We start from the raw sequence: 288,358 nt of genomic DNA, 5'->3' as shown, positions 1-288,358 counted from the left end.
ACTGTCTCTATATGTTGCCAATTTGTACTTCCCAAGCGCTTAGTACAGTGCTCTGCACACAATAAGCGCTCAATAAATATGATTGATTGATTGATTGATTGATTGACTGGACTCTCCCAAGTGCTTAGTACAGTGCCTTTCTCACAGTTAAGCGCTCAATAAATACCATCGATCGATTAATTGAATAGATAGTTAGTTCTCGCTTCCCCCGACCTAATCGTTTGGTTTAACAGTGCTCTGCGCACAAGTAAGCGCTCAATAAATACGATTGATTGATGGATTGATTCCATCAATCAGAAGCAGCGTGGCTCAGTGGAAAAAGCACGGGCTTTGGAGTCACAGGTCATGGGTTCAAATCCCGGCTCCACCACTTGTCAACTGTGTGACTTTGGGCAAGTCACTTAACTTCTCTGGGCCTCAGTTCCCTCATCTGTAAAATGGGGATGGAGACTGTGAGCCCCACGTGGGACAACCTGATCACCTTGTAAATTCCCCAACGCTTAGAACAGTGCTCTGCACATAGTAAGCGCTTAATAAATGCCATTATTATTATTATTATTATTATTATTGATTAACCCTGACGCGGCCAGTGGCCCCTTAGGAAATCTCGTGGCGCCACCTAGTGGCCAAACCTGGGCAGTGTCAGGTGCAGGAGCAACTGTGGCTCTGTAAGTGGCCAAATTGGCCACTCCAGTTTGGCCGAACCCTTCCCAAACCCCGGGCAGAAGGATTATTTTTTTGTTTTTAATGGGATTTGTTAAGTGTTTACTATGTGTCAGGCACTGTACTAAGCGCTGGGGTAATTACAAGGTCCGACACATTCATGGGCCTCACAGTCCGAATCCCCATTTTACAGATGAGGCAACTGAAGCACAGAAAAGAATAATAATCGTAATTGCGGTATATGTTAGGCACTAACTACGTTCCAGGCACTGTCCTGAGCGCTGGGGTGGATACAAGCAAATCGTGTTGGATGCAGTCCCTGTCCCGCGCAGGGCTCACAGTCTCAATCTCCGTTTCGCAGATGAGGGAACTGAGGCACAGAGAAGTGAAGCTTGTTCTCTCTCTCCCCCTTTTAGACTGTGAGCCCACTGTTGGGTAGGGACTGTCTCTATATGTTGCCAACTTGTACTTCCCAAGCGCCTAGTACAGTGCTCTGCACACAGTAAGCGCTCAATAAATACGATTGATTGATTGATTGATTGAAGCGATTTGCCCAAGGTCACACAGCAGTGAAGTGACTTTCCCAAGGCCACTCAGAAGACAAGTGGAGGAGCAGGGATTAGAAGCCAGGTCCTTCTGACAGCGGGGAAGGAAAGCCGGGCTCTCTCCTCACTGTCACTAAGCACTTGGATGCCCACTGACCAGCCCCCCAACCACAACACTTATGTCCATAACCTTATACTCAGTTGCCTCGCCTGCCTGTAATTAATTTTGCTACCTGTCTCCCCTGCTAGATTTTAACCTCTTTGTGCAAGAAGAGCATGTCTGCAGAGAAGCAGTGTGGCCTAGTGGGTAGGACACGAGCTTGGGAGTCAGAAGGACTATGTCTACCAATTCTAGTGTACTCTCCCAAGTGCTTAGGATACTGCCCTGCACATAATAAACACTCAACAAGTACTCTTGATGGATAGATGAATTGCAAGCTTCTTAAAAAATCACATGATTTCCTTCATTCAGTTTGATGGGGAGATGGTTCAGTGTCTGTCCTGTGGTTCAGAGGGAGAGGAGGAGGAGAAATAATCAACCCAAGTGAATAATAATAAAAATTGTGGTAGGTACTCTACTAAGCACTGGAATGGATACAAGCTAATCGAGTTGGACACAGTCTTTGTCCCACATGGGGCTCACAGTCTTAATCCCCATTTCATAGCTGACGTAGTTGAGGCAGAGGAGTGAAGTGACTTGCCTAAAATCACACAGCAAAGTGGAAGGGCTGGGATTTGAACCTACGTCCTTCTGACTTCCAAGCCATGCTCCATCACTGGCCACGTTGCTTAGAGAAGCAGCGTGGCTCAGTGGAAAAGAACAAGGGCTCTGGAGTCAGAGGTCATGGGTTTGAATCCCGGCTCTGCCAGTTGTCAGCTGTGTGACTTTGGGCAAGTCACTTAGCTTCTCTGTGCTTCAGTTACTTCATCTGTAAAATGGGGATTAAGATGGTGAGCGCCCCATGGGACAACCTGATCACCTTGTAACCTCCACAGTGCTTAGAACAGTGCTTTGCAGCGTGACTTAGTGGAAAGAGCACAGGCTTTGGAGTCAGAGGTCGGGGGTTCGAATCCTGGCTCCGCCACATGTCTGCTGTGTGACCCTGGGCAAGTCACTTAATTTCTCAGAGCCTCAGTTACCTCAGTAACCTCATCTGTAAAACGGGGATGATGACTGTGAGCCCCGCGCGGGACAACCTGATCACCGTGTATCCCCCAGCGCTTAGAACAGTGCTTTGCACATGGTAAGCATTGAACAAATGCCATTAGTAGTAGTAGTAAGCATTTAATAAATGCCATTATTATTATTAGTAGTAGTAGTAGTCTCATAAGTCAATCAATATCTAAGAGACAAATGCAGAAGTACATAAAAGTTTTGAAATGGCTATCGGGGTGATGTGATGGGAAGATAGGAGAGGGGACTCACTCAGGAGAAGCCTGAATCTGGGATCCTGGGCTTGTTCCCCTATGCAGTCCCAGGAAGCAGGAAAGTGCAGAAGTTAGTCTTCCCGTGTTCCAGAGGAGGAAGTTGAAGCTCAGAGAGGTTCAGTGACTTTCTCAGGGCCAAGCAGCAGGCCAGAGACCAGGCACTGTATTAAGCACTGGGGAGAATACAAGCAAATCGAGTTGGACACAGTCCCTGTCCCATGTGAGACTCACAGTCTCAATCCCCATTTTACAGATAAGGTAACTGAGGCTCAGAGAAGTGAAGTTGCTTGCCCAAGGTCACACAGCAAACAAGTGGCAGAGCCGGGATTAGAACCCATGACCTTCTGATTCCCAGGCCCGGGCTCTATCCACTAAGCCATGATGCTCTAGACTACGGTCCACTTTCCTGCCTGGAATCAGTTAGCTCAGTCAGTGGCCTCCTGCTCTTCTCTGAGGCAACCAGCCCAAGGGACCCAAAGTTCAAGCAATCTGGGCCTGACAGTCAGGGGACAGGAAGGTCAGTCATTCAGTCAGTCAATCATATTTATTGAGCACTTACTGTGCGCAGAGCACTGTGCTAGCCACTTGGGAGGGTATAAATACAATTGTACTTCCCAAGCACTTATTACAGTGCTCTGCACACAGTAAGCCCTCAATAAATACGATTGAATGAATGAATGAATATGAGACGCATTCCCTGACCACAGTGAGCTTACAGTCTAGCGGGGGAGACAAATATTAATAGAAATAAATAAATTACAGATATTTATGTAAGTGCTGAGGGATTGGGAGGTGGGGATGAATAAAGAGAGCGAGTCAGGGTGATGAAGAAGGGAGTGGAAAAAAAGAAAAGAGGACTTAGGAGAGGCCTTCAATAAGGCTTTGAAGGTGGGGAAAGTCATTGTCTGCCAGATATGAGGAGGGAGGACAGTCCAGGTAAGATGCAGGATGTGGGAGAGAGGTTGGTGGTGAAACAGATGAGATGGAGGTACAGTGAGAAGGTTGGCATTAGAACAGCGAAGTGTCTGAGCGGGGTTATAGTAGAAGAGTAGCAAGATGAGTTAGGAGGGGGCAAGATGATTGAATGTTGCCAATTTGTACTTCCCAAGCGCTTAGTACAGTGCTCTGCACATAGTAAGCACTCAATAAATACAATTGATGATGATGATGATGATGTTATAAAGCTAATGGAGGGTCTCTGCTCTGTCTCATCTTTCTAGGAATCCTCAGGCGTGGGTGCAGAAGTCTCCACCCAGCATACCCCAGTGCCTATCCGCCTTGCTCCAATCTCTGCCCTGTAATCAATCAATCAATCATCAGTATTTATTGAGCACTTACGGGTGCAGAGCACTCTAATAAATGCTTGGCGGAGTACAATGTAACAGAGTCGGAAGACAGGTTCCCTGCCCACAAGGAGCTTACAGGCTAGAATGGGGACAGACATTAAAATAAATTGTGGATATGTGTGTGAGTGCTGAGGGGCTGAGGGTGGGGTGAATAAAGAGCACAAATCCAAGGGCAAGGATTTGTACAAAGAAGGGGGAGGGAGGAAAGGAAATGAGGGTTTAGTGAGGGAAGGCCTCTTGGAGATGATGGGTTTTTAATAAGGCTTTTAAGGTGGGGAGAGGGAAAGTCTGTCAGATACAAAGAGGGAAAGAGATCCAAGCCAGAGGCAGGACGTGGGCTATGGGTCAGCTGCAAGACGGACAAGATCGAGATCCGGGGAATAGGTTAGCATTGGAGAAGCAAAGTGAGCGGGCTGGTCTGCAGTAGGATATGAGGGAGGTAAAATAGTAGGGGACAAGGTGATTGGGTGCTTTAAAGACACAGGTAAGGAGTTTCTGATTGAAATGGAGGCAGATGGGCACCACTGGAGTTTTCTGAGGAGTGGGGAAACAACTGGCTGAATGGTTAAGAAAATGATCCAGGCAGCACAGTGAAGTCTGGACTGGAGTGGGGAGAGACAGGAGACAGGGAGCTCAGTAAGAAGGCTGATGCAGCAGTTAAGGTAGGATAATAATGATAATAAGAATGATAACAACTGTGGTATTTGTTAAGCACTTACTATATGCCAAGCACTGTTCTAAGTGCTGGGGAGAGCTAAAAGGTAATCAGGACTCACTTGGGGCTCACAGTCTAAGTAGGAGGGAGAACAGGAATTGAATCCCCACTTCACAGATGACAGAAGTGAGGCACAGAGAAGTTTCATGACTTGCTAAAAGTCACACAGCAGGTAAGTGGCAGAGTGGGGTTTCAATAAATGGTGGTAACAGTTCGGATGGAGAGGGAAGGGTGGATTTTTGTGATGTGGTGAAGGTAGAACTGGCAGGATTTGGTGACAGATTGAATGTGTAGGTTGAATCAGAGCGATAAGTCTAGGGTAATGTCAAGGTAATGAGTTTCTGAGACAGGAAAGATTAATTCATTCTTCATTCAATCGCATTTATTGAGTGCTTACTGTTGCAGAGCACTGTACTAAGCACTTGGGAAGTACAAATCGGCAACATATATGGTGGTGCTGTCTACAGTCACGGCCCCAGTCCCTGCCCCACATGCCTCTGTCCCTGGCGTCTTGCCAGGACAGGCCTGTCAGTAGGCTGGCAGAAATAGTCACGATCCTCTGTCAGTCACGCCGATATTTTCTTTTAAACAAGGGGTCTGCCAGTGTCTCTTGTTCCGGGCCGGCTGTAACTCAATGCGAAAGGCTCTGTCGGTTCGCATTTTCTGGCTCTTTCATGCAGCCCGGAGGAGTAATTCCAAATGGCTCGGGAATAAACAGAGCGGCCTGTTTCCGCTCGGACCCCTATGGGCTCCCCGGGCTGCAACTCCCACAGCGGGCGGCCGCCTAACTGGTTGTGAAAGCTTGTATATGGGTTCGGTTTACAGGGCATTTGAAGTCTGTAATTCCCGCTTCCACGCACACGGAGAGGAAGGATTAGCCGACTTCTGCGGAAGGGGCAGAGGAAGGCGGCATCGGACAATCAAGGGGCAGCCTATCAGGGGCCTGGAATTAATTGGGGGGAAAGCGACCGCCTGTCAACAAAAATAACGTGTCACGGGATGCCCGGCGCCTCTGTTTACGCGAGAGGGACCCGACAGTAATCTGTGGGTTTTGGTGTTTGATTTCATTTTCCACGAGCCTAATTAGCGCCAGGCTGAGGCCGGGCCAGGCCGGGATCAGCCAAGCAGCTGTCTGTCTTCGGTCCGGAACGGCCAACGGGAACGTCTGGGGGCAACCCGTGGAATCGGGCTGGTGCAGGGGCGATGCCGCTGTGTGACCTTGGGCAAGTCATTTAGCTTCCCTGTGCCTCAGTTACTTCATCCATAAAATGGGGATTAATATCAAATTGCTATTAACATTGATAACAATAATGGTATTTGTTGAGTGCTTACTAAGTGCACTGGGGTGGTTATAAGAAAATCGAGTTGGACACAGTCCCTGTCCCATGTGGGGCTCAGTCTCAGTCCCTATTTTACAGATGAGGGAACTGAGGCACAGAGAAGTGAAGTGACTCGCCCAAGGTCACACAGCAGACAAATGGAGGAGTCTGGATTAGAACCCATGACCTTCTGACTTTCAGGCCCATGCTTTATCCACTACAACATGCTGCTTCTTTAAGACTGTGAGACTATGGGACAGGGACTGCGTCTCACCCTATTTGCTTGTATCCACCCCAGCGCTTAGAACACTTACCAAATACCGCAACTATTATTATTATTATTATTGTATATATGTATATATCCTGTATATATGTATATATGTTTGTACATATTTATTACTCTATTTATTTATTTTACTTGTACATATCTATTCTATTTATTTTATTTTGTTAGTATGTTTGGTTTTGTTCTCTGTCTCCCCCTTTTAGACTGTGAGCCCACTGTTGGGCAGGGACTGTCTCTATATGTTGCCAATTTGTACTTCCCAAGCGCTTAGTACAGTGCTCTGCACACAGTAAGCGCTCAATAAATACGATTGATGATGATGATGATTATAGGGTGGCCATTTTAGATCAGAAGGCTCAGGGTCACCTCCCTTCTAGACTGTGAGCCCATTGTTGGGTAGGGATTGTCTTTACCTGTTGCCGAGCTGTACTTCCCAAGCGCTTAGTACAGTGCTCTGCACACAGTAAGCGCTCAATAAATTTGACTGAATGCATGAATGATTGCAGGGGGTGGAAGCGGGGTGTCTCTCACCAGCCAACAAAGCAGGCATGCCCCACCACATCCCTCCCTCAGGCGCCCCGGCCTCCACACTCTCTGTCCACCTGTCTTCCGCAGTGGGTAGAACACGAGACTGGGAGTCAGAAGGTCATGGGTTCTAATCCTGCCTCTGCCACTTGTCTGCTGTGTGACCTTGAGTGAGTCACTTCACTTTTCCGTGCCCGTTACCTCACTTGTAAAATGGGGATTGCGACTGTGAGCCCCTCATGAGACACGGACTGTGTCCAACTCCATTTACTTGTGTCCAGCCCTGTGCTTAGTATAGTGTCTATCACGTAGTAAGTGCTTAACAAGTACAATCATTATTGTTATTATTATCGTTATTATCTGTCCCCATCCTCCCTGTCTTTTAGAGATGGGCTCTGGAGTCAGAGGTCATGGGTTCGAATCCCGGCTCTGCCAACTGTCAGCAGTGTGACTTTGGGTAAGCAGTGTGGCTCAGTGCAAAGAGCCCAGGCTTTGGAGTCAGAGGTCATGAGTTCAAATCCCGACTCTGCCAATTGTCAGCTGTGTGACTTTGGGCAAGTCACTTCTCTGGGCCTCAGTTATCTGTAAAATGGGGATTAAGATTGTGAGCCACACATGGGACAACCTGATCACCTTGTATCCTCTCCAGCGCTTAGAACAGTGCTTTGCATATAGTAAGCACTTAACAAATACCAAAATTATTATTATTATTATCTGGGCCTCAGTTACCTCATCTGTAAACTGGGGATTAAGACTGTGAGTCCCCTGTGGGACAACCTGATCACCTTGTAACCTCCCCAGCGCTTAGAACAGTGCTTTGCACATAGTAAGCGCTCAAAGATGTCATCATTATTTTATTATTTTCTTTATTATCTCAGCCCTGTCCTACCCACCTGCACTGCAGCTCTTGGGAAACTCTGTCCTAGAGGCTCCCCTGCCTCGTCCACACTCTGAACCCCATTAATGCCCGAGGAGGCCTGGGTGGCTGCTATGAATAAACTCCTTCCATGAGTGTTCAGCGCACCAGGAGTCTCTGCACTGCAGCTCAGATACGGAGGACCGAGAGGACTCCTGGGTCCCAGGCAGAACCTCGTTCCCCATCCCGCAGGATTGGACAGGGAGGCGGTGAAAAGAGCCTGGGGCTGGGAACCAGGAGACCCAGGTTCCAGTCCCGGCTCTGCTTCTGGACTGCTGTGTGACCTTGGGCCAGTACTTACGCTCTCTGGGCCTCCATTTCCCCTTCTGTATAATGGAGGAAATATTATCTACGCTGATGACACCCAGATCTACATCTCTGCCCCTGCTCTCTCCCCCTCCCTCCAGGCTCGCATCTCCTCCTGCCTTCAGGACATCTCCATCTGGATGTCCGCCCGCCACCTAAAGCTCAACATGTCCAAGACTGAGCTCCTTGTCTTCCCTCCCAAACCTTGTCCTCTCCCTGACTTTCCCATCTCTGTTGACGGCACTACCATCCTTCCCGTCTCACAAGCCCGCAACCTTGGTGTCATCCTCGACTCCGCTCTCTCATTCACCCCTCACATCCAAGCCGTCACCAAAACCTGCCGGTCTCAGCTCCGCAACATTGCCAAGATCCGCCCTTTCCTCTCCATCCAAACCGCTACCCTGCTAATTCAAGCTCTCATCCTATCCCGTCTGGACTACTGCACTAGCCTTCTCTCTGATCTCCCATCCTCGTGTCTCTCTCCACTTCAATCCATACTTCATGCTGCTGCCCGGATTATCTTTGTCCAGAAACGCTCTGGACATATTACTCCCCTCCTCAAAAACCTCCAATGGCTACCGATCAATCTGCGCATCAAGCAGAAACTCCTCACCCTGGGCTTCAAGGCTGTCCATCACCTCGCCCCCTCCTACCTCACCTCCCTTCTCTCCTTCTACTGCCCAGCCCACACCCTCCGCTCCTCCACCACTAATCTCCTCACTGTACCTCGCTCTCGCCTGTCCCGCCATCGACCCCCCGGCCCACGTCATCCCCCGGGCCTGGAATGCCCTCCCTCTGCCCATCCGCCAAGCTAGCTCTCTTCCTCCCTTCAAGGCCCTGCTGAGAGCTCACCTCCTCCAGGAGGCCTTCCCAGACTGAGCCCCTTCTTTCCTCTCCCCCTCGTCCCCCTCTCCATCCCCCCGTCTTACCTCCTTCCCTTCCCCACAGCACCTGTATATATGTATATATGGTTGTACATATTTATTACTCTATTTACTTATTTATTTATTTATTTATTTTACTTGTACATTTCTATCCTACTTATTTTATTTTGTTGGTATGTTTGGTTCTGTTCTCTGTCTCCCCCTTTTAGACTGTGAGCCCACTGTTGGGTAGGGACTGTCTCTATGTGATGCCAATTTGTACTTCCCAAGCGCTTAGTACAGTGCTCTGCACATAGTAAGCGCTCAATAAATACGATTGATTGATTGATTGATTGATTATCCTACTTCTTGCTACCTCCCAGGCTGCTGTGTGGACAGATGAGACTGTTGATGTGAAACATTTCAGAGGAATAGAAGAGTGCAACCGATGGAAGTGTTTCACATCAACAATCTCATTTGTTGTGCTGTGTGATGAGTGCTTTCACCCTAAACTTATTAAAATAATAATTATAACAATAACGATAATGGCATTTGTTAAATGCCTACGATTGTGCCAGATACTGTACTATGCGCTAGGGTGGGTACAAGTAAATCGGGTTGGACACAGTCTCTGTCCCACGTGGGGCTCACAGTCTCAATCCTCAGTTGCCTCACCTGTAAAATGGGGAACTGTACTCACTTCACCTCTCTAGGCTTCAGTTACCTCATCTGTAAAATGGGGATTGAGTCTGTGAGCCCCACGTGGTACAAGGGACTGTGTCCAACCCCATTTGCTTGTATCCACCTCAGCACTTAGTCCAGTGCGTAGCACATGGTAAGCACTTAAATAATCATTATTATTACAAATGCACACCAACAAATATCAGAGAATGGTTTCAGGGCACAATTCATGTACCTGAAGATGTTGAGAGAGGTATGGGAAGGGCTGGGGGGAAGGTGCTCCTGGGTTGATGAAGGCCGAAGCAGGCCATCGTGGGGGGCAGGAAGGTAGGAGGGTGCCCACACACTGAGGCAGGGGCCAGAGGGTCATTTGGTGCCTGAGGAGGAGGGCTGTCTTTCTCATGGCAACTAACACCTGCCCATGGCCAAGAAGCAGTGTGACCTAGTGGAAAGATCTTGAACCTGGGAGTCAAAGGAGCTGGCTTCTAATCCCAGCTCTGCCACTTGCCCCATTGTGTGACCTTGGGTCAGAGATTTAACTTATCTGTGCCTCAGTTTCTTCATAAGTCAAATGGGGATTCAATACCTGTTCTCCCTCCTACTTAGAGTGTGAAACCCACATGGGACACGGACCGTATTGGTTCTGATAGTCTTGTACCGCCCTCAATGTTTAGTTCAGTCCTCGTCGCGTAGTAAGTGCGTAATGGATGCCACGATTATTAAACTCTGGGAGGGTCCGGGCCTATGAGGGGTCCTTGCGGACTTTCACAGGACTTTGTTGACTGACCAACTCTACAGCCCAGAGCCATGAAAGTCAGGAAATTCTCTCCAGGGCCTGGCTGAAGTACAGACCTCCCCATCCCTGAACTTTTAACCTGGAATTCTGGCAAAAGCCTCAGGGGCACCCTGTCCCACTTGTCCTGGCTCCCCCCCAGCCCCCCACCCTGTGTCCTTCCCCACACTGGAGTATAAATAGACATCTATTTAACAAAACAAATGAAAAAAAAGTAAAATAAACTCTTCCACATCTTGCAATTTCCTTTGAACCGGAAACTGCGGTTTTCTAAGCTCTGGCTTTCAGCAAACATCTCTAATGTTGGCAAAGGCCACTGGAGCTTTGTTAAAAGTCAGCATTTCATATCTCCTGGTCTTGCCCCAAGAAACTTTCTCCCCAAAGATCCCGAGGGAGTGGGATGGGAGTTGGCAGACCAGGGAGGAGGTGGGCAGAGAGAATATGGAATGTTTGGTCTCCAAATCCTACCACCAACCCCCGGCCCAGGGCGAGGGACCCCCACTGGAGCTGGTGAGTGGCAGGTTCAGATCAAACAGTGGAAAACACTTCTTCCCATGAAGGGAGTGAGCCCAGGAAATCTGTTCCCACAGATTGGAAACACCAGCAGATCCAGTGGGGCATTTGGACAGCATAATTTACCTTCTCATAAAATGGCTGCCCTGTTCATTTGGAGTAGTGTAGGCACTCGGCAGCCTTGAGGAAATCAGTGATGGGTATTGATTCAGGACCGGCTTGATAATAATAATGATGGCATTTATTAAGCGCTTACTATGTGCAAAGCACTGTTCTAAGCGCTGGTGACGTTACAAGGTGATCAGGTTGTCCCACGGGGGGCTCACAGTCTTCATCCCCATTTTACAGATGAGGGAACTGAGGCCCAGAGAAGTGAAGTGACTTGCCCAAAGTCACACAGCTGACAATTGGCAGAGCCGGGAATTGAACCCGTGACCTCTGACTCCAAAGCCCGGGCTCTTTTCCACTGAGCCACGCTGCTTCTCTGATGCCAAGTATTGCATCGTGCTCTGCGGTGGATACAGGATAATCAGACTGGATACAGTCCCTGTCCCTACAGGGCTCATGATCAAAGACGGGAGGATGAGCAGGGAGCAATCAGTCAATCAATCAGTAGTATTTATTGAGCACTTACTATGTGCAGAGCATTATATTAAGCACTTGGGAGAGTACAATACTACAGAATTTGCAAACATGTTTCTGCCTACTTACAGTCCAGAGGGAGTTGAATTGTTCCAGACCTGCCTGATTTGCTTAAAGCTTCCTGGGAACTTGTCCCCATTCTACTAATGGGGAAACTGAGAATCAGAGAGGTTCAGTGACCTGTACAAGGTCACCACCAGCAGGTCAGGATTAGAACCCATAGCTCGGCCCTCTGGCCCTGTGAGCTATCCACTCGACCACCCAGTCTCCTCAAAGCACTCAGCCTCTTCTGACCAAATTTTCAACACTCCCACGAGTGGGATCCTTTTTAAAAAAAAAATAAAAGGTATTTGTTCATTCACTCATTCAATCATATGTATTGAGCGCATACTGTGCACAGAGCACTGTACTAAGAGCTTGGAAAGTACAAATTGGCAACATATAGAGATGGTCCCTACCCAACAACGAGCTTGGTGTAACAGGGGAGAACAGGGCTGGAGAAGAGAAAGAGAGGAAACGGATGAGGAAACAGAAAAGGCTACAGAATGAGATGTACATTCGAATTCTAATCTGGGCCAAGAACTGGTTAAGCATTTACTATTTGTCAAACACTCTTCTAAGCACTGGGGTAGATACAATTTGTGACAAGATACACAAAATCTTCCAGTGGTTGCCCGGCAACCTACAAATCAAGCAAAAACTCCTCACTCTCGGCTTCAAGGCTCTCCATCACCTCACACCTTCCTACCTCATCTCCCTTCTCTCCTTCTACAGCCCGGCCCACACCCTCCGCTCCTCTGCCACTCACCTCCTCGCTGTGCCTCGTTCTCGCCTGTCCTGCCGTCGACCCCCGGCCCACATCCTTCTCCTGGCCTGGAATGCCCTCCCTCTGCACATCCGCCAAGCTAGCTCTCTTCCTCCCTTCAAAGCCCTACTGAGAGCTCACCTCTTCCCAGACTGAGCCCCCTTTTTCCTCTCCTCCTCCCCATCCCCCCACCCTACCTCCTTCCCCTCCCCACAGCACTTGTATATATTTGTACAGATTCATTACTCTATATATTTTACTTGTACATATTTACTATTCTATTTATTTTGTAAATGATGTGCATATAGCTCTAATTCTATTTATTCTGATGATTTTGACACCTGTCTACATGTATTGTTTTGTTGTCTGTCCCCGCCTTCTAGACTTGAGCCCGTTGTTGGGTAGGGACCGTCTCTGTATGTTGCCGACTTGTACTTCCCAAGCACTTAGTACAGTGCTCAATAAATACGATTGAATGAATGGAAGATACAATTTGTGTCATGTTGGACACAATCCCTGTCCCACATGGGGCTCACAGTCCAAGTTCTCAGCAAAGCTCTGCTTGCACACTTAACTGTTCTTTTTTTCAATTCCCTTCATTAATGGGATTTAATTAATTTGGAGTATGAAACATGCAAGATTTGTGTCAAGGCACTGTACTAAGCACCAAGATAGATACAAGTTAACCAGGTTGGACAATGTCCCTGTCCCACCTAGGGCTCACAGTCTTTGCCCCATTTAACAGATGAGGTAACTGATGTACAGAGAACTGAAGTGACTTGACCAAGGCCACACAGCAGACAAGTGGTCGAGCCAGGATTAGAACCCATGACCTTCTGATTCCCAGATCCGTAATCTATCCACTACACCATGCTGCTTCTCATGTGGAAAAGGAGCTGTGTCTGACCTGATTATCCAGTGCCTAGGAGCTTAGCCAATTGAGTACCTCATTGATAGAGCCTGGGCCTGGGACTCAGGAGGATCTGGGTTCTAGTCCTAGTTCTGCCACTTGTCTTCTGTGTGACCTTGGGCAAGTCACTTAACTTCTCTGGGCCTCATTTACCTCATCTGTAAAATGAGGATTACAACTGGGAATCTCATGTGGGTCATGGACTGTGTCCAACCTGATTACTTTGTATCTACCCCAGTGCTTAGAACGATGCCTGGCAAAATCCCAGCTCTGCCACTTGTCAGCTGTGTGACTTTGGGCAAGTCACTTCACTTCTCTGTGCCTCAGTTATCTCATCTGTAAAATGGGGATTAAGTCTGTGAGCCCCACGTGGGACAACTTGATTACTTTGTATCTACCCCAGCGCCTAGAACAGTGCTTTGCACAGAGTAAGCGCTTAATAAATGCCATCATTATTATTAGTAGTAGTAGTAGACGCTAAACAAATATCATCAAGAAAAAAAAAAACTGACGGGTTATTTTATTCATGATCTCACCACTCATACCAAACTTCCAGCTAACACCATCCTGAGAGCTAAGTCGCGGCCTAGATAATGCGGGCAGGCCCAGAAGCCGGGGGCTGGACCAGGTGACACATGGGCCAAGAAAGAATCTGCCCTAGTCTTGCCAAAGAAGTGAATCTACATTCATGAGACCTGTGTTGTGCTCCCCTCCCCTCTGCTTGTCTCCTCCCAAAGAGGGTCTTCCTGGCCGCCTCCTACCCAGTGAAATGTGAGCTCCAGGGCTGGCTGCTGTGAAGTATGGAAGGATAGAGATGAGAGAGACCTGGGAGCCGGGTGGCCAGGGAATGAGTCTTCTTAGTGGTCGGGGCTGGGGGAAGTGGGAGGGACCAGCTCTTTCTTGTCCCAAAACCCCTCCCCTTCCCTTTCCCCTACCTTTCCCTCTCTTTTCCCCCTCTTTCAAAATGTGGGGGTTTTCCTCCTGCCTGGATCTCAACTCGAAAAATACCTCAGATTGGAAGGGCTCCTTTCCCCCTGTTATTTCACCAGGTCTTCACACACCCTGGGGCTGGGATTCTTGCCCCCTTTCACAGAGGAAGAAACTGAGGCCCAGAGATGTTAGGTGATGTGCCTGAGGTCACCCAGAAGGCCAGCAGCAGAGTCAGAACCCTAACTCAGCCCTAACTCTTTCCACCAGTCCCCACTGCAGAGAATGAAGTCACAAAAAGAGAGTTTCCTGGGTCCCATTCAGACCTGGAAAAATCCCTCCCAGAACTCCACTGACAGGATCCTGAGCCAGGCCATGGACATGGGACTCCCCTCTCCCTACAGCCGGACCTTGGAGACAAGACTCCCCCTCTTCCTTCAGCAGTATCAGAGAGACAAGATTCCCCCCTCTCCTTCAGTGAGACCATGGAGACAGGACTCCCCCTCTCCCTACAGTGGGGCCAAAGTGAAAAGACTCCCCTCTCTCTTCAGTTGGGCCATGGAGACAGGACTCCCCTTCTTCCTTTTTCAGCAGGCCCGAGGAAACAGTACTCCTCCAGAGGGGCTGTGGAGACAAGACTCCCCTCTCCCTTCAGCAGGGCCATTGAGACAGGACTACCCTTCTCCCTTCAGTGGGGCCGTGGAGACGGGAATCCTGCTCTCCCTCCAGCGGGGCTGTGGAAAAAAGATTCCTCCTCTCCCTTCATTGGGGCCTTGGAGACAGGATTCCGCTCGTTTTCAAGTGGGGCCATGGGGATATGACTCCTGTTCTCCTTCCTTCTCAAACTGAGAGCCCAGTGGGGCAGAGGGACAGTGTCCAATCTGTGGGCCCAGTACCAGCCCCAAAGCCAAGGTGCCAAGCAGACCATTGTCTTGCTCCCTGTCCCCCTGCCAACTTCCAGTCCAGTGCTTAGAACAGTGCTTTGCACATAGTAAGAGCTTAATAAATACCATTATTATTATTATTATTATTATTATTCCGGTCCCTTCCTACCTCTTCCCTGACCCCTCCCCTCCTCTCCACCTCCCTCTACCCCGCCATTCCCTTCCCACCCTCTCCTGAACCCCACCCCTCCCCCAACTGCCTTCCCTCTTCTGCCTCCTTCCTGCCCCCTTCCCCCTCCCTCCCTAACCACTCTCCCCACTCCCTGTTCTTTTCCCACTCCTCAATCCCCTTCCCTCTCATTCCCCAACCCCTGCCCTTCTCACCTTCCCACCTCCACCCTCTCCCTGTCTGTCCCCCTCCATCCCCTCTTTCCCCCTTTCCCCAACCCCTCTTTCTGTCCTCCTGTCCCACCTCACCTCCCCCCACGCTAACCCCATGTGTTCCTGGCTGCCCATCACCCCCCTTGGGATCTCTGCCACTCAAGCCTCCCTATGATTGACATGGAAATTGGATAATTCCATCTGAGAGGCGGGTGGAGGGCAGCTCAGGAAGGGTTCTGATTACCACAAACTGGAGAAAATTAATCCTGATTAAAGCGTCCCCCCGACCTGAGGCTCCTTGTGAACCCTGGGAGTCTGATTACCCCTGCCCGTCAGACACCCCAGCTGGCCCAGCTCCACCAGGATGGTCCAGAATGGTCTGGGAAAAACCAGAATTGTCCAGAAATCGTTGAGATGGTGTTGGGCAATCTGGGAATGGCCGGTGTGGTCCGGGAATGGTGGCGACAGGCCAAAAAACCCCAACCCAGGGTCATCCAGGAATGGTGCAGGAAATCTGGGAATGGCTGGCATGGTCTGGGAATGGTAGAGACAGCCAAGAAAATAACAGGGTCATTCATCCAGGAATGGTCAGGATGGTGCAGATCAATCTGGGAGTGGCCGGCACAGTCTGGGAATAGTGGAGACAAAAAAAAGTGTGTGTGTGTGTGTGGGGGGGGTCATCCAGGAATGGTTGAGATGGTGTGGGACAATCTGGAAATAGCCAGCACAGTTTGGGAGTGGTGGCGATGGACTGGAAAAACCAGGGCAATTCAGGAGTGGCTGGGATAGTCCATAAAAGAGTGGGATGGAACGGGAACTGTGGGAGTAATCTGAGCATGATGTGAATATGGCCCTGTGCCGGTTTTCAAGAAACATCTTGGAAAAAAGCAATTTTGGTTGATGTAGGCAGGACTTCTTTTGGTTGCTTTCAAGAGGGAAAGGCTGGAATATTCAAACCATGCTAGGAATTGGCACCAGCCTAACACAGCCAAGCGGCAGAGCCAGGATTAGAATCCAGGGCCTTCTGACACCTTGCGCTACTGTGGTTGCTCCCACTGAGCTATGGCCACCATGGGCCCAGTGGCCCTCCGATTAGAAACCCAACCAGGTCATGGTGTGGGGTACGGGCTCTGCCTGAGCTGAAACCATCTCGGCGCAGTCCTCCCCTCTTCCTCCCCCCTACCCCATCATCCCCGGGGCCCTCGCTGACAGCCGTGGCCTCCCCGCCCTGACATGTGAGCGATTCATTTCTGAAATTGAATTATGTGATGAGGGCGATTTAAGGGTCTGATTGAGCAGCGGTAAACCCTCTGCAGAGAGCCCGGAGCTGAGCCGGCCCAGCTGCCGGGAGGAAACCGTCCATTTCACGACTCTTTAAACACTTAAGTGTTTGAGTTTAACCCTTGTTCGGCAGGGTTTTTGAAGTTCTCTCATCGTGTGGAAGTAATTTGATGGTGAGTTTTCGGCCAGCAAAACCGTCTCTGCGCCTCCTCTGAGCTGAACCAGACGGAGGCTCTGCCCCTTCAGCTCAGTTCGGGCCCATCTTCCCCAGGAGAGAAAGCTGGGGGAAGAGGCGACGTCCTCACAGTTCTTGGGGGTCAGGGGAGAGGTGACATTAAAGGTGGGACAAGAGCAGCTCTCTGCAGGCAAGAGGTGAGGAGGAAAAGCCAAGAGAGCATCGGGCACATACTGCAGACAGCAAACATGGCAGCGCAGCCAGAGCAGTCTGTGTGCGTGATGATGATGATGACTTTAATGATGATGCAATTTGTTAAGCACTTTCTATATGTCAGTCACTGTTCTCAGCACTAGGGTAGATACAAGCTAATCAGATTGGGCACCTTCCCTGTCCCACATGAGGCTCACAGTCTTAATCCCTATTTTACAGATAATGATAATGGCATTTTATTAAGCGCTTACTATGCACAAAGCATTGTTCTAAGCGCTGGGGAGGTTACAAGGTGATCAGGTTGTCCCACGGGGGGCTCACAGTCTTAATCCCCATTTTGCAGATGAGGGAACTGAGGCCCAGAGAAGTTAAGAGACATGCCCAAAGTCACCCAGCTGACAATTGGCGGAGCTGGGATTTGAACCCATGACCTCTGACTCCAAAGCCCGTGCTCTTTCCACTGAGCCACACTGAGGCAACTGAGGTGCAGAGAAGTGAAGTGACTTGCCTAAGGTCACACAGCAGACAAGTTGCCAACTTGGACTTCCCAAGCGCTTAGTACAGTGCTCTGCACACAGTAAATGCTCAATAAATACGATTGAATTAATGAAAGTGGCAGAGCCAGAATTAGAACTCAGGTCTTTCTGACTCTCAGGCCTGTGATCTATCCACTAGGCCTTGCTGCTTCTCAATGTACAGAGCACTATACTAAGCACTTGGGAGAGTACGACACAATATAACAGACACATTCCCGCCCACAACGAGTCTACAGTCCACAGAAGAAAAACATAGCTGAGTGGGACACGTGAGGAGTGTGAGGGAAAGAGGGAGACCCAAACAGCCAAACTGTGGAGAGCTGGAAATGATAAACTAAAAGCAAAGAGGGCTGAGGAACTGTTTTAAGGATCTGGGAAAATCCAAGTCCCAGACAAAGCTGCACTGCAATTGAAAATTGAGAGTTAATTACTGAGGACATCACTTGAGAAGCGGTGTGGCCTAGTGGAAAGAGCACGGGCCTGGGATCAGAGGACCTGGGTTCTCAACCCAGCTCCGCCATTTGTCTGCTGTGTAACCCTGGGCAAGTCGCTTCACTTCTCTGTGCCTCAGTGACCTCATCTGTAAAATGGGGATTAATAATAATAATAATGATAGCATTTATTAAGTGCTTACTATGTGCAAAGCACTGTTCTAAGCACTAGGCAGGTTACAAGGTGGTCAGGTTGTCCCACGGGGGGCTCACAGTCTTCATCCCCATTTTACAGATGAGGTAACTGAGGCCCAGAGAAGTGAAGTGACTTGCCCAAAGTCACACAGCTGACAAGTGGTGGAGCTGGGATTTGAACCCATGACCTCTGACTCCAAAGACCGGGCTCTTTCCACTAAGACTTTGAGCTCTATTTGTGACGTGGTCTGTTTCCTACCTGATTACCTTGTATCTAACCCAGTGCTTAGTACAGTGCTTGGCACACAGTAAGTGCTTAACAAATACCATTAGAGGAAAAAAAAAGGACATATCTGTAGGGTGCACTATCATCAAGAAGGGAGTGACTCTGAGCAAAAACTTCATAAGGAAAGGCAGACAAGGAAGCAAAAAAGAAAACAGAACCAGGAGCAGGGAATAATAATGCCGGCATTTGTTAAACACTTACTATGTGCCAAGCACTGTTCTAAGCGCTGGGGGAGATACAAGGTAATCAGGTTGTCCCACGTGGGACGCCCAGTCTTAATCCCCATTTTACAGATGAGGTAACTGAGGCACAGAGAAGTTAAGTGACTTGCCCAAGGTCACACAGCTGACAAGTTACAGAGCTGGGATTAGAACCCACAACCTCTGACTCTCAAGCCCGTTCTCTTTCCACTGAGCCACACTGCTTCACAGGGAATGTGACTGTTTGTTGTCCTATTGTACCCTCCCAAGCACTTAGTACAGTGCTCTGCACTCAATAAATACGATTGAAAGAATAATTAGGCACAACAAGGGACAACCTTTCTTTGTGTCCCATGTGACTGGGTTTTCTCCTCTGTAAAATGGGGGAAAAAATCATGAAGTGTGCTGATGTAACAATTGCCAAGAAAATACAAATTGTCAACTCTATGGTGCTTCCAGTGACAATGTATGGGTCCGAAAGCTGGACAGTGAAAAGACAGGATAGAAAGAACATCGATTCTTGTGAAATGTGGTGTTGGAGAAGGCTTTTGTGAATACCATGGACTGCCCGAAAGACGAACAAATGGATTTTAGAGCAAATTAAACTAAAGTGGTCTTTGGAAGGCCAAATGACTTAATTAAGATTAACATATTTTGGACACATAATAAGGAGGACTAATTCTCTGGAGAAGACACTGATGCTAGAAAAAGTCCAGGGAAAATGTGGAAGAGGAGACCGGCAGCCAGATCAATCAATCAATCAATCAATCAATCAATCAATTGTATTTATTGAGCGCTTACTGTGTGCAGAGCACTGTACTAAGCACTTGGGAAGTACAAGTTGGCAACATATAGAGACAGTCCCTACCCAACAGTGGGCTCACAGTCTAAAAGGGGGAGACAGAGAACCAAACCAAACATACTAACAAAATAAAATAAATAGAATAGATATGTACAAGTAAAATAAATAAATAAATAGAGTAATAAATATGTACAAACATATATACATATATATAGCCAGATGGATAGAGACCACAACAATGATAACAGAAGAACCATTAGAAAGGTTGTAGATTATGGCAGAGAACAGGATGTTCTGGAGAAAGTATTTCCATGGAGTCGCTATGAATCGGAAATGACTCGACGGTATATAATAATAATAATAATAATAATAATAATAATAATAATAATAATAATAATAGGAGATAAACTCCTTGCTATCCCTCCCTCTTATCAATCAATGTTATTTGTTGTGCAATCACTGTGTGCAAAACACTGTATTAAGTACTTGGGAGAGTACAACAGAGTTGGTAGATGTGATCCTTGCCCACAAGGAGATTAGACTGTGAATCCTGTGTAGGACAGATTCATTCACTCAATCACTCATTTAATCACATTTATTAAGTGCTCACTGTGTGCAGAGCACGATACTGAGCACTTGGGAAAGTACAATACAACAATAAACTGAGACATTTCCTGCCCACAATGAGCTTACAGTCTACATCCACTCCAGTACCTGGTACGTGGTCAGAGCTGAAATTAATAACACTTTCCCCAGGAGGCTACGGCGCTGGGGACTCAAGGCTCAGTGCTCACCTCCTCAAGGGCTGGGGGTGGCGGGTGGTGGTGGGGAAATGAGGCAGAGAAGCAGAACAATTTTTCCCCCTAATTCTACAAACTGTTAGTCATTTTCGAGAAGCTGTGATGTCAGAGTGAACATTCTGTGCGTCAGGAATGGAAAAGCCAAATCGCCCCTTATGCTGGAGAACTTTTAGACTGTGAGCCCACTTTTGGGTAGGGACTGTCTCTATATGTTGCCAACTTGTACTTCCCAAGCACTTAGTACAGTGCTCTGCACACAGTAAGTGCTCAATAAATACGATTGATTGATTGAATAGTTATAATACTTGCAATATTTGTTAAGGGCTTACCGCATGTCAAGTGCTGGGGTAGATACAATATGAAAAGACTGGACACCATCCCCATCCTACATGAGGCCCACAGATGAAGAGGGAGGAGAAATCAGTATTTAATCCCCATTTCAATAATAATAATAATAATAAAGGTATTTGTTAAGCGCTTACTATGTGCCAGACACTGTACTAAGCATTGGGGTGTTTACAAGCAAATCGAGTTGGACGCAGTCCCTTTCCTGCTAAGGACTCAGAGTCTTCATCCCCATTTTACAGATGAGGTCACTGAGTCATAGAGAAGTGAACTGGCTTGCACAGGGCCACCCAGCAGACAAGTGGTGGAGCCAGGATTAGAACCCATGACCTTCTGGCTCCCAGGCCCGTGCTCTATCCACTTTGTTTTGCAGATAAGAACTTAGTATAGTGCAAGTGCTTAGTGCAGTGCTCTGCATGCTGTAAGAACTCAAAAAATATGACTGTTTGAGATTAGGAAACTGAGGCCTAGAGAAGTCATGCGTTCAAAGCCCAGCTCCACCACTTGTCAGCTGTGTGACTTTGGGCAAGTCACTTCACTTCTCTGGGACTCAGTTACCTCATCTGTAAAATGGAGATGAAGACCACGAGCCCCACATGGGACAATCTGATCACCTTGTACCCTCCCCAATGCTTAGAACAGTGCTTTGCACATAGGAAGCGCTTAACAAATGCCATTATTATTATTATATTAAGTGACTTATCCAAGGTCACACGCAACAGGCCACTGGTGGAGCCCAGGTCTCCAGCTTCCCACACCAGTGCTCTTTCCACCAGGTCATGCTGTTTTTTTGCTGGGCAGAGGAGGGAACTGCAGGGGGAAGAGGAAACCAAGCCACCCGATCAAACTGATAGAAGCGTTGTCTGCCATAGAAAAGTCCTAAAAAAGGCAACTTTCTGTTTTGGCTCCCGGCCCTGAGAATTCAGCCAAGTCTTAGATTAAAAGCCGGAATCCGGCAATGCCCGCGGGATCTCGCTAGCCCCATCCCGGGGGCCGACGTCTCAAAAAGTAATCATTCCCAGGCCGGAGGACAATATCGTTGGTGGCTGGAGGACAACGGTGTCGTCGGTGGCCAGAATTCCCTGAGATGGCCAGGGCTGGAAGTCGGCAGTGAGACATGGCCATGGCACTGGGATCCCATGTAGGCCTCAGCCCTGATGTGGGAATCCCGGAGACTGCATTATTAACTCTCGGCTGGGAAGAAATGCCAGCCGAGAGATGCACCTCAGGTCTGGTGCCACAGGCCTGGGTGAAACCCTGTGTTCAGAGGGACTCCTCAGGCAGGCTGCCTGCCCTTCCCCAGTGGAAGGAAGCAGGAGCCTCCACTGCGTGGGAGGGGGACACCCTCCAGCAGTCGCTCCTCTGGATCCCCAGGGTGAACACGAGGAATGGGAGAAGGTGGAGGAATTGAAAGAAGAGGATGTTGAAGGAGAAAGAGGAGGAGGAGCAGGAATAGACTTTTAGACTGTGAGCCCACTGTTGGGTAGGGACTGTCTCTATATGTTGCCAACTCGTACTTCCCAAGCGCTTAGTACAGTGCTCTGCACACAGTAAGCGCTCAATAAATACGATTGATGATGAAGAGGAAAGTGAGGAAATGAAAGAGGAGGAGGGAAAGAGGAGGAGGAGGGGGAAAAGGAAGAGGAGGAGGTAATGGACATAAATAAATGAATTTGTTAGGGTAAGAGGCAGTTCAATTAAGGATCTTACAGCCTAGAGAGGGAGACAGACATTAAAATAAATTAAAAATAAAGAAATTAGCAGTGTAAGGCAGAGCACGCAACTGGAAGTCAGAAGGAATTGGGTTTTAATCCCTGCTCTGCCAAGTGTCTGCTGTGTGACGTTTTGCAAGTCACTTTAACTCTCCTGTGCCTCAGTTACTTCATCTGTAAACTAGGGATTAGGACTGTGAACTCCATGTGGAACAGGACTGTGTCCAACCTGATCTACCCTAGGGCTTAGAAGAGTGCTTGACACATAGAGCTTAACAATTACTGTTATTATTACTATTATAAGGATATGTACATAAATGCTGGCAGGCTGAAAGTGGGTTGACTATCATGTGCTTATTGTATTCTCCCAAGCAGTTAGTAAAGTGAGAAGCAGCATGGCTCAGAAGAAAGAGCAAGGGCTTTGGAGTCAGAGGTCATGGGTTTAAATCCCGGCTCCACCAACTGTCAGCTGTGTGACTTTGGGCAAGTCACGTAACTTCTCTGTGCCTCAGTTACCCCATCTGTAAAATGGGGATTAAGACTGTGAGCCCCCCGTGGGACAATCTGATCACCTCGTAACCTCCCCAGTGCTTAGAACAATGCTTTGCACGTAGTAAGTGCTTAATAAATGCCATTAATATTATTATTATTATTATAAAATAGGTGCTTAATAAATACCATTGATTGATTAAAAGAGATACAATCAAGTGCATAGGTGTTATGGAAAAGATATGTGTATCTTTTATATACAGTATATATTTGTACAGATTTATTACTCTATTTTACTTGTACATATTTACTATTGTATTTATTTTGTTAATGATGTGCATATAGCTATAATTCTATTTGTTCTGACGATTTTGACACCCGTCTATATGGTTTTTGTTGTCTGTCTCTCCCTTCTAGGCTGTGAGCCCGTTGTTGAGTAGGGACCGTCTCTATACATTGCCAACTTGTACTTCCCAAGCGCTTAGTACAGTGCTCTGCACACAGTAAGCACTCAATAAATACGATTGAATGAATGAATATGGTATAGGAGGAATGAGGGATTAGTTGAGGAAGGCCTCTTGAAGAAGATGTGATTTTAATAGGTTCACACCAATTTGGGGTCCTGATAATTAGTTAGGGAAGATTTGTGGGGAAGTAAATTTGGAGCATCCAGAATAAGTGCCTAGTATAGCACAAGGCATACAGTAGGTGTCCAGTCCAGAGCTCTCTACTCAGTAAGCACCCAATCCAGTTCTCTGCACACAGTAATAATAATAATAATAATAATAATAATGGCATTTATTAAGCGCTTACTATGTGCACAGCACTGTTCTAAGTGCTGGGGAGTTCACAAGGTGATCAGGTTGTCCCACGTGGGGCTCACAGTTTTAATCCCCATTTTACAGATGAGGTAACTGAGGCACAGAGAAGTTAAGTGACTTGCCCAAGGTCACACAGGTGACAAGTGGAGGAGCCGGGATTTGAACCGATGACCTCTGACTCCAAAGTCTGTGCTATTTCCACTGAGCCACGCTGCAGTAGGCACCCAGGACTGTGTTCTGCTCACGGGAAGTGCCTATTACAGTGCTCTCTCCCAGTAGGCACCCAGTACAGCATTTTGCATGCAGAAGGAGCCAAGCACAGTGCTCTGCATGCAGTAGGTTCTCAATAAATGCTGATGCTGATGACTATGGTGATGAGGGTGAAGCAAGGAACCAGATAACCATCTCAGGGTTGAAAAATCAACTTCCAGTGACAATCCCCCAACCCTACAGAGAAACAACCTGGCTCTCAAATGGGAGAAGAAGTGGCATGAGCCAGCAACAGGGGAACATCAGGGGAGAAGGAGGGATAGGCTGGGGGAGGCGAAGGGGGAGGGGTGTCCCTTACAGCGTTGTTGAAAAAGATCTTTTTCTCATTTGTTTTCTTTCTGTGGACAATTCTCCAGAGTGAAAAAGTGGAATTTCCTCTGAAATCTGAGCAGAGGGAAGGAAATTAATTTTCTCAGGAAGGGCTTTTCTCCACACAGAGTCTTCATGTGCCCGGGAGGAAGAACTTGGGAGAAACAGCCAAAACAGTTCGTAGCTAAAACAGAACCCATCTTCGCACCCAAACCCTGTCCTCCCCACCTTTCCCCTAAACTATAGCTAATGCTACTAAACTCCCTGTTTTGCAAGCCCATTAACCTTGGCTCATCTCTCTCATTCAACCCATATATTCACGCTGTCACCCAATCCTGTCGGTTCTTCCTTCATCATCATCATCAATCATATTTATTGAGCGCTTACTATGTGCAGAGCACTGTACTAAGTGCTTGGGAAGTACAAATTGGCAACATATAGAGACAGTCCCTGCCCAACAGTGGGCTCACAGTTCCTTCTCAACATTGCTAAAATCTGCTCTCTCTACTCTATCCAAACTGCTACCTGTAGATCCAAGCACTTATCCTATCCCTTCTTGACTACTGCATCTTTCTGCCCCCTGTCTCACATAACTCCAGTCCATACTTCACCCTGCTGCTTGGATCATTTTTAGAAAAGAAAGGTTCAGTCCATGTTTCCCCACTCCTCCAAACCCTCCAGTGGTGGCCCATCCACCTCCACATCAAACAGAAACTCCTTACTGTTGACTTAAAGCATTCGATCACCTTATTCTCCTCCTACCTTACCTCACTGCACGCTTCACTCCTCCAACATCAACCTACTCACTGTTGCTGCAATTTCAACAACTCACAACCAACCTCTAGCCCACATCCTGCCTCTGGCCTGGAACTCCTACATAACCAAAGGACCACCACTCTCCTCACTTTCAAAGCCTTATTAAAATCACATCTCCCTCAAGAGGCCTTCCCCGACTAAGCTGTCAATTCCCCATGTCCCTCTCCCTTCTTCATCACCTACGGTCTTGCATTTGTACCTTTTCAGCACTTGATATTCATCCCACCTGCTCCAGCTCAACACTTCTGTACAAATCCAAAATTTATTTTAATGTCTGTCTCCCCTCCTGGACTATTAGGTCCTTTTGGGCAGGGAACGTATTTGCCAACACTGTTGTAACAATAATAATAATAATGGTTTTGTTAAGTGCTCACTATGTGCCAAGCACTGTTGTAAGCGCTAGGATGGATACAAGGTAATCAGGTTGTCCCACCGGGGGCTCACAGTCTTAATCCCCATTTTACAGAAGAGGTAACTGAGACACAGGGAAGTGAAGTGACTTGCCCAAAGTCACACAGCTGACAAGTGGTGGAGCCGGGATTAGAACCCATGACCTCTGACTCCCAACCCCTGGCTCTTGCCACGGAGCCACGCTGCTTCTCCCAAGTGCTTAGTACAGTGCTCTGCACACGACAAGTGCTCAATATATACCATTGATTGATTGACTGATTGATTGAAACAGCAGAATGGAGGTGCCAGTGGGTAATCCTGCTCCACAGCTCCTTTGCTTGTGCTGTTCTGAGTGGCCACGGTTTACCTGGGGTTTGCACATTCAGTAAGCAACAGGAGAGGTCTAAACCAACTCCTTCCCACCTCCAAGAGGCCTTCCCTCATTTAAGGGGATGGGGGGATCGGAAGGACGGGGGATAACAGGCAACCAGAGGTAACAGGCCGCAAAGATCTGGTTTGGGGTCTTTCCAGCCACTCAGAAGCTCTGCAGTCAGGTTGAAGCCTTTGGTCCTATATATATGTATACATGTTTGTACATATTTATTACTCTATTTATTTTACTTGTACATATATATTCTATTTATTTTATTTTGTTAGTATGTTTTGTTTTGTTGTCTGTCTCCCCCTTCTGACTGTGAGCCCGCTTTTGGGTAGGGACCGTCTCTATCTGTTGCCAACTTGTACTTCCCAAGCACTTAGTACAGTGCTCTGCACACAGTAAGCGCTCAATAAATACGATTGAATGAATGAATGATGGGCGAGGGTTGGCAAGGGTGGGTGTCCAATTTGGGGAAAAGCAATGGCATCAACCACCTCCCATCGCCCCCGCAGACAGGACCCAGGGACACTGTCCCCATCGCCCCCACTGCCAGAACCTGGGGACAACCCCCCCCCCCCAATGTCCCCATACCTGGAAACTGGGGACACTGGCCCCAACACCCTCCGACAGCCAAAAACTAGGCATGCTGTCTCCATCACCCCCACAACTTAAACCCAGCGGCACCAGTCCCATTGCCCCAAAACCAGGACCCGGGGGTGTCAGCCCCATGACCCCTAACAGACAGAAACCAGGCACATCAGCTCCACTGTCCCCCCAGTTGGAACCCCTTTCCTCTTCTCTCACTCCTTTCTACGTCACCCTGACTTGCTCCCTTTGCTCTTCCCCTGCACCCAACCCCATAGCACACATATACATATCTGTAATTTGTTTTAATGTCTGTCTTCTCCCCTGTATATTGTTAGCTTATTGTGGGCAGGGAATGTGCTGTTTATTGTTGTATCGAACTCTCCCAAGCTCTTAATACAGTGCTATGCACACCCTAAGCACTCAATAAATGATTGAATGAATGAACCCAGGGGCATCTGGACTTTGCTTCACAGCTGGTACCCAGGGACACTGGTCCCATTGGCCCACAGCCAGGACCCAGGGACCCCGGCCCCATCACCCCCACAGCTGAAACCCAGGAGCATCAGCCCCATCACCCCCACAAAGCTGGGACCTCTGTTGACACAGATAAGCCTGACTCTAAACTCCTGGGGCAACAGAGGGTGGGCTGGCGGGCAAAGGGGGGGCTGATGCAGGTCCTGGGTGATATCCCCTAGCATCAGCCCCAGGACGCCGAGTGTGTGGTGTTCCATCGCGTGTGACCAATTCCTTGGGCCAAGTGGACAGCAGCCGCTGCACCGTGTGGATGAGGACAGCGCAGGCCCCCCAGAACACCTGGCTCTCATTTGAGTCCCCTGCCAATGGTTGCAGTCCATTTGCAACTAATGAAGGGTGGATTAGCCAGGGGGTGGAGAGATGATATCATCCCACAGCCCCCAGGTCCATGTCCCTCCGGTCAGGGTCGTCCGCCACACCCCTCCCAGGGTCACCATAAGCAAACCTGCGTGGGCTTTCCCACTTCCCTCCCCCACGGTGGGAAAGAACATGGGACCTGACTCCTATCCATTACCGGCGGGGGGGAATCTCAGGATGTGATGGCCTCGGGGAAATTTGATATCGAGTCAGCGCTTAACTCTGTGCCCAGCTCTGCCCCATGCGCTGGGGTTGAGACAGGGTAATCAGATTGGACTTAGTCTCTGCCACTACAGGGCTCCCTGTCTAGGAGGGATGGGGAGCAGGAGGTCTTATCCACATGTTACAGAATGGGAAACTGAGGCCCAGAGAGGTGAAACAACTTGCCCAAGGTCCCCCGGCAGGCTGTGGGCAGAGCTGGGCTGCAAACCCAGGTCTCCGAACTCCCAGTCCCACGTTTTCCTTGAAGATCACCACGTTAAAGCAAAATCTGGCTCCCAAAATGGAAAACCAGGATTCAGATACCAAAATTCCCTAGAATAAAACAAAGAAATTTGTAGTGAGGGACCTGGATCTCATAATCTGACAGCGGCCTGAGCCAGGCTATTGCATAAGAGCGGCTGGTCCCCGGGGTCTCTGTTCCTCAAAACCGGATCCCATCCTTCCTTTGATCCTCGCCCACACATCCTAAGCCCCAGGGCAGCACGGGGGAGCCTTCCCGTGGCCCAGAGAGGGTGACTAACTTCCCCAGGGCCACACAGTAGGCCAGACAGGAGCTGGGAGCAGAACCTGCCTAAACACAAGTGACGATTAAGTAAGTGCTTAATAAATGCCATTAAAAACAAAGTGCACGCCTCTAACATCGACCTACTTATTGTCCTTTGTTCTCTCCTGACCTGTGCTGGTGAACACCTTGCTTATGCCCTCCCTTGCTCAAAAAATGCCACTGATTGATTGGAATTCCCTCTTTCTTCATATAACAATAATAATAATAATAATGAGCATTTATTAAGCGCTTACTATGTGCAAAGCACTGTTCTAAGTGCTGGAGAGGTTACAAGGTGATCAGGCTGTTCCACGGGGGGCTCACAGTCTTAATCTCCATTTTACAGATGAGGTAACTGAGGCACAGAGAAGTGAAGTGACTTGCCCAAAATCACACAGCTGACAATTGGTGGAGCTGGAATTTGAACCCATGACCTCTGACTCCAAAGCCCGTGCTTTTTCCACTGAGCCACGTATATCTGACAAACCGCTCATTTCCCCATCTTCCAAGCCCTACTAAAACCACATCTCCTCCAGGAAGCCTTCCCAGACTAACCTCTCATTTCCCCCTCCCTTCTGCATCATCTATGCACTCGGGGCCAATCCCCTCAAGCACTTTGACGTTCACCCCACCCCCAATCCCACAGCACTTACGTTCATTCATTCATTCAATTGTATCTATTGAGCATTTACTATGTACAGAGCACTGTACTAAGCGCTTGGGAAGTCCATATCCTTATATTCTGCTGCTTCCCCCATCTGTAATATATTTTAATGTCTGTCTCTCCCAGCTGGACTGTAAACTCCTTGCGGGATCATATCTACCACCTCTATTGTATTCTCCTTAGAGTGCACTATGATGCTCTGCGCACCAAAATCACTCAATAAATACCATTGATTAATTAGGTGGAGGAGCCAAACTGGGGGGTTAGAAATGCATCTGCCATTCAATTGGAGCTTCCAACATTACCAGTGTTTCTCCCACAGGTGCATAGTAATCATCAAATAATCACTGATGGAATGATTGAAATTCATTATGCCTGATAGCAGGCTCTCCCTGGACAGAAGACCAGGCTGATTTGGGTTTTGTGGCTTTGTCCTACATCACACAAGATGCCACAGAAGCACACACAAATATTAATAAATGTCATGCTAAAAAGGGTTATGCATCATTATTATTATTGTTATTAACTTGCTCTATGTAAAACACTGGGGTTTTAACTAAGGTTATGAGATTGAACACAGTCCCTGTCCCAGATGAGGCCTCTCTGGACCTCGATTTCCTCACCTGTAAAATGTGGATATAATAGAGCACAGGCCCGGGAGTCAGGAGGACCTGGGTTCTAATCAGTATCCACTCCTTATCTGCTGTGTGGCACTGGGCAAATTGCTTCACTTCTCTGAGCCTCAGTTACCTCATCTGGAAAACGGGAATGAAGATTGTGAGCTCTGTGTGGGAGATGGGCTGGTTCCAACCTGAATACCTTTTTCTACCCCAGTGCTTAGTACAGGGCCCGGCACATAGTAAGCACTTAACGAATATACTTTTTTAAAAGAGCCTTTTCTGTCTTCAGTTTTGGGCTCTGGGCGGCAGGTGTCATTTGGACACCTGAAGGCCCAGAGTCCTGCTGTCCTCAGAGCCACGATCTAGGCCGCCTGGACCCCCAAATCTGGATGGGGGCAGGGAAGTGGAATGGGCCAAACTCTTTAGAAATAAAATTGAGCCAAACCTCAGAGGCTGAGTGGAGTCGTGGGCCTCTGGGAGACGGCCGCCGCAGAGTCGGACCTGCCTGAGGTGTGACAAGGAGAAACCGGGTGACTGGGATGGAACTCAGGCTTCAGGAAGGCCTAGTCTCCTCTCTGCGCTGTCCCTGCTCAGCTGGGGTTTGGAGGGTTCGGATTGGGGCCGCCCACTTCCTCCAGGTCCCACTCATGTCTGCGGAGCAGCTGTGGGTGAGGTCCTGCTCCCCTGGATGTGTGGAGAGGTGGTCCTGAGCGGGCGGCCCGTGGAAGAGGAAACAGCGCTGGGGGCTCCTGTCCGGCCCTGCCCAACAGCTTGTCCGCAGCTGCAGCCACCTGCTCCTCTCCTGGGCCTTCTCTCCAGATGCCCAAGGGGGCCACCGCTGAACAAGGGGGAGAAGAAATGATTGCCATGGGGCGGAGCGAGGGCTGCCACAGGGAAAAGCTAAGGTTGCCAAGGGAGGAGTGAGGGCTGCCTCGGGGAGAAACTAAGGTTGCCACGTGGAAGAGTGAGGGCTGCCACAGGGAGAAGCTAAGGTTGCCATGGGGAGGAGCGAGGGCTGCCACGAGAAGAAGCTTAGGTTGCCCCGGGGAGAAGCTAAGTTGCCACAGGGAGGAGCAAGGGCTGCCACAGGGAGAAGCTAAGGCTCATTCATTCATTCAATCATATTTATTGAGCGCTTACTGTGTGCAGAGCACTGGACTAAGCTGCCACGGGGAAGGGTGAGGGCTGCCAGGGGGCGAAGCTAGGGCTGCCAAGGGGGGAAACTAAAGTTGCCACGGGGAAGAGCGAGGGCTGCCACAGGGAGAAGCTGAGGTTGCTATGGAGAGGAGCAAGGGCTACTAGGGGGCGAAGCTAAGGTTGCCACGGGGCGCAGCGAGGGTTGCCACGGGACTGAGGGAGAGCCACCCAGTGATGATGATGATGATGGCATTTGTTAAGCCCTTACTATGTGCCAAGCACTGTTCCAAGCGCTGGGGTACATACAAGGTAATCAGGTTGTCCCACCTGGGGCTCACAGTCTTAATCCCCATTTTACAGATGAGGTAAATGAGGCACAGAGAAGTGAAGTGGCTTTCCCAAGGTCATATAGCAGACAAGTGGTGGAGGCAGGATTTGAACCCAAGACCTCTGGCTCCCAAGCCCGGGCTCTTTCCACTAAGCCATGCTGCTTCACTTAACTTCTCTGTGCCTCAGTTCCCTCATCTGTAAAATGGGGATGAAGACTGTGAGCCCCCCCGGGGAGCAACCTGATCACTTTGTAATCTCCCCAGCGCTTAGAACAGGGCTTTGCACATAGTAAGCGCTTAATAAATGCCGTTATTATTATTATTATTCTCTGAGAAAGCTTTGAGCCGCTGCGGCTCGCCAGCCAGGAGGCAGAAGGGCCGGATTAAAAATAAAAACAAATCTGCTGCGTTATGAAGGGCGAACCAATCACTCACGCATCTTCATTGCCTTAAAATGCAATTCACAGGGCGAGCCCAGGAGCACTCATCCCCACTGGGGCTCGGATGGGTTGCATTTCAGAGACAGAGAAAGGTGACCTCACTTTAATCAGAAGAGTTTCGTACGGTTCCCTGTTTAAAATTTCGATTTTTTATTTAGATAAAAATAGATGGCCTCTATTTGTATTGGCAAGGGTGGGACAGCCCGGCAGATTGTATCTCTCGTAGCTCTCAACCAATTAGAGTCGCTTTTCAGAGAAATCCCCCGAAGACGTGCCGGAGTCCGTTTTGGGAGAGTTGTTTTGGGGGTCGGAGTGCGGTCTCCTGGAGAGCCGTCCTTCCTGCTTGGCCTCTCTTCTTCCCCTCTACCTTCCTCCCCCTACCCCTCCATTCCTCTTCCCTTCCTTCCCCTCCTCTTCCCCATTCTTTTCTCCACCTCCCGCTTCCTGAAAGCACCCACCTTCAACTTCCAATTACCCCCAAGCTCGGCCTGTTTCCAGTGCAAAGCGGGATCTGTCTGCCTAAGGGAGGAGGGGGAGTAGAAATGCTGAAACAGGGAAAAGGGGAAAATGAGTCAGGGGTGTTCTAGGACCAGGGGCTCATGGGTGGGATTGGAAGGGCCGGGACCCCAGTTTGGGGTGCGGGTGAGGGGAGGGAAAGGAGGAGGGGGTGGAGGTTGTATATGGGAGGACAGAGCGGTGAACCCAGGAAAGGAGAGAGGGGAAGTGGGGGAAGGCATCAGGGTCTCATTGAAGGAGAATGGGGAGTTCAGATTGGCTCTGGAAGGTAAGGTTCTCCCTTCTGCAAGGAGCAGTGCAGACTGGAGTGGGGATGAGCTAAACCCCAAGGGAGGAGGAAGGGGTCTGGAGTGGGGGCATTGTAGGTCTGTCCATCCGATGGTTCCTCTGAGCAGGGGCAGAAGAGCCCCACCTCCTCTCCAGCGACACCTTCAAACCTCGAAGCAACACTCTAAGGAGGAAAGGGGGAGTCAGCCTGGTGAGCCATTGTGGGTAGCAATGCCTAGGCCTGATGTTTCCATAGCAATCCAATTCCTCACTGGGCTCCTGGGAGTACAACAGCAGCAGCAGCAGCAGCTGAGTGACTGTCAAGAGTATTTTTTTAACACAAATAAAAAACCAATTTTTCTTAATGGTATTTGTGAAGTGCCTTCTGTGACATGCAAATTCGTGAAGCGTTCCATATTTTTACACCTGACCACGTGTTTTGTTTTGTTGACTGTCTCCCCCTTCTAGATAATGGCATTTATTAAGCACTTACTATGTGCAAAGCACTGTTCTAAGTTCTGGGGAGGTTACAAGGTGATCAGGTTGTCCCACGTGGGGCTCACAGTTTTAATCCCCATTTTACAGACGAGGTAACTGAGGCACAGAGAAGTGACGTGACTTGCCCAAAGTCACACAGCTGACAATTGGCGGAGCCGGGGTTTGAACCCATGACCTATGACTCCAAAGCCCGTGCTCTTTTCCACTGAGCCACGCTGCTTCTAGACTGTGAGCCCATTGTCGGGTAGAGACCGTCTCTATATGTTGCCAACTTGTACTTCCCAAGCGCTTAGTACAGTGCTCTGCACACAGTAAGCGCTCAATAAATACGACTGAATGAATGAATTTACCAGGCACTGTTTTGTGCTGAGATAGATATAAGCTAATCAGATTCAAGCGCTTAGTACAGTGCTCTGCACACAGTAAGCACTCAATAAATACAATTGAATGAATGAATAGGACACAGTCCATGCCCCACATGGGGCTCACGGTCTTAATTCTCATTTTACAGATGAGTTAACTGAGTCACAGAGAAATTAAGTAACAACCAAGGTCACACAGCAGACGAGTGGCAGAGCTGGGATTTGAACCCAGATCCTTCCGACTCTCAGGCCCATGCTCTACCTCACCCCCCTCCCTTCTCCCAGTATGCTGGCCCCAGCAGATAGGACAACCAGCCCCCTGAATAGCAAAGGGTCACCGTGGCCACGCTCTAACCACAAGGTTGAAACAGACAGTTCATAGATCTGGCAGAGTCACTGCGGTGGATAAGCAGTCAGTCGATCGTATTTACTGAGCGCTTACTGTGTGCAGAGCACTGCACCAAGTGCTGGGGAGAGTACAAAAGAACATTAAACGGACACATTCCCTGCCCACCAACGAGCTTACAGTCTAGAGGACAAGCAGCCAGTTAGGAGACGACAGAAGAGGCAACAAGGGCAACAGGCAGGCGGGCCAGGCTTGCGACAGTCACACCTGGGGTTGTTCTCCAACAGGGACAGAAGAAAAAACAACACCAGGCGCTGTGCAATAAACAAACACACGAGTGTGGCGAAGGAACAGCTTTCCACGGGTACCGGGTGGGGACACTTGGCCGATCACGCACTGGCTCTAACAGCAGTAGCCACAGCATCTCTAAAGACCCAGTTTGGTGTCTACTGGTCCGACGTCTCTTCCACCAAAACCGTGGCTTCCTGAGCCTCCGTGGGATGGCCCCAGCCCAGAGAAGCACACACCCCACTGGGCCAAGCTCCGGGTGGGTGGGGGTACTCAGGAAACCCCTCTCTGGGATCCCCAACTGTAGTGCTAGAGGAGACTGGGAAGTCCGACGCCCCCCGCCTCCCACCCCATCTTCACACTAATCACCACCGAAGGAGGGAGAAATTTCAAAGGGACCAGATCACCAGTTCTTTCCAATTAAGGCAATCTAGCCAAATTGACCCAAAACAGATATTTCCTTTAATTTAAAAAAATTATAATGCCGAGTCACTTTAATCTTCCAGTCGGGTCATGAAACCAGAGTTGCCGCGGCTGCCACGACTGGCATTGCAGGCCTCGATCTGTCTCTCCAGAGGCCAGCGGAGGCTCCAGATGTTTCAGGGTGGGAGAGAGGCAAGGGGCACTTTCCACAGCCAAAAGAATCTGGGGGTCCCAAGGGAGCTGGAAGATATGCCCCTCCCTACTGGGGCCGCGGGAGATGGTGACACCAAAGACAGTCGAATCCCAAGCCCAATCGCATTTCTGCATCATATGGGCAATGCCCTGAAACTGGGAGGAACCCACACTGGGAGTTCACTGGGCACCCACATTCGTGGTCAGAAATGGATATTTTGAAACTCCTGACTCTCCTCTCTCCATCCCTGACTCTCCCCCAGTAACCCAGCATAGACCTTCCAATACCCCTGATTCTCCCCTCTCCATCCCTGACTCTCCCCCATGACTTAGAAGAGACCACATGACACTCCTGACTCTCTCCTCTCTCTCTCTCCCCATTCCTGACTCTCCCCCAGTGATCCAGCACGGATGCTCGGCAATGCTGGTGTTCCCAGCTGCACAGCTCCCTGGGGAACAGATTTCCAGTGCTCAACCCATGACCCAAACCCACAACAGTCGGAGAGGTGTTTTCTCTCGTCTGATTGCTATTTTCACGTTCAGAATCCATTTTCCATGCTGGATCCAAATCCAGACCCAGAAAGGGCTTGGCTTTGACTCCAGGATCTACCCAGCCCTCCGTTCTCTGTTTCCAGACCAGTAAAACTACTCTCCCATTCTTCCCTGAAGGTCACCCACTGAGGAGGGTTAAAGACAGTGGCATCCTGCCAAATCTGAATGGTATCATGACCCTGTTGTCACTTGCTGGGGTAGTGGGGAACCCACCCCCTAGCCTGTAATAATAATGATGGCATTTGTAAAGCGCTTACTATGTGCAAAGCACTGTTCTAAGCACTGGGGAGGTTACAAGGTGATCAGGTTGTCCCACAGGGGGCTCACAGTCCCCATTTTGCAGGTGAGGTAACTGAGGCCCAGAGAAGTTGAGTGACTTGCCCAAAGTCACACAACTGACAAGTGGCAGAGCCGCGATAACTGAGGCCCAGAGAAGTGAAGTGACTTGCCCAAGATCACACACTAGACATGTGGCAGATCCAAGATTAGAACCCATGACCTTCTGACTCCCGTGCTCTATCCACAAAGCCATGTCTACCAACTCTGTTGTATTGTATTTGTCCGAGCATTTAGTAAAGTGCTCTGCACACAGTAAGCACTCAGCAAATACCACTGATTAATTGAAATACCATTGATTGATTATGGAAAGGAAACATGTCTACCAACACCATTCTATCTTACTCTCCCCAGCGCTTAGTTTTGCACATAGTGAGTGCTAAATCAATACTGTAGACTGCAAACCCATTGGCCCCTCCAAGGGCTGGACAGGGTAACTCATGCGACACCATTTCTCAGGAGAAATCCCAGGGAAGAGCAGGGTTTTGAGGTCTCAGTCATCCAAAAAAGAACCCCCTTGAAAAGCAATAGCAGCAGCTAAAGAAGGGCATCTGCTGGAAAACCCAGGTTTCCCAATTCCCCCAGACCCGTATGAGTCCAACTCTCACCTGGCCATCTCCTCACAAACTCCACCACCTGTATGCTGTGTGACCTTGGGTAAGTCACTTCACTTCTCTGGGCCTCATTTCCCTTATCTATAAAATGGGCATTAAGACCGTGAGCCCCCTGTGGGACAGGGACTGTGTTCAACCCGATTGGCTTGTATCCACCCCAGCACTTAGCATGGTGCCTGGCACTTAGTAAGCACTTAACGCATACCGTAATAATTATTATTTCATTAATGACAAATACCTTTATTATTATTATTATTCTTGGGCCACTTGGGCCAGCGTCTTAATATTTATTGTCAAGGAACGCTGGCTGTGAGCTTCAGAACAGAGGTCTGGAGTGTACCAAGTTAACTGTTCATTTCTTTATTAAATCAGTTCTGATTGAATTACTGCAGAATAAACAGGGAGATTGAAAATGAGTAGGGAACCTTCCTTTTCCCACCGGAAGCGAGGTGGAGGCTCCAGGATTTCATAGCTCATTTCAGACACAACATCCTTTCTCTGAAGGCTCCAGAAGCCCCCGAGGGGCTGGGGCCCCATGGGCTCTGGCTCATGGACCCTTGGCCTCTCGGTGGGCTTGGTGGGAGCCACGGCTCGGACATTTCACCTCCTGGACTTCTTCCGGAGTCGGGTTTGGCCATGCTCTGGGCTCACTGTAGATGAGTGAGTGCTTAGAACAGTGCTTGGCACAAAGTACGCGCTTAACAAATGCCATAGTATTTATTATTATGAGTGGAAATTGTGCCTTGTCCTCCTCCATTTTTTTTAATGGTATTTGTTACTATGTTCCAGGCACTATTCTAAGCGCCAGGGTAGATACATAATAATAATAATAATAATGGAATTTGTTAAGTGCTCCCTATGTGCGAAGCACTGTTCTAAGTGCTGGGGGGGATACAAGGTAATAAGGCTGTCCCACATGGGGCTTACAGTCTTAATCCCCATTTTACAGATGAGGTAACTGAGGCCCAGAGGAGCTAAGTGACTTGCCCAAAGTCACATAACTGACAAGTGGCGGAGCTGGGATTAGAACCCACGACCTCTTTGGACATCGTCCATGTCCCACATAGTGTTCACAATCTTAATCCCCATTTTATAGATTAGGTAACTGAGACCCAAAGAAGAGAAGTGACTTGCCCAAGATCACACAGCAGAAAAGGGGTGAAGCCGGGACTAGAACCCAGGTCCTGTGACTCCCAGTCCCGGGCTCTATCCACTGGGCTACGCTGCACCACCTCCTCCTCCTCCTCGTTCACCCCTCCCCTTACTCTTTCCTTTTTTTGTTTGGAGTTTTTCTGCCATTCATACTTCTTTCCCCCACAACTCTCTTCTCCCCCGAAGACCCTATACTCACTTCCCTTCCCCTGCCCTCTCTCCAGCCACTTTGCCTAGACACAGCTGGCTATAGAGAAATGGGATGGGAGCATGTGGAATGGAAGGTTCCCTGCAGCCCATCCCCACTGCTGGAAACATCCAGCTCCAGTGGCCTCCCTGCTGGGAGCTCCCCACCCGCTACAGTGACCTAGGCACTTGAGAACATACAATAAGGATAACAGATACAGTCCCTGTCCTCAGAGGGCTTACAACCAGGCCCACTCCTCTCTCCCAGCCTTCTCCTTCCCTCTTAATAATAATTGTGATATTTGGTACCACATGCCAAGCACTTTACTGATCTCTGTGGTAGATACAAGATAACAGGGTTGGACACAGTCCCTGTTCCATGTAGGGGGGGCTCACAGTCTTTATCCACATTTCACACATGAGGTAACTGAGGCACAGAGAAGTAAGCGACTTGCCCAAGGTCACAAAGCAGACAAGACCCATATTTTACTAAGCCTCGCTGCTTGTCTCCCCACAACCTTCCATCACCCAAAGCCCTTCCTTTCCCTGCTCCTCTTTGGCCCCCAAGACCTCTAGTCCCAGCCCTGTCCCCTCTTCCTCTTCCCATCAATAGCCTCTCCCCCAGAGGCAGTGACTTTTGACCCTTTTACCCCAAGGCCCTCTAGGAAAAGCCAATCTAAACACCCTCTCCCCTCTCTCCTTCCTCCTGTTCCCCCACCCACACCTCATCATCCTCCACTTCTTGGCCTAAGCCATCTCCCCTCCTAGTAACTGTAAGAGCAGGAGGAGGAATAGGAAGAGAAGAGAAGGACAAGGAGAAACAGGAAGAGAAGAGGAGAGGAGAAATACAGGAGAAGGAGGAAGGGAAAAGGACAAGGAGGAAGGAAAGATTGTTACCTCATCTGCAAAGTGGTGGATTTGTGCCCCTCTGTGCCCCTTGGGGGACATGAATTGTGTCCATCCTGATTAGCTTGTATCTACCCCAGCACCTAGTACAGTGTCTGACACATAGTAAGCGCTTAACAAATGCTATTTAAAAAAGAGAGAAGGGGGGAGGAGGAGGAAGAAGATGAAGACAAAGAGAAGGAAGAAGAGAAAGAAGAGGAAAAGGAAGAGAAGGAGGAGGAGGAAGAAGAAGAGTGCCTACTAAGTGCAATACACTGTGCTAAGTGCTTGAGAAAGAACAACAGAAGTTCAAGAGGTGTTTTCTGCCCACAAGACATTTCCACTCTAACGGGGGAGACAGACACAGAAATATTCCCAAGCAGTGGAATCAGAATTAACTAAGTTGAATGTTCAATCCGAGAGCAGAGTGAGAATGAAAGTGAGAGGCTCTCTGGCCTGTCCATCTGGGGGAACCCCTTGGGATGCACCCCATTCTCAAGGCCCCAGATTCACCTCGAGATTCCTGGGTTTCTCTGGAAATGTGAACTTGACAGAGGTGTGTGATACGGTTGTGAACTAAGTTACATCTGATTAGAATTAGGTCTTCCCAGGCACCCCATCTGATTTTCCTTTGCTCAGTTGAAGGGGTTAATTTTTAGCACGATTAGGAGTTGCATCTTCCGCTTGGTTCCTGCTGACATGAGTCACTGCTTATTACTGATTCTTGGCGACAGGCTCTGAAACTTTATGGAAACCACCCCCTCGAGATGGAGAGAATGTTTCGGAAAATCCGAATCCGTATCAGCAGATGATGGGACGTGCTGAAGCTTTATTAAAATCCCCCTGTTCCCATATAATGGTGAGATGGTAATGAGACCCAGAGACTGAGAGACAGAGAGAATGCTTTGGGAAAAATCAAAGCCAGTATCCTTCCCTGCTGCCACTTCTCCAATCATGCAGCCAACCCACAGAGGAGGACAGAGAAGAGGCAGAAGAGGACCGGGAAACGGTAGAAGTCATTCTACCATTAGAGAATCAGCATGACCTGGGAGATGGAACACTGGCCTGAGAGAGTCAGAATGACCTGGGTTCTAATCCCGCTCCACCACTTGCCTGCTGTTTGACCTTGGGGTAGTCACTTAACTTCTCTGAGCCTCAGTTACCTCATCTGTGAAATGTGGATTAAGGCTGTGAGCCCCATGTGGGATAGGGACTGTGTCCAACCTGATTAGCTTGTATCTCCCCCAAGCACTTAGTACAGTGCCTGTCAGTCAGTCTGTGAGTCAACCATTTTTATTGAGCACTTAGTGTGTACAGAGTACTGTAGTAAGCGTTTGGGAGAGTATAATACAGCAATAAACAGAAATATTCCCTGCCCACAATGAGCTTACAGTCTAGAGACTGGGACAGAGTAAGTGCTTAAAAAATCCTCTAGACTGTGAGCCGTTGATGAGTAGGGACTCTATCCGTTGTCAAATTGTACTTTCCAAGAGCTTAGTACAGTGCTCTGCACAAAGTAAACGCTCAATAAATAAGATTGAATGAATGAATGACTATCATTGAAAAAGCCAAGTTCACCAAGTGTCCCTTTGGAGCTGGGACTGCCCACAACCAGAAGCAGAGAGGAGGACAGTGAGGAGAAGGAAGGAGGGCCCTGGGAGGGCTAGAAGCTGGGGTCGCCAAACACTAAGGGATTTATTTTTATTTATTTTTAAATAAAAAAAATGCCACTGCTGCCTCCCCAAACCAGTCATATAATAATAATAATGGTATTTATTAAGCGCTTACTATATGTGAAGCACTGTTCTAGCACTGGGGAGGTTACAAGGTGATCAGGTTGTCCCACAGGAGGCACACAGTCAATCCCATTTTACAGATGAGGTAACTGAGGTGCAGAGAAGTTAAGTGACTTGCCCCAAGTCACACAGCTGACAACTGGCGGAGCTGGGATTTGAACCCGTGACCACTGACTCCAAAGCCCGGGCTCTTTTCACTGAGCCACACTGCTTATCTCACAGCTGGGGGAGTACCTGGTCCAGCGGATGTATTGTTTATTTGGGGCAGCTCTAATGGCAGCTCTTTGGACCCCACCCTTCCCCTCCCCTCCTGCAGCCCTGAGAATGACAGTGGTGGTGGCAAGGACAAGGACGACAGCTCTCCGACCCCAGCTGGGAGAACTCTGGTTGTTCTGGCCCAGTCTGGGGTCCCTCCAGCCGCGGGGGTCACCTCCGGGTTCACCCTCTACTTCGGTTTTGGAAGAAACCGTGTGAGATCCCACAATCATCCCTGATTCCTTCCTCTCCAGCGTCAAAGTCACACCTGCCTCTCCCCCCGGTTCATCAGATTAAGCGCTTAGTACAGTGCTCTGTTCACAGTAAGCGCTCAATAAATCTGGTTTAATGAAATGAATGAGTGGCCTAGGGATACAAACTAAGAGACAGGGTGCCCTGTAGACATTGAGAAGGCCGTCTACATCAGCTTGAAGGATTTCACCTGGATAATGTGGCACAGGGAAAGAGTGGTCCACCCTGTCACTGAATCCTTGCCACGTTGCAAGCCCTCTCCTGGGGCCGAGGGAAGCCGCTCATGGTGCCTTGCTAATGGATTTCACTGATGACCACCAAAAGCTATTTTTGCCAGGGACTGGCAGAAGCAGTGCCTTCAGCTTGGCCTTAAATCCCTCCTTGAGGATCAATAACCAGCTTGGGAGTCAGAGTCAGATTCTAATCCCAGCTCTGCCAATTACTTGCTGTGTGACCTTAGACAAGTCACTTAACATCTCTGTGCCTCAGTTCTCCTATTCTCCCTCCTACTTAGGCTGTGAGCACCATGATGGACAGGGATTGTGTCCAACTTAATTAAATTGTACCTACCCCAGCACTTAGAACGGTGTTTGACACACAGTATGCACTTAACAAATACCATAAAAAAATCAAGATCCACGGGAGCACCACCAACAATAATAATAATTGTGGTATTTACTAAGTACTGTGCCAAACACTGTACTAAGCACTGGAGTCGATATAAGATAATTTGGTCCCATATGAGGCTCACAGTCTGAGAAGGAGGGAGAATGGGTATTGAATCCCCATTTTGCTGATGAGGGAACTGAGGCACAGAGATGTGAAGTGACTTTTCCAAGGCCACACAGCAGGTACGTGGTGAAACTGGTATTAGAACCCAGGTCACCTGACTCCCAAGCTCCTGCTCTTTCCACTAGACCACACTGTTTCTCAAAAGCTTCTCAAAACCTTATCCGCTCCTCTTCCACGGACACCCTGAGCCGGCGTCTGACAAGCAGCAGGAAACATACGAGCAGAGCACAAGCTGTGACCAGTGCTGACCTAATGTTGTCCCAATTCTGACCAGCGCTGAACAATTCCAACCAATACTGACCAGTGCTGACCCAGTTCCAACTAATTATAACCCAATGCCGACCAATACTTACCAACCAGAGATCACCAAATTCCAAACAGTGCTGAAAAATTCCGACCAATATTCACCAATGCTGACCAATACCGGCCAGTGCCGACCAGTGTTTACCAGTGCTGACCAGTACATACCAGGGCCAACCAGAGCTGGCAAGTTCTGGCCGGTGCTGACCAGTGCTGGAGAAGCAGCATGGCCTAGTGGAAAGAGCACAAGCTTGGGAGTCAGAGTCAGATTCTAATCCCAGCTCTGCCAATTACTTGCTGTGTGACCTTAGACAAGTCACTTAACTTCTCTGTGCCTCAGTTCTCCTATTCTCCCTCCTACTTAGCCTGCGAGCCCCATGATGGACAGGGATTGTGTCCAACCTAATTAAATTGTACCTACCCCAGCACTTAGAACGGTGTTTGACACACAGTAGGCACTTAACAAATACCATAAAAAAATCAAGATCCACAGGAGCACAAGTGCATTGTGTCTCCAGCCAAACTCCTCCCAGGGCATCACACTTCAATCGTATTTATTGAGCGTTTACTGTTTGTAGAGCACTGTACTAAGCGCTTGGGAAGTGCAAGTTGGCGACATATAGAGACAGTCCCTACCCAACAGTGGGCTCACAGTCTAAAAGGGGGAGACAGAGAAAAAAGGGGGAGACAGAGAAAAAAGGGGGAGACAGAGAAGACAGATACTTGATGTTGGATCAGAGAGAAGGGAGAGAGGATCCCTGCCCTTAAGGAGTTGACAGGCCAGAGACTTTGTGGATTAATAAATCAAATAGCAGTAGGCAGTCCAGTCTGGTGTGAAGAAGCACCTGTATATATGTATATATGTTTGTACATATTTATTACTCTATTTATTTATTTATTTATTTTACTTGTACATATCTATTCTATTTATTTTATTTTGTTAGTATACTTGGTTTTGTCTCCCCCTTTTAGACTGTGAGCCCACTGTTGGGTAGGGACTGTCTCTATATGTTGCCAATTTGTACTTCCCAAGCGCTTAGTACAGTGCTCTGCACACAGTAAGCGCTCAATAAATACGATTGATGATGATGAAGAAGCAGTGTGCCCTAATGGATAGAGCTGGGGCCTGGGATTCAGAAGGACTTGGGTTCTAATCCCGGTTCTGCAACTTGTCTGCTGTGTGACCTTCTGCAAGTCTCTTAAGCCCCACGTGGGGCAACCTGAACACCTTGTATCCCCCTCAGCGCTTAGAACAGTGCTTCGCACATAGTAAGAGCTTAACAAATGTCATCATCATCATCTTAATCAATCAATCAATCGTATTGATTGAGCGCTTACTGTGTGCAGAGCACTGTACTAGGCGCTTGGGAAGTACAAGTTGACAACACATACAGTCCCTACTCAACAGCGGGCTCACAGTCTTAAAGGGGGAGACAGAGAACAAAACCAAACATACTAACAAAATAAAATAAATAGAATAGATATGTACAAGTAAAATAAATAAATAAATACTCTTAGCTTCTCTGTGCCTCGGTTACCTCTTCTGTAAAATGGGGGTTAAGAATATAAGCCCTATGTGGGACGGGGACTTTGTCCAAGCTGATTTACTTGTAGCCACCCTAGAGCTTAGTAGAGTGCCTGGCTCATAAGGAATGCTTAACAAATACCACAATTATTATTAGCTAACAGAAGAACCTAGGCGTTGGGAAGGCGGCGACACTGAGAGGGAGAAATGCCAATGGCCCAGTGGGTAACCAATGTGGCCGAGCAGGGAGGGGTGATCAGTACAGCCCCCTCCCTGGTCCCACTCACCCATGCTATGGCTCCTTACTAGAAGCCTCTCCCTAGAACATTGACTAACAACTCTCTCTTGGAGCAAGGAGCCAGTATTTATTAAGCTCTTCCTATGTGCCAAACTTTCCATGAGCCCACTGTTGGGTAGGGACTGTCTCTATATGTTGCCAACTTGTATTTCCCAAGCGCTTAGTACAGTGCTCTGCACACAGTAAGCGCTCAATAAATACGATTGATTGATTGATTGATTGTACTAAACTCTGGAAAAAATCCCCACTTGAAAACTAAACGTGGCCTCGGGCCCACCAGGGGTCCACAGTCCGAGGTTAAGGGAGGGGAGAACGGAAAGGAGACAGACCCTTAGGGAAGGGGGCAACAATAAATAGCCACGCAGAGAAGCAGCGTAGCTCAGTGGAAAGAGCACGGGTTTGGGAGTCGTAAGTCATGGGTTCAAATCCCGGCTCCGCCACTTGCCTGCCCTGTGACCTGGGACAAGTCACTTCACGTCTCTGGGCCTCAGTTCCCTCACCTGTAAAATGGGGATTAAGACTGTGAGCCTCCCGTGGGACAACCTGATCACCTTGTAACCTCCCCAACGCTTAGAACAGTGCTTTGCACATAGTAAGTGCTTAACAAATCCCATTATTATTATTATTAAGTACACAAACAACATGAAAGAAAAGGATAAGGGGCAGGGCGCTGAGGCTGGAAGGCCAGAATTCCAGGCTCCTCTTGGTTCAGTCCAATCAATCAATCAATCAATCGTATTTATTGAGCGCTTACTGTGTGCAGAGCACTGTACTAAGCGCTTGGGAAGTACAAGTTGGCAACATATAGAGACGGTCCCTACGCAACAGTGGGCTCACAGTCTAGAAATGGCCACAGCAGACTCTGGAGGTCATGAGCTCTGCCCCAGCTGCGGAAGAGGGGCAGTGGGCATGGGGAAGGCAGGGCCTCCGGGTTTCGTGGTGGGCAGGGGCGGGTATTCCGGGCAGTTTCGTTGGGTGGTCCGTTGGGGACAGCAAGGACCCCAATCTTCGCCATCAATCAAGCAGCGAGAAGCAGCGTGGCTCAGTGGAAAAAGCATGGGCTTCTGAGTCAGAGGTCATGGGTTCAAATCCTCCCTCTGCCAACTGTCAGCTCTGTGACTTTGGGCAAGTCACTTCACTTCTCTGGACCTCAGTTACCTCATCTGTAAAACGGGGATTAAAACTGTGAGCCTCCGTGGGACAACCTGCTCACCTTGTAACCTCCCCAGCGCTTAGAACAGTGTTTTGCATCTAGTAAGTGCTTAACAAATATCATCATTATTATTAGTATTATTACTATTATCAAATGATCCCTGTCGCCAGGAGACAGTCCTTTGGGCCCCCAGAGGCTGAACAGGAGTCGGAAGCATTTGTGTCGGTGTTTGTCCAAGTGGCGGATTCTCCCTTTGAAATTCCTTCTTCTTCATTTTGTTCTTTCTGAAAGTGGCCCAGGCCGCGGCCTCCCCGCTCGCCCTGCCCCTGGCTCCGAGTTTGGAGACCCCCAGGACAAAGGCGCAGGGGAATCCGCGTGGCTAAGCGGAAAGAGCCCGGGCTTGGGAGTCAGAGGACTTGGGTTCTAATCCTGATCCGCCAATTGTCAGCTGTGTGACTTTGGAACGTCTCGGGGCCTCAGTTACCTCATCTGGAAAATGGGGATGAAGACTGTGAGCCCCACGTGGGACAACCTGTTCACCTTGTAATTCCTCAGCGCTTAGAACAATGCTTTGCACAAAGTAAACGCTTAATAAATGCTATTATAATAATAATAATCCCCTCCTCCCCAACCCCACCATTCCACCCCTGTCTTTCCTCCTTCCTAACTCCCTCCTTGCTCCCCCGCACCTCTCGTCCTCTCTTCCCTTCTGACTCCCCACCCCTACTCGCTTTCCACCCGCTCCGAGAGAAACAGGGGCCCTCCGGAGCCCAGCCTGGTGCGGGACGGGCCCCGCACGAGTCGGGCGTGTTGAGGAGGATGATGACGGTATTTGTTAAGTGCTTACTATGCGCCAGCACTGTCCTAAGCGCTGGGGTAGATAAAAAGTAATCAGGTTGTCCCATGAGGGACTCGCAGTCTTAATCCCCATTTTACAGATGAGATAACTGAGGCCTAGAGAAGTTAAGTGGGTTGCCCAAGGTCACACAGCTGACAAGTGGAGGAGGCTGGATTCAAACCCACGACCTCTGACTCCCAAGACTGTGCTCTTTCCACAAAGCCACGCTGCTTCTCAAGTGAAGTGACTTGCCCAAGGTCATACAGCAGACAAGTGGCGAAGCCTGGATTAGAACTGATCTTCTGACACCCGGGCCCGGGCTCTAGGGGTGGGACCATGAAGCAGGGTGGCTCAGTGGAAAGAGCCCGGGCTTGGGAGCCAGAGGTCATGGGTTCTAATCCTGACCCTGCCACTTGTCAGCTGGGTGACTTTGGGCAAATCACTTAACTTCTCCTGTGCCTGTTACCTCATCCTTAAATTAATCAATCAATCGTATTTATTGAGCGCTGACTGTGTGCAGAGCACTGTACTAAGCGCTTGGGAAGGACAAGTTGGCAACATCTATAGACAGTCCCTACCCAACAGTGGGCTCACAGCCTAAAAGACAAGTCACTTCTCTGAGCTTCAGTTCTCTCATCTGTAAAAAGGGGATTAAGACTGTGAGCCCCAGTTGGGACAACCTGATTACCTTGTCCAAATGCGGGTCTCGGCAACAAGGAACTGGAAGCGGTCGGTGGAGGCGGGGGCGGGATCTCAAAGCGCCCTCCGGGATCGAAATCCAATTCCCCTCCGAGGGGCGGATACGATGCTCCAAAAGGAATAGCTCCCAATCCGCCCTCCTGAAATGCCGATCCGTGGAGCTCGATCGATTCATCAGTTAATCGACAAATGGCAATTACTGAGCGTTTACTAATGTGCTGAACACCGTACTGAGCGCTTGGACGAGCGCTAGAGAAGCGGCGTGGCTCAGTGGAAAGAGCGCGGTCTTGGGAGTCAGAGGGCGTGGGTTCTAATCCCGCTCTGCCACTTAGCTGTGTGACTTTGGGCAAGTCACTTAACTTCTCTGTGCCTCAGTTACCTCATCTGGAAAATGAGGATTAAGACTACGAGCCCCATGTGGGACAACCTGATTACCTTGTATCTCCCCCAGCGCTTAGAACAGTGCTTGGCACATAGTAAGCACTTAACAAATACCAAAATTATTATTATTATTATTATTACAACGCTACCGAGTTGATGGACGTGTTCCTTGCCCACCGATAGTATCTGTGTGTGTGTGTGCGTGTGTGTGTGTGCGCATGTGAGTTTAGTGAGTAATAATAATAATAATGGTATTTGTTAAGCGCCTACTACGTGCCAGACACTGTACTAAGCGCTGGAGCGGATACAAGCAAATCGGGTTGGATTTGAATCCTTGTCCCGCATGTTGCTCACAGGCTTCAACCCCATTTTACAGCTGAGACAACTGAGGCACAGAGATATTAAGGCCACACAGAAGACAAGTAGTGAAGGCAGGATTAGAACTCATGACCTTCTGACTCTCAGGACCATGCTTTAACCACTACGCCATGTCTACATGTGCGTGTAGGTTATTCATTCATTCATTCATATTTATGGCGTGCTTATTGTGTGCCGAGCACTGTACTAAGCGCTTGAAAGTACAATTCAGCAATAAAGAGAGACCATTCCTGCCCACACCGGGTTTACATTCTAGAAGTGGGGAGATGGACATCAAAACAAGGGAACAGGCATCCATATAAATAAATAGAATTATAGGTATATACACATCAAAAGAAGTAGACATGCATCATTCATTCATTCATTCAATCGTATTTATCGAGCGCTTACTGTGTGCAGAGGACTGTACTAAGCGCTTGGAAAGTACAAGTTGGCAACATATAGAGCCCAACAGTGGGCTCACAGTCTAGAAGATAATAGTGGCATTTATTAAGTGCTTACTATGTGTGCAAAGCACTGTTCTAAGCGCTGGGGAGGTTACAAGGTGATCAGGTTGCCCCACAGGGGGCTCACAGTCCCCATTTTACAGATGGGGTAACTGAGGCACAGAGAAGTTCATTGACATGCATCAATATAAAGAAATAGAATTGTAAATAGGCACATATACCCAAGTGCTGTGGGGCGAGAAGTGGGGGGGGGGGTAAGAGCTAAAGGAGCGTGTTGGGGTGACGCAGAGGGGAGAGAGAACTGGGGAAATTTATAATAATAATAATAATAATTTTGGTATTTGTTAAGCACTTACTATGCGTAAAGCACTGTTCTAAGCGCTGGGGAGGATACAAGGTGATCAGCTTGTCGCATGTGGGGCTCACAGTCTTAATCCCCATTTTACGGATGAGGTAACTGAGGCACAGAGAAGTGAAGTGACTTGCCAAAGGTCACACAGCTGACAAGTGGCAGAGGCGGGATTTGAACACACGACCTCTGACTCCCAATCAATCAATCAATCAATCAATCATATTTATTGAGTGCTTACTGTGTGCAGAACACTGTACTATGCACTTGGGAAGTACAAGTTGGCAACATATAGAGACAGTCCCTACCCAACAGTGGGCTCACAGTCTAAAAGGGGGAGACGGCGAACAAAACCAAACATACTAACAAAATAAAATAAATAGAATAGATATGTACAAGTAAAATAAATAAATAAATAGAGTAATAAATATGTACAAACATATATACATACAAACAGGTGCTGTGGGGAAGGGAAGGAGGTAAGATGGGGGGGATGGAGAGGGGGACGAGGGGGAGAGGAAGGAAGGGGCTCAGTCTGGGAAGGCCTCCTGGAGGAGGTGAGCTCTCATAGGGCCTTAAAGGGAGGAAGAGAGCTAGCTCGGCGGATGGGCAGAGGGAGGGCACAGTGCTTTGCACATAGTAAGCGCTTAACAAATGCCATCATTATTATTATTATTATTATTCCAGGCCCGGGGGATGACGTGGGCCGGGGGTCGATGGCGGGACAGGCGAGAACGAGGCCTAACGGTGAGGAGATTAGCGGCGGAGGAGCGGAGGGTGCGGGCTGGGCTGGAGAAGGAGAGAAAGGGAGGTGAGGTAGGAGGGGGCGAGGTGATAGACAGCCTTGAAGCCCAGGGTGAGGAGTTTCTGCCTGATGCGCAGATTGATTGGTAGCCACTGGAGATTTTTGAGAAGGGGAGTAACATGCCCAGGGCGTTTCTGGACAAAGACAATCCGGGCATCAGCATGAAGTATGGAGTGAAGTGGGGAGAGACACGAGGATGGGAGATCAGAGAGAAGGCTGATGCAGTAGTCCAGACGGGATAGGATGAGACCGTGAACGAGCAGGGTAGCGGGATGGATGGAGAGGAAAGAGCGGATCTTGGCAATGTTGCGGAGCTGAGACCGGCAGGTTTTGGTGACGGCTTGGATGTGACGGGTGAATGAGAGAGTGGAGTCGAGGATGACACCAAGGTTGCGGGCTTGTGAGACGGGAAGGATGGTAGTGCCGTCAACAGAGATGGGAAAGTCAGAGAGAGGGCAGGGATTGGGAGGGAAGACAAGGAGTTCAGTCTTGGACATGTTGAGTTTTAGGTGGCGGGCAGACATCCAGATGGAGATGTCCTGAAGGCAGGAGGAGATGCGAGCCTGGAGAGAGGGGGAGAGAGCAGGGGCAGAGATGTAGATCTGGGTGTCATCAGCGTAGAGATGATAGTTGAAGCCGTGGGAGCGAATGAGGTCACCAAGGGAGTGAGTGTGGATCGAGAACATAAGGGAACCAAGCACTGAACCTTGGGGAACCCCCACAGTAAGGGGATGGGACAGGGAGGAGGAGCCTGAAAAAGAGACTGAGAATGAACGACCCAAGTCCGGGCTCTTTCCACTAAGCCACGCTGCTTCTCTAATGATGCCTGTCTACATGTTTCAATCCATACTTCATGCTGCTGCCCGGATTATCTTTGTCCAGAAACGCTCTGGGCATATCACTCCCCTCCTCAAAAATCTCCAGTGGCTACCAATCAATCTGCGCATCAGGCAGAAACTCCTCACCCTGGGCTTCAAGGCTGTCCATCCCCTCGCCCCCCTCCTACCTCACCTCCCTTCTCTCCTTCTACAGCCCAGTCCGCACCCTCCGCTCCTCCACCGCTAATCTCCTCACCGTACCTCGCTCTCGCCTGTCCCGCCATCGACCCCCGGCCCACGTCATTCCCCGGGCCTGGAATGCCCTCCCTCTGCCCATCCGCCAAGCTAGCTCTCTTCCTCCCTTCAAGGCCCTGCTGAGAGCTCACCTCCTCCAGGAGGCCTTCCCAGACTGAGCCCCTTCCTTCCTCTCCCCCTCGTCCCCCTCTCCATCCCCCCATCTTACCTCCCTCCCTTCCCCACAGCACCTGTATATATGTATATATGTTTGTACATATTTTTTTACTCTATTTATTTATTTATTTAATTTATTTGTACATATCTATTCTATTTACTTAATTTTGTTAGTATGTTTGGTCTCTGTCTCCCCCTTTTAGACTGTGAGCCCACTGTTGGGACTGTCTCTATATGTTGCCAATTTGTAATTCCCAAGCGCTTAGTACAGTGCTCTACACATAGTAAGCGCTCAATAAATACGATTGATGATGATGATGATGATGATGATGTTTTGTTTTGCTGTCTGCCTCCCCCTTCTAGACTGTGAGCCCATTGTTGGGTAGGGATTGTCTCTATCTGTTGCCGAATTGTACTTTCCAAACGCTTAGTCCAGTGTTCTGTACACAGTGAGCGCTCAATAAATACGATTGAATGAATGAATGAATGAAAAGGGGGGTGCTTAGACTATGGGTGCCTGGAACTGTATGTCTGTGTGGATGAAAGTGTGTTTGTGCGTGTGTCCGGCTGCAGGAATGTATGTCTTCGTGAGTGACTCTGCGTGACTGTGTAACTATGTTTGTGTGACTCCAAGATTCTCATTCAAAAAGTTTTTCATTGAGTTTTTTTTAATCACATCGTAATAACGCAGCGATTCTCCTCCTGGTCCACAGTGAACACTATCTCCTACATACTAATAATGATGATGATGGTATTTGTTAAGCGCTTACTCTGTGCCAAGCACTGTTCTAAGCGCTGGGGTAGATACAAAGTAATCGGGTTGTCCCACGTGGGGCTCACAGCCTTAATCCCCATTTTACAGATGAGGTGACTGAGGCGCAGAGAAGTGAAGCGACTTGCCCAAAATCACACAGTTGACAAGTGGCGGGTCCGGGATTAAAACCCACGTCCTCTGACTCCAAAGCCTGGGCTTTTTTCGAGCACTTACTGTGTGTATGGCACTGTACTAAGCGCTTGGGAAAGAACACTAGAAATAGAAGGCACGATTCCTTAAGGAGTTTACCGCTTAAACGCCTTCCGATCCCGGAGTTTAGGCGGCGACAGGTTCAGCCATTCATTCATTCGTTCAGTCGTATTTATTGGGCGCTTACTGTGTGCAGAGCCCTGTACTAAGCGCTTGGGAAGTACAAGTCGGCAACATATAGAGACGGTCCCTACCCAACAACGGGCTCCCAGGCGGCGCCGTCCTGCTCCCGCTCCTTCCTCTCTTCCCACTCTCTCCCAAAGAGGGAAGATTTGAGGCCTTTTTCCACTCAGCCCCCACCCCCAAACTCACACTGGACCCTCCCCATCTCCTAATTCTCCCTCCCTCCCAATCGGCCCGGACACCCGTGAAGTCTGCGGAAGGTTGGGAGGGGGGAGAGAGACCAGGACCGCAGAGTCCGGGGAGATAATAATAATAATCATCTGGGGAGATACAAAATTATCAGGTTGTCCCCCAAGGCGGGGCTCGCAGTCTTGATCCCCATTTTACAGATGAGATAACTGAGGCACAGAGAAGTGACTTGCCCAAAGTCACACAGTTGACAAGATGGGGGTGGGCTTCCAGGAGTCCGGAGTGCGAGGAAACTGGCGAGGAGGTGGGGGCGGTGCTGTTTCTGGAGCCTGGGATACCCCAAACAATAATAATAATAATAATAATAATAATGGCATTTATTAAGCGCTTACTATATGCAAAACACTGTTCTAAGCGCTGGGGAGGTTACAAGGTGATCAGGTTGTCCCACGGGGGGCTCACAGTCTTCATCCCCATTTTACAGATGAGGGAACTGAGGCCCAGAGAAGTGAAGTGACTTGCCCAAAATCACACAGCTGACAAGTGGCGGAGGCAGGACTTGAACCCACGACCTCGGACTACCCAGCCCGAACTCCGTCCACTGAGCCACGCTGCTTCTCTAAGGACATCAGGGGGCGGGGAAGACAGTTTGTAGGAGAAAGGGGTCTGGGGGGAGCTTCCTGCCGTCCTCTGGGCAATAAACCCCTCGGCTAACGAGGTGCATCAGACAGTAGGGATGTAGATGGCGGGGAGGGGAGGGGGAGGGAAAACGGGGTCTCCCTCCGTTCCATATAGGGGTGGCGGGGGTCGATTCCCCCCTCTGGACTGTAAGCCCGTTATGGGCAGGGATTGTCTCTCTTAATTTCTGCGTTGTACTTTCCAAGCGCTTAGTACAGTGCCCTGCGCACAATAAACTCTCGATAAAAACGGTTGAATGATTCTTGTCATTTCCCTGAATGAAATTCAGCGTTTCTGGGAACCCCCTTCCGCGGCTGCTACTTCGGGCCCGGTCAGGGCATATGGAAATAATAACAGTAATAATAATGATGGTATTTGTTAAGCGCTTACTATGTGCAAAGCACTGTTCTAAGCGCTGGGGAGGTTACATGGTGATCAGGTTGTCCCACGGGGGGGCTCACAGTCTTCATTCCCATTTTACAGAAGAGGGAACCGAAGCCCAGAGAAGTTAAGTGACTCGCCCAAAGTCACACAGCTGACAAGTGGCGGAGCCGGGATTTGAACCCATGACCTGTGACTCCCAAACCCGGGCTCTTTTCCACTGAGTCACGCCCGGGCTTGGGAGTCAGAGGTCATGGGTTCTAATCCCGGCTCCGCCACTTGTCTGCTGTGTGACTTTGGGCCAGTCATTTCACTTCTCCGTGTCTCAGTTCCCTCATGTGTAAAGTGAAGACTGTGGGCCCCACGGGGGACAACCTGATCAGCTTGCATCCACCCCAGCGCTTAGAGGAGCGCTCCGCACAGAGTAAGCGCTTGACAGGCGCCGTCATTATGATGATGATAATGATGATGATGTCGGCAACTAGCAGACTAGCTCCATCCCCCCCATCTTACCTCCTTCCCTTCCCCACAGCGCCTGTATATATGTATATATGTTTGTATATATTTCTCTATTTATTTATTTACTTATTTTACTTGTACATATCTATTCTATTTTATTAGTATGTTTGGTTTTGCTCTCCGTCTCCCCCTTTTAGACTCTGAGCCCACTGTTGGGTAGGGACTGTCTCTATATGTTGCCAACTTGGACTTCCCAAGCGCTTAGTCCAGTGCCCTGCACACAGTAAGCGCTCAATAAATACGATTGATTGATTGATTGAGGCGCGCTAGGCCGGGCCAGACCGTCTTCCCTGGATCTAGTTAAACCCCATTTGCACTTTGGTAGGGAAAGTGGCCTCTCGTGGGCTATTACGTCCAATTTCTCTCGAGTTTCCCCCGTTAATGTGAACCAGCCCCCGGGTCCCGACGGGGGCGGGGCGGGCCGGTCCCGCGTTTCCCCGCCTCCTGAGCCCTCGCTGGGTCCCCGGGGGTCGAGGGGGGGAAAGAAGAAGCGGGGCGGGGGCGGGTCCCGACAGTTCTCCGGGCGACGGCTGCATCGGGGGGCTCCCTCCGAGCGGGGTGGGGGGCTGCGGGGGGTCGGGACCCTCCGATCCGGCCCTCGGGCTCCGTGAGGCCTAGCTAGAGCCCAGGCCCAGGCCGGGCGGGACGGGACACGGGGGGGGGACACGGCCTCAGCCTTGGGGCCCTCGAGGCCGGGGGGCGGCCCCCTTTCCCCGCCCGTCGCCCCCCAAACCCGTTTTCCCGTCTAGGGTGGTCGGTGGTCTCGGCGACCCCCCGCCAGCCATGGCCCTGAGCTCCCGCGCCCACGCCTTCTCGGTGGAGGCCCTGGTGGGAAAGGGGAGCAAGAGGAAACTGCCGCAGGGCCCGGAGGAGGGACGGCGGGACTCCCCTGGGCGGGACCCTGTGCGGGACCCTGTGCGGGACGCTGTGCGGGAGCCGCAGCGGGATCGCTCTCTGGGGAGACAAGGCGAGGAAGGTGAGCGCTCCCCCCTTTCCCGCCTCCTTCGTCCCGACGCCAGCCCGAGGGAGGGAGCCCCGGGAGGCCTTCCCTCGCCCCCCTCTGAGCCCTGTCCCCCTCCGGGGGGGACAAAGAAACCAGGCGGAGGCGGGGCGGTTGCGGGGTTGGGGTCACGGGGTGCTCAAAAGGTACCCCGGGCCCACCCCGACGGCCTCCCGCGGCCCGGAGCCAGGCCGGGGAGGAACGTCGAGGTGACCCGGAATCAGGGTGACCCCTTCTCATCATCATCATCATCATCAATCGTATTTATTGAGCGCTTACTATGTGCAGAGCACTGTGCTAAGCGCTCCCCACCGCACATAATGATAATGGCATTTATTCATTCATTCAATCGTATTTATTGAGCGCTTACTGTGTGCAGAGCACTGTACTGAGCGCTCGGGATGTACGAGTCGGCAACATATAGAGACGGTCCCTACCCGACAGCGGGCTCACAGTCTAGAAGGGGGAAAGTGCTTACTGTGTGCAGGGCATTGTACTGAGCGCTTGGGTTGTACAAAGCGGCAACATATAGAGACGGTCCCTACCCGACAGCGGGCTCGCAGTCTAGAAGGGGGAAAGCGATTACTGTGTGCAGAGCACTGTACTAAGCGCTTGGGATGTACAAGTTGGCAACATCTAGAGACGGTCCCTACCCGACAGCGGGCTCGCAGTCTAGAAGGGGGAAAGCGCTTACTGTGTGCAGAGCACTGTACTGAGCGCTTGGGATGTACAAGTTGGCAACATATAGAGGCGGTCCTTACCCGACAGCGGGCTCACAGTTTAGAAGGAGGAAAGCGCTTACTGTGTGCAGAGCACTGTACTAAGCGCTTGGGATGTACATGTTGTCAACATCTAGAGACGGTCCCTACCCGACAGCGGGCTCACAGTCTAGAAGGGGGAAAGCGCTTACTGTGTGCAGAGCACTGTACTGAGCGCTTGGGATGTACAAGGCGGCAACATATAGAGACGGTCATCATCATCATCATCAATCGTATTTAGTGAGCGCTTACTACGTGCAGAGCACTGTACTAAGCGCTTGGGAAGTACAAATTGGCAACATATAGAGACAGTCCCTACCCAGCAGTGGGCTCACAGTCTAAAAGGGGGAGACAGAGAACAAAACCAAACATACTAACAAAATAAAATAAATAGAATAGATATGTACAAATAAAATAAATAAATAAATAAATAGAGTAATAAATAAATAAATAGAGTAATAGACGGTCCCAACCCGACAGCGGGCTCACAGTCTAGAAGGGGGAAAGCGCTTACTGTGTGCAGAGCACTGTAATAATAATAATAATAATGTTGGCATTTGTTAAGCGCTTACTATGTGCAGAGCACTGTTCTAAGCGCTGGGGGGATACAAGCTGATCAAGTTGTCCCATGTGGGGCTCACAGTCTTAATTCCCATTTTACAGATGGTGAGCGCTTGGGATGTACAAGTCGGCAACATATAGAGACGGTCCCTACCCGACAGCGGGCTCACAGTCTAGAAGGGGGGAAAGCGCTTACTGTGTGCAGAGCACTGTACTGAGCGCTTGGGATGTACAAGTCGGCAACATATAGAGACGGTCCCTACCCGACAGCGGGCTCACAGTCTAGAAGGGGGAAAGCGCTTACTATGTGCCAAGCACTATTGTCCCTACTTGCAGAGGAGAGACCTAAGGCGGAGAGCTCGACGGCCGCGGTGGCCAACGGGGGCGAGGAGCGGGAGGACATCCAGATGGAGCTGCAGGGGTCGGAGCTGTGGAAGCGCTTCTACGACATCGGGACTGAAATGATCATCACCAAAGCGGGCAGGTGAGCGACCGCCGGCCGGAGACGGACGGACACACACACACACTTCCATTGAAACACCCCCCCTCCCCCCGCCGCAACACACACACTCACTGGAAGGAGCACGGGCTTTGGAGTTCAAATTCCGGCTCCGCCAATTGCCAGCTGTGTGACTTTGGGCGAGTCACTTCACTTCTCTGGGCCTCAGTTCCCTCATCTGTAAAATGGGGATTAAGACCGTGAGCCCCAAGTGGGACAACCGGATCACCTTGTATCCTCCCCAGTGCTTAGAACAGTGCTTTGCACAGAGTAAGCGCTTAACAAATGCCATCATCATTATTATTATTATTACCTATGGACCGCATGGCTCAATGGAAAGAGCCCGGGCTTGGGAATCAGAGGGCGTGGGTTCGTATCCCAGCTCTGCCACTTGTCAGCTGTGTGACCTTGGGCAAGTCGCTTATCTGGGCCCCAGTTCCCTCATCTGTAAAATGGGGATGAAGACTGTGAGCCCCACGTGGGGCAACCCCCAGAGCACTTAGAACAGGGCTTCGCACACAGTAAGCGCTTAAAAAAACCCACTATTATTATTATCAGCTCTTAGAACAGTGTTTCGCACATAGTGAGTGCTTAACAAATGTCATCATTATATTATTACACCCCGCCCCCCTACCCAGCTCCACCACTTGTCAGCTTTGTGACTTTGGACGAGTTACTTAACTTCTCTGGGCCTCAGTGACCTCATCTGTAAAATGGGGATGAAGACTGTGAGCCCCCCGTGGGATAACCTGATCACCTTGTTAACCTCCCCAGCGCTTAGAACAGTGCTTTGCACATAGTAAGCGCTTAATAAATGCTCTCATTATTATTATTCAGCGCTTAGAACAGCACTTTGCACATAGTAAACGCTTAATAAATGCCATCATCATCATTATTATTATTATTACTAATACAAGCCTCTCCACACACACACACACACACACACACACACACACACACCGCCCCCCCCCTAATAATAATAATACTTCTAAGCGCTGGGGAGTTTACAAGGTGATCAGGTTGTCCCACGGGGGACTCGCCGTCTTAATCCCCATTTTACAGATGAGGTCACTGAGGCCCAGAGAAGTGAAGTGACTTGCCCAAAGTCACACAGGCTGACAAGTGGCGGAGCCGGGATTTGAACCCATGACCTCTGACTCCAAAGCCCAGGCTCTTTCCACTGATCCACGCTGCTTCCCTACTATTTGTACTTCCCAAGCGCTTAGTACAGTGGTCTGCACACAGTAAGCGCTCAATGAATACGATTGAATGAATAATACAACCCTCTCCACACACACATCTATACACCCCGCCCCCCACTTATACAACCCTCTGCACACGTACACACACACACATACACACACACACGCATCGAAACACAAACCCCTACACACACACACACAAACCTATACACCCCGCCCCCCCACTAATACAAGCCTACACACACACACACACACACACACACACGACGTCTAGTTCTGGGACGGGGCTGTGGGAGCCGGATTTCATCCTGGCAGTCTCTATATGTTGCCAATTTGTACTTCCCAAGCGCTTAGTACAGTGCTCTGCACATAGTAAGCGCTCAATAAATACGATTGATGATTGATGATGAATCCGGTCCAGGAAGACCTCCAGCATTCATTCATTCATTCATTCAATCGTATTTATTGAGCGCTTACTGTGTGCAGAGCACTGGACTAAGCGCTTGGGAAGTACAAGTTGGCAACATATAGAGACGGTCCCTACCCAACAGCGGGCTCACAGTCTAGAAGGGGGAGACAGACAACGAAACAAAACATGTGGACAGGTGTCAAAGTCGTCAGAACAAATAGAATTAAAGCTAAACATATTAACAAAATAAGATAATTAGAATAAATATGTACAAATAAATAGAGTAATAAATCAGTACAAACATATATCCATATATACAGGTGCTGTGGGGAGGGGAAGGAGGTATGGCGGGGGGGATGGGGAGAGGAAGGAGGGGGCTCAGTCTGGGAAGGCCTCCAGCTAAAGAGCGTCGTGGCCCTGTTAGGTGGGTGGAGGGTGGGAAGGACTCCCGAGGGTCTCCTACCTTAAGAAAATCCGCACAGGCCGAAATCACACAACCTAACGCAGGTCAATCAATCAATCAATCGTATTTATTGAGCGCTTACTGTGTGCAGAGCACTGTACTAAGTGCTTGGGAAGTACAAGTTGGGTCCACACACGGACCCATGCTCTTGAAGCCAGGCAAGGAGGCCGTCTTCTAGACTGTGAGCCCCCTGTTGGGTAGGGACCGTCCCTCTATGTTGCCAACTTGGACTTCCCGAGCGCTTAGTACAGAGCTCTGCACACAGTAAGCGCTCAATAAATACGATTGATTGATCGATTGATTGACAGAGCAACAAAGATATAGAGTCAGGCGCGCACACTTATCCCTCCTCCCTACTTCCCCCGGCCCGCAGAAGGATGTTCCCGTCAGTGCGGGTGCGGGTGAAGGGCCTGGACCCCGGGAAGCAGTACTGCATCGCCATTGACGTGGTCCCCGTGGACTCCAAACGCTACAGGTACCGAGATTCCCTCCCCATCCCGGTCCCTGCCAGCCAGAAGGACCTGGGTTCTAATCCCGACCCCATCACTTCTCTGCTGCGTGACCTCGGGCTCGTCTTTTTACTTCTCAGCTCCTTCATCGGTAAAATGCGGATTAAAAGTGGGAGCCCCATGGGGGACACGGACCCGTAGCCAACCTAATTAGCTACCCAAGGGTGTAGCGCAGTCAGCTAGTCAGCTGTGTGACTCTGGGCAAGTCACTTCACTTCTCTGGGCCTCATCTGGAAAATGGGGATTAATAATAATAATAATAATAATAATAATGGCATTTATTAAGCACTTACTATGTGCAAAGAACTGTTCTAAGCGCTGGGGAGGTTACAAGGTGATCAGGTTGTCCCACGGGGGGCTCACAGTCTTAATCCCCATTTTACAGACCAGGTAACTGAGGCACAGAGAAGTGAAGTGACTTGCCCAAAGTCATCCAGCTGACAATTGGCAGAGAGGGATTTGAACCCATGACCTCTGATTAAGACTGTGAGCCCCATGGGGGACACGGACCATATCCAACCTAATTATCTTGTACCTACCCCAGGGCCTAGCGCAGTCAGCTAGTCAGCTGTGTGACTTTGGGCAAGTCACTTCACTTCTCTGGGCCTCAGTGACCTCATCTGGAAAATGGGGATTATGACTGTGAGCCCCATGGGGGACACGGACCGTATCCAACCTAATTACCTTGTACCTATTCAAGGGCCTAGTGCAGTCAGCTAGTCAGCTGTGTGACTTTGGGCAAGTCCCTTCACTTCTCTGGGCCTCAGTGACGTCATCTGTAAAATGGGAGTGAAGACCGTGAGCCCCCACCGTGGGACAACCTGATCACCTTGTAACCTCCCCAGCGTTTAGAACGGTGCTTTGCACATAGTAAGCGCTTAATAAAGACCATCATCCTCGTTATTATTATTATTATTATTATTATTATTATTATTATTATTATTATTATTATTATTACAGTGCCTGGCACGTAGTAAGCGCTTAGCAAATATCACTTAAATAAAACCCCAACCAACTACGTGATCGCCCCAGGCAGGCGGCTCCCCGGTTATCGCACCTGTCGCTGGGGACAGGGAAACCATAGCACGATAGTAAACAGGCTACCCCCCCGTCGCCGTCCCCCGACGCTCTGCCCTCCGACAGAACAGTGCTTTGCACATAGTAAGCGCTCAATAAATGCTATTATTATTATTATTAAATCCCTAAAGGCTGACCCCTGACCCTCTTTTGGAGTTTACAATCTAGAGGGGAGAGATAGGCAGTAATAGAGAAGCAGCGTGGCTCAGTGGAAAGATCCCGGGCTCAGTGGAAAAGAGCCTGGGCTTTGGAGTCAGAGGTCATGGGTTCAAATCCCAGCTCTGCCAATTGTCAGCTGTGTGACTTCGGGCAAGTCACTTAACTTCTCTGGGCCTCAGTTACCTCATCTGTAAAATGGGGAGGAAGACTGTGAGCCCCCTGTGGGACAACCTGATCACCTTGTAACCTCCCCAGCGCTTAGAACAGCGCTTTGCACATAGTAAGCGCTTAATAAATGCCATTATCATTATTATTTGGAGTCAGGGGTCATGGGTTCAAATCCCGGCTCCCCCACTTGTCAGCTGTGTGACTTTGGGGCAAGTCACTTCATTTCTCTGGGCCTCAATTACCTCGTCTGTAAAACGGGGATGGAGACTGTGAGCCCCCCGTGGGACAACCTGATCACCTTGTATCCTCCCCAGCGCTTAGAAAAGTGCTTGGCACTTAGTAAGCTCTTAACAGATGCCATTATTATTATTATTATTATTATTATTATTATTATTATTATTATTATTATTCAAGCCTCCCCCTGGCTCTGGGCCTGTTCTGCACACCCTGGCTGTTTGTGGCGGTCCCTCCCGGCTCTCCTCTCCCCCCCCCCCCTCCCCCCATGCTGTGTACGTGTAGCACAGCATCCCCCGCCCCCCCCCCCCCCCCCCACGCGCAGGTACGTGTACCACAGTTCGCAGTGGATGGTGGCGGGGAACACCGACCACTCGAGCATCACCCCGCGGCTCTACCTGCACCCCGACTCGCCCTGCTCCGGGGAGACCTGGACCCGACAGATCATCAGCTTCGACCGCGTCAAGCTGACCAACAACGAGATGGACGACAAAGGCCATGTAGGTGTGGACGCCCCTCCACCTCCGGGGAGGGGACGGGGGGGACCCCGAGATTTCCGCCCGCGCCCCCTCCTCCGCCGGGCACCGTGCGGGGGAAAGGGGACACGGTGCGGTGGTCCTATTTGTGGCCGACTTGTGCTTCCCAAAGTGCTCTGCACACAGTAAGCGCTCAATAAATAATAATAATAATGATGGCATTTTTATTAAGCGCTTACTGTGTGCAAAGCACTGTTCTAAGCGCTGGGGAGGTTACAAGGTGAGGAGGTTGTCTCACAGTCTTAATCCCCATTTTACAAGTGACTTGCTCAAAGTCACCTAGCTGACAATTGGCGGAGTCGGGATTTGAACCCATGACCTCTGACTCCAAAGCCCGGGCTCTTTCCACTGAGCCACGCTGCTTCGATAAATACGAGTGAGTGAATGAATGAATGCGGGGGGATAACGTGCGGGGGTGGTTCTCCAGACTGCGAGCCCGTTGTTGGGTAGGGACCGTCTCTATCTGCTGCCGATTTGTCCTTCCCAAGCGCTTAGTACAGTGCTCTGCACACAGTAAGCTCTCAATAAATAATAATAATAATGATGGCATTTTTATTAAGCGCTTACTATGTGCAAAGCACTGTTCTAAGCGCTGGGGAGGTTACAAGGTGAGCAGGTTGTCTCACAGTCTTAATCCCCATTTTACAAGTGACTTGCCCAAAGTCGCACAGGTGACAATTGGCGGAGCCGGGATTTGAACCCATGACCTCTGACTCCAAAGCCCGGGCTCTTTCCACTGAGCCACGCTGCTTCGATAAATACGATTGAGTGAATGAATGAATGCGGGGGGATAACGTGCGGGGGTGGTTCTCCAGACTGCGAGCCCGTTGTTGGGTAGGGACCGTCTCTATCTGCTGCCGATTTGTCCTTCCCAAGCGCTTAGTACAGTGCTCTGCGCACAGTAAGCGCTCAATAAATAATAATAATAATAATGGCATTTTTATTAAGCGCTTACTATGTGCAAAGCACTGTTCTAAGCGCTGGGGAGGTTAAAGGTGAGGAGGTTGTCTCACAGTCTTAATCCCCATTTTACAAGTGACTTGACCAAAGTCACCCAGCTGACAATTGGCGGAGCCGGGATTTGAACCCATGACCTCTAACTCCAAAGCCCGGGCTCTTTCCACTGAGCCACGCTGCTTCGATAAATACGATTGAGTGAATGAATGAATGCGGGGGGATAACGTGCGGGGGTGGTTCTCCAGACTGCGAGCCCGTTGTTGGGTAGGGACCCTCTATCTGCTGTCGACTTTTCCTTCCCAAGCGCTTAGTACAGTGCTCTGCACACAGTAAGCGCTCAAAAAATACGATTGAATGAATGGATGAATGAGCGCACAGTACGACAGAAAGTCTGAGCTGTCCCTCCGTGCAGAGAAGCAGCCTGGTTTAGTGGAAAGAGCCTCAGCTTGGGAGTCAGAGGACGTGGGTTCTAATCCCGGCTCTGCCACTTGTCTGCTGTGTGTCCTCGGTCAAGTCACTTCACTTCTCCAGGCCTCAGTTCCCTGATCTGGAAAATGGGGATTAAGACTGTGAGCCCCACGTGGGACAACCTCATCACCTTGTATCTACGCTGGTGCTTAGAACAGTGCTTGGCACCTAGTAAGCGCTTAACAAATATTGCTGTATTGTACTTTCCGAGAGTTTAGTACGGTGCTCGGCATACAGAAAGCGCTCAATAAATAGGATTGAATGAATGAATGAACAAATAACGTAAGAATCATCATCATCATCATTACTATTATTATTAAGAGAAGCAACGTGGCTTAGTAACAAGAGCCCAGGCTTGGGAGTCAGAGGTCATGGGTTCAAACCCCGCTCTGCCAATTGTCAGCTGTGTGACTTTGGGCAAATCACTTCACTTCTCTGTGCCTCAGTTCCCTCGTCTGTAAAATGGGGATTAAGACTGTGAGCCCCACGTGGGACAACCCGATCACCTTGTATCTAACCCAGCTCTTAGAACAGTGCACAGCACATAGTAAGCGCTTAACAAATATTGTTGCATTGTACTTTCCGAGGGCTTAGTACAGTGTTCGGCACGCAGAAAATAGGATTGAATAAATCCTATACGATTCAGTAAGTAGGATTGAATGAATGAACAAATAACATTGTTATTATTAATAATAGTAATAATAGTGATATTTGTTAAGCGCTTACTATGTGCGAAGCACGGTTCTAAGCGCTGGGGAGGTTACAAGGTGATCAGGTTGTCCCACGGGGGGCTCACAGTCTTAATCCCCATTTTACAGATGAGGGAACTGAGGCCCAGAGAAGTTCATTCATTCATTCATTCAATCGTATTTAGTGAGCGCTTACTGTGTGCAGAGCACTGTACTAAGCGCTTGGGAAGTCCAAGTTGGCAACATAGAGAGACGGTCCCTACCCAACAGCGGGCTCACAGTCTAGAAGGGGGAGACAGAGAACAAAACAAAACATAGTAAGACAATAAAATAAATAGAATAAACATGTACAAATAAAATAGAGTAATAAATACGTACATACAGATATACAGGTGCTGTGGGGAGGGGAAGGAGGTAAGGCGGGGGCTGAGTGTGGGAAGGCCTCCTGGAGGAGGTGAGCTCTCAGTAGGGCCTTGAGTAATAAAAATGATAGCATTTATTAAGCGCTTACTATGTGCAAAGCACTGTTCTTTGAAGGGAGGAAGAGAGCTGGTTTGGCGGCTGTGCGGAGGGAGGGCATTCCAGGCCAGGGGGAGGACGTGGGCCGGGGTTGAGTGACACAGTGGAGCCGGGATTTGAACCCGTGACCTCTGCCTCCAAAGCCCCTGCTCTTTCCACTGCGCCACGCCGCTTCTCTATTATTGTGATTGTTATTATCGTTATAGATAATATAAGCATTTTAGACTGTGAGCCCCCTGTTGGGCAGGGACCGTCTCTATATGTTGCCAATTTGTACTTCCCAAGCGCTTAGTACAGTGCTCTGCACCTAGTAAGCGCTCAGTAAATACGATTGATGATGACGGTTATTCGCCCTGCTGCCCGTGCGTCCACTTTCAGATCATCCTCCAGTCCATGCACAAATATAAGCCTCGTGTGCACGTCATCGCCCAGGACCGCCGCTTCGACTGCTCCCAGGCCCAGAGCCTGCCTGCCCAGGGCGTCAAAACCTTCTCCTTCCAGGAGACCGAGTTCACCACGGTCACCGCTTACCAGAACCAGCAGGCAAGTCCCTGCCGGGGGCGGGGAGGGGGTTCGGGGGTCCCCGGAGAGCTCACTCTTCCTCCGTCTCCCCCAGATCACCAAACTGAAGATCGACAGGAACCCTTTCGCCAAGGGGTTCAGGGACCCCGGGAGGAACAGGTAGATGCGGGCTCCGGGGGGGAGGCTTGGCTCAGCGGGGGTCGGCCCCTGCTCTGCTGTGTGACCCTGGGCAAGTCGCTTCACTTCTCTGGGCCGCAGTGACCTCATCTGGAAAATGGGGATCGAGACTGCGAGCCCCACGGGAGCCCCGTTTGCTTGGATCCGCCCCAGCGCTTAGTACGGTGTCTGATGCAGAGAAGCAGCGGGGCTCGGTTTGAAGAGCCCGGGCTTGGGAGTCCGAGGTCGTGGGTTCTAATCCCGGCTCCGCCACTTGTCGGCTGGGTGACTTTGGGCAACTCACTTCGCTTCATCATCAATCGTATTTATTGAGCGCTTACTGTGTGCAGAGCGCAGTACTAAGTGGCGCTTCTCTGGGCCTCATCTGGAAAGTGGGGATGAAGACTGTGAGCCCCACGTGGGACAACCTTCATTACCTTGTATCTCCCTCCCCAGCGCTTAGAACAGTGCTTGGCACATAGTAAGCGCTTAACAAATACCAACATCATTATTATTATTACTATATTATACAGTATTATTATGGTGTTATTAATGTTGTTATAATAATGTTATTAAATATCAACATCACTATTATTATTATATTATATATCATTATAATAATGTTGTTATTTGTTAAGCACTTACTATGTGCCAAGCACTGTTCTAAGCGCTGGGGTAGATATTATTCTCTGAGCCTCAGTGATCTAATCTGGAAAATGGGGATGAAGACTGTGAGCCCCACGTGGGACAACCTGATCACCTTGCCTCCCCCGCAGCGCTTAGAACAGTGCTCGGCACATAGTAGGCGCTTAACAAACGCCGTTAATATTATTATTATTATTATTCCATAGTAAGCCCTTAACAAATAAGCGGGAAAGCGGTGTCCGACCCGATTAGCTTGGATCCACCCCAGCTCTTAGAGCAGCGCCTGACACATAGTAAACGCTTAACAAATGCCATAATAAGCGGGAAAGCGGTCCAAAATTGCCCTGAATCCCCCACCCCACCCCACCTCGCTGTGTTCGAGCCCAGGGGCGTGCTGGACGGAATGATGGACGGTTATCCGTGGAGACCCCACCTCTCTCTGGACTTCAAGCCTTTCGGCGCTGACCCGTCAGGTGAGCTCCGTCCCCGTCCATCTCCCCCCTCCTCTTCCTCGGGATCCGGGAAGTCCCCGCTCCGGCAGCCTCCTGGAGGACGGGAGGACAGGAGTTAGGCCTTCTCTGAATCAATCAATCAATCAATCAATTAATCGTATTTATTGAGCACTTACTGTATGCAGAGCACTGTACTCTCCCTGTGTCCTATTCCCTGCCGAGAGGCTCCAACCGTTGAAGAAGTGGGGAGGCAACAGCAGCATGGCCTAGTGGATAGACACCCCCCCCGGGCCCGAGAGTCAGAAGGTCATGGGTTCTAATCCCGCCTCCGCCCCTTGTCTCCTGTGTGGCCTTGGGTAAGTCACTTGACTTCTCATGCCTCAGTTGCCTCATCTGTAAAGTGGGGCTGTGAGCCCCACGTGGGTCAACCTGATGCCCTCGATGCGCTTAGAACACTGCTTGGCACATAGTAACCGCTTAACAAATATCGCTGTATTGTACTTTCCAAGGGCTTAGTACAGGGCTCATTCATTCATTCATTCAATCGTATTTATTGAGCGCTTACTGTGTGCAGAGCACTGTACTCTCCCTGTGTCCTCTTCCCTGCCGAGAGGCTCCAACCGTTGAAGAAGTGGGGAGGCTACAGCAGCATGACCTAGTGGATAGACCCCCCCCCCCCCCCCGGGCCCGAGAGTCAGAAGGTCATGGGTTCTAATCCCGCCTCCGCCCCTTGTCTCCTGTGTGGCCTTGGGTAAGTCACTTGACTTCTCGTGCCTCAATTGCCTCATCTGTAAAGTGGGGTTGTGAGCCCCACGTGGGTCAACCTGATGCCCTCGATGCGCTTAGAACACTGCTTGGCACATAGTAACCGCTTAACAAATATTGCTGCATTGTACTTTCCAAGGGCTTAGTACTGGGAACTACTAGAGAAGCAGCGTGGCTCAGTGGAAAGAGCACGGGCTTTGGAGTCAGAGGGAATGGGTTCGAATCCCGCTCCGCCACATGTCTGCTGTGTGATCTTGGGCAAGTCACTTAACTTCTCTGGTCCTCAGTTACCTCATCTGTAAAATGGGGATGAAGACTGTGAGCCCCACGTGGGACAACCTGATCAGCCTGTATCCTCCCCAGCGTTTAGAACAGTGCTTTGCACATAGTAAGCGCTTAACAAATGCCAATTATTATTATTACAGGGCTCATTCATTCATTCAATCGTATTTATTGAGCGCTTACTGTGTGCAGAGCACTGTACTAAGCGCTTGGGAAGTACAAGTTGGCAACATATAGAGACGGTCCCTACCCAACACTGGGCTCACAGTCTAGAAGTTACCCTAAGAGAGTCATAGTTACTCCCGCCGTTAACCCGCTCTTCATTGAATTTCTTCACTTTGGCTCAGCACACAGTAAGCGCTCTGTAAATACGATAGAATGAATGACACGACCGGATTTGCTTGTATCCAGAGCTTAGAACAGTGCTTTGCACATAGGAAGCCCTTAACAAACACCAAAATAATAATAATAATAATAATAATTATTATTATTATTATTATTATCGTCATCATTATTATTACTCTGCCTTCGTGGTGCTCCAGAGCGTTGGAGAATGCTTCCGAAGCGCGACGTTGGAAGCGGGAAACGGTTTGGGGCGTTTCCCTTTGACAACGGGCAATGAATGCAACGTGCCAAGAAGGAGGGCGGTGGGAGCCGAATTCCTCGGGCATTTCCATTGGAAACGCGCCCCTGGGATTGTCTGGAAAACTGGAGTGGGGAGTGTTGCCCTCTTCCCAGCTCAGGAGCCCGGATTTCGGGGCCTGGGGGGTCGGTGGGCGTCGAGTTGAGGACGCCTCGTCTTATAGGGGGAGGTCATCCTGCAGAAGCCCCTGGCCCGGGGGCAGCGTCCTGCCAGAGCAGCGTGGCTCAGTGGAAAGAGCCAGGGCTTGAGAGTCAAAGGTCGTGGGTTCTAATCCCGGCTCTAGCTGTGTGACTGCGGGCAAGTCACTTCAATCAATCAATCAATCAATCGTATTTATTGAGCGCTTACTATGTGCAGAGCACTGTACTAAGCGCTTGGGAAGTACAAATTGGCAACACATAGAGACAGTCCCTACCCAACAGTGGGCTCACAGTCTAAAAGGGGGAGACAGAGAACAGAACCAAACATACCAACAAAATAAAATAAATAGGATAGAAATGTACAAGTAAAATAAATAAATAAATAAATAAACAGAGTAATAAATATGTACAACCATATATACATATATACAGGTGCTGTGGGGAAGGGAAGGAGGTAAGATGGGGGGATGGAGAGGGGGACGAGGGGGAGAGGAGGGAAGGGGCTCAGTCTGGGAAGGCCTCCTGGAGGAGGTGAGCTCTCAGCAGGGCCTTGAAGGGAGGAAGAGAGCTAGCTTGGCGGATGGGCCGAGGGAGGGCATTCCAGGCCCGGGGGATGACGTGGGCCGGGGGTCGACGGCGGGACAGGCGAGAACGAGGTACAGTGAGGAGATTAGCGGTGGAGGAGCGGAGGGTGCGCGCTGGGCAGTAGAAGGAGAGAAGGGAGGTGAGGTAGGAGGGGGCGAGGTGATGGACAGCCTTGAAGCCCAGGGTGAGGAGTTTCTGCCTGATGCGCAGATTGATTGGTAGCCACTGGAGATTTTTGAGGAGCCACTGGAGATTTTTGAGATCTTCACTTCTCTGGGCCTCAGTTCCCTCATCTGTAAAATGTGGATTAAGACTGTGAGCCCCGCGTGAGACAACCCAAGGTCACCTTGTATCCCCCCCCGCCCCCAGCGCTTAGAATAATGATAATAATAATGGCATTTATTAAGCGCTTACTATGTGCAAAGCACTGTTCTAAGCGCGGGGGAGGATACAAGGTGATCAGGTTGTCCCACGGGGGACTCACAGTCTTAATCCCCATTTTACAGATGCGGAGGCACAGAGAAGTGAAGTGACTTGGACCGGAAAGTGGCCATCTGCCCACCCGTTCAGTCTAAGTAATAAAAATAAGAATAGTTTTTGTTAAGCGCTTACTATGTGCCAAGCACTGTTTTAAGCGCTGGGGTAGATACAAGGTAATCAGGTTGTCCCACGTGGGGCTCACAGCCTGAATCCCCATTTTACAGATGAGGGAACTGAGGCACAGAGAAGTGAAGTGACTTGCCCAAAGTCACACAGCAGACAAGCGGCGGAGTCAGGATTTGAACCCATGACCTCTGACTCCCAAGCCCGGGCTTTTTCCACTAAGCCACGCTGCTTGGCACATAGTAAGCGCTTAACAAATACCATCATTATTATTATCTTAGTCGGGGAGAGCGACTTGTGGGAACACGTTATCCGGGGACAGTGTCTTTCATTCGTTCAATCGTGTTTATTGAGCGCTTACCGTGTGCAGAGCGGTGTACTAAGCGCTTGGAAGAGCCTGATTCGGGGTCAGCGTCCTGCGGGAGCGTCTTATCCGGGAAAGCATCCTGCGGGGTCACTCAGGTTTTCATTCCTGGTGTCCCCCCGCTGCAGCACCGAGCGATTCCACTCCACTCTAGGGAGGGGTTTCTTGGGGGAATCGGACGATAGGGCAGGAAGAAAGTCTGATCCGTCTTTTTCATTCATTCATTCAATCCAATTGTATTTATTGAGCGCTTACTGTGTGCAGAGCACTGTACTAAGAGCTTGGGAAGGTACAAGTTAATAATAATTCCCATCGCCACCTCCCTGCTCTGCTGGCCAGCCTGGGCCCACGGGACCCGGCTGACGGCCCACGCGGGGCAGGCCCGGCAACTTTTCAGGAGGGCGTCTGATTTTCTCTTAAACCCTCCTTCCCGCTCCCAGGGAACGTTTCTGTGGTCATTTTGGCTTTTCCTCTTCAAAAGGGCTCGAGGGTCACTTGAGAAGCAACGTGGTTTAGTGGAAAGAGCCCGGCCTTGGGAGTCAGAGGTGGTGGGTTCTAATCCCGACTCCACCACTTATCAGCTGTGTGGCAAGTCACTTAACTTCTCTGGGCCTGAGTTACCTCATCTGTAAAATGGGGATTAAGACTGTGAGCCCCACGTGGGACAACCTGATTACCTTGTATCTACCCCAGCGCTTAAAACAGTGCTTGGCACATAGTAAGCGCTTAACAAAAACCATTATTATTATTATTACTTACAGTGAACGGGTGGGCAGATGGCCACTTTCCGGTCCAAGCCGTAATCGACCGCTCCTTGTCCCGAAGCGCATTTGAGGAGGAGGGGCCCGAATAAATTCCATTTCTGCAGTCTTCTCCTGTCAGTCAATCAGGGACCCGAATAAGATGGGCCTTCGTAAAATGAGGTTGAGGCATTTATGAAACGCGCCATGGGCAGTCCGTGTTCTGCAAACAATTAATCGATCAATCGTGAAGCAGCTTGGTTTAGTGGATACAGCATGGGCCTGGGTTCTACTCCCGATCCGCCACTTCATTCATTCATTCATTCATACATTGAATCGTATTTATTGAACGCTTACTGTATGCAGAGCACTGTACTAAGCGCTTGGGAAGTCCAAGTTGGCAACATATAGAGACTGTCCCTACCCAACAGTGGGCTCACAGTCTAGAAGGGGGAGACAGAGAACAAAGCAAAACATATTAACAAAATAAAATAAATAGAATAAATATATACAAATAAAATAGAGTAATAAACATGTACAAACATATATATATATATATATATATATACAGGTGCTGTGGGGAGAGGAAGGAGGTAAGGCGCATGGGGAGGGGGAGGAGGGGGAGAGGAAGGAGGGAAGTCACACTTACTGTGTGACCTTGGACAAGTCGCTTCACTTCTCTGGGCCTCTCAGGTCTCTGATCGGGGATGGAGATGGTGACCCCTATGCAGGACAGGGACTGTGTCCAGCCCGATTAGCTTGTCTCCACCCCAGCACTTAGTACAGTGCCTGGCACAGAATAAGCACTTAACGAATACCGTAAAAATATCTATCAATTTTTAATGACATTTATTAAGCGCTTACTATGTGCAAAGCACTGTTCTAAGCGCTGGGGAGATTACAAAGTGATCAGGCTGTCCTTTGGGGGGCTCACAGTCTTAATCCCCACTTTACAAATGAGGTCACTGAGGCCCAGAGAAGTTAAGAGACTTGCCCAAAGTCACACAGCTGACAATTGGTGGAGCCGGGATTTGAACCCATGACCTCCGACGCCAAAGCCCGGGCTCTTTCCACTGAGCCACGCTGCTTCTCTGATTCAATAAATCAATTGTATTTATTGAGCGTTTACTGTGTGCAGTGCCCTGTACTAAGCCCTTGGGAGAATGTAATATAAACTGAATTGGTAGATACGTTCCCTGTCCACAATAAGCCTATAGTTTAGGGGGACTTTAAATAGTCGGTGACTTGGGCGAGCGCCTCAGAGTTAATCTCAGCCGAATATACTTTCTCAAGAGGACAGAAGTCCGTTCCTCTCTGACTCCTAGTCCCCGTATAGCGCGATGGAGCGAGGCCCGTGCGGCCTACAGCGCGCCTCGCTTTCAATCAATCAATCGTATTTATTGAGCGCTTATTATGTGCGGAGCACTGTACTAAGCGCTTGGGAAGTACAAATTGGCAACATATAGAGACAGTCCCTACCCAACAGTGGGCTCACAGTCTAAAAGCGTCGGAGGGAGGGCGGAGGCTTCTGAAACGGCGCCTAAACACCCCCCTCCTCTGCAAAAAGTTTTTCCCCACGAAATCCCGGAGTTGCCAGAGGCAGCTACAGCCAGAGCGTGGGTTAGAGGTGATTGCTTAAGGAGGAAAGGTTTTTGGTTTTCGTTTGTTTGTTTATTACGGTATTTGTTAAGCGCTTACTATGTGCCAAGGGTAGATACAAGTTAAACAGGTTGGACACAGTCCATGTCCCACACAGCGCTCACAATTTTAATCCCCATTTTACAGATAAGGGAAGTGAGGCACAGAGAAGTGACTTGCCCAAGGTCACACAACAGTCACACGAGTCCCAGGCCCGTATTCTATACACTAATAATAATATTTTTAAGTGCTTCCTATGTGCCAAGCACTGTTCTAAGCGCTGGGGGAGCTACAAAGTAATCAGGTTGTCCCGCATAGGGTTCAAAGTCTCAATCCCCCATTTTACAGATGAGGTAACTGAGGCCCAGAGAATAATAATAATAATAATAATAATAATAATAATAATAATAATAATAATAATAATAACATTTATTAAGCGCTATATGCAAGGCACTGTTCTAAGCGCTGGGGAGGTTACAAGGTCATCAGGTTGTCCCACGGGGGGCTCACAGTCTTAATCCCCATTTTCCAGATGAGGTAACTGAGGCCCAGAGAAGTGAAGCGACTTGCCCAAAGTCACACAGCTGACAAGCGGGGGAGCCGGGATTAGAACCCACGACCTCTGCCTCCCAAACCCGGGCTCTTTCCGCTGAGCCACGCTGCGGCGAGGTTGTTTCTCTAGCGGATCCCTCGCCCCACCCCAATTAGGTCACCCCAAATTAGAAACGCCGTTTCTTCCACGCGGTCCCGCCAGGGCCCGTGATGAGCGGCCAACCGACTGCCCGGACCCCCCTAAACAGAACGGAAATGAAGCCCCCTATTCCCAGCCCCACAACGTGCCATTCTCCCCCAAGACCCTCGACGCCCCCCAGCCCCGAAGCCCGGATCGCTTTCTCTGGGAAAGAGGAGGACTCCCTAGGGCTGAAAATTACACCCCTGGGCCCGAACTCTTCACTGCAAACGGTTTCTACCCGATTGTCGGGGCCGAAGAAAACCCCCGACCTTAAAGAAGAAGACAGACGGTTCTCTGTATTTGTTACCGCATTGCCCTTTCAAAGCGCTTAGTACAGTGCTCTGAGCACGGTAAGCGCTCAGTAAATACGACTGAAGGAAAGGAAACTCCGCTTAGAGCAGCCGGAGGGTTACGAGCCATTCGGAGAGGGCCCCGGCCACACCAGTCCCGCTCACTTCTCCGGTAATGATGAAAACATCTTTGTGAATTAGTCTATGCCTTTTGTTTTTCCAAAGCGCTTTCCTTTTATCCTCACCGAATCCCCGAGGGGCAGGGAGAAGCGCTACTCTCCCCCGCCCGGTCATTCCCTCCCTGATTTACAGATGGGGAGATGGAGGCTACGACGAGTCAAGGGCCTGGGCGCCGGTCAGCCAGCGGGCCGGCTGGGGGCGGGCAGGGCCAGGGCCAGGGCCGGGACTAGATCCCCGTGGGAGAGGGAGACCCTTGCAGGTAGGGAACCTCAGGCCCCGAGGGGTTAGGTGCCTTCCCCGAGGTCACCCAGCGGGCCAGGGGCGGGGCCGGGACTGTCGCTGACGCTGCTGTCCTCCTCGTCCTCCTCCTCCTTCTCCTCCTCCTCTTCTTCCTCCTTCTCCTCTTCCTCCTTCTCCTCTTTCTCCTTCTCCTTTTCCTCCTCCTTCTCCTTTTCCTCTTCTTCCTCCTTCTCCTCCTTCTCCTCTTCCTCCTTCTCCCCTTTCTCCTCCTCCTCCTTTTCCTCCTTCTTCTCCTTTTCCTCCTCCTCCTTCTCCTTCTCCTCCTTCTCCTCCTCCTTCTCCTTCTCCTCCTCTTCCTCCTCTTCCTTCTCCTTCTCCTCCTCCTGTCTCCTTTTCCTCCTCCTCCTCATCCTCTTTCTCCTCGTCCTCCTCTTCCTCCTTATCCTTCTCATCCTCCATCTCCACCTCCTCCTTTTCCTCCTCCTCCTCCTCTTCCTCATCCTCCTCCTCTTCCTCATTCATCCTCCTCTTCCTCCTCCTCTTCCTCATCCTCCTCCTCTTCCTCATCCATCCTCCTCTTCCTCCTCCTCTTCCTTGTCCTCCTCCTCTTCTTCCTTGTCCTTCTCCTTCTCCTCCTCTTCTTCCTCCTTGTCCTTCTCCTCCTCCTCCTTCTCCTCCTCCTGCTCCTCTTCCTCCTCCTCCTCTTCCTCCCCTTCCTCCTTCTCCTCTTCCTCCTCACCCTCCTGGTCCTCCTCTTCCTTCGGCAGGGGGAAGCGGGCCTTCTTCACCAGGCACCTCCAGCGACGGCGCACCCTCTCCACTCGCCTCCTTGCACTCGCCCTCCTGCTCGCCGCCCACGTTTGCCCTGCCTTCCGGCAAGCTGGGCCCCGTCTGCCCCGACACCTACCTGCCCAGCGTGCCCCTGCCCCTGTGCTACAAGCTGTGCCCGGCCGGCCCGCTCCGCCCGCTGGCCCCCCTGGCGCTCTCTGGCCCGGCGAAGACGAGCCCCTCCGTGCCACCCTCCTTCTTTCTGGGCCTGTCTGGGGTGCCTTCCGCGCTGGACCTCACCACCCTCAAAGCCACCCCAGGCCAGGCCCTGCCACCAGGCCCCGTGGCCCGAGGGCCTCTGGGCTGTCTGTCCCACGGCCCTCTCAGCCTCTACGGCTCCGGCTTCCCCGTGGCCTCCACACTGCTGGGGGCCACTGGTCCCTTCAGGCCACACGGCCTCCTCCCCAGGCCCTGGCCAGATGGCCGGGGACACCTGGCTCACTGGCAGGCCACCATGAGCCACTGCCTCTAGGACCAGCCCACGGAGACCTGCCGCCACTCTTTTCCTCTCCCCTGCCCCCCTGTCTACTTGGCGTGCTCCTGCCTGGCCCTGGGAATCATTAGTAGTAGTAGTAGTAGTAGTAGTAGTAGTATTGTGGTATTTGTTAAGCGCTTACTATGTGCCAAGCACTGTTCTAAGCACTGGGGTAGATACAGGGTAATTAGTTTGTCCCATGTGGGGCTCACAGTTTTAATAATAATAATGATAATAATAATGGTATTTGTTAAGCAATTACTATGTGCCAAGCACTGTTCTAAGCACTGGGGTAGATACAGGGTAACCAGGTTGTCCCACAGTCTTAATAATAATAATGATAACAATAATGGTATTTGTTAAGAGCTTACTATCTGTCAAGCACTGTTCTAAGCATTGGGGTGAGAAGCAGCATGGCTCAGTGGAAAAGAGCATGGGCTTTGGAGTCAGAGGTCAGGGGTTCAAATCCCTGCTCCATCACTTGTCAGCTGTGTGACTTTGGGCAAGTCACTTAACTTCTCTGTGTCTCAGTTCCCTCATCTGTAAAATGGGGATTAAGACTGTGAGCCCCCCTTGGGACAACCTGATCACCTTGTATCCCCCCAGAGCTTAGAACAGTGCTTTGCACATAGTAAGTGCTTAATAAATGCCATTATTATTATTATTATTATTATTATTCAGGGTAGTCAGGTTGTCCCAGATGGGGCTCACGGTTTTAATCCCCACTTTACAGATGAGCTAACTGAGGCCCCAAGAAGTTAAGAGATTTGCCCAAGGTCACACAGCAGATGAGTGGCGGAGCCAGGATTAGAACCCATGTCCTGACTCCCAAGCCCCTGCTCTTTCCACTAAGCCATGCTGCTTCTCAATATCCCGGCTTCTCCAATGCTCCCTCTCTGGGAAGCGGACTCTGAGATCGAGTTGCTCCCCACACTTGCCTACTGTGTGACTTTGGGCAACCCGCTTCACTTCTCAGTGCCTCAGTTCCCTCATCTGGAAAATGGGGATTAAGACTGTGAGCCTCAAGTGGGACAGCCTGATTACCCTATACCTACCCCGGTGCTTAGAACAGTGCTTGGCACATAGTAAGCGCTTAGCAAATACTATATTACTATTCCTCCGACTATGCGGCGCCAACCCCACTCCCCGCCCCACCCCTCCGACTGCTGGAAGCAGCTGGCTGGGGCCAAGCGTCCGGACCCTAGCCGGCTGTCCACCCGCCCGGCCCCAGCCTGTCCGCAGAGGAGGGAACCGTCGGCCTGGCCTCCCCGAGCTGGAAATGAGCAGTCACCCGGAAAACCAGACCCCCGTCAATGGAAGCTCGGAGCTTGGACCTCCCCTCGCCTGCACCCACAAAGGCAACTTAAGTCCACCTCCCCTCCGCCCTACCTAGACCTGCTTCAACAAACAGGGAGAGGACGGGATGAGGCCCAGTTTGACAAGATTAAAGTTCTCCAAATGGGTTCTCTGCACAAGGAGAACGTTTCTTTTGACTCCCACGTGGACGCGGGGAGAAACAGGAACCCACGAGGCTGGAAAAACTCCTGCAGCCTTGAAGACCGGCTCCCCGCCAAGCCCTGCTACCCACCAGGACTGGCTGGCTGCTCTTCCCCAGACACCAACATATTCAAGTCTGAGCTGGGCAGCTCCAGCCCAGGTTCCTTTCAAGGTGTCTGCTCCACGCTTCGACCCCCGGCGCCGTGGGCTCCGCTCACCAGAGCCACGAGAGCCTCCTGAGCGTGGGCTTTGTGGCAGAGGCAGGCCAGTGAAGAGACGGAAAGAGGAAGGGGCGAGCTGGAGGGAGCTGAGTGTCCGGAAAAGCCTGGGAGGAAAGAGGGGAGAAGGCGGGTGGGAAGACAGCCCAGATTTGCAGAGTGGCCCGGGGACGGGTCTAATAACCCCGTGGATGGAAAACCAAATAACCAGCCTTCCGAGGCTACAAGCCCCGAATGTACTTTGAAGCTACCTCTGTTCATTTCAAAACTTCCAGGCAAGTTCAGAGGGCAAGGAGCTGAACTGAGACTGCAAGGGGCCAACTGGTCCAGCCCCCTGCCTCCAATCAGAACTAAGGCAACAGGTTATTACCCCCACCCCTCCATGGCCACCACTAGGTCGACAGTGGCCCCCAACCCCGGGAATAGTGGGACTCCCGTAGGGGACCCCCGAATGCAAACCCCGGCTGCTGCCCCCTGCCCTGCAACCTGAACTGTAGAGTGCCTTTTTCCTAAAAGCAGAAACCTGAAGGCTTTATCCAGCAAAACAGACCTGCAAAATTTGAGTCCCCAGAAGTGACAGCGGACCGCAGAACCTGCCTGAGGGCAAATGCAGGCCGGGCCCAATCCGTGCTCGGCCCGGCCCAGCCCTGAGGGACGGAGGAAGGGGCTGCACATTTGGAACCCGTGGCTGGTGCTGAGAGGAGCCCCATCACTCCCTGCAAGTGTCCCCAGGCCTCCAAACCCCCACAGCCTTGCCCCTGCTATGTCCAGACCTGCAGAGCCCTGCTCTCCATATTCAGTCAGGATCCCATGGGAGAGAAAGCTCCCGGCTGCCTGGACGGCCCGCAAGATGGACGTCCGACTTCATCCCTGGGCGGCGTGGAAGTGGGGCTAGAGAGCGGCGGAGAAACAGGCCACCAGTCCGGGATCCCCCACTGGGGCAGTGACCGGAGTGCCGCACGAAGACAACCTGATTGGTGGCCCACAGTGGACCCGAGACCGGGCTGGTCTGTCCCTGGGGAGACAAGGGGAGGGCTGGCAGTGGAAGCCTCCCAGAGGCAGCATCCCCAGCTGCCAGGACTGCTGGCACTCAAGACTCAACCCGCTGTCGGGTTGAAATAGTCACCAAGTACATGTCAGCCAGGGGGGCACCTCTAAGACTCAGCTTCGAGGCCTCCCAAAAGGCTGCTGGGAAATTGTCCACATACCACAATCTCAAGTCTAATCAGTAACTGTGGGGGAGATCAATCATCTATCAACATCATGGCCTTTATGATTACCATGACCATCACCACTAGGACCACCGTCATCACTCCTACAACCACCTCCTCACCCCATCACCCTCCCGACCACCACCGTCACCATCATCACCCAGCCCAGCACCATCGTTACCATCGTCACCCTCATCACTACCGCCATCGTCATCACCTCCTGGACCATCGTCACCACCCTCATTGAGATCACCTGGATGATCACCATCACCAGCCCTGACCACCATCGTGATCGCCACTCCAACCTACCCCGACCATCGCCCCAACCACTGTCATGATCACCGCCATCACCTCTCCTGTCATCACCCCGACCATCATCAATGGTACATACTGAGTGCCTACTTAGTGTACAGCACTGTGCTGAACCCCAGGGAGAGCCCAATGGCAGCAGCAAACCAATGCTGCCAGCCCTGAAAGATTAATAATAATAATATTTATTAAGTGCTTACTATGTGCAAAGCACTGTTCTAAGCGCTGTGGGGGGAATACAAAGTGATCAGGTTGTCTCACATGGGGCTCACGGTCTTAATCCCCATTTTCCAGATGAGAAAACTGAGGCCCAGAGAAGTTAAGTGACTTGCCCAAAGTCACACAGCTGACAACTGGCAGAGCTGGGATTTGAACCCATGACCTCTGACTCTAAAGCCCGGGCTCTTTCCACTGAGCCACACTGCTTCTCAGTTGTAGGAGATGGACAAATTCTGGCCTTGTGGGAGCAGGAGGAGTCCGGCACCCAGCAACCAGGTGGTCCTCAATAAATGCCACTCGCCGTCGACAGAGGAATCGCCCTTTTGGCCTACCCTCGACACGGCACCCCCCAACCGCCCCCACCCTCCCACAACCTTGGAAAAGCCAGGTCAGAGGGAGGAAATGAGGCCCATCCCAGCCCTGGCTACTAACTGTTGCCAGCAAGTGGGAAGAACAGATGGAACTGCTCCAGGGGCTTTCGGCTGGTTGAGGGCAGACTGGGGCCAATCGCTTCGACATCTCCAGAGAGCTTCGTTTTCACTCCAATTTAACAACATGTCGCTCTTGTTCACAGAGCCCGACTCCAATTAGCCAAGACAACGAGAATCTTCGGGTTCCCCACCACAGTTTACCATTAGGTTTCACCAGAATTTAATATGTTTATTGGAGCCGTTTAAAATAAATCAAATGTGCAGCTCAGACGTTGCTGGTAGTTGCTTTGATATAAGTACCTCGGTATATATATATTTAATCTTCGGAGGATTGGTCTGCAATTAGACGATAATTTGTATCAAAACTGTGTAAATAAACAGGGATCGGATGGCAACATAAAGCAGAACAAATAGGTACATCGGACATTTGAAACGGATCCAGTATTAAAACTATTCACATGTGTCCCCTGAAAGTTTGGACATGCTGTTTCAATCAGAGACTGGAAGGAAAAGGCTGGGATCGTTTCCTCTCAGAGTTTCAAATGTTCTCATGTTTACAAATTTGTACTGCACATTAATACGTAAACATACGTTATTGTGAGCAGATGGACAGAGCAGCCTTCCGTGATTTTTCCTAGACTTGTAGATCTGTGTGCATGCATCTTGATAGATGTCTATAGAGATATTGAGCTATCTATAGAGAGGGAAATCTCTCTCTCTATAGACATTCAAATGTAGAGATATATACTTCTCCATCTGTAAATATAGAAGTATCATGGGCTCAACTGTCCAAAGCAAATGCATCGTTCAGGGTTTGTAAAAGAAATCTCCTGGAAGATCAGCCGCTACCTGGAGATCAAACCGCACAGATTTTCATGATTTAAAAATGCTTGCTCTCTGCTCCACCCCACCCCGCCCCCTCCCCTAGCCACTATCTATTCCCTTGTGTCTGTCAAGGATTACCACATTTTGATTTGGGATCTCAGAACAAAAACAGGGTAACAATTGGAAAATCTGATGTTCTTCCTAGAAACAGCACTCATCCAAAAGATTTCCTAAAGCGGGATGAGAAAGACAGTGGCAAAGGTACTGGAAGCAGCGTGGTCTAGTGGAAAGAGCACTGGCTTGGGAATCAGAGGACTTGGGTTCTAACAACAGCTCCGCCATTTGCCGGCTGAGCGATCTTGGGCGAGTTACCTAATTTCTCCGGGCCTCTGTTTCCTCATCTGTAAAATGGGGATTAGATACCTGTTCACCCTTCCTCTGAGACTTTGAGTCCCAGAGCCTGGGCCCAAGCCAATTATCTTGTTTTCACCCGAGTGTTTGGCACACAGCTAGCACTTAACAAAAAATATCACAATTAAGGGTGTCTTGGCTCCACTACAACAATGGAATTTTTATCTCAACTTTAGGGCTGGATACTTACTTGCTTCCTTGACCTGGGAAGGAAGAGGGTATTTTATTAGCCAGAGTTCAAAGTTGACTCCAACAGGCCGTTGACCCATGCAGGTTTGGGGATCCCTGGCCTTCCGGTTTTATGATTGCTTCATTGGGATTATATCACTTGAGAAAAAATGATGGTGCTGGAAAAGCCAAAGTTCAGCGTTGTTTTTTTTTCTTTTTAAAAAAAATGGTATTTGTTAAGTGTTTACTATGTGCTAGGCACTGTACTAAGCAATGGGATAGATATAAGCTAATAATAATGATGATGATGATGGCATTTGTTAAGCGCTTTCTATGTGCAAAGCACTGTTCGAAGTGCTGGGGGGATACAAGGTGATCAGGTTGTCTCACGTGGGGCTCACAGTCTATTTTACCCATTTTACAGATAAGGTAACTGAGGCACAGAGAAGTGAAGTGACTTGCCCAAAGTCACACAGCTGACAAGTGGTGGAGCCTGGATTAGAACCCATGACCTCTGGCTCCCAAGCCCATGCTCTTTCCACTGGGCCACACTGCTTCTCTAATCAGGCTGGACAAAGTCCATTCAGATTGGACACAGTCCCTGTCCCACGTGGAGCTCACAGTCTTAATCCCCATTTTACAGATGAGGTAACTGAGTCATACAGCAGACAGGTGGCAGAGCCGGGATTAGAACCCAGGTACTTCTGACTCCGAGAAGAAGACCACAGGCCTCATTGCTTCTCGTTCTTCCCCTTCCTGTGATTTATTTCCATGCCTGTCTCTCCCCTGCTAGACTGTAAGATCTTTGAGGGTAGGGAGTGTGTCTACCTACTCTATTGTACTCACCCAAATGCTAAGTACAGTGCTCTGCCCATAATAAGTGCTCAATAATTACCATTGATGGAGTGAATGAGTGAGGTCCTTATCCTGACCCACATATTATCCGATGGGAGGGGGGTTTCCCCAAATTAGTGCATGTTCATGGATAAGCACCCCTCCTGCCCCCTCCCCTGCATCCCCTCAGTTCCTGACCCTTCCCCTCCCCCTACCAGCTTGTTAAATAATAATAAATAATAATTATGGTATTTGTTAAGCACTTATTATGTGCCAAGCACTGTTCTAAGCTGTGAGGTAGATACAAGGTAAACAGATTGTCCCACGTGGGGCTCACAATCCTATTCCTCAATTTACAGATGGTAACTGAGGCACAGAGAAGTTAAGTGACTTGCCCAAGGGCACACAGCAGACAAGTGGCGGAGCCGGGATTAGCATGTCCTCTGACTCCCAAGCCCGTGCTCTTTCCATTAAGCCACGTTGCTTCTCAGCTTGATCTATTTCCTTGGCTTTTCCCTGAAACCAAAGTCTCCTGGCAGTGGGGTGGAGTGGTCGGAGGAACCGCTGAGATTGGAAACTAGGGAGCACTGGGGTCTAATGGGAATCAGAGGACCTGGTTTATAATTCTGGATCTGCCATGTGCCTGCCGTGTGACCTTGGGCCAGTCACTTAACTTCTTTGTGCCGCAGTTACCTCATCTGTAAAATGGGGATTCAGTACGTGCTCTCCCTAATAGATTGTGAGTCCTGTGTTGGGACAGGGACTATATCTGACCTGATTATCTTGTATCTCCCCCAGCACTTAGAAAAATGCTTCACAGATAGTAAGCACTTAAATACAGCAATTATTAGTAGTAGTACTAGTAATAGTATTTATTAAGCATTTACTGTGAGCAGGGCACTGCACTAAGTGCTAGTGCACAGGTGCAGAGGGGGAGGAAGAGAAATATTAGAAGCAGTAGGATTTATTAAGTGCTCACTTGGTGTACTACACTGTACTTGGTGCTTGGAAATGTTAGTCTCTTTATATTCTACTGTTTTGCCTCTCTGTAATTTATTCTGTCTGCCTCCCCTTCTAGGCTAGCAACTCCTTGTGGGCAAGGTTCATGTTTGCCAACTGTATTGCATTGTACTCTCCCAAGCACCCAATAAATACCACTGATTGACTGATTATTTGGAAAGAACAAAATGAAGAGCCAATGTGTTTCCTCCCCAAAGTGAAGGGGGAGGAGGAGGCAGAGGAGAACATGCTATCCCTTCTCGGGTGAACTGGTGGATCAGCCAACTCCTGAGCTTTCTGGACAGACACCCTCCACCCCCCTGGCATTCCAACTGAGGGTGTGCTGAAATTGTGCTTTGGTTCTGGAATGGGTAACGTCATGTAACCTCCTTGGGGCAGTGCACTGTACTAAGGACTCGTACTAAAGACCTAGATTCTAATCCCCGCCACATGTTTGCTGTATGGCCTTGGGTAAATCACTTCACTCCTCTGGGACTCAGTTACCTCATCTGTTGAATGAGGATTAAAACTGGGAGCCCCATGTGGGACAGGGACTGTGTCCAACCTGACTGACTTGTATCTACTCCAGCACTTGGAACAGTGCTTGGTACATAGTAAGTGCTTAACAAGGACCGTAATTATTCATTATTATTACTGGGAGCTGAACACTGCAATGAGCGTCCATCCATCAGTCATTCATTCATTAAATCATATTTATTGAGCGCTTACTGCGTGCACAGCACTGTACTAAGTACTTGGAAAGTACAAGTCGGCAACATACAGAGACGGTCCCTACCCGACAACTGGCTCACAGTCTAGAAGGGGGAGGCAGAGAACAAAACAAAACATATTAACAAAATAAAATAAACATGTACAAATAAAATAGAGTAATAAATCCGTCCAAACATATATACATATATACAGGTGCGGTGGGGAGGGGAAGGAGGTAAGGTGGGGGGGATGGGGAGAGGAGAGGAATAGTATTTACGATAGTATCTTCTAGACTGTGAGCCCACTGTTGGGTAGGGACTGTCTCTATATGTTGCCAACTTGTACTTCCCAAGCGCTTAGTACAGTGCTCTGCGTACAGTAAGCGCTTAATAAATACGATTGATTGATTTACTGAGTGCTTATTATGCGCAGAGCACTTGGGAGAGTATAATACAATGGAATTAGCAGATATGTTCCCTGCTCATAATGCACTCACTGGGTGGAGAGCAGTGTAGTGAGCTCCTCCTGCATGCAAAGCACTGCACTGGGTACCTCCTGGGTCCAGAACACTCTCAAGGCAGCAGCAAGGCACAAGTTGCCCACCCCAGCAGCCTAATAGGCGAGTGCAAGGTGGCCAGTGGGCCGAGAACAAGGTTGCCCTGTCTGCTGGGGGTCGGGGTCGCCTTCAAGGGTCTGCAAAGTCCTTTTTCGGGATTTTGTGAGTTCCCTCCTCCCTCCCCAAACTCACAGCTGGGACCATTTAGCAGCTAATCAACCCAATTCGCTCACCTGGACTGGGGCTCCCAGTCAGCCCCATCTGCTTCCAGTCAGGACTGAGAAGGCAGGGGGAAGGGCAGGGGACTGAGAGGGGTGGGGGGAGCAGAAAGAGGCGGGAGAGGGGCTGGGGGGGGGGGGAAGGAAGGGGTCCTGGGGGAGCCGAGGGAGGTTTGCCTGGAACATTTGAGGGGAGAGAAAGAGAGAGGAAGGGAAAGGGGAGAGAAAAAGGGGATGCAGGGGGAGGGGACAGATGAATGAACTTCTCTCTCCAGGTTCTCCCAGACCTGGTTTTCTGTCCAGCCCCCTGTGGCCTCGTCCGGCCTGTCCCCCGTGGCAGGCCGCCAGCCTGAAAGTGGGTGCCGACAGGGAGGCGGGAAACCCGGGTGCCAGGCCCTGTTCTCACCCTGAATGGCTGTGTGACTTTGAGCAAGTCGCCTCACCTCTCTGATCCTCACTGTCCTCCTCTAAAATGGGGGAGACTCGTCCCTGCTTCGCAGGAGGGAAAAATGTTTTGGGGCCAGTGAAAGCAACGTGTACTATCATCATCAATCGTATTTATTGAGCGCTTGCTGTGTGTAGAACACTGTACTAAGCGCTTGGGAAGTACAAATTGGCAACATATAGAGACAGTCCCTACCCAACAGTGGGCTCACAGTCTAAAAGACTGTACTATCAAGTCTTACGTAATGATAATCATTGCATCGGTGTCATTTACTGAGCACCTATTCATTCATTCAATCGCATTTATTGAGCACTTACTGTGTGCAGAGCACTGTACTAAGCACTTGGAAAGAACGATTCGGCGATAGAGAAATCCCTACTCACCAATGGGCTCAAATGCAGGGCTCTGTACTGGGTGCCAAATGCATGAGAATGCTGGAGTGAGCGCGAGTTGCGTGCAAAAATGCCGCACTGGATGCCCTACTATGTGCAGAGTACTGTACTAGGCCCCTAATGTCAAGCATGCATTGCCTGTAGAGCACTGCATTAGACACCTGCTGTGAGCAGAGCACTGTACTGGAATCCTACAGTGTGTAGAGCACTATTCTGGGATTCTGCTATGTACAGAGCACTGCACTGAATTCCTACTGTGTACAGGACACTGTAGAGGGATCCTACTGAGAACAGAACATTATTCGAGGCACCTGCTGAATACCCGCTGTGTGCAGAGCATAATGCTAGGCATGGACCGTCCAACACATCTGACTCCCCCTCCATCCCTGACTGTCCCCCAGTGACGCGGCACAGACCATCCAACACCTCTGACTCACCCCTGTCCATCCCTGAATCTGCCCAAGTGACCCAGTAAGTACCATCCAACACTCATGACTCAATCAATCCTATTTATTGAGCATTTATTGTATTCTAAGCACCACATTAAGGGCTTGGGAGAGTTAGTAGATAAGTGACACTCTCCCCTCTCCATCCCTGACCCTCCACCTGTGACCCAGCATGGACCGTCCAATACTCTCCCCTCTCCACCCTTGACTCTTCCTCCGGTGACCCAGCATAGACCTTTTGGCCTCTTGAACCCGCTGACGTTTTTGGCAAAATGTCATAGCGTTCTAATGCTCACCAGCCTCAGGTCACTCTTGTTATATCAAAGTCAGGCCCACCAGTTCCAGCCCCAATTCTCTTTCCAACGTTGCCTCCCCCAAATAAGACACACCTGCCCAGCGGGGTCTGGAACTCTGCCGGCGAGGGCGGGATGAAAATGATACAGCGGAGGGCGAAGGTTGGCTTTTTTATGATTTGCTCCAGCGATCACATCATGTTATGATTTGTTGCCTGGGGGACTGATTTTAAAAAATTCTTTTGATCAGTGGAACAGACTTGAAACTGTTGTTTATTGCTGGACAAATCTTTAAGCCAAAGTGATTCGGTTTGGGTATGCGTGTGCGCAAGCATGTGCACGAGTGTGCATTTGTGGATGTGTGTGTGTGTGTGTGTGTATGTGTGAGCACGTGTGTGCGGACTGGGCCCCTCTTTCATCCAGAATGGGTGAGTTCAATCATAACTGCATGTGTGAAAACCTTCAGATGTCATGCTCCATGCTCCCGCCCCCATCCCCAACCCACGCTACCCTCCCTGGGATGAGCTTGTTTTTGGTAACTTTCCTGTATATATGTATATATAATAGTAATAATAATGACATTTATTAAGTGCTTACTATGTGCAAAGCACTGTACTAAGCGCTGGGGAATTTACAAGGTGATCAGGTTGTCCCACATGGGGCTCACGGTCTTAATCCCCATTTTACAGAGGAGGTAACTGAGGCACAGAGAAGTGAAGCGACTTGCCCAAGGTCACACAGGTGACAAGCGGTGGAGCGGGGTATATATGTTTGTATGTATTTATTACTCTATTTATTTATTTTATTTGTACATATTTATTCTATTTATTTTATTTGGTTAATATGTTTTGTTTTGTTGTCTGTCTCCCCCTTCTAGACTGTGAGCCCACTGTTGGGTAGGGACCGTCTCTACATGTTGCCAACCTGTACTTCCCAAGCGCTTAGTACAGTGCTCTGCACACAGTAAGCGCTCAATAAATACAATTGAATGAATGAAACGGAGTCCTCAGAGTTCGAAACTGGGGGGTCGATCACTGCCCCCAGTTCTGCAGGACCACGGGACCCCAGGTCTTTCTCTCCACACACCATGGTCCTGCCCCAGGCATCCCTCCCCCCCAGCAGCCTGTGGTCAAGAAAAAAAAGGGGCACCTCTCTCCCTCTGGGAGAGCAGGCACACTGAGGGCCTAGTGGTGCATAAAAACCCTCAGGAAGTCTCGTGAAAAACCAAGCCTTTTTTTTTAATGGTATTTGTTAAGCATTTATTGTGTGCCAGGCATTGTTCTAAGCACTGGGGTAGATACAAGATAACCCGGTTGGACACAGTCCCTGTCCCACATGGAGCTCGCAACTTTAATCCCCATTTTACGGATGCGGTAACTCAGGCACAGAGGAAGTGAATGTGTTATGTTGCCAGCTTGTACTTCCCAATAAATACGATAAATAAATAAATTTATCAATAAATACGATTGAATGAATGAATGAATGAATGAAGTGACTTGCTCAAGGTCACAGAGCAGACAAGTGGCAGAGCCAGGATTGGAATCCAGGTCCTTCTGACTCGCAGGCCCGTGCTCTATAATAATAATAATAATAATAATAATAATGGTATTTGTTAAGTGCTTACTATGTGCAAAGCACTGTTCTAAGCACTGGGGGGATACAAGGGGATTAGGTTGTCCCACGTGGGGCTCACAGTCTTAATCCCCATTTTACAGAAGAGGTAACTGAGGCACAGAGAAGTTAAGTGACTCTACTCGACAGCGCTGAATGGCCACCTCGATGCTCCCCACGCAAGACGCCCGGCCACCCTATGGGCCACAAATTCACGCCAGTTAGCTCTCCCAATCAATCAATCAATCAATCAGCCAATCAATAGCATTTATTCATCAGCCACTGTGCACAGTGAGCACTGTTCCAAGCACTTGAGAAAGTCACTGGAGTTAGGAGACTAGATCCCTGCCCTCAAGAGTTTACGATGTAAACGGACTGAGCAACAGACTGAGCGCTCGGGAGAGTGGTGTTACTAGCTCGACTCCTATCCTTGAGGAGCTGACAGTCTACTGTGGGCACAGCACTATACTGAGCACCTGGGAGAATCCAAGAATGTTAGCAGACATAATCCCTGCCAAGGAGCTTTCATTCTAGCAAGGGAGAAAGATAGGCCCTCAATTATCAGTCAGTCCATCAACCGTATTTATTCATTCATTCAATCGTATTTATTGAGCACTTATTGTGTGCAGAGCACCGTACTAAGCGCTTGGGAAGTGCAAGTTGTATTTATTGAGTGTTTACTGTGTGCAGAGCACTGTACTAAGCAGTTGGGAGAATACAACAAAACAGAGCTGGTAGAAAGGTTCCCTGACCCCAGTGAGCTTACAGTCTCGAGTGGGAGACAGACATTAATAGACATAAAATGCAGATATGTACCTAAGTGCTGTGGGGGAGAGAGAGGGGTGAATAAAGGGTGCAAATACAAGTACAAGAAGAGGAAGTAAAGACTTTGTCCGACGAAGGCCTCTTGGAAGAGATGTGCTTTTAAAAAGCACTTAGTACAGTGAAGAAGAAGCAGCGTGGCTCAGTGGAAAGAGCACGGGCTTTGGAGTCAGAGGTCATAGGTTCTAATCCCGGCTCCGCCAATTGTCAGCTTTGTGACTTTGGGCAAGTCACTTCACTTCTCTGGGCCTCAGTGACCTCATCTGTAAAATGGGGATTAAGATTGTGAGCCCCCCTTGGGAGAACCAGATCACCTTGTAACCTCCCCAGTGCTTAGAACCGTGCTCTGCACATAGTAAGTGCTTAGTAAATGCCATCATTATCATTATTATTATTATTCTCTGGTCCTCAGTGACCTCATCTGTAAAAATGGGGATTAAGACTGTGAGCCCACCTTGGGACAACCTGATCACCTTGTAACCTCCCCAGCGCGTAGAACCGTGCTTTGCACATAGTAAGTGCTTAATAAATGTCATTATTATTATTATTAAATACGATTGAATGAATGAGTGAATGAATAAGGCTTTGCAGGTGGCGAGTGATCGTCTGATGGATATGAAGAGGGAGGGCATTCCAGGCCTAAGACGGGATGTGGGCAAGGAGTCAGCGGCGAGAGAGATGAGATGGAGATACAGTGACTAGGTTGGCATTACAGAAGTGAAGTGTACAGGCTGGGTTGTAATAGGAGAATAAGTGAGGTGAAGGACGAAGAGGCAAAATGATTGAGTGTTTTACAGCCCATGGAGGGGAGTTTCTCTTTGATGTGGAGGTAGATGGGCAAACACTGGACAACATTGCCAAGATCCGCCCTTTCCTCTCCATCCAAACCGCTACCCTGCTCGTTCAAGCTCTCATTCTATCCAGTCTGGACTACTGCACCAGCCTTCTCTCTGATCTCCCATCCTCGTGTCTCTCCCCACTGCAATCCATACTTCATGCTGCTGCCTGGATTGTCTTTGTCCAGAAACGCTCTGGGCATGTTACTCCCCTTCTCAAAAATCTCCAGTGGCTACCAATCAATCTGTGCATCAGGCAGAAACTCCTCACCCTGGGCTTCAAGGCTGTCCATCCCCTCTCCCCCTCCTACCTCACCTCCCTTCTCTCCTTCTCCAGCCCAGCCCGCACCCTCTGCTCCTCTGCCGCTAATCTCACCATGCCTCGTTCTCGCTTGTCCCGCCATCGACCCCAGGCCCACGTCATCCCCCGGGCCCAGAATGCCCTCCCTCGGCCCATCCGCCAAGTTAGCTCTCTTCCTCCCTTCAAGGCCCTACTGAGAGCTCACCTCCTCCAGGAGGCCTTCCCAGACTGAGCCCCTTCCTTCCTCTCCCCCCTCGTCCCCCTCTCCATCCCCCTCATCTTACCTCCTTCCCTTCCCCACAGCACCTGTATATACGTATATATGTTTGTACATATTTATTACTCTATTTATTTATTTATTTTACTTGTACATATATATTCTATTTTATTTTGTTAGTATGTTTGGTTTTGTTCTCTGTCTCCCCCTTTTAGACTGTGAGCCCACTGTTGGGTAGGGACTGTCTCTATATGTTGCCAACTTGTACTTCCCAAGCACTTAGTACAGTGCTCTGCACACAGTAAGCCCTCAATAAATATGATTGATTGATTGATTGATTGGATGTTCTCGAGGAGCGGGGAAACATGTGTCCTAGTGGAGAGAGCTCAGGTCTGGGAGGTCAGAAGAACTTGGGCTCTAATCCTAGCCCGGCCACTTGTCTGCTGTGTGACCTCAAGCGAGTCACTGAACTTCTCTGGGCCTCAGTTTCCTCAACTGTAGTCTCCCTCCTATTTAAACTGGGAGCTCCATGTGGGACGGGACTATGTCCAACTTAATTAAATTGCACCTACCCCAGTGCTTAGAACAGTGACACATAGTAAACGCTTAACGAATACCATTTAAAAAAAAAAGAAAAATGATCTGAGCAGCAAAGTATGGATTGTAAGCTTGTTGTGGGCAGGGGATGTGCCTGTTTAATTCTCCCAAGCACTTAGGACAGTGCTTTGCACACAATAAGTGCTCAATAAATACGATTTAATGAGTGAATGAATGAATTGATTGGAGTGGGGAGAGACAGGAGGCAGGGAGGTCAACTAATGGACAGATGGGAGGAAGACAGGCAGGGAACAGATCCATAAGTCAGTGGCTTAAGAATTAGGATTCCAGGAGAAAAGTATTGCGTGCTCCATGCCTCAGTCTTGAGATCCTCCTATTCTCCATCTCCCTCGTGCTCATGAGTGCCCAGTGACTGATTTTACCCAAGAAGCAGCATGGCCTAGTGGATAGAGATGGGCCTGGGAGTTAGAAGGTCATGGGTTTTAATCCCAGCTAAACCATTTGTCTGATATGTGATCTTGGGCAAATCACTTTATTTCTCTGGGCCTCAGTTGCCTCATCTATAAAATGGGGATTAAAACTGTGAGCCCCATGTAGGACAGGGACTGTCCGAACCGATTTGCTTGTCTCCACCCCAGGGCTCAGTACAGTGTCTGGCACATAGTAAGTGCTTAACAAATACCAAAATGATTATTATAATTACCCTCCGAGATCCACTTCTTTTCGCAGGGGCGGTGCCCTGGTGGTTTTTTGTTTTGTTTTATTTTTGGGGTTTTTTGTTTCGGGAAAAACCAACATTCTCATTGAAGGGGGTCCCAGTAGGAAACACGTAAAATTGGTCCAAATTGGAGAATGCGAAGCCTCAGCGTAAAGCCCTTCTCGTGTTTTAGCGGAGGTTGCCATTATTATTCTTGCTTCCAACTGGCAACTTTGGCATCCAAGTTTGTTATTCCGGTTTAATCCCTCGACTTGAAAGATTCCTTTGTATGTTTTTTTTTAATTCAGCTGGACACTGCAACTTTCAATAAAACCCCAATTTGGTTCTTGGCAGGACCCACGCGGCCCAGGAGAAAAGCCGATTGGGCAGATAAGGCGGCCCGGATCTCCGAGGTGGGAGAAAATGCTGTCTGGGCCGCTGAGACGGCACGGTTCTCCAGGGTCCACACGGCCCAGGAGTGGCCATGTATATATGTTTGTATATGTATATATGTTTGTACATATTTATTACTCTATTTATTTTACTTGTACATATCTATTCTATTTATTTTATTTTGTTAGTAGGTTTGGTTTTGTTCTCTGTCTCCCCCTTTCAGACTGTGAGCCCGCTGTTGAGTAGGGACTGTCTCTATGTGTTGCCAACTTGTACTTCCCAAGCACTTAGTACAGTGCTCTGCACATAGTAAGCACTCAATAAATACGATTGATTGATTGATTGACTGATTTGGGCTGGTAAAACAGTCGAGTTGTCCTGGGTCCACGCCGCCCAAGAGAAAAAGTGATCGGGCAGTAGTTCCCTTGACCCCTCGGCCCAGCGGGGACCATTCCGGGCCTGCCTCTTCTGTTCTGCTCTGATGGGAAATGGAAATGAGTGGGAAATGTTTATTCCGTAAATGGCGTGCGGCTCATTAAACCGCTCTGGACATTTGAGTGTTTTACAGCCCATGGAGAGGAGTTTCTGTTCGATGCGGAGGTGGATGGGCCAACACTGGATGTTCTCGAGGAGCGGGGAAACATGTGTCCTAATGGAGACAGCAGGAGCCTGGGAATCAGAAGAACTTGGGTTCTAATCCTAGCTCTGCCACTTGTCTGCTGTGTGACCTCGGGCGAGTCACCGAACTTCTCTGGGCCTCAGTTTCCTCAACTGTAAAGTAGGAATACCTGTTCTCCCTCCTTTTAAACTGGGAGCCACATGTGGGACAGGGACTATGTCCAACTTAATTAAATTGTACCTACCCCAGTGCTTAGAACAGTGTTTGACACATAGTAAACGCTTGACAAATACCATTTAAAAAAAAAAAGGAAAATGATCTGAGCAGCAAAGTCAAATATGGACTATAAGTTTGCTGTGGGCAGGGAATGTGTCTGTTTATTGTTATAACGTACTCTCCCAATGTACTACCCCCTTCACACCCTCAAATACAGAGTGTCTACGAGAAGCAGCATGGCTCAGTGGAAAGAGCATGGGTTTTGGAGTCAGAAGTCATAGGTTCAAATCCTGACTCCGCCAATTGTCAGCTGTGTGACTTTGGACAAGTCACTTAACTTCTCTGTACCTCAGGTACCTCATCTGGAAAATGGGGATTAAGGCTGTGAGCCCCCCGTGGGACAACCTGATCACCTTGTAACCTCCCCAGTGCTTAGAGAACAGTGCATTGCACCTACTAAGTGCTTAATAAATGCCATTATTATTATTATTATTATTATTATTGGGGCAGGGCCTGTGTCGGCTCTAACTACATTGTAGTTACTGCAGTGCTTAGCATGGTGCTTAGCATGCACGGGGCACTTAACAAATTTCACAGTTATTATTATTAGGGGATTGTGGAACTGGGAGCTGGGGGACCTGGGTGGGAGACCCAGCTCTGCCCCCGACCCACTGTGTGACCTTAGGCAAGTCACTTCACTTCTCTGGGCCTCAGTTTCTCCATCTGAAAAATGGGGATAAGATACCCGCTCGCTCGGCCTCTTGGAGTGTGAGCATCATGTGGGTCAGGAGGCCTTCCCAGACTGAGCCCCCTCCTTCCTCTCCCCCTCCTCCCCCTCTCCATTCCCCCCGTCTTACCTCCTTCCCTTCCCCACAGCACCTGTATATATGTATATATGTTTGTACATATTTATTACTCTATTTATTTATTTATTTTACTTGTACATATCTATTCTATTTATTTTATTTTGTTAATATGTTTGGTTTTGTTCTCTGTCTCCCCCTTCTAGACTGTGAGGCCACCGTTGGGTAGGGACCGTCTCTATATGTTGCCAACTTGTACTTCCCAAGCGCTTAGTACAGTGCTCTGCACACAATAAGCGCTCAATAAATCATCATCATCAATCGTATTTATTGGGCGCTTACTACGTGCAGAGCACTGTACTAAGCGCTTGGGAAGTACAAATTGGCAACATATACAGTCCCTACCCAACAGCGGGCTCACAGTCTAAAAGGGGGAGACAGAGAACAAAACCAAACATACTAACAAAATAAAATAAAAAGAATAGATATGCACAAGTAAAATAAATAAATAGAGTAATAAATATGTACAAACATATATACATATATACAGGTGCTGTGGGGAAGGGAAGGAGGTAAGATGGGCGGGATGGAGAGGGGGACGAGGGAGAGAGGAAGGAAGGGGCTCAGTCTGGGAAGGCCTCCTGGAGTAGGGGAATAAATACGATTGATTGATTGATTGATTGAGCTGCGTACAATGTGATTCTCCCGTAACCGTCCCGGGGTTTAGCACAGTGTTGGACCCATAGGTAGTGTTAATCAATACTACTAAAAAAGAGAGAGTGAGAGAGAGAGAGAGAGGCCGCCTCATTCACTCGCCTGGGTACCCTGGAGCCAGGCCAGACCCTTTCCCTTTCCGGGCCACTTCTGATCGATTTCTATCCATTTGGGCACGGCCCCCGCCCCCCTAAGTCCCCCCACTGCGCCCCAATCTGTAGGGAATCTGACCATTCCCGCTTCGTTCATTCCTTTGGAATTTTTCACCGCTGGCGGAAAGAAACCCTTCACATCTAATCATCTCAACCCAACATTCCTCCTGCTTGTTTGCACCAATCGATAAATTGGACTAAATCAAATTATTCGGCGGGAGCCCGGCCTGGGCACCTGGTGGCTCTTTGGCCTGAAACCGGATCGCCCTGGCCCTCGGTGTCCCCCCCGCCAATCAATCAGCCGGCTACTGGAGGAATGCCATCGGGCCCAGGGGCGGCTCGCCTGCGGCCCTCCTCCCCAAATCCATCTTCAAGATGTCCGGGCCCGGGGAGGAGGAGGAGGAGGAGGAAAAGGAGGAGGAGGAGGGTGAGCTGGACCAGATGGGAAGACAGCAACAGCACGAGCTGGAATTGGCCTTAAATCTAGTCCAAACAGCCCACCCCGCCGACCCAGGCAGGGGGCCGAGGCACAGAGAAGCAGCGTGGCTCAGTGGCAAGAGCCCGGGCTTTGGAGTCAAAGGTCGTGGCTTCGAATCCCGACTCCGCCACCGATCAGCTGTGTGACCTTGGGCAACTCGCTTGACTTCTCGGTGCCTCGGTGGCCTCATCTGGAAAGTGGGGGTGAAGACTGTGAGCCCCACGGGGGACAACCTGATCACCTGGGATCTACCCCAGCGCTTAGAAGAAGAAGCAGCGTGGCTCAGTGGAAAGAGCCCGGGCTTTGGAGTTAGAGGCCGTGGGTTCATATCCCGGCTCCACCAATTGCAGCTGTGTGACTTTGGGCAAGTCCCTTAACTTATCTGTGCCTCAGTTACCTCAACTGTAAAATGGGGATTAATGATGATGATGATGGCATTTGTTAAGTGCTTACTACATGCAAAGCACTGTTCTAAGCTCTGGGGAGGAGACAAGGTGATCAGGTTGTCCCACGTGGGGCTCACAGTCTTCATCCCCATTTTACAGATGAGGGGACTGAGACACAGAGAAGTGAAGTGACTTGCCTAAAATCACACAGCTGACAATTGGTGGAGCTGGGATTTGAACCCATGACCTCTGACTCCCAAGCCCGGGCTCTGTAGGTGTAAGATAATCAAGTAGGACGCAGTCCCTGTCCCATGTGCGGTTCATAATCTAGGAGGAGAGGCAACAGGTTTTTAATCCCCATTTTGCAGAGGAGGAAACTGAGGCACAGAGAGCTAAGTGAAGACCGTCAGCCCACTGTGGGGCAACCTGATCACCTTGTAACCTCCCCAGCGCTTAGAACAGTGCTTTGCATATAGTAAGCGCTTAATAAATGCGGGGGGGATGGAGAGGGGGAGAAGGGGGGGAGAGGAAGGAGGGGGCTCAGTCTGGGAAGGCCTCCTAAGACATCTTGTGGCCTTAAGCCGCCCTCCAGGCTTCCATTTTTCTCTCCATCGAACAGAGGAGAAACAGAGGCCCAGAGAGGGTTAGGGTCATACAGCAGACCAGGGCGAGAGTATCCTGGCCTCCTGCCTCCCGACAGAACTCGGGAGTGTGCGAACGTGGAGACCACTCGGGGGTCCGATGGATTTAGAGCCCCCGAACTGATCGACTGCCTCCCCCCTCAAACCACCTCCTCCCAAACCGATGGATGGATGGGTGGATGGGTGGATCAACCTCAAGTTCAAGTGGATCAAGTTCAACTTGTACTTCCCAAGCGCTTAGTACAGTGCTCTGCACACAGTAAGTGCTCAATAAATATGATTGATTGATTGATTGGATGGATGGATTGATGAATTCCCACTGGAGCACGGCGCCTCGGCCTGGTAGAGAGGCCAAGAGGGCATCTGATCCAGTCCCCTGCAGCCCAGCCAGGGACCAGTCTCTGCCATCATTCATTCATTCATTCATTCAATCGTATTTATTGAGCACTTACTACTACTACTACTAATAATGATGGCATTTATTAAACGCTTACTATGTGCAAAGCACTGTTCTAATAATAATACTAATAATGGCATTTATTAAACGCTTACTATGTGCAAAGCACTGTTCTAATAATAATGCTAATAATGGCATTTATTAAACGCTTACTATGTGCAAAGCACTGTTCTAATAATAATGCTAATAATGGCATTTATTAAACGCTTACTATGTGCAAAGCACTGTTCTAATAATAATACTAATAATGGCATTTATTAAACGCTTACTATGTGCAAAGCACTGTTCTAATAATAATACTAATAATGGCATTTATTAAACGCTTACTATGTGCAAAGCACTGTTCTAATAATAATACTAATAATGGCATTCATTAAATGCTTACTATGTGCAAAGCACTGTTCTAATAATAATACTAATAATGACATTTATTAAGCGCTTACTATGTGCAAAGCACTGTTCAAAGCGCTGGGGAGGTTACAAGGTGATCAGGTTGTCCCACATGGGGCTCACAGTCTTAATCCCCATTTTACAGATAAGATAACTGCGGCACAGAGAAGTGAAGTGACTTGCCCAAAGTCACACAGCTGACAATTGGCGGAGCCGGGATTTGAACCCATGGACTCTGACTCCAAAGCCCATGCTCTTTCCACTGAGCCACGCTGCTTCTACTGTGTGCAGAGCACTGTACTAAGCGCTTAGGAAGTACCATCTCCCAGTGTCCATTCTTTTTCCTCTAGAGAAGCAGCGTGGCTCAGTGGAAAGAGCCCGGGCTTGGGAGTCAGAAGTCATGGGTTCTAATCCCAGCTCCGCCACTTGTCAGCTGTGTGACTTTGGGCAAATCACTTCACTTCTCTGTGCCTCAGTTCCCTCATCTGTAAAATAGGGATTAAGACTGTGAGTCCCCCGTGGGACAACCTGATCACCTTGTATCCTCCCTTGCGCTTAGAACAGTGCTTGGCACATAGTAAGCACTTAACAAATGCCATCATTCTTCCTTCCCAGAAGGAGGAGGAAGAGAAGAAGGAAGAAGCTAAGACATTTTGTCCTTTCATCTCCCTTCCATGGGCCAGTCCCAAGGGAGGGGGGTCCCAGTGCCCACCCTCTCGGACCCAGCTTGATGGTAGGGAGCTGGTCATCTCCTCCTCCTTCCCATTCACCCCCCTCTTCCCCTCCCCAATGCCAACTTGTACTTCCCAAGCGCTTAGTACAGTGCTCTGCACACAGTAAGCGCTCAATAAATACGATTGAATGAATGAATGAATAAATACGACTGAATGAATGAATGAATCCCCCCACCTTACCTCCTTCCCCTCCACACAGCCCCTGTATATATGTATAAATGTTTGTACGAATTTATTACTCTATTTACTTTATTTGTGCATATTTATTCCATTTATTTTATTTTGTTAATATGTCATGTTTTGTTCTCTGTGTCCCCCTTCTAGACTGTGAGCCCACTGCTGGGTAGGGACCGTCTCTATATGTTGCCAACTTGGACTTCCCAAGCGCTTAGTACAGTGCTCTGCACACAGTAAGCGCTCAATAAATACGACTGAATGAAGGAAGGAAGGAATCTGGGGGAGGAGGGAGTTCTTTTCCCTGAGCCCAGATCCCCGGTGCCCCACCACAATCAATCAATCAATCAATCAATCGTATTTATTGAGCGCTTACTATGTGCAGAGCACTGTACTAAGCGCTTGGGAAGTACAAATTGGCATCACATAGAGACAGTCCCTACCCAACAGTGGGCTCACAGTCTAAAAGGGGGAGACAGAGAACAGAACCAAACATACCAACAAAATAAAATAAGTAGGATAGAAATGTACAAGTAAAATAAATAAATAAATAAATAAATAGAGTAATAAATATGTACAACCATATATACATATATACAGGTGCTGTGGGGAAGGGAAGGAGGCAGGGGATGGGACGTGCCCATTTCCTAGAGGCTGGCATTGTGGCGGGGGGAGGGGGGGTCTTGTTCTTGAGAAACACAGGGCCCCCCCATCCCATCCCCAACCAAGCCCAAGCGGGCCGGGCTTGGAAGTCCTGACAAGTACTGTGCCCCTCGAGCTTTGGAGAACTTGGGAATACGGGTGGGAGCACATATGGGATCCTGCGGGAGCAGGCAGGGGCCCCAGCTGAGATTCCAGGACTGTGTTTCCCGGCACCTGCCTTGCAGCAGGCTTGGCAATCAACTCATCCAGATTTGTGTGTGTGTGTGCCCATGTGCGTGGGTATGTGTCGGTGTGTGTGAGGGCGATACAGAGTGTGGTCCAGGACTTCCAGCACTGAGCCACGTTCATCCCACGTCCACTGTGTGCAGAGGCTGGACAGGAGATGTGAGGGCCCTGGACCGGACTGCGACATGGCGGTGCCCAGGGCCTCCGGGAGACACCGCAGGGACCCGGGGGAGCCGAAACTCCGATGCTGTGGCACGGCCGGGGCCGCTGGGAGAATCAATCAATCAATCAATCGTATTTATTGAGCGCTTACTGTGTGCAGAGCACTGTACTAAGCGCTTGGGAAGTACAAGTTGGCAACATATAGAGACAGTCCCTACCCAACAGTGGGCTGACAGTCTAGAAGGGGGAGACAGAGAACAAAACCAAACGTACTAACAAAATAAAATAAATAGAATAGATATGTACAAGTAAAATAAATAAATAAATAGAGTAATAAATATGTACAAACATATATATATATATATATATATATATATATATATATATATATATATATATATATATATATATATATACAGGTGCTGTGGGGAAGGGAAGGAGGTAAGATGGGGGGAATGGAGAGGGGGACGAGGGGGAGAGGAAGGAAGGGGCTCAGTCTGGGAAGGCCTCCTGGAGGAGGTGAGCTCTCAGTAGGGCCTTGAAGGGAGGAAGAGAGTTAGCTCAGCAGATGGGCGGAGGGAGGGCATTCCAGGCCAGGGGGAGGATGTGGGCCGGGGGTCGATGGCGGGACAGGCGAGAACGAGGCCTAACGGTGAGGAGATTAGCGGCAGCGGAGAAGCCACCACAGATGGATCAACCCGGCGTGCGGCAATTGGAAACTGGACTACTTCCTTAGAACCGGGAAGCAGTCGGCCTTAGGGAAGGCAACGGCCATAGGCACCGTGGGAGGGGAGATCTGGAGGGCCTTCATAATAATAATAACAATAATAATAGCATTCATTAAGCGCTTACTATGTGCAAAGCACTGATCTAAGCGCTGGGGAGGTTACAAGGTGATCAGGTTGTCTCACAGGGGGGCTCACAGTCTTCATCCCCATTTTACAGATGAGGTCACTGAGGCCCAGAGAAGTGAAGTGACTTGCCCCAAGTCCCACAGCTGACAATTGGCTGAGCTGGGATTTGAACCCATGACTTCTGACTCCAAATCCCAGGCTCTTTCCATTGAGCCACGCTGTCCTGATTCATGTCTTTTAGACTGTGAGCCCACTGTTGGGTAGCGACTGTCTCTATATGTTGCCAGCTTGTACTTCCCAAGCGTTTAGTACAGTGCTCTGTACACAGTAAGCACTCAATAAATACGATTGATGATGATGATGATGATGTCTTAGTGGAAAAAGCCTGGGCTTGGGAGTCAGAGGTTGTGGGTTCTAATCCCGGCTCCGCCACTTGTCGCCCGTGTGACTTGGGGCAAGTCACTTAGCTTCTCTGTGCCTCAGTTCCCTCCTCGGTGAAATGGAGATTAAGATGGTGAGCCCCACGTGGAACAACCTGATGACCTTGTATCCACTCCCAGCACTTAGAACAGTGCTTTGCACATAGTGAGTGCATAACAAAACCATGCCACCTCCGCCTCCATGACCTTTGAACCAATCCCGGCTCTGCCACTCGTCCGCTGTGTGACCTTGGGCCAGTCACTTCTCTGGGCCTCAGTTCCCTCATCTGGAAAATGGGGACTAAGACTGTGAGCCCCACGTGGGACAACCTGATCACCTTGTATCCCCCCCCCCAGCGCTTAGAACAGTGCTTGGCACATAGTAAGCGCTTAACGTCATTCAGAGTCATTTGTTCTCTGTCTCCCCCTTCTAGACTGTGAGCCCGCTGTTGCGTAGGGACTGTCTCTACGTGTTGCCGACCTGTACTTCCCAAGCGCTTAATACAGTGCTCTGCACACAGTAAGCGCTCAATAAATACGATTGATTGATTGACTGATTGATTAACAAATACGACTATTATTATTATTAGAAGGCCTTCCTTTCTCTCTCCCTGTCTCTCTCTCCCATCTTTCCCCCCTCCGGGCAGTGAGGAGGTGGAACGCTGTTGGGTAGGGACTGTCTCTATGTGTTGCCCACCTGTCCTTCCCAAGCGCTTAGTCCAGTGCTCTGCACACAGTAAGCGCTCAATAAATACGATTGATTGATTGACTGATTGATTAACAAATAGGACTATTATTATTATTAGAAGGCCTTGCTTTCTCTCTCCCTGTCTCTCTCTCCCATCTCTCCCCCCTCCGGGCAGTGAGGAGGTGGAACGCTGTTGGGTAGGGACTGTCTCTATGTGTTGCCGACCTGTACTTCCCAAGCGCTTAGTCCAGTGCTCTGCACACAGTAAGCGCTCAATAAATACGATTGATTGATTGACTGATTGATTAACAAATAGGACTATTATTATTATTAGAAGGCCTTGCTTTCTCTCTCCCTGTCTCTCTCTCCCATCTCTCCCCCCTCCGGGCAGTGAGGAGGTGGAACGCTGTTGGGTAGGGACTGTCTCTATGTGTTGCCGACCTGTAGTTCCCAAGCGCTTAGTCCAGTGCTCTGCACACAGTAAGCGCTCAATAAATACGATTGATTGATTGACTGATTGATTAACAGATACGACTATTATTATTATTAGAAGGCCTTGCTTTCTCTCTCCCTGTCTCTCTCTCCCATCTCTCCCCCCTCCGGGCAGTGAGGAGGTGGAAAGCTGTTGGGTAGGGACTGTCTCTATGTGTTGCTGACCTGTACTTCCCAAGCGCTTAGTACAGTGCTCTGCACACAGTAAGCGCTCAATAAATACGATTGATTGATTGATTGCTTAACAAATACCACTATTATTATTATTAGAGGCCTTGCTTTCTCTCTCCCTGTCTCTCTCTCCCATCCCACCCCCCTCCCAGCTGCACACTCGGTTCACAAACCAGGGGCCCGAGAGGTTAAGTGACAATTTGGCCAACATGTGTCTGGAGGGGGAAGCCCCCTCCCCTGCCATCCCCCCGGTGGGGGGTGGGGGGGGACCCCCGGCATCGAGTTGCAGACCAAACAACGCAACATATGTGCCGGAGCTGGAGCAGGCGTGGGGGAGTGGGTAGGGGAATGGTGGACCCCTTGGCGCTGACCCCTGGGGCACCCCATATGGGGCCCACAGAGACGTGGTGCTACAACAGCTCCTCCTGGAGAGCCCACCCCCAGAGAGCTGCTTCTATTTGGGCATCACCATGCCAGGTTGGTCCTTCTGGTGCCACTGTCTCCCGGCCTCAGTTTCCGAGGCTTTGTTTCACCAGGTCCCCCAAACGGCTCCTCTGCCCACCGTGCTTCCAGCTTCCCACTTTCATCTCAGCCCTCAGTACAGCGCTCTGCACCCCAAAGGCATCCAGTACAGTGATCTGCCCAGAGAAGGTGCTCAATAGCTGCAGCTCCTGCCAAAGCCAAATAATAATAATAATAATAATGATGGTGGCATTTATTAAGCGCTTACTATGTGCAAAACACTGTTCTAAGCTCTGAATAATAATGGCATTTATTAGGCGCTTACTATGTGCAAAGCACTGTTCTAAGTGCTGAATAATAATGGCATTTATTAAAAGCTTACTATGTGCAAAGCACTGTTCTAAGCGCTGGGGAGGATACGATAATAATAATAATAATGACATTTATTAAGCACTTACTATGTGCAAAGCACTGTTCTAAGCGCTGGGGAGTTTACAAGGTGATTAAGTTGTCCCACGCGGGGCTCACAGTCTTAATCCCCATTTTACAGCTGAGGTAACTGAGGCCCAGAGAAGTGAAGTGACTTGCCCAAAGTCACACAGCCGACAAGTGGAGGAGCCGGGATTTGAACCCATGACCTCTGACTCCAAAGCCCGGGCTCTTTCCACTGAGCCACGCTGCTTCCCTGATCGCATCAATCAATCGCATTTATCACCTTCCCTGATACAAGGTGATCAGGTTGTTCCATGGGGGGCTCACAGTCTTAATCCCCATTTTCCAGATGAGGTAACTGAGGCACAGAGAATAATAATAATAATGATGATGATGACATTTGCTAAGTGCTTACTATGTGCAAAGCACTGTTCTAAGCGCTGGGGAGGTTACAAGGTGATCAGGTTGTCCCACGGGGGGCTCACAGTCTTCATTCCCACGTGGGACAACTTGATCACCTTGTATCCCCCCCCAGCGCTTAGAAAAGTGCTTTGCACATAGTAAGCGCTTAACAAATACCATCATTATTATCCCCATTTTACAGGTGAGGGAACTGAGGCCCAGAGAAGTGAAGCTTCTTGCCCAAAGTCACACAGCTGACAATTGGTGGATCTGGGATTTGAACCCATGACCTCTGACTCCAAAGCCCGGGCTCTTTCCACTGAGCCACGCTGCTTATAGTGGTCCACGGCCTGGGCTGGTGCAGACTCCACTCCAATGGCAGCAAGGAGAGGGTCGGTTGTGGGAGTGAGAGGGGCTGAGCCTGTCTCATCCGCTGAGATTTGAACCATGCTGAAACCGGCCTCTGATCTCTCCCAGGCCAGCAATCAATCAATCAATCAATCAATCAATCGTATTTATTGAGCGCTTACTGTGTGCAGAGCACTGTACTAAGCACTTGGGAAGTCCAAGTTGGCAACATATAGAGATGGTCCCTACCCAACAGTGGGCTCACAGTCTAGGAGGGGGAGACAGAGAACAAAACAAAACATATTAACAAAATAAAATAAATAGAATAGATATGTAGAAGTAAAATAAATAGAGTAATAAATACGTACAAACATATATACATATATACAGGTGCTGTTACATATATACATATATACAGGTGCTGTGGGGAAGGGAAGGAGGTTAGGCGGGGGAGATTACCTCCTTCCCCTCCCCACAGCAACTGTATATATGTTTGTACGTATTTATTATTCTATTTATTTATTTTATTTGTTACATATTCTATTTATTTTATTTTGTTAATATGGTTTGTTCTGTTGTCTGTCTCCCCCTTCTAGACTGTGAGCCCGCTGTTGGGTAGGGACCGTCTCTCTATGTTGCCAACTTGGACTTCCCAAGCGCTTAGTACAGTGCTCTGCACACAGTAAGCGCTCAATAAATACGATTGATTGATTGATTGATTGATTGGGGAGGAGGGGCCTCCACCAGCCTGGACTGCGTTCGACCCAGTTTCCGAGGAAGCCGCTCAGTCAGTCAACCGTATTTATTGAGCGCTTACTGTGCACAGAGCACTATACTAAATGCTTGGGAGAGTACACTATAACACTATAATAGACACATTCCCTGCTCACAAAGAGCTTACAGTCTAGAGGGGGAAGCAGACATTAATGGAAATAAATAAATTACAGGTAGGTTGATAATATTTGTGGGGTTGCCGGGGGGGATGAATAAAGGAAACAAGTGAGGGCGATGCAGAAGGGACGGGGAAAAGAGAAAAGGAGGCCTTAGTCAGGAAAGGTCTGTGCCTTGAATAAGGCTTTGAAGAGGGGGAGAGTAATTGTCTGTCGGATATGTTGCCAATTTGTACTTCCCAAGCGCTTAGTACAGTGCTCTGCACACAGTAAGCGCTCAATAAATACGATTGTTGTTGATATGAGGAGGGAGTTGGCCACCCCACAGCCCATCTGGTTATCAGTTGATGTCTGGAGGCCAGTGGGCCGCGATTCCATGCTCTGTCTTCCAGGCTGGAGTTTCAGGATTCCATTATCTGCAACAGTCATCCCTTGGTGGTCTAAGACTGTAAACTCGCTGTGGGCAGGGAATGTGTCTGTTAAATTGTTATACTGTACTGTACCCCGCACACGGTAAGCGCCCAGTAAATACAGTTGACTGACTGACTGACTGGGCAAATAGGAGACGGAGCCTGTCCTTGAGCCGAGGGGTGCTGCATTCATTCATTCATTCGATTGTATTTATTGAGCGCTTGGGAAAGTACAATACTACAATAAACAGTGACATTCCCTGCCCACAGCGAGCTCACAGTGCTTAGCACCTCTCTCCCACCCCGCCTTTCCCCAACATACTTATTCCCGTCGCTGGGGAGTCAGGGCGTCTGCCTCATTCAATCATTCATTTAATCGCATTTATTGAGCACTTACTGTGTGCAGAGCACTGTACTAAGCGCTTGGGAAGTACAAGTTGGCAACATATAGAGACCGTCCCTACCCAACAGAGGGCCATCACCCCACCTTCCCTTGTTCTCAAACATCCCAGTAAACAGCCAGCACATTAACCAATGAAACCGCTAGACTGTGAGCCCACTGTTGGGTAGGGACCGTCTCTATATGTTGCCAACTTGTACTTCCCAAGCGCTTAGTACAGTGCTCTGCACACAGTAAGTGCTCAATAAATACGATTGATTGATTGTTAGGCACCATCTCTGCCCTTGAGTGCTTTTCTGTCGAGCTAATTGTAATACAGCATTTGTTTAATAATAATAAGAATGGCATTTATTAAGCGCTCACTATCTGCAAAGCACTGTTCTAAGCCCTGGGGAGGTTACAAGGTTGTCCCACGGGGGGCTCACAGTCTTCATCCCCATTTTACAGATGAGGTAACTGAGGCAAAGAGAAGTGAAGTGACTGGCCCAAAGTCACACAGCTGACAATTGGAGGAGCCGGAATTTGAACCCGTGACCTCCAACTCCAAAGCCTGGGCTCCTTCCACTGAGCCACGCTGCTTCTGTACTGTTTGTACTGAGCACTTACCGTGCGGGCAGAGCACTGTGCTAAGTGTTCAGGAGAGTATGATGGAGCCAAACCCTGACCTCAATCAGTCAATCAATCAGTCGTCTTTATTGAGCGCTTACTGTGTGCACAGCACTGTACTAAGCGCTTGGGAAGTCCAAGTTGGCAACATAGAGAGACAGTCCCTACCCAACAGTGGGCTCACAGTCTAAAAGAGGGACCTCAAGGAACTTCCAGGAATTTTTCTCCCTCCCCAAGAGCCTGTGAACCCCCTGCGGGACAGACAGGGTCTGTATCTGGTCTGATTGTCTTGAATCTACCCTAGCGCTTAGCACAGAGTCAAACAAATCCCCCAGGTACTGTCATTTTTGTCACAAGTGAACAGAAAACCAAGCCAAGTGCAGTAGGACTCCCTGTGCTTTGGAGCTGTTTTGCCATCCATTCATTGTCCTATTTATTTAGCGCTTACTGCGTGCAGAGTACTGTACTAAGCGCTTGGAAAGCACAATTCAGCAGCAAAGAGAGACAATCCCTGCCCACACGGGCTCACAGTCTAATCCCTCCCTCCCACAGGTCCCAGCCTCCGTGCTCATTCCAGCGCTTAGTACAGTGCCTGGAACATAGTAAGCGCTTAACAAATACCATAATTATTATTAATCCTGCCCAGGGGTTCAACCGGGGCCGGGGGCTGGAGGCGAGCCATCGTCGTCCGAACTGAGATCCCGGCCGGAGCGGGCTTGTTCTTCCTGGTTAGAAAGAGAAGCAGCGTGGCTCAGTGGAAAGAGCCCGGGCTTTGGAGCCTGAGGTCATGGGTTCAAATCCCAGCTCCGCCAATTGTCAGCTGGGTGACTTTGGACAAGTCACTTCACTTCTTGGTGCCTCAGTTACCTCATCTGTAAAATGGGAATTAAGACTGTGAGCCCCCCGTGGGACAACCTGATCACCTTGTAACCTCCCCAGCGCTTAGAACGGTGCTTTGCACGTAGTAAGCGCTTAATAAATGCCATTATTATAGCGAGAAGCAGCGTGGCTCAGTGGAAAGAGCATGGGCTTCTGAGTCAGAGGTCATGAGTTCAAATCCCGGCTCTGCCAACTGTCAGCTGTGTGACTTTGGGCCAGTCACTTCACTTCTCTGGGCCTCAGTTACCTCATCTGTAAAACGGGGATTAAAACTGTGAGCCCCCGTGGGACAACCTGCTCACCTTGTAACCTCCCCAGTGCTTAGAACAGTGCTTTGCACCTAGTAAGTGCTTAACAAATACCATCATTATTATTATCTTTGAGACTGTGAGCCCACTGTTGGGTAGGGACTGTCTCTATGTGTTGCCAACTTGTACTTCCCAAGCGCCTAGTACAGTGCTCTGCACACAGTAAGCGCTCAATAAATACGATTGATGATGATGATGGTTTGGACTGCTGGAATCGTGGTGAGGTTTTGGGCCTTGTCTATCAAATGTACTGGACTCTCCCAAGCACTTGGTTCAGTGCTCCCTTATGTAGGTGCTCCATAAATGCCGAAGATTAATCAATTGATTGATTGTTGTCTCCCTCTCAGCCTGGCTGCTTAATTCCGATTTATGGCCCAGAACCTCCCAAGCACCGATCAGCAGATTGCACACAGGCGGTTGTTGTGTGTTGGGGGGGACGGGGGCTTGTGGACATCATGAGGAGGGAAGTTGGGGGCGTGCTCAGGGGCCCGGCGAGGAGGGGGAGCAGAGCAGGGGGCTCTGTTGCTAGTTGCCGGGGCACGATTAGTCTATTTTTCTTGCGTTTCCCCCGCCGCTCTCATAGGTCACCCTTCTGGAAGCAATCGACGGGGAAAATGGAACCACATTTCACGCTTTTCCGTGCGGTCGGTTCTCCGGCTCGGACTGTTTGGTTTCTCGGGTTAGGTGTCACCGCACGGAGGCACGGGAGTGGCGGACCGGTACCCCAGACTCCCCCCGGGCCCAGCCACGGCCCGACTCCTCACCGCCGTCTCGCGTGAGAGTCGCTCTTCCGACACGGCGGGAGTTGAACGGTGGGAAGGGGGAAAACGGAAGACAATTCCATCATTCAGGCGGCACCCTCCGACATCTCAAATCTGCCAGATTCATTCATTCATTCAGTCGTATTAATTGAGCGCTTACGGTGTGCGGAGCACTGTACTGAGCGCTTGGAAAGTACAGTTTGGCAACAGAGACGGCCCTTATGCAACAACGGGCTCACAGTCTAGAAGGGGGAGACAGACAACAAGACAAAACAAGTAGACAGGTGTCAATGCCGTCAAAATAGATAAATAGATCGTAGCTCTCTCTGACATCCCGCCTCCAGGAGCCCTTCCCTGATTGATTGATTCATTCATTCATTCAGTCGTATTTATTGAGCGCTTACTGTGTGCAGAGCACTGTAGTAAGCGTTTGGGAAGTCCAAGTTGGCAACATATAGAGACGGTCCCTACCCAACAGCGGGCTCACAGTCTAGAAGGGGATGATTGATCATCATCATCATCATCAATCATATTTATTGAGCGCTTACTATGTGCAGAGCACCGTACTAAGCGCTTGGGAAGTACAAATTGGAAACATATTGATCCATATGTTTGATCCATATGATTGATCCATCCTTCCAGGTCCTGTCACCCAGACACCTCCTCCAGGAGGGCTTCCCTGATTGATCCCGGCTTCCTGGCCCTGTCGTCCCCGGCCACCTACTCCAGGAGGCCTTCCCTGATTCATCTCTACCTTTCCATTACCTTCACCAGGAGGCCTTCTCTCAGTGATTCCGCAGCCAACAGAAACTCCTTACCATAGGGTTTGGAGAAGCAGCGTGGCTCAGTGGAAAGAGCCCGGGCTTTGGAGTCAGAGGTCATGGGTTCAAATCCCGGCTCCGCCAATTGTCAGCTGGGTGACTTTGGGCAAGTCACTTGGCTTCTCTGCGCCTCAGTTCCCTCATCTGGAAAATGGGGATTAAGACTGTGAGTCCCCCCGTGGAACAACCTGATCACCTTTCACATTCATTCAATCGTATTTATTGAGCGCTTACTGTGTGCAGAGCACTGTACTAAGCGCTTGGGAAGGACAAGTTGGCAACATATAGACGGTCCCTATCCAACAGTCTAGATCACCTTGTAATCTCCCCAGTGCTTAGAACAGTGTAAGCGCTTAATAAATGCCATTATCATTATTCTCTGGGCCTTAGTGACCTCATCTGCAAAACAGGGTTGAAGACTGTCAGCCCCAGGTGGGACAGGGACTGTGCCCAACCCAATTTGCTTGTATCCATCCCAGCGCTTAGTACAGTGCCTGGCACGTAGTAATCGCTTAAAAAAGTACCGCAATTATTATCTTGGTCCCAGCGTTGCCTGAACGGCTGGGTTTGGGCCCTTGTCTGGGTCTCCCCCTCCTCCCCCTCTCCATCCCCCCCCATCTTACCTCCTTCCCTTCCCCACAGCACCTGGATATAGGTATATATGTTTGTATGTATTTATTACTCTATTTATTTGTACGTATTTATTCTATTTATTTTATTTTGTTAATATGTTGTTTTGTTGTCTGTCTCCCCCTTCTAGACTGTGAGCCCGCTGTTGGGTAGGGACCGTCTCTATATGTTGCCAACTTGTACTTCCCAAGCGCTTAGTACGATGCTCTGCACACACTAAGTACTCAATAAATACGATTGAATGAATGAATGAACGATCTCAGTTCGAGACCCAGTAATAATAATAACAATGATGATGGCATTTGTTAAGCGCTTACTATGTGCCAAGCACTGTTCTAAGCGCTGGGGGGGATACAATGTGATCAAGTTGTCCCACGTGGGGCTCACAGTCTTCATCTCCATTTTTACAGATGAGGGAACTGAGGCTCAGAGAAGTTAAGTGACTTGCCCAAGGTCACACAGCAGACTCCCCCACCCGCCTTCCCCCAGCAATCCCACCCCGCCCCGGGAAACACGTACACATGTGCACACACACTCTCTCACATACACGTATTAGAGAAACAGCGTGGTTCAATGGAAAGAGCCTGGGCTTGGGAGTCAGAGGTCATGGGTTCTAATCCCGACTCCACCGCATGTCTGCTGTGTGACCTTGGGTAAGTCACTTCACTTCGCTGGACCTCAGTTCCCTCATCTGTTAAATGGGGGTGAAGACTGTGAGCCCCACGTGGGACAACCTGATCACCTTGTATCCGCCCCCCCAGAGCTTAGAAGAGTGCTTCACACATAGTAAGCACTTAAATGCCAGCCCCTTCCTTCCTCTCCATCCCCCCATCTTACCTCCTTCCCTTCCCCACAGCACCTGTATATATGTATATATGTTTGTACAGATTTATTACTCTATTTATTTTACTTGTACATATCTATTCTATTTATTTTATTTTGTTAGTATGTTTGGTTTTGTTCTCTGTCTCCCCCTTTTAGACTGTGAGCCCACTGTTGGGTAGGGGCTGTCTCTCTATGTTGCCAACTTGTACTTCCCAAGTGCTTAGTACAGTGCTCTGCACACAGTAAGCGCTCAATAAATACGATTGATTGATTGATCATCATTATTATTATACACACACCAACCTAGCACAGATGGCCACCTGTCTTTATTATAGCGGGGGGTGGGGGGAGGGAAGGGGTCCCGCTGTTGGGTAGGGACCGTCTCTATACGTTGCCAACTTGTACTTCCCAAGCGCTTAGTATAGTGCTCTGCACACAGTAAGCGCTCAATAAATACGATTGATTGATTGATTGACCCCCCCCCCCCCCCCCCCCCCCCCGCCCACGGCAGCTCCATCCCCAGCCACGGCAGGCCATTTACACTCACCCCCTGCACAATAAACCTCGGGTCCCCCCGCCCCCACCCTCCAACAGCTTTCTCAAAAATGGGTTCTACTGATTTGTTTCCTTCAGGAATTAAATTAAAAAAAGGACGAGGAATTCTCTCAGTTGCACAAAACTAAATCTTGAAACAAGAACTTCGACGTTACTTCATTTTAAATCAGAAACCTTTCCCATATTCACCTCGGCTGTGAAGAGAAGTACTTTTAGGCCTGGCAAGATGTGTGTTACCATGGATCACAAACCTGGATTTAAAGTCATTTGCCTACCATTTGGGAAGCATCGCTTATCGGAAAAATAAAATTACCCTTCTGCCAACAATCCATGCCTTTACCTGAACATTCCAGCAAGGCCACCCCAGTGGGTTTGCGGGTGGGGAGGCGGCAATGGGAGGGGGTCCAAAGGGTAGGATGCTTTCTGGGACCAAAATAAGGGGTGATTAGCCAGGGAGGGAGGCTATTATGCCCGCCAACAGCCACCCACCCCTCCATTCATGGGAGTTTATTAGCCAGCCCTGTTTCCCCACCCCAAACCTGTCTGTCCCCGGGAACGTGGGCCGGGGTCCCATGGAGGGGAGAGGTCTTTCCCTTTCTGCCTGCCTCCCTCCACGAGTTTTCTCAAAGAGCCTAGAGGCCAGAACATGGGCCTTTTAGAGTCAAAAAGACCTGGGTTCTGATCGTGGCTCCGCTCCTCCTCTGCTGTGTGACCTTGCGCGAGCCACTTCACTTCTCTGTGCCTGTTACCTCATCTGTCAAATGGGGATTGACACTGTAAACCCTAAGGGGGACAGGGATTGGGTCCCACCCAATTTGCTTGGAACCATCCCAGCGCTTTGTACAGCACCTGGTAAATAGTGAATGCTTAATAATAATAATGTTGGTATTCGTTAAGCGTTTACTATGTGCCCAGTACTGTTCTAAGCACGACAGGGATTGGGTCCCACCCAATTTGCTTGGAACCATCCCAGCACTTTGTACAGCGCCTGGTAAATGGTGAGTGCTTAATAATAATGTTGGCATTCGTTAAGCGTTTACTATGTGCCAAGTAGAGAAGCAGCGTGGCTCAGTGGAAAAAGCCCGGGCTTTGGAGTCAGAGGTCATGGGTTCAAATCCCGGCTCCACCACTTGTCAACTGTGTGACTTTGGGCAAGTCACTTAACTTCTCTGGGCCTCAGTTCCCTCATCTGTAAAATGGGGATGATGACTGTGAGCCCCACGTGGGACAACCTGATCACCTTGTAAATTCCCCAGCGCTTAGAACAGTGCTCTGCACATAGTAAGCGCTTAATAAATGTCATTAAAAAAAAAAAGTACTGTTCTAAGCACTGGGGGGATACAAGGTAATCAAGGTTGTCCCACGTACGGCTCACAATCTTCACCCCCATTTTACAGATGAGGTCACCGAGGCCCAGAGAAGTGAAGTGACTTGCCCAAAGTCACGCAGCTGACAAGTGGTGGAGCCGGGATTAGAACCCATGACCTCTGACTCCCAAGCCCGGGCTCTTTCCACTGAGCCACGCTGCTTCCCACCATCATTATTATCTGTCACCTTTGGACGTCTGATATTCGCCCCGACCCAACCGCACTTATGTACATCTTCAAACTGTATACTATGAATTATTTATTTGTATTGACATCTTCCCCCCTCTATAATAATAATAATAATAATGTTGGCATTTGTTAAGTGCTTACTATGTGCAAAGCACTGTTCAAAGCGCTTGGGGGGATACAAAGTGATCAGGTTGTCCCACATGGGGCTCACAGTCTTAATCCCCATTTTACAGATGAGGTAACTGAGGCTCGGAGAAGTTAAGTGACTTGCCCAAGGTCACACAGCAGACATGTGGTGGAGCCAGGATTCGAACCCATGACCTCTGACTCCAAAGCCCGTGCTCTTTCCACTGAGCCACGCTGCTTCTCTATACTGTAAGCTCATTATGGGCAGGGAACGTTTGTGCTAATTTTGTTGCAGTGTGCTCTCCCAAGAGCTTAGCACAGTGCTCTGCACACAGTAAGCGCTCCGTAAATACCACTGATCGACTGATCGATCGATAGTGTCGCCATGTTGGACATCGAGCCGCGCAGTAGTTTGGCAAAGCCCAAATGGAGCGGCCGCCCTCCAGACCCACTGCGTCTCGCTTCCAGAAGCAGCACGGTGAAGTGGACGGAGCCCCGGGCCTCGGAGTCAGAAGGTCATGGGTTCTGATCCCGGCTTTGCCATTCGTCTGCTGTGTGACCTTGGGCAACTCACTTCCCTGGGCCTCAGTTACCTCACCTGCAAAATGGGGACTGAGACTGTGAGCCCCACGTGGGACGGGGCCTGTGTCCAGCCCGATTTGCTTGTATCCACCCGGAGAAGCAGCGTGGCTCAGTGGAAAGAGCCCGGGCTTTGGAGTCAGAGGTTATGGGTTCAAATCCCGGCTCCGCCAATTGTCAGCCGTGTGACTTGGGGCAAGTCACTTCACTTCTCTGGGCCTCAGTTCCCTCATCTGTCAAATGGGGATGAAGACTTTTAGACTGTGAGCCCACTGTTGGGTAGGGACTGTCTCTATATGTCGCCAATTTGTACTTCCCAAGCGCTTAGTACAGTGCTCTGCACATAGTAAGCGCTCAATAAATACGATTGATGATGATGATGAAGACTGTGAGCCCCCCACGGGACAACCTGATCACCTTGTATCCCCCAAGCGCTTAGAACAGTGCTTTGCACTTTGTAAGCGCTTAATAAATGCCATTATTATGAGAAGCAGCGTGGCTCAGTGGAAAAGAGCCCGGGCTTTGGAGTCAGAGGTCATGGGTTCGAATCTCGGCTCGGCCAATTGTCAGCTGTGTGACTTTGGGCAAGTCCCTTAGCTTCTCTGTGCCTCAGTTACCTCATCTGTAAGATGGGGGTTAAGACTGTGAGCCCCCCCGTGGGACAACCCGATCACCTTGTAACCTCCCCAGCGCTTAGAACAGTGCTTTGCACATAGTAAGCGCTTAATAAATGCCATCATTATTATTATTATTACCACCCCAGCGGTTAGTACAGTGGCTGGCACCCGGTATGTACTTCACAAATACCACCATTATTATTCCAGAGGCTGAACGAGGACCCTCCGGCCTCCTGGGAAAGGATGGGGCGGGGCCAGCGGGCTTCCCGTTAACCAAGACCATTTTTATAGGAATTTATACAACTCGGAGGGCAGGAGTCCCGGGCTCCGGGCACGAGCGTCGTCCCGCCGCTCGCCGGCCATCTGAGGGACGCGGACCAGAGCCAGCTCACGCCGTCTGGTCAGAGGTGGCTGGACGCCTCACGGGGCTACCAGTTCGACGACAACTGGCCATCCTCCGTGAAGATTAAAACTGACCCCGGCCCCTGGGCCATCCCAGTCGGGTTTGGGTCTGGGGTTTCGGACAAACGTAACAGGGACGGTTCTTTACACCTCACCAGGGTCCCGCGGAAGGGACCGAGACCCCCGCCCCCCTCCCCTCCCTGGCCGCTCCGAACGCTCCGATCCTCTCGGGGAAGGCGCGCCCGGAGCGGGTTCCCGGTATTGGATTTGGGAACTGTCGCCGGCCGACAGTGACCGAGCATCCGGGGAACGGGCACGGTTTTTCCGGAGGGGGTGAGGGGGCCGGAAGGTGGGACGGCGGTTCAGAAGCGGGGGCGGGAACGACGGCCGGTCCGTTACACCTGGTCCCGGAGGCGGGCGAGTCTCTGCGACAGCTCGTCCTGTGGAGACCAATGACATCTGAGTCCACCCGCGGATTCGGGCGGCCGCCACCTGGTTCAAAAGGGGCGACCCTCTTCCACAGCAGGACCCGGTTAAACCATCAGCCCCTTGAGGGCAGGGATTTTGTCTGCTGATCCTTCTGGACTCTCCCAAGTACCCAGTACAGTCAGCTGTGTGACTTTGGACAAGTCGTCTAACTTCTCTGTGCCTCAGTTCCCTCATCTGTAAAACGGGGATGAAGACTATGAGCCCCCCATGGGACAACCCTTGTATCCTCCCCAGCGCTTAGAACAGTGCTTTGCACATAGTAAGCGCTTAATAAATGCCATCATCATCATCATCCTGCGCACGGGAGATGCTCAGTCAATAGCACCCGCTACAGTGCTCTGCACCCTGTAGGCACTCAGTAAATAGCGGCCGGCATCCAGTAGGCCCAGAGGAAATGCTCCTGGACATGGGGGCCTGACCGGAGAGGGTACTGCTCAGCGGGAAGCAAGGACCCTAGCGGGCACTGGTCCGCCACAGGCTCTATCGTGCTCAGGAGCGGCAATCCCATTGGGCTCTCTGAATAAAAACCAAGATGACCCCTCGGTAGACCCGGTTGAACCCGCCGAGCCCGAGCCACAAGCCGCACCTGCTCGGTCGAGGCGACGCTCGTGCCCACCACGGAGCCCGTCTGGCCCTGGGGTAACTCCATGTTCAGATCCAGGCTGCAACGAGACCACAAGTCAGAGGGCAGCCCTCCCCACATCCCCGCCTCAGCCTGGCCCTCTCCCCTGAGCTTCCCCAGCTATGCACCCGACCTCACGGGGAGGCTCCCGGCCGGGCCTCGGCCCGACCCACTCTGGATGCCCGTGGCTCTCTCTCCCGAGCCTCCCCCCGCCACAAGCCTCGGGGGGAGGCTCCAGCCTCAGCCGAGTTGCTCGGGATGCCCGCGGCCACCTCCTCCGCACGCCTCCCGGTCCCCCTCCCCGGCAGGGGATCCCAGTGCGGGGAGATCGTGGGCTCGGTTGACACTGTGGGTGGCAGATGGAGGCATGTGTGAGCCCACTGCTGGGTAGGGACTGTCTCTATATGTTGCCAAATTGTACTTCCCAAGCGCTTAGTACAGTGCTCTGCACACAGTAAGCGCTCAATAAATACGATTGATGATGATGATGTGTGTGTAAGCGCGGGGCGGGAAGACGACCTCTCCCGGCTCCCTCCTTCCGGGGGCCGCCGCGGATGACGGCTACTCACCCGGCTTCGTCCGCCATCTCCTGCAGCAGCAGGTCCACTTGGTTCTGGGGTGAGAGAATGAGGCGGGTCAGCCTGTGACTCTCCCTCCCTCCCTCCCGGGGCCCGTGGCAGCCACTGGAGCTCGCCACTCCCACAACCGGTCCCGGGAGTTGTACCATCAGGCTGTCAGAAGGCGTTGTGGCATGGCAGAAGGCCACACGGCGAGGGCCTGAGGCGACGGAGGTGGGTAGATCCCATCCCCCGGCACCGGGCCCGGGACCGCGCCTCGGGGTGGGAGGCGGGCGGCTCCGGCCCTCGGGACCCAGGAGTCCAGGCCCACCTGAGGCGTGGTGAGGGTCGTGGTGTTGCTCATCGTGTCCTCCATCTGCTGCGTCTGAACGTCCAGCGTCTCGAACTGGTGCTCGAACTTGTCCATCAGGGCGGAGATCTGCGGCGGAGAGACGCGGTCAGGGCGCGGGGGGTGGCGGAGGGAGGGGTCGCACGAGGGATCGGGGGGCGGGGGGCAGACACGGCCTACCTTCTCCAGGTTCATGCTCTTCAACGTGGCATCCATGGACTTCACTACACCCGCCATTGACTTGGTCACCTGGCAGGGAGATGACAGTAGAAACCACGGGGCTGATCCAGGCCGGGGTGTGGGGGCCCTGAGCAGGGCTCCCCCACCCCCGGACTGACTCCCCCAAGGGACCCACCCCCCGAGACCTCACCGAGAGGTCCACACCCTCCCCCACCCCGGGACAGACCGCCCCGACAGGTCCACCCGCCCAATGACCGTGAGGTGAAAGTGACGGAGAGCGGCTCCAGGACCGGTCCGGTCTTCTCCCTTCAAGCTGGGCCTCGCCCGGGGGGGGGAGTCTCGCTTCCGAGGGCCCCGCCGGGGCGGGGGGTGGGCTCCGGCTCCCAAAGGCCGCGTCTCACCTTGCCCATGGTGACCGCGGTCTGGACCCGAGCCGCCACCGCGTCCACCCGAGCGCTCATCCGGAGGAAGTTAATGGCCTGGTTCTTCTGCCGGATTGCGTTTTCAGCGTGTATCCGTGCGACCTCTGTGTTCCCCTTCTGAATGGCCTGTTTTGGGGGGGATGGGGGAACGCGTGGCCACCTGGGCTCCAGGTGTGGAAATGGAGCCAGCCGACACCAGCCGGTGGCCCACAGCCCGCACCCTTCGGCACCCCTGCCCCCCGACTCCCAACAGGACCACCTCCAGCTTCCTTCCAAGCTACGGGGGCCCCCCAACAGGGATGAAACCCTGGGGCTCCCAAGCAACCACAGGGACCCTGACCGAGGAACGTACAGTGGCGGACCCATTTTGGGAGGCAGGAAAATCCACTGGCCCGCAGGGGATCCGGGGGCGGGGGCTTAGATCCGCTCCCACGGCTCCCCCTGTAAAAACATCTCCTGATAATCACAATAATTGTGATATTTGTTAAGAGCTTACTATATGTAAAGCACCGTACTAAGCCCTGGGGTAGAGACAGGCGAATCGGATTGGACACGGTCCCTGTCCCAGCTGGAGGCCACAGTCTTAGTCCCCATTTTACCGACGAGGGAACCGAGGCACGCAGAAGTGTAGCGACTTGCCCAAGGTCACACGGCAGACAAGTGGTGGGGCCAGGATTAAAACCCGGGTCTTTCCGACTCCCAAGCCGGGGCTCTGGCCACCAGGACGTGGCATGTCCCAGACTGAGCCCCTTCCTTCCTCTCCCCCTCTCCATCCCCCCCATCTTACCTCCTTCCCTTCCCCACAGCACCTGTATATATGGATATATGTTTGTACATATTTATTACTCTATTTATTTATTTATTTATTTTTCTTGTACATATCTATTCTATTTATTTTATTTTGTTAGTATGTTTGGTTTTGTTCTCTGTCTCCCCCTTTTAGACTGTGAGCCCACTGTTGGGTAGGGACTGTCTCTATATGTTGCCAATTTGTACTTCCCAAGCACTTAGTACAGTGCTCTGCACAGAGTAAGCGCTCAATAAATACGATTGATGATGATGAGGGAGCGCCCTCGCCCCGTCCCCCCACCTGCTCAGTGCCACTTCCCCCCAGATGCCCCTGGCTGCACTTACCTTCTTTATCTTGGCCTTCTCCGCCTTCTCTTCCTTGTCGCACTTTTTGGAGTTCCTGCTCAGCTCTTTGGCAGCGAACTTCAAGTTAAACAGGTGCTCTGTGCCGCGGAGGTCAAGGAACTTAAAAACTCCAGCCCGCGGGGCAGGAGACCGGGTTGGACCATGGCAGCGTGGCAGGTCTGGGGGACTTTCGGACGACAGCTCACCCTAGCCAAGGCGGCCCGTCTAAGGGGCCACGGCTGAAGCCGCAACACGCTAGTTGTCGCGTGTGTTTCCAGGTAACAGGCCCCGGGGAGGAATCCCTGGGGACAGGGGGGAGAGTCTAGGATGAGGACAAGCCAAACCCACCCCCAACGGGCTGGGCCCATGCCGGGGGTCCCTGCCCCCACCCCCGGACATCGGGCAATTCCCGGCTGGACTGGCTTTGGCCATTTCTTAGAAACAGAATTCCCACCAAACCCTGCTTTCCATTCTCTGCCTGGTTCATCCGTTAGTGAAGTTCATTTCCGTCTCCCGGGTATAACTGCAGTAATAGAGAAGAGAGAAGTAATAGAGAAGCAGCGCGGCTCAGTGGAAAGAGCCCGGGCTTTGGAGTTAGAGGTCATGGGTTCGAATCCCGCCTCCACCACATGTCTGCTGTGTGACCCTGGGCAAGTCGCTTAACTTCTCGGAGCCTCGGTTCCCTCATCTGTTAAATGTGGATGAAGACCGTGAGCCTCACGTGAGACAAACTGATCACCTTGTATCCCCCCCAGTGCTTAGAACAGTGCTTTGCACAGAGTAAGTGCTTAACAAATGCCATCTTTATTATTATTAATATAATTAATAATACTAATACAATAACAATTAATAATACAATTATATTATTTATATATAATTAATACAATTAATTTAATATAACCGTTATTGTACGATTAATTATATAATATTAATAATTATTAATGAAATGATAGTAATTATATTAATATAATTAATGATATAATTATTAGTGTGGTGACAATTAATGATAATGCAATTATATTATTCATATATAATTAATACAATTAATTTAATATAACTGTTATTGTACCATTAATTATATGATATTAATAATTATTAATAAAATAATAATTATACTAATATAATTAATGAAATAATTATTGTTGATAATAGTAATGGTATTTGTTAAGCGCTGACTATGTGCCACGCACTGCTCTGTTGGCCACAGCTGTGTTCCTGTATGGAATTTATATATTTATATTGGTTTCTGCCTCCTCCTCTACACTGTCAGCTCATTGTGGGCAGGGAATGTGTCTGCTATGTTGTTATGTTGTACTCTCCCAAACGCTTAATACAGTGCTTTGCACACAGTAAGCGCTCAATAAATACGACTGCCTGTGTCGCCTTGTCTTTCTCCGTTCCGTATTCAACCCAAAGAGTGTGGACCCAGACGTGGCTGGGCTGGCTGCTGCCACCAAGGGTTAATTCCCTCCTAGCTGCCCCTGTTTTTTGTTTTTTTTATGGTATTTGTTAAGTGCTTACTATGTGCTAGGCACTGTTCTAAGTGCTGATATACACACAAAGAATTCAGGTAGGACACAGTCCATGTCACACATGGGGCTCACAGTCTTAAGTCCTTTAGACTGTGAGCCCACTGTTGGGTAGGGACCGTCTCTATATGTTGCCAACTTGTACTTCCCAAGCATTTAGTACAGTGCTCTGCACACAGTAAGTGCTCAATAAATACCATTGATTGATTGATCTTAATCCTCAAAGAAGCCGCGTGGTTTAGTGGAAAGAGCCCGGGCTTGGGCGTCAGAGACCATGGGTTTGAATTCTGGCTCTGCCACTTGTCAGCTGTGTGACTTTGGACAGCCACTTACCTTCTCTGTGCCTCAGTTCCCTCCTCTGTAAAACGGGGATGAAGACTGGGAGCCCCACGTGGGGCAACCTGATCGCCTTGCATCTACCCCAGTGCTCAGAACGGTGCTTGGCACATTCATTCATCCAATCGTATTTATTGAGCGCTTACTGTGTGCAGAGCGCCGTACGAAGCATTTGGGAAATAGAAGTTGGCACACAGTAAGAGCTTAACAAGTACCATTATTATCAATCAATCAATCATCATCATCATCATCAATCGCATTTACTGAGCGCTTACTGTGTGCAGAGCACTGTACTAAGCACTTGGGAAGTACAAGTTGGCAACATATAGACACAGTCCCTACCCAACAGTGGGAATCAATCGTATTTATTGAGCGCTTACTGTGTGCAGAGCACTGTACTGAGCGCTTGGGAAGTACAAGTTGGCAACATATAGAGATGGTCCCTACCCAACAGTGGGAATCAATCAATCAATCGTATTTATTGAGCGCTTACTGTGTGCAGAGCACTGTACTAAGCGCTTGGGAAGTACAAACTGGCAACATACAGAGACAGTCCCTATCCAACAGTGGGCTCACAGTCTAAAAGGGGGAGACAGAGAACAAAACCAAACATACTAACAAAATAAAATAAATAGAATAGATATGTACAGGTAAAATAAATAGTGTAATAAATATGTACAAACATATATACATATATACAGGTGCTGTGGGGAAGGGAAGGAGGTAAGATGAGGGGATAGAGAGGGGGACGAGGGGGAGAAGAAGGAAGGGGCTCAGTCTAGGAAGGCCTCCTGGAGGAGGTGAGCTCTCAGTAGGGCCTTGAAGGGAGGAAGAGAGCTAGCTTATCATTATTTTACAGATGAAGGAGCTGAGGCACAGAGAAGGGACTTGCCTAAAGGCACACAGAAGGCAAGTGGTGGAGCTGAGATTAGAACTCAGGTCCTTCTGGCTCCCAGGGCCGGGCTCTAGCCACTAGACCACACTGCTTCTGCCTTTCTCCTCCTGCTCGTTCTCCTCCCTGCAGGTGTGGGGGTGAGAGGGGCAGCTGCCAAGGGCCAGGGCTTAGGGTGGTCCATGGAGCCACGCAGATGTGGGAGGGGCACTTGGGGGTGGGTTTGTGGGTGAGGGCACACCCAGGCCCCCTTTATCTCCCAGCCCAGTGCCCGCTGGGGGCTAGGCGGGGCTCGGAGGGTGACCAGCGGTCAAGATCCCCTTGTCAACCCACCCCGCCTCCCCTGCTCCACCCCCCAAACCAGCCCCCCTTCGTCCCCTACAGCTGGCGACCCGTTCGGACCGCTGCCCGCCGGGAATGGCCGAGGCTGAAGAGTCGGTTCCGCCGGCCCGCAGGACACACAGTCTTTTAGACTGTGAGCCCGCTGTTGGGCAGGGACCGTCTCTATATGCTGCCAATTTGTACTTCCCAAGCGCTTAGTACAGTGCTCTGCACACAGTAAGCGCTCAATAAATACGATTGATGATGATGATGACCACTGAATCCGTACCCGCGGCCCGCCGACTGGAAACGGCAAGGCCCGGGGCACTCTGGAGGCACTCAGTAGATAACAGCGCTGGCTGGCTGATGGATCCTCATCCCTCTCTTGCTTTGCAGCCAGAGGGAGGGGTCTCTCCGCGCTGGAGCCGCCCCCGGCCGTCTCCCCGCTTCTCTCCGTCGTCATCGTCATCATCATCATCATCAATCGTATTTACTGAGCGCTTACTATGTGCAGAGCACTGTACTAAGTGCTTGGGAAGTACAAATTGGCAACACATAGAGACAGTCCCTACCCAACAGTGGGCTCACAGTCTAAAAGGGGGAGACAGAGAACAAAACCAAACATACTAACAAAACAAAATAAATAGAATAGATATGTACAAGTAAAATAAATAAATAAATAAATAGGGGTCACCCTTATCCCGCTTTCTCGCTCGTCCACACGGTCCCCCGCAGCAGGCTGACCGCCGACCCCACTCCCCCGCCTTCCCAGGCGCTCCTGATCCCCACTCCTCCCTCACATCGTCTCCCTTCCTCTGCCAGGATCCTCTGGCCCACCCTCACCTGTCACCTCAATCTCCGACTTATGCCCCCCGGTTCTGACCCCGGACCCCCGCCTCCCGGGCACCTACTGGCTCACACTGCGGGGGCTGGACCGGCAGGGTCAAACGTGAGGTTTAAAAGCCATTGCCCACCCCGAGCACTGATGAATTTCCCAGCAGAAGGGAGACCCGGCCAAATCCTCGCTCAAGTTGGGCGAGGATGGCGGGGCCGGGAGGCGGAGGGCTCCACAGGCCAAGGCCACCACGCCCTGTTCAACCCCAGGCCCGGGACAGCCGAGCTTCTCCTTGCCCCAGTGGGGAGATGGCAGACCGCAATGCTAATGATGATAATAATGATAATTATAGTATTTATTCAGCGCTTACTATGTGCCACCCTTTAGCGCTGGGGTAGATATAGGCAAATCGGGGCGGACACAGTCCCTGTCCCACGTGGCGCTCACAGCCTTAATCCCCATATTACAGATGAGGTAACTGAGGCACAGAGAAGTGACTCGTCCAAGGTCACACAGCAGACAAGTGGCGGAGCCGGAATTAGAACCGGTGACTTTCTGGCTCCCAGTCCCGTGCTCTATCCACTCTGCCATGCTGCCTCTCGGCATGGGACGGGAGCAGTGCCCACCTCCTAGCTTCCCATCTGCCCACGCTAATTAATGAACCACGTTCATCCGAGCACTCATCCTATCCCACCTTGATTACTGCATCCTCCTCCTCCTCGCTGACCTCCCTGCCTCCCGTTACCCCCCACTCCAGTCCATTTCTTCATTCTGCTGCCGCCTGGATCATTTTTCTGCAAAACTGTTCAGTCCATGTTTCTCCACTCCTCAAGAACCTCCGGGGGTTGCCCCTCCACCTCTGCATCAAACAGAAATTCCTATGGGCTTTAAAGCACTCTATCGCTTTGCCCCTCTCCTACCTAACCTGGCTGTTCTCAATCAATCAATCAATCAATCGTATTTATTGAGCGCTTACTGTGTGCAGAGCACTGTACTAAGCGCTTGGGAAGTACAAGTTGGCAACATATAGAGACAATCCCTACCCAACAGTGGGCTCACAGTCTAAAGAACAGTCTGTTCTCCTCAGTCCACACACTTCACTTTTCTAATGCTAACATTCCCATACCTCCTTCCCCTCCCCACAGCACCTGTATACATGTTTGTACGTACTTATTACTCTATTTATTTATTTATTTTACTTGTACGTATTTATTCTATTGATTTTCTTTGGTTTATATGTTTGGTTTTGTTGTCTGCCTCCCCCTTCTAGACTGTGAGCCCGCTGTTGGGTAGGGACCGTCTCTAGATGTTGCCAACTTGGACTTCCCAAGCGCTTAGTCCAGTGCTCTGCACACAGTAAGCGCTCAATAAATGATTGAATGAACTTAGGGACTGTCGCTCATCGGTGCGTTTGTGGACTTCACGTCCTCCGGCGGGGCCAGCCGTGGCTTGCCTTGTTTCTCTGGGATGGCGGAGGCTCCCGTTCCAAGTCCCAAACCTCCGGAGGCTTCCGCATCTCAGCCTCTTCCTCCCCAACCTAGAAGGCTGGAACCTCCCTCACAGCCCCCGAAGCACCAGGACCGCCAAGGCAGAAACATCACTGGGCTAGCAAAGGCCACTGGGTGCCTGGGGGCCCTGGACTAAAGCCAGGTTTCTAGTATTAGAAATTATTACTATTACTGATGATGATGATGTTGGCATTTGTTAAGCGCTTACTATGTGCAAAGCACTGTTCTAAGCACTGGGGGGGATACAAGGTGATCAGGCTGTCCCACGTGGGGCTCACAGTCTTCACCCCCATTAGATGAGGTAACTGAGGTCCAGAGAAGTGAAGTGACTTGCCCCAAGTCACACGGCTGACAAGTGGCAGAGCCAGGATTAGAACCCATGACCTTTGACTCCCAAGCCCGGGCTCTTTCCACTGAGCCACGCTGCTTCTCCCAATGGTTATTATTAGTTCTGCTATTCTATCCTGATTAGAAAGTGAGAGGGGAGGAGAGGATCTGTCCAAATTGCTTGATAGAAGCGCCTCTCTACGAGAGCCAGGATGAAAATAACGGAGTCTCCCAACGGGAAAGCCGGTTCATTCATTCATTCATTCAACCATATTTATTGAGCACTTACTGTGTGCAGAGCACTGTACTAAGAGCTTGGGAAATACAAGTTGGCAACATATAGAGACGGTCCCTACCCAACAGCGGGCTCACAGTCTAGAAGGGGGAGACTTGGTGAAGACCTGGGCATCGAGGCCCCATGGAAGAGTCGATTCTAGTGTCAGTGGCTGGCTTGGCAGTGTTCACGGTCTTTGTCCCTACCCAGGGTGGTCTTGCCAGGGCCCGGAGCTCAACTAGCAAGGAGGAGGGCAGGGATGCCACCCGCACTGAAGTGCACGTGCAGTCTAGCTAATTCCCAGAGTCTTATCTGCAGGATGCCCAGCAGGCCTGAAAGAGCCAGGACTGGGACCTCAAAAACAGAGGCTTGTAAATGCCCGACCTGAGGGAGGAGGTGAATTCAGTTCCAGACTAGTCCTGAGATGTGGGTGAGGCCGGGGGCGGGCGAAGAAGACCCGCCAGAGACTAATAATAAAGTAATAACAATAATAATAGTAATTGTTGTATTTGCATAAGGCACTCTACTGAGCACCAGAGTGGAGTGGAGTCCAAGACTGAACTCCTTGTCTTCCCTCCCAAACCCTGCCCTCTCCCTGACTTTCCCATCTCTGTTGACGGCACTACCATCCTTCCCATCTCACAAGCCCGCAACCTTGGTGTCATCCTCGACTCCGCTCTCTCATTCACCCCTCACATCCAAGCCGTCACCAAAACCTTTCGGTCTCAGCTCCGCAACATTGCCAAGATCCACCCTTTCCTCTCCATCCATACCACTACCCTGTTCGTTCAAGCTCTCATCCTATCCCGTCTGGACTACTGCATCAGCCTTCTCTCTGATATCCCAACCTCGTGTCTCTCCCCACTTCAATCCATACTTCATGCTGCTGCCCGGATTGTCTTTGTCCAGAAACGCTCTGGGCATGTTACTCCCCTCCTCAAAAATCTCCAGTGGCTACCAATCAATCTGTGCATCAGGCAGAAACTCCTCACCCTGGGCTTCCAGGTTGTCCATCACCTTGCCCCCTCCTACCTCACCTCCCTTCTCTCCTTCTCCAGCCCAGCCCGCGCCCTGCGCTCTTCTGCCGCTAATCTCCTCACTGTGCCTTGTTCTCACCTGTCCCGCCATCGACCCCCGGCCCACGTCATCCCCCTGGCCCGGAATGCCCTCCCTCTGCCCACCCGCCAAGCTAGCTCTCTTCCTCCCTTCAAGGCCCTACTGAGAGCTCCCCTCCTCCAGGAGGCCTTCCCAGACTGAGCCCCTTCCTTCCTTTCCCCCTCGTCCCCCTCTCCATCCCCCCATCTTACCTCCTTCCCTTCCCCACAGCACCTGTATATATGTATATATGTTTGTACATATTTATTACTCTATTTATTTTACTTGTACATATCTATTCTATTTATTTTATTTTGCTAGTATGTTTTGGTTTTGTTCTCTGTCTCCCCCTTTTTAGACTGTGAACCCACTGTTGGGTAGGGACTGTCTCTATATGTTGCCAACTTGTACTTCCCAAGCACTTAGTACAGTGCTCTGCATACAGTAAGTGCTCAATAAATACGACTGATTGATTGATTGACTGGAGACAAGCAAATCGAGTTGGACACGATCCCTGTCCCAAAAGGGGCTCAAAGTCTTAATCCCCATTTTACAAATGAGGTCACTGAGGCCCAAAGAAGTGAAGTGACTTGCCCAGAGTCACACAACAGACAAGGGGCAGAGCCAGGTTTAGAACCCAGGTCCTTCTGATTCCCAGGCCCTTTCTCTATCTACTGGGTCACGCTGCTTCTCAATCACAATCATCACACGGAATGCACCTCGAGCAACCTGAGGGTGCCCAGAAGCCTCTCTCTTTCGGGAAAACTCCTGGACGGGGCCTGGGTTCGAGAAGAACACAATTTAGCGTTCTCTGGGGTGTGGAAATGGCCGGGGCCCTGGGTGGAGGAGGAGGCTGGCCATCGTCCATGAGCAGCGAGCGGATGGGGGCTCCCGGCCAGACCCCGAGGTGGCCGCTGCCCGCACAATCTGCCGGGTGTCCGGCCGCAGGTACCCCGAGTGTTTCTTGGGTCACTCACCAGGGCAGGCTTTTCCCGAGGGCCGCGATGAGGTCTCCTGCCCGCTCCAAGAGGCTTCTCCCGCTCCAGCTGTTCCCTCCGGATGCCTCCCGCGGCCCGGCCGGAGGATCCAGCGGGGTTGGACTGGGCCCTTGTCCACAGGGACGCCGCCGCGACCGCTCTCAATCAATCAATCAATCATATTTACGTGCAGAGCACTGTACTAAGCGCTTGGGAAGTACAAATTGGCAACATATAGAGACAGTCCCTACCCAACAGTGGGCTCACGCTCTCCTACCGGCCCGCCTGCAGAAGCCTCCGTTGCCGACGGATGGGGCATTTTTGGACTGTGAGCCCGCTGTTGGGTAGGGACCGTCTCTATATGCTGCCAACTTGGACTTCCCAAGCGCTTAGTACAGTGCTCTGCACACAGTGAGCGCTCAATAAATACGATGGAATGAATGAAAGTCATCAAACAGAAATCAAGCTAGATGCGCATCATTCATCAATCAATCAGTCATACTTATTGAGCGCTCACTGTGTGCAGAGCACTGTACTAAGAGCTTGGGAAGTCCAAGTTGGCAACATCTAGGGACGGTCCCTACCCAACAACGGGCTCACAGTCTAGAAGGGGGAGACAGAGAACAAAACCAAACATATTAACAAAGTAAAATAAATAGAATAGATATGTCCAAGTAAAATAGAGTAATAAATACGTACAATCATATATACATATATACAGTCTTCTAGACTGTGAGCCCGCTGTTGGGTAGGGACCGTCTCTCTATGTTGCCAACTTGTACTTCCCAAGCGCTTAGTACAGTGCTCTGCACACAGTAAGCGCTCAAAAAAATACGATTGATTGATTTACAGGTGCTGTGGGGAAGGGAAGGAGGCAAGACGAGGGGGATGGAGAGGGGGACGAGGGGGAGAGGAAGGAGGGGGCTCAGCCTGGGTAGGCCTCCTGGAGGAGGTGAGCTCTCAGTAGGGCTGAGAGCTACTTGTTTATTATTAACAAAATAAACGGAATAGTCAACATGTACAAGTAAAATAAACAGAGTAATAAATCCGTACAAGCATATCTACAGGTGCTGTGGGGAGGAGGAGAGGGAAAAGGGGGCTCACACAGTAAGCGCTCAATTAATCCGGTTGAACATACTTATACATATTTATTACTCTATTTATTTATTTATTTTAGACTGTGAGCCCGCTGTTGGGTAGGAATTGTCTCTCTATGTTGCCAACTTGTACTTCCCAAGCGCTTAGTACAGTGCTCTGCACGCAGTAAGCGCTCGATGGATTGATTGATTGTACCTATCTATTCCACTTATTTTATTTTGTTAGGATGTTTGGTTTTGTTGTCTGTCTCCCCCTTCTAGACTGCGAGCCCACTGTTGGGTAGGGACCGTCTCTCTATGTTGCCAACTTGGACTTCCCAAGCGCTTAGTACAGTGCTCTGCACACAGTAAGCGCTCAATAAATATGATTGATTGATTGACTGAACGACTAGGGGGGAGGGAGAGAGAAATGGGGCCTGGGAGTGCCAGTCCTTGGGGGAGGAGGATGGAGGAGGAAGAAGGAGGAAGAAGAAGAAAGGAGAAGGAGGGAAGAGGAGGAGGAGGAAGAAGAAGGATACTCTCCATGTTGGACATGTCGGTGGGTCTGTGGCTGAAGAGGAGCTGTGGGCCCGGCCGGCTTGTTTGGCTCCTTCACTTCCGGCTCCGAGGGGGGGCAGGCGGGGCGGAAGAAGCCGCCCTGGCGGTTCCGGAAGCCGCTCTGGAGGGGCCGGAAGCCGCTCTGGCAAACTTCCGGCGGTGGCGACAGCGGCGGCGGCGCCGGCTCTACTCTATGCCCCGGCGCCCTCCCGCTCTCTATGGTCCGCGCCTATTCATTCATTCGCTCTTTCGTTCGTGCATCCACGCATTCATGCATGCATTCATTCATTCATTCCTCAATTCGTTCGTTCTTTTGTGCATTCATTCATTCATTGTGCATTCATGCATGCATGCATTCATTCCTTAATTCATCATCATCATCATCAATCGTATTTATTGAGCGCTTACTATGTGCAGAGCACTGGACTAAGCGCTTGGGAAGTACAAATTGGCAACATAGAGAGACGGTCCCTACCCAACAGTGGGCTCACAGTCGTGCCTTCGTGCATTCATGCCTTCATTCATGCAGCGTGGAGAAGCTGGAAAGAGCAGCGTGGCTCAGTGGAAAGAGCCCGGGCTTTGGAGTCAGAGGTCGTGGGTTCGAATCCCGGCTCTGCCAGTTGTCAGCTGGGTGACTTTGGGCAAGTCACTTCACTTCTCTCGGCCTCAGTTCCCTCATCTGTAAAATGGGGATGAAGACTGTGAGCCCCCCGGGGGACAACCTGATCACCTTGTAACCTCCCCAGTGCTTAGAACAGTGCTTTGCACATAGTAAGCGCTTAATAAATGCTGCTATCATTATTATTATTATGCATACATTCATTCGTTCGTCTGTACGTTTGTGCATTCATTCATTCATTCTTGCATTCATACATTCATACATTCATTCGTTCGTTCGTTCATTCGTGCATTCATTCATTCATTCGTGCATACACGCATTTGTGCATTCATGCATTCATTCATGCATTCTTTCGTTCGTTCGTGCATTCATTCATTCGTGCATTCATTCGTGCATCCACGCATTTATTCATTCATGCATTCATTCACGCATTGGTTCGTTCGTTCGTGCATTCATTCGTTCATTCATTCGTGCATCCACGCATTCATGCATTCATTAATTCATGCATTCATTCGTTCGTTCGTTCCTTCGGTCTTTCGTTCGTGCATTCATTCATTCATTCGTGCATGCATTCGTGCATCCACGCATTCATGCATGCATTCATACATGCATGCTTTCATTCATTCACGCATTCATTCATTCAATTGTATTTATTGAGCACTTACTGTGTGCAGAGCACTGTACTAAGCGCTTGAGAAGTACAAGTTGGCAACATATAGAGACAGTCCCTCCCCAACAGTGGGCTTACAGTCTAGGAGGGGGAGACAGAGAACAAAACAAAACATATTAACAAAATTAAATAAATAGAATAAATATGTACAAATAAAATAAATAGAGTAATAAATACATACAAACATATATACATATATACATTCATTCATTCATGCATCCATGCATAATAATAATAATGGCATTTATTAAGCACTTACTATGTGCAAAGCACTGTTCTAAGCGGTGGGGAGGTTACAAGGTGATCAGGTTGTCCCACGGGGGGCTCACAGTCTTCACCCCCATTTTACAGATGAGGGAACTGAGGCCCAGAGAAGTTAAGTGATTTGCCCAAGGTCACACAGCTGACAATTGGTGGAGCTGGGATTTGACATTCATTCACTCATTCAATCGTATTTATTGAGCGCTTACTGTGTGCAGGGCACTGTACTAAGCCCTTGGGAAGTACAAGTCAGCAACATATAGAGACGGTCCCTACCCAACAACGGGCTCACAGTCTAGAAGGGGGAGACGGACGACAAAACAAAACATGTGGACAGGTGTCAAGTCGTCAGAACAAATAGAATTAAAGCTAAATGCACATCATTAACAAAATAAATAGAATAGTAAATACGTACAAGTCCATTCATTCGTTCGTTCATTCATTCAATCATTCATTCTATCGTGTTTATTGAGCGCTTACTGTGTGCAGAGCACTGAACTAAGTGCTTTGGAAGTCCAAGTCGGCAACATAGAGAGACGGTCCCTACCCAACAACGGGCTCACAGTCTAGAAGGGGGAGACAGAGGACAAAACAAAACATGTGGACAGGTGTCAAGTCTTCAGAACAAATAGAATTAAAGCTAACTGCCCATCGTTAACAAAATGAATAGAATAGTAAATACGTACAAGTCCATTCATTTCTTCGTTCATTCATTCATTCAATTGTATTTATTGAACGCTTACTGTGTGCAGAGCACTGAACTAAGTGCTTTGGAAGTACAATTTGACAACAGATAGAGACGGTCCCTACCCAAGAATGGGCTCACAGTCTAGAAGGGGGGAGATAGACAACAAAACGCCTAACAAATATCATTGTTATTATTATTGTTATTAAAACAAAACAAGAAGACAGGCACTAATAGCATCAATACAAATAAGTAGAATTATAGATATATCATCATCATCATCGTCAATCGTATTTATTGAGCGCTTACTATGTGCAGAGCACTGTACTAAGCGCTTGGAAAGTACAAGTTGGCAACATATAGAGACAGTCCCTACCCAGCAGTGAGCTCACAGTTAAAAGGGGGAGACAGAGAACAAAACCGAACACACTAACAAAATAAAATAAATAGAATAGATATGTACAAGTAAAATAAATAAATAAATAAATAGAGTAATAAATATGTACAAACATATATACATATATACAGGTGCTGTGGGGAAGGAGGTAAGACGGTGGGGATGGAGAGGGGGACGAGGGGGAGAGGAAGGAGGGGGCTCAATCTGGGAAGGCCTCCTGGAGGAATCCACACCATCACCAGTCTCCCTTCCTTCAGAGCCCTCCTGAGAGCCCATCTCCTCCAGGAAGCCTTCCCCAACTCATCCCCCACACCCCAAGTTCCCTCAACCTGCCCGCCACCTTTTGTTTGCCTTATGTGCTTTTTTTATGGTATTTGCTAAGCGCTTACTATGTTCCAGGCACTGTACTAAGCGCTGGAGTAGATACAAGCAAGTCGGTTTGGACACAGTCCCTGTACCACATGGGGCTCACGATCTTAATCCCCATTTTACAGATGAGGAGACTGAGTCAAGAGAAGTGAAGTGACTTGGACTTCTCTGTGCCTCAGTTACCTCGTCTGTAAAATGGGGATGAAGACTGTGAGCCCCGCGTGGGACAACCCGATCACCTTGTAACCTCCCCAGCGCTTAGAACAGTGCTTTGCGCATAGTAAGCGCTTAATAAATGCCATCATTATTATGATCACCCAGCCGGGTGGGGCAGAGCTGGGACTGCTTCCCTTCCAGGCCCATGTGCCCGTGATCTTTTCACTCCCAAACCCAGGCTCTATCCACTAAGCAACACACAGACACACACAGACACACACAGACACACACACACATCCTTTGAAGTTTTGTGGCATCACAGGTAGGTTAGTTATCCACTCTATGTCTTTCTGTGATTACTGCTAATGAGCCCGTTGTGGGCAGAGATTGTCTCTATTTGTTGCCGAATTGTACTTCCCAAGCGCTTAGTCCAGTGCTCTGCACACAGTAAGCGCTCAATAAATACGATTGAATGAGTGAATGTCCGCATGCGCCCACGAGCCATCCTCTGAGTTGGCCTTAATGTCTGTCTCCCCCTCTAGACTGTAAGCTCATTGTGGGCAAGGAATGTATCTGTTGTTGTTTTGTTTTCTCCTAATAATAATAATAATACTAATAATGGCATTTATTAAGCGCTTACTATGTGCAAAGCACTGTTCTAAGCGCGGGGGAGGATACAAGGTGATCAGGTTGTCCCACGGGGGGCTCACAGTCTTCATCCCCATTTTACAGATGAGGTAACTGAGGCACAGAGAAGTTAAGTGACTTGCCCGAAGTCACACAGCTGACAAGTGGCGGAGGCGGGATTTGAACCCATGATCTCTGATTCCAAAGCCCGTGCTCTTTCCAGTGAGCCATGCTGCTTCTCTAAGCGCTTAGTACAGTGCTCTGCACTTAGTAAGCACTCAGTATATACAACTGAATGAATGAATGAATGAATGAATGAATGAATGAATGAATGAATGAATACCCCAGGGCTTAATAGAGTGCCTGGCACATAACGGAAAGAGCCCAGGCTTTGGAGTCAGAGGACATGGGTTCAAATCCCAACTCTGCCACTTGTCAGCTGTGTGACTTTGGGCTAACTTCTCTGTGCCTCAGTTCCCTCACCTGTAAAATGGGGATTAAGACTGTGAGCCCCCCGTGGGACAACCTGATCACCTTGTATCCCCCCAGCAGCGCTTAGAACAGTGGGGAATAAGGTGGGGAGGTGAGGTTAGTCAGAGAAGTGGTTTTAGAAGGGCTTTGAAGATGGGGAGGGGGTTCCGAGCGAGGGGTCACTGGGCTCCACTCAGTCTAGACGAGGAACTACCCTCCCCCAGCCCTTAGGGAGCCCCCTAAACTGAGGACCACCTGCGGGGGGCTAGACCACCAACTAGCAGGGAATCAGTCAATCAGTGATTTTTGATGGAACCCTTACTCTGTGCAGGACAATATACCGAACCCTCGTTCACAACGAGTTTACAGTCTCACCCCTAAAATGGACAGTTAGCAGGTTATCAGCCTTGTTGGAAGAGTTCACAGTAGGTCAGAACTACTGAGCCCCCTCCTTCATCTCCCCCTCCTCCCCCCTCCCCATCCCCCCCCGCCTTACCTCCTTCCCCTCCCCACAGCACCTGCATATAGATATATATATTATAATTAATATAATATAATATAAATTATAATATATATATATTAAGCGCTTAGTACAGTGCTCTGCACACAGTAAGCGCTCAATAAATACGATTGATGATATATGTGTGTGTGTGTGTGTATATGTGTGTGTTTGTACATATTTATTACTCTATTTATTGATTTTACTTGTACCTATTTATTCTATTTATTTTACTTGGTTTACATGTTTTGTTTTGTTGTCTGTCTCCCCCTTCTAGCCTGTGAGCCCGCTGTTGGGTAGGGACCGTCTCTATACGTTGCCAACTTGTACTTCCCAAGCGCTTAGTACAGTGCTCTGCACACAGTAAGCGCTAAATAAATACGATTGAATGAATGAACGAATGAACAGTGCTTGGCACATAGTAAGCGCTTAACAAACGCCATTATTATTATTACTATTAACAAATACCATAATTCATTCAATCATATTTAGTGAGTGCTTACTGTGTGCAGAGCACTGTACTAAATGCTTGGAAAGTACAATTCGGCAACAGATGGAGACAATCCCTACCCAACAATGGGTTCACAGTGTAGAATTTATTTCTGTTGTAAAACAGGGAAAGGTCTCCGCCAATCCCACAGGCTCCTTTCCCCTTTTCACACAATAGATTCCGACCTGATCACCTTAGGGTAAAGGACCCTTCCCTTCTCCTTGACCCCCAGTCTGCCCCCCACGCCCCCTTTGACCCCAGCCGGACCCCTGCCCTTCACCAAGCCTGGGCAGAGCTGGCTGAGAAAAAAGATCCAAGCCATGTTTGACAGACTCTTCCGTCAGCGCCTGTCACCAACGGGACCCTGAGGATCTCAGTTGCCGGGGAAACCCGGCCCTATGTTGCCATGGCAACTGGAATTCCACTGCCCATCCTGGTTCCTCCAGGCCAGAGAATAACTTGAAGTCAGGCCATCATATATTCACTTCAGGCCCATTGTCTTACTTCCCCCATCTGTCTGGCCTCCATCTTCTGCCTGTGGGGAAGGCAGAAAGTGGGGAGGGGGGATATTTTTTCCTCTACTTCAGTTCCCCTGCCACCCCCAGCCCCTAAAACCCAGAGCAAATCTGGACCCGTTGGTTTCCTCAACAGTGAGAAATCATAATCAATCACTCCCCGGGAAAATGAGCGATGGTATAATGATGGTACTTGTTAAGCACTTACTCTGCTTGCCGAGCACTGTTCTAAGAGCTGGGGGAAGATACAAGGTTATCAGGTTGTCCCAGGTGGGGTTCACAGTCTTAATCCCCATTCTACAGATGAGGTGACTGAGGTACAGAGAAATTAAGTGATTCGCCCACAGTCACATAGCTGCCGAGTGGCAGAGCTGGGATTAGAACCCACTACCTCTGACTCCCAAACCCGTCCTCCTGACACTAAAGCCACACTGCTTCTCAGTATGGTGGGAGGCCTCTACCACACCTGTCATGCCCTCCAATCAATCAGTTAATCAATCAGTGCTATTTATTGAGCGCTTACTGTAAGCCGAGCACGGTACTGAATGTTTGGGAGAGTAAAATGCAGTTAGTGGACATAATCCCTATCCTAAATGAGCTGCAGAATACTGTGTGCAGAGCTCTGAACTGAGAGATAAGGAAAGTCCAGTAGAGTTGGTAAGCATGATCCCTGCCCTGAAGGAGCTTACTGTGTGCAGACACTGTACTGAGCGTTTGAGAGATGATAATAGAAATAGTAGATAATAATAATAATGACATTTATTAAGCACGTACTATGTGCAAAACACTGTTCTAAGTGCTGGGGAGATTACAAGGTGATCAGGTTGTCCCACGGTGGGCTCACGGTCTTCATCCCCATTTTACAGATGAGGTAACTGAGGTCCAGAGAAGTTAACTGACTTGCCCAAAGTCACACAGCTGACAATTGGCGGAGCTGGGATTTGAACCCCTGACCTCTGACTCCGAAGCCCAGGCTCTTTCCACTGAGCCACACTACTCCCAGTCTAGAAGCTGACAGTCAATCAGTCAATGGTATTTATTGAGTGCTTACTGTGTGTAAAGCACTATACTAAGAAAATGTGCATAGAAAATAGCTTGACACATAGTAAGTGCTTAACAAATACAAAAAAATATTACACCCAAACAGAATGTGAGACAAGCCACTTAACCTCTGTCCTATGCGGGATGAGGACTGTGTCCGATCTGAATTATCTTGACCCTACCCTAAGGCTTAGCACAGAGCCTGGTACATGGTAAGAACTTAATCATCATCAATCGTATTTATTGAGCGCTTACTATGTGCAGAGCACTGTACTAAGCGCTTGGGAAGTACAAATTGGCAACATATAGAGACCGTCCCTACCCAATCAACCCCATATGTAATTAAAAACAGGACTTTGCACAGAGTAAGCGCTGAATTGATGTCCCTGATTGATTGAGAGCAGAAGAGCCTGGAAATTCCACCTCAAGTTTTAGAGTGGAGCATCCAATTGAAATCGAATCGGCTGGCAGGAGGGACTTTAATCGTTTGGCGCATTCGTCTTTCTGAATTGTCGACAAACATCCTCCACTTGAGGCCAAAAAGCACGTGAATCGCGAACCTGAGGCGATAAAATGCCCGAAAACTCGTCCCCAGGAAATATCGGAGAAGCAGCGTGGCTCAGTGGAAAGAGCCCGGGCTTTGGAGTCAGAGGTCATGGGTTCAAATCCCAACTCCGCCAGTTGTCAGCTGTGTGACTTTGGGCAAGTCACTTCACTTCTCTGGGCCTCAGTTCCCTCATCTGTAAAATGGGGATTAGGACTGTGAGCCCCACGTGGGAAAACCTGATCACTTTGTAACCTTCCCAGCGCTTAGAACAGTGCTTTGCACATAGTAAGCGCTCAATAAATGCCATTATATTTATATATATATATGGAGAATGAAAGTAGCAGTGTGGTCTAGTGGTAAGAGTCTGGCCCAGGGAATCAAGAGACCTAAATGCTTGGTAGAGCCTGGCGGAGTTAAGTAGACCCAATCCCCCTCATGGAGTTTATGATGTCTCAGTGGAAAGAGCACAGGTTTGGGAGTCAGAGGTCATGGGTTCTAATCCCGGCTTCGCCACTTGTCAGCTGTGTGACTTTGGGGAAGTCACTTAACTTCTCTGTGCCTCAGTGACCTCATCTGTAAAATGGGGTTGAAGACTGTGAGCCCCACGTGGGACAACCTGATCACCTTGTATCCCTCCAGCGCATAGAACAGTGCTTCGCACATAGTAAGCGCTTAACAAATACCATCATTATTATTATTACCCCGGAGAGACATTCACAAGCAGTTGAATCAAAACAAACACAATTGAAAGTTCAATCAAATAGTTCAAGAGAAGCAGCAAGGCCTAAGTGGGAAAGAGCCCCGGTCTGGGAATTGGAAGGGACCTAAATCCTAATCCCGGCCTTGCCACTTGTCTGCTGGGTGACCATGGGCAAGTCACTTCACTTCTCCGTGCCTCAGTTCCCTCATCTGTAAAATGGAAATTAAGACTGTGAGCCCCATGGGGGATAGGGACTGTGTCCAAACTGATTAGCTCGTTTATACCTTAGGGCTTAGTACAGTGCCCGGCACATATTAAGTACTTAACAAATAGTAATTTTTAAAAAAAAGATTGCACAGAAGTCTAGGCACTAATATGTAAGTGCAGGGAATGAATAGGACGCTTGATACGATTGGGAGTCAGCATGTCGTAGTGGATAGAGCACAGAACTGGGAGTCAGAAGGTCATGAGTTCTAATCTCACTCCTCCACTTGTCTGCCGTGTGACCTTGGGCAAGTCACTTAACTTCTCTGTGCCTCAGTTACCTCATCTGTAAAATGGGGATTGAAACTGTGAAGCCCCATGTGGGACAGGAACTATGTTCAACCCGATTTGCTTGTACCCACCCCAGCGCTTAGTAGAGTGCCTGGCACACAGTAAGTGCTTAACAAATACCATAATTATTACTATTATTGGGATCCAGCGCTTAGAACAGTGCTTTGCACATAGTAAGTGCTTAATAAATGCCATTATTATTATTATAAGACATAATATGATAGTCACACTATCAAGGGTTCCCTTCCTCATTCATCAACCGATAATATTTCTTGACCTAAACTGTTAGTCTAAGGTCTTTTGGTTAGGGTCACTTGAGTTTTTTTTTTCTTTCTATGCATTGTTTTCCATTTTGATGATTTCTGGAACCATTTCTTAAACAGTTTATTACTTTCGAATTTCAAATGTAATAATAATAATTGTGGTATTTGTTGTGTGCTTAACGTGAGCCAGGCACTGTACTAAATGCTGGAGGGGAATACAAGCAGATTGGGTCGGACGCGGTTCCCGTCCCACGAGGGGCTCACAGTCTTAATCCCCATTTTACAGGTGAAGTAACTGAGGCACAGGGAAATGAAGTGACTTGCCCAAGGTCACACAGCAGACAAGTGGCAGAGCCAGGATTAGAACCCATGACCTACTAGCTCCCAGGGCCATGCTCTATCCGCTAGGCCAGGCTGCTTCTTGGGGAAGCAGCGTGGCTTAGTGGAAAGAGCCCGGGCTTTGGAGTCAGAGGCCGTGGGTTCAAATCTCAGCTCTGCCGCTTGTCAGCTGTGTGACTTTGGGCAAGTCACTTCACTTCTCTGGGCCTCAGTTCCCTCATCTGTAAAATGGGGATGAAGACTGTGAGCCTCCCAGGGGACAACCTGAACACCTTGTACCTACTCCAGCGTTTAGAACGGTGCTCGGCACATAGCGCTTAACAAGAACTATTATTATTATTATTACTATTATTATTATTATGTCACAACTTCTCTGTGCGTCAGTTATCTCATCTGTAAAATGGGGATTGATACTGTGAGCCCCACGTGGGGCAACCTGATTACCTTGTATCTACCCCGGCGCTTAGAACGGTGCTTCGTACATAGTAAGCGCTTAACAAAAACCATCATCATCATCATCATTATGTCACTTAACTTCTCTGTGCCTCAGTGACCTCATCTGTAAAATGGGGATTGAGACTGTGAGCCCCGTGTGGGACAAGCTGATTACCTTGAATCTACCCCAGCACTTAGAACGGTTCTTGGCACAGAGTAAGCGCTTCCCAAATACCATCCTTTTTATTTCTTATTACAGAGGCAGCTGGAGCCGGCCCGGCTGTGAGCTCGCCCGACCGGGCTGCGCTTGTGGGGAATCTGGCTCAGTGGAATGAGCACGGGCTGTTGAGTCAGAGGTCATGGGTTCAAATCCCGGCTCCGCCACTTGTTAGCTGTGTGACTTTGGACACGTCACTTCACTTCTCTGTGCCTCAGTGACCTCAACTGTAAAATGGGGGTGAAAACTGTGAGCCCCCACGGGGCAGCCTGGTCACCTTGTAATAATAATAACAATAATGGCATTTGTTAAGCGCTTACTATGTGCACAGCACTGTCCTAGACTGTGAGCCACTGTGAGCCACTGTGAGCCAACTTGGACTTCCCAAGAGCTTAGTACAGTGCTCTGCACACAGTAAGCGCTCAGTAAATACGATTGAATGGATGAATGTTCTAAGCGCTGGGAAGGTTACAAGGTGATCACGTTGTCCCTCGTGGGGCTCACAGTCTTGACCCCCATTTTACAGATGAGGTCACTGAGGCCCAGAGAAGTGAAGTGACTTGCCCAAAGTCACACAGCTGACAATTGGCAGAGCCTGGATTTGAACCCATGTTCATTGTACATATCTATTCTATTTATTTTATTTTGTTAGTATGTTTGGTTTTGTTCTCTGTCTCCCCCTTTTAGACTGTGAGCCCACTATTGGGTAGGGACTGTCTCTATATGTTGCCAACTTGTACTTCCCAAGCGCTTAGTACAGTGCTCTGCACACAGTAAGCGTTCAATAAATACAATTGATTGATTGATTGATTGACCTCTGACTCCAAAGCCCGGGCTCCTTCCACTGAGCCACGCTGCTTCTCTGTAACTTGTAACTGTAACTTGTAACTCTGTCGCCTTGTAACTTCCCCAGCGCTTAGAACAGTGCTTTGTACGTAGTAAGCGCTTAATAAATGCTACTATTATTGCCCAGCCGCCCCTTTTCCCTGCTGGGTTTGGAGGACGGGGAGGGCAGGGTGCTGGACCGGACCCCTGGAAGCCCCCCGAGCCCTCTGCCTTCCGCTGGTCCAGGCGGGGATGGGCGACTCTCTGATTGGCCGGCCCTCCGGGGGGATAACACGTTGCCAAGGCGACGGGATTACGCTACGAGGGGATGGGGAGGGGAGGGGGGCGTGGATTTCAGGACGGTGGACAGCGGCTGCTCCAGTAATAATAATAATCAATCAATCAATCAATCAATCAATCGTATTTATTGAGCGCTTACTATGTGCAGAGCACTGTACTAAGCGCTTGGGAAGTACAAATTGGCAACACATAGAGACAGTCCCTACCCAACAGTGGGCTCACAGTCTAAAAGGGGGAGGCAGAGAACAAAGCCAAACATACCAAAAAAATAAAATAAATAGGATAGAAATGTACAAGTAAAATAAATAAATAAATAACTAAATAGAGTAATAAATATGTACAATAATAATAATAATAAATAATAATAATAATGGCATTTATTAAGCGCTTACTATGTGCAAAGCACTGTTCTAAGCGCTGGGGAGGTTACAAAGTGATCAGGTTGTCCCACAGGGGGGCTCACAGTCTTCATCCCCATTTTCCAGATGAGGGAACTGAGGCCCAGAGAATCAATCAATCAATCAATCAATCAATAGTATTTATTGAGCGCTTACTGTGTGCAGAGCACTGTACTAAGAGCTTGGGAAGTAGAAGTTGGCAACATATAGAGACGGTCCCTACCCAACAGTGGGCTCACAGTCTAAAAGGGGGAGACAGAGAGTGAAGTGAGCTGCCCAAAGTCACCCAGCTGACAAGTGGCGGAGCGGGGATTTGAACCCATGACCTCTGACTCCAAAGGCCGGGCTCTTTTCCACTGAGCCACGCTGCTTCTCCAGTCCTTGGGGCCCCAGACCCCCTCCCCTTCGCCACCCTTTCTTTGCCCCTTCCACCCCCCACCCCCACCCGTCTCCATCTCCATCTCCTCCCTCCCGGCTGGGCTGGGGGCTTCCCTGCCCCTCCCTCCCCTCCCCCTGCCCTTCCCCCCTCAGCGTGGCTCCGTGGAAAGAGCCCGGGCTTTGGAGTCAGCGGTCATGGGTTCAAATCCCGGCTCCGCCACTTGTCCGCTGGGTGACTTTGGGCAAGTCACTTCACTTCTCTGGGCCTCAGTTCCCTCATCTGGAAAATGGGGATTGACTGTGAGCCCCCCGTGGGACAACCTGATCACCTTGTAACCTCCCCAGCGCTTAGAACAGTGCTTTGCACATAGTAAGCACTTAATAAATGCCATCGTTATTATTGTTATTGCTCCTCCCTCCCCTCCCCCCGCCCCCCGCATCTCCTGCAGCCCCGAGTCAGAGGTTATGGGTTCTAATCATGACTCCGCCACTCGAATGTTCCGTGACTTTGGGCAAATCACTTCACTTTTCTGGGCCTCAGTTCCCTCATCTGTAAAACTTGTACTTCCCAAGCGCTTAGTACAGTGCTCTGCACACAGTAAGCGCTCAATAAATACGATTGAATGAATGAATAAAATGGGGGATGAAGACTGTGAGCCTCACGTGGGACAACCTGATCACCTTATAGCTTCCCTAGAGCTTAGAACAGCGCTTTGCACATAGTAAGCGCTTAACAAATGTCATTATTATTATTATTATTATATCATTTCACTTCTCTGTGCCTCAGTTCCCTCATCTGTAAAATGGGGATGAAGACTGTGAGCCCCACGGGGGACAACCTGATGACCTTGTATCTCCCCCAGCGCTTAGAACAGCTCTTGGCCCATAGTAAGCGCTTAACAAATACCGTCATTATTATTATTACCATTTCCAAGCGCTCAGTACAGTGATCTGCACACAGTAAGGGCTCGATAAATGCGCTGGGCTGAGTTGAATGAGTGAATGAGGAAGGCGGGAGGGGTCCTGCCCCGCGCCCTCCCCCAGCCCGACGGCTCTCCCCAACACACACCGAAGGACACACATTCGTTCACTCATCCAATCCTATTTACTGAGCCCTCACCGTGCGCAGAGCACTGGACTGAGCGCTTGGGAAGTACAAATTGGCAACATATAATGATAATAATGATGATGGCATTTGTTAAGCGCTTACTATGTGCAAAGCATGGTTATAATAATAATAATGGCATTTAGTAAGTGCTTACTATGTGCAAAGCACTTGTTCTAAGCGTTAGGGGGGTTACAAAGTGATCAGGTTGTCCCACGGGGGGCTCACAGCCTTCATCCCCATTTTCCAGATGAGGGAAATGAGGCCCAGAGAAGGGAAGTGACTAGCCCAAGGTCACACAGCAGATGCGTGGCGGAGCCGGGATTAGAACCTGTGACTTCTGACTCCCAAGCCCGGTCTCTTTCCACTGCGCCACTCTGCTTCTCTCCTAAACAACCCATTCATTCATTCATTCATTCATTCAGTCAGTCAGTCAGTCAGTCGTATTTATTGAGCGCTTACTGTGTACTAAGCGTTTGGGAAGTACAAGTTGGCAACATATAGAGATGGTCCCTACCCAACAGCGGGCTCACACCAACGAAGGGGCTGACACAGAGACGCCCAGGGGGTGGGGGGCTTGGAGGGTGTCATGGGACTAATGATTGTGACGTCGGAGCCCCCGGGGTGCAGGGCCCCGGCGACCCCAACCCTCCACCCGCCCCCGAAGCCCAGGCCGGGATCGCCAGCGGCCGGAGCGACCGGATCGTCTCTGGCCCAACCAAGCGGGGCGGGGGCCGGGGCCCAGGGGCGACTGGGGCCAACCCTTCACAGAGGCTGCAGAGGGCTGGGGGGCCCACCCCACCCACCACCAGATCAGGGGCCTGTAGTAGCCCCCCGCCCCTGCCCCGCAGCCCTCATCCAGGCCCATCCTCGGGGACCCAAGGAGGCCTAGGCTGGCCTAGGCCCATACACCGACCCCAAGCAGGTAGGCGTCTTTGTCGAGAAACGCTCTGGGCATGTTACTCCCCTCCTCAAAAATCTCCAGTGGCTACCAGTCAACCTACGCATCAGGCAAAAACTCCTCACCCTGGGCTTCAAGGCTGTCCATCACCTCGCCCCCTCCTACCTCATCTCCCTTCTCTCCTTCTCCAGCCCACCCTGCACCCTCTGCCAGTAACCTCCTCACTGGGCCTCGTTCTCGCCTGCCCCACCGTCGACCCCCGGCCCACGTCCTCCCTCTGGCCTGGAATGCCCTCCCTCTGCCCATCCGCCAAGCTCGCTCTCTTCCTCCCTTCAAAGCCCTACTGAGCGCTCACCTCCTCCAGGAGGCCTTCCCACACTGAGCCCCCTCCTTCCTCTCCCCCTCCTTACCTCCTTCCCCTCCCCACAGCACCTGTATATATGTATATATGTTTGTACATATTTATTACTCTAGTTATTTTATTTGTACATATTTATTTTATTTATTTTATTTATATGTTTTGTTTTGTTGTCTGTCTCCCCCTTCTAGACTGTGAGCCCACTGTTGGGTAGGGATCGTCTCTATATGGGACAGATAGAAAATAGTCAGGTCGGACACGGTCCCCCTCATTCATTCATTCATTCAATCTTATTTATTGAGCGCTTACCGTGTGCGGAGTACTGTACTAAGCGCTTGGGAAGTACAAATCGGCAACAACCGGCATGGAACTCTCAGTGTGCCAGAGAGAATAATAATAGTAATGATGATGATGGCATTTGTTAAGTGCTTACTATGTGCAAAGCACTGTTCTGAGTGCTTGGGAGATACAAGGTAACCAGGTTATCCCACGTGGGGCTCGCAGTCTTCATCCCCATTTTACAGATGAGGGAACTGAGGCCCAGAGAAGTGAAGTGACTTGCCCAAAGTCACACAGCTGACAATTGGCAGAGCCAGGATTCGAACCCATCATCTCTAACTTCCAAGCCCGGGCTCTTTCCACTGAGCCACGTACTCTGTATATGGTAGGCACCGAGTACAGCGCTCAGCAGCCAGTAACCCCAGCTCCGCCACTTGTCTGCTGACCTTGGGCAAGTCGCTTCACTTCTCTGGAAATAGCACGGGCTTCGGAGTCAGAGGTCGTGGGTTCGAATCCCGGCTCTGCCACTTGTCAACTGTGTGACTCTGGGCAAGTCAGTTAACTTCTCTGGGCCTCAGTTACCTCATTTGTAAAAATAATGGGGACTAAGACTGTGAGCCCCACGTGGGGCAACCTGTTAACACTGTAGCTACCCCAGAGCTTAGAACAGTGCTTGGCACATAGTAAGCGCTTAACAAATACCATTATTATTATATTCTCTGGGCCTCCGTTACTTCATCTGTAAAATGGGGATTGAGACTATGAGTCCAACTTGGGACAGGGACTGTGTCCAATCCTATTTGCTTGTATCATCATCATCATCATCAATCGTATTTATTGAGCGCTTACTATGTGCAGAGCACTGTACTAAGCGCTTGGGAAGTACAAACTGGCAACATATAGAGACAGTCCCTACCCAACAGTGGGCTCACAGTCTAAAACGGGGAGACATCGAAAAGTGATGCGCGGTGGGGAGGCAGGAGGAAGTTTCAGGCTGGATGCAGCTCACGGAACACGGGCATCTTCTGGCTGTAGCATACTCTACCAAGCGCTCAATCCAGTGCCCACCCTGTTGTATCCACCCAAGGAACTAATACTGTGCCTGGCCCATAGTAAGCGCTTAACAAATACCACAATTATTATTAGGCATCCAATACACCACTCTGCACCCAATAGGCACACAGTAGACACACAGCACTCTGTCAGTCGATCAGTCAGTCAGTCAGTGGTATTTATCGGGCACTTATTGTATGTAGAGCACCGTACTAAGTGCTTGCGAGAGTACAATATAACAAGAAACAGACACATTCTGCCCATTCTGCATGGGGAAGGCACCAGGTGGAGTGCACTGCACACAGTAGTTGTCCAATACACTGCTCTGAACACAATAGGCACCCAGTACAGTGCTGATGAGAACCAATCATTTTGATAATAATAATAATAATGACGGTGATGGTATTTGTTAAGTGCTTACTATGTGTCAAGCACTGTTCTAAGCACTGAGGGAGATACAAGGTAATCAGGTTTTCCCACGGGGGGGCCACAGTCTCTAATCCCCATTTTCCAGATGAGGTAACTGAGGCCCAGGGAAGTGAAATGACTTGCCCAAAGTCCTACAGCTGACAAGCGGCAGTGCCGGGATTAGAACCCACGACCTCTGACCTCTTTCTACCGAGCCACACTGCTTCTCTGATGATGTAGCTAAAGCTGTTTCTGGAGTGAAATGGTCCTGCATCGTGGCTATGCCTTTATTTCTTCTTCTCCCACTCCCTTCTGGGTTCATTCATTCATTCATTCAATTGTATTTATTGAGCACTTACTGTGTGCAGAGCACTTCACTCCCCTTCCTCAGTCCTACAGTATTTATGCCCATATCCATAGTTCATTTATATTAAAGTCTGTCTCCCCTTCTAGACTACAACAGCATGGCTCAATGGAAAGAGCCCTGGCTTTGGAGTCAGAGGTCATGGGTTTAATCAATCAATCAATCAATCATATTTATTGAGCGCTTACTGTGTGCAGAGCACTGGACTAAGCGCTTGGGAAGTGCAAGTTGGCAACATATACAGTCCCAACCCAACAGTGGGCTCACGGTTCAAATCCCGGCTCCATCAATTGCCAGCTGGGTGACTTTGGGCAAGTCACTTCACTTCTCTGGACCTCAGTTCCCTGCTCTGTAAAATGAGGATTAAGACTGTGAGCCCCAGTGGGACAACCTGATCACCTTGCAACCTCCCCAGCGCTTAGAACATTGCTTTGCACATAGTAAGCACTTAATAAATGCCATCGTCATTATTATTATTACAAGCTCGTTGTAGGCAGGGAACATGTCTACCAACTCTGTTCTGTTATACTTTCCCAGGTGCTTAGTGCAGTAAGTATGTAATAAATACGATTGATCGATGGGTTGAGGCTGATTCATGGCAGCCCCTCCCAAGACATACATTCTGCCTCTCTGTCTGCCTGTCTCAGTCCCTTCAGGTTCTTCTACATGGGACCCATCTTACCTCCTTCCCTTCCCCACAGCACCTGTATATATGTATATATGTTTGCACATATCTATTACTCTATTTATTTATTTTACTTGTACATATCTATTTTTATTTTATTTTGTTAGTGTGTTTGGTTTTGTTCTCTGTCTCCCCCTTTGAGACTGTGAGCCCACTGTTGGGTGGGGACTGTCTCTATACGTTGCCAACTTGTACTTCCCAAGCGTTTAGTACAGTGCTCTGCACACAGTAAGCGCTCAATAAATACGATTGATTGATTGATTGATTGACCCATCAGACACATTGAGGACGGGCGTCTGTTCTGGGATAGCTTCACTGGGGAGCCAGCCCTGGGGCTGGTGGGGAGAGATGAATCCATCTCTGGGGTCATGGGGACAGGCAGTGTCTCTGAGGAGAAAGATTTGTCTCTGGGATTGTGGGGAGAGGCCATCTCTAAATTTGTGGAGAGAGGCCGCCTCTGGGGCCGTGGGGAGAGATCATCTGTTTGGCCAAGGGGAGAGGCTGTCTCTGAGGTTGGGGAGCAAGACATGTCTCTGGGATTGTGGGGAGACACTGTCTCTAAGGTTGTGGAGAGAAGCCGTCTCTGGGACCGTGGGGAGACACTCTTTCTGGGATTGTGGGGAGAGGCTGTCTCTGAGGTGGTGGTTTCTGGGGAGAGACGATCTCCAAGGTTGTGAAGAGAGGCTGTCTTTGAGGTTGTGGAGAAAGACTTGGTGCTGGGGAGAGACAGTCTCTAAGGTTGGGGAGAGAGACCGTCTCAGGGGCTATGGGGAGAGACTGTCTCCGGGGCCAGGGGGAGAGATCATCTCTGGGATCATGGGGAGAGGCTGTCTGAAGTTGTGGAGAAAGATGGTTTCTGAGATTGTGCGCGGCTCAGTGGAAAGAGCACGGGCTTTGGAATCAAAGGCCATTGGTTCAGATCCCAGCTCCTCCAATTGTCAGCTGTGTGACTCTGGGCAAGTCACTTAACTTCTCTGGGCCTCAGTTCCCTCATCTGTAAAATGGGGATTAATCAATCAATCAATCAATCGTATTTATTGAGCGCTTACTGTGTGCAGACCACTGGACTAAGCGCTTGGGAAGTACAAGTTGGCAACACGTAGAGGCAGTCCCTACCCAACAGTGGGCTCACAGTCTAGAAGGGGGAGACAGAGAACAAAACCAAACATACTAACAAAATAAAATAAATAGAATAGATATGTACAAGTAAAATAAATAAATAAATAAATAGAGTAATAAATATGTGCAAACATATATACATGTGCTGTGGGGAAGGGAAGGAGGTAAGACAGGGGGATGGAGAGGGGGACAAGGTGGAGAGGAAGGAGGGGACTCAGTCTGGGAAGGCCTCCTGGAGGAGGATTAAGACTGTGAGCCCCCCGTGGCACAACCTGATCACCTTGTAACCTCCCCAGCGCTTAGAGCAGTGCTTTGCACATAGTAAGCGCTTAATAAATGCCATCATCATTATTATTGTTGTGGGGAGAGACCACCCCTAGGGTTGTGGAGAGAAGTCTTCCCAGACTGAGCCCCTTCCTTCCTCTCCCCATCGTCCCCCTCTCCATCCCCCCCATCTTACCTCTTCCCTTCCCCACAGCACCTGTGTATATGTATATATGTTTGTACATATTTATTACTCTTTATTTATTTATTCATTTTACTTGTACATATCTATTCTGTTTTATTTTGTTAGTATGTTTGGTTTTGTTCTCTGTCTCCCCCTTTTAGACTGTGAGCTGGGTAGGGACTGTCTCTATATGTTACCAACTTGTACTTCCCAAGCGCTTAGTACAGTGTTCTGTGTTTCTCTATCCTGGAGCAGGAGCCTGAAGTTAGGCGAGTTCAGGGCGGGGGCGTCCTCCCCAGCTGATCTGGGCTACCCCGGGGTCCGTCGGGCCTCCTGGGTGGGTTTGGCTCTCCCACCCCTCAAAAGAGAAATCTCTTGTTGCTTCTCCAGGAGGCCTTCCCAGACTGAGCCCCTTCCTTCCTCTCCCCCTCCTCCCCCTCTCCATCCCCCCATCTTACCTCCTTCCCTTCCCCACAGCACCTGTATATATGTATATATGGTTGTACATATTTATTACTCTATTTATTTATTTATTTATTTATTTATTTTACTTGTACATTTCTATCCTATTTATTTTATTTTGTTGGTATGTTTGGTTCTGTTCTCTGTCTCCCCCTTTTAGACTGTGAGCCCACTGTTGGGTAGGGACTGTCTCTATGTGTTGCCAATTTGTACTTCCCAATCGCTTAGTACAGTGCTCTGCACATAGTAAGCGCTCAATAAATACGATTGATTGATTGATTGATTGATTCTCGTCCCCCGCAGTTTTCCCCAGGCGCTTCCTATTTCCCATCGGCGACAAGATGACGGTTCCCAGCTCGGCCAGAGGACCCCGTGAGTCATCCTGTTAACTCGGCTGCTTTCCAGGCTTGGCGATCAGCTGTTCACTGTGAGTTCAATAATCATGATGATGGTGATGACGGTATTTATTAAGCTCTTACTATGTGCCAAGCACCGTTCTAAGCACTGGGAGAGATACAAGGTGACTGAGAGCCCACTGTTGGGTAGGGACCGTCTCTATATGTTGCCAACTTATACTTCCCAAGCGCTTAGTACAGTGCTCTGCACACAGTAAGTGCTCAATAAATACGATTGAATGAATGAGAAGCAGCGTGGCTCAGTGGAAAGAGCACGGGTTTTAGAGTCAGAAGTCATGGATTCAAATCTAAGCTCCGCCACTTGTCATCTGTTTGACTTTGGGCAAGTCACTTCACTTCTCTGGACCTCAGTTACCTCATCCGGAAAATGGGGATGAAGACTGTGAGTCCCACGTGGGACAACTTGATCACCTTGTAACCTCCCCAGTGATTAGAACAGTGCTTTGCACATAGTAAGCGTTTAATAAATGCCATTATTATTGTCTTTGGGGAAGCACGGCTTTGGTGGGGAGGGGATCGGCTTGGATGAGGGGGTCTGGGCCAGGCGTCCATCGGGTCAGAGAGCTGCACTGGACGCCTGCTGCATGCACAGCACTGGACCAGATACTTACTATACGTAGAGCACTGGACTGGGCGTTTACTGTGCTCAGAGCACTGTACTGAGTGCCTGTGGGGTTCAGACATCGGTGCTAGGAGCACGAAGATGAGCAGGGGAGTTACAGTCTATTCTAGTCCCGGCTCTGCCACTTGCCTGCTCTGTGACCTTCAGCAAATGACTTCACTTCTCTGTGACTCATCTGTATGACAGGGATAAAGTATTCTCCCAAGCACTTAGTACAGTGCTCTGCACATAGCAAACACTCAGTACCGTTGAATGACTGATTAACATGAACTGTGTCCAGCCTGATTCTCTTGAATCTACCCAGTGCTTAGTGCAGTGTCTGGCGCATAGTAAGTGCATAAAAAAATACTTTTGAAAAAACGACAAGGAGTATCGTAATTTCACAAATCACAAGTTGTTGCGACTGTAAGCTAGAGTGCAAGCTCACTGTGGACCTGTCTACATGTTTTGTTTTGTTGTCTGTCTTCCCCTTCTAGACTTTGAGCCCGTTGTTGGGTAGGGACCGTCTCTCTATGTTGCCGACTTCTACTTCCCAAGCGCTTAGTACAGTGCTCTGCACACAGTAAGCGCTCAATAAATATGATTGATTGAATGAATAAAGACTGTGAGTCCCAACTGGGACGTGGACTGTGTCCGACCTAATTAGTTTGTATCTACTCCAGCACTTTAAATGGTGCCCGGCACATAGTAAGTGCTTAACAAATACCATTTGAAAAAAACGAAATGAAGCAGAAAAACCAGAGTCATATGACTGTCAGTCAGTCAGTCGTGTTTACTGAGTGCTTACTGTGTGTGTAGCACTGTACTAAGCGCTTGGGAGAGTACTATATCAGGATGAGCTGGGGGAATTAGTATTTGAATGGAGAATTGATTATGTCCACAAATGCTAAGAATGGGGCTGGAACACGCACTTGCTAGGGATGGCTATTGGGCGGACACAACAGAGTGCTGGGTGTCAATTGGGGAATAGTAATAATAACAATTATGGTATTTGTTAAGCACTTACTATGTGCCAAGCACTGTTCCAAGCGCTGGGGTAGATACAAGGTCATCAGGTTGTCCCATGTGAGGCTCACAGTCTTAATCCCCATTTTACAGATGAGGTAACTGCGGCACAGAGAAGTGAAGTGACTTGCCCAAAGTCACACAGCTGATAAGTGATGGAGCAAGGATCAGAACCCATGACCTCTGACTCCCAAGCCCGGGCTCTTTCCATTAAGTTAGCGGGGAGATTTTTAGGAAGGCCTGCAGGTCCACCACAGTGAGCTCACAGTCTGATGAGGGAGAGACAGACATCAATACAAGTAAATAGACATCAATATAAAGTAATAATAATAATGATGTTATTTGTTAAGGGCTTACTATGTGACAGGCATTGTTCTAAGCGCTGGGGCAGATTGAAGGTAATCAGGTTGGACACAGTACTTATCACACATGGGGCTCACAGACTTGATCCCCATTTTACAGATGAGGTAACTGAGGCCCAGAGAAGTTAAGTGACCAGTCCAAGGTCACCCAGATGACAAGTGGCAGATTCAGGATTAGAACCCATGACCTTCTGATTTCTAGGCCCATGCTCTATCCACTAGGCCATGCTGCTTCTCTATACAGTCAAGACCTGAACCCCCTGGCCCCCAAACCCTCCTTTGGCCCCTGTCCTGGAGGAAGTTGGGGAAAGGAGAGAGAGAGAGAGAGAGAGAGAGAGAGAGAGCGCTCATATCCAAGCCTCTTCAGATCATGGGGGCTGTACTTCCCAAGCGCTTAGTACAGTGCTCTGCACACAGTAAGCGCTCAATAAATACGATTGATTGAATGAATAAAGACTGTGAGTCCCAACTGGGACGTGGACTGTGTCCGACCTAATTAGTTTGTATCTACTCCAGCACTTTAAATGGTGTCCGGCACATAGTAAGTGCTTAACAAATACCATTTGAAAAAAACAAAACAAAGCAGAAAAACCAGAGTCATATGACTGTCAGTACGTGCTCAATAAATACGATTGAATGAATGAATGAATGGGAGTCTGGAGGCCCAGGTTCGAGTACCAGCTCTGCCCTGGGCCTGCTGGGTGACCTCGGGAAAGCTACCTTACCTCTCTGTGCCTCAGTTCCTTCATCTGTAAAAGGGGAGAAGACCCCCATTCGCCCTCCCCCTTACACCATGAGCTCTGCGTGGGAAAGGGAGTGGGGCCAATCTATTTTTTTTTTTACGGTATTAGTTGCTCACTCAAGTGCCGGACCCTATACTAAGCGCTGGGGTAGAGACAAGCTAATCAGGTTGGACTCCATCCCTGTCCCCGGTGGGGCTCACAGTCTTCATCCCCATTTTACAGATGAGGTAACTGAGGGACAGGGATGTGCTTGCCCAAGGTCGCAGGGCAGACAAGCGGTGGAGTTAAAAATCAGTTCCTCAGATTCCCAGGCCTTGGCTCGATCTGCTAGGCCATGTTGTTTCTCTGTGTCTACCCTGTGTCTGCCCCAATGCTGAGCCACAGAGTGATAAGGGCATGCATTAATAATAATAATAATAATGATATTAATTGTGGTATTTGGTTAATTGCTTACTATGTGCCAGGCACTGTACTAAGAACTAGGGTAAATACAGAGATAGAATAGGGTAGAAGCAGAGAAGCAGCATGGCTCAGTGGAAAGAGCACGGGCTTTGAAGTCAGAGGTCAGGGGTTCAAATCCCAGCTCTGCCAATTGTCAGCTGTGTGACTTTGGGCAAGTCACTTCACTTTGTTACCTCATCTGTAAAGTGGGGGTGAAGACTCTGAGCCCCCCATGGGACAACCTGATCACCTTGTACCTCCCCAGCACTTAGAACAGTGCTTCGCACATAGTAAGCGCTTAATAAATGTCATTACTATTATACAAGGTAATTAATCGGGTTGGAGATGGTCTCTGTCCCCCATGAGGCTCCCAGTCTCAATCCCCGTTTTAGAGAAGAGCTAGCTGAAGCCCAGTGAAGTGAAGTGACTTGCCTAAGGTCACACAGCAAAGCCCTACTGAGAGCTCACCTCCTCCAGGAGGCCTTCCCAGACTGAGCTCCCTCCTTTTTCTCTCCCTCCTCCCCCTCCCCATCCCCCCCGCCTTACCTCTTTCCCCTCCCCACAGCACCTGTATATATGTATATATGTTTGTACGGATTTATTACTCTATTTTATTTGTACATATTCTATTTATTTTACTTTGTTAATATGTTTTGTTTTGTTGTCTGTCTCCCCCTTCTAGACTGTGAGCCCGCTGTTGTGTAGGGACCGTCTCTATATGTTGTCAATTTGGACTTCCCAAGCACTTAATCCAGTGCTCTGCACACAGTAAGCGCTCAATAAATACGATTGAATGAATGAATGAATAAGTGGCAGAGTCAGGACTAGAACCCATAACCTTCTGACTCCTAGGCCCATTTTCTATCTGCTGCAGCGTGCTGCTTCTGAGCACTCATTGTCGTTGCTGCTGTTCCTTTTTAGACTGTGAGCCCACTGTTGGGTAGGGACTGTCTCTATATGTTGCCAACTTGTACTTCCCAAGCGCTTAGTACAGTGCTCTGCACACAGTGAGCGCTCAATAAATACGATTGATGATGATGATGATGCTGTTGTTATGGAATAAATGTTGTGTCGCCAGGAATTGTTCCCTGGGGGTGCAGATGGGAGTGTCCTCACCAACAGAGCTCGACCCTTCTGTGCTCCCACCCTCCGGCCAACCCCAAGCAGATCCCACCACCCACCTTGGGCACACCACGGTGAAGGTGGAGCCTTTTCACAGAAGAGGGTGGAGGTGACGTCTTCCTCACAGTGGGGATGGCCAGAAGAAGCCAGCTGGAGGGGGGAGAGGCCGGTGACCCTAGAATCGAGGGGTCTGGCCGCCCCAAACCGGGGCCAGTATCCTTGTCTGCTCAGCCCAATCAATCAATCACAGTTATTGAGTGCTTACTGTGTGCAGAGCACTGGACTAAGAGCGTGGGAGACTACTAGATAGCAGAGTTGGTAGGCATGTTCCCTGCCCACAGTGAATCTTCAGTAGATGGGGGACAGACATTTATATCAATAAATTCTATTGCGGCTAATAATAATAATAATAATAATAATGATGGTATTTGTTAAGCACTTACTATGTGCAAAGCACTGTTCTAAGCGCTGGGGGATACAAGGTGAACAGGTTGTCAATCAATCAATCGTATTTATTGAGCGCTTACTGTGCAGAGCACTGTACTAAGAGCATGGGAGAGTACTAGATAACAGAGTTGGTAGGCATGTTCCCTGCCCACAGTGAATCTTCAGTAGATGGGGGACAGACATTAATATCAATAAATTATATTGCAGATAATAATAATAATAATGATGATGATGGTATTTGTTAAGCACTTACTATGTGCAAAGCACTGCTCTAAGTGCTGGGGGGATACAAGGTGAACAGGTTGTCAATCAATCAATCGTATTTATTGAGCGCTTACTGTGCAGAGCACTGTACTAAGAGCATGGGAGAGTACTAGATAACAGAGTTGGTAGGCATGTTCCCTGCCCACAGTGAATCTTCAGTAGATGGGGGACAGACATTAATATCAATAAATTATATTGCAGATAATAATAATAATGATGATGATGATGGTATTTGTTAAGCGCTTACTATGTGCAAAGCACTGTTCTAAGCGCTGGGGGGATACAAGGTGAACAGGTTGTCAATCAATCAATCGTATTTACTGAGCGCTTACTGTGTGCAGAGCACTGTACTAAGAGCATGGGAGACTACTAGATAACAGAGTTGGTAGGCATGTTCCCTACCCACAATGAATCTTCAGTAGATGGGGGACAGACATTAATATCAATAAATTATATTGCGGATAATAATAATAATAATGATGTTGATGATGGTATTTGTTAAGTGCTTACTATGTGCGAAGCACTGTTCTAAGCGCTGGGGGGATACAAGGTGAAGAGGTTGTCAATCAATCATATTTATTGAGCGCTTACTGTGTGCAGAGCACTGTACTAAGCGCTTAAGGTTGTCCCACGTGGGGCTCACCATCTTAATCCCCATTTTACAGATGAGGTAACTGACCATGCCATGCGGCTTCTTCTTCTTCAATTGTATTTATTGAGCACTTACTGCGTGCAGAGCACCGTACTAAGCACTAGTGTGTACTAAGTTAGTTACTTACTAGTTAATTAGTAAGTTAGTACTAAGTTAGTGTGTACTAAAACCCATTCCCTGCCCACAACAAGCTCACAGTCTAGAAGGGGGGGACTGGCTTTAATATAAATAAATAAATCAACTCTTGGATCTGGTCCAAATTAAGCACAACTTGTACGTAAGTGCAATGGGGTTGTGGGAGGGGTGAATAATGGCTGCAAATCCTAGTGAAAGGGTGATGCCCGTTGTTGGGTGGGGATCGTCTCTATATGTTGCCAACTTGTACTTTTCAAGCGCTTAGTACAGTGCTCTGCACACCGTAAGTGCTCAATAAATACGATTGAATGAATGAATGAATGAATGAATGAATGAATGAATGAAGGGAAAGTGAGAGTTTAGTCAGGGAAAGCTCCTGGAGATGTGCCTTCAATAAGGTTTTGAAGGTGGGGAGAGTTATCATCTGTCCGAGAAGAAAAGGGAGGGAATTGGGAGTGAGGTGGAAGAGATTGGGGTTCACGGAGTAGGTTGGCATTGGATGAGCAAAGTGCGTGGGCTGGATTATAATTGGAAATTAGCGAGGTAAAGTAGGAGGGGATGAGCCAATCGAGTGTTTTAAAGCCACCGGTAAAGTGCTATTGTTTCTGAGGTGGATACTAATAGTAATAGTAATAATAATGGCATTTATTAAGCGCTTACTATGTGCAAAGCACTGTTCTAAGCGCTGGGGAGGTTAAAAAGTGATCAGGTTATCCCACGGGGGGCTCACAATCTTCATCCCCATTTTCCAGATGAGGTAACTGAGGCACAGAGAAGTGAAGTGACTTGCCCAAAGTCACACAGCTGAAAATTGGCAGAGCTGGGATTTGAACCCATGACCTCTGACTCCAAAGCCCGTGCTCTTTCCACTGAGCCACACTGCTTCTCTGGGTGGGCAACCACTGGAGGCTCTTGAGGAGGCGGAGCGGGGGAAACATGGGTTGAATGGTTTTGTAGAAAAATGATCCAGGCAGCGGAGTGGAGTACGGTTTGGAAGGGGAAAAGACAGGAGGCAGGGAGGTCAGCAAGGAGATTGATGTAGTAATCAAGGCAGGGATGGATAAGTGCTTGGATCAGCATAGTAGCAGTTTGGATGGAGAGGAAAGGGTGGATTTCAGCGAAGTTGCAAAGATCGAATGGACAGGATTGGAACATGCGGATTGACTGTGAGCCCACTGTTGGGTAGGGACTGTCTCTATATGTTGCCAATTTGTACTTCCCAAGCGCTTAGTACAGTGCTCTGCACATAGTAAGCGCTCAATAAATACGATTGATGATGATGATGAATGAAGGATGTGTCGAGGGGAGATGGTGGTGCTGTCTACAGTGATGGAAAGTTCAAGGGGAGGACAGAGTTTTGGTGGGAATAGGAGGAGTTCTGTTTTGAACCAGGGGAGGTGGAGGGTGGACCTGTTGACAGGTGAGATAATAATGATAATAATAATAATAATAATAATGACATTTATTAAATGCTTACTTTGTGCAAAGCACTGTTTTAAGCGCTGGGGAGGTTACAAGGTGATCAGGTTATCCCACGGGGGGCTCACAGTCTTAATCCCCATTTGACAGAGGAGGGACCTGAGGACCAGAGAAGTGAAGTGACTTGCCCAAAGTCACACAGCTGCCAATTGGCAGAGCCGGGATTTGAACCCATGACCTCTGACTCCAAAGCCCGGGCTTCTTCCACTGAGCCACGCTGCTTCTAGTCACTTCACTTCTCTGGGCCTCAGTGACCTCATCTGTCAAATGGAGATTAAGAGTGGGAGCCTCATGAAGAACAACCTGATCACCCTGTATCTATCCCAGCGCTCAGAACAGTGCCTGGCACCTAGTAAGCGCTTTCCAAATCCCATCATTGTATGCTGGCGCTTAGAACAGCGCCTGGAACCTAGTAAGGGCTTTCCAAATCCCATCATTCTATTCCAGCGCTTAGATCAGCGGTGCCTGGCACCTAGTGAGGGCTTACCAAATCCCGTCCCGATGATCGATGATTCTTCTTCTTTCTTCTTTCTCCCTTCTTCTTTCTTCTTCTTCTTCGTTCTTCTTTCTTCTTCTTCGTTCTTCTTCTTTCTCTTTTCTCCCTTCTTCTTTCTTCTTTCTTCTTCCTTCTTCTCCTTTCTCTTTTCTTCTTCTTTCTCCTTTCTTCTTTCTCCTTCTTTCTTCTTCTTTCTTCTTCTTCTTCGTTCTTCTTCTTTCTCTTTTCTCCCTTCTTCTTTCTTCTTTCTTCTTCCTTCTTCTTCTCCTTTCTCTTTTCTTCTTCTTTCTCCTTTCTTCTTTCTCCTTCTTTCTTCTTCTTCTTCTTCCTTCTTCTACTTCTTCTTCTTCGTTCTTCTTTCTCCTTTCTCCATCCTTCTTCCTTCTTCTTCCTTCTTCTTTCAGCGTGGCTCAGTGGAAAGATCCTGGGCTTTGGAGTCAGAGGTCACAGATTCAAATCCCGGCTCCTTCAACTGTCAGCTGGGTGACTTTGGGCAAGTCACTTCACTTCTCTGGGCCTCAGTTCCCTCCTCTGTCCAATGGGGATTAAGATGGTGAGCCCCCCCCCCCCCCCCCCCCCCGTGGGACAACCCGCTCACCCTGTGACCTCCCACGTGCTTAGAACAGTGCTTGGCACCTAGTGAGCGCTTAATATTTTCATCTTTTTTTCTTCTGTCTTCTTTCTCCCTTCTTCTTTCTTCTTTCTCCCTTCTTCTTTCTTCTTCTTCTTTCTCCTTTCTTCTTCTTCTTTCTCCTTCTTTCTTCTTTTTCTTCTTCTTTCTTCTTTCTCCTTTCCTCTTCCTTCTTCCTTCATCTTTCAGCGTGGCTCAGTGGAAAGATCCCGGGCTTTGGAGTCAGAGGTCACGGCTTCAAATCCCGGCTCCTCCAACTGTCAGCTGGGTGACTTTGGGGGAAGCCACTTCACTTCTCTGGGCCTCAGTTCCCTCCTCTGTCCAATGGGGATTTAAGATGGTGAACCCTGCCGCGGGACAGCCCTCTCACCCCATGACCTCCCCTGCGCTTAGAACAGTGCTCGGCACCTAGTGAGCACTTAATATTTTCATCTTTTTTTCTTCTTTCTCCCTTCTTTCTTCTTCTTTCTCCTTCCTTCTTCTTCTTTCTCCTTCTTTTCCTTCTTCTTTCTCCTTTCCTCTCCCTTCTTCCTCCTTCTTTCAGCGTGGCTCAGTGGAAAGATCCCGGGCTTTGGGGTCAAAGGTCACGGCTTCCAATCCCGGCTCCTCCAACCGTCAGCTGGGTGACTTTGGGGCCAGTCACTTGACTTCTCTGGGCCTCCTCTGTCCGATGGGGATTAAGATGGTGATCCCCGCCGTGGGACAGCCCGCTCCCCCCCCCGGTGACCTCCCCCGCGCTTAGAACAGTGCTCGGCACCTAGCGAGCGCTTCATGTTTTCCTCTTTTTTCCTTCCTTCCCTCTTCTCCTCTCTTTGCCCTCCCCCGGGGCCCAGCATGACGGAGCCCCCGGGCCGGCGGTTCCGGCGGCTGAGCCGGGAGCAGGTGGCCACCCTGGAGCGGGTGCTGTCGGCGGCGGTGCCCATCCACGGGCGCGGCAACTTCCCCACCCTGGAGGTGCAGCCCCGCGCCATCGTGCGCACCGTGCGCGACCGGCTGCGCCAGAAGCAGATCGCCGTGCGGGACGTGCGGCTCAACGGCTCCACGGCCAGCTACGTCCTGGTCCCCCGGGCCGGGCCCGGCTGCAAGGACCTGGACATCATCTTCGGGGTGCGGCTGCCCAGCGAGCGCCACTTCCAGCTGGTCAAGGAGGCCGTCCTGCGCGGGCTGCGCGACTTCCTGCCGGCCGGCGTCTGCCGGGACCGGATCACCGCCCGGACCATGAAGGAGGCCTACGTGCAGAAGCTGGTCAAGGTGTGCGCCGACGGCGACCGCTGGAGCCTCATCTCGCTCTCCAACAACCGCGGCAAGAACGTGGAGCTCAAGTTCGTCGACGCCCTGCGACGCCAGTTCGAGTTCAGCGTCGACTCCTTCCAGATCGTGCTGGACCCGCTGCTGGAGGGGCCCGGGCCTGGGCTCGGCCCCTGGGCGTTGGGCACCGCGCCCGTCACCTCCGGGCCTGGCACCTCGCTTGTCACCCCTGGGACTGGCATTGCTCCCGGAGACCCTGCGCTAGGCCCCGTGGTCGTCGCCCCTGGGCCTGGCATTGCTCCCGTGGCCTCTGAGCTTGGCACCGCGCCCGTCACCCCTGGGACTGGCATAACTCCCGTCGCCCCCGCGCTTGGCACCGCGTCCGTCACTCCTGGGACTGGCATCACTCCCGTCGCCCCCGCGCTTGGCACCGCGTCCGTCGCCCCTGCGCTTGGCACCGCGTCCGTTACCGCCGGGACTGGCATCACTCCCGTCGCCCCTGCGCTTGGCACCGCGCCCGTCACCCCTGGAACTAGCCCCCCACTCGTCACCCCGGGGCCTGGCATCGCGCCCGTCTCCCCTGCGCTTGGCACCGCGTCCGTCATCCCTAGGCCCGGCCCCTCGCTCGTCACCTCGGGGCCCAGCATCACACCTGTCGCCCCCAGGGCTGGCACCGCTCCCGTGGCCCCCGGGCCTGGCACCGCTCCCGTGCCCCCCGGGCCTGGCACCGCTCCCGTGGCCCCCGGGCCTGGCACGGCGCCCGTCTCCGTCCTGGCCGAGAGCGTGTACGGCGACTTCGAGCGGGCCCTGGGCCACCTGCGCGGGCGGCTGATCGCCACGCGGCAGCCGGAGGAGATCCGCGGCGGGGGGCTGCTGAAGTACTGCCACTTGCTGGTCCGCGGCTTCCGCGCGGCCGACGGCGCGGAGCTGCGCGCCCTGGAGCGCTACATGTGCTCGCGCTTCTTCATCGACTTCCCCGACGTGGCGGAGCAGCAGCGGCGCATCGAGTCCTACCTGCGCAGCCACTTCGTGGGCGAGGAGCGCAGCCAGTACGACTACCTGATGACCCTGCGAGCCGTGGTCAACGGCAGCACCGTCTGCCTCATGGGCCACGAGCGCCGCCAGACCCTGGGCCTCATCACCGCCCTGGCCCTCCGCGCCCTCGGACGCCACCCCCCCCGGGCCCGACGCCGCCCGCCTCTGCGCCTACTACCGGCCCGACGCCTACTGCGGCGTCTACTACGTCGCCCAGGCCCCGCGCCGCCGGCCCGGCCCGCTGGACGGCTAATAAACCCCGCCGGGCGCCCGCGACCCCCGTCGAGGAGGAGGAGGAGGTGGTGGTGGATGGTGTCCGTTAAGCGCCCACTACGTGCCGCGCCCTGGGCCCACCGCCCTCGCCGAACGCCCGTCCTGGACCCCCGCCCCGATCCCCACGGCGGGGGGGCGGGGGGGGGCACCGGGGGGAGGGGAGAGAGAGGGAGAAGAGGGACGGGTGCGCGGAGGCAAGTCGAGGAGGATGGAGAGAGGAGGGGAGGGGAGGGGAGGAGAGGAAAGGGAGAGCCGCGTGAAGAGAAGTGGAGGGGGAAGAGATGGAAGAAGAAGAGGAGGGAGAGGAGGGAAAGGGAAAAGAAGGGAATGGGGGGGGGGGGAGAGCCAGAGGAAGACGAGAGAGAAAAAGGAAGAGCTGCGTGAAGAGAAGTGGAGGAGGATGGAGAGGAGAGGAAAGGGGAAAAGAGGAGATGGGGGGAAAGAGCCAGAGGAGGAGGAGAGAAAAGGGAGAGATGCGTGAAGAGAAGTGGAGGAGGAAGAGATGGAAGAAGAAGAGGAGGGAGAGGAGGGAAAGGGAAAAGAGGAGAATGGAGGGGAGGAGTGGGGGAAAGAGCCGGAGGAGAGAGATAAGGGAGAGCTGCGTGAAGAAAAGTGGAGGAGGAAGAGATGGAAGAGGAGGATGGAGAGGGGAGGAAAAGGGAAAAGAGGAGAATGGAGGGGAGGAGTGGGGGAAAGAGCCGGAGGAGAGAGATAAGGGAGAGCTGCGTGAAGAAAAGTGGAGGAGGAAGAGATGGAAGCGGAGGTTGGAGAGGAGAGGAAAAGGGAAAAGAGGAGAAAGACGGGGAGGAGGGGGGAAAGAGCCAGAGGAGCATGAGGAGGAGAGAGATAAGGGAGAGCTGCGTGAAGAAAAGTGGAGGAGGAAGAGATGGAAGAGGAGGATGGAGAGGGGAGGAAAAGGGAAAAGAGGAGAAAGACGGGGAGGAGGGGGGAAAGAGCCAGAGGAGGACGAGGAGGAGAGAGGAAACGGAGAGGTGCTTGAAGAAAAGTGGAGGAGGAGGAAGAGATGAAAGAAGAGAAGGATGGAGAGGGGAGGAAAAGGGAAAAGAGGAGAATGGAGACGAGGAGGGGGAAAGAGCCAGAGGAGAGGAAAAGGGAGAGCTGCGTGAAGCGGAGCGGAGGAGGAAGAGATGGAAGAAGAAGAGGAGGGAGAGGAGAGAAAGGGAAAAGAGGAGAATGGAGGGGAGGAGTGGGGGAAAGAACCAGCGGAGGACGAGGAGGAGAGAGATAAGGGAGAGCTGCGTGAAGAGTAGTGGAGGAGGAAGAGATGGAAGAGGAGGACGGAGAGGGGAGGAAAAGGAAAAAGAGGAGAATGGAGAGGAGAGGGAAAGAGCAAGAGGAGGAGGAGGAGAGAAGGGAGAGCTGCGTGAAGAGAGGTGGAGAGTAACAGAAGGGAAAAGAGGAGAATGGGAGGGAGGAGGGGGAAAGGGCGAGAAGAGGAGGAGGAGGAAAGAGAAAAGCGAGATGTGTGTGAAGAGAAGGGAGGAGGAGGAAGAAGAGGTGGAAGCAGAGGATGGAGAGAGGAGAAGGGAAAAGGAGAATGGAGAGGAGAAAAGAGCGAGAGGAAGAGAGAGAAAAAGAAGAGACATGAGAAGTGGAGGATGAGGAAGAGGAGGGTGGAGAGAGGAGGAGAAGGGAAATGAGAATGGAGAGGAAGGGGGGAAAGAGCGAGAGGAGGAGGAGAAGGGAGAAAAGGAAGAGGTGGATGGAGGAGGATGAAGACGGGAGAAGGGAGAAGAAGAGAGCGGAGTGGAGGAAGAGGCAGAGATGGATGAAGAGGAGGAGGAGAGGGGGGAGAAGAGGAGAATGGGGAGGATGAGGGAGGAGAGAGGGGAAGAGGGCTAGGAGAAGGGAGAAAGAGGTGAATGAAGAGGAGAACCAGAAGGAGGAGGAGGGGGCGGCGGGGGTGGAGCGGAGGGAGGAACCCTGCGCTTGGCCCTCCGCGGAGCGCTGGTGCTCGGGGCCTTGGCACGTCAGAGGTGACCGCTACCCTCCGCGTCCTCCCACCGTCCCCCGCCGAATCAGACCCATCCACTGGGGCCGCGCCTCGACGCCCCCCCCCCCCATCCCCCCCAGAGAGCAGAGAGCCTGGGCCCCGGGGCCCCGGGGCCCCGAGACCCCGGCCCAGGAAGAGGAGCCCCTCCTCCCCAGCAGCTGCTGCGCTCCACGGGAGCCCGAGCTCTCTGGGGCTGAAGGAGGCCAGGGGGCATCTCTGGGGAAAGCCGCAGCGTCGCCCCCTCGGATTTGCAGCTTCTGGAATTGGGGAAGGGGTCGACGGCTAAAGGGAAAGCGTTCTGCCCGGGGGTCCGGCTGGCCTGCCCCCCATCCCCAGGACAGCCCCCGTCCAGTCCGGCACCCAGATGAGAGTCCCCTGTCCAGCTGGGCTGCCCACTGTTGGGAGGGGACGGCCACCTGTCCGGTTGCACAGAGCGGAGGGTCCCTATGCCAGTCCCCTGTCGAGCTCATGCTGGCACAAGGCCCTTGGGCATCCCAGGCCAACGCCCATTTGCCCCCTATGCAGCGGCTCTGGGTCCCCCTCCTCCCGCCCCAAAGGGCCTGCTCGGCACCCACATACTTCTCTGCCCACGATCAAGTGGGTAGAACCCGGGCCTAGGCGTCGGAGCTCATGGGTTCTAACAAAATCTCCGCCACATGTCTGCTGGGTGCCCTTGGGCAAGTCACTCAACGTCTCTGTGCCTCAGTCACCTCGTCTGTAAAACGGGGGTCAAGATTGTGAACCGCAGAAGGGGCATGGACTGTGTCCGGCCTGATGACCCGAAGCGGCGAAGAAGCAGTGTGGCCCAGTGGAGAGAGCCCGGGCTTAGGAGTCAGAGGTCATGGGTTCGAATCCCAGATCCGCCACTTGTCAGCTGTGTGACTTTGGGCAAGTCACTTCCCTGGGCCTCAGTGACCTCATCCGCAAAATGGGGATGAGGACCGTGAGCCCCACGTGGGACAACCTGATTGTGTGTGTGTATGCCAGCGCTTAGAACAAGTGCTTAACAAATACCATTATTTTTATTATTATTATGACCTCGTATCTACCCCAGCGCTTAGAACGGTGCTTGACGCAGAGTGAGCGCTTAACAACTACCGACGTTATTATTATTCTGATTACTATTACCCGTCCCCGGGAACCTCGCGTGGGAGTCCGGGCGGGTCACAGCGGGGGTCGGTGTGGGGTGAACTCTGTGTCCTTCATTCCGACCAAGGCCCGAGCTTTTAGACCGTGAGCCCACTGTTGGGTAGGGACTGTCTCTATATGTTGCCAATTTGTACTTCCCAAACGCTTAGTCCAGTGCTCTGCACATAGTAAGCGCTCAATAAATACGATTGATGATGATGATGATGATGATGAAAGCCAAGTGTGGGCGGTGTCCAGCCGAGTTGACCAAGGGCCGCAGGCCCCTCGGGGACCAGCCCCCGCTGCAGTCCTGGGCCTTTTTTGTTGTTGTTATTGTTGGTTTTCTTTATAATATTCGTTAAGCGCTTACTATGTGACAGGCACTGTACTAAGCACTGGGGTAGACACAAGCTAATCAGGTTGGAGAAAGTTCACGTTCCACATGGGGCTCCCGGCTTTCACTCCCATTTTACAGCTGAGGTCACTGAGGCCCAGAGAAGTTAGGTGACTTGCCTGAGGTCACACAGCGGACGAGTGAAGGAACCGGGACGAGAGGTCAGGGCCTTCTGACTGCCGGGCCCGGGCTCTAGCCACTAGGCCACGCTGCTTTTCTGTGGGCCCCACACTGTGTCCCTGGGGCAGATTTATTATTATTATTAATAATAATAATAATAATAATGACATTTATTAAGTGCTTACTATGTGCAAAGCACTGTTCTAAGCACCGGGGAAGTTACAAGAAGATCAGGTTGTCCCACGGGGGGCTCACAGTCCCCATTTCACAGATGAGGTAACAGGACCACAGAAGTGAAGTGACTTGCCCAAGGTCACACAGCTGACAATTGGTGGAGCCGGGATTTGAACCCATGACCTCCGACTCCAAAGCCCGGGCTCTTTCCACTGAGCCACGCTGCTTCCTTTTCCAACGTGTCCCCACCGTGGATGCGGCCGCCCCCTTCTCCAGTGACCAGATGCCCGTGGGCGGGGAAGGGTCGTTGGAAAAGGGTCGCTCAGCTTCTCCAGGTCGAGTCTCCACGGAAGGGATAAACAGTTCTCCCAAGAATCAAGCGCTTAGTACAGTGTTCTGCACACAGTAAGCGCTCAATAAATACGATTGAATGAATGAATAAGTTCAGAGAGATGTAGCGTGTCAGCCCCCGGGACTGAGCGCTGTGTACAGAGCACTGTGCTAAGCGCTTGGGAAGTACAAGTTGGCAACATATAGAGACGGTGCCTACACAACAGTGGACAACTGATTAGCTTGTATCTACTTAGAGAAGCAGCGTGGCTCAGTGGAACGAGCCTGGGCATTGGAGTCAGAGGTCATGGGTTCAAATCCTGGCTCCGCCAATTATCAGCTGTGTGACTTTGGGCAAGTCACTTCACTTCTCTGGGCCTCAGTTCCTTCATCTGTAAAATGGGGATTAAGACTGTGAACCCCGCCCCCGTGGGACAACCTGATCACCTTGTAACCTCCCCAGCGCTTAGAATGGTGCTTTGCACATAGTAAGCGCTTAATAAATGCCATTATTATTATTATTATTATTATTATTATTATTATTATTACCTTGTATCTACCAGAGAAGCAGCGAGGCTCAGTGGAAAGAGCATGGGCTTTGGAGTCAGATGTCGTGGGTTCTAATCCCAGCTCCACCACTTGTCATCTGTGTGACTTTGGGCAAGTCACTTAACTTCTCTGTGCCTCATTTACCCCATCTGTAAAATGGGGATTAAGACTGTGAGCCCCCCGTGGGACAACCTGATCACCTTGTAGACTCCCCAGCGCTTAGAACAGTGCTTTGCACATAGTAAGCGCTTAATAAATGCCATTATTATTATTATTACCAGAGGAGCAGTGAGGCTCAGTGGAAACAGCATGGGCTTTAGAGGCAGTTGTCGTGGGTTCTAATCTTGGCTCCGCCACTTGTCATCTGTGTGACTTTGGGCAAGTCACTTCACTTCTCTGTGCCTCAGTCCCCTCATCTGTAAAAAGGGGATGAAGACTGTGAGTCCCACATGGGACAACCTGTGTAACCTCCCCAGCGCTTTGCACATAGTAAGTGCTTGATAAATGCCATTATTCTTATTATTACCTCAGCACTTAGAAGAGTGCTTGGCACATAGTAAGCGCGTAACAAATACCGTCATTAAAATGGGGTTGCTGGGAGTTTCATGTGTGACAGGGTTTGTGTCCAACCCAATTTGCTTGTTTCCACTCCAGCGCTTAGTACAGTGCCCGGCACATAGTAAGCGCTTAATGAATACCACTATTATTATTATTATTATTATTATTATTATTATTATTATTATTATTGGGGATCCTAGCCACTAAGGAGGGAAATACGGTGAGGACCGACACGATGGTGTGGTCTCCCGGGGCCCAGCTGCCCATCCCGGCCGGCTGGAGTGGACAATCAATCAATCGTATTTATTGAGCGCTTACTGTGTGCAGAGCACTGTACTAAGCGCTTGGGAAGTACAAGTTGGCAACATATAGAGACCGTCCCTACCCAACAGTGGGCAGTTCCAGAGCCGCGCGGGGACCGTCCCAAACCGGGTGGCTCCACTGCATCTCAGGTCGGATTGGACGGTCGGCGAAGAGACAATCCATTGATGGTATGTACTGAACACTTACCGCATGTACAGCACTGTACTAAGCGCTAGGGAGAGGACAATACAGCACAGTCAGAGAAGGCGGCCGGGGAGGGAGATGCTAATAATAATAATGGTATTTGTTAATGACATATGTTGCCAACTTGCACTTCCCAAGCACTTAGTACAGTGCTCTGCACACAGTAAGCGCTCAATAAATACGATTGATTGATTGATTGATTAAGCGCTTATAATGGCCAGACACTGTACTAAGCACTGGGACGGATGCAAGCAAATCGGGTTGGACATAGTCCCCTGTTCCACGTGGGGTTCACAGCCTCAATCCTCATTTTACAGATGAGGAAACTGAGGCATGGAGAAGTGAAATGACTTGCCCAAGGTCACACAGCAGATGAGCTTGCAGCATGGCTCAGTGGAAAGAGCACGGGCTTTGGAGTCAGAGGTCATGGGTTCAAATCCCCACTCCGCCCCTTGTCAGCTGTGTGACTCTGGGCAAGTCACTTCACTTCTCTGTGCCTCAGTTACCTCATCTGTAAAATGGGGATTAAAACTGTGAGCCCCCCGTGGGACAACCTAATCACCTTGTAACCTCCCCAGCGCTTAGAACAGTGCTTTGCACATAGTAAGCGCTTAATAAATGCCATTATTATCTTATTATCTTTATTATAAGCGGCAGAGCTGGGATTAGAACCCAGGACCTTCTGACCCCCAGGGCTGTGCTCTGTCCACTACGCCATGCTGCTGGGTGATCTGAGGGGTGGGGCAGGAGGGGGGACCCGCCCCTCCGCCCATCTGTCCCCCATCCCCGTGACATGATCACAATAATACTATTTATTAAGCGTTTACTACGTGCCAAGCACTGTTCTAAGCGCTGGGGTAGATACAGCGTGATCAGGTTTCCCACGTGGGGCTCACAGTTTTATTCCCCATTTTCCGGATGAGGGAACTGAGGCACAGAGAAGTGAAGTGAGTTGCCCAAGATCACCCAGCAGACAAGTGGAGGAGCGGAATTAGAACCCACGACCTCTGACTCCCAAGCCCGGGCTCTTTCCACTAATCCACGCTGCATGGTTGGAGCCCCTGGGCCGGGCGGGGAGCGGCCCCTGAAGCTCGGGCTCTGGCTCGTTCATTCAGTCACATTTATTGAGCGCTTACTGTGTGCAGAGCACTGTACTAAGCGGTTGGAAAGTAGTACATATTTATTACTCTATTTTTTTAATGATGTGTAGAGAAGCAGCGTGGCTCAGTGGAAAGAGCATCGGCTTTGGAGTCAGGGGTCATGGGTTCAAATCCCAGCTCTGTCAATTGCCAGCTGTGTGATTTGGGGCAAGTCACTTCACTTCTCTGGGCCTCAGTTCCCTCATCTGTAAAATGGGGATTCATTCATTCATTCATTCAATCGTATTTATTGAGCGCTTACTGTGCGCAGAGCACTGTACTAAGCGCTTGGGAAGTCCAAGTTGGCAACATATTGAGACGGCCCCTACCCAACAGTGGGCTCACAGTCTAGAAGAAGGAGGTGTCAGAAGTGGGATTAAGACTGTGAACCCCCCGTGGGACAACCTGATCACCTTGTAACCTCCCCAGCGCTGAGAACAGTGTTTTGCACATAGTAAGCGCTTAATAAATGCCATCATTATTATAGAGCTATAATTCTATTTATTCTGTTGGTATTGACACCTGTTTACATGTTTTGTTGTCTGTCTCCCCCCTTCTAGACTGTGAGCCCACTGTTGGGTAGGGACTATCTCTAGATGTTGCCAACTTGGACTTCCCAAGCGCTTAGTACAGTGCTCTGCACACAGTAAGCGCTCAATAAATACGATTGAATGAATGAATGAATGTTGCCGAATTGGACTTCCCAGGCGCTTAGTATACTGCGCTGCACACAGTAAGCGCTCAATAAATACGATTGAATGAATGAATGAATGACCAGTCTATTCCGCGGCCGCTGCCGCCACCTGGTGTTAATAATAATAATAATAATAATGATGGCATTTATTAAGCGCTTACTATGTGCAAAGCACTGTTCTAAGCGCTGGAGAGGTTACAAGGTGATCAGGATGTTCCATGGGGGGCTCACAGTCTTAATCCTCCTTTTACAGATGAGGTAACTGAGGCACAGAGAAGTGAAGTGACTTGCCCAAAGTCACCCAGCTGACAATTGGTGGAGCTGGGATTTGAACCCATGACCTCTGACTCCAAAGCCTGGGCTCTTTCCATTGAGCCACGCTGCTTCTCGAGTGTTCACTCGAGGCCCTGCAGCACGCAGCCCCCCACCCCCAGCCCGGGCCGGACCCCCCCATGGGGAAGGGGGCTGGGGGGCAATCAATCCATCCATCCGCCAAGGAGAAGCAGCAGGGCCTAAGGATCGGAGGACCTGAGTTCTAATCTCCGTCTGCCCTTTTGCCTGCTGGGTGACCTTGGGCAAGTCACTTCACTGGGCCTCAGTTACTTCATCTGGAAAATGGGAACCCCATACCTGATGATGACGGTGGCATTTATTAAGCGCTTACTATGTGCAAAGCACTGTTCTAAGCACTGGGGAGGTTACAGTTCGTTCATTCAATCGTATTTATTGAGCGCTTACTGTGTGCAGAGCACTTAAAAGGTGTAAGCTAATTTGTACTTCCCAAGCGCTTAGTACAGTGCTCTGCACACAGTAAGCGCTCAATATGATTGAATGAATAATAATAATAATAATAATGGCATTTATTAAGCACTTACTATGTGCAAAGCACTGTTCTAAGCGCTGGGGAGGTTACAAGGTGATCAGGTTGTCCCACCAGGGGCTCACAGTCTTAATCCCCATTTTCCGGATGAGGTAAACGAGGCACAGAGAAGTGAAGTGGCTTGCTCAAAGTGACACAGCTGACAATTGGTAGAGTCGGGATTTGAACCCATGACCTCCTACTCCAAAGCCCGGGCTCTTCCCACCGAGCCACGCTGCTTCTCTAGGCCTCCTGCTCTCCTACCTGCTAGGCAATGAGCCTCGTGTGAGTCAAGGAATGCGCCTGATCTGCTTATATCTCCTGATCCCCCTTCAGATTGTCACTTGGTAATAATTCACAATTTTGGTATTTGTTAAGCACTCACTAGGTGCCAGGCATTGTCCTAAATCGGGTTGGACACAGTCCCTGTCCCACGAGGGGACTCACAGTCTCGATCCTCATTTTACAGTTGAGGTAACTGAGGCCCAGAGAAGTGAAGTGACTCACCCAAGGTCACACAGCTGACAAGTGGCGGAGCTGGGATTAGAAATTTCTGGCTCCCAGGCCTGTGAGGATGATGGTGATGATGGTATTTGCTAAGCGCTTAACTATGTGCCAGGCGCTGTACTAAGCACTGGGCCTGACCCAAGCAAATAGGGTTGGACACAGTCCCTGCCCCATGTGGGGCTCACCACCAGTGACCGGGATTAATTCCCGCTCCCGTGCTCCCGGGAGCTGGGGTGGAGCAACCTGGGATGAGGAAAGACTAGTCAGTGGACGGACTTCGGAGTCAGGGGTCATGGGTTCGAATCCTGGCTCTGCCAATCATCAGCTGTGTGACTTTGCGTAAGTCACTTCACTGTGCCTCAGTTCCCTCATCTGCAAAATGGGGATTAAGATTGTGAGCCCCCTGTGGGATAACCTGATCACTTTGTAACCTCCCCAGTGCTTAGAACAGTGCTTTGCACATAGTAAGCGCTTAATAAATGCTGTTATATACATATATATATAAAACAGCATTTATTAAGCACTTACTATATATATATATACTATATATACTATATATATAGTATATATATATAGTAAGTGCTTAATAAATGCTGTTTTTATATATATATATATATATATAGATAGATAGATAGATATATATAGATATATATATAGATATATATATATATCTATATATATATATAATCTGCCCCAGAATCTCCACGGCACTTGGGTGCACGTCTGTAATTTCTTCCTTTATTTTGCTATGTCTCCCTGGCTAGACCGTAAGCTCCCTGTACGTAGGGAACAAGCCTATCAACTCCGTTGTACTCTCCCAAGCGCCTAGTTCAGTGCTCTGCCCCCAGTGAGCGTTCAATAAATACCGCTGCTGGCTGGATGGATGGAGCCGGCTGCACAAGGGGAAGGGCAGCGTCGTCCGGGTCAGTCCGCGCCCAGGCCCGGCCTCCCAGGAGCTCCGACCCACCCCGTCCCGAAACCCCGTCGCCATCTAAGCAGTCGCGGCAGAGCAGGGTGCGAGCGCTTCATCTCTTTTATTAAGACAATCCCACGGCTGGAAAAATGAAAACATCCTAGGTGACATAAGTGACTTTCGGGAGGAGAAAAAGAGATGGCTAGAAAAGAACTTTACAACTGTACATTTTTTACATTACAAAAACTAACAGCTCATTTGCATATAAATATTCCATTTGGTCTGCCATCATCCCGTGGCATTACAAATCCCTGAAGTAGCTCATCATTTAGAGGGACCTGAGATCGCTCGGGGCGGGGAACAGAGGGAGGGAGGGGAAGACTCATCCCGAGGCGCCCGCGCCGCCTCCAATCCGGGGCGTTTTGGGTGGACACCTGGGGGGCCGGTGGAAGTCGCCGTCAGGGGAGGAAGAGCTGGGTCAGTCCGGGAGCTACCGGTGATGGTGGGCGGGGGGATTGGTCATCCTGAGGCTGCCAAGGGCAGGCTTCTGGACGATGGGCCGTGAAGAGGCAGGAGGGACACCCTCCCTCCACAGCCCTGGGTTGGGGGCCACTCTCTTCCCTCCCTTGAATCTCCTATCGCTGCAGCCCCCCCAGATTACAACCCACGCGCACTGGGTTCAGGGTGGCGTGCGGGAGGAGGGGGTATTCCAAACACGATAAAGCGTTCGCTGGCCGGGCCCCCAGTGACCCACCAGAGCCAAGCACCAATGGGACCTAAGCATCAGCTCTGGTTCCCCGCCAGGATGTCCCCCCGCCCAGCCCCAACTGGGAAACTGGGCTCCACGGCTCGGCTCTAGGAATTCACCGGGAGCCGGCCCACGGTCCCACCATCTCCAGACCCTGGCTTCAAAGAGGCACCGGCAAAGCCCAATAGAGAGCCCCCGCCGGGGTCCTGGGATCCAATCCCAGACCCCTCTCCGCCCTTCCGGGCCGCAGTTCTGACCCTAGACAGTCCGGGGACGGAGACCCCAAATCGAGACACGGAGCAGACGTGAGATGCCACCCAGGCGGAAGCTCGCCATCCATCCTGTGGCCACCGGTCACTGCCTACGGCCTGCCCGGCTCCCTTTGGTCGCCTCGGTCGGGATGGGCAGCCCCCGGGAGGCCCCGCTCTGGTCCACGCCCACCCGTCCACCCGCCTCGGCCAGATTCCAGTGTCGGGGAGGCCGTGCGCCCAGGCAGAGGCCCGGGTTGTCTCTCTGGGGGACAAATGGCACCCGCCGCCCAACAGGTTTTAGGAGCTGGAAAATCAGAGCAAGGAGAGAAGAGGAACGCTGCCCTGCAGCCACCACCGACGCCACCACTGCCACAAGTCATAGTACTGTTCCTGTTCCCCGTCCCCCCCAAGGGCACACTCACACATGCACACACTCACACTCCCTCTCGCTCTCCTTCAGGGTGAGTTTCCAAAGTCTAGAAGGAGCAGGCCTGCTGGAAGCTCGCCTCGCTCTCCCCACCACTGCCCAGCAAGGGTCTGGGCCCGGGTTCACTTGGCTACGCCAAGCCAGGAGAGGGATGGACAAGGACGGAGCTGGAGTCGAAAGAAGGATGTTCTCTGGAGGTGAGAGGAGCACCAGCTGAAAGCAGCCACCGCCGGACTTGGCGGGGGGGTCTGTGGGCCCGGCCGATACCACGGCACTGGGGACTGGGCGAGCCAGGCTCCTTCCTTCTCCCCACCCTCCTACCCATGGCAACTGAATTGGAGAGCGAAGTGGGTTGGGGAAGACTATGTTTCCTGCCCCTCCACACAAAAACACACACATACACGCACGGGTGCATGCATGGCATGGTTGGACACAGAGTGGCAGAGCACACTGGCACCATACTGCCTCACCCAGAACCCTCCCTTGGGCCAAGTGGGCACCGTGCGCAGGGCTGCGGCCCCCCTGTCTCTCTCCTCCATGTCTGGGACATGTCCACCAGTCAGTCCCAACTCCTCCCAAGCAAAGGCACCTCTAGAGCTGGCCAGAGCACGCCCTCTTGGCTGCAGAGATTTGCCTCAGACCAGGATAAGAGAAGGGGTTCCACTTCCCACCCTCCCTCCTTGCTCCCATGGAAAAAACCATCACATCGAGAGGTCAGTGCCCTTTCAGAAAGCCAATCTGGATGCCCAAAGGCCGCCCGGCTGCCCCCATTATATAAAAACACTCATTCCCCGCTTGGGGAATCTGCAGGGCTAGGAGAGCTGGGAGGGGCGGGGTGGCGGGGAGAGTCCGGGGAGCGGAAGGGGCGGAGGGGAGACGTGTTCAGAGTCCCAAAGGTCAGGATCCAGCAGGAATATGGGAATAGAGTTCCCCTCCTGGTGGAATTCTCATTTCTCCAGGGCTCAAGAGGTACTCAGTGCTGGAAAAACACGCACGCACATGAAGACAACACACCTCCAGGGGCATACCCACACTGGCACGTGTACACACATACACACACATAAATACACACGCAAACACCCCACCCCCCCAATTCGTGGACACCCATAACTGCGCCTGCTTGCATGGCCCACGGTGCACATGAAGACAACACACCTCCAGGGGCATACCCACACTGGCACGTGTACACACATACACACACATAAATACACACGCAAACACCCCACCCCCCCAATTCGTGGACACCCATAACTGTGCCTGCTTGCATGGCCCACGGTGCACACCCACACACCTACACTCGCACGGTCACACGTGGGCAAAGACGCTCACGTGCTGACCCCCGCTGGGGCTCGGGGCCGGCATCCACGGCCACTGACTCAAAACAAAGCGTCCGACAGAGAAGAAGAAAATGACCCCAGGTGGGTCACTCCACATTTAAAGAAGCCCGATGTGGTTATAAAAAACCAAAAGCCTAAATTAAAAAAACAAAACCAGACTCCTGAAAAACATAGCTTACTCCCTTCATGCTTCTAAAAGAAAATCCACATGCAAGAACGCAAGCGGATCCGTCTCCCGATGAACTCTAGCTGTCCGTGCCGTCCGAGCCCCCACCACCAGGCTCTCAGAAACAGTCCGGCAGCGCGTCGGAGATTAACCCTAAAGCCCCGGCAAAATGCTACTACCTTCACAGTATTGCATTACACAGAAAACACACGCTACGAAAGCACCCTCAGTCTCTCTCATCACCCTACCTCAAACCTAGGAAAAAAACGGGACGGTCCGGGGGCCCACGTGGGTTGCTTTCCCCAGATAAATAATGAGCGAAGCAGCGGAAGGGCCGTCGTCCCGTCCGGGCGGAGGTCTCGGCTCCGGTGCCGGTCAGAGCCCCGGGAGGGGACGCGTTGGGTGGAGGGGGGAGGCCGATTCGGGGCACCGACTGTGTCCCCTCCCTCCTGACATCGGTGTACCCCCGTGCCAGGCTTTCTCCAACCCCGCCGCTCTCCGCATGGCACGGCATCCCAACCCGCAGGGTGGTGAAGAGCTCACGGGCAGGAGGTGGTCCGGTGCCATGAAGCCAGCGGAGACTTGCGGGCCCGTCCCGTGAGGAGGGGAAGGGGCCGCAGATGCAGCTCCTTCCCTCCACGATCGCACCCCCGGCCTCTCGCCGAGCATCAGGGCAGGGCGGCCGAGGAAGAAGACAGACTGCCATCGCTGCCAGCAACTCCTGCGTTTGGCACCTCTTGTCTGGACTCCGGTACGTCCCCAGAACTCTTTTTTTTTTTAATAAAGTTAACGCACACATCAGGACACACCACATCGAAGGTTTGCTACATATATACAAGGCACCAACCCTTTCTCACTTTGTACATGAATCAAGAATCGATTAAAAGCGTAGGTAGATCCCTCCCCCCGCCCCCCCCCCCCCCGACCCCAAAAACCTGTCGTATAAATATACTTCGGTTCAGGATAATTCATGGACGTTTTGGCTTGGGAAGATTAAAATATTCCAAATCCTTCTTACACTCTAGAAACTGTAAACATTTTATAGCTGCCTTTAGGATTGGTGAATTGTGCAAAAGTCGTCATTATTACTGTGAATCGGAATCAATGGCAGAAACTCGATAAAAGAGACGGTGCGGACTTTGGAGAATGAAAACCCGACGAGGGGAAGGAGGCGGCGGTGGGGCGAGGGGGTGGGGTGGGGGTTCGTTCACCATGAAAACGTCACGCTACGCTCATGAGAAGCTGGAGGCTCCTTTGAACTTAATAAATCTGTAGTGTGTAGGGTAAGCGGGGACAGAGCGGGGACGGGGAGGAGAGAGGACGCGGACAGAATCTATTTAATTTAAGGCCCGATGAGTAAGGCTTGTTTGGGCAGACGACGGGCGGACGCCTGGAGTCTCAGAAAGGGTGACCCCGACGTGGGGAGTGGGGGCGGAGGGGGGGATGTGATGTGGGGAAGGGGGTGGGGTGAGCACCTTTTTGCCTGATAGACTTCCTGGTAAAATCCCTGCAGTAGAAGTTGGCCGCCGAAACTCCTTTCCGTTCATCCGGTCCCCCGCTGGGTGGGCGGGCGGGCGGGCGGCCCCCCGGGGTCAGCAGTTCCAGCCCATGAGGTGGCTGACCCTGGCTTTCTCGGTCATCTTGCGCACGCGGCCCGAGCGCGAGGTGCCCAGGTTGAGCGGGTCGAAGACGGGCAGGAAGCTGTCGTTGTCCGAGTCGTCGTGGTACAGCACCGTCCTGCGGCCTTGGTTCCGCGTCCTGATGCCGGGGGGCCGGCCGCCGCAACCGGCCCACGGGCCCTCCGGCTCCTCATCCGGGGTCAGGCGGGCCCGCTTGGCTCGGGCGGCCCCCCGGCCTCCCCGTCCGCGGCTGCCCCGTCCGCGGCCGCCCCGTCCGCGGCCGCCCCGGCCCCGGCCCCCGCCTCCGCCGCCCCCCCCGGCCGCGGCGGCCCCAGCGGCCCCAGCGGCCCCGTCCAGCGGCTCCTCTCGTCTTCCAGGGTCTCCTGCCGTCGGCCGGGTCCGGGCGGAACTTCCTCCGGGCCCTGGAAGGGGCCGCTTTGCTGTAGTCGTGGTCCCCATCCACAAAGTCCCGGTCCGTCCGGGATGTGCAGTCCGAGTCGGAGCTGGATGCCGACTCGCCGCTGTCCGATGAAAGCGGGTGAGGCTTCTCTCTGGCTTCCTTCTTCTCCCTGTCCTCCTCCTCCTCCTCGTCGTCACCCTCCCCGTCATCGTCCTCATCCCCCTCCTCGTCCCTGCAGCTCTCCTCCTCCTCCTCGGACCCCGAGAGCAGTTTCCTCTTGACTCCGGCCCGAGCCTCTCTGCCTCCGCTGCTGCCACTGCCACCGCCGTCCCCGCTGCTCGGCGGCCCGTTGGGGGACTCGGCTGCCGGGGGGAGGGAAGGGGAGGACAGTGGGGGGGACGAGGTTGGAGCCGTCGGGCACCGCCCCGACCCTGCGTCCCTGCTTCCCCACGCCCCGTGTCTACCTTGTTTAACGGGGGTGACTTTGCCCCGGGGGCTTCTCCCTCTCCCCGGATCGGTGCCGGCCCAGCTCGTCGCCGCCGGGACGTCCATCTCCTGGACCCCGCTGCGCTCGGGGGGCTCTTCTGCGATGTCTGAAACTTCATTTTCACAAGACCGCGCGGGCTGAGTTGTTGGAGGGGCTGTGCCGACCACCCCGGGCCCTTGGGCGGTGTTCCAAGGGCAGGAGGCCGGACTCTCGTCCGGCCCAGATCCCGGGCACCGGGTCGCCACTGCCACAGAGCTGGCACCAGAAGCTGCCCGCCCAACCACACTGAGGTAGGGAGAAGAGGGGTTTTGGAGCCGGGACCGGGGGTGGGGGTCTCCTGCCCACCCGGTGACACCGGGGGAGAGAGAAGAAGGGTCGCGGAGCCAGGCCTGGAGGCTGTTCGCCCACCCCACCACATTGGGGGAGGGAGAGGAGAGCCTTCAGAGCCACATTAGGAGGGGGGACTCAGAGTCACGCCCAGGAGCCACCAACTGGCCCACTCGGCCACACTAGAGGAAGAAGAGGGGTCTCAGAGCCACGCCTGGGGGCCACCTGCCCACCCGCCAGGCAACATGGGGGGAGAGGGAGTGGGGGGGTCTCAGAGCCAGGCCTAGGGGCCCCCTGAGCCACACTGCAGGGGGGAAAAGCAACCTTAGAAATAGAAGGGAACTTCTCCTTACCATGAGAGGAGACGGAAGAGCTGGTCCTGGTCAAGGGCAGCGGGGCATTCTGGGTGGTTCTGGGCGGCCCCTTGGTGAACCTCTGCTTTGCCTTCGGGCTGAAGCCAGAACATTTGGGTCCTGAGTGGGCAGCCCCGGGCAGCCACCTGCCAGGCTAAACTCCTCCCGCAGGACCCGCCTCGTGACCAAAAGGCGGTCGTTAAGCCCAAAGGAAGGCTGGCCCACTGATGGTCAACTGAGCTGCCTGGAGCTGAGGATCTGGTCAGCCCAAAGGGCTTTGAGCCAGAGCCTGCGGTCCGCAGCTGCTCTGCCAGACCCCCTGCCCATCCCAGGCCGGGTGGAGAGTCCCCACTGGCATACTGAGGGTGGTCGAGCCCAGAGACCATCAAATCCTGAGCCCCAACCCAGAGGCCTGCCCAGTTCGCCGAGGTCGGGCCGGGCCTGTCCAGGGCCCTCCTTTAGCCTGGGGACCCTTCCTGCTTCTCCGAGCTCACGGACCCTGCCGGCCGGGCTCCCGGGTCCCTGGGCCTCTGAAGCCAGGTCAGGCCCCTCGGTCCACCGGCCGGAAATGCCCAACTTTCCAAGCAACTCCAAGCATCACTCTCACCGCTCATCATTTGCTTACACCCTCCCTCCTGCCCGGAACTCTCTCTTCATCTTCCAAGTCCAACTAAGACTGAATCTCCTCCAGGAAGCCTTCCATGATTCCCCCCCCCCGCCCCCAACCAACCTATTTCCCTGCCCTTCCGCATCACCTGTGCACTAGAGTCCTCATTCTCTAAGAAGGAAGCAGCTTCCTTCCTCACCCTGCCGTGTCTCCCTCCTCATTCTGCCCAGGACACCCACCTATCCACAGCCGACATCCACATTCTCATGCTCGGTTCCCACCCCTACCTGTATTTCTTTTGATGTCCGTCTCCCCTGTTAGACTGTAAGCGCCTTGAGGGAAGCGCTTAGTACAGTGCTCTGTACACAGTAAGCGCTCAATAAATACGATTGATTGAGGGAAGGGATTGTACCGACTTACTATACTGTAATCTCCCAAGAGCTCAGTACAGTGCTTTGCACTCTGTAAGCCCTCAGTGTGTACCACTGATTGATCAACTGATCTATTATTCTACGGGATCTGGGTAACATCGCCTTGGAAAATTCAGGTCACAGGGACAAGGAAACGAGGCCTGGAATTCCCCTGGCTTGGAATGCCCTTGCTCCTAACATCCGCCAAGCTAGCTCTCTTCCTCCCTTCAAAGCCCTACAGAGAGCTCACCTCCTCCGGGAGGCCTTCCCAGACTGAGCCCCCTTTTTCCTTTCATCCTCCCTATCCCCCCCGCCCTACCTCCTTCACCCCAACACAGCACCTGGATATATGTTTGTACAGATTCATTACTCTATTTTACCTGTACATATTTACTATTCTATTTATTTTGTTAATGATGTGCATCTAGCTTTATCTCTATTCTGATGACTTGACACCTGTCCACACGTTTTATTTTGTTGTCTGTCTCCCCCTTCTAGACTGAGCCCGTTGTTGGGGAGGGACCGTCTCTATTTGTTGCCAACTTGTCCTTCCCAAGTGCTTAGTACGGTGCTCTGCACACAGTAAGCACTCGGTAAATACGATTGAATGAATGAATGAATAAAGGGCCACTTCCAGGCTGACCCCTCTTCCTCTCCCGTGTGACCTTTGCAAATTTGCCCTTAAAAAACTTCATAAACAACTCCCCGATCTTGTTCCCCCACTGGGGAGGCTGACCTGGATGCTCGACTGCTGGCCGGGGAGCTGCCATCGCTGCCGTCCCCGCCGTCCCCTCCACCATCGCCGCTGCTGCTGCTGCTGCTGCGCAGGCGCTTGCGGTAGCGCGGCCTCCTCCGCCCCCGGCCCCGCGGAGCCGACTTGTACTCGGAGATGATGCTTTTGATGTGGTTTTCAAACAGGGCCGACAGCCGCAGGGTCATGCTGTAGATCTGGAAGAGAGAGGCGGCGTGGCTCGGTGGAAAAAAAGCCCGGGCTTGGGAGTCCGAGGTCACAGGTTCGAATCCCAGCTCTGCCACATCATCATCAATTGCATTTATTGAGCGCTTACTGTGTGCAGAGCACTGTACTAATGTCTGCTGTGTGACTTTGGGCAAGCCACTTCACTTCTCTGAGCCCCAGTTCCCTCATCTGGAAAATGGGGATTAAGATTGTGAGCCCCGCATGGGATGACCTAATCACCTTGTATCCCCCCCAGTGCTTAGAACAGTGCTTTGCACATAGTAAGCGCTTACAAATGCCATCATTATTATTATTATTATCTGGAAAGGGGCAAGGCCTGGATGTTAGTGGTGTGGTGGCAATAGTGGCTTCCAACCCCTCTCCCGGGTGGGTGGCCGGCCACCCACCAGAAACAGTAGCCCGAGCAGTCGCTCAGGGTGGGTCGGGAGAGAAACCGGATTGGATGGCAGGACCAGCTGAAAGGCTCTGAACACCTCTTTGTCCAAGGCCACCTGCATCCCCCCGAGGTCATCCCGGCGGGGGGCAGGCGAGCCAGACCCATCCTGGAAGTGTTCACTGGCCTGTTTCTATAGCAGGTGCTTAGGATGAACTGGACCCGTGTGACGAGACGGGGGTGGGGAGAGGGGGCCCATACCCTGGACCTCTTGTTTGGGGTGTAGGCCTTGGAGTTGGTGAAGATGAGGCGGATGTCCTTGTAGAACTCCAGGGGGCTGGCGTATCTCCCCGCCTCCAGTGTCTGCTTCACGGTGCTGAAGTCCATGGGTGTGGCGACGGCTTGGTGGTCCTGAGGGTCCTGCCGACACAGCCCGGGATCGTCACCTGAAGGCCACCCAGATGTGGGCCCCCCGACAACCACCGGGCAGCGCCCAATGCCAAGCACATGCGGCCTGGGTCCCCTTGGACCCCGGGCAGAGCAGGCTGGAGGGGCGCGTCGGTCGCCACGTCCCAGACTGGCGGTGGGGGCAGACCCTTCTCTCTGTGACGATACCCAAGTCGGAGCCCGGCATCAAAAGCCTCCGGGAGCTGCGTGGCCCGGCCCGGTGGGCAGGGTGTTTGCCGGGTGCAGGGGTGTCAGCCCCCGCAGCGCCGGCGGTGGGGACGTGCGATCGACCGTCCCCGGGGACCCCATCTTCCAGGCAGTCGGCTGGGCACCCGCTGTGAGGGCCGGGAAGGGAAGGTTCTGTGCCCGGGGACCCGCCTGCACAGTTCAGGAGTCAGGACGGACCTCGCTCAGGAGGCTCAAACGGGGGCGGGGGCATCCTGGGGCAGGAATCGGGGAATCAACTGAGGTGGCCCCGCTCCCGCCCTGTAGATCACCCCACCGATGGGCCGCAGGGCCTCCCCGCTGCCCCTGCACTCCACCTCGGCCAACTGACTCCTGGGGTCCCAGGGTCCCACACGGGCTTCCATCCAGGAACCCGCCGCCCCTCCCAATCCCACCCGCCTCACAACCTGAGGTGCTGACGCGGCATTGGCACTGCCGGAAGGGCCCCGCCAACAGAGGGGCACCGAGTCACCGGTGACTCAGGCCACTTCCCACATCGGGGCCGGGGGCGGCCGGTGGCGTGGGCGGCTGGCAGAGGCACCGGGCAGGAGGCGGGCGCTGGACCAGTCCCAACCACGGTGGGCAGCGAGAGTCCAGGTCCGCATTTTCCATCCTTAGTAGCGTGGCGTTGGGAAACGGAGAGCCGGGGCCGAGGGCTCCCGAGCCACCGCCGACACCGCCTTCCCTGGCCATGCCACCCCGGAAGCAGATCCGTCTGTCGAGCCGACAGCCCTTCTCGTCCGTGGGGCAGGGCAGAGCCCGATGCTCCCTGGGCCCGCAGGGTGTGGAAAGGAGCGGGACCCTGTGGGCCGGCAGGCCACAGAGACAACGGCAGGGGCTGGGGGTGGACGCTAAGACCTCCACAGAGCCGCGGGGCGGGAGAGGAGCAGTGACACCTGGGCAGAGCCTGGCCCTACCGGAACGAGGCGCAAAGCAATCCCGCACACCCACACGTGCGTGTCCAGAGGCACTGGAGCACAGAACACAACCCAAGCGTGCGTCGCTGAGATGGGGACAGCCAGGCCTACCACAGAGGGAAGAGGCGTCTCTTGCGGGTTGCCCTCATCGGGGGGTTCCGGAGGCCGTCCTTCGGGTGGGGGCTGGCCCTGGTAGGGGAGAAAGCCTGCGTCGGGCACCATCAGGGAATGGCCGGAGGGCGGGAGGGTCACCCGGGGCTCCCGTTCCCGGGGCCAACTGAGGCCCATGTCCAAAAGGGCTTTTGGGAGCGAGACACCACCCCTGGACTCTGAAACCTCGTGCTTGTGTGACTGAGCAGGGATAGGAGAAGACTTGGAAATGGCTGGGCCGATCGGGTGGGAGTGCAGGAGAGCGGGGCGGGAAAGGGCCTCCTGGATGGGACCCAGCATCCCTCCCCGTTTCGCCCGGACCCGGGCCGCGCACTCACGGGCTGGGAGAAGCGGTCCCCGGGCGGCTGCCGGAACGGCTCTGAATCTTCCCGCTCGTAGATGAGGCTCAGAAGCTCCTGGCATTGCCTCTGCCAGGCCGCTGCCGGCCGGCCCCGCTCTGCCGGGCGCCCCCGCCGCCCCTGCATATTTGAGGGGAGACGGGCGTGAGGCCGGGGCACAGGGTCCAGGCGTCTGTTGCTCTGGTCTGCCATACTGCCCCTCGGCTCTCCCCCCGGGAGACCCAAGCCTCTCCCCGGGACGGTGCCACAAGGGGCCTTGAGGAACAGGTAGGCTAAGCAGCGTGGCTCAGTGGAACAAGCCCGGGCTTTGGAGTCAGAGGTCATGGGTTCAAATCCCGGCTCTGCCAACTGTCAGCTGTGTGACTTTGGGCAAGTCACTTAACATCTCTGGGCCTCAGTTCCCTCATCTGTAAAACGGGGATGAAGACTGTGAGCCCCATTTGGGACAACCTGATCACCTTGTAACCTCCCCAGTGCTTAGAACAGTGCTTTGCACATAGTAAGCACTTAATAAATGCCATTATTATTATTATTATTAACCCCCTTCTGACCATCAGGGTGGCCTGCAGGGGAAGGGGCAAGGCCCAGGGCTTCTGGGGGACTCTAGCATGAACAGGCCAGGCCCTGCGGACGACTCTGTCTGACGCGTGTTTCGCTCTGATCAAAGCTGCACCCCGTCGTCACCAGATCCTGAATCCCAGCCACGGCCCTCTCTTCATCCGAGCATGGGGAAGGTTGGGGGTAGCGGGCTGACTGGAGGATACTCACTCTCCTTCCAGATGATGTCCCGGGGCCGTCCGAATCCACGTCGACCACTTCTGCCTCCTAAATCGGGAGAAAGAGGATCTTCGGCATCCCAAATGCCGGAGATTGCAACGGAATACCCCGGGGCCAGGGAGCAGGGGATGGGCGATAAAGACCGAGGGGCAAGGGGGGATGGGAGGATGGACAGGGTACAGCCAGTCAGAGAAAAGATGGGTCGGAGAAGACCGATACCGACTGTCACTGAGGGCCGAGGACAGCTTGCCAGCCCCTCGGCCCTATTGGTCCCCTGACCCTGACTAGGGCGGGCGGATCGCCCGAAACCATGCCCGTTGGAAGCACGGGTCCCTTCCTTCTCGGATGCCCGGGGCTGCTTGGCCTCGCTGACTCACTCCAGCCCTAACATCCACCCCAGAGCCTCCGGGCCCTCGCTGCTGGCCCCTTCGGGAGTGACCTGCAGGGTGTGGGGAGGGCTCGGGAAGGTCCAGGGAACCAGCACGGCCGACCGCGCATTCGCCGGCCCCCGTTAGGCCGCAAAACCACCAGTCACCTGTCGTATCTAGCCCGGCCGGCCTCGCTCGGAGGGCTCCGACGGGCCGCAGCCCGCCCGCTTCTGAGCGAACCTTGCCTGCTCTACCCCCGCCTTCCCGGGTTTGGCCCGAGGATGCCCCGCCCCACCTGCCACTGCCGCCCTCACCTCCTCCTCATCGGTGCTGCTCAAGCCTTCGGCCTTCACCTTGTTGTACGTGTCCAGGATGTCCGAACAGCTCTGGTCCCTGCAACCCAAGCGCGCCCACTCAGAAGCCTCGCCGCTGAGGAGGCTTCTGCGGGCTGGTCGCTGCCAGGCCCGTTCCCCGCCGGGCTTCCTACCCGATGAAGCGGAGCAGGACGTCGGTGACGATTTTGGCGGCTTTGACGATCGGGCTGTTGGGCTCGTTGAAGGTCCGGGCGTTGTGCTCAATGTAGCGCACCTCCCACATCAGCGCGGAGATCCTCCTGCGGGAACAGAGCCCACCCCCACCTGCTCCACTGAGGGCACCGTCACCCCGGGGGCTCCGCCGCGCCGCCCTCTGAACCAGAGTCTCCTTGGACCGCAGACCTTCCCGTGTGCCCACGCAACGGGACCATGGGCCCCGGATGGGTTGGGGGGACGGTGACGGACAAACAGACTCTCACCGATAAAAGCGGTTTTCCAGTCTCCTCCTGATGGTGTTGAGGTCGGTGGGGTATGCGACGACAGTGCAATACAGCGGGTAAGCGCTCAGGTCCACGGGGACAGCGAAGGGGATGGCAAAATCTGCGGGGCGGCGAGACCGTATGGCATGAGACCCCGGGAGATGCCACCACGCTTCGATAGACCGGCCCCCGGTTCCCCTCCAGGCTGTGGGCTGAACCCTCTGCTACAGAAACCGGGACGGGAGGAAGAGGGGAGCAGGAGGAGAGGTAGAGGAGGAGGAGGCCAAGGGAGGCACGCGGGCACCCCCTCCGATCATACCCAACCCTCCCGCCAGCCATCTGGAGATGTCGGAGGGAGTAATGGCCAGGACCACGGGCAGGCACTTTCCCGGCAAAGCTGAGACGGGCAGCATCTGGCTGCTCCGTGGAATGGCCGAGCTCTGGGGCCTGGGGCTCGTACCCAGGGTCAGCAGGTGACTGATGCCCTGGATGACGCGCTGGCACTCCTCATCTCGGGAGCGGGCACCCCACTCCCCCTCCTGCGGTTGGTACAGCAGGGCCTTCAGCTCCTCTGGAGACACCGGGACGCTGGCCCCCACTTCCTCGGGAAAGGCCGCTGGGAGAAAATTGCCGGGGACATCGCTCTCTGGCACCAACCACCCCCTCGCGCTCCCTCCTTCCGCCCCCCGAGCCCCCCATCCCTAGGGGCGATGGGTTTTCCCGAGGCAGGCTCACTTCCTTCTGGAATCGGCTCCATGTCCCATGGGCTCATCTTCTCTCTCTCGTTGTTGTCCCAGCTGTTGGGGACAAGGAATCCAGGTCCCGTTCCCTGGTACCGCTGGCCCGGTCCGCGGGAGGGTGGAGGGATGGGGTGGGAGGGGGCCGGGGGAGGGGTGGGGAGGGAACTCCCCAGGAGCTGCTCCGAGTGCTCAATCGGTTCTTGTGCCGACGGGATGCCGACACTGTACTGAGCGCTTGGGAGAGGTGGAAGGTACAGTCCTTGCCCTCAAGGAGCTCACAGTCTAGCAAGGGGGTACAGACACCAACCTCGGAAAAGGGACCCCAGTCCATTAGGTAGCCTAGAGCTCCAGCCCCCTGAGCCCTGCAGAGAATAATAATAATAATAATAATGACAAAAATAATAATAATAATAATTGTATTTTTAAGCGCTTCCTGGAGGCCAAGCACTATACTAAGCGCTGGGGTAGATTCAGGCGCTGGGGAAGCGGTATGGCCTAGATAATGATAATAATAATGATGGCATTTATTAAGCGCTTACTATGTGCAAAGCACTGTTCTAAGTGCTGGAATAGACACAAGGTGATCAGGCTGTCCCCCGTGGGGCTCACAGTTTTCATCCCCACTTTACAGATGAGGGAACTGAGGCCCAGAGAAGTGAAATGACTTGCCCAAAGTCACACAGCGGACAATTGGCAGAGCCTGGATTTGAACCCGTGACCTCCGACTCCAAAGCCCGGGCTCTTTCCACTGAGCCAGAGTTTGGGCCTGAGAGTCAGAGGACCTGGGTTCTGCTCCCGGCTCGGCCCCTTGTCTGCTGCGGGACCTCGGTCAAGTCACTTCACTTCTCTGGGCCTCGGTTCCCTCATCTTCAGAATGGGGATTTAATTCCTGTTCTCTCTGCTACCTGGACTGGGAGTCCCGTGTGGGACCTGATTACCTTCTATCTACCCCAGCCCTTAGTACAGTGCTCGGCACGCAGTAACCGATTAATGAATACCACAGTCATTTTTAATTATTCAGACAAGCAGCGGAGCTGGGATTAGAAGCCCGTTCCTCTGACCCCCAGGGCCACCGGACTTTGCCGACCCGGGAGCCCCCGAGGCCTCACGACAAGGGTCCGATTTGGGCCGTGGGGTCTCGTGCCTGGGGCCGACCCGAATGGGCGGCACTCGGGGCTAGCGGCGAGCACACTGAGAGCTCAAGGCTTGGAAGGGGAAAGTAGGTGTGAGCGCAGTACCCTAGGGTCGCGTGGGCAGCTAGGGCTCAATGGGCAAGGATGGGCATGGAGGGTAGGGGAGAAGGGCTGTGCCCTGGAAGTTGTTACACCGTGACACCCGCGATGGTGGGGACCGTGGCCGCTAGCTCTTCCGAGTGCTCCGTACAGTGCCCTGCACACCAGAGACTGGAAGCTCCCCAAGGGCGAGGGAGCGCGCATCCTTGAAACTGCAACCCACCTATCTCGTACCAGCATTTAGTACAGTGAATAGCACAGAGGCAGGACTTAAATAATAATAATAATGATGGCATTTATTAAGCACTTACTATGTGCAAAGCACTGTTCTAAGCGCTGGGGAAGAGACAAGGTGATCAGATTGTCCCACGGGGGGGCTCACAGTCTTAATCCCTATTTTACGGATGAGGTAACTGAGGCACAGAGAAGTTAAGTGACTTGACCGAAGTCACACAGCTGACAAGTGGCAGAGCCGGGATTTGAACCCATGACCTCTGACTCCAAAGCCCATGCTCTTTCCACTGTGCCATGCTGCTTCTTAAATGCCACAGTTGTTATTATTATCAAGTCTCCTAATTCTATTTAATCAATCGATGATATTTATTGAGCACTTACCACGGGCAGAGCACTGTACTAAGCGTGTCAGCCCGCTATGGGCAGAGAATGTGTCTGTTTATTGTTGTACTGTCCTCTCCCAAGCACTTAGGACGGTGCTCGGCACAAAGTAAGCGCTCGATAAACACGACCGAATGAATGAATCAATACTCTCCCAAATGCTTAGTACAATGCTCTGCACACAGTAGCCTGGAAGCTCCTCAAGAGGAGGGACCGTATGTCCTTGAGACCGCAACCTAGCTGGTTAGCTTGTACCTAAACCAGCGCTTAGTTCGGTGCATAGCACAGAGTCAGCACTTAAATGTTACCGTTATTATTATTAACAAGTCTACGAACTGTAATCAATCCAATAGCATTTACCGAGCACTTTCTATATGCCCTGTACTAAGCGCTTGGGAGAGTACTCCCACGCTGTGCGACGCAGCATGGCTTAGCTGACAGAGCACGGGCCCGGGACTCAGACGGTCATGGGTTCTAATCCCCGCTCTGGCACCTGTCGGCTGTGTGACCTTGGGCAAGTCACGTCACTTCTCGATGCCTCGTTTACCTCATCTGGAAAATGGGGATTGAGACTGTGAGCCCCCTGTGGGACAGGGATCGTGTCCATCGCGATCTGCATGTTCCACCCCAGTGCCTGGCACATTGGAAGTGCTTAACAAACACCATAATTAATTATTCCCCCAAATGCTTACTACAATGCTCTGCGTACAGTAAGCGCTCAATAAAATACCACTGACCTGCTGATTGACTGTGGGTTAGGTGTGCAATGCAGAGGCCAGCCCTCACCTCTACCCTGGGCACTGTTCTCACTGCACACCGTAACCCTGAAAGCACTGTTCGGGGAGCTCTGGCTTATTGTCGGGGGCACTGCATTCACTGCACGCTGCAACAATACTGGAAGGAGTTGTCGGGGTGCTTGGGCTTATTGCCATGGGAACCATACTCACTGCACGCTGTAGCACTGGAAGGAGCTGTCAGGATACTCCGGCTGGAAAGGTTGCTGACTCTCCACGGTCCCGAACCACCAGGCATCATCTATTATACTGCGAAACCGATCCCCTGGGACCCAAAATAGTTGCTTCAGCCCCCCGCTCGCTGGCGGGTGGGGGGGGAGGAGGAAGAGGAGGAGAAGAAGGAGGAGGTGACCTGCTGCTCAGAGGCCTCAAAAGCAGACTGTCAACCGAAGCGGCTCTGGCTTTGCGGTTCTCACGGAGGCCCCCCTCTCTTCCTGGCAATACTCATTGCTGCCCCCAATTTGACTCCCTGTTTCCTGGGGGTTTCCTGTTTCCGCCCCCCGGATTTCACCTCCACCCCAGATCGACGTCCACCTTCTCCCAAGGTCAGGGGTTGCAGGGAGGGGCGATGATGGTCAGCCAGGGAGGGCAGCGGCCGGCCCCTTCCCCTCACCGAGGGCCGGCTCTTCTCTGCCGAATGGCCACTTAGGCCTGGGCCACCTTCAGCCAGGCTGTGGCCACCCCGGGCAGCCCAACACCGGCCGGCACTTCCCACTGCGCCTTCAGCGGGAGCCCGGCGGCCGCTTTCAACCATCGTTCCCACCCGATCGGAACTGGGGCCACAGTTGAGGTAATAAGTGAGGCCCAGGCACGGTGCTCCCAAAGGAAGGGCAGGCCCCCAGCTCCGTGGGGCCGGAGGAAACGCTCGCGCCCCGGGGACGAGTTGCCCGCTCCCCGGCACCGGAGGAAATGCTCCCGTCCATGGATCTGAGAGACGGGCTCGTGGCGAAATGGAGCTTACAGCCGGCTGGCGGTCAGCAGGGGAAGAAGGGACGGGTAGGAGGGGGCACCTACCAATCTGCCAGTTCCGTTCTTTGGCCTCGTTATAGAACTGATGCAGCACGAGGAAGTCGATGACGTCTGGCATATCGTGGTACCTGTGGGCCGGAGCAAACGTCGCTCGCATGCGCCGAGCCCAGGACGGCCTCCCTGCTGGCTCTCGCTCTCGTCGCCGACCCCTCGCCCACGGCCTCCCTCCCTCCTTGTCTTCGACAGACCACTGCTCTTCCCACCTTCGAAGCCCTATTCAAACCTTATCTCCTCCAAGAAGCCCTCCTGGCCTAATCTCTCATCTCCCCACCCTACATGCCCCCCAATTGCCACTTCAGCATTTCCACATCACCGAGGTGATCGGGTACTCACCCCCGTCCCCTTCCCCACATAGCCCTTATAGACATTTCTTTACAGACTATCGCTTCCCCTCCGGGCAGTTTATTTGAGTGTCTGCCTCCTCCTGCTTAGACTGTAAGCTCCTCTGTGGGCAGGGATCCTGTCTACCAACTCTGCTGAATTATTTTCTCCCAAGCACTCAGTACGGTGCTGTGCACGCCGTAGGTGTTCAACAAATACTGCTGATTGAGTCAAACACCTTGTAACCGAAAACACCTTTCTCATAACACACCCAAACAACCACACGTACATACCCGCACCCCCCAACACATACACGCCTGACGGAAAGAGCAGGAGACCTGCATTCTAGCCCCTCGTATTCCGGACCTGCTGTGTGACCTTGGGCAAGTCCCTTCACCTCTCTAGGCCTTAGTTTCCTCCTCTGTGAAATGGGGATGGGGTCGCTGCCGTCCCTCCTTTTTGGTGGGACAGGCAGCGTGTCTGACCTGATGATTCCACCTCAGCGTTGAGCCCAATGCTTGGCCCAAAGGATACGCTGAATCGAAACCATGCCTGACTAACAGACGCCGTAGCTTACACCCTTGGAGATGGTTCCTGAGCACCACTGTTGGCCCGCAGGGTCAGAACCAGAATCGGTGCTCTCAGTGGCTGCTGTCGTCCCCAGGGGGCTACAAGGTGACCGGATAACCGGGGCCCGACTAGGGGAGGAAGGCCCTGGCGCGGCAGCCGCCACCACTCACTTGATTGAGAAGGCCTCTCCGGTCATCTTGCCTGAGGTGGGCTCGAGGAAGGCCAATTTCAGGCAGCAGAGAGTGGGCGGCCCCACCTCGTATTTGATGCCCACAGTCTTCACCAACTCTTGTTCCTGGGAGGACGACACCCACCCCGGCCCCCGGTCACTCCCCACCCCGGCCCTCACGCGCCCTCGGGTTCCCGCCACAACCGGCCGAGGGGCCCGTCGGCCTCCCCAGCTCCCGCGAGCCCCCTGGGAACAGATCCCGTGACGCTTCCGGACCCGTCAGCTGGACGGTCGGCCCCCTGTCCGTTGCCTCCGAGCTGCTCGATCGGCTCTCTCGTCCCGACTCGGGCCCCTGCATGCTTCGCTCCTCTAATGCCAATCTACTCTGTGTGCCTCCATCTTGTCTCTCTCGCAGCTGAATGCTTGCCCGGACCCTCCCTCGTACACTGGAACTCCTCCCTCACAACAATCAACCACTCAATGGTATGTACTGAGGGCTTACTGTGTGCAGGGCACTGTAATAATAATAGTAATAATAATAATAACGGCATTTATTAAGCGCTTACTATGTGCAAAGCACTGTTCTCAGCACTGGGTAGTTACAAGGTGATCAGGTTGTCCCACGGGGGGGCTCACGGTCTTAATCCCCATTTTACAGATGAGGTCACTGAGGCCCAGAGAAGTGACTTGCCCAAAGTCACACAGCTGACAACTGGCGGAGCCGGGATTTGAACCCATGACCACTGACTCCAAAGCCCGGGCTCTTTCCACTGAGCCACACTGCTTCACTGTACTAAGGGGCTGGGAGAGTAGTAGCTTAGTGGGGAGAGCACAGACCTCGGAGTCAAAGGGCGTGGGTTCTAGTCAATCGTATTTATCAAGCGCGTACTGTGTGCAGAGCACTGTACTGAACGCTTAATCCCGGCTCTGCCACTTGTCTGCTCTCATCTGTAAAATGGGGATTAAGACTGAGACAGGGATTACATCTGACCTGATTAGCTTGCATCTACCCCAGCGCTCGGAACAGTGTTTGGCACAGAATAAGTGCTGAACAGATATCACAATTAGCTCATCGTAGGCAGGAAATGTGTCTACAGACTCTATTGTATTTTCCCAAGCATTTAGTATGGTATTCTGCACAAAGGAAGTGCTCAGTAGAAAGCGTTGGAGATGCGGATGAGGTGGTAGACCTGACCCCTGCCCTCAAGGAGCTTACAGTCTACAGGGGAAGACAGACATTAAAATAAATCACAGACATAAACCCAAGTGCTGTGGGGCTGAGGGGAACGGTGAGTAGCAAGTGCATAAAGGATACAGATCTGAGTGTATAGGTGATGCAGAAGGGAGAGGGAGTGAAATGTGGGAGTGAAATGTGGGGAAGGCTCCTCGGAAGAGAGCTTCTCCCCCTTTTAGACTGTGAGCCCACTGTTGGGTAGGGACTGTCTCTATATGTTGCCAATTTGTACTTCCCAAGCGCTTAGTACAGTGCTCTGCACATAGTAAGCGCTCAATAAATACGATTGATGATGACGATGATGATGATGTGATTTTAGTAAGGCTTTGAAGGTGGGCGGAGGGGTGGTACATTGGACATGAAGGGGGAGAAAGTTCTGGGTCAGGGGGAGAATGTGGGCGAGAAGTTGGCAGTGAGATAGAGGAGATCAAGATACAGAAAGTAGACTGGCCCTAGAAGAGTGATGTGTGTGGGCTGGGTTGTAGAAGGAAATCCACCCAACTTCTAACCCTACTAAAATCGCATCCTCTCTAGGAAGCCTTCCCTGACTAACCTCTCATCTCCCCACCCAATCTTCTCCCGCTTCGGCCACTGCTGTGCTTCGGGATCACCGACGCACTGGGGTATTCACTCCTCTCTAGCCCCACTCCACTGAGTGACATAGCTCAAACAGACTTCCCAATATGGAATTCGTTTTCACGTCCGTCTCCCCGACGAGATTCCTCCAGGGCAGGGATCCTGTCTGCCGCTCTACTGTCCTCTCCCGAGCACTCAGTACAGCCCTCTGAACTGTACTGTGCCCCGCGCTCCCGGGTTTCTTTGGCTCCACTATTTCCCGGAACGTTTGCTGCTGTTTGGTCTGGACCGGGATTATGAGCACTGTCACTTCTTCTCACTGCTCTCCCCACTTAGTGACCTCCCCCTCGCACTCATCTCAGTGCTTTGCATTGGGCTCGACCCCTGGAGATGCCCCTGAAAGACCGGGGGAAGCAGAACCACTCTGCCGGGGTGATCTTTTAGACTGTGAGCCCACTGTTGGGTAGGGACTGTCTCTATATGGTGCCAACTTGTACTTCCCAAGTGCTTAGTACAGTGCTCTGCACACAGTAAGCGCTGAATAAATACGATTGATGATGATGATGATGATCTGGAGTACCCCTGGGCCCCACACCTCTCGTCCAACCCTCAGGGGCATTCCCTGAGGCGGGAGCGGGCAGCCCTCCGGACACCCGGGGGCTTACTTGAGGGTTCCCCTCTAAACTGTAAGCTCATTGTGGGCAGGGAAAGTGTCTGTTTATAGTTCTACTGTCCTCTCCCAAGCGCCCAGTACAGTGCTCTGCACACAGTAAGAGCTTGATAAATATGATCGACCGACTGAGGGTTGGGGCTTGGGACGCGGAGCTCGCTCAGTCGGCCGGTCCCAGTCTGGGCCAACCGAGGTTCAGGGCACCGGGAGCCTGGACAACCTCAGAGTCGAGGCCGAGTGAGCACCACTGGTCGGCATGGGTTCGGCCTGGCTCGGCGGCCACCCGCCCTCGGCACTACTTGCCCCAACCGCCTCCTCCCATCCCCAGGCTTCCTACCATACCGTATCATTGGTATGGCTTCATACCATACCAATCTGCGCATCAGGCAGAAACTCCTCACCCTGGGCTTCAAGGTTGTCCATCTCCTCGCCCCCTCCTACCTCACCTCCCTTCTCTCCTTCTCCAGCCCAGCCCGCACCCTCCGCTCCTCCGCCGCTAATCTCCTCACCGTGCCTCGTTCTTGCCTGTCCCGCCATCGACCCCCGGCCCACGTCATCCCCCAGGCCTGGAATGCCCTCCCTCTGCCCATCCGCCAAGCTAGCTCTCTTCCTCCCTTCAAGGCCCTACTGAGAGCTCACCTCCTCCAGGAGGCCTTCCCAGACTGAGCCCCTTCCTTCCTCTCCCCCTCGTCCTCCTCTCCATCCCCCCATCTTACCTCCTTTCCCTTCCCCACAGCACCTGTATACATATTTATTACTCTATTTATTTATTTTACTTGTACATATCTACTCTATTTTATTTTGTTAGTATGTTTGGTTTTGTTCTCTGTCTCCCCCTTGTAGACTGTGAGCCCGTTGTTGGGTAGGGACTGTCTCTATATGTTGCCAACTTGTACTTCCCAAGCGCTTAGTACAGTGCTCTGCACACAGTAAGCGCTCAATAAATACGATTGATTGATTGATTGCCTGCCTTCGCTGTGCCCACTCTGGAAGCCAGCGCTTGCCGCCCGGTACCCTCTGCCTGAGCCCCTGCCACCGGAGGAAACTCATTCCCTGGGTGACACGGGCAGCCGCCAGGATGGCTGAAACCGTGGCTGGAGAAGGGACTGCAGGGACACGAGCCCGAGCGGAGCGTACTCTGGGGAGGGCGGCCTCACCACAAGGATGGCACACGGGTGGCCAACACCCCCATCGGACTGGCCGCTCCACCCAGGCCCCGCTCCATGCCTGCTCGCTAGAGTTGTCCAAGAAGCTTACCCGCCACCTCAACTGGATTGGTGTGCCCAACAGAGGTGAGGAGAAGGGAGGGGTGGAGGGGCACTTACGATGGGCCACAGAAGCAGCGTGGCACAGTGGAAAGAGCCCGGGCTTTGGAGACAGAGGTCACGGGTTCAAATCCAGGCTCCGCCACTTGCCAGCTGTGTGATTTGGGGCAAGTCACAACTTCTCTGGGCCTCAGTTCCCTCAACTGTAAAATGGGGATGAAGACTCTGAGCCCCCCGTGGGACAACCTGATCACCTTGTAACCTCCCCGGTGCTTAGAACAGTGCTTTGCACATAGTACGTGCTTAATAAATGCCATCGTTATTATTGTTATCATTATCTGGAGGGGGCAGGAGTCAAGGGACTTAAAGCTGGTTCTCTGGGGAGGCTCCTCCTCTGGACTATAAGCTCATTGAGGGCAGGGCACGTGTCTATTATACTATACTCTCCCAAGCATTCAGTACAGTGCTCTGCACACGGTAAGTGATCAATAAACGTGATCGACCAATTGGAGCGTCAGCCGGCCCAGTGCTCCACGTCCTATTGCCGGGCCTGTGGCAGTGCCCTCGGAGTTGGCGGCGTGACGCTGAAGTCCGGGAGGCCGATTCCCTCCCTACACCCCCGTCCCTGGGACCCTCACCCTGAGATCCATTTTGTTCCACGGCTGCTTCTGCAGGTTCACACTGTAGATCTTGGCCTTCCTGACGGCCCGCACGTAAGCTTCGTGGCCTTGCCTGAAATAGATGAGCTGCGGGGAAGAGGAGATCGGAAGGCATCAGGCCCTGGGACCTCGTCTGCTCCCATCCAAACGAGTCCATGCAAAAGCTTCTGCCTCCACCTCTGCCCCGGATGTCGAAAACCAGGGATTTTGTCTGTTCATTGTTATATTGTACTCTCCCAAACCTTTACTGCAATGCTCTGCGCAAAGTAAGCGCTCGATTGAATGAACGAATGGTTCGCTTCAAACAAAGGTCTCCCACATGACAATACAGTCGGCCCCTAGACAATAAGCTTGTTGCGGGCAGGGAAACATGTTTTCCAACTCTGTTATATTGTCCTCTCCCAACCTCTTAGTACAGTGCTCTGCATACAGTGAGCGCTCAATAAATATCACTGATTGACTAATTGATTGATTGAAGTGCCCTGGTCCACGAAGCTCAACCGTGACAGCACTTAATGTACATTTCTCTAAATTTATTTGTACTGATGTCTGTCTCCCCCTACTTGGAAAAGCAGCATGGCTCAGTGGAAAGAGCACAGGCTTTGGAGTCAGACGTCATGGGTTCAAATCCAGGCTCTGCCAACTGTCAGCTGTGTGACTTCGGGCAAGTCACAACTTCTCTGGGCCTCAGTTACCTCATCTGTAAAATGAGGATTAAAACTGTGAGCCCCCCCCAGGACAACCTGATCACCTTGTAACCTCCCCAGCGCTTAGAACTGTGCTTTGCACATAGTAAGTGCTTAACAAATACCATCATCATCATTATTATTATTACTTTAGACTGTAAGCTTGTTGTGCGCAGGGAATGTCACTGTTTATTATTCTATACTTTCCCAAGTGCTTAGTACAGTGCTCTACACACAGTAAACACCCAATACACCCGAATGTTGTATTTATAACATATATAATGTATATAGATATGTATATATGTTTGTACGTATTTATTACTCTGTTTTATTTGTACATATTTATTTTACTTATTTTATTTTGTTAATATGTTTTGTTCTCTGTCTCCCCCTTCTAGACTGTGAGCCCACTGTTGGGTAGGGACCGTCTCTATAGGTTGCCAACTTGTACTTCCCAAGTGCTTAGTACAGTGCTCTGCACACAGTAAGCGCTCAATAAATACGATAGAATGAATGAATGAATGGAATATAATGTATAATAAATACAACTGACTGTGGTATCTACTAAGCACTCCCTACGGGACAACCACTGTTCTAGGACCTGGGGTGGATGCAATATAAGGGGTTGGGGGGTCACTGGGCAAGTTAGGGAGAGAAATCTGTCGGCGCTTAGAACAGTGCTTTGCACATAGTAAGCGCTTAATAAATGCCATTAAAAAAAAATAAAAAATTTTAAAAAAAAGTGGGGAGACTGAGGATGGAGGGGAGGAATGGAGGGAGCAGGGCGGGGAGGAGGAGGCGGACACAAACACACGAATACACACACGTGCGCGCGCGTGCCCTGCCCCCAGAGCCGGCCAGGGCCTCCGTCATTACCTCATCACCCATCTGCGGGACAAAGGGGGAACGGCGAGGGATGGTGTCCAGGATCCATTGGGGGGCAAACCAGTCCTCGCGGGGGGCCCCCTCCCCTTCGGCAGCGAGCAGCCCGCCCGGCTTCTGCAAGACAGCAAGGGACCGTGACAGCCAGGCCGCGGGGGGTGGGGGGACCCGGGAAGGGAGGGAGGGGTCCGCCCCTGACCTGACCTCACGCCCGCATCAAACCGGAAAAGTCCCTGCCCGTCCCACTCGGAGCGTCCACTGGGCCCGGCGGAGCCACTCGGATCAAGGAGAATCCTGACCCGTCGGCAGGGAACCTCGCCCACGGCCGGGCAGACGTCGGCCGGCGGGAGGACTGGGACGAGGCGCCCGTGGGGTTCTGGCTGCCCCCGCCCCGAGAGCTCAAACCCAACGGGCCGCGTGGTTCCTGTAGTCGAAACAGCGTGTGCCCGGGGATCACCTAGGGGAAGTCTACCAGCCGGGCACATGGGTCCGTTTCAAGCCCGCTACGCGCGGACCTGTCACGGTAACCAGACTTGCCGTGACGGAGCCTGCTCCCCCGCCGAACGCCAGGGGAGAAACGCAAAAATCTCACAAAAATCCAACGCTCCCAGGACAGGGGCATCACGTCTACCGGGAATATGGGAAAAAGCTCTGCATCTCCAAGTTGGCTTTGGGAGGGTTGGGGGAGAAGAGAAGCACAAAGGGGGGAAGAGAATCTGGAGATCTGTGTGTGTGTAAGCTCTCTGTGGACAAGGAGCCCGTCATTTTGATTCTGTGCTGTCTGTATTTACAGCTGGGTTCAGTGCAGTATACTAAGAAATGCTGCTTCTAGACTGTGAGCCCACTGTTGGATAGGGATCGACTCTATACGTTGCCAACTTGTACTTCCCAAGGGCTTAGTACAGTGCTCTGCACACAGTAAGCGCTCAATAAATACGACTGATTGATTACTACAGAATGCACATGTGTGTGCACACGTGTACACACTCACTCTCTCTCAGTCTCTGTTTCTCTCTCACCCTGTACTTGGCTTCCTGGTGCTTGTACAGGCCTATTTACAGATGGTCTTCAGTTGCTCAAGTCTCCATTTCCCAACCCCACGCCCCAAAGGACGTGATGGGAGACGCCTCAGAGCACCTGGGATGGCCCACCTCAGAGAGGCTCAGACCCTTCCTCCTCCAGATCAAAGTTTCCCTCGGTTGGCACCATTACAGAAGGGCAGTGGTGAGGACAGGGGAGAGACATAATCAAGGGGGTCGACGGGAAAGAGATTTCGCCGCCTACGAAAATCTCTTGAGCAGACCCGAGTAAACACTTCCACCAAAAAGAAGCGATTTAAGGCACATTTTCAGGGTTTCCTGTAATCGGAGCGGGATGAAGACTCAGATGAAAATGTTGACGAAAAGGACAACCGCGCATGCCGTGGGGGAACAACGACAGATCATCTTCAGGAGCCCAGTGAGTGCGACGGGCCTCGATGTGGGTTTTCGCTTCTCCGGTCGGCCACTCGCAGCCAAACCCAAGCCCGGGGGCTGCCCCGGGCACGTGGTGGGGAAATCTGCCCAGAGACGGCACTCTGACGCCACTTTCCCTCCCGCCAAACCTCCAGACCTTTCTCCGAGTGGCCTTGGGCCTCTTCCGCTTCTCTTCTGGCGACCTGGGCTCCTTCCCGTTCTCGTCCTCGGAGCTGCTGCAGATCTTGCGGGCCGCCTGTCGGGTCTGCCTCTTGGGGGGCTGCAGGTTAATGCCCGCGTCCGCGGTCCAGTCGGAATATTCGCTCGACGAGTCACTGCGAGCCGGATGGCGAGGGGCTCAGTCCGCCGGCGCCGGGGTGAGCGCTGCCCCGGAGCCACCGTCCCCGCCGCCGCCCCCGGACCCTGCTGGCTTCCTCGGGGTGACCACGGCCACCTCAAGCCACGAATGCCGCTTCAGGGAGCTGAGGGCGTGGGGTCGGGACGCCTGGCTCTCTGCCACCCTACAACTCCCGAACTAAGAGGTCCCGGGAGCTTCCCATCTGGGTTCCGGCTCCCGATGCCCGACAGTCGTCAGGGGCTGCTCCCTGGCACGGGGCAGGGACCAGCCTGGACTGGGGCCACCCGCTTCCCTGGGACACACGATGCAAGTTTCTGCCTTGCCTAGTCTTGCCCTCCCGGGGTCCACAACGAAGCAGAGGGTATGAGGAGGGAGGTGGGCACAGAGGGGGCACAGAGAGGAGACAGCGCTACAACCAACCTGGAGGAGCTGTCGCTCTGCCACTCGGCCACGGCTTCATCGACCGACACGTCGCTGGTGCCCACCGTCTGGTCTTCCTGCGTGGCAGAAAAAGAAGTGCCAAAAAAAAAAGTGGCAGTTGAAGGGTTACTTGAGCCGCTTCAGTCTCTCCGCCCTGCCGCCTCCAGGGAAGCATTGTGAACACTCCCCCAACACCCTGTAGTCCTCATTCGTTTGTTCATTCGTATTTTTTAAGCGTATTTTTTTTGTGAGAAGCAGCGTGGCTCAGTGGAAAGAGCCCGGGCTTTGGAGTCAGAGGTCGTGGGTTCAAATCCCGGAATTGTCAGCTGTGTGACTTTGGGCAAGGCGCTTAATTTCTCTGTGCCTCAGTTCCCTCATCTGTAAAATGACTGTGAGCCCCCTATGGGACAACCTTATCACCTTGTAACCTCCCCAGCGCTTAGAACAGCGCTTAGAATAAGCGCTATGTTGCCAACTTGTACTTCCCAAGCGCTTAGTACAGTGCTCTGCACACAGTAAGCGCTCAATAAATACGATTGATGATGAGCAAGCGCTTAATAAATGCCATTTAAAAAAAAAGCGCTTACTGTGGGCGGAGCACTGTACTAGACGCTTGGGAAATACAACACTAAACAGTGACATTCCCTGCCCACAACCAGCTCACAGTCTCTGAGGGGAGATGGATGTCAATACAAATAAATAAAATTACAGCTATATACGTAAGTGCTGTTGAGCTGGGGGTGGGGGAAGCAATCTGCCTGACCATATAATAATAATGGAATTTATTAAGCGCTATGTGCAAAGCACTGTTCTAAGCACTGATGCCACCACCCACAGGTGGGACCACACGCTACCACATGCCACAGTCGTTCCTCTCCAAGCCGCACAGGATTTCGCTACACCCTTCTTGCTGCTGGCTCTCTGAGAGCCCCAGGAAGGCCTCGCCCAATCCATCCATCAATTAAGGGTATTTTTTCAGCTCTTATTCTGTACTAAGTGCCTAGGAAGAGCACAGCGGAATGAGGAGACACGAACCCTGCCCTTGAGGAGCTGACAATTAGCAAGGGAAGTAGAGGGAAGCACCCCGAGAGTGACGGCGGCAGGGAGGGTGAGGTGGAGGAGGAGGGGCAGGGCTGAGAGGATCCACGCGATAAGGTGGCAAGGAAGTACTGAAGTGAAGCAGCTTCTTAGGAGAAGCAGCGTGGCTCAGTGGAAAGAGCCCGGGCTTTGGAGTCAGAGGTCATGGGTTCTAATCCCGGCTCCGCCAACTGTCAGCTGTGTGACTTTGGGCAAGTCACTTATCTTCTCTGTGCCTCAGTTACCTCACCTGTAAAATGGGAATTAAGACTGTGAGCCTCCCCAAAAAGTGGCAGTTGAAGGGTTACTAGGGCGTGGAGAGGTTATTTCCCCCTTCTAGACTGTGAGCCCGTTGTTGGGTAGGTAACGCCCCTATATGTTGCTGACTTGTACTTCCCAAGCGCTTAGTACAGTGTTCTGCACACAGTAAGCGCTCAATAAATACGACTGAATGAATGAATGAGGAGGCATAGGTTTAGGAGGGCTTTGGAGATGGGGAGAGCAGAGGGCTGTTGGATACGAAGAGGAAGGGAGCTCCAAGCCATAGGGAGGGAGTGGGCGAGAGGTTGTTGGCAAGACAGATGAGTTTAAGGCCCGATAACGAGGTTGGCTTGAGAGGAGCCAAGTGAGCTAGTTGGGCTGAAGAGGAAGAGGAGCCAGGGAGCCGACTGGGAGCGGTAAAGCCCATGGTGAAGACTTTCCGTTGGACGAGGAGATGGACGGGCAGTCACTTGGAGGCTTTACCGGAGATACGGACTGAATGATGTTTTCGAACAATGGCTTGGGCAGCAGACTGAAGCACGGACTGGAGAGGCGAGAGGCGGGAGGCTAGCAAGGCCTGATGCGGTAATCGAAGCGGGAGAGGGTAAGTGCTCAGATCAGTGTGGTAGTGGTTTGGATGGAGAGGAAAAGGGCAGAGTCAAGGGATGCCGTGAAGGTGGAACCTATGGGATTCGGTCACAGACCGAATAGGCAGGTGGGCAGAGAGAAACGAGTCATAACGCCAAGGTTGTAAGCTTGTGAGGCAAAAAAGTTGGTGGTGGTGAGAAAGCTGGGGGAGGAGGAGAGGGTTTGGGAACCTGTCTGAATTCCCTCTGGAAAGGGTAAGTTCCTTATGGGCAGGGATTGGGTCTACCAATTTTACTGTATTGTAGAGAAGCAGTGTGGCCTAATAGCTAGGGCCCAGGCCTGGGAGTCGGAAGGACCTACTTGTCCGCCACTTGTCTGCTCTGTGACCTTGGGAAAGTCTCTTCACTTCTCTGGGCCTCAGTTACGTCACCTGTCAAATGGGGATTAAGCCTGTGAGCCCTGTTTGGGACAGGTACTGTGTCCAACCTGATTAGCTTGGATCTACCCCAGCGCTTAGTACAGAGCCAGGCACATAGGAAGCGTTGAAGCTCCTAGTGCAATGCTCTGCACAGAGTAAGCCCCCAATAAGCACTGAATCGCTTCTGATCCCTCTCTCTCGGAAGATTTCCACCTCCAGTTCTCCAGCTGGGGCATCAGCTCCTTGTGAGCGGGGACGGTGTCTCCTCCTCCTGTTGTCCTCTCCCAGGCGTCTAGGACAGTGCCTGGCACCCGGAGGGCATCTGTCAGGCCCTACCGTTACCACGACAACCCCCTTCGCCAGCCAACCAGGTTGCTAGGGCCCCGGCCGGCCCAGCCGGACTCACTCCTCTAGACTGTAAGCTCCCCGTGGGCACGGAATGTGTCTGTTGTACTCTCTCAAGCGCTGAGTACAATGCACAGTAAGCGCTCAAATACTCTGACTGATTGACGAGGGAAGGGCCTGCGAGAGCGCAAGGCCTGACCCCACCCCGGAGAGGACCCCGGCCCGGCAGGCTGACCTCCGAGGAGCTGTCCGAGTCGTCCTGAGCGCCGGGGCTCTGGCCGGCTGCCTGCTGGCTGTGCTCGATGGTGGAGCGGGTCTGGTACGTGTGCTGGCGCTTGCGCTGGGTTCTACGTAGGGAGCGCCCGCTGCCAGGCTGGTACTCGCTCTGCGTGATTTGGGGGGGGGCGGGGGAGGTGGTGGGGGAGGAGGCCGGGAGGGGGAGGATGGAGAAGAAGAAGGGGAAAAAGGAGGAGGAAGGGGAGGTTAAACAAGCAAAGCCAGAGAGAAGGCAATTCCCAGCCAATCAGCACCCGGGAGCGGGAAGCCGATGACCAGACACTGCTGGGCTTGGGCAGCACCGCCTTTCCAGCGCCTAGAACAGTGCTTTGTACATAGTAAGCGCTTAACAAACACCATCATTATTATTATTATTGAAGCGACACCAAGATGGTTAGCGGGACGACGCCTGACCCGCACCCACCCGCCCACCGCCAGGATGATGGCGACCCGGCCCCGACACCCCCCCGACAAGCTGCCCACCACCAGGATGACGGAGTCCCTGCTCTGACCCTCACCCTCCACTTGGGAGTACAGAGCCCCCAGCACTGGCACCGATCCCTGTGCCCCGTGGCAACGTCCTCACCGATCCTCACCCTCTGGGTGACGTGACAGGGTTTCCTCTTCTTCTCGACGGTGTACAGACTCACTTCTACGTCCCCCTTGGCGGCCCGGCGCTCCTCCTGGACCCTAGTCACCAACCGGCGGGGTCAGCGCTCGCCCCGGAGCCGAGTGGCGCCCGGCCAGAGGGCCCACTCGGGGGGAGTCGGCGGTCAGGGTGGAGCACGGCCCCCCAGTTCCACCCAGGGCCCGTGTTGGCGGTCCTCTCGCCAAGACGAGGACTGGAGGGGGAAGGGAGGGTGTGACTCTCCAATCACACACACGCACTGGCTGACATCCTCCCCCCAGCCCCACCTCGGGCCAGCAAGGGCAAGGACCCACCGGCTGACCCCCGGGTTCAGCTCATTGACCACCACCCGTCGGCTCCAAGCCACGAGGTCCCTCTCGGTGGCGATCTGGCTGCGCGGTGCGTTGTGGTGCATCTGCCGGACGCCCTCGATCTGGCCGCTGCGCCGGAGGCCCACGTTCGGGGGCGATGCCACGTCCGGCCCAGTGGGACCGCGCGGGGCTGCGGAGGCGGCAGGGGCGGTGCTCCCGTCAGGCGCCGGCCTCCCGGCCCCACCCCTGACCCGGCCACCCTGAAGCTGAGGAGAGAGCAGACTTCCCATCGCGAGAATCTGTGGCTCCCTAAGACTTGGAGAAGCTAGGTGAGGCCCACGGCTCTGCTCTGGGCGGGGAGTCTGGGGGCCAGGCCGGCCGGAGCCGGGGTCTCCCGATGGGGCTATCCCCGAGAGGTCCCCGAGGACAAGACTGACCCTCCGGGGATTTGCATCCAAGTCTGCCCTCAGCTGCCTGGGAGTGACTCCAGCCTCTTCCGTGGGTCAGAACAGAGTGGGGAGCTGGGTGACTCCCACGTCCTCTGGACTGGGGTGCGCTGCCCGGAGGCCCGGCCCCTTCAACCGGGCAACCGCCTGGAGCCTCCCCACGTAGCGAGGGTCCAGAAAAGCCACCCACACGCCCGCCCCGCCCCATCCCACCCCGTCCCTGGGAGGCCCGCCTCGGCAGGGCACGCGCTCACCGCTGCTGACAGAGCCCGGTCGGGGTGGGCCGGGGGGAGGGTTCGGAAGGGTCTCCCCTCCGTGAATCAGTCGGAGGTCCTGCTCTCTCTGCAGCTCCCTGATTATTCCATCCAGGATGCTCTCCTCCCGCTCACTCGTCTGCTGACCGATCACCTGCTCCACCACCTCCCCGTTCCCTGGGAGAGAGCACACGCGCCCAACCGCACACACGCATCAGGGCCGGCCCGTCCGCGACACCCCCTAACCCTACCTTGGGACCCCCTCTCTCCCACTCGCAAAGGGAATGGAGCCTTTGAAATTTCACTCTGGGGTTAAACTGGGTCGCAATTCTGAATTTCAATCCATGTCAGGCAGAAACTCCTGACCCTCCCCACCAGCCTCCTCCTCATCCATCCTCGCTCCCCTCCCGTATCACTCCATCTCGTCATCTTCACCTCCGATCCCTCCAATCCCAATCCCTCCAACTCCCTCCTCCCATATCCGACCTGCTGCCCTCTGTATCTTGACAGCCTGACTGAAGATATCCCATCTCTTTCAGGAAGCCTTCCCTGACTAACTTCATCTCCCCACCAGATTTCCCTTCTGCTGTCCCTCCAGCCCCAGCCGGTTCCCCGACACCGTTGCGGCTATCGCAGTTCTGAATGAACGACGGCCGACTGGCCTCAGGTCCCCGGCCGTCCTCCACCCGGCCCGTGTCCCGGCCCCGGGGAGGGTCACCGGGCCCTGCATGTACCATTTGCCACGTATCCCAGCTGGGGGATCAGCTGCTCCTCCTTGCAGTTCTCGCGGCCGGGCACGAGCCGCTGGAAGCGCGGGGGGTGGGGGTTCCCGTCCACGTCTACCAGGAACGGCGGGGGCATAAGGTGGGGCGCCTGCTGGGTCTGCTCGTCCAGCACGTAGTTGTTGCTGTCCCGGATCAGGGGCCGGTAGTCGGTGTGGAAGAACATCTGGTCTGGAATCTGCCAGGCCAAAGGTGGAGAGTTTGGGAAGCCGCGAGGGGGGCCGTCACACCCAACTCCGCCCCGCTCCTCGGCCTGCTTCCCGGCAAGGATGGAGAGAAGCCATCGCGAAGAAGCTCTGGTTCTGTTCCCTTCTCCATGCTCACCTTCCTCCTCGGCAGCAGAGGAAGTCGATGGGCACCAGAGAACGGAGTGGCAAGGACACACACACACTCACACTGCACACTCCGCCAAACACAGTCTTTGCCCCGTGGGCGCCGAGCTACCCGAGGGCACCGACCTTCTCGTAGTACTGACTGCACCCAAAACCGAAGAGCAGCAGGTGTCCGTGAGAATCCGTGCAGGCGAAATGCTGTCCGTCCGGAGAGAACTTACAGTCGAACACGGCCCCGTGGCCTTGGCCCTCGATCTGAAAGCCAGACGGGGCCTGGTCTGCTGAGGGCCTACTCCAGCAATTCAATCGTATTGACTGAGCGTTTACTGTGTGCAGAGCGCTGTACTAAGCGCTTGGAAAATACGATTCAGCAACACATAGAGACAATTCCTGCCCACAGCGGGTGCAATGGGAGCTCCTCAAATTGAGGAGGGGCAGGCCTGGTCCCTCTAGCCGGGGTCAAAGGAGGTAGGGAAGGGGCCGCCTCCCCTGCACAGAACGAAGCTGGGTGGAGAGCAGGCGGGCTTTGGTCACCTGTCATTGGGCTGAAGACCTGCCCCCAATGCCATGGAGGGGTGTCCAGGAGGGTACCCCCCCTCCGACCACTGGCCCTGTTCCCAGCAGACCCTTGGGATGCCCAGCCCACACAGACCCGGGGCGATGGCGCTCATGCCAGGCCCGGCCCTGCTGCCCACGAGCCGCCTCTGCCCCGGGGAGGTGGGCAGTGGGACGCAATGCCCCGAGTGAGAGGGGCTTCCTGCTGCTCTACCCCACTCTGTCCACCCTGCATCTCACCATGCCAGCCCCTATGGGAGGCCCCCGACTCCATCGTCCCAGAGCATGTGTCCCTGCTGACTCCGTGCCCAGGACACCACTCCCCACGTCCGGTCCTCTGGTCTCCTGAGGTTCTACGGGCCAGGCCACCCCTCTCCCTGCTGGCCCTCCAGTCCCCGCAGACTCCTGTCATTCCCTCCCCGCCCTCCTCCCGTTTCTCATCAGGGGAGCGGGCACGGTGGAGTGCAAGGGCGCGGAAGCCGGAGGCCCCGAGCCCTGCCCCCGATCTGCCCACTGGGTGACCGTGGGCAGGCCACCTGGTCCCTCTGCAAAATGGGAATAATGATACTGGCCTTCCTATCTGACACCCAGGATTGTCAGGAGGGCAAAAGCGAGATGGGGAACACCAGGCGCTCGGGGAACAAAAGCACCCTACAAAAGCCAAAGCGATAGCGCTTCCGCTGGTTACGGGCCACTGCCCGCTGGCTACAGCGCAGGCCTGCTGGTTCAACGGCCCCCGTGGGGCCTCCCAAGTGCTCGGGCCATGGTCGGGAAAATGACCCGAACGGACAGGCGGACGGAGGCACGATGCCTCACCATGTTAAAGTAATTGCGGATCTTGGTTCCCTTGTCCAGGTCCCAGACGAAGATGTTCCCGTCGTGGCCGGCCGAGAGGAGGATCCTGGGGTCGAAGGGATGCGCTTCCAAGACGAACACCTCGTCGTCATGGCCCTGGGGAGGGGTGGCGCAGACAGGGGGGGCAGCAATCACTTGATTCATTCATTCGTTCATATTCATTGAGCACTTACTGCGTGTGAAGCACTGTACTAGAGTACAACAGTATTGGGAAAGTACGATATAACAATCAACGGACACATTTCCTGCCCACGACAAGCTCCCGCTGGCCTCTCAGGGTGGGCAGTTCACGTGGTTTCCCCTGGCAGTCGAGGGCCGGCTCCCACCCTCCCTGCCGACTGATAACGGTGGGGGTTCGGGGAGGTCCTCCGGCTGGGGCTACTTAGTGGCCACAGAGGCCCAGAACTGATCATCATCAATCGTATTTATTGGGCGCTTACTATGTGCAGAGCACTGGACTGATGCCCACGGGCGGCAGCCCTCCCCAGCTCCCTGCAACTCCCTGCCAAAAAGCCCCAGCCAACGGCAGCCAGAGCGTCCACGAGGCAACGCACAGAGCCGCAGGCCCGGCTGGGCAGAGCCGTCGCTCGGGGGCAAGGGTCAGATAAGGAATTCTATTTATTTCTATCAAGGCCTGCTTACTTGTTTTGATAATAATAATAGTAATAATAATAATGGCATTTTTTAAGCGCTTACTATGTGCAAAGCACTGGGGAGGTTACAAGGTGATCAGGTTGTCCCACGTGGGGCTCACGGTCTTCATCCCCATTTTACAGATCAGGTAACTGAGGCTCAGAGAAGTTAAGCGACTCGCCCGAAGTCACACAGCTGACAATTGGCAGAGCCGGGATTTGAACCCAAGACCTCGACTCCAAAGCCCGGGCTATATCCACTGAGCCCCGTTGATGTCTGTCTCCCCCCTTCTAGACTGTAAGCCCAGTGTGGGCAGGGATTCATTCATTCATTCAATCGTATTTATTGAGCCCTTACTGTGTGCAGAACACTGTACTAAGCGTTTGGGAAGTACAAGTTGGCAACATATAGAAATGGTCCCTACCCAACAGCGGGCTCACAGTCTAGAAAGGGGAGACAGACAACAAAATATATTAAAAAAATAAAATAGATAGAATAAATGCGTACAAATAAAATAGAGTAATAAATATGTACTAACATATATACATATATATGCCTCTATTTACTGAATCAATCAATCAATCAATCATATTTATTGAGCGCTTACTGTGTGCAGAGCACCGTACTAAGCGCTTGGGAAGCAATAATAATAATAATGGTATTTGTTAAGCGCTTACTATGTGCAAAGCACTGTTCTAAGCGCTGGGGGGGGATACAAGGTGATGAGGTTGTCCCATGTGGGACTCACAGTCTTAATCCCCATTTTCCAGATGAGGTAACTGAGGCTCAGAGAAGTAAAGTGCCTTGCCCAAGGTCACACAGCAGACATGTGGCGGGGCCAGGACTCGAACCCATGACCTCTGACTCCAAAGCCCAGGCTCTTTCCACTGAGCCATGCTGCTTCCCAAGTGGTACTGAATTGTACTTTCCAAGCGCTTAGTACAGTGCTCTGCACACAGTAAGCACTCAATAAATACGAATGAATGAATGAATGAATGAATGAATGAACGACTGCGCCCATGGCTTGGTGCCAGCCCCAATACTAGCCAGCACTACAGCAGTCCGGCAGCCCTCCCCACTCCCTCAGGGCCCTGCTAGAACCCTAACTCCTCCTGAAGCGGCCTGGGACCGTCTCTATACGTTGACAACTTGTACTTCCCAAGCGCTTAGTCCAGTGCTCTGCACACAGTAAGCGCTCAATAAATACAACTGAATGAATGAATGAATGCAGCCAGTCTGCCTCAGAGCCAGGCTAGCTCCGGAGCACAACACCTGGGATCCCATCAATGGGAAGGCCTCCCTCCCCCTCTTGGATGCCTCTGTCCCTCCTTCCCCACAGCACCTGTATATATGTATATATGTTTGTACATATTTATTACTCCATTTATTTTACTTGTACATAATCTATTCTATTTATTTTATTTTGTTAGTATGTTTGGTTTTGTTCTCCGTCTCCCCCTTTTAGACTGTTAGCCCACTGCTGGGTAGGGACTGTCTCTATATGTTGCCAACTTGTACTTCCCAAGAGCTTAGTACAGTGCTCTGCACACAGTAAGCACTCAATAAATACGATTGATTGATTGATTGATTGATCCATCCTCAGGCTCACTGAGCTTCCCGACAAACCAGGGGCCAAAGGGGAGCCGGATGGGAGGAAAATGGAAGGGACAGGGGCGGATGAGAGAGCTGGGGAGGGAAGCCAAGAATTAGAGGAGGGCGGGGGAGAGGGCCCTGACCCCAGAAGATGGCCCACTCACCGACAGCGTGTGCAGGAGCTGCCCCGAGCTGGAGTGCCACACCTTCAGCAGGAAATTGTTGACAGCGGTGATGACCGTCACGTCGCAGCGATCCCACGCCACCATGGTCACCTTCAGCTTGGTCACTTTGTCCTCCCCGGCCGGCCCGCTGCTCCTGGACCAGACAGCGGGATCCCACCCCTGCTTCTGTCCCGCTGCCTCTCGGGTCACGGCGCCTGGCCCCAGCGGGACGGACGGGCCGGGACGGAGGGACCCAACGGGCTGGGGAACGTGCTGGGGTGGGGAGAGGCTCTGCTCGGTCCTGGTCGGCGGACGCCACCCCCCCTCCCACCCCCGGCTGGCCGAGAGCCGTGATCCCGACCCGGCGCCGGCCCTGTGGGCGGCTCTCACCCCGTCATCTTGGTGGCCATGTCGAGCACCGTGCCTCTCCACTCCTGCTGCTGGTATTGCCAGATCCGGGCTGTCCCGTCGCGGCTGCCGCTCACGAAGCGCAGGCTGCGGGGACGGGGGCGGAGAAGGACCTTCCACATCACCCCGTCATTGCCCGGGGATCGCCCGGGACACCGGTTCTCAAGTCCTGACTCTCGCCCCTGGCGCACTGTCAATTCCGCCAGCCTCGCCCTTTGCGCTCCCGGGTACGGGTGTGCCAACTGAGCTATCAGTGACCCATCCTGACCACTCGAGCCACCGCGCTGTGTCCGGGCCCTCCTGCCCATCTCAGTGGAAGCTCTTCGTGGGCCGGGAATGGGTCTCGCGCTTCTGCTGAATGTTCCCAAATGCTCAGTACACTGCTCCTCCCCGCCTTGGTTGCTCAGCAAATACAAGTACTGCTACTACTTGGGTGAACCCAAGGTTTTTTTTTGTTGTTGCTTTTTAATGGTATTTATTAAGCGCTTACTATGTGCCAAGCACTGTTCTGAGCGCTGGGGGGGATCAGGTTGTCCCACGTGGGGCTCACAGTCTTAATCCCCACTTTACAGATGAGGTGACTGAGGCACAGAGAAGTGAAGTGACTTGCCCAAAGTCACACAGCTGACACGTGGCCGAGCCGGGAGTAGAACCCATGACCTCCGGCTCCCGAGCCCATGCACTTTCCACTGAGCCACGCTGCTTCTCTAAGGTTGAGCACCAAAGCCTTCCGAGGGTGGAGAGAGGGAGGGGAGAAGGGGCAGAACGTAGGGAGAGGTAACAAAGTAGCCTGATGTTCTGACAGACCACCCCATCCCGGGTCTACCTGCCCACCCACCCTCGGGAATGACTTCAGGGGCAGGGGGAAGGGAAGTGGAACCCTAATCCCTCCCAAAGTGGCCTGGGATGTCTGCCCCAGAACCAGGATAGCTTCTGAGGTGTCTATGCGGTTGTTTTCAAGGGACATCATCATAATAATGGCATTTATTAAGCGCTTACTATGTGCCAAGCACTGTTCTAAGCGCTGGGGAGGTTACAAGGTGATCAGGTTGTCCCACGGGGGGCTCACAGTCTTCATCCCCATTTTACAGATGAGGTAACTGAGGCACGACAACCTCATCTTGTTGGGGTTTTTTTCCCAATCCCCCTTTTCCAGAACCTGGCTAGATCAGGCCCCCCAGCAGCAATACCGGAGGACGGCGGGCAGGCAGGGAAGAGGAAACCAAGTCAAGGGGAGGCTACACAGCCTAGTGGAAAGACCTCGGGTTTGGGAGTCAGGTGACTCGAGTTCTGGTCCCAGCTCCTCCTCTGGCCTAACCTCTCCGTGCCCCTCGATCTCCTCATCTGTAAAATGGGGATGTGATCGATTGGGAGTCCCGGGTGGGTCAGGGATCGTGTCTGACGTCATAACCTTCTAACCTCCCCAGCACTCGGCACGGGGTGTACAGTCACCCCGGTGCCGTGGTTATTACTGAGGGATTGAAGGGGTGGTGGGAGCAGGGGGGGTCCCCACGGGCTCGCTCCTTCCTCAATCAATAGCCAGCACTCTAGGGAGAGCGTCCGGGCCCAGCCTGCCAGTGGGCCTAGTGGGAGAGAGGGGCGGCTCTCTAGAGCAGTGGCCAAGAGGGCACCCCCACCACGTCCCCACCCGGACCCCGAGAGCCCGCTCACCTGTCTCCGTTGTTACAAAATTGGACCGCGACCACTTTGTCCTGAAAGCCAAGCGAGGGACCCGGTCAGGCCGGGGAAAAGCTCCGGCCAAGCTGGCCCTCGGGGACCGGTGATCCGCAGGGGGCCAGCGGGGGGCCGCCTCCCCAGGGGAGGGGCCGGTGGCGGGGGTGGGGGGTCGGGGAGAGCTCTGCTAGGGGACGTGTGTCGCGCACCCCCACCGTCCCTCCCTGATGGGAGCCGGTCCCTCCATCCTGGTGGACGGAGGAGCAGCGCTAGCTGGCCTCCGAGCCCAGGGGTCCGTGGCCAGGCCTGTCCAGAAACCCTGGGACCCTCTGCCCTTTGGGTAGCCCCCGACTCCAAGTGGAAGGCAGGAATCAGAGGGTCTCTGGGTGATCCTGGAAAATTCCCGGGGATGGGGCAGTCTGGCCACTCGCTGACAACCCCCCGGGCCAACATCTGCAAGATCCACTCTTGGGCTCCACGGAAAACGTGGACGGGAAGTACGGCTGCCTCATCCGGGGACTTTCTGGGCTGGCCTTGGACCCTCCCGGCTTCATCCTGATGCCATTCCCAGGGCCGTAACACTGTCACGTCTGGCTCGCCAGTTGCCCAGCGTGGCCCCGGGGCTGCAGCCCAGTAGCTGTGCCACGTGTGCCGACGGCAGGGAAACCCCTCTGCCCAGGAGAGGGGGATGCTAGGGGGCACTCAGGATGGAGGGGGGCGGAATCGGATGCTTGCCGGAGCACAGCGGCATCCCAGAGACGCCCAGAGGGGCGGCCAAGGGATGCTGGGGGCAGGCGGCCTGGACCGTTCCTCGGCTCCGACAGCTCAGATTCCGTTCCCAGATCGTCTGCGGAGTTCTCGGGAACGAGCGTCCTCAGGGTGAGGCTGTCCGTGTGGCCGAGGGTTCGAGTGGGGAGGTTAAAGGGTCTTCGGTCCGGCTGCTGCCGAAACGATGCTCAAGGGGAGCTCGGGGTTTGGTCAGAGAAACGCCAGGTGGCCAACCAGAAACGAGTCGGCGGTCCTGGCCTCTTCCCGCCCCGGCCCCCGCCCGGCTCCACGAGGACGGTCCCGGGGCTCGGGCCCTGGAGGAGAGGCCCCCCGGGACCCTGCGGCCGGCACAGAGCCAGGGACGGGCCGGGGCCGGGTGGAGCTGGAGGGAGGGGGGCTGGAGGGGCAGCGCCAGGAGTTTCCTGGGAGATGTGGGGGAACTGGCACCCCAGAGAGTTGGATGGGGGGGACACCACTATGACTTTCCATGGAGATGCCGCAACGGCATCCCAAATTGAGGCTGAAGACCTGGGCCAGGAGCCGGGCTGGCGAGTGCGGCAGGGGTCTGGGGAAGCCAGCGGCGGGGAAGGGGAGGCGGCCAGCAGGCTACCGGCTAGGCTCCGGCCCGCCAAACCCTGGCACGTTCTGGAGAGCGTTGGGGGGCACAAAGAACCGTCGCCCACGGAGGACACTCCCTCCCCTCACCGCCGAAATAAGGGTGGGCACCTCCCACTTACCGTGTGCGACTCTAACTCAGCGATCTTCTCTGGGGCCTCTGAGCCCAAGTAATAGACTCGGATCACGTGGTCAGTGCTACCCGTCGCGATGAACATGCCTCCTGAGGGAACGATACGTGTCCGTGAAAGCCCTGCCCCGTCAGCGGAGAGGGGGTCCCACCTGGGGGGTGTCTGTCTCACCAGTGCTCTGCCACGTTTGGCTCGGGACCACCCGGGGCCCGGGTTAGGGGCGCCGGGGCCTCCTGTCCAGGCTCTTCCCGACGGCTGGAAGGGGACCCTCAGGTCGGGAGGAGGGAGGACCTGGGTGGCCCGGGGGCTGGAGGGGCATGACCAGGGAGAGTGCCGGGCAGGCTGGGGTCACCTCCGGGGCCAGAGGGGCAGCACCAGGGCCAGCAGAGACAGTTTCGGGAGCAGAATGCGGGGCAACAAGCAAGAAGGACCAGGAGCAGAGCAGGGGGAGGGACCAGACACAGCGCTGGGTCGAAAGGGCCCCCACCCATGGTGGCCTGTCTCAGCTCTGGTTTATCTGGTCGATCCAGTCCGCGTCTCAGCCGGGCCCCTGGCTCTCTTCCACCCACCTCTTTCCTGCCTGTTGGATTTCCCGGCAGCCAACGGGCCAGGGAAGGAGAACAACTTCAAACCCAAACCCATCCGGATGCTTGCCGGAGCACAGCGGCATCCCAGAGACGCCCAGAGGGAGGGCCACGGGATGCTGGGGGCATCGTTGGAAGCCCCAGAAGAGTCTGGTGGGGAAGGAAGTTTGGCCCCCGTTTGCTGAGGATTATTCATTGACTGGGGTTGCCCCATGCTTCCAGCTGCGGGGGCCTGCTGCTGGAGTGAGCGAGGCGCGGGGACGGCTCCGGGCACCGGATCGCCCGGTACCGTGCCAACCCTCGGCACTAGAACCAACTCCTCTCACCGGCGAGGAGACGGGCTGGGCTAGGGGCTGAGACCTTGCTGGGCACACCTCCACCGACCACCCCCAACCCCGCTAACTCTCAACATACTCAGGGCACTTGCCACGCGAGCTGGTGTCCACGAGCCTAGCCAAACAGACGGGACTTGGGCTCAGCCAGCCGGGGAAACGGTCACTGCCGTCACGTACCGGAACTAAACGATGAGCAGGAGATCTGAACGCCGGGCCTGGATCTCTCGGCAAACTTCACGGGCCGGTCTCTGTTGGGGGGACGTCTCCCATCAGAGGGTCCCGGGGCGGGAGAGGGGGATGGCCCATCAGGGCAGGGGTCTTCCTGGCTCTGCAGCCCAGCGAGGCGGGGGTGGATGACCACCAACTACCTGCCTCCCACACGCTCCGGAAAGGCCGAGGCGGGCTGGCGTGTGGACCCCTCCGCCCCCCATTAGCGGCTGTGGGGAATGTGGGAAGACCCGGGGGGGACATGCAGAAAGACCGGGAGGACACGGGAAAACAGGGGCGATGGAGGCGCCATCCAAACTCACTTGAACTTCATGGTGCTGGCGTGCCACTGCCAGAAGCAGATGGTTCCGTCGGCACCAGTGGAGGTGAGGTACCGCGTCGTGCCTTTCCTCGCTGGGCAAAACTGGGGGTGACAATGATCGAGGTGAGAGGGGGCGAGACCGGGGTCCCCGTCGTGCCACCCTGGCGCCCCGGGGACGGCAGTGCTCCCAAGAAGCCAGAGCCGGGGCCTTCTCAGCTCCCAATCTACTAAGCCTCCGAGTACCCTTAAACACACAACTGCTCCAACTCCACTGCTAAATGGACCCCTGTGGGCAGGGGAGCCATCTGAGAGACTTGCTTGCTTAATGAGAATGGCTGTGGTACTTGTTAAGCGCTTACTATGTACCAAGCACTGTACTAAGCACTGGGGTAGATACAAGGTAATCAGGTCCCCCGTGGGGCTCACGGCCTGAGTACGACGGAGCACAGATATCGAATCCCCATTTTGTAGGTGAGGGAACTGAGGCCCAGAGGAGTTACGTGACTTGCCCAAGGTCACACGGCAGACAAGTGGCAGGGCTGGGATTAGAACCCAGGTTCCCCTAACTCCAGGGCCTGCCACACTGCTTCCCCGGCGTGAGGAGCTACGAAATCAGGGAACGGGAACAGGACTGAAAACGGGAAGTTGAATTCAAAAGAACTATTTCTGGTCTAGAAGACACAACTGTTTGGCAAGTGATGACTTACGGGTGAGAGGGAAGAGGCCAAATGAAGGCGCGCTAAAGAAACTGAGCTACCCACAAAGGTTTAAAAGGACTTTCTTTTTCCTACTACGGCTTGCTGCCCAAATATATCAGCTGCAGGGCATCATCCGAGGGCCCAGAACACTTTCAAACAGTTTTTTTTCCCTTTTCTTCATTAATGGTATCTGCTAAGCACTTGCTAAGTGCCAGGCACTGTACTGAACGCTGAACACGGCCCACATTCCCATTTTACAGAGGAGGGAACTGAAGCGCAGAAGTTAGGCGACTTGCCCAAGGTCACAGCAGACAGATGGTGGAGCCGGGATGAGAACGCAGACCCTTCTGACTCCCAGTCCAGTTCTCTAGTCACTAGACAACTCCGCTCGGAGTACGAGAGAGGTCCTCCGCCTCCCAGACTCGTGGTCTTCCCACTAAGCTCTCCCAACCAAGACTGTGAGTGCGACGCGGGGGCAGGAACTCTCTCCAATCTGCTTATTTTGGATCCATTCCAGCATTTAGCTCGGTTCTTGGCACCGATACTGCAATTATTGTTATTGCTTTTATTCCACTCCCACCCTTCCTCCCACCCTTCCCTCTCAAATCCTCAGTTGGCTCAATGGAAAGAGCCCGGGCTTGGGCATCTGAGGTCAGGGGTTCTAATCCCGGCCCCGCTGGGATTGAGCAGGTCACAACTTCTCCGTGCCTCAGTGACCTCATCTGGAAAACGGGGATGAAGACTGTGAGCCCCGCGTGGGACCATATGATCACCTTGTATCCTCCCCGGCGCCTAGAACAGTGCTTTGCACATAGTAAGCGCTTAACAAATGCCATCATTATGATTATTATTAGAATCGGGACCGAAACCCCGCTCTCCCCACCTGGTCCCCACCTGGATGGAGGTGATGGAGGCGGCGTGGCCCTGCAGCACCGCCACCGGCGCACAGGTCCGGAGACACCACACCCTGACCACCTTGTCGCAGCTGCCCGCGGCGAGGAGCGTGTTCTCGTAGCTGACCGCCAGGTCCGAGATCTCGGCCGAGTGGCCCCGCAGCGTGGACAGCAGGCGCCCGTCGTCCGTGGCCCAGATCTTGACTAGGCAGTCGTCGGAGCCCTGCGGACGGAGGCAGGCTGAGCCCGGGGCCACCCGCGGTGAGGGGGCCCGCTCTCTCTGCCGGCGGCGAGGGGGGTCTCGGGTCAGCGGGGACCGCGGCCGCCCACCTCGAGGCCACGCGCTGACCCGCTCGCTGGGAGCCTCCCTATTCACGCCTACCTCCCGGATGCCAGGGCCTGGAGGCTGCGGCGGGAGCAGAAGCAGTGGCATTCACTGGGCACCCGCTGGGTGTGGGCACCATTCGGGGCACCCGGTAGCACCAAACAAGCAGATAACACATTCCCTGCCCGCAAGGAGCTTCCACTCACACGGGGGAGACGGTCACAAACATCTCTCTCATCATCAATCGCATTTATTGAGCGCTTACTATGTGCAGAGCACTGTACTAGGCGCCTGGGAAGTACATATTGGCAACATATAGAGACAGTCCCTACCCAACAGTGGGCTCACAGTCTAACAGCGGGACTGCCATGCGTGAAGGGTGATGGCATTTTTATTAAGCACTTACTACGGGCAGAGCACTGTCCTAAGCGCTGGGGAGGTTACAAGGTGATCAGGTTGCCCCACGGGGGGCTCACGGTCTTCATCCCCATTTTACAGATGAGGGAACTGAGGCACAGAGAAGTTAAGTGCCACCGGACGCTTCTTCGACGGCGGCTCGCAGCCGCTGTGGGAGTGTGCGACGACCGACGCTGGAGCGGTCGCGGTAGACTTTGTGGGGGAAAATGCTTTAAGCTTTGTGGAATAATAATAATAATGATGATGGCATTTGTTAAGCGCTTACTATGTGAAAAGCACTGTTCTAAGAAAAATGATCCAAGAGCCCAAACCTACCACCGCACAAAACCAAGGCTTCCCACCCGAGACGTTCAAGTTGTCGATAACCTGGATGAGATTATCTCGTCTACAGCATAACACGCTGCCAATAATCAGACTGAGCCCCCTTTTTCCTCTCCTCCTCCCCATCCTCCTGGGGCCCTACCTCTTTTCCCTCCCCACAGCACTTGTACATATTTGTACAGATTTATCACTCTATTTATTTTACTTGTACATATTTACTATTCTATTTATTTTGTTAATGATGCGCATTTAGAGAGAAGCAGTGTGGCTCAGTGGAAAGGGCCCGGGCTTTGGAGTCAGAGGTCACGGGTTCAAATCCCGGCTCCGCCAATTGTCAGCTGTGTGACTTCGGGCAAGTCACTTGACTTCTCTGGGCCTCAGTTCCCTCATCTGTAAAATGGGGATGAAGACTGTGAGTCCCCCGGGGGACAACCTGATCGCCTTGTAACCTTCCCAGTGCTTAGAACAGTGCTTTGCACATAGTAAGAGCTTAATAAATACCATTATTATTATTATTAAGCTTTATTCTATTTGTTCTGACGACTTGACACCTGTCTACATGTTTCCCCCGTCTCCCCCTTCTAGACTGTGAGCCCGCTGTTGGGTAGGGACCGTCTCTATATGTTGCCAACCTGTACTTCCCAAGTGCTTAGTGCAGTGCTTTGCACACAGTAAGCGCTTAATAAATGCCATTATTATTATTATTATTTAGCTTTAATCTATTTGTTCTGACAACTTGACACCTGTCTACATGTTTTCCCCTGTCTCCCCCTTCTCGACTGTGAGCCCGCTGTTGGGTAGGGACCGTCTCTATATTTTGCCAACTTGTACTTCCCAAGTGCTTAGTGCAGTGCTTTGCACATAGTAAGCGCTTAATAAATGCCATTATTATTATTATTTAGCTTTAATCTATTTGTTCTGACGACTTCATCATCATCATCATCATCATCATCATCATCAATCGTATTTATTGAGCGCTTACTGTGTGCAGAGCACTGTACTAAGCGCTTGGGAAGTACAAGTTGGCAACATATAGAGACAGTCCCTATCCAACAGTGGGCTCACAGTCTAAAAGGGGGAGACAGAGAACAAAACCAAACATACTAACAAAATAAAATAAATAGAATAGATAGGTACAAGTAAAATAAATAGAGTAATAAATATGTACAAACATATATACATATATACAGGTGCTGTGGGGAAGGGAAGGAGGTAAGATGGGGGGGATGGAGAGGGGGATGAGGGGGAGAGGAAGGAAGGGGCTCAGTCTGGGAAGGCCTCCTGGAGGAGGTGAGCTCTCAGACACCTGTCTACATGTTTCCCCCGTCTCCCCCTTCTAGACTGTGAGCCCGCTGTTGGGTAGGGACCGTCTCTATATGTTGCCAACTTGGACTTCCCAAGCGCTTAGTACAGTGCTCTGCACAGAGTAAGCACTCAATAAATACGATCGATTGATTGATTGATTGACTTGACACCTGTCTACATGTTTCCCCCCGTCTCCCCCTTCCAGACTGTGAGCCTGCTGTTGGGTAGGGACCGTCTCTATATGTTGCCAACTTGGACTTCCCAAGCGCTTAGTGCAGTGCTCTGCACACGGTAAGCGCTCAATAAATACGACTGAATGAATGAATGAATGAATGAATGAAGAGAAACCAAGACCTGGGCCACCGAGGAAGCTGGCCAGGCAGCCCCCTCTCCACCCCCCGAGAGTCCCCGGCTGCCGCTCCAGGGTGGGTGGGGGTGGCAGTGGGCACCTGGGGCGGGCCAGGCCGCCGGGCCAGACCGGTCCGGGGCCTGAGGGTGGGCGGCGCCCCCTCCCCAGACCCCCCGCCCAGGGCCGGGCCCCTCACTCACAGTAAAGACCCGCCGCCCGCTGCGGTCGAACGCCACGCAGTAGACGGATGACAGGTGGCCCAGAATCCTCTTGTGCATCTTCATGTGCTGGTAGGCAGACGTGGGGAGCATGTGGCTGAAACGGCCGCACCCGGTCAGCTGTCGGGCCGAGGTGATGTTCACTGGAAAAACGGGGGGGCCACAGCTGGCTACTTCTCCAAACAGTGGCAGAGACAGAGAGACAGACAGAGAGAGAGAGAGAACCCACCACCAGCACCTGCAGAAATCAATCAATCAATCAATCGTATTTATTGAGCGCTTACTGTATGCGGAGCACTGTACTAAGCGCTTGGGAAGTCCAAGTTGGCAACATATAGAGACAGTCCCTACCCAACAGTGGGCTCACAGTCTAAAAGGGGGAGAAACTCCTCCCCGCCGGTTTTAAGGCGCTCCATTTGCTCTCGTCCTCCTGCCTGTCTGCTCTCTTGTCCCACTATACTCCAGCTTGCACTCTTCGTCCCTCTCAAGCCAACCTACTCACCCTCGGGGTTCTGGCGGGGTTCTTCTAGACTGGGAGCCCGCTGTTGGGTAGGGACCGTCTCTATATGTTGCCAACTTGTACTTCCCAAGCGCTTAGTAATCAACCAATCAATGGCATTTATTGAGCGCTTACTGTGCGCAGAGCACTGTACTAGGCGCTTGGGAAGTACAAGTTGGCAACATATAGAGACGGTCCCTACCCAACAGTGGGCTCACAGTCTAGAAGGGGGAGACAGAGAACAAAACCAAACATATTAACAAAATAAAATAGAATAGATATGTACAAGTAAAATAAATAAATAAAAAGAGTAATAAATATGTACAAACATATATACATATATACAGGTACATATAGTACAGTGCTCTGCACACAGTAAGCGCTCAATAAATACGAGTGAATGAATGGCAGATCATCATCAATCGTCATCAATCGAATTTATTGAGCGCTTACTGTGTGCAGAGCACTGTACTAAGCTCCTGGGAAGTACAGGTTGGCAACATGTAGAGACAGTCCCTACCCAACAGTGGGCTCACAGTCTAAAAGGGGGAGACAGAGAACAAAACCAAACATACTAACAAAATAAAATAAATAGAATAGATAGGTACAAGTAAAATAAATAAATAGAGTAATAATATGTACAAACATATATACAGGTGCTGTGGGGAAGGGAAGGAGGTAAGATGGTGGGGATGGAGAGGGGGACGAGGGGGAGAGGAAGGAAGGAGCTCAGTCTGGGAAGGCCTCCTGGAGGAGGTGAGCTCTCAGGAGGGCCTTGAAGGGAGGAAGAGAGCTAGCTTGGCGGATGGGCAGAGGGAGGGCATTCCAGGCCTGGGGGATGACGTGGGCCGGGGGTCAATGGTGGGACAGGCGAGAACGAGGTACGGTGAGGAGATTAGCAGCAGAGGAGCGGAGGGTGCGGGGTGGGCTGTAGAAGGAGAGAAGGGAGAGGAGGTAGGCAGATGGGAAAGGGGAGGGAGTTACCTTTCCTCTAAGGCCAACTTACTCACCCTACCTTCATCTCGTCTGTCTCCCCGCCGAACCCCTCGCCCACGTCCTCTCTCTGGCCTGGAACTCCCCCGCCGCCCCCACATCACCTCTGACCATCCTCCACTCTCCACACCTTCCAAGCCCTCCTAAAATCCCATCTCCTCCAAGAGGCCTTCTCCACTAAGCCCACGTTTCCCCTACTCCCTCTCCCTTCTGCATCACCTCTGTGATTGGAAGCAGCGTGGCTCAGTGGAAAGAGCCCGGGCTTTGGAGTCAGAGGTCAGGGGTTCAAATCCCGGCTCCACCAGTTGTCAGCTGTGTGACTTTGGGCAAATCACTTAACTACTCTGCGCCTCAGTTACCTTATCTGTAAAATGGGGATGAAGACTGTGAGCCCCCCGTGGGACAACCTGATCACCTTGTATCCTCCCCAGTGCTTAGAACAGTGCTTTGCACGTAGTAAGCGCTTAATAAATGCCATTATTATTATTATTATTATTATTACCCCTTAAGCAGTTGCTATTCACCAATCAATCAATCGTATTTATTGAGCGCTTACTGTGTGCAGAGCACTGTACTAAGTGCTTGGGAAGTACAAGTTGGCAACATATATACCAGCCCCACAGCACTTAGGTACAGAGCCTTAAACTATGCCATTTCCCTCATCTGTATTTATTTCAGTGTCTGTCTCCCCCTCTAGACCATAAACACTGGATAGGCAGGGATCGTATCCATCGACTCTAATAATTTTGGTATTTGTTAGGCGCTTACTATGTACCGGGCACCGTACCACGTGCCGGGGTGGATACGATCAAATCGGATTGGACACAGTCCCTGTCCCATGTGGGGCTCACGGTCTCAATCCCCAGTTTACAGATGCGACAACTGAGGCCCAGATAAGTGAAGTGACCTCCCTAAGGTCACACAGCAGACAAGTGGCGGAGCTGGGATTAGAACTCAGGACATTCTGACACCCAAGCCCGGGCTCTAGCCACTAGGTCGTGCTGACTCTCTTCTACTGCACACTCCGAAGCACTTAATTCAGTGCTTTGCCTGCCGTAAGTGCTCAGTAAGTATCACTGATTGATTGAGGCACACCGGTTCCTGCCTGAGAGGCCCCGAGAACCAATCCTTTTTTTTTTTTTAATGGTATTTGTTAAGCACTTACTACGGGCCAGGTACCGTTCTAAGCGCCGGGCTAGATACAAGGTAATCGGGTTGGATGCGGCCCATGTCCCACATGGGGCTCCCAGTCTTCATCCCTGTTTTGCAGACGAGGTAACTGAGACATGGAGAAGTGAAGTGACTTGTCCAAGGTCCCACAGCAGACAAGTGGAGGAGCCGGGATTGGAACCCAGGTCCTTCGGACTCCAGGCCTGTGCTCGGGACGGTAGGCCGCGCCGCTCCTGCGGCCTCGATACCCCATTGCTGGATGAAAAGGTCAGTGCCCGGCCGGAGACGTGGCCACCACCTGACCCCCGGCCCGGGGCACGGCATTGTGATTGGGGCTACACTCTTCAGCCACTGGCGCGTCACCTACCCCTCGGGGGGAGTGGGGAGGGACACAAGCCCACCTCTCCATCCACTGCCATCTGCAGACCACCGGTCACTCTCTCTGCTCCCTGACCGACAACAGCCAATGTCTCAGGAGGACACAACGGGCCCACCGAGCCGGCCCACTGGGGCCGGGCACGCCACCGCCAGATCATCCGGTCATCCGTCTGTCGCCAGACCATCCGATCATCCATCCGTCCGTCCGTCCCCGGAAAACCTCCTCCGAGGGGCCACACCTTCATCTCCTGCGGCTGCGGGCTCGGGCTGCCCGAGCCCCACCCTATCACAGGTCCCAATCGTGCTCAGATGCCCAGTACTGCCCACTTTCACCCTTCTAGGACCCCTGGTCCATTTCACACCTCGGAGGGGGCCACCTCACCCTACTGTGCCCCAGTCTGAACAGCTGCCAGGGCGTAGGGAAGGGCAGGGGAAATCCACCCAACATGCCCATAGCTGCAGGGTCTGAGGGAAGGAGATGCCCGCCACGCCACCCCTGAGGGGGCCGACGTCCCTCCCCATTGTACCTGCCATCGCCCACCCCCAAAGCAATGGCAGCAGCCCCCACGACCTCCCCAGGCTCAGTCTTCACTCGCCACCGGCCCCAGGGCTGCCCCCTCCCCTGCCGGGGCGGCAATGAGGCACAGCTGGAGAATGCCCACATGCCCACGCTCATTTCCTGGGGCTTCCTCCACCCCTTGAACCACTGGCCGACTTCAAAGGCAGCGTGGCACGCAGAGATGGTGGCGGGGCTCCCAGCCGGCGGGAGCTCAGGGAAGCCGACACGCTTGCTGTGCCCGAGGAGCCCTTTAATTACAGAGTCTCCCAGCTGGCGCTGATTCATTCATTCACTCAATCGTATTTATTGAGTGCTTACTGTGCACAGAGCACTGTACTAAGCACTGATGAAAGCGGGTAGAGCAGAGGGCCAGAGACCTGGGGGTCAGAGAGCAGGGGAACCAAGGATCAAAGAGCCAGAGAGCCAGGGGCCAGGGATCTGGAGAGCCAGGGGCCAGAGAGTCGGAGGCCAGAGAGCCAGAGACCTAGAAAGCCGGGGGCCGGAGAGCCAGGGGGCCAGAAAGCAGGGATCAGAGACCTGGACACACGGGGGCCAGAGACCTGGAGAACGGGGGCCAGAGAGCTGGCGAGTTGGGCTCAGAAAGCGAGAGAACCGGCAGCCAGGGTCCTGGAGAGCCAGGGGCCAGCGAGTCGGAGAGCAGGGGGCCACAGACCTAGAGAGCCGGGGGCTGGAAAGTCGGAGGACTGGGGTCAGAGCCGGGGATGCGGGCGAGTCCCCATCTGTGCAGGGGCTGGATGGCAGAGACCATCATCAGCTCCAGGCCGGGCCGGCCGGGTACCCGGCGTCAGAGCGGGTCAGTACACCACCTCCCCGTGACAGCGGGGACCGTGGATCTCCGGAACCGGAACGAGTCCTGCCGGGACACTGGAGACAGGAATCGGCCTGGAGACCGATTCCTGAACGGTCACCCTCTGCTCTGTGGCGAGGTGAGACAGGATGGCACTCCCCCAAGGACCGCCAGACACAGTTCGCTGGTCCCCACAAGCCCCCCGAAAGGTATACCAAGGCCAGCCCCGGGCAGGCCACCTGCAGAACAACGGGATGTGGACCCAAGGCAACGGGACGGGTGATGGGGAACACCGCTCCCGTCACCACCTGCTTCTATCACGCAATCGAGAGTGATGCCCGACCACCTCTTGAACTAAGCGTTTCGTAGAGGACGATACCTTCCAGGTAGAAGGCACCATCCCGGTCCTCAAGGAGCTTACAATCTAGGAAGAGAGGCAGACGCTGCCATCAATTAGAGACGGGAGGAGGCTACGGGGGACGAAGATGCGGATCTAAGTGCCACAGAGCGAGGGGATCGGGGCACGGGTGGCGTGGTAGTTATAGCTAGAAGGTGGGGAAATAAGAAATCAATCAGTCGGGAAAGGCCTCCTGGGGTTGATGTGGCTTCGGGAGGGCCTCGAAGACAGGGAGAGTGGTGGTCTGCTTTCCGCGACGTGAAAGGGAAGGGAGTTTCAGACAGGAGAGAGACCATGAGCAAGAAGCAGGTGGTGAGAGCGATGACGAGAAGGAGGCCCACTGAAGAGGTCAGCTTCGGGGGAGCAAAGTGTGGAAGTGCAGCCAAGAGAGCTGACTGAGCCTTGGGGACGTCAACTTCCTCCCTGGACATCCCTGACGGCTCTCTGGTGCCTGTTTCCTCCCACTCTTCAACTCCGTCAACTTCTCCATCAACTTCCCGCCCCTCTCCGCCTCACCCACTCAGACACACGCTGGATTTCATCATCTCTAGTCTGTAGGTGATCCCTGACCTCCAATCAATCAATCGTATTTATTGAGCGCTTACTGTGTGCAGAGCACTGTACTAAGCGCTTGGGAAGTACAAGTTGGCAACATACTTTCCCATCACTGTAGACAGCACCACCAGCCTCCCCGTCTGCTGAGCCCGGAACCTCGGCGGCGTCCTCGACTCATCTCTCTCTCGTTCAACCCGAATATTCAGTCTGTCACCAAATCCTGTCGGTTCTACCTTCACAGCGTCGCTGAAATCCGCCCTCTCCTCTCCATCCAAACGGCTACCGTGCTGATCCAAGCACTTATCCTACCCCGCCCTGACTACTGCGGGGTACGGTAGAGAAGCAGCGTGGCTCAGTGGAAAGAGCCGGGCTTTGGAGTCAGAGGTCATGGGTTCAAATCCCGGATCCGCCAATTGTCAGCTGTGTGACTTTGGGCAAGTCACTTCACTTCTCTGGGCCTCAGTTACCTCATCTGTCAAATGGGGATTAAGATTGTGAGCCCCACATGGGACGAACTCACAGAGTGCCCTCCTGCCTCGCCCGGTGTGCCCACCTCAGTCGAGGAGTGGTGGCCCAGGGCCTCCGAGGGACCGAGTCCAAACTAGGCCCACACCCGGGGGGCCCCACGACCCTCCCTGATCCACATCCACCAGTCATGTTTACTGAGCGCTTACCGTGTGCAGAACACTGAACTAAGTGCTGTGTGCGGCCCTGAAGCTGCTCGCCCTCCCCTTGTCTGCCCCTTTCATCGGACGCTCCCGGCTGCCCACCACAGCTTCCCCTTCCGCAGCGGGCACCCGGCCACCGTGGTGCTCGGCAGGCAGCCAAGTGTCCGGTAAAAGACCGACAGAAACCCTCTTATTCCCCTACTCATCGCCGCCCCAGTGTTCAAGAAAATGGGGAAATGTCGGAACGGAGGCCAGGAAAACAAAAGCCCGCCCGCTGAACTTACAAGGGCACACGTGAGACAGAGTTGCCGGAAAAGGGGCTCATACTAAGAAAACCTGATCAAATCGAGGCCCGGGTCCGCTACTTTTTTCAGAGGCCTTCGGAGGCACGAGCTCCGCCCTCCGGGCACTTCCACGAGCTGGACGGGGCCGATGGGGGGGCCCCTGCCGCCAGCAATGCCAACCCTGGCTGGAGGAACCCGCCTCTGGACTCTGCACGACCGGGCGGTGGCCCCCCGACCACCAGTCCTGCCCGACTGAGCTTCGTCTCTCCTCAGGCGCCCGGCCCCGACCCCTCCCCGACTGGGCTCTCGCCCCGTGAGCCCCGGGGACCCGCGCCCGACTCTCCCCGGGGTCATCTGTGCCCAGCACTGGGCACACGGAGGGACGGCGGGGAAGGGGACCGCGGCCGGGCACCACTCACCCACGTTTGGAGGCTTCACGTAGTTGGCGGGCAGCTCCGGAGGTCTTCCCCGGCGCAGGGCGGCGAAGGCCGAGCCATTCCACGGCGTGTGGCGACAGTCTAGGCCGGAGAACGCGGCTGGCTGGGCCCGTGACTGGGGTTTCGGTCGCCCGCGTGGTCCCCCGCGTCTGTGCGCTGGGATTCGGACCTCGGCTGGGAAGCTCGTGGTCCGGGCCAAGGCCGGCATTGACCTCTCGGCGGGTCCGCGATCGGGCCGTGCCCGCCCGCTCTCGCCGCCCATTCTGGGGCCTTCCGAGCCAGGCTCCCCGCTGACCCACTCCGACAGGGGAGACGGGGAGCCCCCGGGGCCCGCTCCAGCCCCCCCCCGCCCCCCGGCCGGCCGCGCACCTCACCTTTCGCCGCCCGCAGCAGGGACTGGCGGCCCCCGCCCAGCAGCGTCTGGATCCCGGGCACGCTCTGCGGGATCTCCCTCTCCAGCAGCGGGCCGACCCGCTCGCAGATCTTCAGGAGGTAGTTCGGGGGGATGTGGGCGTTGGCCGCCACCTAGACGGGACCACGAGGGCCGGGGAAGCCACGTCGGGCCACCGGGACGGAGCCCGCCCGGTCCCCCACGGCCCTCAGAAAGGGGACGTTTCTCTAGCGCGGGCCGGGCTGGTTTTTGCACACATCCGGGGGCCCGCGGGTACCGAGGGTACCATGGGACCGAGGGTCCGGCACCACCCTCTTCGGCCACGCAGGCACCTGCTGGTCACCTGGGCATCACCAGAGATGTCACGGAAAAGAGCAATTGGGCTCACCCAAACTCCCCCTCCGTCACCGCCTCCACATAGGGGTCTTGCCCCCCGGGGCCCCCTCTCTCACCCCATAGTCCCCAACGAACCAGGGGGCAGCGACCAGCCCGGATTTCCCTCTGGCCCCCACGGCCAAAGCTCTATCATCATCGTCATCAATCGTATTTATTGAGCGCTTACTATGTGCAGAGCACTGTACTAAGCGCTTGGGAAGTACAAATTGGCAACATATAGAGACAGTCCCTACCCAACAGTGGGCTCACAGTCTAAAAGGGGGAGACAGAGAACAAAACCAAACATACTAACAAAATAAAATAAATAGAATAGATATGTACAAGTAAAATAGAGTAATAAATATGTACAAACATATATACATATATACAGGCATGTCTATTCTGGCATGGGAGCCGCCCGGTTCCAGCAGCCTGCTTTTTCTTTCTCTTTTCTCAGTCTTTCTCTTCTTTTCTTTTCTTTATTTCTTTCTTTCCCGCTTTCTTTCTTTCTCTCTCTCTCTTTTTCTCTCTCTAATAATAGTAATTATGGTACTTGTTAAGCACTTACTATGTGCCGAGCATTGTTCTACGCACTGGGATAATAATAATAATGGTATTTGTTAAGTGCCAAGCATGCTCTAAGTGCTGGTGGGATACAAGGTGATCAGGTTGTCCCACATGGGGCTCACAGTCTTAATCCCCACTTTACAGATGAGGGAACTGAGGCACAGAGAAGTTGAGTGACTTGCCCAAAGTCACCCAGCCGACAGTTGGCGGAGCCGGGATTTGAACCCATGACCTCTGACTCCAAAGCCCGTACTCTTTCCACTGAGCCATGAAGGTAACCAGGTTGTCCCATGTGGGGCTCACAGTCTTAATCCCCATTTTACAGGTGAGGTAACTGACGCCCAGAGAAGTTAGGCTTGCCCAAGGTCACACAGCAGAAAAGTGGCGAACCTCTCGACCACTTACTCCCAAGCCCGTGCTCTTTCTCGGGATCATTCGGCACCCAATCTTCTGACCCAGGGTCGGAAGGACCTGTGTTCTAATTCTGCTGTGTGACCTTGGGGAAGTCACTTCACTTCTCAGTGCCTTAATGACCTCATCTGTAAAATGGGGGTTAAGACTGTGAGCAGCATGAGTGACATGGACTGTGTCCAAGCTTATATCTACCGCAGCGCTTAGTACAGTGCCTGGAAAGTGAGCACTTAACGAATACCATTAAAACAATGGTATTAGACTTTTAGACTGTGAGCCCACTGTTGGGTAGGGACTGTCTCTATATGTTGCCAACTTGTACTTCCCAAGTGCTTAGTACAGTGCTCTGCACACAGTAAGCGCTCAATAAATACGATTGATTGATTGATTGAAAACAATCCATAAATAAATGGAAACACAAGCACCAAGATTTTAGATGGCAAGCCCACCAGCCTCCGATTCTGGGGAGGAGATGGGGAGCGGGGGAAAAGGAAATGCCGAAGCTAAACGCCCCGCAAGCAGCCCACCGAATGGGACTGTGCCATCCCTGTGGCCAACTCTGAGGAGCCGTGACCACCGCCCAACCCCGCTTCCTGTCCTCCGGAGGCCGCAGGCCGGGCCGCTCCTTCCCGTTGGAGCCTCACGCTCCGGAGAAATGCCGCCGGGGAATCGGGGGAGCATATCTGCCCAGGAGGAGGGATGCACAGCAAGAGGGACGGCTGACCACAAGCGGCCGGGCGGTGGGGCGGGGGCTACAACGTGCACATGGCCGGGAATGCAGCCCTCAGGGGCCTTTGGGGCTCTCTTGACCCTCAAACCTCTCTTGAGGGTTGACTCTCAACCCTCTCTTGACCCCACCTCCCCTTCTAGTTATCGCCCTATCTCCCTCCTACCATTCCTTTCCAAACTCCTTGAACGAGTCGTCTACACCCGTCGCCTCAAATTCCTCAACGCCAACTCTCTCCTCGACGCCCTTCAATCTGGTGGCTTCTGTCCCCTACATTCCACCGAAACTGCCCTCTCAAAGGTCACCAATGACGTCCTGCTTGCCAAATCCGACGGCTCCTACTCTATCCTAATCCTCCTCGACCTCTCAGCTGCCTTCGACACTGTGGACCACCCCCTTCTCCTTAACACGTTTATCCAACCATGGCTTCACAGACTCTGTCCTGTCCTGGTTCTCCTCTTATCTCTCTGGCCGTTCATTCTCAGTCTCTTTAGCGGGCTCCTCCTCCCACTCCCATCCCCTTATTGTAGGGGTTCCTCAAGGGTCAATTCTTGGTCCCCTTCTGTTCTCTATCTACACTCACTCCCTCGGTGAACTCATTTGCTCCCACGGCTTCAACTATCATCTCCTCGCTGATGACACCCAAATCTACATCTCTGCCCCTGCTCTCTCTCCCTCCCTTCAGGCTCGTGTCTCCTCCTACCTTCAAGAAATCTCCATCTGGATGTCTGCCCGCCATCTAAAACTCAACATGTCCAAGACTGAACTCCTTATCTTCCCTCCCAAACCCTGCCCTCTCCCTGACTTTCCCATCACTGTAGACGGCACTACCATCCTTCCCGTCTCACAAGCCCGCAACCTCGGTGTCATCCTCGACTCTGCTTTCTCGTTCACCCCTCACATCCGATCCATCACCAAAACCTGCCGGTCTCACCTTCGCAACATCGCCAAGATCCACCCTTTCCTCTCCAACCAAACCACTACCCTGCTGGTTCAATCTCTCATCCCATCCTGACTGGATTACTGCATCAGCCTCCTCTCTGATCTCCCATCCTCCTGTCTCCCCCCACTTCAGTCTATACTTCACGCTGCTGCCCGGATCATCTTTGTGCAGAAACGCTCTGGGCATGTTACTCCCCTCCTCAAAAATCTCCAGTGGCTACCAGTCAACCTACTCATCAGGCAGAAACTCCTCACCCTGGGCTTCAAGGCTGTCCATCCCCTCGCCCCCTCCTACCTCACCTCCCTTCTCTCCTTCTCCGGCCCAGCCTGCACACTCCACCCCTCTGCCGCCGCTCACCTCCTCAGTGTACCTCGTTCTCGCCTGTCCCGTCGTCAACCCCCTGCCCACATCCTGGCCTGGAATGCCTTCCCTCCGCACATCCACCAAGCTAGCTCTCTTCCTCCCTTCAAAGCCCTACTGAGAGCTCACCTCCTCCAGAAGGCCTTCCCAGACTGAGCCCCCTCCTTCCTCTCCTCATCCCCATCCCCCCCCGCCCTACCTTCTTCCCCTCCCCACAGCACCTGTATATATGTTTGTACAGATTTATTACTCCATTTATTTTACTTGTACATATTTACTATTCTATTTATTTTATTTTATTAATATATTTTGTTGTCTGTCACCCCCTTCTAGACAGTGAGCCCGGTGTTGGGTAGGGCCCGTCTCTATATGTTGCCAACTTGTACTTCCCAAGCGCTTAGTACAGTGCTCTGCACACAGTAAGCGCTCAATAAATACGATTGAATGAATGAATGGATATGGGGATGGGGAACTGGCCGGCCGGGCGGACTGATTTTCTGGGATTTTTGGCAACAATAATAGTTGTAGTATTTATTAAGCGCTTACTATGTGCCAGGTACCGTACTAAGCGAGAGGTGGATACAAACAAATCGGGTCGGATGCAGTCCCTGGCCCACACGGGGCTCAGTCTTCATCCCCAATTTCCCTATGAGGCAACTGAGAGCAGTCGAGTGATTCGCCCCAGGTCACACAGCAGACAAGTGGCAGAGCCGGAATGGGAAGCCAGGTCCTTCTGATTCCTAGGCCCAGGCTCTATCCAAAAAGCCGCGCTGCTTCTGCATCTGGGACCCTGGAATACCACCCTGATTCCTCTCGGCCCGACCTGGCGTCCTTGCTGACAACCAGGCCCCGCATCTCAATCAATCAATCGTATTTATTGAGCGCTTCCTGTGTGCAGAGCACTGCACTAAGCGCTTGGGAAGTACAAGTCGGCAACACATAGAGACAGTCCCTACCCAACAGCGGGCTCTCAGCCTAGAAGGGGGAGAAAGACACCAAAACAAAATATATTAAGAAAATAAATTAAACAGAATAGTAAATATGTGCAAGTAAAATAAATACTTATTTAAGTATTCCTTAATCTCCTCATCACCTCATCTCCACATCACTAATCTCCTCATCACTAGGTCTTCAGCGCTGATTTGGCTCAGGACTATGTGCTAAATACTAGGGCCTTTGAGGATGATCCAATCGGACACCCACCCTGCCCATCCTGGGCGTCTAAGGAGGGGAGGACACTGAGGCCCAATCACTCAATCATATTTATTGAGCACTTACTGTGTGCAGAGCACTGTACTAAGCGCTTGGGAAGTCCAAGTTGGCAACATATAGAGACAGTCCCTACCCAACAGTGGGCTCACAGTCTAAAAGGGGGAGACAGGGAACAAAACCAAACATACTAACAAAATAAAATAAATAGAATAGATATGTACAAGTAAAATAGAGTAATAAACATGTACAGACATATATACGTATATACAGGTGCTGTGGGGAAGGGAAGGATTGTATTATAAATGGCCCAATACATTATATACAATGTATATAATTGTATAATGTATCCTTTATAATGTATTATAAAGGATAAATGGCCCATCATCATCATCATCAATCACATTTACTGAGCGCTTACTATGTGCAGAGCACTATACTAAGCGCTTGGGAAGTACAAATTGGCAACATATAGAGACAGTCCCTACCCAACAGTGGGCTCACAGTCTAAAAGGGGGAGACAGAGAACAAAACCAAACATACTAACAAAATAAAATAAATAGAATAGATATGTACAAATAAAATAAATAGAGTAATAAATATGTACAATCAATCAATCAATCGTATTTATTGAGCGCTTACTGTGTGCAGAGCACTGTACTAAGCGCTTGGGATGTACAAGCTGGCAACATATAGAGACGGTCCCTACCCAACAGTGGGCTCACAGTCTAGAAGGGGGAGACAGAGTACAAAACCAAACATACTAACAAAATAAAATAAATAGAATAGATATGTACAAATAAAATAAATAAATAGAGTAATAAATATGTACAAACATATATACATATATACAGGTGCTGTGGGAAAGGGAAGGATAAATGGCCCAGCGTCCTGAAGGTCACACAGCAGGCTGGGGACAGAGCTGGGCCCCAAGATGCTCAGCCCCGTGCTCCGTCCACTTGGCCACACGGCCTCCCGGCTAGGGACGTCCCACCCAACGGGGTCCGGCTCCCCGCTTCCGAAAGCCTTGCAAAAACCGATTCCCTTCCCAACCTCGTCTCAGATGCCGAGTTCTTTTTCATCCGACAGTTAAAAGTTAGCTGCCGTACACCACGGGACAACAGTCCCAACCAAAGGCCTCTGGGACAAAGCCGTAAGCAAGAGCAGCCCGGAATGTAAGGGTGTTCTCTCACCATTTGCACAAATGCACTGTTCTGGTGGAACAGTTAAAACACACACACACTCTTTCTCTCTCTCATTTCCAAGCCTGTCCACTGATCCCAGATCCATCATATTTGGAAAAGATGAAGTCGCGGGGTGATCTGCTCACGTTTCCAGTGCCCCTGCCCTACGCGGTCCCAGGAGCAGCAGGCTGCCAGCTTCCTGTAAAATGGGGATGAAGACTGTGAGCCCCCCGTGGGGCAACCTGATCACCTTGTAACCTCCCCAGCGCTTAGAACGGTGCTTTGCACACAGTAAGCGCTTAATAAATGCCGTCATTATTATTATCCGAGAGATTTCCTGAGCTCCGGCAGAGCTCCGCAAGCCAAACCCACGTCTCCTGTCCTCAAGGGAGGAGCTCTGGACCTAGATCGTGCTCTCCTGCCCGCTCCCGGGTTGGAGCAGGCGGCACACAGCAGCGGCACAGGAAGGGGAGACCCTCGAAGGCACCGATCCGTTGGGAAGCGAGAGTCGCCAGCGTCCGGGACCCAAGGCGACGGGAACGGAGCATTCCCGCTGTCCAGGGGCTGGCTGAGCATGGGGCAGGCCTCTCCCGGCTGCTCGGGGCTCAGAGGCAATGCCAGATGTCCCACTGACACCACAACAACCACGGCCGCCCGGCACCGACAACTCTCGACAAGCGATCCGACTCCACTCCATCACCCGTTCATTCATTCAATCGTATTTACGGAGCGCTTACTGAGTGCAGAGCACTGTACTAAGCGCTTGGGAAGTACAAGTTGGCAACATATAGAGACGGTCCCTACCCGACAGTGGGCTCACAGTCTAGAGGGCCATTTCCAGGCCTGCTGCCAGCCCGTGATGGGCTACGACGCCCAAAGGGCCCGGCTCCCTGCGGGCCCCTATTCATTCTTTCAATCGTATTTATTGAGCGCTTACTGTGTGCAGAGCACTGTACTAAGCGCTTGGGAAGTTCCACTGACCCCAGGTTTTGGGTGGCCGGACGGAAGGCGCTTTCGGCCGCTGCACCTGCTCCTTCCCACACTGAGCCCCCTCCTTCCTCTCCTCCTCCCCATCCCCCCCGCCCTACCTCCTTCCCCTCCCCACAGCACCTGTATATATATTTGTACAGATTGATTACTCTGTTTATTTTACTTGTACATATTGACCAATCTATTTACTTTGTTAACGATGTACATTAGTACAGTGCTAAGCGCTTAGTACAGTGCTCTGCACATAGTAAGCGCTCAATAAATACGATTGATTGATTTAGCTTTAATTTTATTAGTTCTGACGATTTTGACACCTGTCTCCATGTTTTGTTGTCTGTCTCCCCCTTCTAGGCTGTGAGCCCGCTGTTAGGTAGGGACTGTCTCTAGATGTTGCCAACTTGGACTTCCCAAGCGCTTAGTACAGTGCTCTGCACACAGTAAGCGCTCAATATGATAATGAATGAATAAGTGCTTAGTACAGTGCTCTACACATCCGCCAAGCTAGCTCTCTTCCTCCCTTCAAAGCCCTACTGAGAGCTCACCTCCTCCAAGAGGCCTTCCCACCCTGAGCCCCCTTTTTCCACCCCTCCTCCCCATCCCCTCCGCCCTACCTCCTTCCCCTCCCCACGGCACCTGTATATATATTTGTACAGATTGATTACTCTATTTATTTTACTTGTACATATTGACCAATCTATTTATTTTGTTAATGGTGTGCATTTAGCTTTAATTCTATTTGTTCTGACGATTTTGACACCTGTCTCCATGTTTTGTTGTCTGTCTCCCCCTTCTAGACAGTGAGCCCGTTGTTGGGTGGGGACCGTCCCTACACAATGCCAACTTGTATTTCCCAAGGGCTTAGTACAGTGCTCTGCACACAGTAAGCGCTCAATAAAAACGATTGATGATGATGATGAGTAAGCGCTCTATAAATACGATCGAATGAATGAATGAATGGGCACCAAGGCCCTCGGTGGTCATTCATTCATTCATTCTTTCGTTTGATCGTACTCATTGAGTGCTTACTGTGCGCAGAACACTGTATTACGTGCTTGGGAGAGCACAGAATTTTTCAAAAAACAAACCAGACTCATTCCCTGTCCACAGCGAGCTTCTGTCTGGATGAGGAGCAAAGAGGATGAGGTTCTTTACCATTCCTCTAGACCGTGAGCTCATGGGCAGGGAATGTGTCTACCAACTCCGCTGTACTGTACTCCTTTGAGTGCTTAGTACAGTGCTCCACCAAGCTAGCTCTCTTCCTCCCTTCACAGCCCTACTGAGAGCTCACCTCCTCCAAGAGGCCTTCCCAGACTGAGCCCCCTTTTTCCTCTCCTCCTCCCCATCCCCTCAGCCCTACCTCCTTCCCCTCCCCACAGCCCCTGTATATATATTTGTACAGATTGATTACTCTATTTTACTTGTACAGATTGACTATTCTATTTATTTTGTTAATGATGTGCATTTAGCTTTAAGTCTATTTCTTCTGACGGACTTGACACCCATCCACGTGTTCTGTTTTGTTGTCTGTCTCCCCCTTCTAGACTGTGAGCCCGTTGTTGGGTAGGGACCGTCTATGTTGCCAACTCGTACTTCATTCAATCGTATTTATGGAGCTCTTACTGTGTGCAGAGCACTGTACTAAGCGCTTACTGCTCTGCACACAGTAAACCCTCAATAAATACGACTGAATGAATGCTCTGCACCCAGTAAGGAGACCTGCACAACGGGGAAAGGCTTTTGGGGGGACAGGTGGGGGGGTAGAGAGAATGGATGGACAGATGGAGGTCAGACAGGCCCACACCAGTGAATTGACTCCCGGGGCCGAATCCCCGGGGAGAAAGGGAGGATTCGCTGGGTTGTGTGGAGGGAAACGTTTGTTCTCTGTCTCCCCCTTTTAGACTGTGAGCCCACTGTTGGGTAGGGACTGTCTCTGTGTGTTGCCAATTTGTACTTCCCAAGCGCTTAGTACAGTGCTCTGCACATAGTAAGCGCTCAATAAATACGATTGATGATGATGATGATCCGTTTGTCTTTGGGGATGGCAGACCGTGTGCCCCAATTCGAGGCGCCCTGACGGCGGAAAGTAGGGGATGGAGTCCACGGGAGGGGTCCCTGACACCCCCCCACAAAAGCCTGAGGCCAGGTGGGGTGGGACGGACCCCCGAACCCCCAGCGTTGGGGCTGAATTGAGAACCAGCATGGCCAAGTGGCTAGAAGGAAGGTTGGAAGGTCGTGGGTTCTAATCCCAACAACCGCCCCTTTTCTGCTGTGCGACCCTGGGCAAGTCACTTCTCTGGGCCTCAGTTCCCTCATCTGTAAAATGGGGATGGAGACTGTGAGCCCCACGCGGGGACAGGGACTAGCCTCCAACCCCATTTGCTTGTTTCTACCTCAGGGCTCAGTACAGTGCCTGGCACCTAGTAAACGCTTAACGAATACCATCCTTGCTAGCACGAGAAGCAGCGTGGCTCAGTGGAAAGAGCACGGGCTTTGGAGTCAGGGGTCATGGGTTCATATCCCGCTCCGCCAATTGTCAAGCTGTGTGACGCTGGGCAAGTCACTTCACTTCTCTGCCCCTCAGTTACCTCATCTGTAAAATGGGGATTGACTGTGAGCCCCCTGTGGGACAACCCGATCACCTTGTAACCTCCCCAGCGCTTAGAACAGTGCTTTGCATATAGTAAGCGCTAAATAAATGCCATTATCATTATTATTATTATTATTATTACCACCGTCATTGAGAAGCAGCGTGGCTCAGTGGAAAGAGCCCGGGCTTGGGAGTCAGGGGTCATGGGTTCTAATCCCGGCTCTGCCAATTGTCAGCTGAGTGACTTTGGGCAAGTCACTTCACTTCTCTGGGCCTCAGTTTCCTCATCTGTAAAATGGGGATGAAGACCGTGAGCCCCACGTGGGACAATCTGCTCACCTTGTATCCTCCCCAGCGCTTAGAACAGTGCTTTGCACATAGTAAGCGCTTAACAGATGCCATCATTTATTTTATTTTTATTTATCCTTAGACCGTAAGGCCGGTATGGGTGGGGATTGTCTCTCTTTACCGCTGTGTTGTGCTTTCCAAGGGCTTAGCACAGTGCCCTGCACAGGGTAAAGCGCTCGATAGATGCGAATGAATGAATGACTATGATTATCGCTGTCACCATTATGATTATCAACTGTCCTCCCCGTCCCCGTCGGTCCGGTCTGGGGGATCCGGGGGTGGCGGTTCCCAGGGGGTAAGCGCTTCATAAATGCCATCATGATGATGATGATGATGATGGTGAGGCCGGAGCCAACTGGGAAGCGTGTTTCTTCCTCGGATGGGGCCCCGGGGCCTGTTCCGGGCGCCGTGTGATTGGGTGGCATCGGTGGCCCGGCCCGGTCCTGTGCCCGGGGGCTGCCCAGTCCTGCGCCCGGGGTGGGGGGGGTCCAGGGTCGGACGGTCACTCACCAGGTCGTGGAAGGTGCGGCGGTGCTCCTTGCCCTCCCAGTCCAGGCGCCGCGGGATCAGCTGGGACGAGGGGAAGGGGCAGGGGAAGGGCGGGGGGGCAGAGCAGATGGGATCAATGGGGAGGGGGCCAGTGCACACCCCCTTTACCCCCCCAATCCCGATCCCCCTGGCCCGGTCTGTACCTGGTGCTCCTCCAGTTCCTCCACCAGCACCTGCGGGGCGGAGACACATGGGCCTGGCAGCGTTGGCACCCTCACCACCGGGCAAGGGCACGGGGGGGAAGACCCTGACATTCACACACTCACAGCCCTGGGGGCCAGGAGGGGAGACCCCCCCACACACACACACAGACCCAGGATTTATGGGGGGTTGACACATCCAAACCCAAGGTCGGGGGAAGACCCCCCCCACACACAAAAAACAGGCCAATGGTCAGGGGGAGACCCCCGCTACAAACAGGCCCAGGGTCAGGGGGAGACCCCCCCCCTTACAAACAGGACAAGGGTCAGGGGGAGACCACTCTATAAACAGTCCCAGGGTCAGGGGGAGACCCCTGCTACAAACAGGCCCGGGGTCAGGGGGAGATAACTCTATAAACCGACTCAATATCGGGGGAGACCTCCCCTTACAAACAGATCCATGGTCAGGGGGAGGCCACTTTATAAACCGACCCAGGGTCAGGGGAAGACCCCCCCCCCCCTTACAGACAGACCCAGGGTCAGTGGGAGACCCCTGCTACAAACAGACCCAGGGTCAGGGGAGGCCACTCTATAAACAGACCCAGTGTCAGGGGGAGACCCCCCCATTACAGGCAGACCCAGGGTCAGGGGGAGGTCACTCTATAAACCGACCCAGGGTCGGGGGGGGCCACTTTATAAACTGACCCAGGGTCGGGGGGGGCCACTTTATAAACTGACCCAGGGTCAGGGGGAGACCCCCCCCCTCCCTTACAGACAGACCCAGGGTCAGGGGGAGACCCCTGCTACAAACAGACCCAGGGTCAGGGGAGGCCACTGTATAAACAGACCCAGGGTCAGGGGGAGACCCCACCATTACAGACAGACCCAGGGTCAGGGGGAGACCCCTGCTACAAACAGACACAGGGTCAGGGGGAGACCCCTTACAAACAGACCCAGGGTCAGAGGAGGCCATTCTATAAACACGCCCAGCATCAGGGGGAGACACCCCCCACCCCCCTTTACAAACAAACAGGCCCAGGGCCAGGGGGAGACCATTCTATAAACCGGCCCAGGGTCAGGGGGAGACCCCTCTTACAGACAGACCCAGGGTCAGGAGGAGACCCCTCTTACAGACAGACCCAGGGTCAGGGGGAGACCCCCTGCTACAAACAGGCCCAGGATCAGGGGGAGGCCACTCTATAAACAGACCCAGGCTCAGGGGGAGGCCACTCTATAAACAGACCCAGGCTCAGGGGGAGACCCCCCTTACAGACAAACAGACCCAGGGTCAGAGGGAGACCTCAGCTACAAACAGATCCAGGGTCAGGGGAGGCCACTCTATAAACAGACCCGGGGTCGGAGGAGACCCCCCTTTACAAACAGACCCAGGGTCAAGGGGAGACCCCTGCTACAAACAGGCCCAGGGTCCGGGGGAGTCCACTCTATAAGCAGACCCAGGGTCAGGGGGAGACCCCCCTTACAAACAGACCCAGGGTTAGAGGGAGACCCCTCCTACAAACAGACCCAGGCTCAGGGGGAGACCCCCCTTTACAAACAGACCCAGGCTCAGGGGGAGACCCCCCTTACAAACAGACCCAGGCTCAGGGGGAGACCCCCCTTTACAAACAGACCCAGGCTCAGGGGGAGACCCCCTGCTATAAACAGGCCCAGGGTCAGGGGGAGGCCACTCTATAAACAGACCCAAGCTTAGGGGGAGACCCCCCTTACAAACAGACCCAGGGTTAGAGGGAGACCCCTGCTACAAACAGACCCAGGGTCAGGGGGAGACCCCCCTTACAAACAGACCCAGGCTCAGGGGGAGACCCCCTGCTACAAACAGGCCCAGGGTCGGGGGGGTCTACTCTATAAACAGACCCAGGCTCCGGGGGAGACCCCCCTTACAGACAGACCCAGGGTCAGGGGGAGGCCACTCTATAAATCGTCCCAGAGCCAGGGGGAGACTCCCCCTTACAGGCAGACCCGGGGTCAGGGGGAGACCCCCGCTGCAAACAGGCCCAGGGTCAGGGGGGGACCCCCCTTACAGAGAGACCCAAAGACAAGAGAGAGCACTCTATAAAGAGACCCGAGGTCGGGGGGAGAGGACCCCCACACCCACACAGCCCCAGGGTTGGGAGGGGGGGTCGACACCCAGGGTCGCAGGGTGGGCGGGAGGGGGGCGAAGGGGAGGCACGGACGGACGGACGGACGGACGGACGGACGGACGGACGGACAGCCCGCCCCCCCGGCCCCAGGGGCAGGTGGAGGGCAGGGGCGGGGCCCCCGGAGTCTCCCCCCAGCCCCAGCCCCAGCCCCAGCCCCATCCCCAGCTCCCCCCGGCTCTCACCTGGGCCGATCTGCTGCAGGGTCCGGACTGCAGGAACCGGGCGATCAGGTAGTACAGCTCTGGGGGGCCGGGACACAGACACACACACACACACACAACAACAACACAACGCAACGCAACGCAACACACAGACGGACGGACGGACGGACGGACGGACGGACGGACAGACGGACAGGCGTTAGGGCAGGGGGTCGGCCGGAGGGCAGGCGTGTTAGGAAAGAGGCAGGAGCGTTAAAGGGGGGGAGGGGGGCGCTAAAGGGGGGGAAGGGGAGCGTTAAGGGGGGGAAGGGCAGCGTTAAAGGGGGGAAGGGGAGCTTAACGGGAGCGTTAAAGGGAGGAAGGGGAGCGCTAAAGGGGGGAAGGGGAGGGTTAAAGGGGGGAAGGGGAGCGTTAAAGGGAGGAAGGGGAGCGTTAAAGGGAGGAAGGGGCGCGTTAAAGGGGGGAAGGGGAGCGTTAAAGGGGGAAGGGGGCGTTAAAGGGGGGAAGGGGAGCGTTAAAGGGGGAAGGGGAGCGTTAAAGGGAGGAAAGGGAGCGTTAAAGGGAGGAAAGGGAGCGTTAAAGGGAGGAAGGGGAGGGTTAAATGGGGGAGGGGAGCGTTAAAGGGGGGAAGGGGAGCGTTAAAGGGAAGAAGGGGAGCGTTAAAGGGAAGAAGGGGAGCGTTAAAGGGAAGAAGGGGAGCGTTAAAGGGGGGAAGGGGAGCGTTAAAGGGAGGAAGGGGAGCGTTAAAGGGGGGAAGGGGAGCGTTAAAGGGGGAAGGGGAGCGTTAAAGGGAAGAAGGGGAGCGTTAAAGGGGGGAAGGGGAGCGTTAAAGGGGGAAGGGGAGCGTTAAAGGGAAGAAGGGGAGCGTTAAAGGGGGGGAAGGGGAGTGTTAAAGGGAGGAAGGGGAGCGTTAAAGGGGGGAAGGGGAGCGTTAAAGGGAAGAAGGGGAGCGTTAAAGGGGGAAGGGGAGTGTTAAAGGGAGGAAGGGGAGCGTTAAAGGGGGGAAGGGGAGCGTTAAAGGGAGGAAGGGGAGCGTTAAAGGGGGGAAGGGGAGCGTTAAAGGGAGGAAGGGGAGCGTTAAAGGGAGGAAGGGGAGCGTTAAAGGGGGGAAGGGGAGCGTTAAAGGGGGGAAGGGGAGCGTTAAAGGGGGGAAGGGGAGCGTTAAAGGGAGGAAGGGGAGCGTTAAAGGGAGGAAGGGGAGCGTTAAAGGGGGGAAGGGGAGCGTTAAAGGGAAGAAGGGGAGCGTTAAAGGGGGGAAGGGGAGCGTTAAAGGGAAGAAGGGGAGCGTTAAAGGGAGGAAGGGGAGCGTTACAGGGGGGAAGGGGCGTCGGGGAGGGCCAGGCCCAGCCCGGACCCACCGGCTTCGATGGGGGTGGGGGCCTTCGCCGCCATCCTGGGGGGGTCCGAGGAGGGGGGGTCCGAGGAGGGGGGGTCCGTCCGTCCGTCCGTCGGTCCGTGGGTCCGCCCGCCCTCCCGGTCAGCGCGGGCCCGGGCCCATCCCGGCCCCCAGGGGGCAGGGGCCGCCGGGGGGGGGGGGGGGGGAACCGACGGGACGGGACGGGACGGGACGGACCGGACGGGACGGACGGGGCGAGACGGGCCGGGGCCGGGGCCAGGCGGGCCGCCGGACGCCAGGGGGCGCACCCGCCGCCGCCGCCGCCTCGTTCGCCCCGCGCCCGCCGAAGAGGGGGGGCGCCGCGGCGCTCTAGGAAACGCCGCCGGGGGGGGGGAGGGATGGCCCCACTTCCGGGGGGGCGGGACTTCCGGCGGCCGCTCGTCCCGGCCCTCAGCGGGAGGGGGCGCTCCACCTCGCTTTCCGTCCTCATTACTCATTCATTCATTCAAGCGTATTTATTGAGCGCTTACTGTGTGCATAGAAGTCTTCTGTTCATTCAATCGTATTTATTGAGCGCTTACTGTGTGCAGAGCACTGTGCTAAGCGCTTGGGAAGGACAAGTTGGCAACACGTAGAGACGGTCCCTACCCAACAGCGGGCTCACAGTCTAGAAGGGGGAGACAGACAACAAAACAAAACGTATTAACAAAATAAAATAAATAGAATAAATATGCACAAGTAAAATAAATAAATAGAGCAGTGCTTGGCACATTCATTCATGCCAACTTGTATTTCCCAAGGGCTTAGTACAGTGCTCTGCACACAGTAAGCGCTCAATAAATACGATTGATGATGATGATGAGTAAGCGCTCTATAAATACGATCGAATGAATGAATGAATGGGCACCAAGGCCCTCGGTGGTCATTCATTCATTCATTCTTTCGTTTGATCGTACTCATTGAGTGCTTACTGTGCGCAGAACACTGTATTACGTGCTTGGGAGAGCACAGAATTTTTAAAAAAACAAACCAGACTCATTCCCTGTCCACAGCGAGCTTCTGTCTGGATGAGGAGCAAAGAGGATGAGGTACTTGTTAATTTGGTACTATTAGCTAGGCTGCTTCTCAGTTGTCGTGTGGCATATTTAATCAATCACAATACTGGATAATAATAATAATAATAATAATGATAATAACCCATGCTCTTTCCACTGAGCCATGCTGTCATCTGGGAATCAGAAGGTCAAGGGTTCTAATTCCTGCTCTACCACTTTACCGGGAAGCAGCGTGGCTCAGTGGAAAGAGCCAGGGCTTTGGAGTCAGAGGCCGTGGGTTCAAATCCCGGCTCCGCCACTTGTCAGCTGTATGACTTTGGGCAAGTCTCTTCACTTTTCTGTGCCTCAGTTCCCTCATCTGTAAAATGGGGATGAAGACTGTGAGCCCCACGTGGGACGGGGACCATGTCCAACCTGATTTGCTTACTATTACTATTAATAATAATAATAATAATGTTGGTATTTGTTAAGCGTTTACTATGTGCAAAGCACTATTCTAAGCGCTGGGGTAGAGACAAGGTAATCAGGTTGTCCCACGAGGGGCTCACAGTCTTCATCGCCATTTTACAGATGAAGGAACTGAGGCCCAGAGAAGTGAAGTGACTTGCCCAAAGTCACAGAGCTGACAGTTGGCGGAGCCGGGATTTGAACCCACGGCCTCTGACTCCAAAGCCCGGGCTCTTTCCACTGAGCCACGCTGCTTCCCAAAAAATAAAAATGGCATTTATTGGACGATTGATTGCCAAACACTGTCCTAAGCACGGGGATAGATACAATAAAAGCGGATCATACTTATTCCCTGTCCCTCATAGAGCTCATAGTCTAAAAGGGAGAATACTTAGTTTATCCCTGTTTTTACAGACGAGGAAACTGAGGCATAGAGAAGTTAAGTGACCCATGACCTCTAGACTCCCAAGCCCGGGCTCTTTCCACTGAGCCACGCTGCCACCTCCACTTTCAATCGTATTTATTGAGCGCTTACTGTGGGCAGAGCACTGTACTAAGCGCTTGGGAAGGACAAGTTGGCAACATATAGAGACGGTCCCTACCCAACAGTGGGCTCACAGTCTAGAAGGGGGAGACAGAGAACAAAACAAAACGTATTAACAAAATAAAATAAATAGAATAGATATGTACAAGTAAGAGTAATAAATACGTACAAACATATATACATATATACAGGTGCTGTGAGGAGGGGAAGGAGGTAAGGCTGGGGGGATGGGGAGGGGGGCGAAGGGGAGGGGAAAGAGGGGGCTCAGTCTGGGAAGGCCTCCTGGAGGAGGTGAGCTCTCAGTAGGGAGCCCTGTGTCTGCTGTGTGGCCTTGGACAAGTCACTTCACTTCTCCGTGCCCCAGTTTCCTCAACTGTAAAATGGAGATTAAGACCGTGAGCCCCACGTGGGACAGGGACTGTTTCCGACCTGATAAACTTGTAGACGACTGCTTGGCACATTGTAAATGCTTAACAAATACCATAAAAAAATATTAAATGTGGTATTTGCTAAGCACAGGGTAGATATAATACAATCAGATGCCCAGATCTTAGTACAGTGCCTGGCACATAGTGAGCACTTGACAAATACCATAAATCATAAATCAATGAGAAGCAGCGTGGCTCAGTGGAAAGAGCCTGGCCTTTGGAGTCAGAGATCACGGGTTCAAATCCCAGCTCCATTAATTGTCAGCTGTGTGACTCTGGGCAAGTCACTTCACTTCTCTGGGCCTCAGTTCCCTCATCTGGAAAATGGGGATGACAACTGAGCCCCACTTAGGACAACCTAATCACCTTGTAACCTCCCCAGCGCTTAGAACAGTGCTGTGCACATAGGAAGCGCTTAATAAATGCCATTATTATTATTATATAATTTAAAGATATGTACATAAATGTCGTGGGGTTGGGGCGACTATCAGATGTCCATTGGTCGCAGATCCGAGTGCATGGATGAGGCAGAAAGGAGATTGAGCTGGGGAAAAGAAGTCTTAATTGGGGGAAAGCTCCTTGGCTGAAATGTGAGCAGCCCCTCTCCTCCCACCCCAATCCGGATCCCACCTTGGCCTGACTATAATAATAATAATAATAATGGTATTTGTTAAGTGCTTACTATGTGCAAAGCATTGTTCTAAGCGCTGGGGGGATACAAGGTGATCAGGTTGTCCCACAGGGGACTCACAATCTTAATCCCCATTTTACAGACGAGGGAACTGAGGCGCAGAGAAGTGAAGTGACTTCATCATCATCATCATCATCAATCGTATTTATTGAGCGCTTACTGTGTGCAGAGCACTGGACTAAGCGCTTGGGAAGTCCAAGTTGGCAACAAATAGAGACAGTCCCTATCCAACAGTGGGCTCACGGTCTAAAAGGGGGAGAGAGAGAGAACAAAACCAAACATACTAACAAAATAAAATAAATAGAATAGATATGTACAAGCAAAATAAATAAAGTAATAAATATGTACAAACATATATACATGTGCTGTGGGGAAGGGAAGGAGGTAAGATGGGTAAGGAGGTAAGAAGGAGGTAAGACTTGCCCAAAGTCACCCAGCTGACAAGCGGTGGAGCCAGGATTTGAACCCATGACCTCTGACTCCAAAGCCCGGGCTCTTTCCGCTGAGCCACGCCGCTTTCCATGAGTAGAAGTGGGCACAGCCCCCGGCGGCACCGCTCCCTGCCCCTTGGGAAGCTGCAGGCTTGGCATGGGGCCCTTGAGCCTGCCGCTGCCTGGAAACAAATGAACTTTTCAGCAAATTTCCCTGGGAATTTGGGAGCTGCCCTCTCAGGCCCTTGCCTCCTAGAAATAGATTCTGCATCGGGGAGTGAGGTAAACCGATCAATTAGCAGCCGGGAATGACAGGGCCTGGAAAGCTGGGGTGGCTCAGTGGAAAGACCACGGGCTGGAGAGGTCATGGGTTCAAATCCCGGCTCCGCCAATTGTCAGCTGTGTGACTTTGGGCAAGTCACTTCACTTCTCTGGGCCTCAGTTCCCTCATCTGGAAAATGGGGACTAAGACTGTGGGCCCCATGTGGGGCAACCTGATCACCTTGTATCTACCCCAGTGTTTAGAACAGTGCTTGGCACATAGGAAGCGCTTAACAAATACAATCATATCATAGTGTAGAATCAATCAATCGTATTTATTGAGCACTTACTGTGTGCAGAGCACTGTACTAAGCGCTTGGAAAGTACAAGTTGGCAACATATACAGTCCCCACCCAACAGTGGGCTCACAGTCTAAAATGGTCGTCCAATAATAATAATAATGACGGCATTTATTAAGCGCTTACTACGTGCAAAGCACTGTTCTAAGCGCTGGGGAGGTTACAAGGTGATCAGGTTGTCCCACGGGGGGGCTCACAGTCTTCATCCCCGTTTTACAGATGAGGGAACCGAGGCCCAGAGAAGTGAAGTGACTTGCCCAAAGTCACACAGCTGACAAGTGGCGGAGCCGGGATTCGAACCCGTGACCTCTGACTCCAAAGCCCGGGCTCTTTCCACTGAGCCACGCTGCTTCTCCGATGGATGGGGGGAAAGACCGGCTGGACCCTGGACCATCCCCACAGTGTAAAATGGGCAGACAATCCCCCTGGGCACTGGAGTGTCTTTGAGCTCTTTAAGAGGAATGAAGTTTCCTAGTGAATTTAGCACGCACAACACACACACACACCACATAATAATAATAATAATAATAATAATAATGACATTTTTTAAGCGCTTACTATGTGCAAAGCACTGTTCTAAGCACTGGGGTAGATACAAGGTCATCAAGTTGTCCCACGTGGGACTCACAGACTTAATCCCCATTTTCCAGAGGAGGGAACTGAGGCATAGAGAAGTGAAGTGACTTGCCCAAAGTCACACAGCTGACAAGTGGCGGAGCCGGGATTTGAACCCATGACCTCTGACTCCAAAGCCCGTGATCTTTCCACTGAACACGCACACCCCCTACCCCCCCACCCTCTATGCAAACCAAATTCAGCCGAAATCTTCGTTTAGAGAAGCAGCGTGGCCTAGTGGAAAGAGCCCGGGTTTGGGAGTCAGGGGTCATGGGTTCTAATCCCGGCTCCGCCGCTCGTCAGCTGTGTGACTTTGGGCAAGCCATTTCACTTCTCTGGGCCTCAGTTACTCAGCTGTAGAATGGGGATGAAGACTGTGAGCCCTACGTGGGACAACCTGATGACCTTGTATCGACCCCAGGGCTTAGAACAGTGCTTTGGTACATCGTAAGTGCTTAACAAATACCAACATTATTATTATTTGAACCCGGACAGCCATCTCAAGCTTTCCACACATGTGTCCATTAGGGGCTCTAAGTAGACACATGCACACATGTGTGCATGTACGTATTTAATTAGTGCCAGGGTCATCATCATCAATCATATTTATTGAGTGCTTACTGTGTGCAGAGCACTGTACTAAGCACTGGGTCAGCGATCCAGGTGGGCCTGAGCTCTTCTCACCACCCCCCTCCCGGCCCCCTCCCAAGCAGCATCACTCTGAGGCATATTGCTCTCGCTTAGTACAGTGCTCTGCACACAGTAAGCGCTCAATAAATACGATTGAATGAATGCTCTCGTTTTGTTGTCATGGCAACCCATCTCCCCCCAGAGGCATCTCTCCATTCATTAATTCATTCAATCGTATCTATTGAGCGCTTACTGTGCGCAGAGCACTGTACTAAGCGCTTGGGAAGTACAAACTGGCAAGATTCATTCCTTCAATCGTATTTATTGAGCGCTAACGGTGTGCAGAGCACTGTACTAAGCACCTGGGAAGTCCAAGTTGGCAACATATAGAGACAGTCCCTACCCAACAGTGGGCTCACAGTCTAGAAGAGAAGCAGCGTGGCTCAGTGGGAAGAGCCCGGGCTTGGGAGTCAGAGGTCGTGGGTTCTAATCCCTGCACTGCCACGTCTGCCGTGTGACCTTGGGCAAGTCACTTCACTTCTCTGAGCCTCAGTTCCCTCATCTGTAAAATGGGGATGAAGACTGTGAGCCCCCCGTGGGACAAGCTGATCACCTTGTAACCTCCCCAGCGTTTAGAACAGTGCTTTGCACATAAGCTCTTAACAAATGCCATCATCATTAATAATATAATATTATTATAATAATAAGTATATTATTATATAATATTATAATATTAGAAGGGTGGTCTCCAATCCCATCTCTCCCGCCCCACAGGGCCGTCATCTCCTGTAGACTGTGAGCTCATTGAGGGCAGTGAATGCATGTTATATTGTTGCACTGTACTCTCCCAAGCGCTTAGTACAGTGCTCTGCACACAGTAAGCACTCAATACCACTGACTGACTGAATTAATGAATGGTCCCCAATCCCATCTCTCCCGCCGCCGGGCAAATCTGGGGATCCTCCAGCGTCGGGGCTGGGCCCAACTTGTACTTCCCAAGCGCTTAGTACAGTGCTCTGAACACAGTAAGCGCTCAATAAATACGATTGAATGAATGACCCCCCGCCTCAGTTCCAGCCTCCCATCTCCCCTCCATGGCCACCCCACCGCAAGTACCCCCAGATCCTTCTTCCCATCTGGAATGTGAGCCCACTGTTGGGTAGGGACTGTCTCTATATGTTGCCAATTTGTACTTCCCAAGCGCTTAGTACAGTGCTCTGCACACAGTAAGCGCTCAATAAATACGATTGATGATGATGATGATTAAGCGTCTGGCTCCCGGGCAACACTTTGAGTGCCTTGAGGGCAGGGATCCTGTCTGCTCACTCCACCGTCCTGTTCCAAGCGTTCAGTACAGAGCTCCGCAAACATTAGGTGCTCCATAAATACCACCCACTGACTGGGGGATGGAGGGAGGGGACCGTGAGCCTGAATCCGTCAGGTTACACCGGCATTCCGACCGCCGCGTCCGCGGAGACACTCGGGGCAGCCCTTCGGACCTAGTGGAAGGAGCCCAGGCCTGGGACCCTGAGGACCTGAGTTCTAATTCAGCCTCTGCCACTCACCCGCTGTGCAACCGTGAGCTAGTCCCAACTTCTCTGGGCCTCGGTTCAATCACCTGCAAAATGGGGATTCAATACACAATATTTCATTTGGACCCTCAGTGTTGCTTTACAGCTTTGAAGGGGAAAGTGTTCCGCCGGCTGCTGGACTGATGGAGGGGAGAAAGGATTTATTGAGTGACGGGCACTGTATTAAGCGCTCTGAAGAGCTCACCAGAAGCTTTATCTCCTGCCTTCGAAGAGCTCCCGCTCACAAGCGGGAGGCCCCTCGTCCCCCTCTCCATCCTCCCCATCTTACCTCCTTCCCTTCCCCACAGCACCTGTATATGTTTGTACAGATTTATTACTCTTTATTTTATTTGTGCATACCTATTCTATTTATTTTACCTTGTTAGTGTGTTTGGTTTTGTTCTCCGTCTCCCCCTTTTAGACTGTGAGCCCACTGTTGGGTAGGGACTGCCTCTATATGTTGCCAACTTGTACTTCCCAAGCGCTTAGTACAGTGCTCTGCACACAGTAAGCGCTCAATAAATACGATTGATTGATTGATAAAAGCGACTTGCCGACGGCAGGAGTCGGAGGAAGAATAAAGACTTCTTCTAGACCGTGAGCCCGCCGTTGGGGAGGGACCGTCTCCATATGTTGCCGACTTGTAGTTCCCAAGCGCTTCGTACAGTGCTCTGCACGCAGTAAGCGCTCAATAAATGCGACTGAACGAATAAAGGAGAAAGCGGGAGAAACCCCTATCAGGAGGAAGCATATCCGCTGATGGTGACCGCCGCGATTCAAAGTCGATTCAAAGTCTCAAAGTGTCTTGTGGCCTAATGGGAGACCCCCGGGGCCCAGTCTGGCCTACTGTGGGGGCCTTGGGCAACTCACTTCACCTCTTTGGGTCCTTTTCCTCCTCTGTACAATCCAGCAATCTATCGTATTTACTGAGCGCCTCCAGTGTGCAGGGCACTGACTAAGCAGTTGGGAGAAAGCGCTTAGTACAGTGCTCTGCACATAGTAAGCGCTCAATAAATACGACTGATGATGAGGAGAGAAAAATAAAACAAGTGGGTAGAGACAGCAGCAAGTTTACAATCTAGAGGCAAACGTTAACACAAATAATTATAAAATAGGATTTACAGATGTGGACCCAAGTGCTGTGGAGCTAAAATGGGAGTGAATCCCCCACCCGCAAGAGACGGTGAACTCCACGGGGGACGGGGCCTGTGTCCGCCCCAGCGCTGAGCACAGTGCTTGGCACCCGGTGGGCGCGTAATCCTGACGATGGATGGCACGAGGAGGGTGTGGGTGGGAGCGGCGGGACTCCCGGGTCCTTCCGTGACTCCGTGGAAAGAGCCCGGGCTTTGGAGTCGGAGGTCAGGGGTTCAAATCCCGGCTCTGCCACTTGTCAGCTGTGTGACTTTGGGCAAGTCACTTCACTTCTCTGGGCCTCAGTTCCCTCATCTGGAAAATGGGGATTAAGACGGTGAGCCCCCCCGTGGGACAACCCGACCCCAGCGCTTAGAACAGTGCTTTGCACACAGTAAGTGCTTAATTCATCATTCTTATTCCCCTCAAAGTCCCGACCTGTCCAAGGAGCACCCCGGGCCCCATCCGGACCGAATCGACCCATTCCCCGGAAGCCGAGCTGCCGCTGAGGGGCCCGGGAGTATCTTCCGACTGAACCAGACGCAGCCGACTTTTGAGGGGTCTTTTTTATTACGAGAAATCCGGCAAAATTCCTACCCGTGGAGGACCACAAAAACCGACCTGCCCTTGGGAGATAAACATCTGTCTTTCCTTTAAAAACAGGATTACAATTTTGATTTCTAGCCTCTCCCGCCCCCCCCACCCCGCCCCAACTGGCAAAATAGAATCACCCGGGGGATAAGGGCCGAGTGACGGTATCCACCCCAGCGCTCAGTACAGTGCCTGGCACATAGTAAGCGCTCAATGAATACCATCGTCAGTATTAGTATTATTATTATTATTATTATTATAAAAGCACCTGCCCAGCCCCTGGAATGTTTGACGTGTGAAACACGTGTTTGACGGTCGAGACCTCCCTGACTTAAGGACACGGCAGGACAGAGGCGAGAGGGGGGCCGAATCGGAGGGGAGCGGGGATGCACACGAGGGGGACGCGCGGACGGGAGGCCGAGAGCTCTGACCATCTACTCTTCCGGGGACGACCACGAAATCGACAGGGGACGGGGGCTGGGGGTCTTCGGGGTTCGCTCGGGCCCCCCCGCACCGTCCCCGAGATGTGCCATCGTCCGATTCATGCTAAAAAAACCGCCGTTTATAAAATAGTTGATAAAAATATTCCTCTCTGTGGACAAGACGGCCCGGCCGTGTGGGCCCGGGGCCGGAGCGGAGGAGGGCGCGGGGGTCACTCGGCCTTCGCGGCTTTCTCGGCGGACGCGTCGGGAGCCGGGACCTGTGGAGGGAGAGAGATAAAGGGCCGGGGTGAGACGGGATTTGAACCCATGACCTCCCAAGCCCGTGCTCTCCCCACTGAGCCACGCTGCGGGGGCAGGTACAGATCACCGAGACTGGGCACGGTCTCTACATGTTGCCAACTTGTACTTCCCAAGCGCTTAGTACAGCGCTCTGCACACAGTAAGCGCTCAATACGATTGATTGATTGATTGATAGAGCCCAGCAACAGGGTGTCGGAAGGCCTGCGTTCTGACCCGCCGTTTGTCCCCTGGGTGTCTCTGGACCTCAGTTTCCTCATCGGTAAAATGGGGATTAAGCCCCATGCGGGACACAGACTGCGTCCAACCTGACTGGACAAATAGCGCTTAACGAATACCGTTAAAAAAAAAAAAAGTCAATCAGCTCTGCCAACTGTCAGCTGTGTGACTTTGGGCTAGTCACTTCACTTCTCTGTGCCTCGGTTCCCTCGTCTGTAAAATGGGGATGAAGACTGTGAGCCCCCCGTGGGACAACCCGATCGCCTTTTATCAATCGTATTTATTGAGCGCTTACTGTGTGCAGAGCACTGGACTAAGCGCTTGGGAAGCCCAAGTTGGCAACATCTAGAGACGGTCCCTACCCAACAGCGGGCTCACAGTCTACAAGGGGGAGACAGACGACGAAACAAAACATATTAACAAAATAAAATAAATAGAATAGCAAATATGTACAAGTAGAATAAATACGAGTAATAAATCTGTACACACATATATACGGGGCTGTGGGGAGGGGAAGGAGGTGAGGCGGGGGGAGTCATTCATTCATTCATTCAATCAGTGCTTTGCACATAGTAAGCGCTTAACAAATGCCATCATTATTATCATTACAGTCCCTTCCTACTCCAGTCTAGATAGGAAGGGGACCAGTCATGGAGCCCCCATTTTACAGTTGAGGAAACTGAAGCACAAGGAAGTTAAGTGACTTGTCCAAGGCCATACGGCAAGCACTTGGCAGAGCTGGGATTACAACCAGGTCCTCTGATGCCCAGGCCCGCGCTCTTTCCACCAGGCCACGCTGCTTCTCTAGATTAGTACAGTGCTCTGCACATAGTAAGTGCTCAATAAATACGATTGATGATGATGATGATCCTCCCCCACTGTTGGGTAGGGACCGTCTCTATATGTTGCCAACTTGTACTTCCCAAGCGCTTAGTACGGTGCTCTGCACACAGTCGGTGCTCAATAAATACGACTGAATGAATGAATGACAGGTCCAGGACTCCGGTCCGTGCACACAGTAAGTGCTCAATAAATACGACTGATTGATTGATTGATTGAAGGCCTGAGGACCGGATGGGCCGGAAAGAACTTCCACCTGTCCGTATTTCCCATTCGAGAGTGGGTTCCCTGGGAGCAGGGGCTTTTTATCTCATCTGTAAAATGGGGATGAAGACTGTGAGCCCCAGGTGGGACCACTTGATCACCTTGGACCCCCCCGGCGCTTAGAACAGTGCTCTGCACATAGTAATCATAATAATAATAATGAAGGCATTTATTAAGCGCCTACTATGTGCAAAGCACTGTTCTAAGCGCTGGGGTAGATACACAGTAATCAAGTTGTCCCACATGGGGCTCACAGACGTAATCCCCATTTTACAGATGAGGTAACTGAGGCCCAGAGAAGTGATTTGCCCAAAGTCACACAGCTAAGTGGCGGAGCTGGGATTTGAACCCATGACCTCTGACTCCAAAGCCCGGGCTCTTTCCACTGAGCCACACGCTTAACAAATGCCATTATTACTATTATTATTATTTTACTTCCGTGGGTAGGGGGCCGCCTGGACAGAGTCAGCCTTCGTTTCCTGCGGGCGCCGTGCCGCCGACCCCTGGGCCGCAGCGGCCACGGTGACACCGCAGGATCCCGATGTCTTCCTCCCTCCCCGCACCCAGATCCAATTTTGAGCTTCCTCTTTCCCTTGCACCGTCTGTCGGTCTGTCCGGGGACCTTCCGGATTGAGGTAGGAAACCCAGGTGTGCATGGGCGAAGCGGCACGGCATTGTGGAAGGAGCTCTGGCTTGGGAATCAGAGGTCATGGGTTCTAACCCTGTCTCTGCCACTTAGCTGTGTGACTGTGGGCAAGTCACTTCACTTCTCTGGGCCTTAGTCACCTCATCTGGAAGATGAGCACAGGCTCGGGAATCAGAGGTCATGGGTTCTAACCCCGTCTCCGCCACTTATCAGCTGTGTGACTGGGGGCACTTCTCTGGGCCTTAGTCACCTCATCTGGAAAATGAGGATGAAGGCTGTGAGCCCCACGTGGGACAGCCTGGTTACCTTGTATTTACCCCAGTGCTTGGCACATAGTAAGCGCTTAACAGATACCATCATTATTATTCCAGTCTGTGGGATTAGGGCCGGGGAGGGCCCCCAAAACTGGAGTGTGAGGATGCCTATAGCAAGTGCTTAACAAATACTACAGTTATAATTATTATTCTTCATCTCCATGTGAGCCCACTGTTGGGTAGGGACTGTCTGTATACGTTGCCAACTTGTACTTCCCAAGCGCTTAGTACAGTGCTATGCACACAGTAAGTGCTCAATAAATATGATTGATTGATTGATTGATCTCCATCCTCATTCCCCCTGGCCCGGAATGCCCTCCCTCCGCACATCCGCCAAGCTCGCTCTCTTCCTCCCTTCAAGGCCCTCCTGAGAGCTCACCTCCTCCAGGAGGCCTTCCCACACTGAGCCCCCCATCCCCTCCGCCTTACCTCCTTCCCTTCCCCACAGCACCTGTATACATGTTTGTACGTATTTATTACTCTATTTTACTTGTACATATTTATTCTATTTATTTTATTTTGTTAATGTTTTGTTTTGTTGTCTCCCCCTTCTAGACTGTGAACCCACTGTTGGGTAGGGACTGTCTCTATATGTTGCCAACTTGTCCTTCCCAAGCGCTTAGTCCAGTGCTCTGCACACAGTAAGCGCTCAATAAATACAATTGAATGAATGAATCTGATATATTTAATCTGTAGGCTCGACACCCCCAAACCGGTTGTCTCTCCTGTTCCCTGGCCCCCTCCTCTCTTTCCCCTGCCCGGAGAGACAGAGAGGTGGGAGAGACCGAGAGGGGCCGGGCTGACCCCCCACCACCTCCACCTGGGGCTCAGTGGCTTGGGGACCCCCCCGCCCTATCCTCCTCTGCGGAAGCCCACAGGCATTCATTCATTCAATCGTATTTATTGAGCGCTTACTGTGTACAGAGCACCGTACTAAGCGCTTGGGAAGTACAAGTTGGCGACAACTCCTCTTCCCAGAGCCCTCTGGGATCCGGGGCTCTGTGACCAAAGGCTTAAACCAAGCCAGGCCTCGAACATCTCCGCCCGATCTGATCCTGCATAAAATGCAAAAATTCCACAGATCCATCCCGTCTCCGGGACAGGAGGCGAGGCCAAGCAGGTCCGTCCCCGTCCCCCCCGGCGAACCTCAGGGGTAGTCAGGGCGGAGCAGGGGGCGGGACGGGAGACGGTAAGGGAAAAAGCAGGGCACACGGCAGGATAGGGACAGGGGCCACCTCGTTAGTTTTGGCGTCTCCATTCTCAGAGTGGTTCTCCTCCTTGGCATCGTCCCGCTTGGCATCCTCCTTGGCCCTGGCTCCTTTCTTCCCTCGGGCGGTGGGGGCCTTCTTCTCTTCCTTGTTGTTGCCCGTCTTCTCCTTCTGCCGGGAGACAACACGCGACTCAGCTGGGCCGTCGGCCCGGCTCCCGCGAGCCTCCTGCGACTCTCCGTCCCGCCATAATAATAATAATAATAATAATAATAATGATGGCATTTATTAAGCGCTCACTATGTGCGAAGCACCGTTCTAAGCGCTGGGGAGTTTACAAGGCGATGAGGTTGCCCCACGGGGGGCTCACAGTTTTAAACAGAGAGTGACCTCCCACGGCCTTGATGGTGGGCAGCCCATTCATTTGATCGATCGTATCTACCGAGCGCTTACTGTGCGCAAAGCGCTGTACTAGGCACTTAGGAGTGGATGGTAATAATAATAATAAAAATAATGGCATCTATTAAGTGCTTACTATGTGCAAAGCACTGCTCTTACCTCCTTCTCTCCCCCACAGCACCTGTATATATGTATATATGTTTGTACATATTTATTACTCTATTTATTTTACTTGTACAAATCTATTCTATTTATTTTATTTTGTTAATATGTTTGGTTTTGTTGCCTGTCTCCCCCTTCTAGACTGTGAGCCCACTGTTGGGTAGGGACTGTCTCTATATGTTGCCAACTTGGACTTCCCATATGTGCAAAGCACTGCTCTTACCTCCTTCCCTTCCCCACAGCACCTGTATATATGTTTGTACATATTTATTACTCTATTTATTTTACTTGTACAAATCTATTCTATTTATTTTATTTTGTTAATATGTTTGGTTTTGTTCTCTGTCTCCCCCTTTTAGACTGTGAGCCCACTGTTGGGTAGGGACTGTCTCTATATGTTGCCAACTTGTACTTCCCATATGTGCAAAGCACTGCTCTTACCGCCTTCCCTTCCCCACAGCACCTGTATATATGTTTGTACATATTTATTACTCTATTTATTTATTTATTTTACTTGTACAAATCTATTCTATTTATTTTATTTTGTTAATATGTTTGGTTTTGTTGTCTGTCTCCCCTTTCTAGACTGTGAGCCCACTGTTGGGTAGGGACCGTCTCTATATGTTGCCAACTTGTACTTCCCAAGCGCTTAGTACAGTGCTCTGCACACAGTAAGCGCTCAATAAATATGATTGATTGATTAATCCCCATTTTACAGACGAGGTAACTGAGGCACGGAGAAGTGAAGTGACTTGCCCCAAGCCACACAGCTGACAAGTTGCAGAGCTGGGATTTGAACCGCTGACCTCTGACTCCAAAGCCAGGGCTCTTTCCACCGAGCCACGCTATCTACCCGTCGTCCGTGGGTCCGAAACAATATCAATATTTGCTAAGCACTCTGTGCTAAGCACTGTTCTAGGTACTGGGATAGATACTGCCAATTTGTACTTCCCAAGCGCTTAGTACAGTGCTCTGCGCACAGTAAGCGCTCAATAAATACGATTGATTGATTGGTACAAGGTAACCAAGTTGGACACAGTCCCTGTCCCGCATGGGGTTCACGGTCTCAATCCCCATTTTTCAGATGAGGGAACTGAGGCCCAGAGAGGTCAATCGACTTGCCCAGGGTCACACAGCAGACGTGGTCGAGCCAGCTCCTGCCTGCGGCCTTGGCCAATACTCTGCAAACCCCAGGGCACCGGGCCTGCTCCCAAGTCACCCCGACGGCCACCCAGGGGGGCCAGAAAGTAACCAGGTTGGGTGAGGGCGGCCAATGATGATGATGATGATGATGGCATTTGTTAAGCGCTTACTATGTGCAAAGCACTGTTCTAAGCGCTGGGGAGTTTACAAGGTGATCAGGTTGTCCCCCGTGGGGCTCACAGTCTTCATCCCCCTTTTACAGATGAGGTAACTGAGGCCCAGAGAAGTGAAGTGACTTGCCCAAAGTCACACAGCTGACAGTTGGCAGAGCCGGGATTTGAACCCATGACCTCTGACTCCAAAGCCCGGGGTCTTTCCAATGAGCCATGCTGCTTCTCCCATCTTCATAATAATAATAATTGTGCCATTTGCTATGCGCTTACTACGTGCAAGGCACTGTACTAAGAGCCGGGGTGGACACAAGCAAATCGGGTTGGACACTGTCCCTGTCCCACGTGGGGCTCACAGTCTCAATCCCCACTTTATAGATGAGGTAACTGAGGCCCAGAGAATCAATCAATCGCATTTATTGAGCGCTTACTGTGTGCACAGCACTGTACTAAGCGCTTGGGAAGTACAAGTTGGCAACAAATAGAGACAGTCCCTACCCAACAGTGGGCTCACAGTCTAGAAGTGAACTGACTTGCCCAAGGTCACACAGCAGACAAGCGGCGGGGCCGAGATTAGCACCCAGGACCTTCTGACTCCTAGGCCGGGGCTCTATAATAATGATGGTATATTTTAAGCACTTACTATGTGCAAAGCACTGTTCTAAGCGCCGGGGGGATACAAGGTGAACAGGTTGTCCCACGTGGGGCTCACCAACTTAATCCCCATTTTACAGATGAGGTAACTGACTATGCCATGCGGCTTCTTCTTCTTCAACTGTATTTATTGAGCACTTACTGTGTGCAGAACACTGTACTAAGCGCTAGTGTGTACTAAGTTAGTTACTAGTTAATTAGTAAATTAGTACTAAGTTAGTGTGTACTAAGACCCATTCCCTGCCCACAACAAGCTCACAGTCTAGAAGGGGGGGGAACTGGCATTAATATAAATAAATCATCTTCAATCGTATTTATTGAGCGCTTACTATGTGCAGAACACTGTACTAAGCGCTTGGGAAGTACAAGTTGGCAACATAGAGAGACAGTCCCTACCCAACAGTGGGCTCTCAGTCTAAAAATATATTTAATATAAATAAATATATCATCACCTTGGATCTGGTCCAACTTAAGCACAACTCTTTTTTTTAAAATGGTATGTTAAGTACTTACTAGATGTCAAGCAATGTTTTTAGGGGCTGAGGCAAATGCAATTTGGCTGAGGCAGATACAAGCGCTTAGTACAGTGCTCTGCACACAGTAAGCGCTCAATACGATTGATTGATTGATTGAATCAGGTCGGACACAGTCCCCATCCCCGATGGGGGGGACACAGTCTAAGTATGAGGGAGAAAGGCTATTGAAGCCCCCGTTTTACAGGTGAGGAAACTGAGGTACAGAGAAGTGAAATGACTTGGCCAAGGCCACACAGCAGGAAAGTGGCAGATTTGGGATTAGAACCCAGGTCCTCTTGACTTAGTCCCGCGTTTTATCCACTAGACCACACTGCCCGCCCCTCGGGAGGTCAGGGTGATCTTTCCAGCCTGGCTCAGTGGAAAAGAGCCCGGGCTTTGGAGTCAGAGGTCACGAGTTCAAATCCCGGCTCCGCCAAATCAATCAATCGTATTTATTGAGCGCTTCCTGTGTGCAGAGCACTGTACTAAGCGCTTGGGAAGTGTACAAGTTGGCAAATGTAAGCTGTGTGACTCTGGGCAAGTCACTTTGCTTCTCTGGGCCTCAGTTCCCTCATCTGTAAAATGGGGATTAAGACCGTGAGCCCACTGTTGGGTAGGGACTGTCTCTATATGTTGCCAACTTGTACTTCCCAAGCACTTAGTACAGTGCTCTGCACACAGTAAGCGCTCAATAAATACGATTGATGATGATGACAACTTGATCACTTGTTACCTCCCCAGCGCTCAGAACAGTGCTTTGCGCATAGTAAGCACTTAATAAATGTCATTATTATTATTTCGTGACTGCTGAAAACCAGGTTGACCCGATCCAAAATGGAGGGACAAGAGAAGCCAGCCTTGGACAGGCCTGAGGGCAGAATGACCATTTCACCAACGACCTAAGGATATGTCAGAGTCATTTTGGGGGTTTATTTTTACAAATCTAGAGAGCGGCCACGGGCCAGTTGGACTCCCCTCTGCTATGGAAGGTTTTTGTCCCATTAGCCCTTCCATACTGATCAATCAGTGGTATTTACTGAGCGCTTACTGTGTGCAGAGCCCTGTACTAAGTGCTTGGGGGAGTAATAATAATAATATAATAATAATTATGGCATTTGTTAAGCGAAGCAGAGTGGCTCAGTGGAAAGAGCCCGGGCTTTGGAGTCGGAGGTCACGGGTTCAAATCCCGGCTCCGCCACTTGTCAGCTGTGTGACTTTGGGCAAGTTACTTGACTTCCCTGTGCCTCCGTTCCCTCACCTGTAAAATGGGGATTAAGTCCGTGAGCCCCACGTGGGACAACCTAATCACTTTGTATCCTCCCCAGTGCTTAGAACAGTGCTTTGCACATAGTAAGCCCTTAATAAATGCCATTATTATTATTACTTTATTTTGTTAATATGTTCGGTTTTGTTGTCTGTCTCCCCCTTCTAGACTGTGAGCCCACTGTTGGGTAGGGACCGTCTCTATACGTTGCCAACTTGGACTTCCCAAGCGCTTAGTACAGTGCTCTGCACACAGTAAGCGCTCAATGAATACCATTGATTGATTGATATAGAGACAGTCCCTACCCAACAGTGGGCTCTCAGTCTTTCGCTCTCGGAAAATAAAAACGGGCGCCTAGCCACCTCCCCCGTTAGAGCGGAAGCTCCTGGAGGACAGGGAGCACGTGTTCCGTTTCCGGCGCCTATTCCCAAGCGCGCGGCATGGAGGGGCCGAGGCCGGGAGAGGGTCCCGCGGGGCCGTTACCTTGGGCGCTGCGGCCTTTTTGGACTTGGGCTCCGGTTTGGGGGGAGGAGCGGGTTTCTGCAACGGGAAAAAGGGAAATAGAGTCAGCGTCGGCGGGAGACCCTTCCCCAAAAGTCCCGCTTCCCCATTCCCCACCACTCCCCTTCCCCCACCAGCCACCGAGACGGCAAATCTTCGGGAAGCAGCGTGGCTCAATGGAAAGAGCCCGGGCTCGGGAGTCAGGGGTCATGGGTTCAAATCCCGGCTCCACCGATCGTCAGCTGCGTGACCTGGGGCAAGTCACTTCGCTTCTCTGGGCCTCAGTTCCCTCATCTGGAAAATGGGGATTAAGACTGTGAGCCCCACATGGGACAACCTGATCACCTTGAATCCCCCTCCAGCGCTTAGAACAGTGCTTTGCACATAGTAAGCGCTTAAATGCTGTTACTATTGCTATTATCCTGGCTCTAGAGACGCCCCAGTTCGATCCGGATTCTCCAGATAATAATCATTACGGCTCTCGTTAAGCGCTCACGATACGCCAAGCGCCGTTCTAAGGGATGGGGCGGCTAAAGTTAATAATAATAATAATAAAATAATAGTATTTGTTAAGCGCTTACTATGTGCAAAGCACTGTTCTAAGCGCTGGAATCGTCATCAACATAATCAATCGTATTTATTGAGCGCTTACTGTGTGCAGAGCACTGTACTAATCTATATGTCACCAACTGGAATCAGGTTGGACGCAGTCCCTGTCCCACCCGTGGCTCACCCTCTTAATCCTCATTCATTCATTCACTCAATTGTATTTATTGAGCGCTTACTGTGTGCAGAGCACTGTACTAAGCGCTTGGGAAGTCCAAGTTGGCAACATCTAGAGGCGGTCCCTACCCAACAGCGGGCTCACAGTCGAGAAATCTTCCGGATGAGGTAACTGAGGCCCAGAGAAGCGAAGTGACTCGCCCGAGGTCACGGAGCAGACACGTGGCAGAGGACGGATTAGAACCCGGGTCCTTCCGGCTCCCGGGCCCGGGGTCTAACCACTGAGCCGCGCTGCTTCCAAACCGAGGAGGCCTGAAGGAAAAAATGAGTACTTACAGCCGATAACCTGGCGGACCTCCTCTTGGGCTGAGGAAAGGGAGAAGACGAGTCGGTTAAACCTGGCCAAAGCTCGACATCCCAACGACTGCCCTGCATCAATCAATCAATCAATCATATTTATTGAGCGCTTACTGTGTGCAGAGCACTGGACTAAGCGCTTGGGAAGTCCAAGTTGGCAACATATAGAGACGGTCCCTACCCAACAGTGGGCTCACAGTCTAGAAGGGGGAGACAGAGAACAAAACCTAACACATTAACAAAATAAAATAAATGGAATAGATACAAGTAAAATAAACAAACACATAAATAAACAAACAAATGAATGAATGAATGAATGAATGAATGAATAAATAAATAGATAGAGTATTCCTTGAATCTACTTGCTCGGTGGGTCTGAAAACTCGGTCGGCAACCGGTCATCTTATTCCCGGGTAGGGACAGTCTCTATCTGTTGCCAACTTGTACTTCCCAAGCGCTTAGTACATTGCTCTGCACACAGTAAGCGCTCAATAAATACGATTGATTGATTGATCAGCACCCGTCCCCCTCTCCATCCCCCCATCTTACCTGCTTCCCTTCCCCACAGTACCTGTATCTATGTTTGTACATATTTATTACTCTATTTATTTATTTATTTTACTTGTACATATCTATTCTATTTATTTTATTTTGTTAGTATGTTTGGTTTTGTTCTCTGTCTCCCCCCCTTCTAGACTGTGAGCCCACTGTTGGGTAGGGACTGTCTCTAGATGTTGCCAACTTGTACTTCCCAAGCGCTTAGTACATTGCTCTGCACACAGTAAGCGCTCAATAAATACGATTGATTGATTGATCAGCACCCGTCCCCCTCTCCATCCCCCCATCTTACCTCCTTCCCTTCCCCACAGCACCTGTATCTATGTTTGTACATATTTATTACTCTATTTATTTTACTTGTACATATCTATTCTATTTATGTTATTTTGTTAGTATGTTTGGTTTTGTTCTCTGTCTCCCCCTTCTAGACTGTGAGCCCACTGTTGGGTAGGGACTGTCTCTAGATGTTGCCAACTTGGACTTCCCAAGCGCTTAGTACAGTGCTCTGCACACAGTAAGCGCTCAATAAGTACGATTGATTGATTGATTTCCCCCGGCAAGGGTCCGACGGGCTTCATTCAGGCCCCCGGTCCACAACTTCCCCCGAGAGGAATACGCTCCAAGCTCTCTTGAGAGTAGGGGGGACAAGCCTAATGTTTCCAGGGGGCTCAGTACAGTCTTCTGCAATACACTACTCACCCGAGCGCTTAATAAAGTGCTCTGCACCTAATAAACGCTCCATAAATACCACTAATTGATGGGATTCTGCCCTCGGGAAGCGCCCCGGAAATACCACGGATTGACTGCCCACCCACCCCGCTCTGCGGTTTAAAAACCGTCCCCTCAAACAAAAACTCACCTCCTCCTTCACCGCCCCTTCCGCTGCAGCCTGGAGAGAGAAAAGAGAGACCAGGACACAGACAAGGATGGAAAAACTGTTTCTAGGCCCCCCCCCGAGGGCCTCGGGTCAGACGTCCGCTGCATGTGTGTGTTTTTTTATTTTTTATTATTTTGTTAATAATGTGCATCTAGCTTTAAGTCTATTTGTTCTGACGACTTGACACCTGTCCACATGTTTTGTTTTGTTGTCCGTCTCCTCCTTCTAGGCTGTGAGCCCGTTGTTGGGTAGGGACCGGCTCTATATGTTGCCGACTTGGACTTCCCAAGCGCTTAGTACAGTGCTCTGCACACGGTAAGTGCTCAATAAGTACGACTGAATGAATGAATGTTTGGGGAGGAACTGAGGCCCAGCCCCAACTCCAGGCAGGTTTGCCTCTAATAGTAATAATAATACTGTTGGTATTTGTTAAGCGCTTACTATGTGCAAAGCACTGTTCTAAGCGCCGGGGTGGGTACAAGGTGATCAGGTTGTCCCACGTGGGGCTCACAGTCTTCACCCCCATTTTACAGATGAGGGAACTGAGGCCCAGAGAATAATAATAATAATAATATTGGTATTTGTTAAGAGCTTACTATGTGCCAAGCACTGTTCTAAGCGCTGGGGTGGATACAAGGTAATCAGGTTGTCCCACGTGGGGCTCACAGTCTTCATCCCCATTTTACAGATGAGGGAACTGAGGCCCAGAGAATAATAATAATAATAATAATAATAATAATAATGTTGGTATTTGTTAAGAGCTTACTATGTGCCAAGCACTGTTCTAAGCACTGGGGTAGATACAAGGTAATCAGGTTGTCCCACGTGGGGCTCACAGTCTTCACCCCCATTTTACAGATGAGGGAACTGAGGCCCAGAGAATAATGACAATAATGTTGGTATTTGTTAAGTGCTTACTATGTGCCAAGCACTGCTCTAAGTGCTGCGGTAGATACAAGGTAATCAGGTTGTCCCACGGGGTGGCTCACAGTCTTCATCCCCATTTTACAGATGAGGGAACTGAGGCCCAGAGAATAATGATAATAATGTTGGTATTTGTTAAGCGCTTACTATGTGCCAAGCACTCTTCTAAGCGCTGGGGTAGATACAAGCTAATCAGGTTGTCCCACGGGGGGGCTCACAGTCTTCATCCCCATTTTACAGATGAGGGAACTGAGGCCCAGAGAAGTGAAGTGACTTGCCCAAAGTCACCCAGCTGACAAGTGGCGGAGCCGGCATTTGAACCCATGACCTCTGACTCCAAAGCTCGGGCTCTTTCCACTGAGCCACGCTGCTTCCCCCCGAAAAAAAGTGGCGGGGGCGCGACAGTAATAATAATGGTGGTACTTTAAAGCGCTTACTATGTGCCAAGCACTGTTCTTAGCACTGGAGTAGATGCAAGTTAATCAGGTTGGACACAGTCCCTGTCCCACCTGGGGCTCACAGTCTTAATCCCCATTTTCCAGATGAGGTAACTGAGGCCCGGAGAAGTGAAGTGAACTTGCCCAAGATCACACAGCAGATATGTGGCACAACCGGGATTAGAACCCAAGTCCTTCTGACTCCAGGCCCCTGCTCGACCCGCTAAGCCATGCTGTGTGTAGCAGTGTGTGTATGAGTGTGTAGCGGTGTGTGCAGCCTTGCTCCCAAAGCACAACTCCACAGCGTGGCTCAGTGGAAAGAGCCTGGGCTTTGGAGTCAGAGGTCATGGGTTCGAATCCCGGCTCCGCCACCTGTCTGCTGTGTGATCCTGGTCACTTAACTTCTCTGAGCCTCAGTTACCCCATCTGTAAAATGGGGATTAAGACTGCGAGCCCCCCGTGGGACAACCTGATCACCTTGTATCCCCCCCGGTGCTTAGAACAGTGCTTGGCACATAGTAAGCGCTTAATAGATGCCATTATTATTAACCCAACAACCGGCCAAGCGAGCTCTCCTCCTCTCACCAAAGCTGCCAACTCCTTTCCAACTTCCTCCTCCAGCACCCAGGTCTCTAAGCGCTTGGGAAGTACAGGTTAAGTGCTTGGTGCAGTGCTCTGCACACAGTAAGCGCTCAATAAATACGACTGATTGATTGATTCAAGGATCCCCAACTAATGATAACAGACTGTGATAATAATTCTAGACTGGGAGCCCACTGTTGGGTAGGGAACGTCTCTATATGTTGCCAACTTGGACTTCCCAAGCGCTTAGTACAGTGCTCTGCACACAGTAAGCGCTCAATACGATTGATTGATTGATTGATACAGAGACGGTCCCTCCCCAACAGCTAAGTACCATTAAAAAAGAAACGCAAAAATAAAAAAGCATCCCCCCTCTTTCCTCTCCCCCTCCTCCCCCTCGCCTTACCTCCTTCACCTCCCCACAGCACCTGTATATATATATATATATATGTTTGTACATATTCATTATTTTACCTGTACATATTTATTCTATTTATTTTGTTAATATGTTTTGTTTTGTTCTCTGTCTCCCCCTTCTAGACTGTGAGCCCACTGTTGGGTAGGGACCGTCTCTAGATGTTGCCAACTTGGACTTCCCAAGCACTTAGTAATAATAATAATAATAATAATAATGGCATTTTATTAAGCACTTACTATGTGCAAAGCACTGTTCTAAGCGCTGGGAAGGTTACAAGGTGATCAGGCTGTCCCATGGGGGGCTCACAGTCTTAATCCCCATTTTACAGATGAGGTAACTGAGGCCCAGAGAAGTTGAGTGACTTGCCCAAAGTCACACAGCTGACAATTGGCGGGGCCGGGATTCAAACCCCTGACCTCTGACTCCAAAGCCCGGGCTCTTTCCACTGAGCCAAGCTGCTTCCCCAAGTGCTCTGTACACGGTAAGTGCTCAATAAATACGATTGAATGAATGAATGCAAGAAAGGGGGTCCAGAAAAAAGTGCGAGGGGGAGGAAGAGGAGAGAGAGGGGGGAACAGTAATAATAATAATAATAATAATTTTGGTATTTATTAAGCGCTTACTATGTGCCAAGCACTTTTCTAAGCACTGGGGAGGATACAAGGTGATTGGAGAAACAGTGTGGCTCAGTGGAAAGAGCCCGGGCTTTGGAGTCAGAGGTCAGGGGTTCAAATCCCAGCTCCGCCAATTGTCAGCTGTGTGACTTTGGGCAATCACTTCACTTCTCTGGGCCTAAGTTAACTCAACTGTAAAATGGGGATTAAGACTGTGAGCCCCCCATGGGACAACCTGATCACCTTGTAACCTCCCCAGTGCTTAGAACAGTGCTTTGCACATAGTAAGCGCTTAATAAATACCATCATTATTATTATTACTATTATCAGGTTGTCCCACGTGGGGTTCACAGTCTTAATCCCCATTTTACAGATGGGGTAACTGCGGCACTGAGAAGTTCATTCATTCATTCAATCGTATTTATTGAGTGCTTACTGTGTGTAGAGCACTGTACTAAGCGCTTGGGAAGTCCAAGTCGGCAACATACAGAGACGGTCCCTACCCAACAACGGGCTCACAGTCACACAGCCGACAAGTGGCGGAGCCCAGATTTGAACCCATAATATTATCATAATAATGTTGGCATTTGTTAAGCGCTTACTATGTGCAAAGCGCTGTTCTAAGCGCTGGGGGGGGATACAAAGTGATCAGGTTGTCAATCAATCAATCAATCGTATTTACTGAGCGCTTACTGTGTGCAGAGCACTGTACTAAGCGCTTGGGAAGTACAAGTAGGCAACACATAGAGACGGTCCCTACCCACCAGTGGGCTCACAGTCTAAAAGGGGGAGACAGAGAACAAAACCAAACATACTAACAAAATAAAATACATAGAATAGATATGTACAAGTAAAATAAATAGAGTAATAAATCTGTAGAAACATATATACAGGTGCTGTGGGGGAGGGAAGGAGGTAAGATGGGGGGGATGGAGGGGGGACGAGGGGGAGAGGATGTGGGGCTCACAGTCTTAATCCCCATTTTACAGATGAGGGAACTAAGGCTCAGAGAAGTGAAGTGACTTGCCCAAGGTCACACAGCAGACACGTGGCAGGGCCGGGATTCGAACCCACGACCTCTGACTCCAAAGCCCGGGCTCTTTCCACCGAGGGGAGAGCGGGGCCGTGGCCACCTTCCTGCCCGTCCCTAGGGGTGGGCCCTCTCCCTCTCAACTACTCTCACCTCTATAATAATAATAATAATAATAATAATGGCATTTATTAAGCGCTTACTATGTGCAAAGCACTGTTCTAAGCGCCAGGGAGGTCACAAGGTGATCAGGTTGTCCAACGGGGGGCTCACAGTCTTTATCTTAATGTTCATACATATCTATTACTCTATTTATTTTACTTGTACATATCTATTCTATTTATTTTATTTTGTTAGTATGTTTGGTTTTGTTCTCTGTCTCCCCCTTTTAGCCTGTGAGCCCGCTGTTGGGTAGGGACTGTCTCTATATGTTGCCAACTTGGACTTCCCAAGCGCTTAGTACAGTGCTCTGCACACAGTAAGCGCTCAATAAAGACGACTGATTGACTGATCCCCATTTTCCAGATGAGGTAACTGAGGCCCAGAGCAGTGAAGTGACTTGCCCAAAGTCACCTGGCTGACAATTGGCGGAGCCGGGATTTGAACCCAGGACCTCTGACTCCAAAGCCAGGGCTCTTTCCACTGAGCCACGCTGCTTCTCTGGGTTTTCAGTCAGCTCCCACCAGGCCTCCGGAAAAAAAAAAAGTCCCTTTGTCCCAACGGCCACACAACAGGCGGCAACACAGTTTGAAAACTTCCCGCCAAATGACCCGCAACTATTGTGTGGCCATTGTCAGCCGAGGGGGGATGCGCAGCTTCAGAAGCAGCAGCCCGGGCTTGGGTTCGAATCCCGCCTCTCCCACTTCTCTGCTGTGTGACCCTGGGCAAGCCACTTCCCGTCTCTGGGCCTCGGTTCCCTCCTCTGCAAAAGCGGGGGTGAAGGCTGCGACCCCCGTGTGGGACAGGGACTGGCTCATTTGCTTCGTTCATTCATTCAATCGTATTTATTGAGCGCTGCCTGTGTGCAGAGCACTGTACTAAGCGCTTGGGAAGTCCAAGTTGGCAACATCTAGAGACGGTCCCTACCCAACAGCGGGCTCACAGTCTGGAAGGGGGAGACAGAAAACAAAACATATGAACAAAATAAAATAAACAGAATAAATATGTGCAAGTAAAATAGAGTAGTTCTTTCATTCAATCGTATTTATTGAGTGCTGTGTGCAGAGCACTGTACTAAGCGCTTGGGAAGTCCAAGTTGGCAACACAGAGAGACAGTCCCTACCCAACAGCGGGCTCACAGTCTAGAAGGGGGAGGCGGACAACAAAACAAAACATATGAACAAAATAAAACAAATAGAATAAACATGTGCAAGTAAAATAGAGTTCATTCATTCAATCACATTTATTGAGCGCTGACTGTGTGCAGAGCACTGTACTAAGCGCTTGGGAAGTACACGTTGGCAACAGAGACGGTCCCTACCCAACAGTGGGCTCACAGTCTAGAAGGGGGAGGCGGACAACAAAACATATGAACAAAATAAAATAAATAGAATAAATATGTGCAAGTAAAACTGAGTTCATTCATTCAATCGTATTTATTGAGCGCTGACTGTGTGCAGAGCACTGTACTAAGCTCTTGGGAAGTACTTTGGCAACAGATAGAGACAATCCCTACCCAACAGCGGGCTCACAGTCTAGAAGGGGGAGGCGGACAACAAAACAAAACATTAACAAAATAAAATAAATAGAATACGTACAAGTAAAATAGAGAAATATGTACAAACATATATACATATATAGGTGCTGTGGGGAGGTGAAGGAGGTAAGGTGAGGGGATGCTTTTTTATTTTTGCATTTCTTTTTTAATGGTACTTAGCTGTTGGGGAGGGGCCGTCTCTGCATGTTGCTAACTTGTACTTCCCAAGCGCTTAGTACAGTGCTTTGCACACAGTCAGCGCTCAATAAATACGATTGAATAAATGAATGATGGCATATGCTGCCAACTTGTACTTCCCAAGCACTTAGTCCAGTGCTCTGCACACAGTCAGCGCTCAATAAATATGACTGAATGAATGAATGACGGCATATGTTGCCAACTTGTACTTCCCAAGCGCTTAGTCCAGTGCTCTGCACACGGTAAGCGCTCAATAAATACGATTGATTGATTTGTTAAGCGCTTACTATGTGCAAAACACTGTTCTAGGCGCTGGAATAATAACTGTGGCATTTGTTAATAATAATAATGATGTTGGTATTTGTTAAGCACTTACTACGTGCCTAGCACTGTCTGCACACAGTAAGCGCTCAATAAATACGACTGATTGATTGATTTGTTAAGCGCTTACTATGTGCAAAACACTGTTCTAGGCGCTGGAATAATAACTGTGGTATTTGTTAATAATAATAATAACGTTGGTGTTTGTTAAGCGCTTACTATGTGCAAAACACTGTTCTAGGCACTGGAATAATAACTGTGATATTTGTTAATAATAATAATGATGTTGGTATTTGTTAAGCACTTACTACGTGCCTAGCACTGTCTGCACACAGTAAGCGCTCAATAAATACGATTGATTGATTTGTTAAGCGCTTACTATGTGCAAAACACTGTTCTAGGCGCTGGAATAATAACTGTGGCATTTGTTAATAATAATAATGATGTTGGTATTTGTTAAGCACTTACTATGTGCCTAGCACTGTCTGCACACAGTAAGCGCTCAGTAAATACGATTGATTGATTGATTTGTTAAGCACTTACTATGTGCAAAACACTGTTCTAAGCGCTGGAATAACTGTGGCATTTGTTAATAATAATAATGACGTTGGTGTTTGTTAAGCGCTTACTATGTGCAAAACACTGTTCTAAGCGCTGGAATAATAACTGTGGCATTTGTTAATAATAATAATGATGTTGGTATTTGTTAAGCACTTACTATGTGCCTAGCACTGTCTGCACACAGTAAGCGCTCAATAAATACGATTGATTGATTGATTTGTTAAGCGCTTACTATGTGCAAAACACTGTTCTAAGCGCTGGAATAATAACTGTGGCATTTGTTAATAATAATAATGATGCTGGTATTTGTTAAGCACTTACTATGTGCCTAGCACTGTCTGCACACAGTAAGCGCTCAATAAATACGATTGATTGATTGATTTGTTAAGCGCTTACTATGTGCAAAACACTGTTCTAAGCGCTGGAATAACAACTGTGGCATTTGTTAATAATAATAATAATAATGTTGGTATTTGTTAAGCACTTACTATGTGCCTAGCACTGTTCTAAGCGCTGGGGCTCACGGTCTTGATTCCCATTTTCCAGGTGAGATAAGGTGAGGCACAGTGTTTAGAACAGTGCCCGGCGCAGAGGATGCGCTTAACAAATACCATCGTCATCATCATCAATCGTATTTATTGATGATCATCGAAGCTGTGGGCAGAAAAAAGCTGTGATCATCACAGCTCCGACCCTTTTGCCCGTCCCTGTGGGGCAAACCCAGGGTGGGATGGGCGAAGATGGGCACTGCCAGGCCCCCCGCTCTTCCCTGCTCGGATTTGGGGCCCTGGGCCCCAAATGTGTGAGCCCGTTGTTGGGTAGTGACTGTCTCTACCTGTTGCCAAATTGTACTTCCCAAGCGCTCAGTACAGTGTTCTGCCCATAGTAAGCACTCAATAAATTCATTCAACCTCTACCTGTTGCCAAACTGTACTTTCCAAGTGCTTAGTACAGTGCTCTGCCCACAGTAAGCGCTCAATAAATTCATTCAACCTCTATCTGTTGCCAAATTGTACTTTCCAAGCGCTCAGTACAGTGTTCTGCCCACAGTAAGCGCTCAATAAATTCATTCAACCTCTACCTGTTGCCAAATTGTACTTTCCAAGCGCTCAGTACAGTGTTCTGCCCACAGTAAGCGCTCAATAACTTCATTCAACCGCTACCTGTTGCCAAACTGTACTTTCCAAGCGCTTAGTACAGTGTTCTGCCCACAGTAAGCGCTCAATAAATTCATTCAACCTCTACCTGTTGCCAAATTGTACTTTCCAAGCGCTTCGTACAGTGTTCTGCCCACAGTAAGCGCTCAATACATTCATTCAACCTCTACCTGTTGCCAAATTGTACTTTCCAAGCGCTCAGTACAGTGTTCTGCCCACAGTAAGCGCTCAAGAAATTCATTCAACCTCTATCTGTTGCCAAACTGTACTTTCCAAGCGCTCAGTACAGTGTTCTGCCCACAGTAAGCGCTCAAGAAATTCATTCAACCTCTATCTGTTGCCAAACTGTACTTTCCAAGCGCTCAGTACAGTGTTCTGCCCACAGTAAGCGCTCAATAAGTTCATTCAACCTCTATCTGTTGCCAAACTGTACTTTCCAAGCGCTCAGTACAGTGTTCTGCCCACAGTAAGCGCTCAATAAGTTCATTCAACCTCTATCTGTTGCCAAACTGTACTTTCCAAGCGCTCAGTACAGTGTTCTGCCCACAGTAAGCGCTCAACAAATTCATTCAACCTCTACCTGTTGCCAAACTGTACTTTCCAAGCGCTCAGTACAGTGTTCTGCCCACAGTAAGCGCTCAATAAATTCATTCAACCTCTATCTGTTGCCAAATTGTACCTTCCAAGCGCTCAGTACAGTGTTCTGCCCACAGTAAGTGCTCAATAAATTCATTCAACCTCTACCTGTTGCCAAATTGTACTTTCCAAGCGCTTCGTACAGTGTTCTGCCCACAGTAAGCGCTCAATAAATTCATTCAACCTCTATCTGTTGCCAAACTGTACTTTCCAAGCGCTTCGTACAGTGTTCTGCCCACAGTAAGCGCTCAATAAATTCATTCAAACTCTACCTGTTGCCAAATTGTACTTTCCAAGCGCTTAGTACAGTGTTCTGCCCACAGTAAGCGCTCAATAAATTCATTCAACCTCTATCTGTTGCCAAACTGTACTTTCCAAGTGCTTAGTACAGTGTTCTGCCCACAGTAAGCGCTCAATAAATTCATTCAACCTCTATCTGTTGCCAAATTGTACTTTCCAAGCACTTAGTACAGTGTTCTGCCCACAGTAAGCGCTCAATACATTCATTCAACCTCTATCTGTTGCCAAATTGTACTTTCCAAGCGCTCAGTAGTGTTCTGCCCACAGTAAGCGCTCAATAAATTCATTCAACCTCTACCTGTTGCCAAATTGTACTTTCCAAGCGCTCAGTACAGTGTTCTGCCCACAGTAAGCGCTCAATAAATTCATTCAACCTCTATCTGTTGCCAAATTGTACTTTCCAAGCGCTCAGTACAGTGTTCTGCCCACAGTAAGCGCTCAATAAATTCATTCAATCTCTATCTGTTGCCAAACTGTACTTTCCAAGCGCTTAGTACAGTGTTCTGCCCACAGTAAGCGCTCAATACATTCATTCAACCTCTACCTGTTGCCAAATTGTACTTTCCAAGCGCTTAGTACAGTGTTCTGCCCACAGTAAGCGCTCAATAAATCCATTCAACCTCCTCACTGGGCCTCACTCTCTCCTGCCCAGGAATGCCCTCCCTCCGCGCATCCGCCCAACTACCTCTCTTCCCCCCTTAATAATAATAATAATAATAATAATGGCATTTATTAAGCACTTACTATGTGCAAAGCACTGTTCTAAGCGCTGGGGAGGTTACAAGATGATCAGGTTGTCCCACGGGGGGCTGACAGTCTTAACCCCCATTTTACAGATGAGGTAACTGAAGCACAGAGAAGTGAAGTGACTTGCCCAAAGTCACACAGCTGGCAATTGGCAGAGCCGGGATTTGAACCCATGACCTCTGACTCCAAAGCCCAGGCTCTTTCCACCGAGCCACGCTGCTTCTCTGATAAGGGTGGTATTTGTTAAGCGCCTACTAGAGAAGCAGCGTGGCTCAGTGGAAAAGAGCCCGGACTTTGGAGTCAGAGGTCGTGGGTTCAAATCCCGGCTCTGCCAATTGTCAGCTGTGTGACTTTGGGCAAGTCACTTCACTTCTCTGGGCCTCAGCTACCTCATCTGTAAAATGGGGATTAAGACTGTGAGCCCCCAGTGGGACAACCAATCACCTTGCAACCTCCCCAGTGCTTTGCACATAGTAAGCGCTTAATAAATGCCATCACTATTATTATTATTATTACTGCGTGCAAAGCGCTGGGGGATACAAGGTGATTAGGTGGTCCCACGGGGGGCTCACAGTCTTCACCCCCATTTTCCAGAGGAGGGAACTGAGGCACAGAGAAGTGACTTGCGCAAGGTCACACAGCAGACAAGTGGGGGAGCCGGGATTTGAACCCACGACCCCTGGGTCCCAAACCCGTGATCTTTCCACTTCAAAGCCCTACTGAGAGCTCACCTCCTCCGGGAGGCCTTCCCACACTGAGCCCCCTTTTCCCTCTCCTCCTTCCCCTCCCCACGGCACTTGTGTATACTTGTACAGATTCATTACCCTATTTATTTTATTAATGCTGTGCATATATGATGATGATGGCATTTATTAAGCGCTTACTATGCGCAAAACACTGTTCTAAGCGCTGGGGAGGTTACAAGGTGATCAGGTTGTCCCAACGTGGGGCTCACAGTCTTAATCCCCATTTTACAGAAGAGGGAACTGAGGCCCAGAGAAGTGACTTGCCCAAAGTCACCCAGCTGACAAGTGGCAGAGCTGGGATTTGAACTCATGACCTCTGACTCCAAAGCCAGGGCTCTTTCCACTGAGCCACGTTGCTCCTCTAGGATTATATATCTATAATCCTATTTATTTATATTGATGTTATCGATGCCCGGCTACTTGTTTTGCCTCCTCTGCCTCCCCGTTCTAGACTGGGAGCCCATAAGTGGGCAGGGACCGTCTCTACCTGTCGCCGACTTGTACTTTCCAAGCGCTCAGTACAGTGCCGTGCACACAGTAAGCGCGTGGTTCACTGACAAGAGCCCAGGCTCGGGAGTCAGAGGTCGTGGGTTCTAATCCCACCACCTGTCTGCTGGGTGACCTCGGGCAAATCACTTCACTTCTCTGGGCCTCAGGTCCCCCATCTGGAAAATGGGGATGAAGGCCGTGAGTCCCACGTGGGACAACCTGATGACCCTGTCTCTACCCCAGTGCTCAGAACAGTGCTTGGCACCTAGTAAGCGCTTAAAAATACCATCATCATTATTATTATTATTATCATTATTCTCTGGGCCTCAGTTAACCAATACCACCATTATTACTATGTGAGACCTACCTGGGACAACCTGATTACCTTGTAACTACCCCAGCGCTTAGAACAGTGCTTGGCACCTAGTAAGCGCTTAAAAATACCATCATCATTATTATTATTATTATCATTATTCTCTGGGCCTCAGTTAACCAATACCACCATTATTACTATGTGAGACCTACCTGGGACAACCTGATTACCTTGTAATACTCCAGCGCTTAGAACAGTGCTTGGCACCTAGTAAGCGCTTAAAAATACCATCATTATTATTATTATCATTATTCTCTGGGCCTCAGTTAACCAATACCACCGTTATTACTATGTGAGACCTACCTGGGACAACCTGATTACCTTGTATCTACCCCAGCGCTTAGAACAGTGCTTGGCACCGTTAAGTGACTTGCCCAAAGTCACAAGGCAGACAAGTGGCGGAGCCGGGATTAGAACCCAGGCCCGGGCTCTTTCCACTGGGCCACGCTGCTTCTCATGAATGAATTAATGAGTGAATAAGTGAGTGAGTGAAGGAGTGAATACATTTATTCATTCAATCGTATTTATTGAGCGCTTACTGTGTGCACAGCACCGTAGTAAGCGCTTGGGAAGTACAAATTGGTAACATATAGAGACGGTCCCTACCCAACAGCGGGCTCACAGTCTAGAAGGGGGTGGGAGGGTGAGTGAGTGAGTGAATGAATGAATGAGTGACTGAGTGCGTGAATGAGCGAGTGAATAAATGAGTGAGTGACTGAGTGCGTGAATGAATGAGTGAATAAATGAGCGAGTGAATAAATGAGTGAGTAAATAAACGACTGAGTGTGTGAATGAGTGAATGAGCGAGTGAATAAGTGAGTGAATGGCTGAGTGCGTGAAAGTGAATAAATGGGCGAGTGAATAAGTGAGTGAGTGAATGAATCAGTGAATAAATGAGCGAGTGAATGAATGAGTGAGTGAGTGAATAAATGAGCGAGTGAATAAGTGAGTGAATGGCTGAGTGTGAATGAGTGAATAAATGGGTGAGTGAATAAGTGAGTGAGTGAATGAATCAGTGAATAAATGAGCGAGTGAATGAGTGAGTGAGTGAATAAGTGAGCGAGTGAATGAGTGAGTGCGTGAATGAGTGAATAAATGGGCGAGTGAATAAATGAGCGAGTGAATGAGTGAATAAATCAGTGAATGAGTGAGTGAATAAATGAGTGGGGGCGTGAATGAATGAGTGAATAAATGAGTGAATGAGTGAATAAATGAGTGAATAAACAAGAGAGGGCGAGAATGAATGAGTGAATAAATGAGTGAATGAGTGAGTGGGTGAATGAATAAATGAGCGAGTGAATAAGTGAGTGAATAAATGAGTGAGGGCGTGAGTGAATGGGTGAGTGCGTGAATGAGTGAATAAATGAGTGAATATATGAGTGAATGAGTGAATAAATGAGCGAGTGAATAAGTGAGTGAGCGAATGAGTGAATAAATGAGCGAGTGAATGAGTGAATGAATAAATGAGTGAGGGCGTGAGTGAATGAGTGAATAAATGAGTGAATGAGTGAGTGCGTGAATGAGTGAATAAATGAGCGAGTGAATAAGTGAGTGAATAAATGAGTTAGGGCGTGAGTGAATGAGTGAGTGCGTGAATGAGTGAATAAATGAGCGAGTGAATGAGTGAATGAATAAATGAGTGAGGGCGTGAGTGAATGAGTGAGGGCGTGAATGAGTGAATAAATGAGTGAATGAGTGAATAAATGAGTGAATGCGTGAATGAGTGAATAAATGAGCGAGTGAATAAGTGAGTGAATAAATGAGTGAGGGCGTGAGTGAATGAGTGAGTGCGTGAATGAGTGAATATATGAGTGAATGAGTGAATAAATGAGTGAATGAGTGAATGCGTGAATGAGTGAATAAATGAGCGAGTGAATATGTGAGTGAATAAATGAGTGAGGGCGTGAGTGAATGAGTGAGTGCGTGAATGAGTGAATAAATGAGCGAGTGAATGAGTAAATGAATAAATGAGTGAGTGCGTGAATGAGTGAATATATGAGTGAATGAGTGAATAAATGAGCGAGTGAATGAACAAATGAGCGAGCGAGGGAGTGAGTGAGTGAGTGGACGAAGGCAGGCGGCAGGGCCCGGCGCGCCGCCTGGCGGCCAGGCCGTCCCGGTGCAGGGCCCGCTGGTGGAGGAGGTGGAGGAGGAGAAAGGGGGTGGAAAAAGGCCGAGGACGAAGAGGAGGAGGAGGAGGAGGAGGAGGAGGAGGATCCCGCCCCCAGGGGGAGAACAGAACAAAGCAAAGCAAAGCAAGGCTCCGTCCCCCCTTCCTTCCCGCCGGCAGGCAAGCCTCGGCCGAGCTGGGCAGCGCTGTGTGCGGTCGTCTCGGCAACCAGCGTGGAGGCGGCCTGCCCCCAAAGCCCCCAAAGCTCCGCCCGAAACAACGGCCCAAAGGCAACTACGGCTCGGGCGCCTTCCTCCACCGAAGCGACGAAGCTCCCGGAGCCCGCTCACCTTTCTCTTGGGCATCCTGGCGCCTTGCAACAGCGGCCGCTTCCCCCGATTTCAGACGACAAAAAGATGGACCGAAAGAAAAAGAAAAGAGCGGCTCCGAGCGCTGCCCGTTGGGCGAGAGCGTGCAAAGAATTGATCGCCCCCCCCCGCGCGCGCCCGAATAATAAAATAATTACCCCCCCCCCACCCCGATCCCTCCGGGCGGCAAACGCTAAAATACACCGAGGCGCAACCAAACCGCATGAATGGGGAGAGCGCGCGCGGCGGAGTGGCGGGCCGGCGGGCCAATGGCGGGGCGCGGCGGGGCCGGGGGGCGGGGCCGGGGCCGCGCGTGCGCGCGCGGAGGGGGCGGGGCGGGGCCCCGAGGCGGCCGCACGTTCCCGCCAAAGCGACGTCGCTCGACGTGGCGCCCGCCCAGGGCTCAGGGGGCACGAGGAGGCCGAAGGGGTCGCCCCCGACGCGGGCCGCGCGCATGCGCCGCCGGTCCCCCAACCCCCCCGAACGGCGCGCGCATGCGCCGCCGGGTTCCCCCCGCAGGGCGCGCGCATGCGCTGCCGCCCCCCTCCCCGCAAGGCGCGTAAATGTGCCGCCGGCCCCCTTTGCACGATGCGCGCATGCGCCGCCGGCCCCCCTTTGCAAGGCGCGCGCATGCGCCGCCCGCCCCCCAACCCCCCCCCCCGCCAGTCGCACGCATGCGCCGCCGGTTTACCCCCTCCCACCCACATGAGGCGGGCGCATGCGCCTCCGATTCCCCACCCGCACGGCGCGCGCATGCGCTGTCGCCCCCCTCCCCGCCAGGCGCGCGCATGCGCAGCCGGTCCGCTCTCCCCCCCCCGCGCAAGACGCGCGCATGCGCCGTCAGGCCCCCGGCGGTTGGCTTAGGGGGCGGGGCCTAGCTGAGGGGGGCGGGGCGAAGCGGGTAATAATAACAACAACAACAACAATAATAATAAAAATAAAAATAATAATAATAATAATAGCATTTGCTAAGCGCTTAGAAAATGCTATTATTATTATAGCGGGGGATACATAATTATTATTATTATGGGGGTTATACAAGGTGATCAGGTTGTCCCCCGTGGGGCTCACAGTCTTCATCCCCATTTTACAGATGAGGGAACTGAGGCCCAGAAAAAAGTGAAGTGACAATAATAATAATGATAATGATGGCAATAGTAACAATGATGGCATTTGTTAAGGGCTTACTATGTGCCAAGCACTGTTCTAAGCGCTGGGGGGATGCAAGGTAATCAGGTTGTCCCACGTGGGGTTCACAGTTTCCATCCCCATTTTACAGACCAGGGAACTGAGGCACAGAAAAAAGTAAAGTGACTTAATAATAATAATAATGATGGCAATAATAATAATGATGGCATTTGTTAAGCACTTACTGTGTGCCAAGCACTGTTCTAAGCGCTGGAAGGGATACAAGGTGATCAGGTGTCCCACTGGGGGCTTATAGTCTTCATCCCCGTTTTACAGATGAGGGAACTGAGGCACAGAAATGTGAACTGACTTAATAATAGTAACAATGATGGTATTTGTTCAGCGCTTACTATGTGCGAAGCCCTGTTCTAAACCCTGGTGTAGATACAAGGTGATCAGGTTGTCCCACGTGGGGCTCACAGTCTCCATCCCCATTTTACAGACGAGGGAACTGAGGCCCAGAAAAAAGTGAAGTGACTTAATAATAATAATAATAATAATAATAATAATAATGGCAATAATAATAACGATGGCAATAGTAATAATGACGGCATTTGTTAAGCGCTTACTATGTGCCAAGCACTGTTCTAAGCGCTGGAAGGATGCAAGGTAATCAGGTTGTCCCATGTGGGGCTCGCAGTCTTCATCCCCATTCTACAGATGAGGGAAGTGAGGCACAGAGAAGTGAAGAAGTGACTTAATAATAATAATGACGGCATTTGTTAAGCGCTTATTATGTGCCAAGCATTGTTCTAAGCTCTGGTGTAGATACAAGGTGATCAGGTTGTACCCCGTGGGGCTCACAGTCTTCATCCCCATTTTACAGATGAAGTAACTGAGGCACAGAGAAGTGAAGTGATAATAATAATAATAATGATGGAAATAATAATGATGGCATTTGTTAAGCACTTACTATGTGCAAAGCACTGTTCTAAGTGCTGGGGGGATGCAAGGTAATCAGATTGTCCCACGTGGGGCTCGCAGTCTTCATCCCCATTTTACAGATGAGGAAACTGAGGTACAGAGAAGTGAAGTGGCTTAATAATAATAATGATGGCATTTGTTAAGCGCTTACTCTGTGCCAAGCACTGTTCTAAATGCTGTAGTAGATACAAGGTGATCAGGTTGTCCCCCGTGGGGCTCACAGGCTTCATCCCCATTTTACAGATGAGGGAATTGAGGCCCAGAGAAGTGAAGTGACTTAATATTAATAATTCTGGTATTTGTTAAGCACTTACTATGTGCCAAGGACTGTTATAAGCTCTGGGGGGATACAAGGTGATCAGGTTGTCCCACGTGGGGCTCACAGTCTTGATCCCCCATTTTACAGATGAGGGAATTGAGGCCCAGAGAAGTGAAGTGACTTGCCCAAAGTCACACAGCAGACAAGTGGCGGAGCCGGGATTAGAACCCATGACCTCTGACTCAATCAATCAATCAATCGTATTTATTGAGCGCTTACGGTGTGCAGAGCACTGTACTAAGCGCTTGGGAAGTACAAGTTGGCAGCATATAGAGACAGTCCCTACCCAACAGTGGGCTCACAGTCTAGAAGGGGGAGACAGAGAACAAAACCAAACATATTAACAAAATAAAATAAATAGAATAGATATGTACAAGCAAAATAAATAAATAAATAAATAGAGTAATAAATATGTACAAACATATATCCATATATACAGGTGCTGTGGGGAAAGGAAGGAGGTAAGATGGGGGGGATGGAGAGGGGGATGTGAGGGAGAGGAAGGAGGGAGCTCAGTCTGGGAAGGCCTCCTGGAGGAGGTGAGCTCTCAGTAGGGCTCTTTCCACTAAGCCACGCTGCTTCTGCTTCTCTAGTAATAATAATATAAATGGTAATAATAAATAATAATATAATGGTGGTAATAATAACAGAGAAGCAGTGTGGCTCAGTGGAAAGAGCCCGGGCTTGGGAGTCAGAGGTCGTGGGTTCTAATCCCCACTCCGCACCTTCTCAGCTGTGTGACTTTGGGCAAGTCACTTCACCAAGAGGAGCACCGTGGCTCAGTGGAAAGATCACGGGCTTGGGAGCCAGAGGTCGTGGGTCCTAATTCCGGCTCCGCCACTTGTCAGCAGTGTGACTTTGGGCAAGTCATTTCACTTCTCTGGGCCTCAGTTCCCTCATCTGTAAAATGGGGACTAAGACTGTGAGCCCTATGTGGGACAACCTGATCACCTTGTATCCCCCCCCCCAGCACGAAGAATGGTGCATGGCACATAGTAAGTGCTTAACAAATACAATTAATATTATTACTATTATTGTTCTCTGTGCCTCAGTTACCTCATCTGTAAAATGGGGATGAAGACTGTGAGCCCCACATGGGAAAACCTGATGACCTTGTATCCCCACCCAGCGCTTAGAACAGTGCAAGGCACGTAGTAAGCACTTAACAAACACCATTATTATTATTATTATTTGTTAAGCTCTTCATTCAATCGCATTTATTGAGAGCTTACTGTGTGCAGAGCGCTGTACTAAGCGCTTGGGAAGTACAAGTTGGCAGAATATAGAGATGGTCCCTACCCAACAATGGGCTCACAGTCTAGAAGCTCTTATGTGCCAAGCACTGTTCATTCATTCATTCATTCATTCATTCATTCATTCATTCAATCGTATTTATTGAGCGCTTACTGTGTGCAGAGCACTGTACTAAGCGCTTGGGAAGTACAAGTTGGCAACATATAGAGACGGTCCCTACCCAACAATGGGCTCACAGTCTAGAAGCTCTTATGCTTAACTTCTCTGAGCCTCAGTTACCTCATCTGTAAAATGGGGATTAAGACTGTGAACCCCACATGGGACAACCTGATCACTTTGTATCCCCCCCCAGCGCTTAGAACAGTGCTTTGCGCATAGTAAGCGCTTAACAAATGCCAACATTGTTATTGCCATTGTTGCCAAGCACTGTTCATTCATTCATTCATTCAATCGTATTTATTGAGCGCTTACTGTGTGCAGAGCACTGGACTAAGCGCTTGGGAAGGACAAGTTGGCAACATATAGAGACGGTCCCTTCCCAACAGTGGGCTCACAGTCTAGCGCTGGGGTAGTTACAAGGTAATCACTTGTCCCACGGGAGGGGGGGAGGGGTGTCTTCATCCCCATTTTACAGATGAGGGAACTGAGGCACCAAAAAGTGCCTTGGCTCCAAAGCTCTCCAATCAATCAATCAATCAGTCAATCAATCGTATTTATTGAGCACTTACTGTATGCAGAGCACTGTACTAAGCGCTTGGGAAGTACAACAGTGGGCTCAGAGTCTAGAAAGATCGTTGTGGGTAGGGAGTGTGTCTGTTTATTGTTATAGGGTACTCTCATTCATTCATTCAATCGTATTTATTGAGCGCTTACTGTGTGCAGAGCACTGTACTAAGCGCTTGGGAAGTACAAGTCGGCAACATATAGAGGCGGTCCCTACACAACAATGGGCTCACAGGCTAGAACGAGGAGACAGACAACAAAACAAAACATGTAGACAGGTGTCAGAATCGTCAGAACAAATAGAATTATAGCTATATGCACATCATTAACAGAGTGTACATGATGAGCTTATAATATACAAGATGCGAGTGAGGCCTGGTGATTCCGTGTCTTACCAAATGAAGATTTGTTCGTTGCCTCAAGTCGATTTTCTTAGAACCAAACTAGTCCAAGAGAAAAATATCTGGGAATCTAAGACACAGATGGGGAACCTCTCCCACCCAGTGCTTGGAACAGTGCTTTGCACATAGTAAGCGCTTAACAAATGCCGTCATCATTATTATTAAATTCAAGTAGAATGAAAGGCATTAAAAAGTATCGCCTTGAAGCCGACCCAAAATTCCGAAGGCGTCTCACTGCCAAAATCCCAATGCGGAAACGTTGCCGTTGGCTGTAACCACGACAAAACCCCCCTAGCAGCAATGATGGAGGGAAAATCAGTCAGAACTGGCATCCTCTGAATGACAGTGACACCTTGCAAGAGTTTCTCGGCCCCTGATCGGAGCCAGGTGCTAGGCACGTGGAAGCGGAGACCGAATGAAAGCCATCGGGCAGGTGTTTCTCCACAGTGGAGGTTTCAGGCGCTTAGTCCGGTGCTCTGCACACCGTGAGCGCTCGATGATAACTGTGATTGACTGGACTCACAGCCTAGCATAGCACAGCGCAGCACACGTGCTGTGGGGATGGGAGGAAGGCTAAATGAAGGAGCAAGTAAGAGCAGCATATTCATTCATTCATTCAATCATATTTACTGAGCGCTGACTGTGTGCAGAGCACTGGACTAAGCGCTTGGGAAGTCCAAGTTGGCAACATCTAGAGACGGTCCCTACCCAACAGCGGGCTCACAGCGGGAGGAGATGGACAACAAAACAAAACAAGTAGCATGTGTCTATTTGTTGTTATACTGTACCCTCCCAAGCGCTTAGTACAGTACCCGACACACAGTAAGCGCCTAACAAATACCATTTTAAAAAATGCCCAAAATGGTGGTCTTTCATTCGTTCGGTCGTATTTATTGAACCCTTACTGTGTGCAGAGAATTGTACTAAGCGCTTGGGAGAGTACGATATAAAAATCAATCAATCAATCGTATTTATTGAGCATTTACTGTGTGCAGAACACTGTACTAAGCACTTGGGAAGTCCAAGTTGGCAACATAGAGAGACAGTCCCTACCCAACAGTGGGCTCACAGTCTAAAAAACTGTCTAAAAAACAAACAGACACATTCCTGCCCATGACGAGCTCACAGTCCAGAAGGAGAGACAGACATTAATATAAATAAGTAGATAGATAGATACGTAAATAAATAAATTACAGATATATGAGTGAGAAGCAGCGTGGCTCAGTGGAAAAGAGCCTGGGCTTTGGAGTCAGAGGTCATGGGTTCAAATCCCAGCTCCGCCACTTGTCAGCTGTGTGACTTTGGGCAAGTCACTTCACTTCTCTGGGCCTCAGTTCCCTCATCTGTCAAATGGGGATGAAGACTGTGAGCCCCCCGTGGGACAACCTGATCACCTTGTAACCTCCCCAGCGCTTAGAACAGTGCTTTGCACATAGTAAGCGCTTAATAAATGCCATTATTATTATTATTATTATTATTATTATATATCCATATATGCTGTGGGGATGGGAGGAAGGATGGATGAAGGAGCAAGTAAGAGCAGCACAGAAGGGAGGGGAGGAGAGGAGAGGAAGGTTTAGTCAGGGAAGGTTTCTTGAAGGCCTTCGATAAAGTTTGGAAGTGGGGGAGAGTAATTTTTGTTAGCGCTTACTTGTACTTGTACTTATTTATTTATTTTACTTGTACATATCTATTCTATTTATTTTATTTTGTTAGTATGTTTGGTTTTGTTCTCCGCCTCCCCCTTTTAGACTGTGAGCCCACTGTTGGGTAGGGACTGTCTCTAGATGTTGCCACCTTGTACTTCCCAAGCGCTTAGTACGGTGCTCTGCACACAGTAAGCGCTCAATAAATACAATTGATGATGATGATACTTCCCAAGCGCTTAGTACAGTGCTCTGCACACAGTAAGTGCTCAATAAATACGATTGAATGAATGAATGAATGTATGAAGGGAGAAGCAGCGTGGCTCAGTGGAAAGAGCCCGGGCTTTGGAGTCAGAGGTCACGGGTTCAAATCCCACCTCCGCCCCTTGTCGGCTGGGTGACCTTGGGCAAGTCACTTAACTTCTCTGCGCCTCAGTTCCCTCATCTGTAAAATGGGGATGAAGACTGTGAGCCCCCTCTTGGGACAACCTGATCACCTTGTATCCTCCCCAGCGCTTAGAACAGTGCTTTGCACATAGTAAGCGCTTAATAAGTACCATCATTAATATTATTATTATTACAAGATAATCAAGATAATCAGGCACAGTCTCTGTCCCAGGTGGAGCTCACGGCCCAAGCAGATGGACTGACCCACTAATTGGAGTAGTGGGATTTTACATTCTTTCATTCATTCACTCGTATTTATTGAGCGCTTACTGTGTGCAGAGCACTGTACTAAGCGCTTAGGAAGTCCAAGTCAGCAACATGTAGAGACGGTCCCTACCCAACAACGGGCTCACAGTCTAGAAGGGGGAGACAGACAACAAAACAAAACATGTTGCCAACTTGTACTTCCCAAGCGCTTAGTACAGTGCTCTGCACAGAGTAAGCGCTCAATAAATATGATTGATTGATTGGAGACAGGTGTCAAAGTCGTCAAAACGAATAGAATTCTATGCGCATCATGAACAAAATAAATAGAATAGTAAATATGTACAAGTAAAATCGATAGAGTAATAAATCTGTACAAATCCAAAGGAAAGTGTCATAGGAGGAAAATAGAAAGTAAGGGAGCTTTCGCTGAACTGCAGATCAAAACTCTTGAGCTTCTCCCGTTATACAGTGTAAGAAAATCCAACCAGCAAACAGAATGAGGGTTGAATCCTGCTGTCCCCCGCCCAATCAATCAATCAATCAATCAATCGTATTTATTGAGCGCTTACTGTGTGCAGAGCACTGTACTAAGCGCTTGGGAAGTCCAAGTTGGCAACATATAGAGACGGTCCCTACCCAACAGTGGGCTCACAGTCTAAAAGGGGGAGACGGAGAACAAAACTAAACATACTAACAAAATAAAATAAATAGAATAGATATGTACAAGTAAAATAAATAAATAAATAAATAAATACATAGAGTAATAAATATGTACACACATATATACATATATACAGGTGCTGTGGGGAAGGGAAGGAGGAAACAGGATCTAATGGGACCCTCGGACAACTTTCATCATCATCATCATCATCATCAATCGTATTTATTGAGCGCTTACTGTGTGCGGAGCACTGTACTAAGCGCTTGGGAAGTCCAAATTGGCAACATATAGAGATGGTCCCTACCCAACAGTGGGCTCACAGTCTAAGAGGGGGAGACAGAGAACAAAACCAAACATACTAACAAAGTAAAATAAGTAGAATAGATACGTACAAGTGAAATAATTAAATAAATAAATAGAGTAATAAATATGTACAAACAGATATACATATATACAGGTGCTGTGGGGAAGGGAAGGAGGAAACTGGATCTAATGGGACCCTCAGACAACTTTCATCATCATCATCATCATCAATCGCATTCATTGAGCGCTTACTGTGTGCAGAGCACTGTACTAAGCGCTTGGGAAGTACAAGTCGGCAACACATAGAGACACACAGTAAGCACCTAATAAATACAATTTTAAAAAATGAGACAGTCCCTACCTACCCAACAGTGGGCTCACAGCCTAAAAGGGGGAGACAGAGAACAAAACCAAACATACTAACAAAATAAAATAAATAGAATAGATATGTCCAAGTAAAATAAGTAAATAAATAAATAGAGTAACAAATATGTACAAACATATTTGTTTGTACATATTCCTGACTAAGGTACATTTCCTGACTAAGCCTTCTTTTCCTTTTCTCCCACTCCCTTCTGCATCGCCCTGATTGATTCCCTTTATTCATCCCTCCTCCCAGTCCCATTATGTCCGGATCTGTCATTTTATTCATTTATATTAATGCCTGTCTCCCCGCTCTAGACTGTAAGCTCATTGTGGGCAGGGAACGTGACCGTTATATTGTTCTATTGTACTCTCCCAAGGGCTTAGTAGGGTGCTCAGCACACAGTGAGCCCTCAAATGTGAGCTCGTTGTGGGCAGGGAATGTCACTGTTGTTGTATTGTACTTTCCCAAGTACACACAGTAAGGGCTTAATAAACATGATTGAATAAATGGATTTATTTAGAGAAGCAGCGTGGCTCAGTGGAAAAAGCCCAGGCTTGGGAGTCAGGGGTCATGGGTTCTAATCTCGGCTCCGCCTCTTGTCAGCTGTGTGACTTTGGGCAAGTCACTCAACTTCTCTGTGCCTCAGTTCCCTCATCTGTAAAATGGGATGAAGACCGCGAACCCCACGTGGGACAACCTTGATTACCTCGTATCCCCCCCAAGCGCTTAGAACCAACATTATGATTATTAATGGATGACTTCTAGACTGTGAGCCCGCTGTTGGGTAGGGACCGTCTCTATGTGTTGCCAACTTGTACTTCCCAAGCGCTTAGTACAGTGCTCTGCACACAGTAAGTGCTCAATAAATACGATTGAATGAACATGCTTAAACGTATTTATTACTCTATTTTATTTGTACACATTTATTCCATTTTATTTTGTTAATATGTTTTGCTTTGTCGTCTGTCTCCCCCTTCTAGACTGTGAGCCCACTGTTGGGTAGGGACTGTCTCTATATGTTGCCAATTTGTACTTCCCAAGCGCTTAGTACAGTGCTCTGCACATAGTAAGTGCTCAATAAATACGATCGATGATGTAAGCCCGCTGTTGGGTAGGGACCGTCTCTATATGTTGCCACCTTGGACTTCCCAAGCGCTTAGTACAGTGCTCTGCACACAGTAAGCGCTCAATAAATACGATTGAATGAATGAATGAAGTGCTCAATAAATACGATTGATTGATTGATGAATGAATATGATTGAGTACAGAGAAGCAGCGTGGCACAGAGAAGCAGCGTGGCTCAGTGGAAAGAGCATGGGCTTGGGAGTCAGAGGTCATGGGTTCAAATCCCTGCTTCACCAATAGCTGTGTGACTTTGGGCAAGTCACTTCTCTGCGCCTCAGTTGCCTCATCTGGAAAATGGGGATGAAGACTGTGAGGCCCCCCCGCGGGACAACCTGATCACCTTGTAACCTTCCCAGCGCTTAGAACAGTGCTTTGCACATAGTAAGCGCTTAATCAATCAATCGTATTTATTGAGCGCTTACTACGCTTAACAAATGCCATCATTATTGAGTGAGCGAGGTGGTTCTCTTTTGGCTTCCCTTTGGGTTGAAAGTTTTAGACGGGTCCGGGCGGGCCCAGAAGGGATCATATGCCCCTCACTGAGTGTCCTGGGCACCCGCTCTCAGCGGTCCCAGCGGCCTCAGTGGTCCCAACGGCCTCAGTGGCCCCAGTGGCCCTCGGCTCGGCCCCCATGTCCGGTGACATGGCCCCTTCTGTCCGGGTGGCACTATGCCAGTCCAGCTTCCATAAAAAAGACTTCCTGCATCCGAAACCGCTTCCCTCCACATCCCGGGGCCTGATCTGTGCCGGAAAGTGCAGGCCGGGAGCAGGGTAGCTGTCCCAGTCGGGGATGGGGAATATTTCACTGAGGAGGGGTCGGTTCCCTCATTCATTCATTCATTCATCAATCGTATTTATTGAGCGCTTACTATGTGCAGAGCACTGTATTCATTCATTCTTCAATCACATTTATCATCATCATCATCATCATCAATCGTATTTATTGAGCGCTTACTGTGTGCAGAGCACTGTATTAAGCGCTTGGGAAGTACAAATTGGCAACATAGAGAGACGGTCCCTACCCAACATTGGGCTCACAGTCTAAAAGGGGGAGACAGAGAACAAAACCAAACATACTAACAAAATAAAATAAATAGAATAGATATGTACAAGGAAAATAAATAAATAAATAAATAGAGTAACAAATCCGTACAAACATATATGCATATATACAGGTGCTCTGGGGAAGGGAAGGAGGTAAGATGGGGGGGATGGAGAGGGGGACGAGGGGGAGAGGAACGAGCACTGTACTAAGCACTTTGGTGAGTACAATGCAACAATGGTATCGGTATCTGCAACGTGGGCAGAGTGGGCCTCAGGCCTTGGGGGGATCCTCCCCCATTTTCCCTACTGAGAGCTCACCTCCTCCAGGAGGCCTTCCCAGACTGAGCCCCCTCCTCCCCATCCCCCCCTTATATCCTTCCCCTCCCAACAGCACCTGTATATCTGTATACATGTTTGTACGTATTTATTACTCTTATTTGTACATATTTATTCTATTTTATTTTGTTAATATGTTTTGCTTTGTTCTCTGTCTCCCCCTTCTAGACTGTGAGCCCACTGTTGGGTAGGGACCGTCTTTATATGTTGCCAACTTGTACTTCCCAAGTGCTTAGTACAGTGCTCTGCACACAGTAAGCGCTCAATAAATACGATTGATTGATCTAGGTGGCAGGAAACCTGAATTCTGAAAGTCCTCAATAGGCAGGGAACCCTGAATACAACTGGATATCAACCAGTCCTACATCATCATCATCATAATGATAATATTGTGGTATTTTTTAAGCACTATGTGCCAAGCACTGTACTAACTGCTTGGGAGAGTACAGCGTAACAGCAAACAGACACATTCCTGCCCACATGAGCTCACAATCTGGAAGGGGAGACAGACGTTAATATAAATAAATAGGTAGATAAATAAATGAATAAATTACAGATCAATACATAGGTGCTGTGGGGAGGGGAGGGAGAATGATGGTCATGGTATTTGTTAAGTGCTTATTCATTCATTCATCCAATCGTATTTATTGAGCACTTACTGTGTGCAGAGCACTGTACTAAGCGCTTGGGAAGTACAAGCTGGCAACATATAGAGACGGTCCCTACCCAACAGTGGGCTCACAGTCTAGAAGACTATTTGCAAAGCACTGTTCTGAGCGCTGGGGAGACTGCAAGGTGATCAGCTTGTCCCACGTGGGGCTCACAGTCTTCATCTCCCCTCGTCCCCCTCTCCATCCCCCCGTCTTACCTCCTTCCCTTCCCCACAGCACCTGTATATATGTATATATGGTTGTACATATTTATTACTCTATTTATTTATTTATTTATTTATTTTACTTGTACATTTCTATCCTACTTATTTTATTTTGTTGGTATGTTTGGTTCTGTTCTCTGTCTCCCCCTTTTAGACTGTGAGCCCACTGTTGGGTAGGGACTGTCTCTATGTGATGCCAATTTGTACTTCCCAAGCGCTTAGTACAGTGCTCTGCACATAGTAAGCGCTCAATAAATACGATTGATTGATTGATTGATTGATCCCCATTTTCCAGACGAGGTAACTGAGGCACCGAGAAGTTAAGTGACTTGCCCAAAGTCACACAGCTGACAACTGGCAGAGCCGGGATTTGAACCCGTGACCTCTGACTCTCAAGCCCGGGCTCTTTCCTTTGAGCCATGCTGCTTCTCTATGAATGAAGGAGCAAGTAAGAGCGGCGCAGAAGCGGGTGGGAGAAGAGGAGAGGAGGGCTCAGTCAGGGAAGGCTTCTTGGAGGAGATGGGCCTTCAGTAAGGCTTTGAAGTGGGGGAGAGCGATTATCTGTCTGATAATCTGATAATCTGATAATCTGTCTGATAATCCCCCCCTCTGTCTGATAACCCCCTCTCCCCCTCCTCCCCTTCCCCACAGCACCTGTATATACGTATATATGTTTGTACGCTCTGTGCGTGCAGGCAACTCAGCCCTTCTTGAGGCTTCTCTCTTCCCCAATCAATCAATCAATCAATCAATCATATTTATTGAGCGCTTACTGTGTGCAGAGCACTGTACTAAGCGCTTGGGAAGTACAAATTGGCAACATATAGAGACAGTCCCTACCCAACATTGGGCTCACAGTCTAAAAGGGGGAGACAGAGAACAAAACCAAACATACTAACAAAATAAAATAAATAGAATAGATATGTACAAGTAAAATAAATAAATAGAGTAATAAGTATGTACAAACATATATACATATATACAGGTGCTGAGCTGCGAAGCTTGGGACAGAAGGGTGGGAGACGGGAAGGTGGATTCAGGAAGTGAGATTTCTCCTTCCTGAGAGCCAGTTCTCCAGTCCCCCCCGCTCATCCCCGGGCTCTCGTTTGGGACTTGGTTCTTCTCGTCTAGCTTTTCCACCCTGTTGCTATTGCTATTATTATTATTGCTGGTGCTGCCCATAAGTGCTTACTATGTGCCAAGCGCTGGGGTAGATCCAAGTTGATCAGTCTGTGTGATTAGACTGTGAGCCCACTGTTGGGTAGGGACTGTCTCTATATGTTGCCAATTTGTACTTCCCAAGTGCTTAGTACAGTGCTCTGCACGTAGTAAGCGCTCAATAAATATGATTGATGATGATGAGTCCCACGTGGGGCTCCCAGCCCCGTTGAATCCCCGTTTTACAGTTGAGGAAACTGAGGCACGGAGAGGTTAAGTGACTTTCCCAAGGTAACACAGCAGGTAAGTGGTGGAACTGGTGTTGGAACACAGGCCCTCCGGCTTCTAGTCAATCAATCAATCAATCAATCGTATTTATTGAGCGCTTACTATGTGCAGAGCACTGTACTAAGCGCTTGGGAAGTACAAATTGGCAACACAGAGTCCCAGGCTCTCTTTCCACTATGCCAATTTGCTTCTCACTAAACGACGCTGCCAACACAACGCTGGTTTCCCTGGCCCTGCTTCCCAGACTGAGCCCCCTTTTCCCTCTCCCCCTCCCCATTCCCCCCGCCCTGTCTCCTTCCCCTCCCCGCAGCACCTGTATATATGTTCATGCGGATTTATTACTCTATTTATTTTACTTGTCCATATTTATTATTCTATTTATTTTGTTAATGATGTGCGTCTAGCTTTATTTCTATTTATTCTGACGACTTGACACCTGTCCACATGTTTTGTTTTGTGGTCTGTCTCCCCCTTCTCGTCTGTGAGCCCACTGTTGGGTAGGGACCGACTCTTTGTGTTGCCGACTTGTACTTCCCAAGTGCTTAATACAGTGCTCTGCACACAGTAAGCGCTCAATAAATACAAATGAATGAATGAATGAATGAATTTATTTTACTTATTTATTCCATTTATTTTATTCTGTTTATACATTTTGTTTTGTTGTCTGTCTCCCCCTTCTAGACTGTGAGCCCACTGTTGGGTAGGGACCGTCTCTAGATGTTGCCAACTGGTACTTCCCAAGTGCTTAGTACAGTGCTCTGCACACAGTAAGCGCTCAATAAATACGATTGAATGAATGAATGAATGAATATGAGCAGGGAGGGTGTTCCAGGCCAGCGGACAGATGTGGGCAAGAGGTTGGCAGTGAGATAGATGAAATCGAGGTGCAGTGAGAAGGTGAGGGACAGAGGAGCGAAGTGTGCGGGCTGGTTTGTAGAAGGAGAGAAGCGAGGTGAGCTAGGAGGGGGAGAAGGGATGGAACAACACCGACCTGCGAGCCAGAGGATCTGGGCTCTAATCCTGGCGCTGCCATATGTCTGCTGTGTGACCCTGAGCAAGTCACTTCACTTCTCTGGGCCTCAGTTACCTCATCTAAGAGGGGGCAAGCCGGTGGAAAGCTTTAAAGTCCCCTCCTTGGCAGAAGGCTCCGCACTGGACCCAGCGTCTACCCTGGGGAAGAAGAGGGGTGGCACGCGTGGGTGGGTGTGCTTGTGTGTGTGTGTGTTGGGGGCGAGGGGAAGAAGCATATTCCAACGTCCGGCAAAGCACAGGGCAGTGCCAGCTCGGAGAGGGGCAGGAGGGGTCCAAACCCCAGTTCAAGCTGGCAGGTCAAGGGCAGGGAAGGTTTGGTTGGCTAGGCCACTGGCAGGGAACGGGCCCCTCAACTCCGTTCTATTGGACTCTTCCAAGCGCTTAGGACAGATGATACAATGCAGGTAAGGGAAGGATTATGTATGTAATTGCTTTGGGGTGAATTTTTCAGTGCTTAGTGGGTGGGATTATGTTAATGGTTGAGCTGTAAGGGAATATAAAGTGTGTCTGGGTGTCAAGGTCACTCTTTCCATTCTCTCCTCCCAGGAAAGGAACCGTTTTTTGAGTGCCGGTGGCTTCTGGCAATATAGTGCTAGGTGGAGGATAGTGCCCATCGGTATGTCCACCCCACTGTTCTCTGAGAAGCGTTGAGTGATCTCTATCAGGGGTCATCAGGGATGCGGCGTGGGGGAGGACTGAGCAGGCATAGTATTAGAAAGTAAATTATTCCGTGTGTAGCTGCTGGACCTCCAGCCCCTTGAGGAGGTCCCTGTATATATGTATATATGCTTGTACACATTTATTACTCCATTTATTTATTTATTTTACTTGTATATATCTATTCTATTTATTTTATTTTGTTATATGTTTGGTTTTGTTCTCTGTCTCCCCCTTCTAGACTGTGAGCCCACTGTTGGGTAGGGACCGTCTCTATCTGTTGCCAACTTGTACTTCCCAAGCACTTTGTACAGTGCTCTGCACACAGTAAGCGCTCAATAAATACGATTGATGGATTGATGATGGATGGACAGTGCTCTGCACACAGTCAGAGCTCAGTAAATGCCATTCTTCGATTGACTGATTGATTGCAAGCTCCCCGTGGAGAGGGAACGTATCCACCAATTCTGTTCTACTGAACCCCCCCAAGCGCTTAGTACATGATGGGCAGATGGGCAGATACTTCTAGACTGTGAGCCCACTGTTGGGTAGGGACCGTCTCTGTATGTTGCCAACTTGTACTTCCCAAGCGCTTTGTACAGTGCTCTGCACACAGTAAGCGCTCAATAAATATGATTGATTGATTGACAGTGCTCTGCACACAGTCAGAGCTCAGTAAATGCCATTCTTTGATTGACTGATTGATTGCAAGCTCCCCGTGGAGAGGGAACGTATCCACCAATTCTGTTCTACTGAACCCCCCCAAGCGCTTAGTACATGATGGGCAGGTGGGCAGATACTTCTAGACTGTGAGCCCACTGTTGGGTAGGGACCTTCTCTATATGTTGCCAACTTGTACTTCCCAAGTGCTTAGTACAGTGCTCTGCACACAATAAGCGCTCAATAAATACGATTGATTGATTGATTGATACTCTCCCCCGCTTTGAAACCTTACAGAAGGCACATCTCCTCCAAGAAGACTTCCCTGACTAAGCCCCCCTTTCATCTTCTCCCATGCTCTTCTGCGTCACCATGCCTCGTTCCCCTTATTCATCCCCTCTCCCAGGCCCAGAACACTTCATATCCATATCCAATTTGTACTTCCCAAGCGCTTAGTACAGTTCTCTGCACATAGTAAGCGCTCAATAAATACGATTGATGATGATGATGATATCTGTGCAATTCATTTATTTATATTAATGTCTCTCTCCCCCTCTAGGCTGTAAACTTGTCGTGGGCAGGGAATGCACCTGTTATATTGTTAAATTGTACTCTCCCAAGCGCTTAGTACAGTGCTCTGCACAGAGACTTCAGTTCTCTTCTTTTGCTTTCCAATTGTTCACTTCACATGATTTTACTCTTGTCGGTTTCCCGTCTATCTGTTAATCCAAGTCGGGAACAGATCACTGCATAAATTAAACCTGACTTTCATAATAACCATTTCATTTAATGAGGTCCATTTATATCTTATCTGACTGACTGCCTGACTGCTCTGCAGGCAGTAAGAGCTCAATTAATATCCTTGATCAATTGGCACAATCCCAGCAGAAGAAGAACTGGGGATCCCAACCTGAATATAAACGGAGCAGCAGCTGTTAGTGTAAAATCTGCCCTCCCAAATGCACAGAATTTTCCCCAATAACGGCCCTGACTTTTGGTTGGAAGCGTAGATTCTTCTTCTCAGAAGCACTCAATCAATCAATCAATCATATTTATTGAGCACTTACTGTGGGCAGAGCACTGTACTAAGTGCTTGGGAAGTACAAGTTGGCAACATATAGAGACGGTCCCTACCCAACAGTGGGCTCACAGTCTAGAAGGGGGAGACAGAGAACAAAACAAAACATATTAGCAAATTGTTAATATTGTTTTGTTTTTTTACAGACCATAAGGATCCCAACTCTGTTTTATTGTACTCTCCCAAGCGCCTAGTACAATGCTCTGCACACAGTAACCGCTCAATAAATACCATCGATTGATTGATTGTAAATTCCTCACGGGCAGGGAATGTGTCTATCAGCTCAGTTATGTCGTACTCCCCCAAGCGCTTAGTCTCCCCAGTGCTTAGTACAGTGCTCTGCACACAGAAAGCACTCAATAAATATGACTGATTGATGTATCGACTGGCACAAACCCAGCAGAAGAAGAGCTAGGGACCGGAGTGGCCCCCAAGCTGAATCTGAAAGTAATAATAATTATTATTATGGTATTTGTTAAGCACTTACTAAGAGCCAGGCACCTTTCTAAGTGCTGGGATAAATACAAAATAATTGGGCTGGACACAGTCCCTGTCCCACAAAGGGCTTACTGTCTTAATCCCCATTTTATAGATGAGGGAGCTGAGACATAGAGAAGTGAAGTGACTTGCCCAGAGTCACACAGCAGACAAGTGGCGGAGCAGGGATTAGAACCCATGACCTCCGACTCCCAAGCCCGGGCTCTATTCACTAAGCCAGGCTGCTTCATAAGGTAGCAGTGGCTTTTAGTGTAAAATTTGCGGCTCTCCCAGACACACAGGGAGCATTCATTCATTCATTCAATCGTATTTATTGAGCATTTACTGTGTGCAGAGCCCTTGGGAAGTACACGTCGGCAACATCTAGAGACGGTCCCTACCCAACAACGGGCTCACAGTCTAGAAGGGGGAGACAGACAAAAAAAAGCAAAACATGGGCACGGGTGTCAAGTCATCACAATAAATAGAAGTAAAGCTAGATGCACATCATTAACAAAATAAATAGAATAGTAAATAGGTACAAGTAAAATAAATCTGTACAAACATATATAAAGGTGCTGTGGGGAGGGGAAGGAGGTAGGGCGGGGGGGATGGGGAGGGGGAGAGGAAAAGGGGAGCTCAGTGTGGGAAGGCCTCCTGGAGGAGGTGAGCTCTCAGTAGGGATTTGAAGGGAGGAAAAGAGCTAGTTTGGAGGATGTGTGGAGGGAGGGCATTTCAGGCCAGGAGAAGGACGTGGGCCCGGGGATGATGGCGGAACAGGCGAGAACGAGGCCCAGTGAGGAGGTGAGCGGTGGCAGAGGAGCGGAGGGTGCGGGCTGGGATGGAGAAGGAAAGAAGGGAGGTGAGCTAGGAGGGGGCGAAGGGATGGAGCAATGCCATCTAGTAGGAAAAAGCACCGACCTGCGAGCCAGAGGATCTGGGTTCTAATCCTGCCTCTGCCACATGTCTGCTGTGTGACCCTGAGCAAGTCATTTCACTTCTCTGGGCCTCCATTACCTCATCTATAAAATGGGGATTAAGACTGGGAGTCCCTTGGGGGACAGGGACTGTGTCCAACCTGACTACCTTCTATCTACCCCCGTGCTTAGAAGATTGCTTAGCGCATTCTAAGTGCTTAACAAATGCTTAACAGTATTGCTAAGTACTAAGTACAGTATTACTATTAGTAATAGACTTTTAGACTGTGAGCCCACTCTTTTAGACTGTGAGCCCACTGTTGGGTAGGGACTGTCTCTATATGTTGCCAACTTGGACTTCCCAAGCGCTTAGTACAGTGCTCTGCACACAGTAAGCACTCAATAAATACGACTGATGATGATGATGGTGATATTAAGTATAAAGTGCTTAATACTTAAAGTGCTTAAGAAATAGTTTTTGCTTGTCAAGCAAAAACTCCTCACTCTCGGCTTCAAGGCTGTCCATCCCCTCACTCCCTCCTAACTCACCTCCCTTCTCTCCTTCTCCAGCCCAGCCTGTGCCCTCCGCTCCTCTGCCTCCGCTAACCTCCTCAATCAATCAATCAATCAATCGTATTTATTGAGCGCTTACTGTGTGTAGAGCACTGTACTAAGCACTTGGGAAGTCCAAGTTGGCAACATATAGAGACAGTCAATCAATCAATCAATCAATCAATCGTATTTATTGAACACTTACTATGTGCAGAGCACTGTACTAAGCGCTTGGGATTCCAAGTTGGCAACATATACAGTCCCTACCCAACAGTGGGCTCACAGTCTAGAAGGGGGAGACAGAGAACAAAACCAAACATACTAACAAAATAAAATAAATAGAATAGATAGATACAAGTAAAATAAATAAATAAATAGAGTAATAAATATGTACAAACATGTATATATATATATACAGGTGCTGTGGGGAAGGGCCTCACGGGGCCTCATTCTCGCCTGTCCCACCGTCGACCCCCGGCCCACGTCCTCCCCCTGGCCTGGAATATCCTCCCTCCTCACATCCACCAAACTAGCTCTCTTTCCCCTTTCAAGCCCCACTTAAAGCTCACCTCCTCCAGGAGGCCTTCCCAGACTGAGCCCCCCCTTTTCCTCTGCTCCTCCTCCCCTCCCCATCGCCCCTACTCCCTCCCTCTGCTCTACCCCCTTCCCCTCCCCACAACACTTGTGTATATATGTACATATTTATTATTCTATTTATTTTATTAATGATGTGTCTCTATCTATAATTCTGTTTATCTATTTTGATGCTATTGATGCCTGTCTACTTGTTTTGTCTTGTTGTCTGTCTCCCTGCTTCTAGACTGTGAGCCTATTGCTGTCTCTACTGTTGTCCAGTTGTACTTTCCAATGCTTAATACACTACTTCTAGACTGTGAGCCCTCTGTTGGGTAGGGACCGTCTCTATATGTTGCCAACTTGTACTTCCCAAGCGCTTAGTACAGTGCTCTGCACACAGTAAGCGCTCAATAAATCCGATTGATTGATTGATTGATTGATTGCTCTGCACCCAGTAAGTGCTCAATAAATACGATTGAATGAATGAAATACCACAATTAGTGCCATTATTGTTATTACTACAGAATTTCTCCAGAGGGTAGCCTTGACCTTCATCCCCATCTTACGTCCTTCCCTTCCCCACAGCACCTGTATATATGTATATATGTTTGTACATATTTATTACTCTATTTATTTATTTATTTTGCTTGTACATATCTATTCTATTTATTTTATCTTGTTAGTATGTTTGGTTTTGTTCTCCGTCTCCCCCTTTTAGATTGTGAGCCCACTGTTGGGTAGGGATTGTCTCTATATGTTGCCAACTTGGACTGCCCAAGCGCTTAGTACAGTGCTCTGCACATAGTAAGCGCTCAATAAATACGATTGATTGATTGATTGATTTCCTTTCCTCCCTCCATTCTTCCCTCCTTTCCTCCTTTCTTCCTTCCTTCCCTCCCTCCCTCCCTCTTTCCCTCCTTCCTTCCTTCCTTCTTTACCTCCCTCCTTCCCTCCCAGCGTGGCTCAATGGAAAAGAGCCCAGGCTTTGGAGTCAGAGGTCATGGGTTCAAATCCCCCTCCGCCAATTGTCAGCTGTGTGACTTTGGGCAAGTCACTTAACTTCTCTGGGCCTCAGTTAACTCAACTGTAAAATGGGGATTAAGACTGTGAGCCCCCCATGGGACAACCTGATCACCCCGTAACCTCCCCAGTGCTTAGAACAGTGCTTTGCACATAGTAAGCGCTTAATAAATGCCATTATTATTACTCAATCGTGTTTATTGAGCACTTACTGGGTGCAGAGCACTGTACTAAGCGCTTGGGAAGTACAGGTTGGCAACATATAGAGACGGTCCCTATTCATTCATTCATTCAGTCGTATTTATCGAGCGCTTACTGTGTGCAGAGCACTGTCCTAAGCGCTTGGGAAGTCCAAGTTGGCAACATATAGAGACGGTCCCTACCCAACAGTGGGCTCACAGTCTAAAAGGGGGAGACAGAGAACAAAACCAAACATACTAACAAAATAAATAAATAGAATAGATATGTACATGTAAAATAAATAAATAAATAGAGTAACAAATACGTACAAACATATATACATATATACAGGTGATATACATATATACAGGTGATACATATATACAGGTATATACAGATATATGTGTGTGTATATATATATATATATATATGTATATACAGATATACAGATATACATATATGGGCAGCCCCTGGAGTTCTTTGAAGACCAGGATGATGTGCCCTAAACGTTTTTGTAGGAAAATGATCCGGGCCGCAGAAGGAAGTACGGACTGGAGTGGGGAGAGACAGGAGGCTGGGAGGTCAGCAAGGAGGTGCAGCGCTCTGGACACACTTGGGGCCTATTTATTTATTTATTTATGTACATATTTATTACTCTATTTATTTTACTTGTACATATCTATTCTATTTATTTTATTTTGTTAGTATGTTTGGTTTCGTTCTCCGTCTCCCCCTTTTAGACTGTGAGCCCACTGTCGGGTAGGGACCGTCTCTATATGTTGCCAACTTGGACTTCCCAAGCGCTTTGTACAGTGCTCTGCACACAGTAAGCACTCAATAAATACGATTGATGATGATGAGGGGCCCAGAACAGTGCGTTGCACATAGTAAGCAACCTGTATAGCGCTCTGCACACAGTAGATGCCCAGTACAACACTCTGAACTGTGAAGGTGCCCAGTACAGCTCTCTACACACAGAAGGCGACCAGGACAGCGCTCTGCACCCACTGGGTGCCCAGCCAGCAGTGCCGTTTTCAGGAAAAGGAACCTGGCCGGGTTTGGTTCATTCGCACATAATAATAATGATGATGGTGTTTGTTAAGCGCTTACTAAGTGCCAGGCCCTGTACTAAACGCTGGGGTCAATACAAGCAAATCAGTTTGGACACAGTCCCTGTCAATCAATCAATCAATCAATCTATCGTATTTATTGAGCGCTTACTGTGTGCAGAGCACTGTACTAAGCGCTTGGGAAGTACAAGTCGGCAACACATAGAGACGGTCCCTACCCAACAGCGGGCTCACAGTCTAGGAGGGGGAGGCAGAGAACAAAACCAAACATACTGACGAAATAAAATAAATAGAATAGATATGCATACGTAAGATAAATAAATTAATAATAATAATAAATAATTATATAATAATAATAATAATAATAATAATAATAATAATGGCATTTGTTAAGTGCTTACTATGTGCAGAGCACTGTTCTAAGCGCTGGGGGTGGATACAAGGCGATTAAGTTGTCCCACATGGGGCTCACAGTCTTAATCCCCATTTTACAGATGAGGTAACTGAGGCTCAGAGAAGTTAAGTGACTTGCCCAAGGTCACACAATATATATAATATATAATAATATTATATAATATTAATATATAACAAATATATTTATTATATATAATAAATATAATACAATATATAATAAATAATAATAATAAATAAATAAATAATAATGATAAATAAATAAATAATATAAATTACAGGCACGTACACAAGTGCTGTGGGGCTGGGAAGGGGGAAGAACAAGGGGAGCAAGTTAGGGTGACGCAGAGGGAGTGGGAGAAAAAGGTGGGGAGGAGGGCTTAGTCAGGGCTTAGTCAGGGAAGGCCTCTTGGAGGAGTGTAGGCTTTGAAGCGGGCTCGTAGTCTCCCACATGGGGCTCGTAGGCTCAATCCCCATTTTACAGATGAGGTAACTGAGGCCCAAAGACGTGAAGTGACTCATCCACCTTGAGGCTTTGAAGCGGGCTCGTAGGCTCCCACATGGGGCTCGTAGTCTCAATCCCCATTTTACAGATGAGGTAACTGAGGCCCAGAGACGTGAAGTGACTCGTCCAAGGTCACAAAGCAGACGAGTGGCGGAGCCGGGACTAGAACCCATGAACTTCGGACTCTCAAGCCTGGGCTCTGGCCACCACACCATGCTGAACGTCATGCTCAGTTGTCTGTCCACCCTTCCTGGCCCAGAAACAGATCTCCCCCCACGGGGTTCAGGGGTCAGGGGGTTGCTGGCGGGGAGGGGTCAGGGTCATCATCATCATCATCATCAATCGTATTTATTGAGCACTTACTGTGTGCAGAGCACTGTACTAAGCGCTTGGGAAGTACAAGTTGGCAACATATAGAGACAGTCCCGACCCAACAGTGGGCTCACAGTCTAAAAGGGTCCCCGGGAAATGTTGTTGGCTCAGTGGAAAGAGCCCAGGCTTTGGAGTCAGAGGTCGTGGGTTCGAACCCCAGCTCCGCCAATTGCCAGCTGGGTGACTTTGGGCAAGTCACTTCACTTCTCTGGGCCTCAGTTCCCTCATCTGGAAAATGGGGATGAAGACTGTGAGCCCCACGTGGGACAACCTGATCACCTTGTAACCTCCCCAGCGCTTAGACCAGTACTTTGCACATAGTAAGCGCTTAATAAATGCAACTATTATTATCTTTGGGGAAGCACGGCTTTGGTGGGGAGGGGATCGGCTTGGATGAGGGGGTCCGGACCAGGCAAGTCACTTCACTTCTCTGGGCCTCAGTTCCCTCATCTGTAACATGGGGATGAAGACTGTGAGCCCCCCGTGGGACAACCTGATCACCTTGTAACCTTTCCAGCGCTTAGAACAGGGCTTTGCACATAGTAAGCGCTTAATAAATGCTATTATTATTATTATTATTATTATTATTATTATGTTTCCTGGGATTCTGGGAGGGGGCGTGGGTCCTTTGAGAAGGCCAAACAGTCCCCTGTGGCTGGACATGGTGGGATGGGGAAAAGGGGAACCCTTCCACCCACCCTCTCTTTTTCAGCCCCCACCACCACTGTAGACAAAGCGGGCACTTTCCGTGGCATTTCCTCCATGGTTGCAGGGTAATAAAAATAAATAATCATTTTTATTTGTTAAGCGCTTTCTATGCGCCAGGCACTGTTCTAAGCGCTGGTGTAGGTACAAGATAAGTGGGTTGGACACCATCCCCGTCCCACACGGGGCTCACGGTCTTAATCCCCATTTTACAGATGAGGGAACTGAGGCCCGGAGAAGCAAAGTAACGTGCCCAGGGTTCACACAGCAGACATGATTATTCATTCATTCAATCAATCATATTTATTGAGCGCTCACTGTGTGCAGAGCACTGTAGAAAGCGCTTGGAAAGTACAAGTCAGCAACATATAGAGACGGCCCCTAATAATAATAATGGCATTTATTAAGCACTTACTATGTGCAAAGCACTGTTCTAAGCGCTGGGGAGGTTACAAGATGATCAGGTTGTCCCACGGGGGGCTCACAGTTTTAATCCCCATTTTACAGATGAGGCAACTGAGGCACAGAGAAGTGAAGTGACTTGCCCAAAGTCACCCAGCTGGCAATTGGCAGAGACGGGATTTGAACCCATGACCTTTGACTTTAAAGCCCAGGCTCTTTTCCACTGAGCCATGTTGCTACAACAGACTCACACTCATTCATTCAACTGTATTTATTGAGCACTTGCTGTGTGCACAGAAGGGGGAGACAGACAACGAAACAAAACATGGAGACAGGTGCAAAATCGTCAGAACAAATAGAATTAAAGCCGAATGCACATCATTAACAAAAGAAATAGTAAATA

General features: G+C 51.2%; 5 protein-coding genes across 6 annotated transcripts; 2 read left to right on the top strand and 3 right to left on the bottom strand.

Annotated features, from left to right (window-relative positions):
• The first annotated feature begins 53,143 nt into the window (after nt 1-53,143).
• Nucleotides 53,144-110,251, top strand: TBX22 (T-box transcription factor 22). Its single transcript, XM_038747794.1, is given in 15 exon segments — nt 53,144-53,336; nt 55,016-55,163; nt 57,626-57,727; nt 59,725-59,899; nt 62,947-63,111; nt 63,185-63,249; nt 64,279-64,364; nt 74,092-74,123; nt 74,125-74,216; nt 75,940-75,960; nt 98,306-98,382; nt 103,788-103,854; nt 108,785-108,794; nt 109,804-110,041; nt 110,151-110,251. Coding segments are annotated over 15 exon segments (1,572 nt in total).
• CHMP1B (charged multivesicular body protein 1B) lies at nt 109,776-123,468 on the bottom strand. The gene is made up of 8 exons (XM_038748078.1): nt 123,377-123,468; nt 113,668-113,765; nt 112,513-112,659; nt 112,112-112,180; nt 111,914-112,021; nt 111,595-111,638; nt 110,990-111,065; nt 109,776-110,354 (listed from the first exon to the last, which is right to left on the bottom strand). Exons 1-8 carry the CDS (start codon nt 123,390-123,392, stop codon nt 110,310-110,312), a joined length of 603 nt encoding a protein of 200 aa, XP_038604006.1. The 5' UTR covers nt 123,393-123,468; the 3' UTR covers nt 109,776-110,309.
• A 13,443-nt stretch (nt 123,469-136,911) lies between these two features.
• TENT5D (terminal nucleotidyltransferase 5D) lies at nt 136,912-153,685 on the top strand. Its single transcript, XM_038747793.1, is given in 4 exon segments — nt 136,912-137,182; nt 142,638-142,761; nt 151,983-153,579; nt 153,581-153,685. Coding segments are annotated over 2 exon segments (1,701 nt in total). The 5' UTR covers nt 136,912-137,182; nt 142,638-142,761; nt 151,983.
• A 14,412-nt stretch (nt 153,686-168,097) lies between these two features.
• On the bottom strand, nt 168,098-230,131 carry BRWD3 (bromodomain and WD repeat domain containing 3). The gene is given in 45 exon segments (XM_038747792.1): nt 168,098-168,445; nt 168,447-168,901; nt 169,004-169,138; nt 169,707-169,804; nt 171,460-171,671; nt 172,337-172,690; nt 172,760-172,857; nt 173,025-173,080; nt 173,220-173,549; nt 173,699-173,853; nt 174,153-174,271; nt 174,938-174,998; nt 175,633-175,711; nt 175,806-175,931; nt 176,112-176,232; nt 176,572-176,727; nt 176,847-176,908; nt 179,646-179,757; nt 180,507-180,589; nt 181,583-181,707; nt 185,965-186,072; nt 187,548-187,670; nt 189,165-189,342; nt 189,786-189,862; nt 192,710-192,859; nt 193,347-193,440; nt 193,693-193,879; nt 194,390-194,566; nt 195,124-195,349; nt 195,630-195,758; nt 196,875-197,009; nt 199,304-199,457; nt 199,694-199,798; nt 201,383-201,423; nt 202,891-202,991; nt 203,996-204,066; nt 204,349-204,449; nt 205,940-206,161; nt 208,856-209,016; nt 215,604-215,702; nt 215,996-216,146; nt 226,224-226,283; nt 226,406-226,435; nt 228,747-228,805; nt 230,084-230,131. Coding segments are annotated over 45 exon segments (6,243 nt in total). The 5' UTR covers nt 230,118-230,131; the 3' UTR covers nt 168,098-168,112.
• An 8,641-nt stretch (nt 230,132-238,772) lies between these two features.
• Nucleotides 238,773-264,199, bottom strand: HMGN5 (high mobility group nucleosome binding domain 5). Of its 2 annotated transcripts, none has more exons than XM_038748093.1 (6): nt 264,059-264,199; nt 250,352-250,381; nt 248,914-248,943; nt 247,837-247,893; nt 243,074-243,220; nt 238,773-239,515 (listed from the first exon to the last, which is right to left on the bottom strand). In XM_038748093.1, the coding sequence occupies exons 1-6, from the start codon at nt 264,071-264,073 to the stop codon at nt 239,468-239,470; spliced, it is 327 nt and encodes a 108-aa protein (XP_038604021.1). In that variant the 5' UTR covers nt 264,074-264,199; the 3' UTR covers nt 238,773-239,467. The 2 variants fall into 2 exon arrangements, with proteins under 2 accessions (XP_038604021.1, XP_038604022.1); XM_038748094.1 differs by having other exon boundaries at nt 243,074-243,217; nt 264,059-264,198.
• Nucleotides 264,200-288,358: the final 24,159 nt, after the last annotated feature.

Source organism: Tachyglossus aculeatus, chromosome 6, assembly GCF_015852505.1.
Source record: "Tachyglossus aculeatus isolate mTacAcu1 chromosome 6, mTacAcu1.pri, whole genome shotgun sequence".
In the NCBI taxonomy this organism is placed as follows: domain Eukaryota; kingdom Metazoa; phylum Chordata; class Mammalia; order Monotremata; family Tachyglossidae; genus Tachyglossus; species Tachyglossus aculeatus.
The sequence above is the reverse complement of the archived record's forward strand: the minus strand, read 5'-3'. Positions and strand labels throughout refer to the sequence as shown.

Coding starts and splice junctions, on each gene's coding strand:
- CHMP1B (XM_038748078.1), bottom strand. Junction 112,022..112,111: donor AGAGCATGAACCTGGAGAAG/GTAGGCCGTGTC, acceptor TCTCCGCCGCAG/ATCTCCGCCCTGATGGACAA. Junction 110,355..110,989: donor GCGTCGCCTCGACCGAGCAG/GTGCGGCTTGTG, acceptor TGGTCTCCACAG/GACGAGCTGTCGCAGAGACT.
- HMGN5 (XM_038748093.1), bottom strand. Junction 247,894..248,913: donor GGTCCGCCAGGTTATCGGCT/GTAAGTACTCAT, acceptor TTCCCGTTGCAG/AAACCCGCTCCTCCCCCCAA. Junction 239,516..243,073: donor GAGACGCCAAAACTAACGAG/GTGGCCCCTGTC, acceptor CTCCCTCCACAG/GTCCCGGCTCCCGACGCGTC.